This window comes from Sceloporus occidentalis, unplaced genomic scaffold (genome assembly GCF_023333645.1).
Source record: "Sceloporus occidentalis isolate IW3139 unplaced genomic scaffold, rSceOcc1.0.p SCAF_31, whole genome shotgun sequence".
In the NCBI taxonomy this organism is placed as follows: Eukaryota; Metazoa; Chordata; class Lepidosauria; order Squamata; family Phrynosomatidae; genus Sceloporus; species Sceloporus occidentalis.
Window position 1 is genome coordinate 4,842,204 of NW_028317011.1, and position 288,358 is coordinate 5,130,561.

Here is a 288,358-nt window from a genome sequence, read left to right on the forward strand (position 1 = left end):
AGCAGGAAGACAAAAGCCTTGTTCTTCGGACGCAGGACTTAAAGGTGAGTGAACTACAAAGGGGGAGAGGGTAGATAGTGAGTAGGGAAAGAGGAGGGAGAGGTTAGAAAGTGATGAGAGGCAGAAGAGGTAGCAAGTGATAAGGGAGGGAGAAGGGGTAGAAAGTGATAAGGGAAGGAGAGGGGGTAGAAAGTGATGAGGGAGGGAGAGGGGGTACATAGTGAGAAAGAGGGTAGTAAGAATATTGAAATAAGTAAAGTGTGAATGAGTGAGTATGAATTAATGTGTGGATGCACTGTGCGAATGAGTGAGAGTATGAATTAATGTGTGAATTAATTGTCTGAATGAGGGATAGCATGCGTTAATATGTGGATGAATTGTCTGAATGAGGGAGAGCATGAGTTAATATGTGGATGAATTGTCTGAGGGAGAGCATGAGTTAATATGTGAATGAATTGTCTGAATGAGGGAGAGCATGAGTTAATATGTGGATGAATTGTCTGAATGAGGGAGAGCATGAGTTAATATGTGGATGAATTGTCTGAATGAGGGAGAGCATGAGTTAATGTGTTAGTGTGTATCATAGATGTATAATTGTGGAAGGGCAAATATGTCACTAGCAGGATGTTTGAGCCTTGGGGACCAAGATGGCACAGACAGGGTGTATATGGGACAAAGATTGCACAGGCCAGGGTGTTTGGGGACTTGTGCTGGGCTATTTGGGGACAAAGATGGCAAATCTTATGTGTGTTATCTGGTGTGCAACCTGTGATCTATGCCTGTAATTTAGGGTTTTTTAAATATACCTTTAATGCTGTGTTTTTATGTGAATTCCAGTTGATCTATAGCTGCAAAGCTGGGTTTGTGTGTTATTCTGTAGATCCATATCTGCTATGCTATGTTTCCATACATTATTTATGTATACCTGCAAATACAGGGTTTGTATGTCTTGTTCAGTTGATTAATACCTGCAATGCTGTTTCCATGTATTCATTTGCTCTACACCTGCAATGCTACGTTTCATATATTATTATTGTATACCTGCAAATACATGATTTGTATGTCTGATTCTGTTTATTTGATATATACCTTTAGTGCCGAGATCACAAGTGAACGTCAATTGATCTATACATGCAAAGCTGGGTTTGTGTGTTAATGTGTTGATCTATACCTGCTATCGGTAGCAGGGTCTAATATTTATATATATATATCGGCAGCAGGGTCTAATATTAACGAAACTGCCAGTTCAGCTATAATTGGATATTCATTATGTAGTTGAAAATGCATGTCTAACACATATATGCGATGGGGGCATCACATAAATCAATAATAAAGGGAGGGGCTTGCTGGGGGCATTAATACAAATAGTGGTGGCTGGAGGCGATCATACAAGGGTGTGGGGGCACCACATTAATGTATACTAAAAGGGTGCTGGCTGGGACATCAATACATAAGGGGCAAAAACACTAAGGGGGTATAAACGACAACGCAGTGTGAAAAATCCATCCTGATGTAGATGTCTGTGACGTGTGTTTTTGGTTATCAGTGTAGCAGAGCCTGTCCTGGGGTATGTGTGTATAGGTATTGGTGTGGCAGAGCCTGTCCTGGTGTGTGGGTGTTGGTGTGGCAGAGCCTGTCCTGGTGTGTGTGTTCGGGTGTAAGTTTGGCAGAGCCTATCCTGGTTTGTGTGTTTGGATGTGGGTGTGGCAGAGCCTGTCCTGGTGTGTGTGTGTTTGGGTGTCAGAGCCTGTCCTGGTGTGTGTGTCTGGGTGTCAGTGTGGCAGAGCCTGTCCTGGTGTGTGTGTTTGGATGTGGGTGTGGCAGAGCCTGTTCTGGTGTGGGTGTGTGTGTGTGTGTGTGTGTGTGTTTGGGTGTCGGTGTTGCAGAGCCTGTCCTGGTGTGTGCGTTTGGGTGTTGGTGTGGCAGACCCTGTCCTGGTGTGTGTGTTTGGGTTTCAGTGTGGCAGAGCCTGTCCTGGTGTGTGTGTCTGGGTGTCAGTGTGGCAGAGCCTGTCCTGGTGTGTGTGTTTGGATGTGGGTGTGGCAGAGCCTGTTCTAGTGAGTGTGTGTGTGTGTGTGTGTTTGGGTGTGTTTGGGTGTCGGTGTGGCAGAGCCTGTCCTGGTGTGTGCGTTTGGGTGTCAGTGTGGCAGAGCCTGTCCTATATATATATATATATATATATATATATATATATATATATATATATATATATATATATATGTGTGTGTGTTTTTTCAGTGGTCTGATTTAATGGTGGAAATTATTAATGCCCCCCCAGTATCTTGTGTGCCCCCCCTATATATCAGTCGCCACTGATTACCACAGTCACTAGCAGCCATAAACCAGATTGAATGTCAATTTTATTTTAGTCTTAAATAAACTGCCACAAGTGTGGTGTCTTATCAACTCACAAGCGGGCTGAACAGATCGGGCTCATCAAAGGTATCGGTAGAAAATTCTTTTAATGTCTTCTAAAATCACTAAAAAATATAAATGGACCGACAATAGTGCAGTATATCCGTGATACAGCTCTTAAGGTAAGGCAAAGAATGCACTCACAGTTAAACGTTTCAGGATGGTAGAGTCAGGATCAGCATATATTCCGGTGTAGTTGAAATTTGAAATCGTTTCTGCGACTTGAGTGATTTTTCTCCTGAGGAAGCCGACTATCGGCGAAACGCGTTGAGAGACATCAGAAATAGAGAGGACATCTCTATCACAGATATCACGGATATACTGCACTATTGCCGGTCCATTTATATTTTTTAGGGATTTTAGAAGACATTAAAAGAATTTTCTACCGATACCTTTGATGAGCCCGATCTGTTCAGCCCGCTTGTGAGTTGATAAGACACCACACTAGCATTTGCATTACGTGTGTGTACATATTACACTATTGTTTTTTATTTTTTCCCCCCTATGTTTATGCGTGCCATGGTGTATCGTCTGTTTGTTTAAACACTTCAAGGAAGAGTGTTGTTGGCAGCTGCTTTCATTGGGGAGTATTATTATCATTATTTATTTCACGTTGAACTCCAGTTTCTGTTTTCTTCACCAATCTGATTAGCAGACTGATAAGCACCTTCTTTCTTTTCATTGTAGATGAAGCCTGTGAATTTAAGGTCTGTTTGAAAAGCTATACAGCCAGCACCACCAAATCAGCAAAATGCAGAGGAATATTATGTATATTGTATAATTACAGAACCATGAATGCCCTCAAACGAGACACAAGACAAATGTAGGCACTGAAGTAGGAACTAGTGCAGCAATTCTTATCTCTAGTTCGTCTGCAGGGTTGGCCACAGTATAGGTAGGTTTTGGAGGTTAGTTTTGTAATTACTGCTACAAGAAAGTGGAGTAATTCTAAGCCACATCATGTTAAAATATAGATTACATTTCAAAACAATTTTGTTGGTGGATTTTATCTAGTTGGTGGTGATGGGAGTGTATGATGGTTTCATGCAGTGGTTTGGGGTGCCCCCGTAGTTTCTAGCAATCTGATGGTAATGCTTTTCATTGCCAATGATCTTTTACGTCACTTGGCTACAAACTGGCATGTCAATATGTTTGCAAACTATTCTGTTGGTTTAAATGCCATTAATTATTTTCTGCATTATGGTCTGTTACCAAATATTTGGTATCACAGACCTCTAGGGATGTCATTGTAGCAATCACAAGAAGCCAGGCTGTAGCTTTTGATAAAATATATTTAATATTTTCTTTACAAGTGCATGTAGATGTTTATATTTTGAAAATATAGACAACACTCTATAACATAGTTACATGTTCTAGAACTAATGCAGCTGATATGTTTCTGGAGAAGAGAAGACATACTAATATAAGTGATCAGTAGAAAGTGAACGAATTTGCGAGGTAATGTAAATTATTCTTTTTATCTTTCGTATTTTCACTTTTGCAGACATTGCTCATATTATTACGATAGTTATTTAAGCCCATGAGGGGGGAAGTACAGGACAGTAGAAAACTGACTATATGAATCAAGAATGTAGCTGTAAATTCTGTGAGATGTCCTTTCAAATGCTTTATTAGTTGAGTTCTTAATCTATGCCTATATTAGTGTATTATGTTGAAGATTTCTTTTGTCCAGATGGAATAGGAGGGAGAACAGGCTTGCTGTTTGATCCTGGGCGGCTTCTGCGGTTGGACAGACGGGGAGATGATGAGCACTTGGATGCTCCTTGATTGGAACGTGCAGAAGAAGACAGGCGGGGGGTGGCTGGTGTGTTTCCCGCACTCTGCTGATCTGAGGCATAAGAGAACAATTTATAAAAGAAAAAAGCAATATATTTGGTATGCAATTAGTCTAATTCACATTGTAACTTGTAATCATTTTAATGTTGCCTGAAAGAAAGATGGCTGCAGCTAGTAAATATATGTTGGCGTTCTAAAGCACCAAAGCATTTGTTATAATGGGCATAGTTTTAGTATTATACCTGGTTGCTGCCCAAGGTCAGATAAATCCAAAGGTTCTATTTTCTCCTCATGAGGAGACTGAATATTAATAACAGGGGTCGGCTGAGATGAAGATCGCCTGGCAGAGAATGCTCCAGCTGAAGATAATAAGGATAACCCAGAGCTGGGACGAGAGTCTCTTGAGCTGTGAAAAAAATATTTATTTATTAATATCACAAATAACAATAACGCTTATTTTAACCCATCTTAAAGCACAAAAACTGAAGCGCAACCTGGGCATCTGTGCACAGTGATCAGACACAAGAAAAGTGTTATTTTAACAACATTATCAAAAGAGAGGAAACAGTTTAAATATAAATTGCCTTGTGTCTCATTGTGTTTACCTGGTATCAGCGCTGCCCAGAGGAAGGCTGCAGTCTGCAGTCACATTACTTCCGCTCTGAATCATCAACGTGCATGAGGATGGGTCTAGAAGACGACGGTGTGTGCCCAAGGTAGCTGGAGCCGTCAATGGACCTCTACAAAAACACTCCCATTATTTATAAAACAAACTAGGTATTATATCTAGAATAAAAAATGTGGAATGGCCATGTCAAATCATGGTGGTCATGATTTACCAGCTCAATCTAGAGACAGTAAGTAACTTAATATACAAAAAAACCTACAATAGCTTGTGTAGAAAAATTATGAAGAGTAGGTTCTGTTTTCTGTTGCCCTCACATGGACTCCTTCAGTTCTTTTTCCTTTTCCTGCATGGTGGATGTAGTAAGAGTCAGCTCCCAGCAGTGAGCTATTATCTGATCTGGAGGCTTAACAGTGGGTGAGATCGAATTGTGTTGAAGGGAATTGTTATATGGAGAGTGAGAGAGTGAGAGAGAGAGTGAGAGTGAGAGTGAGAGTGAGAGTGAGAGTGAGAGAGAGAGAGAGAGAGAGAGAGAGAGAGAGAGAGAGAGAGAGAGTGTGAGATATATATATATATATATATATATATATATATATAAAGGGGGTTGTTGTCCTGTGGGGTTTGGCTATGCGTGTGTATATGAGATAAATGTGTTTGCTGTGTTGTTACCTTATAATAAATACCTTTGAATGTAGACGAACCTTTGTTATATTTGTATATTTGGTTTAACACCACAGAAGTCAACCGTAGATACCAACTTAAAGGTTTCTTTTAATCAAACCATATTTCATTTTCAGGTGATACAGTGATGTCTTTAAAATGTGTTAAAGAATGTGTTTCCAGTACAGCAAAAAATTTTTTTACATGACCCTGCTTTCATATGGAGCACATCAATAAAATATAATTTTTATCCTCTCTCAAAGTTCAGCTTCTAGGCTTTTTAGTTTACCTTTGGAACAACTGTGTATATGTCCCCGGGGTCCTCCCTGCTAACGCCTGTCGGGCTGCCAGCTGACGTCTTTGAACAGAGGCTTCTTCCTAGCAGGAATAACAGCAATGAAGCACAAATGAAGAGCCCAAAGTGTGACTGCATGCTCGAATGTCAAGGTTATAAGCTACAGAGCAATCCTTACTGCTGGTGTTTTCGACGATACTTTTGTGGTGACTCTCTCTGAGTAATTCCTGGTAGCGGAATCTAGAAATTCACAGGTAGCTTGATTTGGAGATAGTTTACTTGGTCCATTTGGTGAGGATCCAGTCAATGATTTCCCTGAATCTTAAAATAAGGTATTCGACATCTTGTGTGAGAACCGCTAAATACAGGCCACAGAATGGTCAACATAATATTGTATTTCATCTAAACAAATTGTAAGGCTGTAAAGTTCAGGGAGTATTTCTACCTGTGACAGTAAAAAATACTGTGATTTATTTAGAAGACATGTTGAGGCAGTTATTCACTGGGGTCTAACTCAGCCCTTCTTGCTGGAGAAAGCTTGCTGTCCCTTCATTAAGAATAGCAATATGAGGGCTCAATCATAACTCTCCCTTTAGTGAATAACTCCCACCATCATTAAGTAGGACAAAACTAGAGACCTCCAAGAGGAATTATTTTGGTTTGTTAGAGCATGAGACTGCAAGGGTTAGATGTACACGTTCCAATGGCACGTTGTGTTCAGTAATCCAAGTTTAAGTTTAAAGGGCTAATTGATCATTAGACAACCCCTTTGCAATGATGTTACACAGCTAGAAATGACCTTGTTTTTCATTGAAAACAGCTGATTGACCCCAAACTTTTGAACAGTAGTATACTGTATATAAAATTGCTTTCTAAATAGCACCTGATATCATGCTGTTTTCAGAATTTCTATACGCTAAGCAGAAACATCTTACCTGCTCCTGATTTCGGCATGCTGCAAGATGACTGTACAGGCTCTGTCAGACCCAGGTATTCCTTAACTAGCTGTCTTAATTTAGTGTAAGCTTCGTCCAGGTCATCTGCAGGCATACAATTAAGTTAATACCATGTTAAAAATACCTCTATATCTCTGTGCAGTTGAGTAAATGAGTGTGTTCTTCTGTTTGGGTTTTGTGATATCTGGTGGGATGACTGTGGATCGCCTTGTGTACGGCTCGGTGAACTGAACTTGGGGTCCGGCTCAGCCCTGGCTTTACTGCTGTCAGTTCACCCACCTATACAGGGTTTATTCACTAAAGGGATTAGCTAAAGAAGAGTTGTGGTTTCAACTCCTTGACTTCGTTCTATATTACAAAGTTTCCACCTTGGTATGCTTCAGCCGCAGGGAGTACTTGGCTAGATCTTCGTAACGTGTAGTGTAATCATTGAGATTTCTTTGTCTCCTCACCCACTTGATATGCATTAAACAGGGCCAGCTCAGCCCTTCTTGCTGGAGAAACTTATTAGTGTTGGCCCTTAATATTGAATAGTGATGGTTGAGGAACCACAATCCTCCTGCAAACTCTCCCATCAACTCTCCCTTTAGTGACAGAGCAGCGATAAGTCTTTTTGATGTTCAGTATACATGCTTGCCGGGTAAGCATGATTAGCTTGTGTAGAAACAGCAGCGGATTCAGGGGATCTGTCATGGTCATATTTAATGAAGTGAAATAGCATGTGTTTATAAAAACAACTAGCAACAGAAAGAATGTGTCAGGACAGTATTAACGCACACAAGTAAACTGTGTAAAACAACAATAAATGTTACTTTATGTTTTAGACACTATTTGACCCAAATGGATTTATATATTTATTTATTGTAATGGCCTCTCATAATATTCACACATGTGGCTGCAGTATTTTGTGTATAAACAGTCTCTCTAGTGACTTTTCAGGCATTGGAACTACCCTTCTAGTACATTAATTTTTCTTTTTCGTGCATCATCTGCTCGGTTACCTGTATTAATCACATCATCGAAATAGCCTGGGGAGTCTTGGTGTATTTTGACGTACATATCCACTCTGGACACAGCGGTGTCTATCTCCGGTCTGGTGAATATCCCTTTCCTCCTCAGCCACCCTTCATATTTCTCCTTATTCATGGGTAGGAGCAAGATATAGCGTGGCTCAAAGTAGGAATTTTTCAAACTCCTTACACCCTGTAGAAAGAGATATCACACGCCACAGCATGTTTTCACACATTATGGATTCTTATGGGCATGAGGGACTGGTGTTACTCTAACGACAACTGCTATATGCGTCTCCTGCAGCACAGCTCTGCCAAAGAGTAATGAACAAAGCATACATAAAACTGCAATAGCCACTGAATCAAAGGGAACAGGCAGGGGTTAACAATTTTAACTATATAAACAGCCATTTAGCCATACATACACACAAACACACATATCTTCCATTTATGGCTTTGTTATTGTGGCTGAACATACCTCTATTTCCATGTGAGTGCAACAGGCAAGGCCTTCTCCTGCAACCGATTCAACAGCCTCCCTGCTCAGCCCGTAGTAGTGGCCGCTGTACTTCATAGTTAGGAGGAATTGCCCCTGTGTCCAAAAAAAAGCAGACAATGGCAAACAATGCCAAGCCGGTCGGGACAGATATGTTCGTGGACAGGGGAGTTACTATTAAAACCAGCAGAGAAATGCTTACCGAGCAGGTCATATCTTCAAAGACTTCTGGTGTGACAAAATGATAATCAAATCGTTTCTCTTCACCAAAATAAGGATTCCTGGTAGTGTGACACGGCCTGAAAGATTTGGCACATTCAGTTACGGCAGCTCATCGAAAGCAACTAAAATCATGAAGTTAGGATGATATAAATTACAAATAGAAATATCTACCTCTTTTACACTAGTAACCACTACTCCAACCCTATTTTCATGTTAAGTGCAAATTGTGTTGGAGTCCCTTTTTGCATGGACTCCAATGTATTTACTGCATGTAAATGAAAGCATATATTATGTAATTATCAGAGACTTATTTACCTTGGGCGCTGATCTAGGCCTGACACCGCGGCCCTAGCCACCCCCTTTACGGCCACAGTCCTTGCTGTGGAACGCCAGGATACGATGTTATATCCTGATGCTCTCTTAAAAATGGCTGCTCACATTGATTTCAGTGGAGCTTGTCTCCCATTGACTAGAATGGGAGTTCTACTACGCGTGTGCAAGAAGCAGACTCAAGTATGCTCCCTACTTTCAGTAGAGGCAACCTAGAAATGTGAAATGACACATAACCCACAGTTGCAGAGGAGATACTTTTTTAGTAAACTTAGCTGAAAAGATAACATTGTTTTTGTCTAGTCCTCTGCTAATTAACTATAATATTTGACCAATTACACTGACACAAGGAAAACAATCTACTTATATTAGCAATGATTAACAAGGCAAAACTCCTTATTATTAATCCGTAATGAACCTGTTGGTATGCAAGTGGATAATATGGTATTCCAATACCAGTGTTACGTGTATGTGATCCTATAGAACCCCTTTACTCCATTAACCACATTGTCTAAAATGTCACTGGAGTTAGTTCATCTCCTTCTGCAGACCTACTGCACGCGTGTAATATTAATGTGACCAGGGTATTTATTATTTGCCTCCTTACAGACCATCATGTAGTACACGTCCTATAAAGAAGGTCACAGCCTGTTATACTATTTTAGCATATGACATAGAGCTTCCTTCTACTGCTATGTAAGATATGGATGGGTTGGTCTTAATGATAACAAGATGAACCATCTGAATCACGTCAACGGGCGTGATGCAATGGCTTTATGGACGTTATCGTTATCCACCCAATCTTTTTTCATCTAATCATCTGTTTTAGTTATAATGACACACATATGACAACATTAGGTTCACCGTTAAAATGGAAAAAAAAACCCCTACATTTTATGGAAAATTCCAGTATGTTTCACATCTGCTTCTAATATTTAGCAGATGCTTTTTATCAACCTACGCAAAGGTACTTTAGATAATCTACAACTAGAGATTCTTCTAAGACTGACATGTATATTTACGGCGGCCTTTGATATAAACTCCCGTGTTAATATATATATATATTTCGGCATCCTGCTTTTACATGTATATGATTTATTTTGTATGTGTTTCGCCCCTTGCATGGTCCCATCTGGGCACATATTTTACCGTAAATCTTTTCAATAACTGGAAGACAAATGATGAGTGCGATATTTTAGCGCATGCCAGGCTTTATTTCATCCAACGAGATACAGCACCCAAATGCCATAAGCAGGGATTTGAAACATGCTGTTTCTAGAAATGGCTGTGCAGAGGATGTCGCAGGAATGCCATCACGTGGCCGACAATAACACTGCGATGTAATATGCTTTTTTTCCCAAAAGGTACACAATGATTACAATAAATACAGGGCATACATGTAAAAATATATAGGCGAACGTTAATAGTGAATCGTGGCTTACCCGTATCGAAAGAACTCTTTGAATTCCCGGCACATTCGATGTGCCAGTTCTCTTTTCCCACATGACTGGGGTCCAGTTAGAACTAACATGGGGTATGGAGTATCCAGGTTGGGCAGTGTACTGTAAGACAAGATGCTGTCTAACTGTAAGCCTCTGAAACAATCTCTATTCATTCCTTTAACACAAGAAACTTCAAAAGTCGAAAACCTTTTCAGGACAAGCATCTGAAGTCTAATCAGCACAAACATCTCACTGGCTTGCCACCTTTCAAACTTTGCACCAGAATCAGCATTTATAAATTACATTTTCACGTTTAAGATATATTCCACTCTATTTTCCTGATGTCAATCAGGTTTATAATGTACACATTGTGGCCAGTGCTTGTTGCATTTGTGCATGCTACAAGACCAAACACATTTAATATACATGAAAATCCCATTACGTTGTTTGTAGGTTTTACCCTACATACGTGTGAACACAGAATATGCTAACTAAGTGCAGTAGGTATTCATCTTGGGAAAAAAAATATAAGGAATTTAAAGTATGGTGGCATAGATAGATCTAATCTCAAAGGGAATGGTTTCATCAAATTTGTTCCCAGTAAGCAAAAGCACTATCCCTAACCCATAATGGTCACTGAACAAAATATCACATGACGAGTTTACCTATCAAAAACCTTCTGTAGTTGTATCATGCTGTACATGACGTTGGCCATGTGATCTCGCGCTGCGATCACTTCTGGAGGAGGCTCGTACTTATTCACTGCGGCTACCTGCTCATTTTACATCCATAAAGAAAAAAGTTTAGACAAGGAAAAAAAGAAAAACAGCCACTTAAGTATAAATACAACATCTCTCTGACAATAAGAAGATTGTAACAGTAGATAATATTTCAGTTTTGTGTTGTTGTACTACTTTGTTACCAGAGTAATGACGCCATGTGAGAGTGATATCTCACCAACTTACATCTTACTTTTATTATTTGTTTTATCTAGCACCATGAAATTCCGTAGCGCTCAAACGATCTTAAAATCTATGAGTGTGATTACTGTCCTTACAACTGTAGGATTAAAGGGACATTTAGTGACATAAGTCCCCTCCTATGGAATGCAGCCATTGATCCACACTTGAACCAAAAAACAGACTTTTTGCATGGGTGTATGATTGCATCCACATAAACCCCAACCCCCCAAAAAAGGGCTATAAAAAGGCAACCATGGACATTTATTTACAATTATTCGGGACCAGCATGTGTATATACGAATAAATACCTTTTCTTCAATCTTAATCTTCTTCAGATCCAGTTCGGTTAACCTCTGTAGCATAAAAAGCACAGATAGCCAGTATTCTGCTTGTTCCTGCATGAGATGAAAAAGGGCTAATTTAATACACACTTTGCCATCAGTGATTGAGCATAGATTGAGTTGGAAAATAATGATTTTTATTAGGTTATTTAAACTTTTTTGCAGTGTTGACCATTAAGCCACCATATATAGATGCATCTTTCTACTCTACGTCCTAAAATGTGCACTTTTTTGTAATATTTCCAAACACAAATTCAACTTACAAAACATTAACCCTTCATTTTTTTCCAGGGATCAATGAAACAAATGATGTTTGCTTCAGTGATCCAAAGCTTCAGTAAAACAAACAGTTTAACTTGTACGTGTCTACTGACATCAATTAGGCAGCAGTGATGGCTTCACCATTTCTTGCCGAGGCCCTGGAAGCGCATGTTCATGTGCTTATAATGCATTCTCCTAGGCAGGATCAGGATTCAAAAGATACATATTGTTCCTTCCACTCACTTGAATTGGATTTTTTAACAGGTTTAGCACGTGAAGTAGTGGCAGTTCTTCAAGATAAGCAATTTCGCTAATCTGGCATATCTGTGAATAGGAAGACATGAATAAATCACCAAATTCTGTTCAAATACATATATTTCTACATGAGCTGTACCTATCTCAAAATCTATGCTGAGAAGATATATTTACATGAAAACAGCAAACCAGTAGATTTACTGAATGTACCTCCTAAAAATTAAATGTTCAAATATGGCAAAAAAAAGCAGCATGTTTAATGGCAGCAATAATTGTTGATAACAGTTCCCATGAGCTGCTATCGATCCACGTATTATAAGAACTTATATGATAAAGCAAGACGTCTATATATTATCATGAACTCAGCTGGGTCTATTTACTCAGGTATTCTTGACATTGGGCTGCATGGCAAACACGCAGGTCTGTACATAAACAATTAAATAGATAAAGTGGATAGTCAAGAATCTTATTATACAGCATATTATTTAGCATGTGCTTTAGTAGCCATATAACTTATAACTAGACTTTATAGCTCTCTTCCAGGCTCTTCCCACATAACAAATAAATCAAACATGCCTCATCATATTTTTTTACGATTTTCATGCCTATTCATAAAGGCAATTTGCTGGGGTGAAATACTGCAGGAAAGATAATCCACACGATCTCGCTGACTTCATTTCAATGAGCGAGCAGATGATAAACCACGCGGGTATTGTATGCTAATGAAAAATTTGGAATGAAAACTATTTGGATTTTAGCACCTGCCGCTTGTTAGCAAACAGATCATAAAGAGAGCCATAAACGGCTGTAAATGAGCACTTTGTAGACAATTGCCTGGCAAAACTGAGCTTCATGGGAGTCAGTTTTTAAAAAGCTGGGGCATTTCATATATATAAACTTCAGGACATAGGCCCACGCTTTTTATATGTCTGAAAAATTAAACATTTTCTTCTAAAATATGTTGATTGATCTGAAAATGAAATTCATGCTTATAACTAAAACTATGAAAAACAAAGATGAAGAACATCAAGGACTGGCGGGGTCGGAAAAAACGAGAAGAAAGTAGAAAGAAGGATGGACAGTGAGTTAGTTTACTTCATTATCCTCCAGGTTGAGGATCTGGAGAAAGTGCAAGCCCTCTAGACCTTCCAGGTTGGAGATCCGATTACACGACAAGTCCAGTGTTTGTAAAGTTTTCAGATTTTCTAAACCAGTGATATTCCTAATCCTGTTGGAGCTCTGCAACACCAAAATTATGAAGATGACAATTTATTGTGAAACTAGCAAAGGTGTCACAACTAGCATTTAATCAATGACTCTGCTATAAAACACACTGAAGAACTGCATTCAGTTAATACAACAAAGCATCGTATACATTCCATAAGTATTCCCAGAAAATATATATATATATGTATTATATCCAGATTTACATTCACTGTGCTGGATGAAGTATGGAGGCTTTATGGCTGTGCTGTACATACAATGGGAAGGGAACAAATAAAAGGGAGAGTATAGTTTGGGACACAAGGGCAGGCACAGAGCCATTAGAAATCAGACTAGATATGATAGACAAAGCATCCCGATTAGAAGAAAAGGAAGCCATAAGGGGAAGTTATAAATGGAACCTATTTTTAAGTATAAACGTGCCTTAGAACAAAAATTAATTTGGAGGATTTATACAGGGACATGTTGCTCATTTGGGACCCATACATTAGGGCAGCTGCAGTGTGCAGTGGGGCTGGGAGTGTGTGCTTCATTCCGAGTACAATCCGCACCGCGCGGTGATAAATGTATTCGGCTATGCAGTATTAACCCCCTGTGAACCGCATCCCCTGCAGCAGAGAGTACACGTATGTTACATACCAGAAGGAGTGTTCTGATTGGTAAATTTCCTAATCCGCCGATACTTTGGATTCTGTTGTGAGCCAGGTTTAGATGTGAGAGACTGCTACACTTTTCCAAGCCACTGATCTCCTGTATATTATTATCTGTAAAAAGAAACCTCTTAAGGAAATAACAGACTCCTTAGCTGCTGAATATATATATATATATATATATATATATATATATATATATATATATATATACACAGACACATGATGGAATATATATATATATATATATATATATATATACATACAGACACACAATGGATTACGGTATATACCATATATATGTATATATATATATGTATATCGAATGGTATTTTGAGGGTAGGTTTAGAAACTGTTTCTGCTAAAGCTTCTCATGCAAATACATTTTCTACATGTGGCACTTACTATAAATATCACATATAAACAGTCAGTATGTATTTTAGGTGATATATTTATTATATGTTTATCACAAGGATAATTTAATTTTAAATGTAACCGCTTTTACAAATTGTATTTTTTTTTAAGTATTATTTTAAAACTTAAAGAGAAGTCAACGTAACACATGATTATTAACTTTTTTCCCATGCTTTAGATGCTTTTACCTGCCAACGGGAATTTTAAGTGATAGACACGAAAAAAAAAAATTATACTGTATATAATGAACTGAGTTGTAGTAGTAGTATATAGTAGTATATTTTGTAAAAAAAAAAAAAATTACAATTCTGAATATTGCAAAAAAAACCAAAACATTAATTTCTTCATATGATTTATTGGTAAGGGAAACAGGTTATTGCAAAATATATATATATATATATATATATATAGTGTTTTGTTTTCAATTTTGCAGACAAAATCTGGCACCTAAAACAATAACTTGCAGTTCAATTATTTTTTAACCCCTTGTTCCTATCTAGAACCTTAAAAGGATACTGTTTATTATGAGCTTTGTCAACATTTTATGTGCAGATAAGTCTGTCATGCCTGATATGTGATTGAATGAGAGATCCACAACCTAGAGAAAGGGAAATGAGCATGCGAGAAAAGAATAATAATTAATAATAAAATCCCATCATCCCATCATCCCCCAAAAATATTTTTTTTTTGATCTTGCAACTTTGTGTTACATACAATTTCTATGAATTGCAACTGTATGTTTATGTTAGGACAAAAATACATAGATAAAAAGGCAGGCTAGAAGCACATATGTAATGTAAGGAAGTTGTACTTCACTTGGAGGGCAGTAGATAAGAGGAAGGGCCTTCCAGCAGAAGTGGTAGTGGTTAACACAGTGGAGGAACTTAAACACAGACACAGAGCTATACTGAATCTAAAACAAGACCGAGTCCGTTTCTCCATTTGTCTCAACAACCATTATTTTCCCAGAGGCAAGCTTACCTTGAGATTTTTAGGTGGTACAAAGTCAAAGAACGTGCTCAGGTTGTTGTTGGAGGCATTGAGCTCAGTCAGGTATGGCATATAACTGACGCAGGACAAATCTAGAGAAAACATCGAATAACAGAATGATGCTTTTAAGAACTTGATAGCCAAAGCATTTAACTCTTTGAGAGGCAGAGGCCGGGGCACATTCTTCCTCTTGGGAGTCCGGACAATTTTTGTAGCTTTACTATAGTGCGATTTAAACAGTTTATACTTTGTCTAGGAAAACCTTCCCATGTTTTTATTATTCAGGACAGGCTAAAGCCATTCATAGATTAAGGCAAATTGTCCATCTGATCACATGATACAGTGGTAAAAATACACAAAAAGCCTAGTAAAGCATAATTTCCCCCTATTATCGCCCTATGAATTATAAACCCAATAGTAAAATTAAGCGAAACAAGATAATTTTCTTACTTAATGTATCCAACAGAAGTGGTTGCACATACACGTAGATTGCACATGAAACCCATGCAGGTGAAAGTATAACATATACCGGTAATGCAGTTTAGGCACATGTTAGAATGGGGTGACTTCTATAAGTTCAGGCGAAAGGTACAAATGATAAGAAAATGTATATGTCCACATGTGTGCCAACCTTTTTCGCACCTGTGGTGCACCTGATTTTTAGAGTTCCGACAGCCTCGTCATTATTCTAGCTGAGAGTGATTGGAAATGTGGCCAACAGAAGCTCATCTATCTGTTTTTTTTCATAAAAATAAATTAATTAATTTAAACAAAACATGAAGCATTTTAGAGTGAGTATGTGTGTGTGATAGCATGCTGGCACTTTAATCCCCCAGTGTTACTGTTACCATGGTAGCGAGCAGTCATATTCGGCAGCATGCTCCACGCACTTAATGTTTAATGTTTGAGAGACAAACTTCTCCCAGGGAACTTTCCTCGTTAATAACAGTCTCACACCTACTGTGCAACTTCAGTCTGGGGAAGTCAAAAAGCTGCTGGTTAGCTCAAGAGCCAACTAGCACCTTTCCCTGCACTACAGAAACTGTTCCAACCACTGAAAGGGTTAAAAGGGGTCTATTCACTGCATATGAGCTGAAACACAGCTCTCCCGCAGACTCTCCTATTAACTCTCCCTTTAGTGAAGCCAGAGTGAAAACGCTCCAATTTAAGGTGGACATATTGGTCTTGCACAGGCCCGATAACCCTCCTTATGAAGTAAACGGGAGCCAAGAGTACCAGTCACCAACATTCAACATCCAAAATGGATTCCAATATACATTTACCATGAAAATGGGGCTGACTAAACCTTTAAGAAGCATTCGGGTTTGGTAAGGCAGTTTGGAGCTGCTTCTATTTTTGATCTAAACATAGTGTTTTTGTTTGTGACACTTCAATAATACGGTAATAACTCGGTAATGCATTTTTATTTTTTCATTACATTTTATTTATAGAGTGTCAGCTGATTCCATAACTTTGGTGGAAAATTCCTGTTCCAGCCTGTCCTAAAGTAAAGTTTGATGTCAACCTCCAATACCGGAACACTATACTGTAAATATTCAGCCTGCGAGGGAATAACATACCAGTAATCCCATTACAGGAGATGTCCATCTTCTGCAGGTGAACATATCCACAAAGGATTCCAATGTCTGTTAAATGGCGTTTCTGTGATAATAATAGAGAGAGAGAGAGATATGCCATTTAAATCGCGCAGACATCAAAAGGTTGTTCAATCAAGTTCACCTGTTAGTGATTTTCTTCTTCCTGTGCAATTTTATATACAGGCTGCCCTCATTCTTGGTTTATGTTCCAGAAAACAAATTATGATACAGGGGAAATGATGTAAGTCAAGTGTGATTTTTACATGGAAATAAAGTATATAAATGGTGTTATGTTCCCGATGAGTGTAATAACACAGTGCAGTGAGGATACGCGGCAGCAATACTTAAACCATACCGATTAGACAGCAATATGATGCAAAGCTCACATCCGATGTAACTTAGATCACTGGACATTAATGTAATGTTTATTGGACAGTTCAAGCAATAACAAAGAGAGTTATAAACTATAATGAATATTTTCAAGTACAGAAACGAAAATGATTAAAATAATTCCACGCAAGCTTCCAAACTAGCGTTAGCATTACTAATGTAATTTGTAAAATTTTAAGTCTTCTGATTCGTCACCGTCTAAAAGACAAGTGTGGACGAAACAAAATGTTGACTCATGATGGAAATCAATGGGATAGGCAGTGAAGTTTAGGTTTGTTAAAGAATACAAAGACCATTTCTGCCCCAGAACATTTAAGATAAATAAAACCCGTTTGCAGTGACGTAATTACCCTCAGATACCACATCCGGAGCCGGAATTTTCATGGTTTTAAAAGGCGCTCCATGTCTTAAAGGCGCACATCACCTTATAATGCAGTCTATGGAGGTTGTGCTGAGCTGGTAAAACGTCCACAATGTAAATGAAGAGATCAAAAATCTCCCTTGTAGCCGGCCCATTGAGCAGCTGGACACTGGGGTGGGCTGATCGCCCAAGAGTTGACCTGCACCTCAATTTTAGAACAGGGGGACTGCCAACCCCCCTGGACCTGTCACCCTGGGACAGGATACGTTATTGGTAATAGGGATAAAATAAGCAGGGCATGGAGTATATGTTCAGAAACTTTAAAGGACATGGGTAACACGGGCAGGCTATGGACTGTTACGGGGTATGTGAATTACTAGTATGCCCACCTTATTGCAGCGCACTACACCCCTAATAACATGGAGCTTTGTCTGCCTATTGGGAAATTCAGAAGGACGGGGGAGCTGACAGACCTTTTGTATGCATTTTTTTCCAAATGGAATTGTCGTATGTTAGTTACTTTTGGACTTTAATTCATATGATAGAAAACTCACCTTCTGCCAATGGATCAAAGAGACTGCAGTTTGGTGACAGCTGAAAATATACCTATGGAATAGCAGGGGGCTGGCAGCCTCTTTTTAAGATTTTTTGGGCCACTGTCTATCTTTTTCATGGGCTTTACCTGCAATTCCAAATATAGCCACCAGGGGGACTAGATTAACAAGGGGTTTCAGCAACACTTGCATCCCTTCCATCCTCCTTTTCTGCATTTTCTATAAATGTGTGTAGGACAGGATGGGGTAGCACACGCCAAGCGTGTTGTCTGGCTAATGTAATTTGGGCTGCTTTATTAATGTGCCATTTGGCTTGAGTTGCCTCTCAGGCTGAATGAAGCTAATACTTCCCTGTGGCTATATCTATAGAAATTGTAGTCATGAATGTTGTGATGCCATCACTGCAAGACTATTTTGGAATAATATTAGCTTAAATCCCCTGCCAGAGGCATCTAAGGTCATAGAAAATCGTAGTGAATAAAAGATTCCAGCATAACAACACTAGCGGGAGCTTGTCATAAATCCCCTATTCCATAGTGTATTATTCGCACATAATTATGTCATCAGAGAAGAGAACAGCAGGAAATGGTTTTATAAGTTCATACATAATAAAAATACATCTTCAGGTGTCTGCTTACTAAACATTTTCAGCTATTTGTGAGAAGAATCATTATTTCTCAAGGAACTTGTACTGTAAAATGTTTTAGAACGGTGGCATGTTTCAAAATACAGCGTTGTATACAGTGATATAGGTCGGCATTGACAAAAACAGTTTTTATCGCCTTTAGCTGTAGACTTAGTAGTCATGTGATATTTTAGGTGGCTTTAACTGTGCAAACACCACACGGAGCTGATTCTTTATGGCAATGCTAATGAAGTCAATTCCTCCATAGACTTAGAATGTCCTTCTGGGTGATTAACACAGAGCCGCTCTATTAATTAACACAGGCAGTAGATGAAAGAGCTAGAACACAATTAAAAAAAAAAAACTTTAATGTATTTTAAAAAAACACAATATTTTTTGGAAAATGTATATTTCATTTTATACTAATAATAAAAAGAAACGATGGGAGTTCCCTTTTTGCGATATAATATCTACTGCATTAGAGGACTGCTGCAGCTTTCTAATATTAACTGATTTTGTTTATTTTGCCATTACTTACAGACAGCATTAAGTCCACGTACACATACTCTGTGCCAACAGCGGACCGGCCCAATCTGGACAATCCTTCAGCGACTGCCTCTTCCCGTAACACTCCATCGAATGCCTCCTATTAGAAAGAGGAGAAACATGAGTTCATTGGGGCTGGTTTTTAAAACATCCTATTCCCTAGGACATAAAAATAATAATTATTTTTAGGGAAGATTTTGAGGTTGTCCATTATGTTATTAGATGGAGAATGCTTCACAATGGGCTTTTCAGAATATCGAAGAGAGCTGCGATCTCCTGTGATGACACCAGAGCTGCGGAGCTCCTGTGCCTAAAAACCGACTACTACATATTTTGTCATGACTATTGGACCTCTATTGGGGCTTGCCTTAAGCATAGATATGAGGAAGTACGAGATGACTGCTTCAGCTCTATGAGTGATAACGTTTCGAAATGGTAGTGGGAGTTCTTCTGTACCGTTTATTGAATGTTAGGTTTTTGGAATAGCTAACCTTATGTTAGACTCGCGATTGAAGGTTATAATCTTGGATATTGCTTTCGGTGTTTATTCTTCTAATTTATTAACATTATTTTGTTTATATTTTTGAATTTAAATAAATAAAAAACAATCTCCATTTCCTAATAGAAAGGCACAGATTTTACAGCAACGTACAGTATATATTAACACAATGATGCAAGAGCCGACACGTTTCATGTACTGTCAGGGCAATGAGGTCCATACTGGGTAATGCGTTCATCACAACATAATTATTACTATAATTATTATTAATACATCCGAAAGTTTGACAGCTCAATAGTGAGACAGTACATCGGCACCCAGCCCATAAAATATGAATTATTTTTCAGCTGATTATCTGCCAGCATTTTCTTTCATTTGAGTTCTACTCGTTGGGCGATACTCGCTGTTATTTGAAATATCCCTTATTGTATTTAATTTAAAGATCCCCCTCACATGTTATATCTCCCAGGTCAATCACAGCGACAGGAGCCAATAGTAATGGCACTAATACTGTTTATGTCCTGTTTCCCCTTGTACAGCGCTGTGGAATAGGACAGCACCATATAAATTAGTAAATAATATTAATAATAGACATATTGCAGGACACTCCAGATGCTAGTTTGATAAAGGATTGTTATTCCCTAAAGCTCTCTAGTGCATAAGGCACAGAGGCGCCAATGCAGATCTCATACACCCTGTCAAACAAGGGCTCCTTATCGCATATCTATACTCTAGAGACTGTCCTGGAGAAGGGGACAACTAGGCAGCTATGTAACCCCGTACCAGTTATTAAGTAAAAGCATGTAGCCAAGCTGCCCCTCTTACCTCCATCGCGGGCTCTTCCTGCTCGCTCTCACTGTCACTGAGGGAATCCCTAGAGTCGCCACCGTTGTCAGGGCTGGGAGCTTCCCAAATCCCTCTGCCATGCTCCGTCAACTCAGTTTCCATCTCCCCGGAACTCAGGGGCGAAAATGTCTCCCGAAACCCGGGGCTAAAAACTGCCAGCGCCATATTACACCGGTGAACACGGAACCTTCCTCGGTAGCGCCGATTGTGATACTTCGGAACTCGCCGCTTAGAAACAGGACTCTCAGAGACGGTCCGCCATATTGTTGACAAACTGGTTGCTTGGAGACGGCGCTGACGGGAGGCAGGCGCTCGCTGGATGCCGAGCTCTGGCCTTTGCAGAGAGCACCTTCGGGTCACCTGTAAGCGGTTACTCTAAGACATAGCAGGCAATGGGGATATGTATATAGTGTGTGTAATATATATATATATATATATATATATATATATATATATATATATATATGTGTGTGTGTTTGTAAGAATGTGGTATTGGAGTGTATGGGGTTGTGTGTGTTACCATATGGCAGTAGCGTGAGTGTGTACGTCAGCATATATTGTTAGAGGGTGTGTTTATTAATGTTTGTGTTAGCATGTGTGTGCATGAGTGTATGGTTTTAGCGTGTGTGTTTGAATGTTTGGAAGTTAGTTATGGGGTGTAAGTACTGGACTTAGGTGCCACTAACCCTAGGCTCCCCCTTGCATAGGAGTATGGGGGATCTTGATTTAAGGACCTTGTAACCATTAAACTGTTGAAGAGACTTTCTCTATTCCATCACATACACTCACTGGCCACTTTATTAGGTACACCTGTTCAATGGCTTGTTAAGACAAATGGCTAATCGGCCAATCACATGGCAGCAACTCAGTGCATGTCCATATTGACCAAAATCTCTGAGGAATGTTTTCCAGCACCTTGTAGAAAGTATGCCATTAAGAATGAAGGCAAAAGGGGGTCCAACCCGGTACTAGCAAGGTGTACCTAATAAAGTGTATATCTGTGGGTATCTATAGGGGAGGGGCAGGCAGTAAGGCTGTCACCCCTGGGCTGGTCTTTAGGGCTGCGTCGAGGCAGGTGCGAGATTGTCATCTCCACAACCAGTCCATCTCCCTGTGACCGGCCAAATATTAAGGGATCGCGAGGTCCATCACTCCAGACCTCGGCTTCTGTGCTCCCTAATCACTATGCGTCGGCATAGTGTGGGTACTCGTATGGGTGTTTAAGGCCCTCTGGTAGCAGGCAGGAGGCCATACGGCGGATATGGGGCTGTTGCTGGGAGTCCAGATCATGGATAATGTGCTGGGCAGGGTTATCCACATCCTGCGGCATGAAGACTGCTTTCGGGAGATGTCAGGACAGTGGCTGGCATCAGGGTAGTGGCAGAGAGGAGATGCCAACCTAAGCTTTTACCATTTTAGCAACCTTATTGAATATTATGGTGCTATATAATTAAAAAATAAAAAGGTCAGAGAATGCCGTCTTACCCCTTCCTTCTTTTATTAGGGGTAAACGGGAATAAATTCAACAAATACATCTGGGGGAAAAAAATTAAAAATCCTGAATGTTACAGGAAGCAGCAACGGTCCAACAATGCCACATTTTAGAAGCACCATGTCTGCGTGTATATTTTCCCCTCTATAACTAATACACATACACTAACAGACAAACTCACCATATATTTTCACATGCATACGTACACATTCTTTCTCCCACCTCTCCTCTCCCCAAGGCACCATAAACCTAAACTGACAGAGGCACCCTCTTACTTATTAAAGCCAAGGGATGGAGCACATATCTGTATGCTTTAGTAACCAATTCAGAAAATGAGAAAATTCTGTGCGCTAACAAAGATTAAGACTCTGTGGGCTCCTAGACGTTAAAGGTACATCCTTATTTGACAATCAACGTCAAATTAACTGAAATACTCCTAGCATTTTCCAAACCTGAGGCTAATCTGAGAAATACATGTTCTATGGTCCTGCAGCTGCTTGTCAAAAATTAAGGGAAAAATTTGGAATGCCGGTGGACAGATATAAGCAGATATTGTGGTTGTAAAAGAAAAAGCCCCCCAGACCGCTCTGAATCTAAGTTAAACTGCCGTGCGGCTGCAATCATTGAGTGGCCTGCCCGCCTGTACCATGCTGCTCAGTGCCTCAGTGAGGCTGTTATTCCAGCCCCTTTGAAGATGCTCAAGGGGGCGGGCTCTCACGGAACAGCTGCTCGTAACAGGGAGAAGAGCACATTGGAGGAGACCAGTCTGCAGGGAAAGAAGGCAGCAAAAAAGTATTTAAAATAAAAAAAATAGTTGGGGTAATAGGTGTAAGGGGACCCATATTCAAAGGGACAACAATTAAATGCAAAAAAGGGGGTGGCTGGGGGGTATAAGTACAAAACAGGATGGTTGGAGCATCACATAAATCAATACACAAGGGAGGGGGTTGGCTGGGGACATCACAAATCAGTACACAAGGGTGTTGGGGCATAAATGCACAAAGGGGCTGGATGGGGGCACAAATGCACATGGGGCAATACACAAGGGTGTGGGGGGAATACATTAAAACCAAAGGGGGGGGGCTGGCTGGGGCATCAATACACAAGGGTGGAAACACACAAAAAACAAACCAGTATGGAAAGCATTTTTTAATGCTTTGTGTAGATTAACCCATACTGATGCGGGTGTCTGTGTGGCAGAGCCTGTCCTGGTGTGTGTGTTTGGGTTTCAGTATGGCAGAGCCTGACCTGGTGTGTGTGTTTGGGTGTCAGTATGGCAGAGCATGTCCTGGTGTGAGTTTGTTCGGGTGTCGGTGTGGCAGAGCCTTCCTGGTGTGTGTTTGGTGTGTCGGTGTTGCAGAGCCTGTAATGGTGTGTGTGTGTTTGAGTGTCGGTGTGGCAGAGCCTGTCCTGGTGTGTGTGTGTTTGGGTGTCAGTGTGGCAGAGCCTGTCCTGGTGTGTTTCCTGGCACTTTAATTTCTGTAGGAATAAATTGAACAAGATATACCCTCCTGAATTTGTAGTGACTTCAGAGGACAAAACTTTCAAGGCCCAGAAATCAGGGAGAGGAAAGTAAAGGTTTTGTGTTATTTACTGTATTTCAATCTTCATATTTTATTGAACAGGATTAGTTGCATTAAATTGTGGCTTCAGGCGTCCCGTGTATGATGACTTTTTTTGTGTACTGATTACTCCCAGTCCGATCACATTACATCAATATGCGTTAGAAAATCATAAGAAGATGGGCATGGATGGTGAGCTGATTCGGTGGGACAATGGGCCACTTGACTAGACTTGCCCCCCAAGTCTGGCCTTAGGCTGCCAGCCCTCCCCTGCCTCTAGCAGCCTGTTTTGATGTCTGCCAAATCTAGGCTGAGGTGACCAACCTAAATGCATCACCAATGACACATTAACATTCTGCAAAGCAACATGTCTGTTGGTAAAAGCAGGAGGATAGAGTCCATTTTAGGTAATCCCTAATAAAAGCCCCTGTCGCTAGCTCTGAGGTGACCAAGGTAATTAACTCATTACATATTAGTATAGTGTGTATTGACTTTTTGAGAGAAAGGGTTAATTGCATTCTCCATAAAGTCACATAGTCGCATAACTATAGATTTTTTAATGCAGTGCTGTTAGAATTCCATGCCACTGTGAAGGGCTGTGATTGATAGAGAGCTCTTTGTAAGTTGAACATTGATGGAATACAACACTTGATGAAATTGTCAGCACCATCTGACTGCTTCCAAACGCACCGGAGGAAGCAATCTGCATAATCAGAGCTCTATTGTTTGCCGCATTAAGCCATGTTGCTGTCAAAGGAAGCATAGTATTTTTGACGTTGCTAGAAAGAGGGTAAGTGCAAACTATGCACATCAAACTAATCATCCAATAAGCCACACTTATAGCTTCTTTATAGAGTCCTTGCGTGATTCACATTGTGTTGGGTTATTAACCTCATAGTATCTTTTAATTGTTTTTTGTGTGTGCAAATTGTCTACCCTCTTGCCTCTCAGATCCTGATTCCAAAAAAATTCAATTCTGATGACTTGACATACTGTCCCTTTAAATCAAGCTTTCAAGAACTTTTAAGCAAAGTTTGTGGGCATTTTTTATGCAATTATACTATGAACATCAGGAGAGAATGTGGATGTGACCCCAGGACAGTACTGCGGGCAGCTATGCTTAAATCTGTAGTTTTTTTCAAATATTGTATATTTGACACTTAAACCATGTAAAGTAAACTATGGTTACTTTAAAATACAATTTACCTTTATGGTTAAGAGGAGTTTAAGAGGAAATTCTGAACACATAACAGTTCAGCATAGTAAATTTTTTTTGTCTTTAAATGGTTTCAATTTCATTACAGTACCTTCCACAATCAACATCATTGTCAAAATATTCATTAAAATGCATTTTTTTAATTAATCAATCTGGTTACTGTTTTACTGGATATGGGTGTCTATAAAAGGTGAAACTACCTGCAATCTTGCATTAGAAATTTTGTTAAATGACATTCAATTTAGGTCTGCAAAGTTTCTAGGCGTTGCCATATTGGCCATGTTTTCCAGGACATACCTATTTATATACGATATATTTATGTCCAAAGTTTATAAGCATGCGTGGCCAAACGTACTCCCACCCACTAAAGTCTGTTTAGGGGTGGTCATGACTCCAAGATAAGGAAGGCACCAGGTGGCCTATGCTGGGAAGTTCCAAGGTATGCCTATAAAGTATCTTCCTGAAGTATGTATGATTATGCCCTAAATAAAACATTAGCGGAGGAGAGGGGCCCAGAGGTGCTATTGGAGAGAAGATGGTTTGGTAGGCTGGCACCTTTACAAAGTGTATTGTGTGCCTGTCTGACTTTTTTTTTTTCTTTTTCATTTTACAACGTGTGACATACAGTCACACAAGAATCGGGGGTGCAACACGTAAAAAAAGTAGATGTGTCCTAAAAAATCATTATGGGGCATTTATATCCCTAGCATTTGAGTAACGTATGACTCCAGTAGTGCAGAAGACTCATAAATAACTGGATTTGCAGAATCTTGTGTAGAAAACAAACAAAAAAATGATATAAGTAAAACTGTGGAAAAAATGCTGCATGTTGAACATCGTTTGTTTATGCTTTATCTGTTATGTTCATCCTTGATATATCTCATTGGGTCGACAATAAGAGTAAGTATTGGCTCTAGAAGTATATTACATATACATTAGTATGTACTTTAGTGATTGTGCTATTCTGAATTTCCAAATTCCAGGGTATATTTCATATTCAAGTATGAATGAATCTTAATCCAGAGCTTCACTTTCTTATATGTTGATATGATAAGTATAAATCAATCGAGATGTTATCCATCTGATTCCTTATTTAATATATGTAGATTTTATTTTGAAAGCCATTACAATTTTCAGAGTGTCATGTTATGGCAGCAATCTACATCTACTTGATGCACTTGTATTATCATAAATCAATTCAAAAATAATTTCTATTTTCATTGCTGCGTCATGATTTATGTTCAAGGGCAGCTAATTATACAACTTTTCCTGTTTGAGATCAATGTTAAAACTTCCTGGTATTAATTAGAATTTAAGAGTGCAAATTCCTGACATTGATAAATGGTTTTCATTGCCCAGGCGTACATATATTTATGCTTATAGAACTAATTGCATTGTACACGCTAAGGTATTTGATGTAAGCTACTGGCTACAGTTTTCTCTGGGGAAAATAGTTTCTTTTTTTAATGGGAGCAGTTAACATGAATGTTATTATTATGATATCATTGTGGTGAGGGACCCAGAAAGCGTCTTAACCTAGACAAAAAAAAATCAATTATTAAGCGGCCAAGAGATGCTTAATCAATACTTAACTCTTGTGGTTCCATTTCATATACAATGTTGGGAACCACATCTTGTGAACCTTTATGACTTTTTGACCAGGGGCCTCAGCTGTTCAAAATGAAAAAAAGATGTTAAGCAAAGATGTGACTGATGAACTTTCAATATCAAGTGTTATAAAGCTTAGTGTGTTGGCCAGTGGTCCGGCAGGCTAATTCTCCTTATAGTTTTCATAGCTAGCTTAGCCTGCCTGCGAACTAGCAGAATCATATTTAGTGAAACTGCCAGCTAATCCTACCTGGCTGTTACCCAGCAATGTAACCCACCTTAGTTGCAATAACAGCCACATCAATGTAATAAAAAAGCACCTTGTGTGGTAGGTTGCATTTTATAACATACCTGCCATCACAGTCCCCACTCTGCGATGTCTGGACCTATTAAAATAGACCCCCAGCATATAACTATACCAGGGAACTTCCCAGGGTATGCTAAATGGAGCTTTCCCTCTTCCTGCAAAGCCCCACCTCTAGCCATGTTCCTGTCCTGGCTCATTGGATAAACATTTGGGGAGGTTTGCCAAAAAAGGAGCAGGTATAAAAAAAATTTCACCCTCAATTCAGTGCAAATATAGGCATAATTGTTTTAGGGAAACAGAACACTAGACTGTGGCATTTAGGAATATGTGGGACCTATGACTTTGAGCCAACTGACCATTCAATTGGAACATTTTCAAAACAAATCAGACAGAAATGTAATCAATCAGCAAATTAAAGTATTCCTGTATACGTCCCATCATTGGCAATTGTTTTTAAAAGTTTGGTTAAGAGCATAGCTAGGGATATGGCTTACCGACACTTTTTAGGTCATTCTTTGTCCTGTTGACACACTGGAGTTTTTTCACTACAATGAGCCAGGAGAGTTAGCAGGGCAGTTGTGGTTTCACTATGGTAGGTTCTGTAATGTAAAGAGGTAAATAAGGGAGTACGAGTGAGATTGGGAGGGAGGGAGAGTATGTATAACTGTATGTTAGTGTGAGCATGTATGTGTTAGCATAAGTATGTATGTGTGTGAGCATTAGCATGAGTATGTATTGGTCAGGAGTATGTTTGAGAGTATGTGTAAGTGTATGTGTAGCATGAGTGTGTACGTGTTCGTGAGTGTGTAAGGTTGTGTAAGCATGAGAATGTGTGTGTAACTGTGCCAGTGCTGATACCCCCCCCATGCCATCTCTCTCCTGGAAGTGAGGGAATTAAAAACCACAACTCTCCTCCTAAGACCAGGCTGTGTTTTACCTTTTGTACCATTGGGACCGAGGCTGTTTTAACACTTCTGCGGTGTTCGTGTTTAGATGTAATTTTCTCTTCACTCATTTAGTGAACCCACACAAATTATATGTTGGTTTTTTTAGGACAAGAAGGGCTTTCTTCAGATACCATTGTTATAATCATATTATCTAATTTTCCATAAAAAAAATAATAAAATATGATGAAAAATGTAAAAAAAAAAAACCCCACATTTTCTGACTTTTACCCCAAAAATCTTTTACTCATCCAAAAAAGCTAATGAAAAAAACTACTAAATAGATTCTACTATTTGTCCTGAGTTTAGAAATACCCAATGTTTTTATGCTTTTTTCTACACATTATGGGGCAAAAAGTACAAGTAGCGTTTTGCTATTTCAAAACCATTTTTTCCAAATCTGGTAATTCTTCCCCCCATGCACCATTTCGGGTATCTTTGAAGCCGGCCAATGCAATTTACCCCATCAAGTCATATATTTTTGAAAACTAGACACCCCAGGGTATTTCAGATGCTAGTATTTTAACTCTTTGCATGCACTATATCTACCACCAGTCTTTGTCAAACTTTGTGGTAGTAATTTATTTTGTGTTTTTTATCGCTAAAATAAAGGTATGGATTTACAGCTCCTGGTATACATCACTTTCAAACAACACCCCAATATGTGTTCAGCAACATCTCCCGAGTACAGTCATACCCCCCATGCATGGGTTTGTCAGGTTGTTTGGGAGGTAAAACGCCACATTTAGGAAGTGCACATTTTTTTAACTAGGAACTTTTACATCTGGTCATTCTGCCCCCATATCCTAATAGGACCATCTTTGAAGCCGGCTAATTCAATTTACCCCATCATACCATATATTTTTGAAAACTAGGCACCCCAAGGTATTTCAAATGCTAGTATTTTAACCCTTTCCATGCATGAGATTCTACCACCAGCCTTTGCCACACTTTGTGGTAGTATTTTTTTGGTATTTACACAAATTGTACTTTGGGTATACATTTATAGCTCCAGGTATACGTCACTATCAAACAACACCCTAATATGTGTTCAACAACATCTCTCGAGTACAGTGATACCACCCATGCATGGGGTTGACTGCTGTTTGGGGTTAAAAGGCCACATTTGGGAAGTGCACTTTTTGTTCCCTATTTTGGTCAGTCTGTGCCTATGCCCTATCTTTGAGCCTGGCCACTACAATTTACCCCATCAAACAATATATTTTTAAAAACTAGACACCCCAAGGTACTTAAAATGGTAGTATTTAACCCTTTCCATGCATCAGATTCTGCCACCAGCCTTTGCCACACTTTGTGGTAGTATTTTTTTCACACAAATTGTACTTTGGGCATAAATTTATAGCTCCAGGTATACGTCACTATCAAACAACACCCTAATATATGTTCAGCAACATCTCCCGAGTACAGTCATACCACCCATGCATGGGTTTGTCTGGTGTTTGGGGTTAAAATGCCACATTTTGGAAGTGCGCTTTTTTTCCCCCCCATTTTGGTCAGTCTGTGCCTATGCCCTATCTTTGAGCCCGGCCACTCCAATTTACCCCATCAAACCATTATTTTTTTTAAATTAGACACTCCTTGGGTATTTGAAATGCAGTACCTGTATTCAACCTGCAAGTGGAGCCAGAGTTCTCTAGAGGGTCTGGAGACCATCTAGCGAACGTTTTCAACTTTATTATTTTTTTTCCCGGGCCGCCGCCATCTTGCGGATGGTGAAGACTGCGTGCAGCTGCGGCTGTGACCTCTCTCCGGAGCGGTCACAGCCCGCCCTGGGGTAAGTATTTGGTGTCGCTGGATGCCTCCTGATCGAGGCATTCCAGCGACACCATTTAAGTTTAGGAGGTGATCGTTGATCGCCTCCTAAACGCTTTTAAAACGGGCGTCCGCCGCCATACAATGTATGGCGGATGTTGACGCGGATGTTCTAAGCTTGTTTAAGTCTCATGACGTGTCAGGCACGTCATAGGTAATTAAGTGACCGTTTTGCATGACGTGCCTGACCCGGCAATGGACGTTAAGGGGTTAAAGACTAACAAATTGCTGAGTATAACAGTCTAAAGCATTGGTCTTGAATGCTGGTATTTTCTGTCGCTGGTGTGATACCTTGCATTTGTGTCAGATGTACAACAGAGCTCAATAAAGCAGATTTGAAAAATGAACCAAAATCATTTGTAGAAACGTTGACGTTTATTTTCATAGTAGTCATATCTACCTTTGGGGAATACTTGGCATTTTACATTTTGATAAAGCATTTAGGCGAGAATACAAATGTGACCTTTTTCAAAACCGTGCAGTTAAGCATTTTAACCCAATAGAATATTGTTGTCGTGTATTCTAGCTGAAATGAGCTTTACTGCAGTTCATACAAAGCAACTGAAGTCCACTATAAAAACGATGATGTCCTACTGGATCTGGGCACCCCTGCTGATATTTTTATTGATTGGATAAAAACAAAAACATGACTTACAAGAAGAAACTACCAATTTGCAGCAATTGCTTTTTTTCTGAATGGTAGTTTGAATGAATGTTGGATTATGGCTTCTAGATCTCTCTGCTGGAAGCATGACTAGAAATGCCATGCATAAAGCCGGCATGCAAAGATGCACAGGAAAAGGTTATTTTTGCAATTGTATTGCCCAATCACTCCGGTGCTAATGTGCCCAGCATAGCACCAACAGCAGTGTGGTCAGCGAAGCAGTAGCACAGATCAGGACTAGTTAAAGGCCTTTCTGGACCATATATATAGCATTAGGACACACGGTGTCTTCTTTTCATTAGGTTAACAATCCTTCTTCTGCATACTGCGTCTAATGAAATAAATGTGCTCACTAAACCTTAACGTTGAAAGACCTGTACTCTCTGTACTGCTTCGCAGAACTCACCAGGTCTGACTCATAACGCACATTATTTGGACAGGGAAATGAGGTTAGCATAAAAGAGACATCAAACATAAAATGATCAGTCTGACATATGCTGTCCAGAAATGGCAGTTAAACACACATCAGTTTTGATGTTTTTACTCTATATATGATACATTCAATTACTATTTCACACAATGGAATATAATTCTCCCACAGAGTACATTACAAGCTTTTAACATAAAACCCAGTGACACATTTTATCTCTGTTAACCAATTCCAGCCTATAGTCTAGACCCCATGTCCTTCAATAACATTGTATAACTGTATTTTATACTGAATTCGCTGTATATAAAATCTCCCTTTATATCAAATGGACCCCATTTCTACATGTTATGCAAAAGTTTCTACTTTTTCCAAAGAAACTTTTGAAATAATGGAGTGAGACATGGAAGTACAGCCAGTACTTTCTGGGTTTTGAGGTTACTGGCCTTTAGTGACCAAATTAATAGTTTATCTAGTCCGTTTATACTGAAGTAGCTTCAAAGATCAGGGGTACAAACCCCAAATCTGCCTTCATTCTGGACCCCATTTTCTATAAATTGGAAGTTGCTTGTAATCATTGAGAAGGAGGGGTAGGGGAATTGCAGACTTGGGTTTAGCGCTCGCTGTAAAGCGCAGGACTAAGAATGGAATCCAACTGGGAAATTGCACAGCAAATTATAGCTACTAATGAATGTATGTACATTCACATGTCTATATGTAAATATTATTAGACATGTTAAAACGTTATTTTCTAGAGGTGAAGCGTGTAGTTTAGGTTTCTCTTTCAAAATAAAGACTTAAGCATATTAATAAAACAAAGAACATGCATATTAAGAATCGTAAATATAACTGAAACATTGTTCCCTGGATAATTACAGGGGCTGAAATAGACTGCTTTGCGGACAGCTCCTGGCTGTCTTGGCACCACGGGGCCTCCACCCTTTACGAGCATCTCAGACTGTGGTTATTTTCTTATCCTTGGTGGCTTGTTTGATGGCGGCCTGCTCACAGATGATCTCCTTGAGACGCTGCAGTCTCATATTCTGAGTGGTCTGGTCTCCCACTCCAGTCTGGCTTCGGTGCAGAAGGCTCAGGGCATTTATATATTCCAGCTCTGTGTATTTTACTCCTTGATCCACCACTAGGTTTAACAACTCGTCTGCGGTGTTGTACATCATCTCGTAATATTGCCTGCAGGGTGCAGAGAAAATTGAGGGAGTTTGCTTCATAGATATATCTCTCATCAATATACAATTTTAGATCTAGCTTAAACAGTGAAAAGAAAAAAAATATATACACACACATTCATTCATACATACATATATATATATACACAGGGAGACATATAAAGACAAGTAAATTTGCAGCTGGAAAGATACAGAAAAATCTCATATTGAGCAGTTTCCAGTTTAGTTGCAATGCAAAGTTCCTGTGTATCTGTTATTATTTGTGTCCTCTAAGGTACTGCTCTTTCGGTGGACACTGTAAAAAGTTGGGTGAGGGAAAGAGACTCATATGCTCAACTATGGCTTGAGTGCTACTCATATGAAATTCCTTAGAAATACATATATTCCCTCTATGGAAGCAAGGGCTTCTCAAGTGGGGCATGGTTTACAGTACAAAATTCATCAGAAAAGATGAATGCCCCTATCCTCTGGAATGCCCTCCCCCGGTCTATCTGTCTCTCCCCCGGCCTTCGGTCCTTCAAAAAATCCCTCAAGACCCACTTCTTTAAGGACGCTTATAATATTGCACATTAACACCCCCATATTCCTTTAGCGCACCTCTCCTAGTCCCTCTAATCCAATACTTTCACTAGTGTGGCTGGTCTATCCCTAACATTGGCACTTTTACCTATTGTGTAATACACCCTAAATCCCTAAATACAATGTAAGCTCGTTTGAGCAGGGCCCTCCTCACCTGTTGTCTCTAAGTCAAATTGTTATGTCCTGTCTACCCATTGTACAGCGCTACGGAATTTGATGGCGCTATATAAAACAATAATACGGTAATAAGAAGAAATAATCGGGATATGATAGAGAAAATGTGAATACGTAAAGGGGCTAAACACATTAAATATATTTCAAAAGAAGAAACATGCTAGGATAAGAGGGCTTAGTCTAAATTATAAAGCAAGAGCCTTAGATGTAATTTAAGAGTATTTCTTCATTTTGAGGGCTGTAGGTAAGTCGAACACAGTTTTGCAGAAGATGTAGACGGTAACACAGTGAGGAAATTAAGACACGAATGGACTAGGTATAAGGCCGCCCTGATTATAAGAAATAGAAGGACTTGGGTTTTAGGTCTTAAAGCAGGTAGATGGGTAGACTATATGGACTATATGGGCCAAATGGTTCTTACTAATGCAGTAGTGCAGAAAGCTTGGAGTACAAGACATGCAGATATATAACAATATTCACCTTTTAATACTCCCCTAAACAGTTGCAGTAAAAGGGGAACTATAGTAAAATACACAATCTACTGTATCAACAACTCAACAAAACTCAAGTGTCTCCAGTAGGTGTACATTTTGCGCTATAGTCGACAATGCTGTATACAGAATTTGAACGGTGAATGAGTGTCCCTTCCAGGCCAATACTGATAGGGGAGCAGGCAACAGGAACTATTTGGTGGTAAGGTAAATACAGTGTTTTTACTCAAACACGTATGAAAACCTTAATCTTCACATAAGTAACATTTTCCAAATCTTAAGGGTTAAAGAAAAAAGTTTACTGTCACTTTAAGTTCACGTACTGCACTAATGAGAAAATAATCCCCAAATAAACTCAGGCGATGGAAACAATATATGACTTCACTTTGAAGAATCGAAAACAGGTAACAAAATGACTGCAGTAAACTGTAGAAACTCAGATGTGCTATTAATATCTCTCCATTTAAATGCTAATTCTCACCTCTCACCTAACACAGCGGGATGAGAGCTTCCAAGAAAGACCCACAGAATTCACAATGAAATCCGAATTTCTCCCTGAGAGATTCAATCTCTGCCTTACAAAGCGACCTCAGCATTTGAGGTGCGTTCTGAGATATCATTTTCTTTCAACGCAGTGCGGATGAATTTAATGTGGGTGCCACAAGTTACACATTCTCCAGGTGGGTCAAATGATAGGCGGCAGGTGGCCAAAATATGCAGGTGAATCACAAGTTGGCTACATAATTACTTCATGCAACCATCTCTCCTTAGACAAGATACCCCTCATTGCAGAAGTGGACTGGATGCCATACGTGGATTTACTGGCGAAGGAGAACATGATAACTGAGCATTAAACCATATGAATATCGTGTGTTAAATATTGCAGATTTTCTAGTTTTTAACTAGTGGGTATATCTAACATTATTCTTATTGTACAGTACTATCATATGCTTATAACAAGGGCGAATTGATCAGTGGAATAAATAATTGGTATAAAAATGTCCTCTCGTCATGATAACCAGATGTCACTGCCTTCTGATACCTGAATTTAAGCTGCAGAAGATACGTAAGAATGTGTTTTTTTAATCCACATACGGAAAGCATTTTCTTCTGTAAAGGTTTCCACAATCACATCATTTCATCATGAATTTGTCATGAGACCAGATTCTCCATAAACGACTAGGCAAGACAAGGATGGACAGAAATGCCCAATACTCCATGTTCATGGTCAACCCAACACAGAATTAGTCACCTTCACCCCTGACCCCACAAAGTCTCCACAAGAGACGACGATATTCTATATGATCTCCAACCCTAAAAGCTATATGTTTACTCCTGTCCAAGAACCCAGTACTACTAAGCAGAACGCCTAACGGGAAGAAGCTTATTCTGGAATAAGGAGGAAACTGTACCTCTTGTGTCGGTCAAGAACACAAATAAAATGAAAAAATGACATGCAGACGCCTGTGAAATACTTTACAAGAACAGCTTACACGTTTCACTGCAGTAAGTTATTTCTTTGAGGAAGCAGCGTGTGTTCGGCATAAAATATGTTTAATACGAGCAGCACTTTCCAGTAGATGAGGAAGGCACAGCTCCAGGACACTGGGCCTCATCAAAAAGTTACACTGTGCCTCCCTGTGCATTTATGATCCATGACCATTCGGTCCCCTAAGTCATACTGATTAAAGATGCAGTCGCACTTGGAGAAAACATTAATTGCGTTGTAGTTAAGGAAATACGGCTTAGCAGATTTGTCATGTAATTATTTCATGTGTCGCTTTAATCAAATAAAAAGGACACGGAAAATAGCAATGAGCCTGCTTTTGTGTTGAAATGACAATTAAGTTATAAATTAGACAAAATTTAACATGCCTAACCTTTAAAGTGCACTAAAACCAAAGACAACAGTAACACAATAGATTTTCTGTTTATTGGTGTAAGGGTAACCGGTCATGTTTGTGGAAGAAATGATATCACTGAGGGTAACAGAAGACACTTTAGCGATTTAAATGATGTACTTCACAATACGGGCTCTCAGTTATTATTTACAAAGAGTTTTGAGCACTAGGATATAAAAGCAAATGAGTCAATTAAAGATATTTGAAACATTATGAAGCCTATTTAGTGCATTTAGATCAGATTCTTTTGACAAACCCATTGATTCGGGCACTGTGTTTCATAAACTTCGCAACCATCTGAAGTACAGCCTTTTTAATTTTCCACATTGAACTTTATGGGGTATTAAATAAGCTCTCTCAGCACTTATCTAAATCTTTAATTAGTTCTATAATATAGTGATGATATCAAGGCTAATTAAATTTATATAGATAAAGGACTCTGGAAATTATAACCAACTGAGCTGGAAAACGCAGCCCTGATAATAAATTTAATGGTTTGGGTTGATAAATGGAATTTTATATCACAAAATGTTAATTCAATTTGTATGCTGCGTTCAAGTAGGTGAGGAATATGGAAATCACAGGATGGGCAGGTAATCTTTCTTAAACATACTGCTTTTACTGGTCCAGCTGCCCATCTTGAATCCTGAGTTATTAATGTTATCCTTTCTAAATAAACGGCCACATTTGCATATTTACTGCATAAGGAACAGAAATTATTTCTGCCATATGCCACGTTATAACAATTTCGTCCGCTCCTCCTCTTGGCAGGCATAAATTAAGAGGGAGGGCTGTGCTTATATCAGGAACTAGTCAGCAATTCACCATAAGGCCTTCTTACAGCCAGCCTCTCTCAGCATACAAATGGACAGGATTTGAGCACCCCTTTTGGGAGTTATAAACCTGCCAATGCCTTAATTTTGCATGGCATTAAGATTAAGTCAAATAACGCAAAACAATACAAATGTGCAAACATGGTAAACGATGGGCTGTCTGGCCTCCAACTCTACTCCCTTTTTGATGTAGGTCCCATATGGTGATGGGTCTGCTCCAGGCATTTTATAATCTCTATAAAAAGACATAAAACTCACATATTAATTAATGCTCTGTTACAATTTCATTGTGGCACTAATTATGAGATAACATAACTGATTATTATTGCTAATTGCCTGAATGCTAGAAGCCAAGGCAGTGCGGCCCTCCTGCGTGTATCGGTTAATGGTATTACATTACTGGGTCCTGAAAGGCTCCCATGGTCAGTGGAGATTGATCCATGTAACTAAACCTGTGGATTCAAGCCAACACTCTTCTACTTGGGGGAAAAGCATTTGTTTGCAAGTTATTGTAGAACAAGCAAGTTTAAGACTGTCAGGGAAAGTTAAACAATTTTGTACTTTCAACATACATTTACAACTTACCTTTATGGCAACATTTAGCACTTAAACTAAAAACAAGGACAACTCTAACAGGCATGAGAAAACATGAACGTGAGATGTTCATAAAAGATTATTCTGTATTCTGCAGATTGTCATTATTTAGCACAGGTTTAAACAGATTTTAACTTCCATTTACTTCCTTGTGTCCGGCCTAAAATGCTTACAATTTATTTTTAAGGTATATTATTTTTTTTTGGAGACTTCACTCCCCTCCAGCAGTCACCATCTTATGATATTAAGGGGCAGATGTTCATCCTCAGGGTAGTGAAACAATGGCACAACTGCCCCGTGTCTCCTGTACAGACATGCCATTGAGATCTCCTTATGTCTGGATTCTCAGCTGGAACTGAAATGGGGACAGTGAGACTTGGCCATAAAATATTCCTTCTTTCAAGTTACAAAACAAAGGCCATTTGAAATCTATGTTTCACTATAAAGTTGTTTTTCTTTTATTAAAGAGGATAAAAAGGTTATTCAAGTTAATACTTAAGTTGTAAAGCCTAACCTTCAAATTTCCCATCGCAGAACAGACATGCCTATAGGAATAGATATTCCCTTTAAATCTCATTGCAGCACACTTGAAAATTGGACAGCAAATTAAATATATCTACATGCTGTTTCTTTAATGCATTTCACAGGGGTACAGGAATGAAATGAAGAAGAGAATCTTAAGGCTGAATTAATATGACATCTTAAAAAAATGTGGAGGCTCTGAATCGATCTTCAAAGCATCTTTCTAGGGTGTGAAGATGCGAGAGGTCCAAGTGACTGTCTTTTCTGCGAAGAGGCTTAGATGGCCCTTCTTATTACACAGTCTAGCTACAAAGTCTGAATTTAGTAAATACACACAAAAGCTTGAAGAATGCAACACCAAGAACCTTCAAGTCGTGTTTTTTTCCCCAGCCTGGAATAGTTAGCCATAAACTTGATTCTGCATATCTACCACTGGCATGTGGAACGTTAAAAATAATCTATTTCTAAATGGCTTTCTTTTTATCACTATATTTGTGGATGCTAATCATTCTAAAAGTTTTCTTCTTTTTTAATCTTATAGCATTTCAGTGTAAATGCTTAAAGACTTCTGTCTAGAGACGCTGCTGTCACATGCATAAATCCATCACATTATCCCATGAGGCTGGCACAGTCACACGCTACACTTTTACAGCTCCGCATGAATATGCAATCTTGATGCAAACATGGATCCTGTCACTTTCCCTTTCCCCCGTATGACAATCAAAACTTTCTTTTCCCGCGTGCTGCCTATACAGATACAGAAGAACTGTGGACCTGACAACACCGGGTCTTCTGTGATACGCAGGATAGATTAACACACTCTGTGCCACTAGAGATGTCAAGACCTGCATGCATAATGCACTCGATGCTGATTTGGCCACCGTGGAGCTGCGGGGACAGATTACACATTGAACCCGTTCACATTCTGTCAGTCTCAATGGTTAGGCTCTACATCTTTCTGCGCACACAATTATTCAAGAAAAATAAAGTTTGTCCAAAAAACAGTGAAGGTCAAGTTCATGGACACGAGTCCTCTGAAATGCTGCGACATGCAATCATACTCCAATAAAAAATATTAGCATCTGGCATGGACAATAGTGATCAGACCTTGTTGATATGTGGAAATCCAATGTTATGAGGAGGACAGGAGAAGATTCATAAGACTAAAGATGACTGTCAGTCCCACTGACCACGTGTGCTGCTTTTTATTATTGTTGTTGTCGTTGTTTACTGGGTTTCCGACAGTTTGTTAGCAGATATGCTAAAGAGTATAGGTGCACATTAAAGTCTTAGCAGATAGACCTCAGAATGACCTAAAAAACCTTTGGGGTTTTATCTCATCCAGACAATCAGTTGGTTAACCCTTAAAATATGTTTTTATATATTAATATATTTTATATATTTAATATTTATATTTTGTATATTTCCATTACAATTATAGTATTTCCTGTAGATAATCTCACAAGGCACTAACCTAGAAAATAAATACAATTAAAAAAACAAAACAATCTAAAGCAGTATGAAATAAGGCATTTTATTTAACTAACATTTCATTTTAAGGGTAAGCTTTCGAGAATATCTCTCAATTTAGTAAAAAGTTACATCTACACTCATGCCCGGGGGGCCACCGGCCAATATCACTGCATACTCATCCAGTCTGCTGCTCCAGCCCTGCATCCAGAAAAATGCTGTGTGCAGCAACACTTACACAGCTAATGTCACCGCCAGTCTGTCCACGTCTACACTATTGTATGGACATGACTATCCCAAACTACATAACTTGACAAATAAGTAGACACCATACACAAATTCACCACTAGATGGCAGCAATTGTACAAGAATTGACCACCGCGGTCAGAATAGGGACAATGTCCTGCAGCCGTACTGGTCCAACCATGATAACGTTGAAATACGTTTTTTCTGTACATTTTTGTGTAGCCATCTGTTTAGCAGGGTTAGACTATAATATTATCCGACACGACAACTTACAGCCATACAGATAAATCATTTTAATGGGGGGGGGGATATTACATTTACCCTCTAGATTGTAAGCAGGGTCCTCTTTACCTAATGTAAAGTTTCTCAGTCTATGAATTCTGGTTTTGAATTACACATTGAATAAACATTGGGTAAATTGTTGGTGGTTTATAAATAAATTATGATAATAATAATGTACAAACTTGTTATAATTAGTTTCTGGGAAAATAATTCATTATATTATTATATTAAATTATAATTTTATTTAAGTACACATGTATACACACATCAGTATGGGTTAGATAACCATTATGAGCGTACAGAGTGTCTCTTGGAACATGTTATCAAAGGTGTGAAATTAGTGCTCACAATATGAGCCAGCTGATATGTTTAGGAAAACTCTGCGTTTCAGGCATCGTTAACAGCACATAAGGGAACGTTTCAAAGGAACCCCTTCTGCACCAAGAAGCCTGCGCCCTACCCTGGATGTTGGGGATTCCATTCTGCTCAGCTAAATCAAGGCTGCAGCCTAAACTTGAGACAATAAGGTACTTTGTATCCCTTTACCTCATTGTGTTTGTAGAATGGTGCCCTGTGTGGTCGATTGTTTATGGTATAACACGTTATATAACGCGCATCCTAAATTTTAGGATATTAGGGTGAATTGTATGTTTTATTTTGGCAACACTTCCATGGCAGAGATGTAGTGTCAATGTGCGAGTAAGCTATAGCATTCTGAAGCATTTTGAGGATTCCCTGAATGCGACACAGAACATGCGTGGAAAAACTTCCATTAACACTGACTGCAGGGGGTTCCCTACCCTATGGATAATTCATCTCCTGTACACATGACTCCTGACACCTTGTCACAGCAGAACCATAAGACTAACTGCAGCAATTAGCACCCCAACCCCCCCCTCACAAGATCCAGATTTTCTTCATGAATGAGAAGCTGCCACCAGGCCAGGCTCAGATGTTTCCTACTTTAGTGCCAGCTAAACCTATCCAGACGCAGCACAAAAATACTCAGATCTATACCCACAATGCTTGGGATAGATAAATCACTTTAATCCAATAAAGCCACAATTACAATTTCCACCAAATTTGTTTTTCGTGATTCGCACCCCATTGTAAAGCAAGATTGCATATTTTTTGAGTTTAAAAAATATTTTTATCCTTGCACACAAAATATAAAGCTGCTTATCACAATGTAGGTTAGCATTTGACAAAGCCTGCTTTTATCTATTTTTGCTCCAATAAAAGTCCTTTATACGTAGGCTTGGAGGCTGCCATTGTTGCCAGTTGTGACATTTTGGGTGGCCCTCCATTCTCAAAAAAACCAAACTAAGCTAATTCTTTATGGTAATGCTAATGAAGTCTGTTACTCCATCTCAGTTTTTGAGATTAAGATTTTTAAAATTTATAAATAAGTTTGATTTGTGTGTATATATATATATATATTTATTTTTTAATTAAAGTCACATTTTATCTCAGTATCGCATATGATAAAGAAAATATTACCTTTTTTAATCACACATAACTGTGAATGGACCCACATCTAATGTTACTAATGAAACTAAATGGGAAAGGATTTACTATGCTCTGCAGGTGTGCAACAAATTATTTTATTCTATTCTTCCACCTTTCTTAAATCCCATGTAGGGCTGCAACTAACGATTATTTTCATAATCGATTAGTTGGCCGATTATTTTTTCGTTTAATCGGATAAAAAATTTAATAAAGTAACGTAGGATGTAAAAAACAAACAGCAGAATAAAAAAAACTTTGATAAAAATGCATTTCTTGTTTTTATTTCCCAACCTGCCCCCCCCGTTATGCACATTTGAGCCTCCCAGATATGCCTTATATACCCTATATGCCTTATACCCCCAGATATGTCACTCCGTCCTCCCAAGGTATGCCGTATACCCCCTGATATGCCATAGTGCCCTCATAGATTTGCAGACTCTTTCACAAACACAATACTTTTATAAATAAATACAGGGTTAATCTTCACTACCCCCAGGATTTAGATTCCCCTCAGTTTGCCCCCCTTTACCTCTAACTGCACCTTAAGTTAACTTTAATAAATTAATTAAATTAACCCTCAGTCCTCAGCATTAAATTAACCCTGAAGAGAAGACCCCATTAACCACAACTGCCCCTAAATTAATCCTGAAGACCCCATCAACCACAACTGCCCCTAAATTAATCCTGAAGACCCCATCAACCACAACTGCCCCTAAATTAACCTTGAAATCCCCATCAACCACAACTGCCCCTAAATTAACCCTAAACACCCCATCAACCACAACTGCCCCTAAATTAACCCTAAACACCCCATCAACCACAACTGCCCCTAAATTAACCCTGAAGACCCCATCAACCACAATTTACCATAAACACCCCACTAACAATAACTGCCCCTAAATTAACCCTAAACACCCCATTAACTATAACTGCCCCTAACTTTCAGCAGCCAAAATATTAATTTTATACTCACCAGTTAGATGAGTTCTTGAGCCATGTGGCCGGTATAGGAAATGGGCGGGGCCAGTCATCACTTTGGTCCCACCCCTTTCTTTCAATCTGCCCCTCCCCGCAGGCACTGGCAATTGACCCCACCCCTTTCTCCCTGTCTCTCCTTGCAGCCAATCGGCAGTGACTGCAGGGAGGGACTGGAAGAAGGAAGTGGGCGGGCCAATCGGCAGTGACTGCAGGGAGGAACTGTAAGTAGGAGCTGCTGCTGTGAGTCACACTTAAAAGGATTATAAAACCAGGGGTATTTTTCAGAGCATTTGCTCTGAAAAAACCCTAATTTTATAATCGATAAAAATCGATTCAACTAATCGATAATGAAATTTGTTGCCAACGATATTCATTATCGATTATATCGATTAGTTGTTGCAGCCCTAATGCCATGCCTGGATTTTATGTCAGATACGTCAAGTGCATACATACCTATGTATAATAGAAACTGGCCCATCAACATATTTACATCTGTTTGGCATTTTGCCGTCTAGATATTCCTAAACATATGATGAAAAACTCTGGTTTTAACCCCTTAAGGACCGGGCTCATTTTTCGTTTTGTACCCTGCGGGACCGAGGCTGTTTTGACACTTTTGTGGTGCTTGTGTTCAGCTGTAATTTTCTCCTCACCCATTTAGTGTACCCACATAAGTTATATATTGTTTTTTTCAGGACAAGATGGGCTTTCTTCAGATACCATTATTTTGATCGTATCATCTTATTTACTATAAAAAAAAATAAAAAAACATGGTGAAAAATTGAAAAAAAACACATTTTATGACTTTTATTTGAAAAATCTTTTACTCACCTAAAAAAGCAAGTAAAAAAACTAGCTAAATAGATTCTACTACTTGTCCTGAGTTTAGAAATACCCAATGTTTTTATGTTTTTTTGCTGTTTTTTGTAAGTTATAGGGCAATAAGTACAAGGAGCGTTTTATGATTTCCAAACCTTTTTTAACAAATCCGGTCATTCTGCCTCCATCTCCTCTTTGGAATATCTTTGAAGCCGGTTAACTCAATTTAACCCATTCAAACCATATATTTTTGAAAACTAGACACCCCAGGGTATTCCAAATGCTGTTATTTTAACCCTTTCCATGCACCAATTATAGAACTACACTTTGTCAAACTTTGTAATAGTAATTTTTTTTATTTTTTTTTCACACAAATTGTACTTTAGTTATAGATATACAGGTTCTGGTATATGTCACTGTCAAACAACACGCCAATGTGTGTTCAGGAACATCTCCTGAGTGCAGTGATACCCGACATGCATGGGTTTGTCGGGTTGTTTGAGATTTAAAATGCCACATTTGGGAAGTGCGCTTTTTTTCTCCATTTTGGTCAGTCTGTACCTATGCCCTATCTTTGAGCTCGGCCACTCCAATTTACCCCATCAGCCATTTTTTTATATATATTAGACACCCCTTGGGTATTTGAAGTGCTTTTATTTTAACTCTTTGTTGAGATTTTTGAGAAATTTTAGCACTTGCTCAAAATAATAAACTTTATTTTTTTATTTTATTTTATTTTTTTAATACTTTTTTTATATTTTTTTTACACATTTTGCTGGTACTGGATGGTTCATCAAGTGACATCACTGCATAATTATTTTTAAATGTTTTTGTTTTTTTTTTTTTTGAATATTTTACTAATCACAGTGATTAGAAAGCAGTACCTGTATTCAACCTGCAAGTGGAGCCAGAGTTCTCTAGAGGGTCTGGAGACCGTCTAGCGAACTCTTTCTTCTTTATTGGTTTTTTTCCCGGGCCGCCGCCATCTTGCTGATGGCGAAGATCACCGGCAGCTGCGGCTGTGACCGCTCTCCGGAGCGGTCACAGCCCATCCAAAGGTAAGTGTTTGGTGTCGCTGGATGCCTCCTGATCGAGGCATTTCAGCGACACCATTTAAGTTTAGGAGGCGATCGTTGATCGCCTCCTAAACGCTTTTAAAACCGGGGAGGGGCCAGACATGGCCCCCGATGCCGATCTCGGCATTACTGAATGCCTCGACATCGAGGCATTACAGTAACGCCGTTTAAGCGAAGAAAGTGATCGTTGATCACTTTCTAAGCTTATTTAATTTTTTGACGGTTCAGGACCGTCAAAGGTCATTTAGTGACCTTCTTGTCATGACGGTCCTGAACCGGCAAAGGTCGCGAAGGGGTTAAAATCCTCCCTAATTTCTATTAATTGCTGTAACCAATTTTCCTACCCGATCCCGATCTTTCCGTGGGCCCTTTTGCTGGTTGTCAGGTGGTAGCCTAGGCACATAAAATTTTGTCTAATCTATTCAGTAAGATGTAAAAAGCTGCAAACACATAGCGCTCTGCTAATGTAATCAAAATCAGCTCTGATCCGGCACACATTATTCTTAGAACGATGCAATGTTGAAAAGAAGTTGTTAAGGAGATGGAGACAGTCTGTGGTTTTGGGCATCAATTAAATAATGCATGTAGTAAAAAGCATCAAAGTCTATGCAAAATAAAAACATCTACGTCAGTGGTGTCATTGTAGAGCACTAATAACATGTCTATATACTAGCCTCTATTTGTAAACTACAAGTAGTACAACGGGCATCATCATAAAGCATTTAACAGACAAAGGCTTAACAATACCAAACATGGTTGACACTTAGCACGTAGAAGGACTGTCAAATGTATCTCACAGGTGATGCCTCAATGACACATCTGACAGGTGCATATTTTCCACACATATCACTGGAGCCAAAATCTTGGCTTGGATCTGGCTCTTCTGTGTAAGTCAACACATTCAAGTACACAAGCCAAATGCCCAGTAAGTTGGCATTACCTTGCTTGGCTTTCTTTCATATATTTCTGATGGAAGAAGCCTTAGTTTTTACATCCAGTGTTTAGAGATGGCAAACAGATCGTCCATGATGTTGTGCTCATAAGAAGGCGCTTGAGTTGCCCCATACCCATGTTAGTAAAACAAAAGGAAAAGAGTTTCCATGTTCAAACTAAAATTACTATTCCAAGCATTCTACGTCTAACTTCCTTTCAGAGCAACTGGAAGAATTTCAGTTTAAGAAGAAAAAATCTGTCATGATTTGAGCTCTTTGCTCTTTAACACATACCGTATTTAATGTAGTCCAGAGAGAAGTTTAAATAGTTTCTGCTGCAACTAGATTATAAGAATACCAAAATATATTTCATTAATGCCTAACTGCAAGTTTCCTTCCCGAGAGCCTTAACAGAATGTAAAGGCTGTCAAAGCACTGGTTTGCTGTCAGAAGACAACTGAAATACATTTCTTTGGGTTTAAATCTTCACTTCATGCACTCCAGGGATTTTGCTTTCCTGCAGGAATCCGCATGTAAATGTTTGGCAATAGAACTTCTAGTATTTTCCTAAACTCATCTCAAAAGCATTCACATGTGCAACATATGCATACAGTGGGTCTTTACAGATTATGGTTGTGGTATGATGCACTCAAGCCAAGAGGCCAATGACAGGTACCACATCACTGATCGATAATAATGGTCCTTGGCATTTTAACCTTAATACTAAATTTAAATTTCTCCTTGTCATTCCTATAATTCTACAAGAAACATACTACCTCCTCATTCATTTCTAAATGCACTTCTACCCGGTCTCTCCGCTCATCCAATGATCTCCTTCTATCCTCTCCTCTGATTTCTAGCTCTCATGCCTGCTTACAAGATTTCTCAAGGGCTGCCCCATCCTCTGGAATGCTCTCCCCCGGCCTATCTGTCTCTCCCTCTGCCTTCGGTCCTTCAAAGAATCCCTCAAGACCCACTTCTTTAAAGATGCCTATGAACTTAGGCCTTAACACCCATCCTCCCATACTCCTTTAGCTCACCTTTCCTACAATACTTATATTAGTGTGGCCGGTCCATCCCTAACTGTTGTGCTGTTGTTGTGTTGGGGCAAATAAACAGCACTTTTACTTCTTGTATAATACACTAACTCTCCCTAGATTGTAAGCTCATTTGAGCAGGGCCCTCCTTCGATATGTCATCTTATGTTATATGCTAATTGTTATGTCCTGTCTACCCTTTGCACAGCACTGCGGAATCTGATGGCGCTATATAAAACAATGGTAATAAAAATGCATTTTTGTATAGCAAGCTTAACATTTTCCACCCAAAAAAACATCTACCTGAGGGGACTTGCATTGGTAATTGGCATTGTGGAATGTGATGTATAATTTATCTATGGGTTTTGCTATCCATCTCAATTATAATAAAATCACCCGCAGACTACTCTAGCCTGATATTTAAGGACCTTATTTCCCATGTGAACTTTGACTCACCTTGCAAAGTCCAGGTCTGCCTCTCGGGACATAGTAATATTAGTGAGGTTCTGCTGAAGGACAAAGATATTCCTACACATCTTCTTAATGCCAGACTCACTGATGCGTTTAAAATACTGGGCACCATTAATCAGGATGCAAGAGATCAGGTGCCCCAAGCCTGGAAGAAAATATGAAGCATATTCATATCCACAAAATTGACACAAATGACAACAGAGACAGGGAGGGGCTGACCAGGTGGAATGAGGGGAAACAAATACAAGCATCGAAAAAGAGTTGAGAATAGCACAGGAGTTCAAGTTTTTTTTGTCTCATTTATAATAATGTAACAGGACATGTTACTTTCTGTTGGGGCTGATAATGAATGATGAGAAGTAATGAGATATTTTAATTCTAAGCATTAGCCCTCGCTTTTGCATCATCAAAGGTAAAGACATTTCTGAATTCAGGTGAAGAAGTCACGTATTATCAGCGAGAACACACTTCTGACCTTCAAAGATGTACTGGAACTTGTGCTGCTGAATGCTGGCTCCCATGGCCTCTTCAATTCCGCTGATGTCTTTGTTCAAACGCACAACCAGTTGATCGTAGTCCATACTCTCCACGTTGGCAACAATGGCATAGTTACCTTGCTTTGCTAGCGGGATAAGATAGTGGAAGCAGTGAACCCTGTCAAAGAGGACAGAAAGGACAAATGATGGTTTTGGTGGATGCTAAATCGGGGTGATGAGATTAATTAACAGATTTGGGAAAAAGGCACACTGCAGGGCTGTACTTCAACATAACATTAAAGCTGCCCAGACTTATTCTAGTAAAGTACACTTTAAAGGACAGGTAATAATCTGAAGCTCAGAAAATAGAACTGCATTTTAAACTGCATTTAAAGACACAATTGCTGGAGGTTACATTCCTCATAACCGTGACCATGTCACCGCAACAGATTTTAATTCACCTGCATCGGGTTTCTCAAAGATCACCTGAAAATCAGAGCTTGTGATTGATGTTTTCACCGTACACTCCACTCTGTCTGTTCATTTCTAGCAGAGAGAAAGAGCCTGACCCGGACTCACGCAAAATGTCAAATGCCTCTCAGACTGGCACGTTACACGAAGGCTCCGCAGATACTTTCCTGAGTGAACTTTTCAGAGACCTCCTTATTATAGGGAACTTGTAATAGAAATGTTATAGGTAAACTAATGAAGATTGCCGTATACACGCTCGGCCTGTAACCTTTTCCTAAAAATTGTTCTATATGGCATGCCGCTTACAAACGTTAATGGAAACAGAATTGGAAGCAAAATTATTTTTGTAGTAACATTTAGTTCCGCACTTGAAATTGAGGTTCTCTCAGTCGGTCTCTCTATGAGGTTTACAGACTAAACCATGTGGTTTGCTTACTTTATGTCACTATGCATTATGAACGGCCAACCCATGTAAACCTCCCAGGCCATAAGTTAAACATAGCTAAATAGCTGTATAGTTAAATCAGCGTGATTATTTCATATCTTATAATGGTATACTTTATTATTATTGTTATTATTTACTAGTGAATAACAGGACTTTTTGACCCTTCATAATGCAAAGTGACATGAAATCTTTAAACTTCACCACCTCGCTATCTCGACACATATATGTACAGTGAAGTGCCCACTGACAAAGACATGATCAGTCTATAATTTTTATGGTGGGTTTATTTGAACAGAATAAAAACAAAAAAAATCCAGAATAACGCATTTCAAATAAATTAAAAATTGATTTGCATCTTACTCCCCTATGAATCAGCTAGATGTCTGGCTCCTATGTGTCTTTTATACAGAGTTCAGATTAGGAGCGCTCTCTTAAAGGGAGTGCTCCTAATCTCAGCTTGTTACCTGTATAAAAGACATCTGCCCACAGAAGCCATCAATCAGATTGGAAACTCTCCACCATGGCCAAGACCAAAGAGCTGTCCAAGGATTTCAGGGACAAGATTCTAGACCTACACAAGACTGGAATGGGCTAAAAGACCATCGCCAAGCAACTTGGTGAGAAGGTGACAACAGTTGGTGCGATTAATCGCAAATTGAAGACACAGAAAATAACTGTTAATCTCCCTCGGTCTGGGGCTCCATGTAAAATCTCGCCGCGGGGAGTTTCATTGATCATGAGAACTGTGAGGAATCAGACCCGAACTACATGGGAGGATCTTGTCAATAATCTCAAGGCAGCTGGGACCATAGTCGCCAAGAAAACAATTGGTAACACACTACGTCATGAAGAACTGAAATCCTGCAGCGCTTGCAAGGTCCCCTGCTCAACAAAGTCTAAAGTTTGCCATCTGAATGATTCAGAGGAGAACTGGGTGAAAGTGAGACCAAAATCGAGCTACTTGGCATCAACTCAACTCGTCGTGTTTGGAGGAGGAATGCTGCCTATGACCCCAAGAACACCATCCCCAAACATGACGGTGGAAACATTATGCTTTGGAGGTGTTTTTCTGCTAAGGGGACAGGACAACTTCACCCCATCAAAGTGACGAGGGATGGGGACATGTACCATCAAATCTTGGGTGAGCACCTCCTTCCCTCAGCCAGGGCATTGAAAATGGGTTGTGGATGGAAATACCAGCATGACAATGACCCAAAACACACGGCCAAGGCAACAAAAGAGTGGCTCAAGAAGAAGCACATTAAGGTCCTGGAGTGTCCTAGCCAGTCTCCAGACCTTAATCCCATAGAAAATCTGTGGAGGAAGCTGAAGGTTCAAGTTGCTAAACATCAGCCTCGAAAACTTAATGACTTGGGGAGGATCTGCAAAGAGGAGTGGAACAAAATCCCTCCTGAGATGTGTGCAAACCTGGTGGCCAACTACAAGAAACCTCTGACCTCTGTGACTGCCAACAAGGGTTTTGCCACCAAGTAATAAGTCATGTTTTGCAAAGGGGTGAAATACTTATTTCACTGAGTAAAATGCAAATCAATTTATAACTCATTTGAAATGTGTTATTCTGGATTTTTTTAAACCTACCAGTAAGATTATAGACTGATCATGCCTTTGTCAGTGGGCAAACGTACAAAATCAGCAGGGGATCAAATATTTTTTTTCCCTTCACTGTATACCGTATATTCAACAGAAACATGTAACGTTTCTACCTACATATACACATATTGTATTCTTATATTAATATTGAATACATATTGTACAGAAAGAAAAATATACAATGTGTAAGGAATGAGAGCATCAAATTACTGTTACGTGGAATGATTTCCTTCCCCTTTCTATGGCCCTTACACTATTAAATACCTTCATACTGTATACCTAGTAAAGGATAACGTAGGAGTAACCAACATCACAATATCAGACAGTGATGTGTATAGCAAACAAAAAGCTACGATTACATTTTTTGTTCAGCATGAAACAGCGAGGACATTAACAGACAGTTCATATTATCAAGACAACGCCAAGGTTATTAGCAAAGCCGGGAGGACACTTAATTATTTCTCACAATGTCAATTTTGTACCCAATAAAATTCTAACCTTCAACATATTTTAAAACATTTGCATTAACCTTCTAGATAAGTTCCCAATTTGTTTTTGCAATGCAATTGTTGCTGATCAGGTGCTGGAATATAATTACTAGTCAGTAGGTGAAATATCGGTAGAAATATATTTAACGGTTCATTCAATGTAACTGTCTCTTCTGACAACTGACTGGCAAAAGATACAAACGACATCAAACAAATTAATATACACCTGTAGTTGAATTTTCTACAATATCTACAAAAACCTGAGTAATGTCTGCAATCATTCACTGTACTCATCCCTAAATAGGGGAAAGTCCTGTTGCAGCAGCCATGGGCACGTAAGACAATGACAACGATATGTGAACATATCCTCTCACTGGGCTGAAACAGGTACTTAAAACATGTTAAATGTCCGATTGCCAACTCTAGTCCACTAACGGATGGGCTCGGCGAATTGGTATCGACAGATACAGAGCTATATATTTTCTTTTGAATCCCGTGTTACTTCCATACAAGTTTATACAAAACTAATGAAACCTACCTGACTTCCAAGTGCAGAACCAGAAGGCAGCGGTCAGACATGTCTTGGAAGGATTTCGCCAGCTCATTCAATGTCTGTAAGATCATATCGGACACGGCAGGGATGTCCATACTCATCATACTGTCTGAACCAGGGGACATGGCTGCAGTGAGAGAAAAAATATGCTTCTGCATTTCAGACACTCAAAGACTATACAAAGAGGCAGCATCGTGCCAAACTTATCCAAAACGTTTAGGGGTTTTAGTAGCCTAAATCTTGCAATGTTCATAGAATGTATTTAGGTGCACATTAGGTGCCAGTGATAAACAATGAGCCAATCTACTCTTAGCAACATCCCCCTACTACAGACATTCCACACATACATATTTTGATCTTCTACAGCAGTGCTCCTCAACCCTCGCCTCACGGCACACCTAACAGTCCAGGAATTAGGTATTATCAGGTGTGTCTAAGTCCTAGAGTATTAGGTGTGGCGTATATTTAATACTTAAGGGGTTTGGGGTGGTGAACAGGGGCGGGGGTTATACTTTGTACATGAAGTGCTAGAGCAATGGGATGGAAGGGCTTTTTCTATTTTTTTCCATTTGCAGTATGGATAGAGATTGCTAAGTACGCCAGCGATGTCACAATTCCATCACTGAGCTTACTGTATTGTTTAATATCAAAAATAAGAAATGCACTCAGCAGGTCAATGGTTAAATACAAAGTAACCAAGCCAATACTAGTACTGCCCTCTAAGCACTATGCAAGTAACCACAAAATAAAACATATATGGTTAGCATATACTGCAAAATTTAAGGGAAACATAAGTTTTAGTTGAAATGTTCACAAAACAAGTAGTATAAATATAGAAAACATACCACAGATAATGAGAATAGACAGGACAGGCTGATACCCGTGAGACCCCCCAACATTTCGGCAAAATGACTTTGTCAAGGGGAGGATCTCAAAAGTGCTAGCCGTGTATGTTTTATTTTGTGATTACTTGCTGTATTGTTTATTTATTTTTTTTACTTTTTCCCTTTGTGGGAAACATCATTTCTTACATCTCTTCCCTGCATTAATCACACTGTGATACGCATGCAAGTCTCCATTGACTTGCATTGCTGATCGCAATGCATGCGATCGGTTCACAGGGGGAGCAATCTCATATCCAAGCAGAGTCTAGACAAACGCTGAAGGGGATTATCCTGTCCTCCAGTGACCTGCTGTTGAAGTCAGCAGTATAACCGCGTACCAGAGCTTGTGCTTGCAGCGATGCTGGCTTCTGCTGACAGGAGGTGGGGTGGGGGGAGTCCAGGCTGTCAAAAACCTGATCTTCCGTCCATAAAAGTCAGGAAGTACCAGTACCATTTTTTTTCTATTTTTATGGGAATAACCATAAGAACAATCTGTGCATTTAATACAAAATGATATCCTTTAAGGCAATCCTTGCATCAGAAGTGAGGGAATTCTGAATTCAGAACAAAGCATGCAACTACAGTATTGTGAAAGGCACAGACGGAACAAATGTTTGTTTTTAATTATAGCACAGTTTAAGGCAAACTTTACCCAGACTTATTTTGAGCCTTACAGAAGTGTGTGACTCATAATTCATTTATCATGTTTTAATAATAATTAGGTTTGCTGAAACGAGGTAAACAAAGTACAGTCCGAAGCCACTAGCAGTCAGAACGTAAGCTCACGCATACCCAGATTTTAAAGCACACACCCACAGTCTTTGACTTTCACTTTTTCTGTTTTTAATAGTATTGTACATTTTCTAGGGCTGAGGAAGGGTATTACAGAATTCTCTCAGCCTTAGCCAATGACAGGAAAACAAAAAACACATTTGTAACATAAAATATCAATTAGTTTTATGAAATTCTCTTCCTTGCTCAACCCCACACCTCTACAAAGGGTGTCTTTACTTACCAACTTCTACTAAAGGGTAGCAGTAGCCTAGCAAAGATGGGGAAATAACCAATATTATTATTTTAATCTAAAAACATAATTACCTAGGTTAATTAAGTGTACCAAACTGCAGACTGATAAGCTTGCAAAGTGATGGATCTAACTCACACCACCACCACACATTATGACTAATTCCTTTGATCTTTTCCTGCAAGAACGTCTGAGTTGGCCATGTATAACGCATCAAGATGGCATTCAAAAAATCCCATCGGAATAACTTTGCATTTTACAAGGCTGGCCAAGCAAGTAAAACTTGCAACGGTAGCATAAATGGTAGAATAAAATGAATGAAATCTTTCTCAACTTCTCAAAATAAACCGGAGAAAGGGCTGTCAATCTAGAGTTTATACACTGCAAAGTGTGCAACTAATTGAACTGGGGACAAGAATACAGTCATCTGTCTAGAAACATAATCAAAGAGACAAGCAGCCTGGCCTGAGGTGCAGTGGAGATTCCATTAGATAAGAGCAGTGATAAGCAGCATCCACCATCAGTTCAGTAAACAGTGATGATGGAGAGAGTTCAGACTGTCAGGCGTGATAAAGAGCCAGCTAAACACTCTATTAGTTTTTCATTTGCCGAATTAATGTTCTTTACGGCCTGTGTGTGCTGGCTGCTTAATGAATTGTCTCGTTTAAACTGCCTGCGGTGCTGTTGGGCTGCCTCAGCTCGGAGGCATAAATTCAGACAAGAAATGAGCCATCGAGAAGAAGACATAACTCCTCTTAAAGTGGATTTGGTTCTTCTACAACTGTGCTTTACTAGGGAGGGAACGGATCATCACAAAAGACCGCACATGGAAGAGCATATTCAGAAGCACTTCAGTAACGCAAAACCATGTCAGACATGAACCAACACTGCATTTACAAAATGTGCCAAGAATATATACAGTTTAAACACGATTCCTCTGAAACACTAATTCTATCCTTGTGATTAAAGTTTAGGTTATTTTAAGGTATATTTTTTCCCTGCATAACTAACCATATTAGTGGCATAAACTATATTAATGTCAATTAACCAATCTGCTTTAAGGAGCAGTCTCCTTTCTCCCATTTCTCTTAATAAAATAAAAGCTAAAAACAAAGTACATAAAAATGTAACCAACCAGCAAGGGAAAAACAAAACATATACATGCTTTTTGATAAGACAAAGGTATGTGGACATAAACAGATTACATTTATGAAACATGCATTAGCTACAACCCTAAACTGTAGTGCGTTGGTATGAAGAGGACTAGATCATACTCTGGACAATCATGGCAGTGGTGACTATCGATCCTGCTAAGCTTAATGTTATGTGTACTAAACTTTGCAGGAAACCAGCACTGTCAAATTCTGACTATGATCAGCAACGAAGTGGAGTTTCCTTGAAGATAATGGGCTCAGAAGCGTCTTTTCGCCCTAATGGTATGATTTCCTAACAGCTGCAAAGTCTCTATAAGTGAAGGGTAAAGCTTTTCAATTCAACCGATCAGGGCAATGACAGCTAAAAGTTAGTGTTTCCTATGAAATCTGTCAATCAAGATTATGGGACTCAGAGATCTCTCCCAGAACTATCATAGTAGGTAAATATTTTGTCCTTGAGAAGCAAATGTGGACCTGAAGCACACAAGAATATTTTGTGATCTCCATGACTACTGCGTAGGTATAGCACAGTCATAAAGAACAAATTATAAATCACTTCTCTTTGTGGTTATGCTAAAAAATTCTAATTCCTGCCTGAAAACGTAAGAAAAGCAACCAACTGTCCATTTATTATTAATAGATTCCAAATGTTAATTGTAATAAAGAAATATAATACCACGGTGTGTGTGTGTAATGATCTGTGACTTACATCAGATCATTTTATTGATAGGGGAACACATAAATTAGCATTTAGCATTTGTAATGAGAAAAGAAAATACACAACTGAAGATAGTCTTTAAGACTAATTCATTGGCATAATTAGAAAGAATTGTAAGCTCCGGGATAAATAGAAAGAAAATTGAAGTGCTGATTCTTGGGAATTATATTTCACTGATATTTGTAAATATGCAAATTTAAAGGTACACTCCAGCCCTAATATGCATACCATGGCTTAGTACAGGCCTATTAAGTTTGTCTCCCCCACACGTATGCAATCACATAATGGGGTTCATTAGAATCCCCTATATGCATTTGCTTGGTTGCTTTGCTCTCCAGCTATCTTTCTTGCAGGAGATATGTTTGGGGAAAATTTACCATACGGTTAACGATGTGCACCTAGATGAGACTCGCCGCCAGCCAGCTCCAGCACTGGCTCATGCAAGAGCTTCTGGGGCTCAAATTGGAGCGCCATTCACATGCACAGAAAGATCTCCCATTTATTTTAATAAGAGCATTTTCCTGTCAGTGAATAGCTGCTTTGGGTGGCAGTGGTGATGATATGCTGCAGTAGAATAGAAAAATAAATAAGCTTTTAACGAGAAATAAAGCAGAATGAAATCAATTTCATGTTTTGAAGGATTTATAAAGTTACAGAACCGGGATCACACAATCTCCTACGTGAAATGGCTGGTAAAGCAACTAGACACGGAGCACAAGATGGCATTCCCGACCGTAAAGATAAAAAAATAAAAACAAATGTGTGAAACAGCGCACCTTGTCCAATAATGCAAATAATCACCAAAGTAAATACATATAATCTTCAATCTTTATTCCATAAGGGCGTATCATGGAGAGACCATAGTCTCATGAGTTTTTGCACAAGACTTCATGTTTTTGAGAATTTATACCATGGATGGTGACTCGCAGTAGATGCGTAGCAGGCGTGCTACCATTAGCAGGGGAGGGTCAATTATAAAACATTGCTACTTAGGTAAATAACGACATGCAAAATAAAATGCATGCATGTCAATGTAAGCATGTCTAAAGACAATCCAGCACTAAAATCACAGAAAGGTAAAAGTTTCCAATGCCCTCTTGGAATTCTAGGCAGAGACATGCAGATAAGGACACAAGGTATGTCACTTTTTGATTACTTTCCCACTGTTCCATCAGTGCCATCTTTTGCAATGCGTGTTACTTTAAACATAGCTGTGAGAATTTTAGAGGACTGGAACTGCATGTGCCTTAGTATTCCACCTCCATATAGTGGTTTCAGTCTTGTTACAGAGAGGAAAAAAGAGAAAAAGAAAGAAAGAAAGAGAGAGAGAAAAAGAAAGAAAGAAAGAGAAAGAGAAAAAGAGAGAGAGAAAGAGAGAGAAAAAAGAGAAAAAGAAAGAGGAAAAGAAAGAAAGAAAAAGAAATAAAAAGAAAGAGAGAAAGAAAAAGGATCTGTCCTGTGCCCAATTCATGATCCTATTACGGAAGACTGACTCAAGCACATCCTACAATTACTGGATACCACGTAAGTTTCCAAACACTATTTCCGGTATGTCATAGAAGAAACACCTTAAAAGTCCTCTATAGCTAGGTTCCCATGAGATCAAGTAATGGAGTGATTACATTACCAGAGAAGGCAATTCACTACACACGGTATTCTAGATTGACTATTAAAGGATCAATATTCTAAAAGGTTGCAGGGTCAACTAATTTAGATTACATGGGTGGACAAATGATTGTGGAATGCAGGAACCACACAGAAAATAATAGACGACATTACCAGTTTTCAGTTAGGAAAGGATGCAAAATAAAGTACTCTCCTAATTCCTGTAATTGCTTAGTATTTATAGGTTTGAAAAATAATTTGCTTAAATAACGACAATCTGCACGTATTAATATGTGCAAAATGAAATATATTTGGAAGACGTTCTTCTTTTATTACATTTATCATTACATAAAAGAGTCATTGGCCCTCTGGGAAAACAACACATTTGCTTTCGAAACAATTAGATACAATCAGTTATTGCTGTGTATTATTTCATTATTAGTTAATTGATGTTAGTGTACCGTGGGAGAAAATAGCCCAGAGTTAGAATTAAACTTTTGGAATATTGTGGGTACAGTTGCACAGCACTGCGCAGCTACGCTTTGAAATTCACCAGTGTGACGGAATCTTTAATCCCCGAATGTAATTGTTAAAAAAGGAAGGAGGCGTTTTTGTTCCTTTAAAAACACAAGAGGGGAGAAAATGACTTGTCGCACCTGACTGCTCCGGTAATACAAAATCCAATTGTGAGTGAGGGGAGATAAGAGAAGAGAAGTGAAAGTGCCATCAAATCAGCAAACACTAAGTAATGAACAGGACTGTCACTGTCGGCCATGATAAAACACTCCATTAGCTGCGCTGCTTTTAAATGAGTGATAATTGTGGCTCCTGTGCAGTGGAAGTGATTGAATTTTTATCTCTAGCTAGGCGTCTTGACAAGCTGACCAAGAGGAAAAGATGTCCCCATCGTTTAGTTTGTGTCCATTCCAGTAGGCTTTACTATTTAAGCATTACAGTAAAGTTTAACCACTTAACTTCCACATAGTACAGATACATGGAAATGACGCACACAATTATGTAGAATTTTTTGTCACATTGTTTTATCTGTGTGGACCCAGGCTCATCTCTCACAAGCATGACTAGTGAAAAGGATTAATTGAGAGGAGTTGCTGGCTGCTATACGTTGGGTAATACGGGGCTGTAGTTGTGGTGCATCAGATGCAGGTTGTGGCAAATGAGAATAGGACCACATGTGGTCAGGATTTAGGGCTAAAACGCCACCAAAAGTTTGTCAAACATTCAGTCGCAACTAGACACTGTCAGGATAGTATGGGAGCAGAAGGCATATTAGACTGACCTGATGAACAGATGGGTACTGTTACCGATAAATATTTATATATGAGATTCACCACTTTACATGGCTTGCTTGTGTGATGTTTCATTTATAGATGAACTTTTTTGGTGTAACTATCACGTTGGGGAATAGTTTATACATGGCTGCATTTTATTTTTCCTGTTTTCTGCTGCAAAAACTTTCTGAATATCATATAGTAACTAAGCACTTGTTCACCAACGTCCAAGCAGAGGCAATAAGCCTCCAATGGGATTCTTCATTTTTTCTTCCTCAGCTAAAGTTTCCGTCTCTCACTCTCATGACCCTTGCTAAAGTGAGGTAGATTAGAGATGATTGAACATCTAGATAAAAAGCATAAGTACTGCAGCTTAGAGATACTGAACTGAATTATTTTTTATGAATAACATCTATCACAGTATGTCCCTTGAAGCATCAGTAGGTGAAAAGGACTGCACAAGGTGGCTGCTCTTTGTGACAACACTGCAATGCGTCTCATAACATATGCTATTTAAATTTGTGATCATCTGACCTCTCTGTTGAGTGATTAAGGATAGAAGGATTTCTCATTGCACTAGCTCTTTCGACCTTCCATGCCAGCAGAGGAGTAAGTAAATTCTACTGGAACCCTGAGCATAGCAGGGTGAACATCAGTTGCAATATTTTCATATCTGCAGGCGCTACTTGCAAAAAGATATTATTCGGCTAAAGGGTCGTAGAGACCTAGAAAACAAAAACTAAGTTTACCATTAAACAACCAATGTTTGGAAACATTCAGTCAAGACGCTCTCAACTGCTTAATTTTCTAACTGGAGGGATTATATTTAATCAACACCAACCACTGGTATAAAATCCCCAATGCTTGCTGGAACAGGTGCTTTTTTGGAAGTGAAAATAGTATTAAATGTTTGTAGGAACAAATCACTAGACTTGTTCAAGCACAGATTTCAATGGCCCTATTGGTTAGCTGTTTTAGTGAGCCGACTTTGGTCTAAGCCTAACTCTGAGTACAGAAGCTGAATTATTTTCCTGACATAAAAAATCATACCATTTGACTATCTGTCTGTATAAGATTGGCTATAAGCAGGTACCTATGGTCAGTGCACTATAGCTGAAAAAGCTGGAAGAGAGCCTATGTCCCAATTTTGGGTAAATAACGTTTTTATTGACAAAGAAGGAATACAACAACAAAGGGTAAGACAAAAAGAACATTGATACAATGGTGGTCAGTAAATGTGCGATTTCTATTGCATCAGAGGTCAGACAGCGCACCAAAATCGCAGTGAAAACATATGAAGGTATACAGAAGTAAACGAGCAGTATGACAATCGCGATGTATATCTGAATGCATAGAGATACAGATCATAAAATTGCAGGCGTCGAGTGAAAACAAATGTTTCCAAACACATAGAGCAATATGTCTGTCTCACGAGCCAGAGACCACAGATGATGATAGCACACTTGCGCAAGATCGGGGGGGGGGAACCATGAAATGGGGGTGGAGAAACAGATAATAAATCACTATAGGAACATAAGGGGGGGAGGTTCGGTATCAAGATCACCGAAACACATCGCCTCAGGTGAAGGCCACCACCCTCCCGGGCCCCAGGAGAAAAAAAAAAAGAAAGAAGAAAAAAAATAAAAAAATAAAAATAAAAATAAATAAATTAAAAAATAAATAAATAAAGGGGGAAGGGGGGGGGAGAAAAAGGAAGGGTGGAGGAAAAGAGACATGGAGGGATATCACCTCAGGAGCTCCGCCAGTGCAGGTGATGACTGGAAAGAGAGCCAAGTTGCCCAGACCTTAGTATATGCTTCCATCCTGTCATTAGACAGGTGGATCAATTCTTCCATCGCCCTTATCTCCTCCACCTGAACCACCCAGTGTCGTAGTGAAGGTGATTCAGTGCATTTCCAGTGTTTAGGGATCAGGGAGCGGGCCGCATTGAGAAGATGCCTGGTAACGGAGCGCTTCAAAGAGGTTAGGGAAGCATCAGTATGGGAGATTAGGCAAAAACCAGGGGTGCAGGACACCTCTCGCCCCAACACCTCCTCCACTCCGTGCACAACACCCCGCCAGAAAGGCCGGATCTTCCCACACTCCCACCATATGTGCAAAAACGTACCAGGCTCCTCTCCGCATCTCCAGCAAGTCGGATCACTCCCCGGGCATATCTTATTAATGTACACTGGGGTCCTATACCACATAGTGAGAATCTTATAGGCCGTTTCCTGGACCTATGTCCCAATTTTGATAGCAGCCAAAATAGGTTCACTTTTCTTTTAGCCAAGGGTGGGGGAAGCAGCCTAGAGGTATGACTAGGGACAGGTTTTAATGTATTTTTGTGGTATATTCAGAATTTTATATCAGACTTTTATATCTAAAAGGAAAATATGATATAATTCAACAATTTAATTTCTAAACCCATTTTTTGCTAATTCCATCCATATTATTGCGACTTTTAGGGCTGTGGATTATACTTAAAACCAACAGACATTCTGTGCTCCTAGAAAAGAGGAAATACAAACTGCACCTTGGACCTGAAGACAGCAACTTGGGACATAAACAATACAAGCCTCTTCATCATTATATACTTTGTTGTGTGGTTCATTTTGCAAATACATGGAGGGATTCTGCACATTCCATCCAAATGCATATAACCCTTTCTTGACCCCTCAGATAAACAAACTGCAGTAGATGCATTTGGCCAAATGCATCTCCCTGCATGTGATATACTTACCTCCATCACTGGCTCTGCTGAATGCCGAGTACAGGGCTCTGTTTAGACGCCGCACACATGCATTTCAATGGAAGCCCTTTCCTGCCACTGATCGGCTGCTTAAGCTTTCATGCAGTAACAGAAATACTCCCACTGGTTTCGCTGGAAGTACTTTACTGCAACTGACAGATTAAGCAGCCAATCAGTGGCGAAACATATTAGCTCATTGAGGAAGACTTTGCACCATGGCAATGTCAGTTTTTTTTTGTTTTTTTTAACAATACTTATTAAAATTGTTTTTAAATAACTGAACAAGATGTAATAAAAGGGTGTTCTGCCTGGAAGGAAAAAAAACCCTAAGGTTATAAGAGACAACAATTTAGGACAAATCAAGTAATATAGTACAGAGCATGAATATACATGAGTAATATCCCCATTAAGTAAAAAATTCAAAACACACCAAGAGCAACATGCAATGTGCTCAAGGCTAGATACACCACAGCTGGTCTGAAGGGATCTTGCTGGACCTTGTATGTTCTCATTACAATAAACATAAAGCACTTACTCTGTGCATTGGGTAAGTTGGCGATAGCAGATTTAAGTCTTCCGGCCAACCATTCCAGGCTCTCATGGAGGTTTGCAAGCGCCTTCAGGTCACTGACATCTCCCATGATCTCATTGTGTTGAATGAGTTTATCTCCAAGATTCCCAATCAGAACTTCTGACTCTTTAGCAAATGCAGCCCTGAAACAGAATAGAAATACTCAGCTCACCACAAAAATGTAGGGTGCTCTGGCAAACCCTCTTAGCTAACGAGTCAGTGCTGCCATAAATATAAAGTACTACGTTGCATTAAAAGACGTATATGAGAAATGTGACAATCCAAAAACAGACAAAGTGTAAGATTACACCATGAAAACAGACATCAGAAGCAAATAAACATACACAAACCCAGCAGATTTGACAGGTAAGTTTCTCGTACATCCCAAGCTTCCTTTTTGGTGGAAGAAAGGGCTGGCTAAAAACCAATTCGGGTAAGAAGCCAGGCAAATGACCTACTAACACAGTCTAAAAAATAATAGACAACACACTCAATACACACAAACAACTCCTGACCAACAGACATTTGGAAAATGCACAGAAAACTCAAAGTAGGGACACTGAAAAGATCCAAGTTACGGTGTAAATTCTGCATGAAGTTGCTGTTATTCAAGACACTTGCAAAGGCAATAGATAGAAATGCAAATTATATCTCTGGCAGTAGCCAAATTTCTCCAAATCGGAGGACCCCTGAGGCGAATTAAACTCATGCCGCCAATCTTGGAGTATGTTTTACAGACTAACACATATGTATTCAAAGTTTTTATTCATTTTCTGATAGATGCCTATCAGCAACAATCAGCAAATTAGCAATAGGTCTGAGATAGTATAATGGGATGTTATAACCATATAGATCTTGACAATTGAAGAAATGTGCTTATTCGTTTAAAAGCTGACCTAAAATGATGATTAAAGAAACCATTTTAGGAAACAAAATCATTAAAATATCTTGTAACCAATTTTTTTTTACTTTTCCCATTCTAAGCACCTGACAGCTGGTGTGCACCTTTGACAGATTATGAATTAAACAAGCAGGTGGCGCAATGAATTACAACTTACATAAGGAAGAATAGAAAATGGGTTATAGGTTTGTAAAAAAAACAAAAACAAAAAAAACATTCGCTTCCTCCATGGCAATAAACCTTAAAGTAAGATGATAATACTTGAGGATACATAAAAATGTCTGCGTTATAATATTTAGTGTTGCAAATCGCAATTGTAGGTGCTGACAAGTATGATCATAAAACTGCCTGTTAATTCACAGCTGGGTGCTTTAGACATATGCAAAGAAGCAAAAATTAAATGGAGAGGTTGCCTTGATATAGAACATATGTCAGGAATCTAGATCACCGTAGATGTGAAGGAGAAGAAAGAATTAGCTTAAAGGCCGGTGCCAACACTCCACAGCAGGAGGATTACAGGTTAGATATTTGCCCTTGGCATCGTCTACAGCTTCTGGTCCCTTGTCTTTCCAATGCCAAGACAATTACTGCATAAAAAAGGGAAACAGTGCCCTCGCATAAGGTTACACTAAGCCTCTTTGGAGATGCAAAAACCAAGGACTTCTCTCTCTTTTGTAATGAAGTGGCGATATGGAATCTGCTGGCGCACAATAACCTCACATTATGGATTTTTATATGAATCATCGTTCAGAGAAATGCTAAACGGCCAAATCTTTCACAGAAATAATTCTTGAAACAAGTAAAATTGTGTTAGTTGAAACAAACTTTCCCCTTGTACTTTGTAAAATCCCATTATACATTTAAATGCTTCTATCACATTGCTTCTCCCTTAGTCCTGCAAACCATTCACCATTTTAGTAGAGCTTCACTGAAAACTTTCCAGAATGTACACAATACTCTCTGTGAGGTGTGAACAGAGATCAGTGGAGTGGTAAACACGCCGCCCCCTCTTCCTGCTACTACTGCCTCTAGCTATACAACCAAGCACCTTGTGGCTTTTTCTGATGCTTTGTTATATTGGCTGCTTATCTTAAAGTCCTGTCAAGTCCCTCTCTTCTGTTGCTGACAGCACACTATGCTTTGTTTTATTTTTACATTCCACCAGGAATCTGCAGTCCTTACCTTTAAGAACTTTTGTAATATTGCCAATAAAAATATTAAAAATTATGTACCAATCCCTGAGGTAGCCCACTAGTAACAAAGGATAATTCAAATACTTTATACAAAAGCAGATATGCTCAACAGTCGACTATAACATGTGGCTACAAAAGAAGCTTCTTACAGTGAGATCCTTTCACGTCTGACTTCGCCATCACTGATCATAATAAATAATGATACAAATACATGAACCAAATGAGCCCCCCATCTTTCCTTTAACATAACCCTGTACGACAAGCAATTAATTCCTGCTGTGCAGCACAGACATAAATTGCACTGTGGCAGGTATGCAGCAAGTAAGGGGCCCTTACCACAAGGGGACCCGGGGCAAATGCCCAATTTCCCTCACTGTTGATCAGCCCCTGTGCTTTAGTGTCACAGGACAATGAGGCAAAACGTTACACGAATAAAGAATTACTTTTGGGAATGCTTTTGGGATTCAACAGCACTGGTAATCATGTTTCCAATTTCGTGACAAATGTGTTAAATTCAGCAGCTAAGATGGAACAGGAGCTTTAATTTTCACTAATACTTCTGTTGGTTTCGATCTAATTTTGTATGTGACCTTTAGATTTCAGTATGTATTTTCTTTGCAGAGCCTTGTTAATAATGTTAACAGTAAATCTACCGTTGTTTGGCGATTGCAAAGGGACAGGTTTAATGTTATGCTGGGTACAGCTCTAATCCCTAGCTATGCCACCTACATCTCTCTTTCGTCTGTTTTCCCACATCAAGTCAAGTCTGCTAATAATAAGTGTTCTTCCTCGGTTGAAATATCTGTTCTATAACTGAAATGAGAGGTAAACTTTATATGACTTGAAGGACAACAGGTGCCCAACTGCCCTTTGGGCCTTAAAAAGGAATTATACAAGGACTGCTTACTTACTTGGGTGATGAGAACCAACTCACAAGCTAGGGGCTTTACTAGCCCAGTCTTAAAACTCTTAGATCTATCCTTCAGTGAAGTGAGGGACAGATCAATGAAAAGGACATGTGGAACATGCATTTTACTTTCCCCAACAGGAACCCTTTGATTACAGACACATATCAGATCATTACTTACACCTATGTTAGACGCTGTAGATGAATACACAAGATTTAACAACCCTCCTTTCTACCATTAGGTTGAAAGTGTCTGTACATTTATAGACAGACATTCATAGACATAGCCTTGTACCACTATTGTTGTTGAACTCATTCTCTGAACTGATGACCTCCAGTGTATATAAGATCAAATGGAGCAATATAGAGGTAGTATAGTTGATTTGGGATGGAAGATATGTATATGTCTCATATACTGGCAAGAAATAAGAACAGATAAAAACAGATTCTGTAGCACTGTAACAACAGGGGACCATTTTTTTAAACGATTACAATGATTAATATAAAATGTCTCATTTAGATGATGCGTTATGATGTGGGAATCGTGAGTACTCACCGTATAAAGTCTTCCTCATCTTCCCTCTTGGGGCGTAGCTGCTTGGGCTGCGCCATGTTTAGCCAATTCGGAAGAGACTTTAAAAGCCTGGTGATGTCATCATCTTTGGCCCATGAACCGCTAATCACAAGCTTTTCATCACATTGAACAATACTCCTAAGAGAAAAATGTGATAAAATGGTCAATGAAAAACTCAAATGAGTCCATTTTAAGCATGGACATTGAACCTACAAAATAAGATTTTCTCAGACAGGCTATACACATGGAAAGCAGTAACATAGTCATTTAAGTAAAAAAAACCAAAAAACAAAAAAAAACCAACTAAATCCATCAAGTTTAACACTTCTACCTATCCTTCCTGCTTTTGATGCAAAAATCCTTTGTGACTCCACAAGGCAATCAGTTTCTCTTTGGATCAAAAAGTATTGATGTTTATTTAATTTCATCGTATTTCATAGCACCACATCTCTTAGCAGTTTTTATTGGCCCTGCACATATTTACTCAATGTTATAATATCCCTAGCACGCACCCTCACACTCGGAGAGCAAAAGTTTATAGCATAAGTATTCAAATCTTTACAAAAGTAGTGATCATAATGTCTATCAATAATGATCAAGTTTACGGACACATTACGGTGGTATATATAATTATATAAATGCAGCATTTGTCCCGTCATGATAGATTTAGTTAGAACCGAAAACAATAAGGACATGGGAAGTTATTATGAATGGCAAATAACCCTGACAAGGTGAACATGATGGAACAGATGTGTTGGCAGAATCATATAAAAACATCCCTTAAACCTGTTTCACAAATCACACTGGGCTGGAAACCGCAAAGAGATGCAAATGATATTAAGGATCTAGTTCCAACAGGACTTGAGAGGTCTCATCAACAGCCATTTATAATCATTACAGTTAATAGGCTTCATCAGTGTCCAGTACCTTGCTTCACAATTGGTGAATAGACCAATTAGCAGCAAACACCAACAATGGCAGCTTTGGAGTGTAACATGTAAACATTAGTGGGGTCAATGAGGCCAAGGAGGCATGATGAACCACAGATGAACCACAGAACCATTTTGTTTCTGACAGAAAACATTTCCACAAAACATGCAAACAGGAAGCATGAGGAAGTATGGTTCTGCAGTGTCTTTTAATAGCTAAAATCCAATATAATTATACAGCCCACTGCTTGCAGGATGAATCTTAGCAGGAAAAAATTAGGTTAATAGATACTTCCAAAAGCTATTATCTGCTAATTAGTTTGCAGATCCTTGCATGGAAGACAAAGCCATCTGTGTAACTGTTTTTATCTTAGTATAGTCACGTAAACTGATGGATCTAAGATGTCTTTCCAAAACAAACGTCATGGAATGAGTGCAGAATTCAAATACACGAAGAGGTTTCAAACCTGAATACAACTAAAATATGTAGTATACGTAAGAACAGGCACATTTTGCTGCAACAACAGCTTTAAGCATTTTGGGATAATGTACCAGGAGGGTGGTTTTGGCCCATTCTTCTTGAGCCAGCTGTGCTCCCTGGGACATCCAGTCACTTTGGACTGTATTTCTATTACTTCCTGTTTAACTTCTGTACAATTCTCTATGGTCTTCATGTTCTTTCAAACCCACAGCCTGACCAACCTGTAATTTACAGGTGGTGACCAATGGTGAGGTTAGTGTGTCCCCATTAGGTCAATTTCTTTTTTTTCTGAGTAGATTGGGAGCCACCAGAGTACAGGGGTGTATACATATGTAACCAAAATATTTTATTTTTAACAATACAATTTTTCCAAAATAAATCCAGTCACTTTTCAAAACTTTGTTTAAAAAAGTTTGTGTTTTAACACAGACTAAAAATGTGATGCATCATTACGAGAAGTAATATCAGTAAATCCCCTTGTAAGGCCCTTTGAGATATATTACCTTGTCTTTATGCTCTATTTTAGTTTTGTGTACAATACAAAGGCAATAACTTTATAACTTGCTTGCACAGGCACCCCATTTTTATTTTATTCTTCAGTGTTAAAAGGACACCCCAGGCAAACACTGCGGTGGTCAGTTCGGATGCCCATGTGCATGTATGTGGAGCACTTCTACTGATTTAATTAAAGGCACTTTCCTGCCGCTGACTGGCAAGAATTGTTGGACCACGGAGGAGGACGGCAGCTGCAGATTCCATCTCAGGTAAGTGTATTTTTTCATTTTAGAAGAATGCATATTGAAGAACTTTCATTGCACTTAAATTTACATTCTTCTTTAGTTGACCTGTCAAGGACAGTAAACTATTTAAACCAAATGAGGCATCACCCGTATTGTTTCATGCGGTGTGGATTTAAAGGTCAAAACATGATAACTCTCTATCAAACACCACTTCTTGTATCATCCAAGTCTTACTGAAAGTACATCTGTGCTTCTCTTTGACAAACGTAATCACTTTCCCCAATCATCGCTTTGATAAACCTGGCCTAATGGATACTGTGCGTTCTCTAAATTAACATATTCAATATACACTTGGCACTTTTAAAGTGAAATGCAGTCATAGCCTGAACGCCGTATAGACAAATGGGTATTAATGTAACATTTGGAAGGGACAATGCGAGCGGTGGTATTGAATGAATGTATTTTCCACATGAGGGGATTATGGCATGTGGACTGATTATCGCGTCCGGTTGTGGAAAGCCTACGTTCCGGATTTTCTATTAGCACTAGCGCATAGTTAATCCAATAATAAAAGCTATTGGCAATAATTTGATTTCTCATTTTACAGTCACAAATGCGCTAACACAGCTAACATGTAATTTTATTTGAAACCCTTTAGTGAATCAGAGATGAAACTGTCAGTGTGTAATAACTGCTGTGATATTTTAGCACGCAAATGAATACCGGGCCGTGATTGAGTTTATGTAATTGCTGGTCTACTTGTTTTTAGCCGGCAAAATGGCCTAATTAGGAACTCAGGCTCCCCAGATCACATAGTATAGACAGAATCAATTTTAAAATCCTCATGTTTCTAATCAACACAATATAGAGCTTAATGGAAAAGCTGTGAGTGAAAAAGATTATTGTCCATTTCTAACGGGAACTGGTAATATGGGAATAGCTACAAATGTAGTAGCATAATCCTATTATTATTTATTGTTTTATGTAGCGCCATCATATTCCGCAGCGCAGTACAATCTTATCCACACTACTGATTTGCGCGGTATATTAGTAGCTATATAAAGTGAGGCCCCAGCCATATTTCCTTTAATGAATTTGGCAGCTGCACCCGCCATTAAACAATCGTTTTCAGGGATTGATTACAATCTAGCCCTCTAACCCCACATTTGCAAAAATGCTTCCACTTGTTTCAAGCAGCTACAGATGGCATGGAAATGAATGACATCATGGAGGGGAAGTTGGGGTGCAGCTTATCCTAAAAAGTAAAAACCAGCATTCTAGCCATTCTTCCAGCAAAGGATGGGGAAGTAGTGAAGTAAAGGAAGCTCAGGCTGCCCTTGACCTCTGCTCAACTGATCCCCTCGCAAAAAGAAAAAACAACTGAAAAATCAATCTTATTCTAAGTCTCCTTTGTGTTAGCACAAACTAAGGAAACCTATGAAATAATCCAAATAGTGAATATATAGTGAACAATAGGAATTGTTAAGGTTACATAGATCGAGGTAAAACATTACCTGAATGCTGCATTGCAGGTATCCTTGTACTCCTGAAGTTTAACACAAACCATATTCAAAAACTGATCTGAATATGCGCTGAGGTCGCGCATCAGATTCAGCAGGTCCTGCATGGTTTTCTCCACAATGACAGTGCTCTGTAATGGAATAAGATGAGATGGTCAGGTGGGATGTCCATTTAAGATAAACTCTATCTGAAAGGGCAGGCAACATGTTATTTTGGCATTACATGTACTAAAAGTTATAGCTATGGCTGCACACACACACTATATTATATATATATATATATATATTTATTTTTTTCAATGTTTCATTTATAAATTTTCGTACAAATAGACATAAAATAAACATATATACATTAAGACTCTGAAATAATAATAAAAATATATATAGGTATATATATATTTTTTTTATTTTTTTTGCTAACCTGGGAAAGAAAATGAAAATATGTCTTTGATATGTAGAAAACTCCATAAAAGGTAAAGGTTTCAGTGAAATGTTACCATGGAATATTATCGCTATTAAATCTTAGGAACATACTAAATATATATCTACATACTATTATCCACATGACCAATCAATGTAATTGTTCTTAGTTTACTTCTTACAATGATAATCTCCTTTTAAAAGGGCAATCATTTAAGGTTTATTGTTAAGGTATCAATCTTTCAAGCCTTATGGCACAGGCATCATTCCAATGTGCGCAGATTAATTTGCTGAACTCCGTCGGTTTTGGAAGCGGATATTTGCCCTGAGCATGTGCTTACACAGGTACTGGGAAAACGTTTCAATGCGCAAGTGTTGGCAAAGGCAAAAGGCGTAAACAGTTTCAACACCTATCCAGCATCTTTAAATATCCAGTTTCAACAGGGTAAGACGGAATTATTCCGGCATGAAATAAATATATACAAAATACATAAAAAACTAATGAGCTCTTATAAAGAACTTTCCTTAGTGTGGCTCAGATTCCGCACTTTCCCAGAAGGCTTCTGCAGATCCAACTCAGCTTGCGGATGGCGACTGAAAGTAGGACTAGTGGTCTTTGGTTCCACAATTTGTGGTTTAGGTTAGTAAAAATAAAAAACAAATGGATGAAACAAGCGCTATGTCTGCACCAGTGCTAGATTGGAAGCTTATTTGAGAAGAGTCCTTCTCACTTGTTTCTGTAAGTAAGATTGTACATTGTACAGCGCTAAAGAATATGATAGTGCTATATAAAACAAATAACAACAGTACTGAACGGGAAATCTATATTTTATGGTACAACATTTTGGCAAAAGCAAGTTTATAGACAGTAAACAGCAGCAATCCATCTGCTGCTAGGCTACAATTGCTAAAACGCTCTGTCATATAACACAAACAGTTACGTCATCGGATTTTAGGGGTATTCTCTTATATTGTCTGAAATGACTAACAACAATAGGAAAAAATAACTAAAAGGTAAATGATTCATTGGGTTTAAATTAAAGTATGCCTGGCTAGGAGAACTTGCCACATGCCTGTCCCTGTATTTAATTACAGCCACTTCCTGAGATGCTAAAACACGCTAAGTCCCCAGCAAGATGTTCTCAAACATTAATTATTCCCAATGCCAACCGTGATGGGGTCTCACTAGCAGGGGGCTCCAATGACCCGAGGTGGCAGTTCCCATTAGGAAAGAGATGCTCATCTATAAATCAACACGTCAGCAGCTCGGGGCGAAACTGGTGCTGGCAGCCTGGAAGAGCTGGGACGTTCTGCTCAATGCAGATTCACCTGTCTGTAAGGAAGGGCTGCAGCTAGTCATTCATTATACACTGACACCTTCTGCTGACTAAGCACCTACTGCCCTCACTCCGGCAGGAGCCGAGAAACAGAGAATTCCAATACCGCTAATAACTCCTTCATTGCCAATGATAATACTTCGAATAAAACATGAGGAATAGGTGTGCAGCCTTTAGCCATGGGGGCCAATAAACCAAGTGGACCCCTGGCCCTTGCCCCCACTAAACCCACACTCATTCATATCTGGAGCCTGACTTAACCCCCACTTCCATGAAGCTTGAGCTGGTGTGCTTCTACTGTAAGACAATATAGCTTTGTGTTATGCGACCCCACTGAGATCCTGACCCCCACAGAGGCCAGTCTATGTCAGATCTGCCCTGTTTCAAGAATTTGGACCTGCAAAGTAGCAACAGCCCACGTTCTCCAGGCCGGCCGGCCCCCAGTTGTGTGCACACTGCATATAAAATAGGTTATTGAAAGGTCTGGTGACCTGAAAACACATACTAAGAACTGCATTTAGTACACCGAGATTGTAATAGATGAAAATGTCATCTCCAAAACTACAATGTGTGTTATGAAGCCCAACCCTACAGCTTTTCTTTCATAAAAGACTGCACAAGCCAGGTACACTCTATAGCTGAATCAGACAGATAACTCGGAGATTGTGTTTTTACATCCTGTGTAATGTAATTTAACTGTGCAGTTCATAAGGCCCCCATGAAGTGTTGTCCATGCGCCTTGAATCAGAAGATGTAAATATTAATTTCCCAGGTGGATGTCATGCAAACAACTACATTTTGTCAAGATACCCTAGGATTTTAAAAAATTGTTGGTTACCTTTGGGGGAAAAAACCCAAAAATGAAAAGCTAGAATTCACAGAAATGTATTTGACTTGAGCAAGCAATTAAATAGCACAGCAGATCTGACTCGAGAAAGAATAAAAGCTGCCCAGCTGTCTGCTAACACACCTGATGATTCTCCTGCCAGCTGCAGTACGCAAGCTGCTGCTGAGAACTGCACTGTGGATGTGGCAGAGGCTGCATCCCTGCTGTGGATCTTGCTGCAAGTATTTATAGGTGTTACCCTTCTCTCTGCTCCATAAAAGAGATCTACCTTCCAAATAAAATAATAATGCAGCCTAAATAGAGCTGTTACATGAGTGACATGAAATAGGCACACAACAAACCTGTACTATATGCCACTTGTAATGAGTTTTTATTTTAATTAAGACTTTATTTTACTAATTAAGTATTTTATAGGTTATTCAATAGGTTTGGAACATATCTTTAAAATTATATTAGAATAAATGATTCTAAGCATTAAAAAATTCTCCCTATAAAACCTGCCCTGTGCATTGGCATTGTAATAATAAAAGCAATGTTTGATGGTTTTACAGGATTCATTTTAACCCTCGGGGAGCCAAGATATGGGTTAACAATTTAATCGGGCAAAATAACATTAAAATGTTCCCCATTCCTTCTTCCTCAGGCAGGTACGAATGCCTTTCAAATCAATTTTCTCATCTTAGGCCAACACACTGTTCAAGAAGGAGTTTTATTTTCTCCCTGCAAATATTGCACTGGATACAGCAGTGAAATAAATCAAATCCCTGTGGGCTCTGATAGCCCTTTTTCCCCCCTTTGCCGTTTCATCAACCCTGATCAGATGCAATGCCAAGTTTCATTTAATGCAGTTTCCACTCTCTTATGCCTGCAGATCTGATCATCAAATGAATGGGGGCACAAAATGAATGGCAGATGTATCTTTAACTGGAGAGCAGGTGATTGACAGCTGGATTTCTAGCGCAGGAGTGTGATTGTTACAAGGGCATATAACATGCTATTTGCTTCCTCCCGCAATTACTGACAGCAGGCCAATGGGTCATGCTTCCACCAAAGGACGGCTACAGCAACCACAGTGCAGAGATGTCACCTGAACAAAGGTCGCCAAGTTCAAAATTACAACTAAATTAAAATAAACTAAATATAAGTACCTTCTATGATAAAAGAAAAACTGTAACACATACACTGTTTAACTACATTTTTAATTTTTACAGTTTAAAATACAGAAGCATATTCTGCAATATCTATGCACATATTGTGTCATTTTGGAGCTGGAGAACCGAACACAAAGCCCCTACAATGGGGGACATCAGGGGAGGTGGGTCATTGCTTCTGTTCCATTATCACTTTCTATGCCATCATCAAAATGCGTGCCAAAAAATCATGATGGCATGGAATGTCATGACTTAAGTAGAAGTATAAATATAATAGAAGTAGAAATATGATAGAAGTATTGTATGATTGTCAGAAAGATATGGGAATTCTATGCATATAATGTATTTTCAAACTCAAAACACCTATAGTGATTTATTGTGGGGTATTTTGGTGACCCCAGCTTACTTTTGTGACAATCATAGCATTAACATACAAAAATGTGGCTTTTCATTTCATATTCATTATTCATACTAAATAATGAACATATCATAAAAAAATGAATAATGCTATTTGGGGTACAAAATATCCTTCCACCTTCTTTCTTTTCCATCCATAGTGTAGCTCCTCAGTGTAACTGCCTCTGTATCTTTTCTCTATATCCTGGGCTTGTTTTCTTCTCTAATTACCTTTTCATGCATACTTTTTTTTTATACCCACACGCTTAGAAAACATATGGGTCATCTCAACATACTCATGGCCAGCCAGGGTTACCTCTGTCTAGGGTCTAATAAACATCCCTAATGCCTTAAGAAAACGTATTTCTTATGTTTGGTCATAGATGAGTTCTCCACTGCTCAATGTTTAACAGATTTGATTTTAAGGCAAAAGCAGTTAAAGACTAGCACTATACAAAGCAGCGCATTTTTAGGATTATAAATAGGAATATAGATGCGGCCACCATGCTGTTGATATTAATGTAGATATTAATTATCACTATCATAGCAGTACATTTTTGCAAGTTGAGTTCCAGAAACCATTGCCTTGCCTCATGCAAATGTCAGCGGTATGTCAGGGAACAGCTTACCTTTTTAATATCATGATTTGGTCAGAAACCTTAGATCAGCAGAGCTTCCTAAACCACAATTCAAAACTGGCACACTGCCTTATATCACAATATGACCTATACTCAAAAAAAGCAGGAATGGAAGAAACTTTCCAAATTGTTCTAAAGGCTTCCGCCAATCTTCCCCTTTACATTACACACATCTTATTATGTATGCCTAAAAGGTTAAATTCCTCCTGCATAGAGCCAGCAGCAAATAACATTCAGCATCCAATATGTTTGATTTATTAGCAGATAAATAAGATCTCATTTATAAAGCTGCGTACATTGCAAGGAACAATGATCAACCAGCCTAATGTGTTCAGTCAAATAAAAGGTCACTAAAGTCCAGATAACTATGATGTATTATGTTTATGGGGACTTAATACAAGCATCATTACTCCTAATGATAATGGTTTATATAAAAATGACTGAAGTGTATCATACAATAAATATGATAAAGATTAAAAAAAAACACAATACATTTTATTTTATGAAACTGTCAGGTTTCTTCCATCCACTAACTCTGTAATAAATCTAACTTACAATCGTAGAGTATAAGAATAAATTATCAAGAATGATGACAAAAAAAAGTAATGCACAAAAGTAGAAAAAAAATCCCATATTTCTAAGACCTATACATAATGGCTCTCCAACAATAAAGCATTCTAGAAGCGGAAACCTTGGCATTCTTATGTAGCTCTTTCAAAACATAATATCTTCCAATACACAGAACAAAATACATACCTCCCAAGTGTCCTGGTTTCCAGACACTGTCCCTCTGATGTCCCTGACTGGCCTAGAGATATGTAATATCAGTGGAGGTCTGTGCTCCAACAACACAGACCTCCACTGCAAATCCCACCTGGCCACCTTGGGATTCTCTGCAATTGAGTGCCGCAAGGTGGGAAAGTTGGCCTGTGGCCCTGTATGCTACTGTCCGTCAGTACCACCCCAGCCTCTAGCCACAACCCAACTTGGCTGTGCTGATTCGGACACCTAAAATTCTGGGGGTGTATAACAACCGGATGCAGAATCAAGTAGCCACCTGGTTGACTACATACCTCAACATTTCAGGTGACAAAAAAAGAACACTTAGCATGCTAGCTGCATATGGACTTTTTCAGTGCAGTATCATATTGAAGCCAATATCTAATACAGGATGCTGGGCAGATCGCAGCAGAAATAGTAATTTATGAAGGGAATATTAATCTTTAACAATTACATCTAAAAGGTAAATAAAGGGTATTAAATGAGAAGAATATTTAATGAGATTTAAACATATATTATGAGCAACAGAAACACAAACCTAAAAATATTTGAATGCATGTTTGCATGCATGCTGAGGCAGTCCTTTTTAAAATATATGTATGCATGCCAGGGCAGTCTCTTTCAGAGGATAAAACACATGGCTCTGGGCTCCCATGTGTGCCCTTCAGCAAAAGCGACTTTCAGTGTTTTCTCATGGCAGCTGGCACTAAAGGCATCAAAGTGACCAACATTCAGCTTCATTCATTTCAAGAAAATGCATTAAAAAGCCCCCCCCCCCAGTATTTGCTGATGAGCACAGGTCAGAGTAGGGCCAGCCTAAGTCAAATCCTCTCGTGTCAACTCAAGCCCTCTGCCAACCACCACCTGAAGAGAGCCTCTGGCAGGAATCAACAAGGTATCCAACCTCATTGGGACTTTGCCAGATCTGCAAGCAAGTTTGCTAATTTACATTTTGGGGACATTGTTTCTTTTTTGGCCAAATGTTGTTTACTTTGGGAAAGTACATTGTCTTGATCATCTGGTCTCCTACAACATTACCCTGCCAACTTCTAATCTAAAAACTATCTCTCATCTCTTTCCACATGCTAAGACCTCTGCAAACCACCATCTGCAGCCAAGCATGGACAAAATCAAAGCCCTTAAAAACAAACAAAAAACAAAAAACAAAAAAAAAAAAAAAAAAAAAAAAATATATATATATATATATATATATATTTACTCACAGAGTCCATTGCACACCATTCCAAATATTCCAAGCCCGGTGCTAGTAACCAGCAGTTTCCATATAAAACACTTTCAAAAAGATGGTCAGCACTCTAGGTCTTTAAATTGACAATTTCATTTTATTCAAAGTCAAGTCGACGTTTCAGTCATTACTGACTTTCATCAGGACATATATTTGAACTAAAACAAACACATATTTATAAAAAAATAGCTTGAGAACTCACCAATCTGAAGTGAGTGGGTGTGTGCTGAAATCGGCGTGTCAATGCCATTAGTGAACATGTGTGTAATAACACTGCTCATACCCGGAAGTGCAGTGTAACATTATTGATAAGAGCTCATTATGTTAAATTTAAAGTGCTTATAATGTGCAAACATGATTGGGGATTAACTATAAATGTTAAATATATCTACAATATGTCATATAGTGAATATAGGTATTTACTAGACATACTGACAAAGAGTACCAATAATGTGCAATGAATTGTGCAAACTGCAAATAGTACAAAAAGTACAAATAACAAATGTGCAAAATTTAAACTAGTCCAAAATTTAAAGTGACAGTGCAAATATGTTCCTAAATGTTAACCCCTAACATAAACATTATATACTTTTATTATTAAAATACAAAGATACATCACATTAAAAACCAAGCATGTCGATAGATGCAGCACTAAAAAAAGTGCCTGCAAATGCAACATGCAATACCAACTCACTTTAAATCACCATTATTATTAAATGGACAAATCAGTGGAATTTGAATCTACCAAAATCCCTAATTCAAATATGTATAGATATAGGGCATATTTAATAATTTGGTGTGTCCATTATTATTGAACACAGTTCCTTATTCATGTATACATCTACATTCAACATAAAGACACTATAATACACAATTTAACTCATGGGTATCTATTGTCTAATGTAGTACCTGATACCACAATTAAATCAAGAAGATCTCTACTGGTATAACTCCATCCATATACCACAAAACATTACACTATATGATTTTCCACAGTATCCACAAATACGTTCTAAGCTTAATAAAAGGGTTACATATCGGTCACATACAGTGTTCTACTCCCCCAGTACCTACTCCAAAATGCCGCATACAGGCATTGGACACTAACTATATACAGTTTGCGAGATAACTCATAAAAACGATGTATATGTGAGCTTTTCATTCAATCCAATGGGGGACATTGTCTTCAGATGAAAGATCCAGTATGTTTCTCTCTGTAATAGGTGCCTACCACGGTCGCCCCCTCTCAATGACTCCGGGACGTGGTCAATTGCTATAAACCTGAGGGATGTCAGAGGATGTTTAAGATCCAAAAAATGTTTTGCCACAGGCTTATCAGACTCCCCATCCCTGTAGGCTACCCGAATACTGGATCTATGACCCCTAATACGCTCACCTAGAGTAGTTTCTGTTTTGCCTATATATACAAGGCCACAGGGACACTGTATCTTGTAGATCACATACTCTGTCTTGCATGTGATCCGATGTCTGATGTTGTAGACTCTGCCCGTATGTGGGTGTGCAAATGTTTTACCTGGAGTCATATGTCCACATGTGACGCATCCCAAACATCTGACACTCCCATAATTCTTACATTTACTTCGACCCTCTGAGTAGCTCTCTACCTGGTCAGTCCGTACCAGGAGGTCCCTTAGATTCTTTTGTCTCTTGTAACTCATTAGCGGGGCCTGATGGAATGCCTGAGGCAAGGAAGCGTCGCAGGTGAGTATATTCCAATTCTTCCTAATGCTTCTAGTTAAATGTTGAGATCCAGCATTGTATGTGGTTGTACATACCATTTGTGTATTCAAAGATTTACCAACTTTCGTATGCGACTGTGTAGCTTTTTCCATAGCTGCTGTCAAGATCTTGGTAGTATAACCTCTTGCCATAAACTTATTGTACATCAACTGCAACTGTTCCTGTTTCTTATCTTCATCCGTATTGTTCCTGATCACTCTAATAAATTGTGAATACGGTAAGGATCTTTTCAAATGATTAGGGTGTGCACTTTCGGCATGTAGTAGAGTATTTCTATCCGTTGGCTTACTATACATGGAATACTTTAGTTTATTATTTTCGATGTAAATAGACAAATCAAGATAATTGATAGTTGATGAACTTATTTGAGCAATAACTTTAATAGGGGTTGGTAGAGAATTTATCTCCACAACAAACATCTCCGCTTCCTCAACGGTACCCCTCCATAGTACCAACACATCATCGATATATCGAAAATACCTCAAGATTTTATTTGCATGTGTTTTTAACCATGTACGTCTTTCTACTTCATACATGTATGCATTAGCATACATGGGCGCCATGGCTGCTCCCATCGATGTTCCCGACCTTTGTATATACCACTTATTCTCGAAGCGGAAATAATTGTATTGTAATGTGATCATTAGTCACTCCAAAGTAAATTCCAGGGGGGGACCATGATATAAAGATGAATCTAAGAGTAGCCTTCTCATTGCTTCCACACCCTCCTCATGAGGGATGACCGTATATAAACTACTAACGTCCATGGATATTAAAATGACGTTATGCAGATCCTCATTTATAGAGTCCAGTTGATGTATCAAAGAACCTGTGTCTTTTATGATTGTGGGGATAGCCTCAACAGAATCCTTAAATTGTGCATCAAGCCATTTAACCCCTGAGGAAACACAAGTACTTTCTAAAGGCCTTTCATTTGTGCCTACTGAACTACCTGATTTGTTCAAATTGAATGTGGAGCTATATCAATTTGGCAGACAGATGCGATTGAAAGAATTTTTTAAAGAATCAACAGGAACTGAACCTAGACATGAAATAGCAGCAAAAAATATCAGTAAGAAGGATGAATTTAAAGTCAAGAGTAAGTTTGACCCTTTGCCGAATCATGCCTCCATTAAAACATTTTTGAATACAATAAAGGTGGAAACTACAGAGGCTATCAAAAAAATAAAAAAAATGGAAAAACCAAAACAGAATCTGACAAAGAAAGAGAGAGCAGCTATCAAAACTTTGAGGATGGACAGTAACATAACAATACGACCAGCTGATAAAGGTGGTGGAATTGTCATCCAGAACTATGTGGATTATTCCAAAGAATTGCATACTCAGTTAAATGACAAGCATACGTATACGGAATTAACGGGTGATCCAACTAGAATGGTACAAACCAAGGTGGAGGAGACCCTAAGTACAGGACTGCGCATGGGAATCATTGATATGAAATTGTACGATTACCTGATTAAGAAAAATCCACGTACCCCAATTATTTATAGCTTGCCAAAGATACACAAGCATGCTCAAAGACCACCTGGACGCCCCATCGTTTCGGCGATAGGTGGTGTCCTTGAACCAATAGCGAAATGGCTTAATGCACAATTTAAGGATTCTGTTGAGGCTATCCCCACAATCATAAAAGACACAGGTTCTTTGATACATCAACTGGACTCTATAAATGAGGATCTGCATAACGTCATTTTAATATCCATGGACGTTAGTAGTTTATATACGGTCATCCCTCATGAGGAGGGTGTGGAAGCAATGAGAAGGCTACTCTTAGATTCATCTTTATATCATGGTCCCCCCCTGGAATTTACTTTGGAGTGACTAATGATCACATTACAATACAATTATTTCCGCTTCGAGAATAAGTGGTATATACAAAGGTCGGGAACATCGATGGGAGCAGCCATGGCGCCCATGTATGCTAATGCATACATGTATGAAGTAGAAAGACGTACATGGTTAAAAACACATGCAAATAAAATCTTGAGGTATTTTCGATATATCGATGATGTGTTGGTACTATGGAGGGGTACCGTTGAGGAAGCGGAGATGTTTGTTGTGGAGATAAATTCTCTACCAACCCCTATTAAAGTTATTGCTCAAATAAGTTCATCAACTATCAATTATCTTGATTTGTCTATTTACATCGAAAATAATAAACTAAAGTATTCCATGTATAGTAAGCCAACGGATAGAAATACTCTACTACATGCCGAAAGTGCACACCCTAATCATTTGAAAAGATCCTTACCGTATTCACAATTTATTAGAGTGATCAGGAACAATACGGATGAAGATAAGAAACAGGAACAGTTGCAGTTGATGTACAATAAGTTTATGGCAAGAGGTTATACTACCAAGATCTTGACAGCAGCTATGGAAAAAGCTACACAGTCGCATACGAAAGTTGGTAAATCTTTGAATACACAAATGGTATGTACAACCACATACAATGCTGGATCTCAACATTTAACTAGAAGCATTAGGAAGAATTGGAATATACTCACCTGCGACGCTTCCTTGCCTCAGGCATTCCATCAGGCCCCGCTAATGAGTTACAAGAGACAAAAGAATCTAAGGGACCTCCTGGTACGGACTGACCAGGTAGAGAGCTACTCAGAGGGTCGAAGTAAATGTAAGAATTATGGGAGTGTCAGATGTTTGGGATGCGTCACATGTGGACATATGACTCCAGGTAAAACATTTGCACACCCACATACGGGCAGAGTCTACAACATCAGACATCGGATCACATGCAAGACAGAGTATGTGATCTACAAGATACAGTGTCCCTGTGGCCTTGTATATATAGGCAAAACAGAAACTACTCTAGGTGAGCGTATTAGGGGTCATAGATCCAGTATTCGGGTAGCCTACAGGGATGGGGAGTCTGATAAGCCTGTGGCAAAACATTTTTTGGATCTTAAACATCCTCTGACATCCCTCAGGTTTATAGCAATTGACCACGTCCCGGAGTCATTGAGAGGGGGCGACCGTGGAAGGCACCTATTACAGAGAGAAACATACTGGATCTTTCATCTGAAGACAATGTCCCCCATTGGATTGAATGAAAAGCTCACATATACATCGTTTTTATGAGTTATCTCGCAAACTGTATATAGTTAGTGTCCAATGCCTGTATGCGGCATTTTGGAGTAGGTACTGGGGGAGTAGAACACTGTATGTGACCGATATGTAACCCTTTTATTAAGCTTAGAACGTATTTGTGGATACTGTGGAAAATCATATAGTGTAATGTTTTGTGGTATATGGATGGAGTTATACCAGTAGAGATCTTCTTGATTTAATTGTGGTATCAGGTACTACATTAGACAATAGATACCCATGAGTTAAATTGTGTATTATAGTGTCTTTATGTTGAATGTAGATGTATACATGAATAAGGAACTGTGTTCAATAATAATGGACACACCAAATTATTAAATATGCCCTATATCTATACATATTTGAATTAGGGATTTTGGTAGATTCAAATTCCACTGATTTGTCCATTTAATAATAATGGTGATTTAAAGTGAGTTGGTATTGCATGTTGCATTTGCAGGCACTTTTTTTAATGCTGCATCTATCGACATGCTTGGTTTTTAATGTGATGTATCTTTGTATTTTAATAATAAAAGTATATAATGTTTATGTTAGGGGTTAACATTTAGGAACATATTTGCACTGTCACTTTAAATTTTGGACTAGTTTAAATTTTGCACATTTGTTATTTGTACTTTTTGTACTATTTGCAGTTTGCACAATTCATTGCACATTATTGGTACTCTTTGTCAGTATGTCTAGTAAATACCTATATTCACTATATGACATATTGTAGATATATTTAACATTTATAGTTAATCCCCAATCATGTTTGCACATTATAAGCACTTTAAATTTAACATAATGAGCTCTTAGGGGCCTCAGAACATATTTCACATCATTTTAAAACATTTCTGATTGTGCACAAACTGAATAAACTGTGTTACTATAGTAACAGGAACACAATAATGTTACACTGCACTTCCGGGTATGAGCAGTGTTATTACACACATGTTCACTAATGGCATTGACACGCCGATTTCAGCACACACCCACTCACTTCAGATTGGTGAGTTCTCAAGCTATTTTTTTATAAATATGTGTTTGTTTTAGTTCAAATATATGTCCTGATGAAAGTCAGTAATGACTGAAACGTCGACTTGACTTTGAATAAAATGAAATTGTCAATTTAAAGACCTAGAGTGCTGACCATCTTTTTGAAAGTGTTTTATATATATATATATATATATATATATATATATATATATATATATATATATATATATATATATTACAAACATTTGGTCGAACCATTATCAAGTAACAACAGAATCTTTGTGATGGTCTATGAAAGGTATAGCAAATTTAAAAAGTTCTTATGTATATCTATAACCTCAGTGCATTTCTCCTACATGAAGAGCTGAGCTGGCCCTGCATAATACATAGCTAGGTCAGTTAAGTAAAGGATCAGGCTTTCCATAATACAGATACGGCTTTCTGGTTTAGTGGAGTAAACTATAATGGGGAGGAAGATTAAGAGTAGTTCTGATGCATACAATTACTAGAAGATGAAAAGAAGCTTTCACAGAACTTCTCTAAACAATCAAAATAAATATGTAGTGAAAAAAATTAAACAGCTACATTTTGGTCATACATAACATTTATGTGAGGTTTGAGGTTTTTAAAGCGGGAGAAAATGGGCAGTCTAGATATGCCGAATGGCTCTTATGTACCACCAAATTCTATGTTTCTATGATCGGTGGGAATGTCTCCTGACAACTCAATTGAACATAATGAGCACTGTGCATCCGCTTGTGAGATTGCTAAACCCTGCTCAGTATGAAAACGTAGGCCCTTTGTCTTCTGTCACCTGTAAAATAGAGTTATTCTTGGTTTTGGTAAGTACAGCCTTATATGTTCAGCTCTGTCAAACATATAAAAACCATATATCTTTTATACGGAGGATAGATCAGTTGAGGAAAGCTTAAAAATCTTTTACAGCCAAAAAAACTTTACAGTGGTGAGCTATTGATTGCAACTCCAGCTGACAATTCGCTACAACATTAGTGCTTGGATCTGCAGAAGTGAGAACTCCACCATGACAAGAAAATCAATGTGTCAGCTTGGGAAGAAACAAGGGAACAGTCTGTCGATCGGAGGGGAACACGGGTTACTGCCAGGGAAATGTTCTACAGAGGAAAGTGTTTAAAATCTTTCCAACCAGATCCTGATTAAATCACCCAGACTGTAGCTGTTCATTTCACGGGGCAGCAGAGAGGAGGTAAACATAAGGTCCTGGAACAAGAGGGGTTTGGGCTGCTGAAATGTCAAGGAAAAATGAATTGATCGTGACCCAATTTAGATGTAACGGGGAGACTCAGAGGATCAAGATTTACACGAGTTTCCACATGACCTAAGATTTTAGCATCTATTTTTTGTTTATTAATGTACCTGATTAGACTGCACAGCACAAACTCAACTGTTTATGTGCTTCACACAGAAGTCATTAACAATGGGGTTTTATCCACAAAAAGCAGAAGAGTTGCAGCTTCCACTCAATCTTCAAATTGCATTAGGCCCATCCAGGGGACTTTTTCCTGCAAGGAGAGTTCAGCTGATCTGGTATAATGCATTGCTGGAACAGTGGGATTTTCTCTATGAATAATATGCATTAAGTGTACCAACGTGTAAAACTTCTTACCTGCAAACTCCTGGTTTTGTGAATAAAAGGGATAGATGACAAAAAAAAAATGATAAATATGTAGATACTGATATCTGCAACACGAAACAATTATGTTCTTGTATTACATGTTTTACAAAGTTTATATTTCATTCATGACATTCAGACATCCCTACTTGGCATACAGTAAACCATCTGGATACACTCACAGTTCTCCATAGCTGAATTTAAAATAGAGGACTTGCTACACATATTTAGTGCAAACGCCTTGATCTTCCTGTTATGAAACTTGCTGTTATCCCCTACTTGCATCATTTATATGCAATCAGCATTTTTTTTTTGCTTTCGGCAGACAGATTGCCACCTGATCAGAGTAATCTCTGTGACCAGGTTTCTCTCACATTTCTCCAACAGAAGGGGGGGGAACAAGAAGTGTGGGAGAAAGTGCTTGGAAAGTACACACAGACCTCCACCAGAATATGGTGGCTGCTAAGGGGGCCCTTGGGCAGCTTCCATAAACCTGCAAGGTAAGCCTGGGCCAGTTGTGCATCCAACGTGCAGGTGGGTCACATGGCAGAGAATTGTGTTTTTGTTTGTTTTGTTTTTTAACTTCCCTTTAATTGTGTTTTCGGATTAAAAAATAAAACACTTAATTCAGCATTATAAAAGTCTAACAACGAGAATAGTACAAGAATCATGTAAGCAAGCATGTTAACAATAATCATCCCTCTCCAAATCTGCCCCACCCCCCATACGTATCATAGTAGAGAATTGAAAAAGTTGTTTTATAAATAAAATTCTATTTTTGATGATATAAGTTCTTTGATGAACAAAAAAAAGATGGGTGTGACAAATGTATTATACAGTAATGGTGATTCCCCTGCCAATGCATAAAATGCTGAAATAATTGAAATTAGCAGTTGAACCTCATTACAGAACTGTGAAAAAATAATAGATCCTTCTGTATTTGGTTAAATCCATACACATGTTTGATTTCTGAGGGTTCCCCCAGGGGTAAAAGGCTCTAGACCAGGGGTCTATTTTTGTCTTGTCTTTAAATAACAGCGTGTTCGTAAAAATAAGCAGATTATAATTGTAACACCACCCACAGCGACATAACAAAAAGTATGGGAACTCATCAACTTTCTAAAAGCCGTTATATTGACACAGACCACTTCTGTACTAGACCCTACTGCATGGGTAGTCAATTTTGGAGTTGAGGTTATGCATGTGAATATGGGTATTCCAAGGAGTTTGGGTGTTCAGTTTACTAAACACTTCTTGAATGCACTCTACTGTGAGGAATGAGAAGAAATCTAACAAAAATGGGGGAAGGCGGTAGAATAATTGATGCAGGGTACAGATAAGACAAGGAATATACAAGTGAAAAACAGGACTACTAAGGAAGGGAACAGAAATTTTCATGAAGCGGTTTACGAAAATACCATGCAGGTGGAGGAGAACCTCCATTATCTATTAGGAGGTGAAGCATCATTTGGCTCTGAATTCAAAACAAGTGTTTACATTTATGAAAAATTGTGAAATGCAAAGTAAAATTGCTTCTCAAAACCTGCTGAGGAGTGTAATTTCAAATGTCAAATTCTATGAATGGTTGGAGGCTTATGCATGCTATACTCTATATAAACTACACAGCATTTGTGAATATGAAACTGTGGCCTTTCCCAATGGAATTCACAACAAGACCTCAGGCCCATTTCCTACACGTGTACTGTAAACTGTTTCGGCAGCCTAACGTAGGCATCTGGTAATGTTCATGGGCTGCATGACCTTCCATTCATTGTGCTTATAATACACTACATGATTCAATCTCAACTCATTGTTATATTTTGTTTCTTTTCTATTTTATTTGTATCATATCATATGGTACATATTTGACTAAATGTGAACCTGCCGCCTACAACTGAACATTTGTTAGAGCATATAAATTGTCATGGTTTAGCAGTTGTGGAGCCAAGCCATATTCTTTATTGTATTATATACATTACTTAGTAGATCACCATAGCATGCATGATATGCAACTGTTTTTTCACATAATATCTTCACAGTGCAGGACTGTATTTTAGTTACTGTACTTTAATGCAACAAACTTGGGACACCCACTGAATGATGAAAATACCAATATTAAAAATGCCTATAAGTAGAACACTTTTTTCATTATCAGCTCCATCCTTCCTAACCCCTCATCTTCTGTGACTCGAATTATAGCAACATTTTGCGCACATTTATACCAGACTTTGGTTGTACGTATCAAATACATTTTATAGATTGACTAAAAAAGCTGTTTTATATATACATATCTATATACACACACACACACACACATATATACATATGTAAAAGGATAAATTCCCTCCTACCTGTAATAGAGGACGTTGAACTCCCAGGTTTTTCATGGTATCAGCACTAGCCAATATCTTCAAAGGATCAGACACCTTGGTGACTCCTTCAATTTCTTTGTTGATCTCTGTCAAGACCTGGTGTAAAAATATATTCTTGATGTATATGGTGAGAAACTCACGCAAAGGACACTGCTTGGCCGGTCCCAAACCCATTGCGTGTTCAATCTCTTGGATAAACCTGGGGAGAGAAATAGAAATGGGTGGAGTATGAGCCAACTGAACAACATTGGATTGAACATCCATGTCTCAAACTGTGGTCAACATGACTAAAGTAAAACAGTGCTGGATTTGTTTTGCTAAATAACGAAGTAAGCAGGGACATACATATATGCACATACACCAGATATATTAATACATATTTGCATGCATGGAGTAGAGGGTGGGGTTGAATTTACTACAAAGGTTAAACAGAAGTAAACAGTTTCACTTTTTCATGTTATAAGTAATTAAAACCTATTTCTCGAACATAAGCTGTTAATCATTGGAATGAATCTTGGACACTTCCCAGGTGGGATGTGTAAGTGTTTTAAAGTAGCTGTGTGTCTGTCTTTAAACCAGTAGTCTGCAATACTACAGATTAAATAAAAAGATGGGGAAGCCCACATGGGCCAAGTGGCACTTATCTATATTCAAGTTCTTTGTAAGAAGCCCTCTCTTCTGGGAGAGCGGACTTCATTATTATCAGATTAGTTATGCTACAGTTGCACACGCTTCTGCCGGCTTATTTCAATCAGATAATAATGGCATAATAACTGGCTTTGTGTCTGTCAATCCAATTACTTCCTACTTTGTATGTGCAGACATTCTATTAAAACCCGCAGACACATGTCAGACTTTATTAGTACCATCCGATTGTATAATTAGCTTCCACATAGGAGGAGCTGATCAATGGGAACCCAAATTCGGCACCTCATTTGCTAAAGAAAACAAAATAAATAAAAACATCAGGAACACAAACCAAGCGTTATCTATTAAACAAACTACATTCTAATTGCAAGCAAAGTTGTGCAGAAATACACATATATGGGATTAATGTGAATATGAAGTACATTTAAAAAGACATATCTTTATAATGTACAAAAATCAACAGACAAGGGAAGATCTGTTCCTGTTTCACCCCACACTGCCACCGGCAGTTTCCCAAATTATCCCGGTGACCTGCATTCCTTTGATCATAGCTTGCATTAGTCAAATATGTAGGGTAAGGTTATAATTTAGGGATTTTTTTTAATGAAAGAGCTATTGAGAAAATCTATTTGCCCAATATATTGGATCTCTCTTTTTTGTTGGTGACTCTCAGTCCGGCAACCGTAACACTCCCAGAGCTGGCCTTAAGTGTTCTGGTGCCCTGTGCGTACTACTCCTCTGGCGCCCCCCTTCTCACTGCACCCTCCCGCCCCTTCTCACTTCTTCAGCATGAAACGCCGGCACCGCGACGGAGTCACGGAGAGTGAGGGGCGCGGAACGGTTGCTGCAAAACTTCACGAGCGACCACTCCGCACCCCTACCCAGGACCTAAATTGAAACATCGTTTTTTTGTTAAATAAAAAAAAAACAAAAAAACGATACTTTAATTTAAGTCCCGGGCAGGTGCCCCTGTTGCCATGGCGCCCTGCGCGGCCGCACACCCCTAAGGCCGGCCCTAAACACTGTAATTGCTGAAACACCTGTACTTCTGGGCCATACTTCCTGATGCTAACTATTGGTTTTACACATGCATTACATTTATCCCTGAGTTATATTAAAGCATGACAATCCTTTTAGCAAGTCTGAGTGTTCCACACTTTTCACCACGTAAAACACTTTCCAAGAGGTCCTATGAAAAGGTAATGGAAAAAAAGGACACAATGAGTGTTGAGGTCTTCAGTATCAAAGTGTTGAGGTCTTCAGTATAATTTTAGCCTGAAGAGTTTTGTTGTCTTAGAGATAACTGTGACGGAACCCTCCATCACTGGGGCCACTGGAGAGGCCTGAGAGCCAGCATCCTCCTTGTTGGCTATGGGCCCTTGCTTTGTAAAGACTTCTGTGTCTACCCCCAAGAAGTATATCATCTCATCACTTGCTGAGGGGATTATCTCTGGCAGACAGAGGTTGGGACTCCATTGTATTGTTAATCCCTTTACTGATCCTGTTGTCTTGATTTATGTTAATGTGCTTTGCTGGCTATACCCAGCCATGTGTGTGAAAAATAAAGTAGTCTTCGTTTTGGTTATACCCTACACTGAGTCTCGGCTAGTGACTGGGAAACCTGGGAAAGAGTGTGTTGTCCCAGGCTAAGGGAGCACAAGTCAGCGGAGGTAGTTGGTCGGACTATCCAGCTCCATGATAATAATTTAGCATTACTTTTTCTTGTGATGTTGCAAGTTTCTTTGGTGTAAGCGTTTGCCCGGTGGAACGGGCCGGGACAGGTCCAGATTGACTTAGGGGCTGACAGAGCTGCAGCTCCAGGCCCCACTTTAAAATAAGCCCAGTTAGGACCGGAACGACTGGGCCTATGCGGCCTCTACGGCCGCATTAACGCAGGGCATAACGGGGCACCTGCCCCTTAAGCCCGCAGCAACTGCGACCGGGTCCGCCACTCTTAGGGGCCGGGAAGCCCCCACCAGGGCCGGCCGCACAGGGTTTAAATTAAAACACATGGGGGGGGTTAACTTTATTTAACATCCTCCATGTTAAATAAAGTTAAAAAAAAAAACCCAGATGTTTTAATTTAAGCCCTGTGCGGCCGCAGACCCCTAAGGCCGGCCCTGGTGGGGGCTTCCCGGCCCCTTAGAGTGGTGGACCCGGTCGCGGCGGGCTTAAGGGGCCCTGCGTCAATGTGGCCGTAGAGGCCCAGTCAGTCCGGTCCTGACTGGGCCTATTTTAAGGTAGGGGCCTGGAGCTGCAGCTCCATCAGCCCCTAAGTCAATTCGGCCCTGTCGCAGTTGCTGCTTGCTCCGTCAACAAGGTAAGTAGGGTGAGAGAGGGGGGTGCAGTGAGAAGGGGCAGAGGGGGGTTAGATAGTGAGAAAGGGGGAGAGGGAATAGATAGTGAGAGGGGGTACATATTGAGAAGTGGGGAAGGGGGTACATAGTGAAAAGGGGGAACATAGTGAGAAGGGGCAGATAAGATGGGAGAGGGGGTAGTGTGAATGCGTATGAGAATGAATGAATAAATGTGTGGATGAATTGTGTGAATGCGTATGACAATTAATGAATTCATGTGTGGATGAATTGCTTGAATGATTTGTGAGACTGCATTAATGAATGCGTTAATGATTTGTGTGAATGAGTGAGTAAATGCAAAGATGGTACATGAAGGGTGGGCTTTAACAATAAATAAATAAATAAATAAAAATGGGCTGCTCAGGCTTAAATGCCCGGGCCTATTTTTTGTCCCAGTCTGGGCCTGATCACTGCCACTGCTGAGGTGACAGTGCTGTGCCTGAGCCAAACAGCCCACATGAACTAATTCAAATAAATGCATTTGTTTTTTGATTTTCTGTATCTGAATTACCACATATGCTTGTACAGCAGCCACCTATTTGCTTCTCCTTCCCTGCCTGCCAGAAAACAAACCATGCAATGGACTCACATGCCGACAGGACCAGTTTTAGAGTAACAGCACAATTTGAAGTTGTATCGTTCTGTTCCATTGAACAGTAAAGGCTCATCATATGTCGCACACATGCCAACGCTTGAACATAGCCAGAGGAAGAATTGATGAAGGGAAGGGTTAGCATTAACAGAGACACACTTTGCTACAGGAAATTAAAAAAACCAACCACTACAACCAATCTCTAACATCTTCAGTATCAGACATTTCACTCAAAATTTCTTAAAGTAACCATTAAAACCAGATTAAATTGAACCAGTCACTTCCATAAACTGTACATCTTTCCAATCAATATACTAAATAAAACTATATGATGGCGCTGGAAGTATCTGCACGTACTTCTAAGCATTGTGGAGACCACAAATTGTGACCAAATCATGAACTCCATTTGAAAAAATGCAACCTCACACTCACAAGGAACCTCCCCCATGTTTCATTGTTGCCTGCAAACACACTCAAGCACTTTGGCAAACTGCTGCTGTGTTTTCATGAATAGTTGAGTCCCTTTGCTTTGTTTATTAAGTCAGAGGTATGACTTTTTGGCCACAAGTCTTCCATGAAGACCACTTCAGACCAGACTTCTCCGGACAGTAGATGGGTGTACCATGCTCCCACAATTCTTGCCAATGCTGATCTGATGGCACTGCTAGGTATTCCTTGGCCTACCACTGTCCTCAGCATTGCCAATCTCAGACAGAACATTTGGAAACACCTGTCTGCCTTTAAATTTCTTACTGGGAGAGGCCTTGTGTCTTGTTGGTGTGCTCGGTCTTGTCAAGGTGAATGACTTTTGACATTAAACTGTCTTCAGCAACCTCACCTTGTTTGTGACTCTAGTTGTTCCTCACCCAGGATTATTCCTCCTGCACAGCTGCTTCAGTTTCAGTTAATGATTGTCTTTCAACCTACATATTACATTTATGATTAGCACCTGTTTGGGATAACATCTGGGTTTTATTTTTAGTTAATATGATCTTACAGTATAAAGTAATGGAAGGGGTGTACTTATTACAAGTATCAGTTTGATTTCTCCTGTTTTTCTATCCCTCCCAATCTCTCCAACTTGCTGATGGCTTGTGGCAAGTTTCAGAAAAAACATACCAAAAATGTTCTCATCTGGGTGTGGAGGAGGCGGCAAAGACGTTAAGTAAGGCCTTTGTGCATGAAATTGTGATTAATTCCATAATCTGTTTTTGTTGGCTCTGTGTGTCTTGGGAGCAGAGATAAAAATCTGGAACATGAAGACCCTTAGCTTTTCATTCAAATTAAATAAAAAGAGGAATCTGACAGCATGGAAATGACATTAGGACTTAATCAGGGAATGAAGTGAGAATTCAGTGCTGTGCAATCATTTTGTTGCCTGGGGGTATGGCGCAGAGGTGTTAACTCCCCTGACTACAGTACAGAATTAAATTATTCTACACGACTGTAGTGGGCATAGATTTAGCTATATATGCACGTAGGATGCTATACTTTTGAGAAGCATTAAATTGCAAGCAAACTGGTTGAAACATTCTCCAGTTTAACCATCTGTATTATCCAATCTAGCCATAAAAGCCAACAAAGACTTTTCATTGTTCTGCTTACAATGTAATTTTACAATCCAAATAGATAGGGAAATATGATATCCACACATGGTGGATCTTTTCCAGTCCAGTCTGCTAACATAATAACAAAACTTTATTCACACCCACCCAGTCAGTGGTCTTCTCTGGGTAGTCCATCTATGGCATACACTGAGCTCTCTAGAATGGTAAGCAACTAAGCCTTAGAAGATCTTTCATTTTATCATTCCCTCCACACATGTTTACTCACATAAAGGAACTTCTTTCAGGTTTTATGGCAACAATTTACCAGTGTCTGCTTTTTTTGTGTCACATGACATGACAAATGATGCAACATTTTACTTGGCTAAATAATTATCTATAGGAAAAGTTTGGGTCATTCAACAGAACTAGATTGTAAGTCTGCAAGAGCAGGGCCCTCTTCTCCTTTGCACCAGTTTGTTATTGTATGCGTTTCTAAATTGTTCTTCTGATTATAACAGCGCTGCGGAATCTGCTGGCGCTTTATAAGTAAATGTAATGTAAATTTTGATGTAACTAGAAATTCGCAAGGTGGGTGAAAACAGTTGCTTTAATGTTAGGTAGGTAACATATGACTATCGCCAATGTGCAGGTCACTTTATGAAGTTGATAGTTTTTTTTGGCTTTTTTTTTAGGAGTTCTCTAAGATGATGCATTTCCTCCATACCATTAACAGTGTCATGTGTTGTTCTCCAAAATGTAATATGCTTTCCGTCATCATAAAAATAAGGGCACACATAGAGTGCAAAGAACAAAGGACTCATTTAAAAAGTCTGCTTGAAAACACAAGCACAAAAGGACAAACATTTAAGCTGCTTCAATAGGCATGGTTTTTGTCACCTCATTTCCTCTTATAATAGTCAACGAAATAAAAGATGCAGAAAAAGGGAGATAAAGGGAATTGGGTGTTAAACAGAAAGTGAAATAAGGGGGCCTGGTACGGTAAAGTGTGTGCTCTAATTAGATGCTGTCTGAAGCAATCACAGGTTGCAACGCTTCATACACATGTAGTGCAATGAAAGACAGAAAGCATTCTTACACTGCATCCATTCTTCCATGTAACCGCACAGCATTACACTGACAATATGTTCCTAATTATAGAGATTTCCGTCCCTTATGAGCTTATTACCCTAACAATAGAAATGCAAATTAATATGCTCATTTTATTATAAAAGCTGGCAACATAGAGGTTAATTTTTTCTAAATTGCAATATTTTATTCGCAGCTAATTATACAAGGAATACCATTCCTGATCATAGAGTTAAAATGATTTGATGAACACAATTGTCAAAGCACATGTAGCTCTATCAGTAACTGATTTGGCTTTGAAAATTAAATTAGATATACTCTGAATATTTGTAATTTGATGACCATTTAATCTCAATTTATTTGAATGATACCAGTATATACCCCAGTTATACCCAGTACCATGTTATCAAATAAGAAAACCATGGAGTCTGGAATACTCTGTGGTTCACATCAATATGAGATCCATGGAAAATTAAAATAATATAACATTGCTCTGTAGTGATACAAAAAACAGGATACACATTGGTGGGTTATGTATAAAAAGTAATTCTGGTGTTACACTTACTCAAAACCAGTGAATAAGAGTAAGGTCTTACAGTACCTACACAACTGGGAAGACTAGATGGGCCAAATCATTCTCATCTGCCATCAAATTGTGTGTAATAGGTAGGATTCTCTTCAATAAAGATATACATTTCTGTATTTTGATCCTTCAAACACCTCACACAGATATAGCTTTTTGGCCAAAACTTGAATGCCTGAAACATCACTCTGGTTTCAACATCATAGTGTGGGAAAGGTTCTCGTCTACAGGGTACGAGTATTTCTAAGGCAGAATGGAAGGAACAAATCATAGGGAAACACTGCAAGCGGACCTGCTTTAGGCAACTTAAAAACTGAAGGTTGGGAGGAAAATCACTATTCAGCAGGACAATCATCCCAAGCACATCCACGGTTTGGAAACTGAGTGTTTCACTGAACAACCTGAAACACTTCTGTCTGGAAGAATGGGTCATAATCACCCATAAACAGCATGCGCAAAGCTAAAAAGTTCTTACAACAAAAAGACAAGATATAGGTGTACCTTTTGGAATTCAATAATATCAGGCAGTTATATATGAATTTTGCAAGGCACTATATAAAATGTATGTGAATAAACATAAGAACATTAAAGCTTAATTATTCAACAAGGCCTTAAAGATTTAGTCCATTCATTTTAAAAGTTGCCACCATAGCTGTTCATGAATATAAACAGTGTGGTGACAAAGAAGTACAAATAACAATTATTTGGAGAGTAATTACTTTGTTAACTGTCGGGCTATGTTGACACATTTAACTTAATAACCCTCTAATTGGAATTTTATGTACCAGTGTTAATCATGGTTTCAGCATCATCAACAGCTTCCTCTGCCAACTATACCCGCAAATCGGTCTTGTCAGTATTGATACCCTCATAATATCTTCGATATCCTGTCCAAAGGAAATAAGCTGAGGTTTGCCGTTACATTCACAGTGCTTTTGTTGAAATCTGCTTACAATGTACTACACAAGATTTTCCAGCTATAATAAGATATACAGATATCAGTGTTTACTTGCTAGAGAGAATAAGCCCAAAATCACCCCAAAAATGACCTGCCTTCTCTCACTAGGAGCCAGGGAGCACATAGTGTGTAGAATACACAGTAAAAATCTAAAAAGCTTTGTGTATAAGGACATAATCTTAGAAGCCAGCACGATAGACTTCTAAATCGGTGCAGCTGTATTAGAACTGTGAGCTGAAAGGATTTAATTATACGGGCTGGGCACTCGGAACAGACGAGTAATTGAAAATAAAGCATAGAAATGCTAATAAATGCTATTGTGTCTGATGGAGAAAGACAGGAGATGTCTACATATAAGCAATTAAAGGGGTCTTCAAGCTAAAAAAGAGAGAATGTTCTTTCAAAACATTGTGATGATTTTATTTGTACACTCTAGGTCCCACCGGTTCCTGAATATAATTTTGAAAGCATTAAATGTTGCAATAAAATGTCTTAGCTGCTGTAATCAATTATTATGGGAAAAAAAGGTAGGCAACAAGCAGCTGTTTGGGTCTAGGCAGGCACAGACTGAGACGCTTTGTAATGACGACAAGGGCTCTTCACAGTGGAAAAAAGCATTATAGTCCTGGTTGGTGCTTCTCAACTCTGCTACTCGAGGTTCATTAACAGCTACAGTTGGTTTAATTAGCCACCCATTTAGTTTAACACTACTTCACAACTGCTGCAGTAGGGAAAACATAGAAATTGACAACACATAAGAACCATTTAGGCCCTCTAGTCTGCCCATTTTATGTGCTGTGGAAACCTCAAACCTTTGGTCCTTGGTCTTGTCTTATATTCAGGACAGCCTTATGTCTATACCATGCATGTTTAAAGTCGCCCACTCTGTGTGTTCACTAAGTGGCATTAAGTAATTTTTCTAGCCACTGTAAGTAGTATTTAATATATTTTTATTATAATATCTACACAGGAATAGGAGGAGAGCTACATGACTACCAAAATGTCCATGACTTACAGTGTCTACACACCCCTGTTAAAATGCCAGATTCTTGTGATGTTAAAGAATGAGAACTTTTTCCACCTTTAATAATGTGACCTATAATGTGAACAATTAAATTTTTTTGAGGGGGGCAATAACCTGGTTGCATAAGTGTGCACACCCTTAAACTAATACTTTGTTGAAAAACCTCTTTATTTTATTACAGCAGTCTTTTTTGGGTAAGAGTCTATATTAGCATGGCACATCTTGATTAAGATCCAAAGAATATGTATTTAAGATTAAATACTTCAAAAATTAATATACTGGTAGCCTTACAAAAAAATGTATATGAATGCGCAAAGCTACTTCTTTATGCAAGCTTTGCAATCGTTTCACACTAGAACACATCATTGAACTATGGGTTTGCAGGAATAACACAGGAGAAACTATATTTTGAAGCAGCTAAGTAAAAGTGAACTTTTTTGACTTCCCATTATTGCTGTAAGTTATCTTGATCTCGGCAGCTGTGTCCGAGTCAGCATTACCCCAGGCCAATGACTCATCGTGATGACATAAAGCAATATCTACTTTGATGACACCTTAACATTTCATCTATGTGTGACATGAGAGGAATAATAATACAGTTATTCAGTAACTCAACTTTTCAGTTGAAGTCACTCTGTGTAAAGCGTATGGATTATTCTCTTTAACTACACAACTGCTAATAGCCATTACATATAATGAAAGAAGAGGCCAGATTTCACAACGGTCTTTAATTTGAAGCTCAATTTATTCCATATAATAAAGGGTGGATCTGAAATAAAATTTATACTGAAACCAGAGGTTGTAGACTTGCTAATTAGGTGGTCCTGTGGGCAATTTCATAAAGCTCAGTGTAGCTATGTCATGAAAACAACCCTCAACTATCACCTGGATTTTTTTAACACATATTTACTAATATGTTTTAAGTACAATGTTGAGGCCTCCCTGCTCTTCACTATATCCCAGGACAGCTTTTATATCAGTTTCCTAGCTAATCCCCTTCTTCTTGATCTTGGTACTCTATCCAGTTGCATGTTTGATACCCTAATGATGCACACAGGATGCATTGCCTCACTGCTCAACCCTATATCCACATTCATATAAATGCACTAGTATGTGCAGCATTATGATGTGACCATATAGTTGAGTAAGGCTTGAACGACAAACCAAACAAAACGCTTTGCTGACTGGTCTCCCAAAACCCAAACAAGTTGTAACTACCAACTTAACAGTTCCATCCACCATGCTTAACAATGCCTTTAACTGCATGCAAATTTGAGCTTGGCTACCTATACTAGGACCAAAAAGAATTCTTATGTTAACAACTTGCACATACTCACTAGCATTCCCACCTAAGTCACTCAAGCAGCAGCCAACCACATATATTGTAGCAAAGCATAAGTGTTCAGATAGCATACACGTGATGGGCTGCTACTACTGCCATTGATTTCAATGAGAGCTCAGCTGTCATTGATTAGAATAGTTATGCTACAGAACATGTGCAAGACGTTTACTGCAGTATGCACCGAAACATCCCATTTTTATGTATCAAGATCTTTATAAAAGAAACGTGGTGGCATCATTTAGATTAATAATGAATGGAGGTGTATCCTTGAAAGTAACATTGCTTACTTAGGTTTTCTATTGTGATTTTTTATTTTTATGTTGTCTAAATCATTGTCTACTCAGCTGGAAGCGGTGCATTGACAGATGATCCATTACAGTACCAGGACCATAACTAGTTTATCTCATGGATTGTCCATCACAAAGTAGAGCTCCTAGTTATAGAAACCTGGTAACAAGTTGGGAAAGTAGACAAGCACTCCCTTAGGACAGACAAAACTGGGGCTCTGCTACTTGTGTAAACTCATCTGTAAGGTGTGGAGAGCAATACTCAGCAAAGTTTACAATCCTTTTGTAGGTTAAAAGTAACTGGCATGGGTGTGGAGGTAGAATGGAGTCACAGAGGGAACGCAGAAGAAACGGGATTATAAAGGTTTATAGTCTTTAAAACAAGTGTGCAGGAGAGCGGCGGTTTTAATTTGCTGTACATTATGAAGGGTCAACCTCGGCGACTATCTCCTGCATGAAGAGCTGGGCTAGCCCTGAATAATGCACACATCAGAATCTCACTGATATGACTATGACAACTCTCTTGCTAACTAACCAGCAAACACTTGTTTTAATGTAAAAACCACAATGTAAAAAAAAAAACCCGACTTTTGACTTATATCCCACACACATTTGTGTGTTACCTTGACATGGTAAACAAACTGTCCTAACATAAATGGGGGTAGCGTCTCAACAGATTTAAACAGTATCACACTGACATTGAAGAAGGATTGTAGACGAACAGTAGATTTTTGCTTCCAATGTCACGAGTACTGACCGCGATGGGTTAAGCCAAACTATTTTACCCCATATTATTTTTGCTCAGCGCCTGCATCGGTAAGATTGCATTATGTCACCGATGGCAGCTGACACATAACAAAACTGATGCCATGAGGTAGCAAAACTGAGTGCCATTTTAATCGAAGAAAATTTATAAAAATGCATAGCTCAAAGAAAACCTCTCACCTGCTCCATAATGGCTGAATGGTTTTGAAACCCTTCGCATTCAACTTGTATTAGAAAAAGGAAAATAAATGTACAGATAATAACAATTACAGATAAAATGTGTATGAAAGTCTTTACATTACAGCAGTTTCTCACAAGAAAAAAGCGTTAAAATAGTGATGAGATTTGTAATGAAGTATTCTGAATCGTTATCGCCAAGGCTAATTAACAGATTTAATAGACTTTCCAACAATGCTCATTAGTATAATTAACCAGCAGGTCCTTTCATTCTGTGGTCATGGGATGGAGCATGTGCGCCACAGATATTATTACATTAAGGCTTTCTATAGAGGATATTAGATCAGAGTTGCCAATTAGGCATTTTCTCTGCGTCAGTGCAGCTGCTGCAGTGGATACCGCTCAAGAAATCCAACACTTCTAACGTCAGCAAGATTGCTATGTGCCTTAACCCCTTCAGTCATACATAGACCCCTATTTGAAGGCCAAATCAGCTGAAGACTGATATGGTTTAATGAATAACCTGATACTAATTCGAAGCAGTATCTTGATGTACCTATGGCAGCTGCCATAGGTTTTTGCTTTGTTAGAGATGTGATAATATTCACAATTTTTGGCTGGCTCCTAGATCCAAACCAAATTTGACGACCCCTGGTATAAGTGTTGACGCAAAACCATTCATGCTTAGCCTTAGAGGGACTACAGACCCAGTAGTCTGTGTGCAGTAGTCTATGTACACAGGTAAAGCTACCATTAGTGGGATTAGAACTGAATGTTTCTAAGCTTGAATTCCTCTAGGCATTATGTTGGTAATCACAGGGAATCTTTGTCCTGAGATAAACATCCAAAAGCACACTGCAATGCACAGCAGCCTCCATCTATGTCAGATATATATGTAGCAGTATCTGGCAGTGCTCAATAAACTAATAGCCAGTCATAACTTAGTTATTTGTGTCTTTCCTACTGTAACTCAGAGCACAATTTTTCAAGCTGATCCAGAACTATAGATGTCGCTATGATTTAAGAGCCTGGGTATCCAACTATAACTCAGCAAGTGCATTATACCTCACTTGCTCAAAAATCCTGTCCCTCCACGTGTCTGGTATACTTTGGGGGTCGGCTGAAGACATCCATTTTTTTGAGCAATACAATTTAGAATTCTTAAAAATTAATACAAACATCCAGTAAGTTTAGGTACAAATGGTAGTATTTATTAAAGGGCCACAAACTCATCAGAAGCACAATGACTAAAGCTGTGCTTGAACCATAATGACATATAGTTGCATATGATGATATGTCATGCCATCATATGTAACAGTTCTTTTTGCCAATAGATATTTATCAATGAGATGGGGCACTTACTTTGGCACGATTGAGCGCCTTTTCTCTTACAGTTATGTTTTTAGGATTGGTGTCACATTCTAGAATATGTTGTCATAAAAATATTTAGATGTTGGATACAATCTCAATTTTTCTTAATTTCCTGTTTTCAACCTTGCAACATTTCTTTTATAAATCACCCTCTGTGAATCACCAAATGATTTTGATTTTATTACATGGTTTTAATAAATGGGTTAATATATATATATTTTATGAGTTGTGAAAAAATATATTTAAAACAAACATTCTCTAGTATTCACACAACACATCTTGGTGGCCTTTGATGAAAGTCCTGTAACGTTCTTTAAAATGCCAGTAGCCAAGTATAAAGCAATACTAGCTGGTTCTTGTCCTATATTTCCCAGCACTGCTCTCATCTAGAAGTTTAATTACTTTTCTTAGACATGGACGAGACGCACGTCGACTAAAATTGAGTCTCCAGAAACTCCTGACATTCCTTCTCCTACTTTCTTTTTCTTTGTCGGTTGCGAAATCTCATAAACTTCCCAGGTTTATTAATAAAGCGAAGGCTGGTGTTTCTGTCAGCCTGGGGTAAAGATTGTTCTAGAGTTATCAAAACTACATTATTAAAAATATATATAATATTAACATGTAGCCTAAAGGAGCAGATGAAATTCCAATCACAACAATATCAAGAAAATTGTATCTATATCCTTGGTGCAAAGAGGTTAGATACGGCATCCGTTCCCCATAGCCCTTGTGCAAAGCTATATTATGTACGTAAGTTATAGATTCAGTTAATTGTATCCAAGGAAAACATAAAAAGTATATTTTATTATATATCAATTAAAAACCGTAGGGTACAAGGTATTTCATATGTCTACACTCATTCACACACACAAAGAAAGAACAAAATAAGGTACATGGCTCTGCTCTAGTAATGTTTTTTAAAAAAATTAATCCTCTCTCCTGAACAGAATTCTGAAAACAAATGCATCCACAACAAACATAAGTCTATAGTACGGGAAACCTTTCCAATGTAAGACCACATGGTGTGAGGTACACACAAAACCGTTATAATATGTCCAGTATGTTCAAGGTCCTTTTCATGTTCATGGGTCATTTTCACATTATCTAAAAGGCACGGGTGCAATAGAAAATAGACAGACCAACAGGAAGACCACCAGCTGCTTTCAAGATTATGTCTACCACGGTGCTAGGAATACTCAATACAAAATATAACAAAGGTACCAGAGTTTGACTTGGCATCTTGTCTTTTCAAATCCACAGCTGCTGGGCTACCTGCCCCTATAGTCAAAGGCTGTCTACATTCATTTTAGACCCTGTAATGTATAAGTAAATATGATGCGCGATGGGAAATGAAACTACAAACTGATGTGTGAACATGAAGCTGAGTTATAGATGGCAGAAAGACACTAACAGGCCACTTTGAAGTCTTATATCTATAAGCTGGGAAATAAAACAGTATTTCACTCCATCAGGGCAGGGCTAGAGATGCCAATATAGCTTCAGGCTACAAAAGGCTTTTTTGCTCTGACATGATCTAATTTGTGGCATTTCGGCTGAGCGAAAGAATAAATAACCTCACATTCCAAGCCGCAATGCAGCATCGATCTTTCAACAATATTACATAGCAATTATCATTTAGTCCTAAAAAGAATTCTACGCTTCCATGTCTACCTCAGAAGCAATGCGAGACGATTCTCTACATTCCGTCACATTCATTACAATTTGCTGCGCAGGAAAAAGGTCACAAACAATGCTGGAAATCAAATGAACTGGCAGAGTGCCTACTGTTTCTATACAGCCCCGGCAAAGCACGTTTGTTTTGGGAATACAATGACACAGGGACACATTGGCTCAAACACATAGGAATTAAAGTCCAATTGTATTTTTCATTAAAGCCAATTTTCTTTTCTCCAATGCTACATTTTGCCGTTCAGTACACTAAATAAACGTACTGTTACAATTATTATTGTTGGTGAGAGATTCCGGCAATGTGGTTCAAACATTAAATTGCTTGTTGAAGCTGCGACATACATAGAAAAATAAATACAACAACATGTCAGCATTTGGAGTAGAGAGAAATGCAGAGAGAGGCTAGTGTCTATTCCAGGGGAGCACAATTCCAAGGGGCACAAAGAGGCCACACACTTTTCGGAATCTCAATTAATTAAATAAAAAGGCATTACACCTACTGGTCACTACTTGACATGCAGAATACCTGCCTGTTTTAGCAGCCCCCCGAGGACTGAAATTGTGTAGCCATGGGTTATTCACATGACTTTGGTTTTTGGATTGTTTTTTGTAACACCAAAACCAGAATTGATTGCCGTCTAGGTTGCCACAGAGAGACTCCCCCTGAAGACAAATCAAGGGAGTCTTAGAATTCTTTATAAAGCGGTATTAAAAAACAACAACGAATGGTGCGCCCTAGGAAAAAAAAACACCTTTTGCCAACGATTATTGTGATTAACCCTAAATACTCCCATAGCATGCATATAGCAAATACATGTAATGAAAGGGCTTATTATTTTTCTGTACTGTTTTTCGTTTTGGGCAATCAGGGGAAAAGACGCAGGATACATGTGCTTATATAGAGATTGAAGTCCAACAGTGCATGCACGCCAACAGGATATTGTGTATTCAATCTGAAAATCTATAACAATTTCACTCTCAACAATTGTGCTAATAGATTGCTGGGGTGTAAACTAGCCAATTTATCAAAGACAAACAGAAGGTGGTAAAATTCCACCTTTGCATTTAACCAGCGCTTACTCCCCAGTACAAACTTAGCAGTGATTTAACTTTCATGTTAACCCTTAATCACCTTTAGCCAAGACTTTTTGCCATTATCAAATGCATACAACGGTACCACCAAGGTGGGGGACAAATCAAGGTTTGCCATAGATTCATTTTGTGTGAATATTTACTTTATTCACAAAACAGGGGGTACATACTATGGTGCCGATTTATGACTTCCTCTTACTAGAGCCCCTATAAGAGTAGTTACCTACACGTTTTGAAGTTGAAATCCTTTTAACTATTTAAGGTTACAAGTAAAATCAAGCAGCATCTGATAAACCACACATTGACTTCCCAAAAAACACAAGCCAGCTCTTCTCTCAACTTGTGTAATATCCTGAGATTGTAAGAACAAGACCGGGAATAAAAGAAAATAATATTAAAAGAGAAAAAAAAAACAAAAAAAAAACATTTTCTTTGGTATGCTGAATGGCAATTTGGAGAGACGTTATCTTATCAGACAAATCCACATTCAAGATGTTCCTGCACTTTCCCAACCTGTCTCTAGATTGTCATATCTCACAAGGCATTGACAGGTACATTTTGATATCAGTGTTTCCCTGGCAGCCGCAAAGAGTTTTATTTATTAATGTCAATTTACCTTTATAAGATTTTTTTTTTGCAGGGTACTTTAGAATCCCACCCATGTCAAATAACATTTTTTTATATTTGACACGGAAAAAAACTACATTTTATTAGAATGATTTTGGAATGAATTACTGTAGAAAGCCGCTTGTGTAAGACTTGTAACTCTCTCCAATTTCAAGACACAGAAAGCAATTGCAATGGCTTGAGATTTTAAAATAATTATTTTAAATGATGTAAAGTAAAGAATGGAGTAGGATGTAGGACTCACGAAGCAGGGTTACTCTGTATTTTAATTCATAACAATGGTGTCTACTGATCTCGGGAATATAACAATGGATTTACAAGTGCTAAATAACCATTCTAAGCCTTTCAGCATAAAGGCCGATAAGAAAGAAAAAAGCACTACGTACTTTTTTCTTTTTGCTATCAGGCTACACATGGCAGCATTTCCAAATCTGGCAAACACGTACTTGTAAATAATCCTTGAAGAAATTCTACGGCAGCTAATAGTATAATATCAGTGAGAGGAATGAAGTCTGGATGCACTCTGTTATACAGCAATAATAGCATCATGTTTCATTATCTGCTTTTTCCCCATGTATTCTATTTCATATAACTAACCTAATTCATTACAGCTGTCAGGAGATTTCAAGACATATTACTAAGAAGCTGCTCTATTTCATCAAGTTAATTGGGAGAGTTTTCATTGGGTGGTTGGGGTATAATTCATTGGAACTGCAAGTACTACGCAAGTACATAGGTCACCAGAAACCAACGTGGCTACAGCAGAATCACCAAATGAAATAAAAAAAATTCGAAAAATGTAAATTACCCAACTGTGTGTTGTGTATTCATTAGATATTGTTTTTGAGTTTTCAGGTGAAACATAGTGGCAGTTTTTTGGGGTTTTTTTAAATATATTTGCTGGGTATGCATTGATCTCTTGCTTTGGGAGTCTTCGGATAGGGCACTTCTTCTACTAAGACGTGCCTGTTCAAACAGAACAGAGAGCTCAATACCCAAGTACATAGAACAGATAAGTTGGCGGGACTGCTTGCCTGTACCGAATATTTGGCATAGCACTGGACTCTGAAGACTTAAACATGTATGAAACAAAACCACCCTACTGAAAAATGTGTGTTTGTGTGTATATATATATATATATTCCCATTGCTCCCATTCTTTCATTTCTGCAAGTGCTTCTATCCAGCTCTACAGGTTGCAAATTGAAATGTTTAGTGGCCCATTGCAGATAGATTGAATCTGGAAAGAATACAGCAATAAGTGTGAACTGCAGCATCAATATAATACACTGAACCTCTCAGGAATGACAGGAATGATGGAGGGAGAACGGCTGAGCATTTGTTAAACTTCTACCAATGTGAAAGCAACCTATCATTTTCCTGCTTGTTCTCCCAAACGCCTCAATCACCGGTAGAACAAGTCAGCGAGCAATAATGCAGTTCATTTTCTCTGGCATTCCATGCAATCTAGACAAGCGGTGTTATACTCCTGCCAGCTTTATTGAACACACCTTTGCCCTCCCCATGAGAAGCCGCTAGGATAATTATTCTTCTCCTTCGTAAATATGTCAATTGTAATGCCATATTACAGCATTACAGTATTTAACGTATCGTTATTAAGTCTACAATGCTTATATTACTTTGCTTTCACTTGCCAGTACATTGACAGCAGCAACCAAGGGAACTTAAACTGATTTTTGAAATTATTTTCCATAGCCCCTCAAATTATACAGCAATTTTTATATGAAATATGCCCATTAGCAATTGTAAACTCAATGGAAACTCCCGTTTTCACTACTTGTGCACTTCATCTGTCATGTGATCACATGGAGTACTCGGCTGTATTACTAAGACTGCGGGAAAAGTTATTTAACGAAGGAGAATGTATAGAGAGGCTCTCAATGGTCATATTTTGGGGGGTCTTTTTCCTCTTAACCCCTTAATGACAAGACTGGTTTTTTTTTACTTGTAGTACACTTTGGGACAAAGGCTGTTTTAACACTTCTGCGGTGTTGCTGTTTAGCTGTAATTTTTGGAATATTGGGTTTCTTTTGTCAGAACATGCAGAGTTTTCTTTATATAGCATTATTTAGATTATATCATGTAATGTACTATTACCGTATTTGCTCGATTATAAGACAAGGTTTTTTTCAGAGCAAATGCTCTGAAAAAATACCCCTCGTCTTATAATCGGGTCGTTTCATAATCAGGATTCTCCTGTCTCCCCCCCCCCCCGCTTACCGGTACTTCTGAGTCCCCGGTGTGAAGTAGACAACTTCCACTGCAGCAGGAAGGAGGTGTGGCACCGGTGCGGGGAACTCTGATCTCTGACAGTCGGGGAAGGTCTGCGCGATGGACGCAGACAACCCCCGCTGCTAGCCACGCCTCCTTCCGGCTGCGTAAGTGCGTGGGATCTACACGCTGCCCCGGCTACATGACAGGGAAGTCAGAAGCAACGGTAAGTTTGGGGGGGGGGGGCGGGGGAGTGTTAAATGGGGGGGCATAAGGCATTTCTGGAGGCAGAGTGCTCTGTGAAATGCCTTTTAACCCCCTTAATGCCACTCTGCCTCCTGAATGCCTTAAACCTCCCTATATGCCACCCTCCCCCTAATATAAGCCTTTTAACTCTCTAAATGCCAGAGTGGCATATAGGGGTATAAGGCATTTTTGGAGGCAGAGTGGCACATAGGGGGTCAAAAGGCATATCATGGGGCACAGTGGCATATAGGGTTAAAAGGCATATCATGGGGCACAGTGGCATATAGGGGGTATAAGGCATTTCTGGGGCAGATGTGCATAACTGGGGGGCAGGTTGGAAAATAGAAGGAAATAAAACCAAAATATTTTTCTCAATCATAGCTTTTATTAAAAAAAATAGTTTAGATGAATTAACATTTACTGGTAAAACTTTTTTCCTATAGGGTCATCTTATATTCAGGCTTTTTCTTTTTTCCCTAAATTAATATTCAGATTTGGGGGGTTGTCTCATAATCAGGGTCGTCTTATAATCGAGCAAATACGGTAATTTTTTGGGTAAAATATGGTGAATTTCTTTCTAAAAATGACTTTTCCTGACTTTCATTGATATATGTTTGAAAACTAGACTCCCCAGGGTATTTCAAATGCTAGTACTTTAATGCTTTCCATGCACCAATTATGCCACCAGCCTTTGTCAAGCTTGATGGTAGTAATTTTACTTCAGGTATGAATTTACAGCTCCTGGTATGTGTTACTGTCAAACAACAACCCAATATTGTGTTCAGCAACATCTCTTACAGTGGTGGTACAGTGACACCCCACATGCATGGGTTTTTCTGGTTATTTGGGAGGTAAAAGGCCACTTTTGTGATGTGTGCATTTTTTTGAATTTGGACATCTGGTCAGTCCGTCAGTCCCATTTCCTATTTTTGGGACATCTTTGAACCTGGCCAATTCGATTTATCTCATCAAATCATACATTTTGTTTTTAAAACCACATGGACATTAAAAATGCCAGGATTTTAACTCTTCATACGAGAATTTTGTGAAGATATAGTGCTGATTTTAGGATTATATTTGGAATTTAACAAAAAAAGTGTTGGAACTGGATGGTTCCCCTGATGGTGACATCAGTCTGGATTTTCACATGTTGCCAATTGACTTGCATGGTTCAATGCAGTACCTGGACAGACCCTTTGTAAACACTTTAGCTTTTCATTTGGCGCCGCCACCATGTGAATGGCAGCAATGTCACTCACAGATGGTGCTTGTGGCTGCTCTTCGGCAAAATCACAAGGTGATTGGGGTAGGGGAGTTGTGTTCATTATCGAGGCATATCAGCAACACAGATTACATTTAGGAAGGTGATATGCTGTGAAGGCCTTTGGATCTCCTCAAATGGACAGGCACATTAACTTAAATCAAAAACTTACAGGCTTCAGAAAATGGCAATATATAGCACATTTAAAATACTATGAAACATTGTTGCTTCACTGATCACAAACACGGCACTTTGAAATGGAAAGAAAATGTTGTTATTGTATGGCTCTTCAACCCTTAAGATGTCTAGCCTGCGCACATACAGACCAAAGCTTCCTAAAATGTTACTACTGGTGCAGAACCTGCTCGGTTATCTTATACTGATCTCTAAGGAGGTATCTCTAGCTCTAAAAACACAAATTGGCTCCCAGAAAATGCTACCTGATTTATATGACCCTTTTATTAATGCATAACCAAGCAATACATATGAATATCTATGCACACACAGGACAAATCTCAAAGGGTTCATTATTACAGCACATATTGTTCCAGTGGTTTTCCAAAATATATTTAGTAGGAAATCCGGTACATGTCAAGCAGTGAATCATCACATGGACCCTGCATGCTAAGTGATGTTCTTCCACTTTCCATGGTTGACTTTCTCTAGAGAGACGCATGCATACATCGGATAAAATTATTATTTTATTTGATTATAATTATAAGAGCTTCATCCATTCAAGTGCAAGTTAGTCTATCCCAAAAGTTGCATCATAAAGCTATACTACTTTATAGAGGTATGTAAAGCAATGACCTTTCTTTAGGAGAAAAAATATATATAGTTTATTTTTTTTTTAAATGCTGTTTGTAAGACATGGGGATGCTTTCACTACGTAATTCATTATGAAACCCTTCGAGTGGATTGGAAGATAAGCACTGGTCCCTTGTCAAAGTATGAAAACTTAGCAATGAACGATTAGCACAAAGAAATGACAAAAGCCTTTGTCAAAAGCTGACAAGCAAAATGAGAAAGTGATGAAAGTTGAGGCGTTCATTATCTGAGCACCTTCCAATTGTGTGCTTTATCTTTTGTGTGTGTGTGACAAAGTCTTCAGCTGGCTACCATTAAAGCACTCTGATTAAAAGAACCAAGATGCAAATTGTTACTGTCATACTTGCCTTAATTACTAGGATTTGAGAAACAGATGTTGGACATTAACATTTCCTCACTGCCATCACTGAAATTTCAGACAGCCACATACTCTATAGTGCAGTACAATACGGGACAAGACAGTTGTGGAATTTTAAGTACTCTGTTCTGTCCAATGAGCACTACTCTAGAACTTAACTGTACGAGTCCCAAGCTTTCAAATCTACTTAGGTTTCTTTTTCATGCATATTATCCCAATATGAGACCTAAGTCGTTTCAAAAGCTTGCAATCTAATGCAATTCAGTTATCCAATAACAGTCTGTTGTGTTTGCTTGCCTGCCTGTGCTCATGGCCTTGCCTGTATATGGCACGCGAGAAGAGGACCTAGGATGAAGCAGAATTTATCTGCTAAGCACAGGGTTCAGGACTATCTAGTGTCCTTGCACAAAGATTCCAACATGAGCCTCATAACTCACAGCCATTACATGGAAGTCTTATGGTATACACATACATTGGGTTTATTATTATTATTATTATTATTTATATAGTGCCAACAATTTACACAGAGCTTATACATATTGTTTTATGCAACATCAGAGAGTCACAAATGATACTCAAGGACTTCATATAGTGAGACTTTTTGACAGTATTAATTCACCAAGCCCGATGGTATGGGTACATGTTTATTTTATAGTAAGTGATTAAAAGAGAGGCAGCATTCTTGGTAATCTGTTATAACAGTGAACTGTTGGATGTATCACTGTGTCATTTTCTACAGCCTTCGCTATAATATTTTCTCAAAGGAACAAAGGGTCATAGTTTTAGCAAGAAAACTAACTCCAGTTCACTTGTGCAAAACAATAGCAGTTTAAAGACTATAAAAATAAGTGTCCTTTTAAAAAAAATAAAAAAAGGAGACGTGAATAATTGAGTCTGAGGGAGTTGTAGAAGAAACTTTGAGGGTTGAGATACATTACCTGAAATGCCTCATGCAGCTGTTCGGCTTACAGAAGCATTTATACCACAGCGTTACTGAAGGGTATAATGGAACAGCAGTCTTATTTATATCTGTCCCTGGGGTAAGGCAATCATGTTTGCATTGTCACAGCTAATGCAGGAGATCGCGCCTCAACTAATCTGCAGGGATTTAAAGCAAAAAGCAGAGAACGGTTATTCTACCACACTCACTTCCCACCCATAACTATCTCCGTGATGGAGCACTGCAAAGACAACCAATGTTCTGGCAACAAAAGTGTTACCTACACACGTGGTGCTCCTGCCATGGATCAATATGCCAAAACTTCATTTGGATTCTCATTTCGTTTGTAAACACGTTAAAAAAAAACCAAAAAAACCAAACAAAAAAAACCCCCTGCATTTTAACCCTTGCAGTTCTGTTCAGACACCTGTATGCATGCATGGAAAATGCCACCATTCATTTCAATGGGAAAATGTTCCTGCCACTGAGTGTCTGCCTGAAGAAAGCATCATCAGCAGGGGAAGGGTGAGCGCAGCTGCAGCTTCTACTTCGGGAAAGTGAAGAATACATTATAAAGTAGAAAGGCAGCTCTGGGGAATACTGGTTTATAGAAACGTGGATAGGACAAAGACTCCTCAAAGAGCATATTTTGCTTCTTTCGTATGTTTTGTTTGCTGGAAGCCCTCTTGCATTTCCGCGTATCCAAGTCATGTTCCAGGACCCTGTCCTAACGAACGCTCTGGGTTTCTGCCTTGTTCTTCAATCCAGTAGGATTTACCTGATCTATATGTATAGCGCACAGTCAGAAAAATATTTCACAAGAGCATGCGATTTATATGTTTATTAACATCGCGGGACAGATACAATTACACTTAGAGCCAGATTTTTGCGTATTCTATGCAGTCGCTGTGTTTTTTTACTTCCCCTGGCAAGGTGCGATTGTAACCTAGTCAAATATCATTGATCTTCCTGGCTGGCGAACGGTGGCAGAAAAATTAATTAGTCCACAAATCAAGGACAGAACGATTGCCTGGTAAAACAAGTTACGCAACGGCTTAGAAATACATTAGTAGGAATTGTACCAAGCATTTATCAGCTGGAGAGTGGTTGTTCACGCGTACAAACAATAAATAAATCAACACTGTTTAACCATTTAACTTACAGAGGCGCAAGGAACTCATTGCAAAGAACTATATGGTTCACCTCCTAGAAATGAAAGGGTTAAGCAATTAAACACTGTGGTTTTCTTGTGAAGCCAGGGACACAAGACCTTGTTCTGGGAATTCACCAGAGCATATGTAAGAGCAATCAGTTCACTCATCACTTGGGTATCTCTTATTATTGGAAATGAAGCTTCTGACCTGGAAGAATTAAGATGACCCTTTGCAATGATTTTATTACCTTTTATCTAGCTGATAACACCAACAAAAGGTGTCCGCTGCATCACGAGCCTAACATGCCGAAAGAAGAGTAAGGCTAAAATGGACAGCTTCAATGGACCAACATCTTTGCACTCTGCCGAATGTGTGAATACAAAACAGCAGGATGCTGGATTGTATGTCAGGCTCATGAGCATAAATAAACACAACAAAGTTTGACAGTCTTATAACAGGCTGCTCTCCCACTTCCTTCTCAGATGTAAAATAGGACCTGGCCTTGCCTCTCTGACATCTATATTCAAATCCTTTGCGCCTTTCCTAATCCTTTGTGCCTTTCCTTGCAGAAATCCATGCTCCCATTCCATGGTGTGACTATATGATAATGCTGCTTGGATAGCAGTGCAGCCTAATCCATAGTGACCTTCACCAGCACAGACCTCAGTGTCATGGGCACCAGCAGTATTGGTCAGGTTGGGGCTCTTGTCAAAAATACCCTGACAATGTACCCTAAATCTGGTTTTGCACGTCCAACTGGACACCCATGCTCAGCAGTCACTTGGGCTATGAACTGTGTGCAGGATCTAGTTGATGGACTGCATGCCATTGTAAAAAGTCAGTTTTTGGCATGCAGATTATAACTGGGACTGCAAACAGCACATGACCGCGAGGTAGCCATCTCAATTCCACAGATCTCAATTCCCTTTAAGTTAACATTCAAAATGACTGCGTGAAACTGAACAAAAGTGGCCCTACATTCTAACTGTACTTGGTCATAATAGAGCAACATTTTAGACAAAGGGACAATTCATGCGTATCATGTGCAGTAGATTAGAGAATTGGAAAGTAGAGCATAATCTGAACAAAACCTGGGCTCAAGACACTGAGTCATATGCTAGCGGAGGACTAACACATAGGAAAAGTCTTCACAACCATGGCTCTGCTTCGGCGTGATTCCTGCGGAGGAACACATAAGTACGGAGGCTGCAGCATAAGAAGGCTTGAACCCCTGCCTGAGCACCTGATTGTCAAGCCGATATGACCCGGCTGAATCACGGACAGGCGCAATAGCTGCCTTTAAATACAAAACACATTTGCTTTTATTTGCTTTCAGCAACAAATAAAAGATTACAAGTCAAAATGAAACCGCCTTCTATGTGAAGAGTTGAATTTGTTCTCCTCTGAATGCCATCATGCCTGCCCTATTAAGAATAAAACAATAGCCAGGGGCGCACTGTTCCCAAATTGGCAGTGCTCGGCAGTAGTCACACATGTTAATGGCTGTACAGCAGTATACATTATGAGTATCTGCTTCATCTGGAAAACATGAGCTTGGCTCACGAAAGATTGTCTCTGTAGCCTGTAGGGAACATGCTAACACGCTTAACCTCAACATGATCACAGTCCCCTCTTCAGCAAATTTGCCACTCACAACCAAGCATTATGGGGAAGATAGCTCAACATTTCTCTGCTTTATTACACACAACACACACACAGAAATATGAAAGAACCAAATATCAGAAGGGACGAGCTGCTTGGATTTCTGTTGACACGTCTCCTGTGGTTCTGTTTGGAAATCCCACTGTGTAATGTGCTGTTAAAAACACGGCACAATTGGAATAGCTGTGTTGGCTTTATTCTGATGACAACTCCTCTGTGTATCAGATCTTGACTTTTCTATTTTTAAAATATATAACTAGCTTCTTTGAAGGCAATTGCACAGGTTGTAGATGCACACTGTGAATACAAATGTAACCATTTGCTCATCAGTTGCACCTTCCTGTATAAATTACATGATAACAAAAGAGGTTTTGCCACAAGGTACTTTAATGAGAGATATGTATGTTTTCAGAAGTAATTAAAGGATGCTGGGCCACCAACCCTGCTGAATATATCAATTTTGTAACTAAACGCAGCATTATTGCCAGTGACGTATACTGCCCAGGCTGGCAGGTCCAGGTGGGCAGCTGTACCTCTGCTACCCCCCTCTATCCCGCTACTCCATGGGCCAGTTGCAGAGGAGACCTTTGATCTTTTCAACCAGCCCATTTACACTATGGAGGCTCAGCACAGCCCCCACAGACTGCCTGCCTTTAAGACGCAGAGGGCAGCGATATGATGTCATGTCCAGGAGCTCTGTCTTAAAGGCACGGCGCACCTTTTAAGGTGGAGGACTAGGGCAGCACAGAAGGTAAATGTACCACTGATCATTGCTAGTACTAATGAACGCACAAACCATTCCTAAGAATAATTTATCATCATGGGACAGAAAAGCAGCCACAGAAAACACATTATTTTTTTTTTGTTGTTTTCTTTCCTACGATTAAAAGGCAATTATCTAAGGCAATGCTTTGTCTACCTGTAAAGGCAAAAGTTATGCGTTTTTCACCAATTTCTTTAGTTAATACTGATTGATTTATACAGCACCATCGTATACAGTTATTGATTGATCTATACTGGACCATCATATTCTGCATAATGCGTGCAATGTGTAAATAGGATACAACAAATGGTACATCACACAGCAATTTAAAATCACTGCTGTAACGTGCCTGCATTTACACACATACATACACAGATTAGTGAAGCTTTGTCAGTCATCAGGTGTGGAGGGGCATTCTAGTAAGCCATGAAAATGCATAAATCACAGGGCAAATCAAAACAGCTCTATGCAGGATTGATTGCGACATTGATCTGTTCACTAGCAGACCAGCAGGTGTCCTCGTTACTGCATGCTTCCCACTAGCCCAAAACTCCGGAATATCACAAGATAATCTGGATTCAAATAGCCCTGCTAATTACTAACCTGCGATCAATGCTGTCCGGCAACATAGTGTTTACTAGTTACAGAAAACAATCTCCTGGAAGGGTAATGCGTCAAACAATGTGCTCCTATTCTTTCAGGCAATAAAAGGGTTAACCAACTCTTTCCCTATCATGGGATCTTATGGTGTACAAAAATAATAAAAAAAAAAGCTATTCACATTTCAATAGGATTTTATTTTTATAGACATTCTGCAAAATGTCAACACTTCCCAAGTCACATCCCAAGTTAAAATTCAACTCAGAAACGGTGAGATACTACAGACAAGTAGAACTAACAAAAAAATAAAACTTTTCATATTAAAGAAATATTATCTGGTGCAAAGTATTTTTTCACTTAAACCCATGGAAACATTGGATATTGCCGTGCAATATAGTATTACGGTATACACAAAAAGAAGGACCAGCCTTGAACACACTTACCTGGTGTATATGTGATATATATATATTATATATATAACACATGCTCAATGATTTTGCTCTCAGCTAAATTCTGTAGTGTAGCTGTTGCATTGCGGAAAATTTTGCTGCAAAATCATTTGATACAACTGAGAAAGATGAAAAAGAAGCCCTAGTGCAGATCTCGATTTTTGGACGAGTCCTTTAACACTTTAATCCTGACAAACAGTACGCATGAGTTATGCATTAATGGCATTATTTTGCATTCAGTAGCATCGTTCTGATTTCAATACTGCTTCAACATGACAAAAAGTAAAAGAGGTTAGCCGAAGAGCCTCCAGGCATCAAGGAAATAATGAAAAGGTTACACAAAATGTGCTGGAATTTATAATTACAGCCAAGTGTTCAGTTTAATGTAGTGTCAGGGTGACCTATGATCAGTATGAAAAATTGTCAGAAAAACCTCCTTTAACAGAGAACTTTATGAACTTTAAAATTAGTTATTTTTAGTTACTGCAATTAAAAGAACCGATAGCCTTTCCGGATTATGAGGTTTTCTGCTCAACTAAATCATGTGTAATTAATGTTAGGTTATACTTGGCCCACCTGTTAGGCAAGAGTATCACTTGCCTAATTGAATTCACAAAACGCTTTCTGTGCGGTGATCATCCAAGTCTTGGCCACGACACACAAAGTACCGGAGGCAATTTAAACACAACAGGTCTCAGTCGTGAAGACAGAACAAAACACCGGGGTGGTGAACTACAGGTGGGCTACAGAGATGTCATGGACGCCACTGTTTAAAGCTTAATTACATAGTCTACCAGGCATCCACCTAGCTTCTCACTGCCCTCTATGGCACAACCATCTCCTGCTCCCCTGGTTCCCCCATCATTCAGGGCATCCTAATCAAAGCAGCCCACTGTACCTGCTTCCATCAGCACCTAACACCTCCTAGACTCTGGGTACATTATAATGTATGCATTTTACCCCTTTGTAATAGTCCTATAGAGCTTCATACTGTAAAATCATAATCATAAAATAATATGTAATCTGAGAAAGCCATAAATTGAGGCTGCCCTACAATTTGTATTGGGATAAGATGTAAAAATGCAGAGGAGGCTCCATGACGGATAGAAAACAAGCCTTGATTTGATTCCCTGGAAAGACCAAAGTAATGTATGAGCGAGACGTTCCTTCCTTCTTCCATTACTCTCACATTACTCTTTCTAAGCCCACATTAAGCATTGTATTTCTTCCTTTATTAGATTCAGGTATATAAATGACGGCCAGGGGAGCTATATGAATTTTGATCATTATTTTTGTGCTTAAGTTGTGTTATTTGTCCTGTGGAGAAGATAATCACCAGCCATCTTCTCTATGTGCTCAGCAGGTACCATGACTCATTAGATTACATTTCAGGAGGAGATAAACAAAGGGGTTAACCTGTTCTCTACCACAAAAAGCAATGAAGCAACATTTCTACAAACCGTTGAGATGTGCTATGTAGATAGAGACAGAAGTTTGTAACCTGGTGTGCTGGCTGTTGCGGTGCTACGTTTAGGGGTTTGTGTCATTTAGATGATGATATGGTAGTTACATTAATGCAATTACAAAAAAGATGTATGTGAATCAGGGAGTGTGATGTATCAGGAATGAATAGTTACACAACTTCTGAAGAAGAGACTTTTGAGGAAAGAAAGCATTTTGATTAGCACACTATGCTGACCAAATGAATGTACAATGAATGCACAATGTACAAACCAAAAGATATGCTGGATACGCCAGGTTTCTACAATGTTGGCAGGTGGCATTTGCACAAACAAGACATGCCAATGTCAGATAATTGCATATCCCCAAATTTGTATTTATTATGTTTTAAGTAAATGGCCTGGATCTCTATTACTCTAACCAAATACTGAAATATGTAATCCTCATGCCTTAATTCAGCAGAAACCTCTGTGCATCAAAAGAACAGGCAGATCTGTATTATGTTTACTATAATTATAGCATTATCAAAATACATAGGAAAAGACACTTATGTTCCAAATTTTTCAACTTCTTAACATGCAATGTAGGTAGATTATTTGGTGCATAAGAGCCGTGAAACTAAATACAGTGCTGTGAAAAGGTATTTGTCTCCTTTCTATTTTCTCCAACTTTTGCAAATTTGTTGCACTTAAATGTTTGGAATCAAATGATTTTTTACTTTAGACAAAGATAACCAGTGGAAAAATAAATTACAATTTTAAAATGATAGTTTCATGTATAGAAGGAAAAAGCTACCCAACCCTACCTGGCCCTATGTGGAAAAGTATTGTCCCCTTTTGGATACTAAATCAACCAATTAGCAAAATTGAATTGATAATGGAGTTCAGTTTCACTAGACACACCCAGGCCGGATTATTGGCAGCCATGTTTAATCTAAACATCAATTAAACACAGCCTGTCTTGCAAAGTAAAACAGGCTAAATTGTATCAAAAAGCAGCACAATGGACGTAAATTTAAATAATTCACAAATTAGAAACAGTCATTAGAAAGTCACTGCTGACCAAAAAGAACACAAAGGCTCACATTTGCCAAAAAAACACCTTGATGACCCACAAGACTTTTGGGACTGATAAGTCAAAAGTGGAACTTTTGGAAGACACAGGTCTCATTATTTCTGCTTCAAAGCTAACACAGCATTCCACAATAAGAAATAAGGGCTGCTTTGCTACTTCAAGACCAGGGCGACTTTTCATAATTAATAGAACCATGAATTCTGCTCTCTACCAGAAGATCCTGAAGGAGAATGTCTAGCCATCAGTTTGGGACCTAAAGCTCAAATGCAGTTGGGTTATGCAGTAAGACAATGACCCGAAGCATACAAGCAAGTCCACCCCTGAATGGCTCAAAAGAAACAAAATGAAGGTTTTAGAGTGGCCGAGTCAAAGTCCTGGCTTGAATTTGATTAAGATGCTATGACATGACCTAAAAATGCAGTCCATGCTCTAAAACCCCCAGTACAGCTGAATTAAAAGAATTGTGCAAAGGAAATCGGACCAAAAATCCTCCACCCCGATGCAAAAGACTCATTGCCGGTTACCGCAAGGGGGGCACAAGCAGTTATTAGGTTTAGGGGGCAATTACTTTTTCACATAGGTGATATAGATTTTATCTTCCCTAAATGAAATGTTAATGTAAAAGCTGCATTTTGAGTTTACTCACGTTGTCTTTGTCTTAAAATAAAATTACTGGGTAATAATTGGGTAATTGGCATATTGCAATAATTGTCATGCTACATTTTACAATATTTACTACTTCAAAAATAGAAACTTTTTAATAATTAGCTTGGAAAGTGTTTGAGAATAAACATCATAAAGGCGGAGGGCTGAATTTGTCCTTTCAATCTCTATCTGAAAGGACAGACTTGTTTTTTTGACATGCAAGTGGGTCTGCTGGAACAGTAACGGCACATAAGTGCTGCGATCAGCGTGGTGCCCTAAAATATATTTGTAAATGCTAATATAGTCTGAAAAAGGTCAGGGCATTAGTATATGTACTGCAAGAAATCACTGAGCTTTGTATCAGAAATATTTTCTTCTTTGTACACCTTGTACCTTTATTTTCTAAAGATAAGGAATTTCATGTGCTAATTTAGTTTCTATTTATGGCTAAAAGCACTGTGAAAGGAGGACAATAAGTTGCATCTGATATGTTTAAACATTCATCTACCCACCAAGGCCAAATTTACCTACTGTGCTTCTATATGTTAATCAGTCACCTTTAGCTGCAATATCGCATGCTGCTCAATGGGTCATTATACAGAGTTAGGCTCTGTTAGGGCTTATTCCCTAAACTGAGTTGCAGTGAGATTAAACATTTCATCATTTAGCAGAAGTACGTTATGCAGAGCTATAGTACATCCCAGCGAAAAGGGCGTATGCATCTTAGGTGGTCTAAAGGGGGTTACTTATAAAATCTGATTTCGGAACAAACTTTACACGATTAAATCAATTGCTAGAGTGATAACACCACTTTTCGTTCACCAGGAACCACTTCACACCAGGACACTTTTTACCAACTCCCATAACGCTTTAATGTACACAATTATTTGTACATGTACTAATGCTTTTTCAAGCATGGTTTACACATACAATCTACGTAGCTCCCAGTTCCATGGTTACATTCATTCATTGTCTATCCTGTAGGTAAGGTTAGCCTTCAATTACACTTTAAAATGCTTAGGATAAAGTACTGTAATTAAGTCTTAATCCATAGTGTTGACAGTAGATTCCTCAACTTTGTGTTTCCCCTATGACCGGCCTTCGTTGCTTTTATTTTGGCATCCTTTAAAAGGATTAGTAGAAAATGCTCATTATGAATAATGGGAATAAAAGTCACCGTTAAAAGGACCTACACTGAGTGAAATTTATATTTCAGTTGTACATTTTCAAATCCTTGCAGAGCTATATCCTGTCAAGAAATGACCGGGCTTTTCCATCATTCTAAATGAGCCTGTTAATATATGCAGAATCATGAACAGAAACTTCACAAAAAGGGGATCTAGCCAGATAATCATACACGACTTAACAAAGGTTCTTGGTGAAAACAGAACTACAAAACTTTTCTTTTTATTATGTATTTTTTCAAACGTATAAATTTGTGTTGGTTTGTGGATGTTACTTAAATCATACTTCCGATAAGTACAGAGCATATGAAATAATCTACTTTATGTAGTAACAGAATTGGGTCTAGATAAAGAAAAATGTGGTGTTGCAGTGTCCCCTATTAAAAAAAAAATCACAAGCCACTATATGTGGATTAAACACGGAGTAAAGTTAACTTGCATATGGTGGTGCATGGCGACCGGAATAGAATACTTTCTTCTGTTACTCACTCATACAGTATGTTTTTGTAAAAATTCCCCTGAATTACTGATGATATACAAAGTAGATAAAATATGGTAACGCATATTTATCTTTTGATGGCATCTGTTGTGTATAATACAAACATCATTCGAATTATAAAATGTTTTGCCTCATTAAAAAAATAAAGTCACAATTTAGTGAATAATCCCATTGTCTCACAGAGCTCTGAAAACGAAGAACACAGGAAAAAAACAGGATAGGAGAAAAATCATGAGATTTGCAACAATTCCACGGCTATTCCCAGCTCAGCTTTTGACTCCTTGATCCCACGTTGGAATACTCGGAATGAGAAAATCTACCTATACCTTTCCTTCATAGGCCTTGTTTATCATGTAAACTTGAGGTTCATTAAACAATCCTTTTAACCATTTAACAAACAAAATTGTAAGAGCATTTTTAGATTACACCACAAGCTCTGGCTACTTTTGGCTAAAGAGTAGCGGGACCAAAATCTAAAAAACATTTAGCTCATTTTTTTTTTTTTTTTTTGATCTCTTGATGGATAGCGACCAAGAGATATTTTCAGGACCTTACATTTTTGCATCATATAAAGATACAGCATATTGGGCTAACGTAAGACGTAAAAGAATGCACTTGCATATGAATTGGAAAACAGTCATCAACGGTTATGTATAATGCGCAACCCTGTTGTAGAGCGTTCAAAGGGTTAAGCAGCGGCTCTTTGTGATGCTGTGTGTGTGATCTTAGCCAGAACATTTATACTGCCAGCGCTTCACCCTGTCTCCTTTCAGCCCACTGTGCACATTAGGCGTCCTCGATTCCTTCCGCCTATTGTCTCAGTACAGGAACCCTGTGGTGGGCAAGCTAATAAAATAAAGCACTGCGGCTGCTGTCCTGTTGTTTTTAATAGATGTGCCTAATGGACTCTAAAATCCAGCACAAGGTACGGCTGCCGTGCACATGTTGCTATTCAGAATTAAGTGTCTAATGAGTACACCATCTGACAAATGAATGCAGACCCCATCAGTGCTAGAGGGGCCGCAGGCTCTGAGGGTTAGTTCTGTTAAAACAAGAGACCCCACTGAGAGGCAAGGAACTAACAGGATCACTTTCCAGCACATGCTTCCTCTAGGCACAAGAAAATACCAAGGATTAAAAAACGGACCTCGTCCAATTGCTAAACACTTAACTCCTAGTTGGCCGTGACAAAATAATACAAGAAATATATAAAATACCTAAAATAGAAGGAAACTAAGCCGACTGTAAGAATATATTAAGCGTTATTAGAACTGTATAGGATCAACAATAAGACTGGACGTCCAGAGCTTGGCTTCTCATATATCTAAGCTTCTTGCCTGTAGGAGATGTATGCATGAAGCCCCAAATACATGGCAAGGGCATATACTGGTACCGGTTAAATCCCCTAAGCAGATGGTATTTAACAGAAAAGGGTATAAAGAGAGGGAATTTTCTGAAACCCAAGTTGATTGGCATCGCGTTGGTAAAATCAAGTGTTAAAACGGTCCTCTTCGAGCAGAGCTGTGAAGCAGCTGCATTGCTGTTAACCTAAGCAATGTCTTTTACAATTCTTATGGGTAAGTCTGGCTTTTCACTGCATTTAATTAATGTCTCACTCTATTACTTTTGGGGAAGACTGACAGGTTTCATAAACGTAAACTGGGGGAAATAAATAAGTAACATATAGCTTTTCCTTCCTGCCCTTGGACAAGAGACATCTGAATTTATCAATGCAACAAAACACGGGGGGGGGGGGGGGTGAGAGATTGGGGACTTTGAGCCAGAAAGTACGAAACAACCAATATATTAAACATACTTCCGCAAAACAATATGATAAAACAAATGCAGAATCTCATCTGTTTATAAAAGGTCAGTTTTGTCTGAATTAAAAGTCTGGTATTTGACACATTTATACTCAAATGCATTCTTTAGTGGTATACGCAAGTCACATATTAAATCAATTTAAGGGTGGTGTCCTTCCTACACTGCTGAATTTAGCACATTTTAGAACTAAATGCACCATTAGAAACATAATTCTCATTTAAATGATCAAATCTTTCTAGGAAGGGTCTGGTCACTCAACAGTACAGAGAATGCTAGGTTATTGCCACATAAATTGAACCTCTTCTCAAAGATTATGTGGGGTTTTCTACTATTTTACCTTAAGAAAAAATTAGAAAATGAAAGATCTGATTAGCTTTGCTAATTTAACACAAAAGAAAGCAAATGTTTTTCTGTGCGAAGAACACATTTTATTAAAAATGGAACGTTTTTTATTTATTGAAAGAGACTCAAATCATTTGTTGAATGTTCAATAGACATGCAAGTCACCTGCCAGTCACTACGAAATACAGTTCCCCACATCTAAAAAAACACAATCCGTGACCTTAAGGAGGTATATGAAGCTCTGATATGCCAGTAACACAGCTGCGGAACACTCGAGCCCTGGGTCAGCCCACAAACACATTACGGAGATACAGAACGAGCTGTCAGTTTCCATTCTGTTTCTACAATACTGAGAGCATTAGCTTTAGGATGGATGTTGGAGGCAAAGGTGGCTCTCCAAATGATGTTGAAAATGACAGTGACATATCAGGCGTGATGTGACATCCCGATTGTAATGTCAGCACTGCAGGGGTGTCGCAGAGAGGCTGGAAAGAAGAAGAAAGGAGGCAAGCAGGCAGTCCGACAGCATGGAAGATGACAGCAAATGTCAGGGAATCATCACCAAAGCCTTACATTCTTATCCTCATTAGCAGTTTATAATCTTCTCAGTGTGTTGCCCAAAATCAGGACCAAACAGTAGCATGTAAGCAGGATCATAGAACGTGTTAATTATCTTATGTGAGAATGTAACCTAACCCTACCCTTAAACAGTGTACTAGTGCTTCTGGGGACTCGGCTTATGGTAAAGTGCTGAGGTTGGTTAGATATCCCAAGCAACGCAAATATCAGTTTTCTGGGGTGAATGCACACAATTACTAAAAGTAGTAAGAAAGCAAGTAAAATAAATAATGCCGCTCCGCCTTAGTCTTCAGAAATATTTCAGAATACATTACATCATTATTAAATCATATTTTATTATTTTTCATAGTACACATCACATAGTAGATAAACTGGAGTTTTCTGTGTTACCAATGTACTTTTTAATTTTATATTCTTGGTGCATTTCAGGAAATAATCCTCCACACACTTCTAAAGGTTGTTTCGAGGCTTCTATTACATTAATTTCTCTTAGTCCAATTCTTCTTCACAACAGGAAGCTTTACTTTGCTATAAATAATTGAAATACCGGTCACTTTTAATTTCCGCAGCTGCACTTCGACATCTTCTAGAACGTGGCTGATATTAAAGACTCTAACCTTCATCATTACCGTGCAAATTAAAAGCGAACTTCTGAAAAGCTTGTAAAGTGTTGACGCTTTCTGTACGGTCACTCAGTGGGGCATCTAAGGATACACCAGATCTTTGTCATCAAAAGGATGTTTGGAGCAGGAGAGAACGTAGACATAGGAGGGGGGCTCCTTTATTCTTCCTCTCATGTCGCGCATCTTTGCCATTTTTGAGAAGAAACAAGAAGTGGCAGATCTGCAATTCTCTTTAGAGGTTGCAGATATTTTAGCAATATCTCAGTGGCTTTTACAGTCATAAATAGATCACAACCAATCATGAGCCAAGGTAAAGAAAAACGTAATTATTAGAAATTTAAGGAGAATTATTTTCCTAATCCTTTTATTCATAAGAATTCCATTCATTCTAACATATTCTTTAACTTAGAAAATGAAGACTGTCTAACTATAGTCTGTGTATGTATATATACATACATATATATATATATGTTATATTTTTGTGTATATGTGGGAAGACATACACTTTTTCTATATAGATATATACTGTGTGCATATATACTCACTGAGTCAAATATACAGTGAAAAAGGGACATATTGTGCTTGAAAATGCATAGGTGATTTAAAAAAAAAAAAATGTTTTACAGCAAACAAAATATACAGAAAGGGCTGCTAGAATAATAATGACCAATAAATACAAATAAAGCAAGAATTCAGCGTACCCAGCGAATACCGATAGAAAAACCCCGTCTGAGGCATTAATATTGGTGATTCCGTCAATCTACATGGCCATATTGCTTAACACACCACTATGTCAAAGTTTCACACGTTTGGAGAGTTTTCATGGCTTTATTGCTTACCAAGGAGCTGAATCAGCAGGACTGCATAGCATTTTTAACCCAATGAGACACCCACGCAATTTTGTAAGCAATATAACCACGAAAAATTAGATCTAAAAAACTGGGGGTGTACTTTGACTTAGTGTTGGAATAAGCAACTTATGACCACATAGTGTGACTGAATCTCCAATATTTATTCCTTAGATACGTGGGGTTTTTTTCAATGGTATTTGCTGGGTATGCGTTGAATCCTGCTTTGTTTTTTTAATTATTTTTTCTTTACCGTAAGCCAGAGTCTTTAGTCAAAGTGGAAGAGGAGCCCCTTGACGTCCTAAAATCTTCCATGAGTCTCCATCTTTTTCTGCAATGGCCTAATAAAAGCTACCACTTACTGAATTGTGTTCTTATTATAAAAGAACACTTTGCTCATAAAGACACAACAAAGACAATATAGTATAAAGAGCAGTCCTGTAAACCGCTTCCAGATTTCTCCATGTCACAGGTGTGGGGGGGGGGGGAGCCTCTGCAAGCGTCTCCCGTTCGGAACTATGCGCTTCATTTCATTTTAAAAGATGAAATAAAAACACCCCATAAAAAACTGAAAGACACGAGGAGGGAGGCAGTGAAATTTTAACAGTGCACTAAACTGATAACATTCTTCAGATTTTACAGCCAGCAATAATATCATATCAATATATTTTGTGGGGTCAGTGTAAATTCAGAGCCATTGTTGTTTCAGATGCTGCTGCCACTTTTCTGAGACTTTTTAAAACTGAAAGGCTATTGTCACTTAGCAACTAATAATTTCATTACAAATTAATAAACAGGCCTGATCATAGTGGTGTGGTCTTAATTTAAAATTCACCCCCTCAAGTCATTGGTATGACCCTCGGTTCTCATTTCACATCATCGATGAAGTCTGGTTTTGCATAAGGCATTTAGAAGAACGGACCAGCACTAGAACGGATATTGTCGTAATATACAATAGGTTATCATTAAATGATTGACAGTGCTATCATATTATGCAGTACCATGCAATAAGTAAAACGGGGCATAAAAAGTAGCAAATATATATGTATACAAGGGCTTTCAAAAAGGTAGTACAGCAAGCAGCAGATCGCAGGCACAAGGAAATACAGAGAGTGTTCTCTACATTACTGTCCCTGAGAGAAACGTTTAGGTGTTACATAGAGAACAGGCACATCTTAGGATATACAAATCCGAGAGCCAGCTTGGTGTTTTGTTTCTTTTAGGAGCCAGAAGTACACCCACTAAGATCAATATCAAATGGCACAAAAAGTTAGGAGACGCGGCCAACTGCTCCTGGGAGTTATACGGTTATAGTTTATAAGATGTCCGGTAGCAAACATTTCATAAAATAGTTAATGATTCGTTCCTTCCTCCAATAGATTGTAAACTTACTACAGCAGTAACACTACGTCTTAATGAGTCTTAATGTTACTGTCAATTTGGTTTATTGCCAGTTTTAATGTATTTGTTAATTTTCACCGGCCTCCTACTGTAACAGCGCTACGGAATCCGCTGGCGCTCTACAAATAAACGGAACGTAATTCACAACAAGCTGTAACAAACAACTAAAATGAGCATCTGTAACATCAAACATTTAAACCATAGCGATCGCCACTTCAGATAACATGATACATCTGGAAGCACTCAGCTCTTAAGCTTTAGCAGTTCTCATTAACATGAAATATGCGTTTCACATAATAGACGTGTCTTAAGGTTTCTAAACAGCCCTAATGTTTACTAGGCACATTAAAAGGAGGCACTCTTCAGCCGTAAACAAAAGGAATTAAACCTCAACATTACATTTAAGAGAGGTTATAAGACTCACAAATACTGAAAATATAGTTGGAAATGCAGAGGCCCAGTGAGAAATTTATCATATCGATGAGGCCAGGGTATGCAGCCATATCTACTATTGGTGTACAGGACACAAGAACAGTCCCATAATGAAGGGAAGAAAAACTAACATCTAATTGGGGCTTCCTGCAGGAAGAAAAATTAAATAATAATCGATATATTAATAATAATAAAGAGCTTGACAAATAAGAAAGAAGTAAAAAACTGTCATTTTCTTCCAAAGCTGGTTTCCACTACATAATTTTTTAATTGGGCTCTGTATGAGCAGAAAATTACTTAAATACTAAGAAACATTTGATTATTTTTACAAGTTTGTTTAATGCCACCCACTACCAGTTTAAATGTCATATTGTCAACACAACTAAAGAGATTTCCCATATGTTCAAGAATTTAGTTTAATAGGGTGATTAAGAATATTTCATTTAGTCCAGACACACCTTTCCCTTGTACAATACTAAAAAAGCGCATATCGTATACATGTCACGTTTGTCTTATGTAAAGAAATTAGGGTTAATAGTGTGATGACCACGTTTTAGGTCGGACTCGGGGAGGCTTCCTTCCACCCAGGAATGTTTCCCTGTGTTTGGGGCCTTCCTGCACATTTGCACATGCAATTGAAATAGAGCTTAATAGTGTGATCGCCACGGACTTCCAATGATCTAGACAGGCCTCTTCCACGCTCTATTATTTAGACTCTATTCTTTCCGGACAGATTTTTGTAAGTTAAACGGAATCCCTAACATGATTTCCTGTTTTTCCAAGCAGTATTCATCCTAGCGTATACAGTAAGAGGTCTTATTGTATTTAGGGTCTGTCTGCACGGCTCTTCATGTAGGAGAATTTTGGTTTAGAAGCACGTTTATTGATCTAGGTAGACTTCCCACCCCTCCATTATCGAATAAAGTCATGTTTTAGGGTTAGCTGGCATGTCTCGGCCTCCCGTGGGACAATGAGAAAACTATATGCTGATTGCATCTGATTTTGGACAAAAAAGGACATTCTGCTTTACAAAGCCAGATTTTGACTGATCAGATGTAGCACCTTTTCGTGACAGCTTGTCTGGAACGAAGGCCTTACAAAGTAGGTTTTTATAGGGAAGAGATAGGCTCTGTCACTAGGAATGAACAGCCGAACCGTAACATTTTCAGAAACTGTCATGCCTTATCAAACAAAAGCTGCCAAAGTCTGTCAGGACGGATGACCCTCTAATGTGACAAAATGTGTAAATTTCCCCACTTCATTGTTTTTTTCTCAATGACCCAAATAAATATTAACCCTAGATTGGCTACAAAATAGTGCCATCTCAGTAGAAAGATTTTTTTTTATGTTTAAATGATGACTGGGTATAACCCTACAGAAATATGATTAAGGCAACAAAGCTTACAAGAAACGCTTAAAGGAAAGCGCTTATCACAGTTATCTATATATATATATATATATATATATATATATATATATATATATATATATATATATATATATATATATATATATATATATATATAGACAGGACATCTCATTTTATGCTATTTCTCATTATCCCTAACAGAAGACTGAGAGCCAAACAACTCCAAACTACTCTGTCATCTTGAGGAGAATGACTAACACATCTCACCACACCTTCTTACCTGATCTCCTCAACACTTGATTTTTTCGATAAGCCTTTCCTTATTCTCACTCCTGTTATTTCTGCCGCACCATCACACCTGGACCGGTTTACGTCACAGTGTATAAATGATTCTTGCTGCGATACGGTACTTAAAAATCTATGAGTGTACTGATGTCTAAGGTGTACTTTTTTTGTTAATATTATTGATTGTACACAGGTTAGGCCTGTATGTACTTGGTGAAGCTGTTGATGTTTGTGTGCTGCGTTGCAGTATGTCTTTTGTATGAAATGTATTTTCTGCCTTTGAATGAACTCAACCGAGCCGACTAAAGAAGTTGTGTTGCACGTCCTGTGCGATGTGTGCTTTGTTTTATCATGAGCCCACAGAGGCTAACAATCCAGGTGCTCCAAGCGTGACACTGCTTGCGTCTTTTTTGTGAGAAGCTATTTATACGTGTGTGGTGGAAAGAAGGCAGTTTTCACATACAACGGAAAAATAAGTGTTTTTTAATTGAATAAGAAAACATGACAAATACATTGTATATAGGAGCAAGAATTAGACTTGGTTTTAATCTGGACAGTTCCACTAGGAATGAGTATGACTGCTCATACATATCAGTACATTTATTACAAGCAGATACTAAGTTACTGCACAAGGGATGCATGTATGAACTCAGTTTAATTAACAAAAACAAATCAGATATAGATAGAAAACCATCATGACGTATGATTTTATTGCTTTTTGTAGCATCATCCTTTTCCACATGACTGAAATTATACTATTATTTACATATATATGTCTATGCATATTGCATTGTATTCCCTGTAGAGCCTTTTTGCCTTTGCTCTGCTTCATATGACAAAATCCGTTAAAGAATAAATAGGTTTACCTGTGAGGTTGAAGGAAGCAAGCATACATTATGCAGAGTCCTGCAGCCAGACAGACTCTTTTATGAAAGAGGTTGGTTGGTTTGAGGTTTTCTTCTTAGCAGCCATGAAAGTATAATGCCAAAAAGATCAATATAAAATTGAGCATGTTGGGTGCCAGCCATAAATTTTAAGTAGCCATGGCTACCTGGCTTCTGGGATTTTTCCGGCCATCAAATGACCCATACCTCTTGCGCACATTAATAATCTGGCTGAAAGCCACACTTCCAGAGAAGACTGATCCAGAACTTTGAGAAGTCAGGCCCTCGTGCCTCAATGAAAGCTAAGGTAACATTGTCAGCGTGTCTAAATCAGTACATGTGAGACGATCAATGGACAGAGACGGTTGATTTAGAGAACACTACCTAGTTTATGGATATTTACACCTTTGGTTGCCGACTGATATTTGCTTAGTGTAAACCTGAAGATTAAATAACAAATATTCTTTAAAAACACACAAAGAGTATGTGTTAAATGTCACGCTTCCTGATATACCACGATACAGGCTGTGGTCTCTAACAGCACTTTGGTGATATAAAATAATCATGTCAGATTATCTCACTAAAGATGACAATATGCTCTCTTTTTTTTTTTTTTTGTTTAGCTTGTTTTTTTGCCACGGAAATAATTACAGATTGATATTAATACAAAGTGGCTGCCATTCATGCAGGAATCTCCTACATGTCACAGAAGAAGGACTCCGAGCCAGTTAGATTCACTGCCGGTTAGAGTCAGTGTCCTAACACTCCCCCAGAGCTGTCCTTCAGACATCTGCAATATAGTCTGTGAAAAAACATTTGTAGAACATATGTCTACTCATTACCACCCCTCAAGAGCCAGATTTTACTGTCAATTACAACAAAAAGGAACATTACACTTCGATTGTTAATTTTTACAGAAGGGTCACTTAATACACGAGTCAACATTCCCTGGAATCTGGGACCCTATTATATGGCGCAATGCAGAGGAGTTAAGAGCCTGCAGTTGGTAACTTTTAGTGAACCAACATAGAAAAAGTAGTAAGGCAAAATTTCTGCTGAGGAGTTTAAAAAGTCCTGTTGAAATGACCAATCATTTACTGAAGAAACAGATCAAACATATGTGTACTGAGAAATTATTTAATTATGGCCACATTATGGAAAAAGTAAGCGAGCCCTTCGGAATTTTCTGGTTTTCTGCACTAATTGCTCATAAAAATCCAACTTCACAATAGTAGCAGTGTTTATTTTTTGCTTTTTGGGTGTGCAGCACATTATTGATTTCATATGATAGTACTACAATGTTTTGGTAGATAATTTTCTGTGGTTTCACTCTGTTACCTTAATTGCTAATTTTAATCTACTATTGTGATTACTTTATTATTGTGAGATCCCTCTAAATCTAATTATTGATACGCAACCACCTGTATTTGCCTTTACAATATCATTCCCACTACCACATTGTCACTTCTGTCCCACAGCTATACTGATGCTTGATCCAGGACACTGCGCACATAGAGATTTCATAGCTAACATAACCCAGAGGGGCAAACGCATTGGAAATGGTATATTTATGGAATACGTTGTTTGGAAATTGTAAAAAACATTGGTCTTATTACCACTGGCTAAGGCGATGACCTCATAAAACTTGCAAAAATGACATCTAAAGAATCTGACAGCACTGTTGCTCAATAGCTCCACAAGAGTCTTCTTCTGTTGCATTTTAAACAGCTGGATGGATACTGTGCTTGTCAACATACACAACCACTTAGCATATTTGAAAGTAAACCCATTAGATTTACTTTATTCAATTACATCCAGGCGTGTACCCTGGCTACTTCTGCGAACTCAATTTTTGTTCGCTAGGCACAAGGCTGAACCTCGTCATCTTCAGGGATCACTGGGGTTAGAACAGAAAGAAAAAAAACTCATCAAATACTTCAGCAAAACTCTGAAACGAGTGACCCGTTGACAGTGGTGCTCCACGGCTAGGAAAGGACTGGAGACTGCCACAATGTTCAAAATCAAGAGAAATTTAATTTCACCTTTCCAGTTCAACCTCTGACCGTGTTCTGACTCGATCAGATCAAAATAGAAGTTAATCATTTCTCACTCTCTTGGTCTCTCTACCGCTCTCCTGGCTGACCGTAAAAGCATCAGCTGCATGCTTCCGTTAAAATTTGTTCACAGAAATTGTGCTGCTCTGATCAATGACATTCACTTCAGAGTACACACTGTAAAGAATGGGTAACAATCAAGATACCCAGTATTGTTAATTGCTACATATAGAGTCATTAGGTTAATGAGACACTGTATGTACCAAGATTACATGGCCCTTTCTCAACGCAAACAATTTTGTTTTTGTACAGCTTGTGACCAGACATCCCCACACTGGTCACCTACAAGTTATTATTTCCAGTATTATGTTTTAGTTTTTTCCTTGAAGTTTATATTAGAGACACAATATATAAAATACAGTATACAGATCATTTAGTGCCACCAAAAGACCACAATTATGTCTTTTATGTATATTCCACAATGCAATTTGAATTCCAATATTAAACTGTACCTCAGCCCAGATCACTCATCTTACCAAAACTTTATAAGAATCACTTAAATGCCAAGGTCTCCAAATCTTTACCATGCAAATAATTTTTGCATATAATTAAGGATTTGAATTCTGAAGAGAAATGAGCCAAAAACCTGTTATTTCAAACTGTATATACACATTTGTATGTAATCTATATCAGAGTTTATTGGATATTTCTATATAACACCATAATGTTTTATGCATATGGAAGGGAATGGTTTTTCCCCTCAGAAGATGTTGGAAAGATTTATAGTTGTAAAGGAATGGCTCCGTTCTTTAGTATTTCACTGATTGCTTAAATATATGTATAGGACAGCATCCTGAATTACCTCCAATTACATGTAATTCATTTCATTCTATTATCATTTCAAACAATGATACAAAGTTAATATCAAATTACGGGCAACTATCCCTTTTTAATAGTAAAAAGCATCAATGCATTAAACATAATTCACTTCATTACACTTATGTGATTCAGGTTTTTCGTCAACCAGCAGCTGCTACATCTCTATACACCGAGCATTAAAGTGTGAAGTCGGATATAGAGTTCCCGTACTATTTAGAAACATAATGCATGACTGCATATAATAGCCAATTACCCCAACCACTCTGTCTAGTTTCGCACCTTCAACCTTACTTGCTCCTTCACCTTATCTTCATATTCAAGACAGTTTTAAACCTATCCTATGGATACTTCAAATGCCTCACCGTATAATTATCACCATTGCATTGAATAATAGCTAAGAAGCTCACCCTCCAATGTTAAATGAGGACCTCTTGTGCATTGCCTTGAAATTTCCTTCTGTATGATCTTTAACAACTGAATGTATTGAAATATTTATATAATATGCCTCCTACTAATGCCTCTTTCTACACAAACTAGCATAATGCTTGCATTTCCTACTGCGACCTAACATATAGATATTCTTTAGGGAGACCAATGTTATTTACCAACTTGCAATTATCTGTAACTACCCTTGGTTAGGGGTAGAGCTGGGACCGCGTGTGTCCCTAACTACCTCCATATGGGAGCTGTGATTGATGAATCAACTTCACATCAAAGTTGGCTGATCAGATGAGCTTGTCTGGTCTCCCTAACCACTCCAAAGCAGGGCGTTGTGGAAGCTCCATGTGACAGCAGGACAGTGCCCCAAAATCAGAACTGTCCCTCTTCACATACGGGTGAGATGTATGGTAAACTATGCAGTCCTGACCAAAACACATTAACAGAAAGGGAATGCATAAAACCACATAAGGAGAACAGATAAACTCTTCCTAAAGTCCTGGTTACTGTAGGAGAGGGTGGAATTGCAAGGAAATACAATAAAAGCTTCAGTAACCTAAAATCTTTGAATCAGAGGAGGGCAGAGGGTAACTGCACATTACCATTGGCTGTGGTTTAGTTGCTTAAGTGTTGTTTTGTAAAATGACTCAAATGAATTCATCAACAGGCTCTTACCTGAGCAGCGGGTGGAATATGATGGTAATATTTCTGGCTCCCGGTTTGCAGACAAATCTTGCTCCGCCACCAATTAAATTATCGTTGGGAGCACCTGTGTCCAAACACAAATAGAAAGCAAACATTAGAAAATGGCTGTGCATTAGATTAGGAATTTCTGAGTTCTATGCAGGACATAAGGCAAGGTTTTTCTATTTAATGCTCTTTGATAAATTACAGCATTAAAAGATCTATACGTACACATTTCCATTCTTTACACATTAATATGATCATACTGATCATTTATTATTTCTTCTCTCATCAAGCCTGCAAAAAAACCTAAGGCATTTTTTTTTTTATTATATGACTAATGGTGCTAATGCGAATGTATTAGATCCTTAAATACATGCGCTTTTCCTAGATTACCAAACAAACCACCCATTAGAATATCCACACTGGAGCAGGTTACTAGAGAACTAATGCTTTGTAATCAGGTTGTTTAATGTTTAATCTGATTTATAATCTGCATGATTAAAACACTGAGGGCTCCCAAAAGACATGCGTGATATTTGCCCACCGTGATTTTTTCTCTGCATCAGTAAACAAACAACCACAAACATTGATAGGAATGTAATACAGCGAAACTACTATTAGCTTACAGTAAATCAGTAATAGTTTCAAGAGAATTTTGTTAACCTCTCTTCATGGTACCCAGCATATAGCTCTTTGAGAACTAGATCAGTGATCATCAAATTCCCTAACATTTTATGCTCACATACAGTAACTCGTTAACATTGTACATACATGCCAAATGCCACATACACACTGTTACACTATATACGCATATACACACTCATGCTAACGCAATTCTGTAACACACACTCTTATACACATGCACACACAATCCAACATACACTCACTCACACGCTATACATATATAAAAACACATTAACATTATGCACACATACACATTGAATCTGGCACTATACAGTTACACACACAGACTAACACTATACACATGCACACTGACTCACATAAAACAGTATAAACACACACACTGACTCCAGCACTATACATATATACACATGTACACCGACTGACACTACAGCATACACATGATGTTCTGCCATCATTAACTGTGCTTTCCTGTGGGGACGCGGGGGCCCTGAGGCACCAAGCAGGGCCACATAACATGCAATACGTGGCCCTGCTGAGAGGAGCCTCCGTGGTGACCTGGCACAGGGGGTTTGTCAAGCACTGCTTTAGATCATCAGGCAATGTGCCCAGTAAAATGCATGCCGAGGATCATCGAAGCATAAAAAGGGACAGTTTAATGTACAAAAGACAGTATACATATTAACTTTCTGTACTTTCTGAGTACTTCAACATGCATTCTTTGGAGAAAAAAATGTTTACCTGACTAAAAAGCTGCTGCCATGGCTATCCTTCTCAGTAGTCTGACATTGCTTGGCACTGATTGGCTGCTTAAAGCACGTACATTGATTTCAATCCCTGTCTGCAGCATTCGTCAAAACACCGCTGGAGCTAACTGGTGGTAAGTACATGGAGGAAGACGTATTAAACCAAAAGGGGAAGGGGCAAATGTATATGGGGGATTCTGCAGACTCCCCCCACCCATGCATTTGCAAAAGGAATACTACAAAGAGACCACATCTCCCCTTAAGCTCAAAATTTTTATATACTGTGTGCTAGCATCCAAAATAACAAAGGTTTTAAGCACCTACCTACTGCCAATTGACTGGTTTGCCCAAATTTGGAAACATGAAATGCATACACAACTTTTTATATAGGCAAAATTTATTAAATAAAAAAAAAAGTATTCATTTTATTTGAATAGATTTAGGAACTTAATATGGCTGAACAGGCCTAGTAGTGACATGTGAATCATTTTAATCGCCTGAGCACACAAAAATAACTTTTTTTTTCCTGACAATATCCTTTTGTGATATGTATGGAAAACAGTTTGTCCTGTCTAGTAGAAAAAAGGGTAGAATTATCATCATAAATTGTTTTTTGAACACTCAATTGGGGCTCTGTATCTCTTCAAATAAAATTAGAATTGAAAACCAATAAAAAGACCGTGGTTTCAGAGCTGACAGATACTTCATATTCTCTCACTGCTTTATTTTGCCTGATATGCGTGTGTTACTTATCTATATTGGTTCTTTCAGACACAGCTAGACAGTCCTGATGTCATTAAAAAACATCCAATATTAAAGGCTATGGACAAGATGAAAGGCCAGGTAATAAGACAGGATTAAGACCTTTTGGGTTTGTGAGATTTGCAAGTTAGCCAGGGTTAAAGTGCTATAAGATATGTCACATACTGGTCACGTGATATTCCTTGACAGGGCGAACAGGACTGCCCTCCCGGCTTCCAGCACCACGTGAGAGCAATGCTGCTCTTATAAAGATGCAGAGGCGATTCTGGAAACGTGTTCCAGATAATATCTGCCCCCAATAATTTCACGCCACCACAGCACGTAATTACAGGCTCTAAAGAAGAAATACACAACTCAGGTGATTTAGAGACATGGGTGACATGGCATCCTGGTAGCCCATTTGCTTATCATCAGTTCATGTGTCACTTGAGTCTTGAGACTGACTGACAGAGCACAAATATTAGAAACCCTACTAAATACTAATAAAACTAAACCCAAAAAAAATTCATGCGTTTTGATTCCCTAAAGACTAGAGATCTTCCCTAGTGAAGATTATCACTACCTCCCTGGCAGTGTTTTTGACATGGCCTATCTCCTTCCTCCCCTACTGCTCTCAGCTGTAGGATTATGAATACATGGATGACATGAATATTAATGGTAACTTTTGGCTGCTCTATAAAGCGGGTTGTGACTACGAAGAGAAGATAAAGGAAAAACAATGGGGTTTTTTTTAGTTAAGAGGATTTGTGGTGCATAGGTTAAAATCTAGTGTTATCACCATAGCAACCAACAGAATGCTCCTGCTGAATGGACAATGTGTCTTGGTTGCTAAGGGGATAAGACCACATTGTAAGCTTTGCATCAAAACTGCTATTCCGGTATATTTTATAGAAAGACTGCAACATGCTTATGATTTTCCTGTAGCAAAAATATAAGCCAAAATATACGATGATTTTCTGTGGTACAAACATTTGCGCTCAAGAAACAGAGACTAGCTATCGTATTCCTGGTATCATGGATAGATCATCATCTTGCCACTGCTGTTTCCTATATACACTGCATCATGCAATCAAAAGTGACCAGAAGAAAACAAGGATTTTGACTAAACAAAGGATTGTTTTTAGGGATATTAACCCCTTAAGGACAATGGGCAGTCCCTAAAATCAGTGAAAACAATGCATTTTGAGCCTGTACATGTACGGGCTTTGTCATTAAGGGATTAAATGCCTATACCAAATGGTCAGAGCCAATATATAGAATATAGCATTTATGCTGCCCATACCATCCAAATGACCCTCTTTTGGAAGCTGAATTCCTTTGTCCTGTTCTCCCCAAATGTCCCCAATTTCTAGGAGCACCCAATTATACAAAAGCGCTACACTCTCCTAAATGATCACAATAATGAGTAAAAACTAAATAAAAATACATCTTCTAAAAGCTTCACTCTCACTATATTACTTATTCTATAAAAAGTTCCCCCACAAATAAAAATAAAAAAATAAATAAGTGGCCCAAGTCTGGTCATTGAAAATGTTAGGAGACATGCATATGGTTAGATGATACGGTTTTGTTTTTGTTTGTTTTTTTAGGAATATCTAAATGTCTATATCATGACATATATGATATGGCATATAATTATAGAGTAGCATTCAGCACTAATTGATAACACGGTACTAACAGAAAAATGAAACGCGTGACAAATAGTAAGGAAAAAAGAGACCTTCCCCAACTATGAATGTGTTTTTTTTTTCTCTACTTTTACAATATCAACTAGGAATGGGTTTTATTAAATACCGTATTTGCTCAATTATAAGACGACCCTGATTATAAGACGACCCCCCAAATCTGAATATTAATTTAGGAAAAAAAGAAAAAGCCTGAATATAAGGCGACCCTATAGGAAAAAAGTTTTACCAGTAAATGTTAATTCATGTAAACTATTTTTTCTAATAAAAGCTATGATTGAGAAAAATATTTTGGTTTTATTTCCTTCTATTTTCCAACCTGCCCCCCAGTTATGTACATCTGCCCCAGAAATGCCTTATACCCCCTATATGCCACTGTGCCCCATGATATGCATTTTAACCCTCTAAATGCCACTGTGCCCCATGATATGCCTTTTAACCCTATATGCCACTGTGCCCCATGATATGCCTTTTAACCCTATATGCCACTGTGCCCCATGATATGCCTTTTGACCCCCTATGTGCCACTCTGCCTCCAGAAATGCCTTATACCCCTATATGCCACTCTGGCATTTAGAGGGTTAAAAGGCATATTATGGGGAAGAGTGGCATATAGGGAGGTTTAAGGCATTCAGGAGGCAGAGTGGCGTATAGAGGGTTAAAAAGGCATTTCTGGAGGCAGAGTGGCATTAAGGGGGTTAAAAGTCATTTCACAGAGCACTCTGCCTCCAGAAATGCCTTATGCCCCCCATTTATAAACCCCCCCCAACTTACCGGTGCTTCTGACTTCCCTGTCATGTAGCCGGGGCAGTGCGTAGATCCCGCACGTAGACAACTTCCACTGCAGCAGGAAGGAGGCGTGCGGGGAACTCTGATCTCTGACAGCCGGGGAAGGTCTGCGCAATGGACGCAGACAACCCCACAACCCCCGCCGCTAGCCACGCCTCCTTCCTGCTGCAGCGAAAGTTGTCTACGCGAATCGCGTAGACATCTACACGCTGCCCCAGCTACATACCGGGGACTCAGATGTACCGGTAAGTGGGGTGGGGGGACAGGAGGATCCAGGTCCCCTGCAGCTGCGGGGGATCTGGATCTTAGTCGTCTCATAGTCAGACCTATTTGAGGTCTGATTATAAGACGACCCCGATTGTAAGACGAGGGGTATTTTTCAGAGCATTTGCTCTGAAAAAAACCTCGTCTTATAATCGAGCAAATACGGTATATCTCCTGCTCAGCAGTGCATATCTGCCAATATTTACCCCCTAGGCAGCTTCCCTACTGGCTGACATGATATTTTCCAGTGGTCTAACCTCCATGCACTTGCATTCAGTAGACTGTCCCATGTTAGTACTTTGTATGCCAAGCAACCATCTGCAGCAGAATCCCTAACCATTTAATGTCTTCCATTTGTAGTGATTCCTCATGGAGACATACTGCATGAACTCAATATTTTAAGGAAGCCTTGTATTTTAATGTAAATTCATCAACATTATTTCATTTCCAACCTTTGGTTTGTACAATGTACTCTCTTAGATGGTATCCACAGGCTCTTACATATAACTTTTTCGTCTCTGCAAACTTTCTCAAAAGATCAACACTGACACATACATTGCTCTCAATAGAGGAGATAAAAGATAACAGTTGTGAGACACAATTTACAGAATTGATTGCACACAGCAGACAAAAATAAAATGACTCCATACCAAATATTAGTGTATTGACTGTTTGTCAGCTGGAAGCCTTCGGCCAGAGTAATTATTGCAGCAGAAACCTGTACAGTTATTACGCGTCCTCCAACTTTGCGCAGATTCAAACTGTATAATTTATATGTAAATGAGGAGCAAACCGTTCAAACAAAATCTGTACTTTGCTGCCAAGGTGAAGGCAATTTCCTGTCTTCCTCCATCCATTAAGAAAAATTAATACTTTTGCAAAGAATTTGAGTTCTGTGCACAATAACAAAAAAAACCAAGCATTTACAAAAATACATATTTCTGGAGGAATCACAGATTATTGATAATGTATTCCCTTCTTGACTATGATCTCAGAGGGTCGCTGTAGAACAATAGAGTGAGCGTTTAGACTGTGGAAATAAGATATAAATTTGAAGAATTACTATGTGACATAATTTCTGCTCACATAAAACAGATAACCTTTTGATCCAAATCCCATTCAAAGTGTGTGTCTATTGTATCTATGACAAACTAAAGAGATTTTTTTTTTAAAAAAATAGTATTTTACATTTTGATATAATCAAAATGTCTAGAGCAGAAAGTGGGCGGGGCCTGAAAAGGAGTGGGTGTAACCAAGCACCCCATTCAGAGATCGTAGGCAAATCGCTGTCAACGTATTGCTTCTGAAAGCAACAGTGTGCGAAGCCAGAATCAGATAAAGGCTAGAATTCTTATTTATTTATTTTCACGGCAAAATAAGAAAAGTCATGCCCTTATCAAAAGTTTAATTTAAAAATGACAATAGCAGATAACTTTTTTGTTTCACCTAATTATGCCAGCAAGAACAATTCGATATAGTATTAATCACACAGCTAGGGCTCCATATGGTAATCAATAATTCAAATACATAACATCCATCATTCATTGAGCGGGAAAAAAATAGCAGAAAAGAAGGGAGCACAAAAGTACATTTTCACCTGTGTTTTACAAACTAATGGCATATTAGTTTACCATATTTCTACATTTGGATTCCGCATACAGGTGAAGGCTGCAATAATTTATGTAATCTAGTTGAAGGGGTTTCGAGGGCACCTACGTTTCCTGGATAAGCGGTTAGAACAGCGTCTTAAAATATAATTTTAAAATAAAATTAAAAAAAGCAACACAAAAAAGCATTATAAATTTTGCATATATCCAAGGGTCACACTGACTGATGAGCCCTGAACGGGTCTGTAGAAATCTCCAGGCTAACATACGCAAAGCACGGGACAGACAGAATATGACTTCAAAAAGGCAAATAATTACCTTGTGTAAATCCAAAGTTTATTATGTGCTAAGAAGAAAGGCAAAAAGCAGAGGATGCATTCAGCAGCACAACTGGAAGAGGAACAATGGGACCTAAAGGTCATCAGCAATTTTACAGTGGGGAAAAATAAATGTTCGGTGAAGCTACAGCAATCAGTGTCACGGTTTTACATAAAAATAGCCATTCTATTAACCAATTTACTGTTTATGTACACCATTTTATGTTTATAATAGGAGTTACTTGATAGGTTATATCAAGCGTAGTCACATAATGAATTATCTTTGCATAAACGTTTTAATTGTATGTGATATTATAATGACAGCTCAGTTACCATTTTTGTACGCTAAGCAACACGATATGCAGCTAATTTGAATAATTAATGTTACTTTTCTAACTTTAGTCAACAGTGCAGATTGAGATTTAATTAATCGCTGCCGCAGTTATTTTGACGCTGACGGGAGTCGGAAGCTGAATAGGTCATTAATTATTTTAGCTATACTTAATCTTACCTTAGTTTCCAATCATGTTCATGGGCGGAACACTACGGCATCAACAGGTGTTTAATTTTTTTTAATTGGCATATTTTATATAGTGGCCTTTCTTCATTGCTCAATGTTAGGTGGCTTTTGAAATAGCAAATCAAGTGCGGAACACGTTAAGCATTTGTCTCTTTTCATTCATGCACTCTGTTTCTATTTTGAAGGACTAAGAACCTTCAACATGCTTCACATGATCTTTGGAACGAGGTTGAAAAATGTGTTGCTACAAAAAAAAAAAAAATAACTTGCTACAATGAACCCATACAGAACACCAGTGATTCTTTATGCCAACAACTTTTGTCCCCTTTTTGGTATTGAACAAATAAATATTCAAGCTTATATAAAGTGTGGTCTACACTCAACATCGGTTTTCTATAAATATCCCCCCCCCCGGGTGACTTTCCCTTTCAACCGTGAGGTATAGCATCTTTTCCAAGCCTACTGTTGGTATAGCACAGTTTGTACACAACCTTTCCCTATATGCCTTTGTGCATACTCTTCCATCAAAGGTGCATTAAAATAACATGGGCCATGCTTTTTAAACATCAGAAACAATTATAGAGATGTACATACATATACTGAGTAAAACAAAAGAGTGACAAACTTGCTGATATTCAACAACCTAGCAAAGCCTCATCATCAAAGCCACTTTCTTTTGATGTCCACATAGCGCATACATCCATGGTTGGTACCTTGACCTTCTGTGTAGAACATCCTCATCTCAAAGCAATCTGCAGCTTATAATGGCTGATGCTTTGATTACAGTTCAGGAACACAGACTTGAAACATGATGCTCTTTACTGTCACCGCATTGCTTCCGAGAGCAACTGTGTGTTCTCCAATATAAAAAGTACTCTGCCCACAGATATAGGAAGGCAATAGATTAAACCCCCCCCCCCCCAAAAAAAAGTTTGGACAGAATTGTGGCTCCTGACCTTATTTTACCCCGTGCAACTAAAAACAAAACCCGAACCATTCGTCTAGCCACACGTACGATTTATATACTACCGTATTTGCTTGATTATAAGACGACCCTGATTATAAGACGACCCCCCAAAATCTGAATATTAACTTAGGAAAAAAAGAAAAAGCCTGAATATAAGACGACCCTAAAGGAAAAAAGTTTTACCAGTAAATGTTAATTCATGTAAACTATTTTTTTAAATAAAAGCTATGATTGATAAAAATATTTTTTTTGTTTTTATTTCCTTGTATTTTCCAACCTGTCCCCCAGTTACGCGCATCTGCCCCCAGGCTTGCCACACCAATATGGCACTGTGGCCCATGATATGCCTTTTACCCCTCTATATGCCACTGTGCCCCATGGTATGCCTTTTGACCCCCTATGTGCCACTCTGCCTCCAGAAATGCCTTATACCCCTATATCCCATTCTGGCATTTAGGGGGTTAAAATGCATATTATGGGGCAGTGTGGCATATAGGGAGGTATAAAGCATTCCAGGAGGCAGAGTGGCATTAAGGGAGTTAAAAGGCATTGTATAGAGCACTCTGCCTCCAGAAATACCTTATACCCCTATATGCCACTCTGGCATTTAAGGGGTTAAAAGGCATATTATGGGGCAGAGTGGCATATAGGGAGGTATAAGGCATTTCAGGAGGCAGAGTTCTCTATTAAATGCCCCCTTAACGCCACTCTGCCTCCTGAAATGCCTTATACCTCCCTATATGCCACTCTGCCCCATAATATGACTTTTAACCCCCTAAGTGCCAGAGTGGCATATAAGGGTATAAGGCATTCCAGAAATGCCCTATGCCCCCATTTAACACTGTATTGCCGGGGCAGCGGGTTGACGTCTCCTTCCGCTGCAGCCGGAAGGAGGTGGAGTTGGCAGCGGGGGTTTGTCTGCGTCCGTCGCGCATACCTTCCCCGGCTGTCAGAGATCAGAGTTCCCCGCACCGGTGCGGGGAACTCTGATCTCTGACAGTCGGGGAAGGTATCCGTGACGGACGCAGACAACCCCCGCTGCTAGCCACACCTCCTTCCGGCTGCAGCGGACGTTGTCTACGCGAATCGCGTAGACGTCAACCCGCTGCCCCGGCAATACAGCAGGAAGCACCGGTAAGTGTGTGTGGGGGGGGGGTGTTAAATGGGGGGGGACGGGGACAGGAGGATCCAGGTCCCCTGCAGCGGTGCGGGGGCTCTGGATCTTAGTCTCATAATCAGACCTCTATTTGAGGTCTGATTAGAAGATGACCCCGATTAGAAGACGAGGGGTATTTTTCAGAGCATTTGCTCTGAAAAAAACCTCGTCTTATAATCGAGCAAATACGGTATATTATCTAAGTAAAAGGCATCAGAGCAACACTTGAAAATGAGATAATCACACATTTCTTTTGCAAAAAAAGATAAACTTTGATATATGAAATGTAACATGAGAAACAATTTATGGTGTGATTTTGTACCATTCAAAGCTTTTTAGTGAGTCAAATTGCAGAAAATTGTGTTGCAAGATTGTTTATACAATTTGCACACATCTGCAACACCATTCACATAGTGACAAAGACTCATTATTACTAAACAATATGCAATACCACGATAAATAATAAGATTACCAAATACCAAACCTTTGGTTACAGGATGCCCCCTGGTAATTCCACATGAAATGGCATTGGACAATACTATTGATACTAATGGAATTAACAAAAGCTTTTTATTTATTTCTATTAAAAGTGGTTACAAATAAAAAACCAATGTGTTAAATAACATTTGCAAAGAGTTTCTGACGCGTATCTGCCAACATTTCTATTGGCCAAAGAGGGATAGCTTTGTTTTAGGGGTGCGGTTAGGGATGTGGTTAGGGGCGTGGCTTTACCAAGAGTTTTTATGAGACGTCTACACGGTATTTCATATAACCGAGGATTACAGTTAGAGGAAGAACAATGCGTTTTACTTACACAATTTAATTCCTAAACACACATTCTGACAGGTGGGAGGTATGCAGATGTAGCACTGTAATGTTTCGTGGCATTCATTTTGGTAACCACCCAGCAAAAGTTTAGACAAGCAGCAATGCAGGTCACGTGTAGGCTGGGAGTTAGGAAGTTCCAAGCCCAAGAGACATGTAACAGAACCACATGTAGCTAAAAATATATATGCTGAATTAAAAAAATATATATATACACACATATATATATATATATATATATATATATATATATATATATATATATATATATATAATATAGTAGCATAATTCAGTTGATTTATGTTCTTTTTTCCAAGTGACAAGTTTTAACAAAAAACTAAATTAGCTTTTGCACAAACTGTCCTCAGAGTAAACCATGTAGATCAAACATATTAGTAAAGACAATTTTTCAAAATGTACATTCAATTAAATTTGTACTTGATTTCGACTATTCAGCCTCAGCTACAGTGGCCTGTTAAAACCAGAAGAAGAAAGTGTTTTAAGAAGAGCTAACAATTTAATTTGTCTCACTCATGAAAGTAGAATTTCTTACACTGGGGAAACCTGATCACATTAACATGAAGACGTAGCATGGAGAGGAAAAAGGAAAAAAAAAGGGGGGGGGGTCACAAAAATGGTAACTGAACCCTCGACAGACATTAGCCGTTTCAGGAAAACAGCCAAGACTTTAATCACATTTCTTTTCAAACACAGCCAGGGATTTGGAATTGCTGTTATTCCAGGAGATGACCCTAATACAGTGCTTAATCAAAGTCATTGCCAGCGAGAGAGCATCCTGCAGGCTTTAATAAAAACCAATTTCAGAAAAGTCACTATGTCAAAATCATGCTGAACCGGATTAAAAAAATACCTCTGTGGGGGGAAAAAAGCCACAAAAAGAGTAAAAGAACAGTTTGTATCTTCTAACAATAAGAAAATAAAACTGCAGAATTCTCTAAAGTAAACAGGTTCGTCATGACTTCATTTGATCAGGGATTTCCTATTATATGTGCTAACCACTTCAAATCTATTTCACAGCTTCTCAGAATCTCCAAGTGACAGCATCAGCTGCTTATCTGAGTTCTTGTTAGTGAATATGGAAATTGAAAGAGAAACGACCCTGCAGTAATGTCACGGTCGTCTGAAAAGTAAAAGGTTGCAAAGCACAGCGTAATTCTGCTCCATTCCAGGAAAGGTCACAGAAAGTTAAAAAAAATAAAATGTTAGATTAAGTCAACCAAACTCACTAAATAATTTGCTTTTATTAACTATACCCAGTCTACACTCTGAATTTAATTATTCTAGTTAAATGGTAATCGTCATATCCCCGATGCTAATTGGTACGGCTATAAAGAAGATATTAAACGTTACTTTGTTATTTATTTTTTTGCCGCACTATGTATGGGAGACTCATAGCTTCTTTGTGCTGTGTACAACACTTTGGATTACAATAATCCCCTTTAAACGATCATACTGCAAGATCTCAAAAGGCTTAGTCAAGCCCATCAAAAAAATCGTTTGCCATTTTGTTGGCCTTAGTATTATATTTTAGTTCAATTATATTGTGAAGTACAAAACAAAACATAGGTTACAGAGAAACATTTAACATACATTAAGAAAAAAAGAATACTAATGTTCTCTTTCGCTTAAATACTTCTGCTAATGTATTTTGAATTCAATTGATAACTTTAAACGACTAAAGTGCGATTTATTTTTTTCTTACAAAGTAGCAAAGCTAAGCGTAAATCCTCTTAGTACGAGTCATTCTGCAAATTTCATCGGGCACAACATTTATACCCATTCTAAAAACTATCCTTGTGTGTGTGTGTGTGTATATATATATATGTATATATACACATATGTTATATACACACATCGATCAGCCATTACATTACAACATTGTGCCTAACATTGTGTAGGTCTCCATTTTGCCACCAAAACAGCCCTGACCCATTGAGACATGGACTCCACTAGACCTCTGAAGTTGTGCTGTGGTATCTGGCACCGAGACGTTAGCAGCAGATCCTTTAAGTCCTGTAACTCACGAGGTGGGGGCTCCATGAATGCATCCTGGTGCCACGTGTTCTCCAGGTAGGCGACGCACACACACTGATTCTGATACCTTTCTATCAGAACCAGAAAAAACGTTTTCAGCAATTTAAGCTACAGCAGCTCATCTGTTGGATTTGACTACACAAGCCAGTCCTTCGCCCCCCATGTGCATCAATGAGCCTTGGCTGCCCATGACCCTGTTGCCGGTTCACTGCTTTTCCTTCCTTGGACAACTTTTTTCCCCGCAGACCAGGAACACCCCACAAGAGCTGGAGTTTTGGAGATGCTCTGACCCAGTCGTCTAGCCATCACAATTTGGCCCCTGTCAGAGTCGCTCAGATCCTTACACTTGCCCATTTTAATGTTGCTGCTAACATTACTTTGAGGATGAAATGCTTACTTGTTGCCTAACATATCCCACCCACTGATAGGTGCCATGATAAGATTAGCAGTGTTGCTTACTTTACCTGTCACTGGTCATAATGTTATGGCCGATCGGTGTATATATTAGTGGATTAACAAGTTTCTGTTGAACCAGAATCAAAGATCCTCTGCAGAGTTTTAGGTCTGGATACGGGGTACAACAAATGTACTCAATTAGAAGCTGCAAGTTCTTACTGGAATAATACCATGGAGCAGTCAAAGATCGTTTTTCAGATCCAAAAGGAGAGACTTCAGAGGCCATAAAAAACTTACTTAACTTTACATTCCTTGCTTCGTTGGCCCAGTAAAAGATACCTTCTTCAACTAAAGACTTGTGCTAATACAACAATATGCTGTTGTCTAATTATTAATGCCCTGCTATTTCAACAACAATCATGTTAAGCTATTAGTTATTTCCAAATCATTTAAAAAGACATGCAAGTCATTTCTGCACCATAACAATCAATACTTAGTGTGGTCTTATGGTTTTATGCCCAAAACCTTTTTATGCTAGTACCGGTTAGATTTCTTCCATACAGGATGATATCTGTAACCTGTTTTCCATTTCACCCCTGTTGTTCAGCTGATTTCCTCACATTTATTATGCTCCTTTATTCCATGTACCATACGCTAACCATTTCAAACGCTATTTCACAATGTTCTTCACCCCACAAAGACTCTACTGCCCATCAACACACAACACAAGGAAAATGACAGAACGTTTTGTGGATGTGAAGAGACTTATTCTAATTGTATACTCATTTACCATGCTATTAAAATCTTGATGGGATGCCGCTTCAAGTAGGAAAAGAAGCAGGGAAATAAGTAGCAGGTAAGTGTCAAACCCGAATCACTGACTCTGACAAGTAATTATGGTTTAATAATTTTAATTGCACCCACTGGGTATCCGCCACAATTAAGAGGTTATTGAACAAGAACTATGAGCCAGCTTTCTCCATGACTTGTTGCTCTTTTTCTGCTCACTTCCAAGAGATAAGTAATCAATATTTCATTGCCTGCCCTATCGCTTTCTTACCTGTCAAGTTCTAGATGTAACTGCTAATGAGTATTTGGAGACTCACCACACCCTTGGAAAAAGGAAGCATATTAATTTTTTACATTCAATTACTAAATATGCAAAGCAAAGTGTCACCGTTAAATATTTTTCGCATGCAGATTTCACTGAAAATTGACATCTCCCCCACATCTGCACTAGAGAACACATGGATACCTGGCCTTTTCATTAATCATGTAATCTGCAAGGTCTTTTTACATATTTACAAGGGCTCTCACGAGCAGTTAGGGGCAGTACACAGCATATCCGGAAAATTCGCATTTACCTAGGAATGGCATTTGCAATAATTGGCAGATAACATTATTTGCAAGAATTTACTTACAATTACCGTAACTTCAAAATAAAACACTTTCTTAATACACTTTGCATTTTGTTAAAGACCATTCCATCTGTACAGCAGCCCAAACTTTTGTCGGTCTACGTGACATAGGCTTTTTATCCAGAATGTATACATTAGGTTGGCTAACATGCAGTAATTGGTTGGTGAGATTTTTTTAACCCTAGGGGAAAAAAACACTTCAACATTATTAGTTGTTACATGGAATTGCCGAGGATGAGGTTGAAAAAGCATTAATGCAGGAATTAAAAAGGCAGTACCAGTATTTTTTTTTTATTTTTTTTTTTTTAAAGTCGGCTTTCCCGGAATGTGGAAAGTGTCACACTTTACAGTAAGCTGCATAAAACAATCCTTCTTTTTAGATAAGGCCAGGATACATCTATATGTTATAGCTCAGTGAACAAAAATAAGTGAATCCCAAGAATGATTTAAGTGCCTTCCTTAACCTAATAAAAGCTCAGTTAAAATAAGAGAATAAAATGAAATAACACACTTATAAATACAATTAGATTTCACTAAATCATTTAGGTCCATTTCACATATCACCTATGAATCTTTCCACTTAAGCAGGCAAAACCTTAACAGCTTGATTTAATTCATTTAATGAATCAATGGCTGTCCTTTTCCCAAACACAAATTTAACTAGGACCTGGCAGTAGTAAGCCTAAAACGTTTGCAAAACATACTACATTTCTAGTATTTACTGTTCAGGATGTTTTTTTTTGCCTGTATGTATTGTTGTAACCTTTACCTAAAGGCCATTGCACTAAATCAACTGTCAATTATAGCCTCCAGCACTTACTGTTAGACTAGGATGTACCCTAATCCTGATGCCAGACATTATCTAGCGATACATAAAATGAAAAAGGAAAAAAAACACAATAAAAAAATAAAAACACAAAACTACAGTAGTGTACAGGGCAGGTTAAATCCTGGGTGTCCCGTGGGTTGAGGCACAAACTTGGAAAAACTTACGTCCCACAGTAAGGAGCTTCTCAAAGAGAAAGCTTATTAAATCAAGTTTTATCATTACAGTGGAACGCACAAGGATATTAATGGAAAGGCCATTAAAGTGGGGTAGAAAAATAAAACAATTTAAAAAATCCACTGGCCGATGAAGAATTGGCGTTTGCATATATATGTATATACAAACACATACATATATGCACTTACAACACAGGGTGCACTAATACAATACTCCCAGAAGTAGTGCCTTACTCGAAAAGTGAATTCAATGTCACTATAAGAATAATGGAGTAATTTGCATACATTGTATACCCACGCACATCTTCATACATATGCATTTTGGAGCTATGTTGGTAAACAGACTGTGATTTTATGCCCTGGTATACAACAGGAAATTGCAAAGTTTCGAATAAAACCTCTTGAGCTTAAATCACGAGTCCTTGATTAAAGTTTACACAAGCTTGCTGGCCCCATCACAGACCCAGCTGATGAGCATCTTAGTTGGACGCACACAGAGCTGTGATTTCCATCCACTTTACTAATCAGCGAGTGGCGATTAGCAGCTAATCCGCCAGTGACAACCGAGCAATGACAGCTCAAGGCTGATTAAAATCAGGGAGCAGTTCTCGGGCATTGGCCCACCGAGAGCTCTGAAGAACATCTACTGCCAAACAAAGGTGACCAAGATACAAGCAAAACCAGAACAATTACTGCGGAGTTATTGCAAACTAACTAAATCCCTTTTCATGGGTGCAAAGGCCTGCAAAAGAAATGCATAGAAGTAGGTACAGAAAGGAGGGTGAAAGAAAAAGGTAGAATTTGGGAACTTTACAAAAACGTAACAAAAAAAAAGTGATAAAATTTTTCAGATATATGTAAAATGGGAAAGAGTAAACAATGAATAATTGAAGACGCTGTCCACCTCACGAAGCACCTCAGACACAGGGTGTCGGATGGCAGAAAATAGGAAACAGAGTGGCATATCTCCACGAGGTGATTGGGGGGGAGTAGTGTATGTATAAGTATACTGTAATGAGTCAGTGTGTATATGCATAGTCAGTGTGTGTTTATACCGTTACGTCAGAGTCAGTGTGTTTGTGTGTATATGTATAGTGCCAGAGTCAGTATATATATACTGTATTGTAGTGTCAGATTAACTGTGTACATGTGCATAGCATAAGAGTGTTTACTAGTGCATGGTGTTACCATGTGTCTACATGAGTGTAGAATGTTAGCGTGTATGTTACTGTAAGGTGTTAATGTTTGTGAGCATAAGACGTTAGCATGGGTGTGTCTATTACTGCATGATGTTAGTGTGTGTAAGTGTAAGAATAATGGTTAAACATACAACTTTGAGTCTTTATGGTGTAAAATACACCTCATGAAGGGGTTAACTGCAGTACACTACAAAGTGGTGCAGCACTGAAGAAAGATGCATTTTATGCTGTACTGCCCCAACAAACAAACATACTTGAACTGCAGACCAAAGGGTAATATAGGAAAATAAAAACATGATTGAGGAAGAAAAATTGATTGGATTCTACATTTTTTGTCTGCCTCCTAGATACATACCAAATTTGTCGACCTCTGAATGAGAAGAATGACCAAGAATGTGGCAGCTGCAGTTTAATGTTGATAAATGTAAAATAAAGCACTTGGGATATAAAAAATGCCAAGGCAGAATATAGCATTGGGGGCACTGTGAGAACAGAAGAGACCTAACCTTCGAAGCGCCCATCGCAGGATATTGACACATTGGAGAGATAGTTCAGAGGAGGGCTATTAGAATGACAAATGGTTTGCAGACCAAAAATATCAGGAAAGACTAAGTATATATAGTTTGGAAAAAAGATGGGCGGAATGTGATAAAAAAAATAAAAAAATAAAAAAGAGATTAAACAAAGGTAGGAGAAATCAAAAGGTCATTGTCCAAGACTAAAGGGGTCAGAGATTTACATGTAAGGAAGACTTACTGTATTGAGAGGTTAGTAGATAAATGAAACAGCATCACATCAGGTGTTTCAACATGCATGGGATAGCCATGAAGCAATCCTGAATTTAAGACAAGATCAAGGACTGCTTACGACCTGAGTCTTATATCAGGAAAAAATTACTAGAATGGTTCTTAACACCTGTAAAATTATGTGTTTCTATGTTTAAAGGGATTTAACAAAGTAAAGGAGGAAAGTTTATTTCAATGAGGCTAACTGGAGGTCATAATCTAAAACTAGAGGAACAGAGGTTTATTTTTACAGAAACAGCAAAAGGTAAATGAAAAAAGGGGTATGAAGCGAGGGAATTTAAACATGCATATGGATATCTAAGAGTAGACCCCGGACCGATTAAGGTCTTTACAGCTAGAAAAGTGGGCAAACTAGTTGGGCTGAATTGTTCTTATCTACCATCAAATTCTGTTTTTTAAATCAATGGACAAAACCTAATATAATTTGAAAACATTCTCCCCATTTCCAGGTAGTACCATCAATAGCAGAATGGTCAAATCAACTCTTCATTAACAACGCACTTAAAATATTGGGGCTTTTGTGTCATCCAAGATATAGTTATTCAAATTAAAAGTTTAATAAGCCTTTTGGACTTAGTTTGAGTTACTGGTAAAATACAGCTAGTCTACTTTTTGCCAACAACGCTCCTGAAAGGAAAGCCATACTAATTTTTAAGATGTCATTAAAACAAACAATTTGCTTCTACAGTATATTGTTCAGTGTTGTCAAATGGAAACACAAATCATACAAGTATGTTTTAAATCGTTAGTTTAAAAGCACTAGAATAAAAGAAACAAGACTCGGAGAACAGTCTTGCCATTGAAGGTTTATAACACACAAAAAACACAATGGAACACGTGTCCCTCCAACCACTGGCTAACAATATGTCTCACAATGCTCAGCTTTTAAAAGGCAGCATGAGTACGCAAGGGAACTTGCTGGGCATTCTCTCTTAAAATGTCTATAATTAGAATTTATATAAATGAAAAACTATAGGTTTTGCTCTCTATCACACCTGCAGTCTAGCGATCAAGTTACACTGTAATTGATTTAACATTAGGAAACATTTGTTATATTTTCTCCTTTCTTAATCCTCTTTATCGCATCACTTCTACGACGATTACGCTAACCACATTGGTCATGGAACAAACTGGATTAGTGAGGTGCTAAACCTTTTAACAAGCAAGCATGACAGGGTTTATACGCAGTATGTTAGTTTTCAGAAACACGCACAATTATTTAAATGGGGGTCTTTGCTGATTGTGGATATATTTTATAATTTTGTAATGTTTCATAAACACATTTTCTTTCTCCGTGTTTGTCGTTTACAATAATGTCCAAGATCATCACATCGCTACCAGGTATTGGTTTGTGAATGCTATGTATGAGAATTGCCAAGGAGCATGGACAGATTTACAAGTTGACCAGTAGGGGGCACTAATGCTCTTACTGCTGCCTTTTATACTCTGACCATGGCCACAAATATGCACTGGTTTATTTGTTCCAGCTCTGGATTTTCAGACAGGTATACTTGGTTTATGAGTTTTGTTATTACTGGTTATTTTTGGTCATTTGCTCTAAGGTGTCTTAAATCAAAATATTCAGTACATGGCGCTGTTGATGCCGTACACAGCAATAAAAGCTCTCTGAGGAATAAAGGCAATAATTGTTTTCTGCAGGTCTTTAAACAGATAGCCAGAGTGCTGATGAGCTACTAATTTGATAACGAATGGATTCAGAAATCAGGCAACACAAAAAAATGTGAATTATGGAAACAATTACCAAAAAATTAATAATAAATAAACAAAAGCGTAAATGAAAAGACAAAACACACAGCCAAATATAATACAAAATCAAACAATGCACACTTTAGAGAGTAATCTAGAGGAGGAACAAAGACAAGCTAGGATTTCTTCTAACATTAAAACTCTGTGAACACCTTACAAGCAAAAAGCTGCTTTGACTGTGACCTTACTATGTTTTAAAGAAGTGGTAAATCTTACAAAGCAACACTTTTACAGACAGCTATGGTTATGCATTCATTATAAGGTTAACTCAAAGCTGTGTGTTTCCATTATACAGGAGGTATAACTTGATCTATACAGCATAGTAAAGGTTAGCACAAACCAGTACTTAAGGATCCATTATCACAAATGCTCTTGCACCTTAACAACATATCTTTGAATCTTGTCAAAGTCTACAACACCACACCATACAATGAGCAGCATAGGTTCAAGTGCAGAACAACTAAATGTGAGTGCTGGCCTGCAATTAATGTGTCCTTGACCTTGGCCAGGATATAAAGGAGAACCATCCACACAGCCGGCTTCAGCAATCAGCTTATATGTGAGGTACCTTGTCTTTAAGAAGGAAGAAGGTCGAGGTGAAGCCAAGCCCAAGTGACCCTTACATCCAACAAAAGTTCCTAGAGACCTACAGTTATTTACTCTATTACATAGAAGCAGGCAAGATTGGCACACACAGCACCGGCATTGTTTTCATAATGTTGCATCTTTAATTCCTTTTTAAGAGACCTAAACCTGACAGCAGCCAAACTTTGATTCCTTTTGAATTAGCTTTTAGAACTCTGTCTGGAGTTCTAGATCTTTTTCACTGATATCCCCAGAATGCCATAGTCTCGGTGGTTCTAAAAATGTCTGGTTGCAACAATAGCGCTCTGGAATACTTTGTCTCAGTCACATCTCTCCCAATCAACACATTGCTACATTTAACATTAAGGGTTAGGCATATGGATTTAAAATAACATCAGCTGTATGAACATATGCATAGTGTTATACTGTGCTCCTCGAGCTGCATATTATTCTATTGTATATTTTCCAACAATAACCCTTTACTTCGTACTTAATGAGAACGAGCGAATGAATGAAGTCACAGAACAAATGCCACATTTAACATAATGTACAATATTGCATCTCTTATCTTGCGTTTCAAAAACTAATCACTGGATATCTATAATATAGTTCTCTCCTCATGGATTGTCAAAATAGGGTATATTTCTTAAAAGGGGGCAGGATACGAATGATGGCAAAATGAAAGAGTTGGCTCTGCTTAGCATATAGTGAAAGTATTTTACAATGAATTCTGCTGGGCCACTTCAGAGAAAAAAAAAAACAGTTGGCCATTTATATCAACAACCAAAATTGTTAAGGGTTGCATTTGTTTTCGCTTCTCCTAAACTTACATATGCTGTAAACCCGACATTACCAGTTAGCCAAAAAAGTTTCTAGTTACTTTTATTTATTAATATGTATGTAAAGTCTGTATGCTGTCATCGCTGTGAAATCTTCGGTTCACTAGCATATTAGCAAATCCTAAATTTAATGATTCTGCAAAAACACACATTAGTACTGGCAATTCTGCATTTGATTTGAAAAGGAAGCACGTACAAAAGGCTACCTTGTCCCACATCTGGCAAACAGATATTGTAGAAAGCTCCCACTACGAGACACATACGTAGTGAAAGTAAAGTTAAAACGCTAACACTTGTTATACAGATCTGAACACATAGACTTCAATGGCTTCTCGTCATTCACCAATCCTTGGCAGGATGTGTTTTGGTTTTTTTTTTAAACTTCTTTATTACACGGAGAAGACAGAGCATACAGCACAAGAACAAAGGTACAAATAGACATGGTGTCAGACTAGATGTGTACAGGTACAAGTAATGCACAATTCCAATAATACATACAGTGTAGGTAATATCACCTCCTCAATCACAGAACACCGGACCACAACACAGATACGTCCCGTCCCGCAACGAGATCAGAACCCCGGTATGGGGCGAATACCTTTTAGGACCTGAAGACAATACCACTCTGTGGTATTGGGCAGGATGTGTTTAATGGAGACCAGTGGCGCCCCCCCCCCTACAGCATTTGAAACGCAGTCTTTTATTTTTTTCCAATTGCCCCCCAGGCCGCCCTGAATGTATATTAAATGGCTGCGCGGCCGCCCATTTAAGTGGCCGATTCGGCTACACCAGGGCCGTCTTTAATGCCCGCAGCATCCGCGGTGGGCCGGCCGAACTGGCCGGCACACCGAAATGCCATTGCAGCCGATGTGGCTGTGAGTCCTTAAGCGGCGGTAAGACACGCTGGCCGCTTTAAAATCATTAAGCGGCCAGCGTGCCTGCACAGTGCCGCCCAGTGTCCTGTTCCGTGTGACTCCGCCCCCTTGAGCGGCACGTCACATCGTCAATGTGATGGGCCGCTCAAGGGGGCGGACTCACACGGAACAGTTCCTCGTGACAGGTAGAAGAGCACACTGGAGGACAGCAGCAGTGAAGGATGCGGCAAAAACGTAAGTATTAAAAAAAATAAAAAAGTTGGGGCAATAGGAGGAAGGGGAGCCATATTCAAAGGGGGGGCTGCATTGGGACAACAATTAAATACAAAATGGGGGTGGCTAGGGGGTATAAGTATACATAAATCAATACACAAAGGTGGGGGGTGGGTGGCTGGGTTCAATATACATGGGTCAGTCATTAACAATGCAAAGGGGGCATCAATACACAAGGGAGGGGGGCTAGCTGGGGACATCACATAAATCAATACACAAGGGTGTTGGGGCATAATGTACAAAGGGGGCTGACTGGGGGCACAAATCCACATGGGGCAATACACAAAGGTGTGGGGGGAAATACAATAAAACCAAAAAGGGGCTGGCTGGGGCATCAATACACAAGGGGGAAAAAACAAACAAACAGCAAACCAGTGTGGAAAGCATTTTGGATGTGGGTGTCAGTGTGGCAGAGCCTGTCCTGGTGTGTGTGTGTGTGTGTGTTTGGGGGTAGGTGTGGCAGAGCCAGTCCTGGTGTGTCTTTGGCTGTCTGTGTGGCAGAGCCTGACCTGGTGTGTGTGTGTGTCTTGATGTGGCAGGGCCTGTTCTGGTGTGTGTGTTTGGCTGTGTGGCAGGGCCTGTCCTGGTGTGTGTGTTTTTGGGTGTCGGTGTGGCAGAGCCTGTCCTGGTGTGTGTGTCTGGGTGTCAGTGTGGCAAAGCCTGTCCTGGTATCTGTGTGGCAGAGCCTGTCCTGGTGTGTCTGTTTGGGTGTCTGTGGCAGAGCCTGTCCTGGTGTGTGTCTGTTTGGGTGTCAGTGTTGCAGAGCATGTACTGGGGTCAGGGCGGGCTGTTTGGGGACAAAATTGGCTCACGCTGGGCTGTTTGGGGACAAAGTTGACTCACTCTCGACTGTAATTTGTTAATGTTATCTTGGTGCTGGTCGGGTTCTATGTGGGCAGTGTGGACACCAGGGCTGGTGAGCTGCATCCTGTGAGCTATGCCTGTAATTTAGGGGGTTTTATCTATACCTTTAATGCAGAGTTTTTATGTGAATTCCAATTCATATATACCTGCAAAGCTGGGTTTTGTGTCATTCTGTGGATCTACATCTGCTATGTTTTCATACATTATTTATGTTTACCTGCAAATATAGGATTTGTATGTCTTATTCAATTGATCAATACCTGGAGTGCTGTTTCCATGTGTTGTTTATTTGATCTATACCTTCAGTGCTGAGTTTATATGTGATTTCCAGTTGATCTATACCGGCAATGCTGGGTTTATGTGTTCTGTTGGTTTATACCTGCAATGCTATGTTTCCATACATTATTTATGTACACCTGCAAATACAAGGGTTTTTTTTGTCTTATTCAGTTGCATGTGCTGTTTCCATGTGTTGTTTATTTGATCTATACCTGAACTACAGGGTGTAAGTAAAAGAGCAGTATGGTTTAGTGAATGAGGGGACAAAGGGATGATTACAGGGGAGAGGACCTCTCAAAGTCATGGTGCAGCCAGAAGGACTGACTCTCACTGTCTTCCCCTGATCTGCAGTCAGTGTGGCAAATATATTTTTTTGGTGTGGTAGCGGAGGGAGTAATTGCATGCAAGGGAGCATTGAGAGGGGCCCAAGGAAATGCTTGGGTAGGGTACATTTTTTTCACTATAAAATATATTGGCAACAGGGTCTAATATTTATATATATATATATATTGGCAGCAGGGGCAAATATTTATATTTTTATTGGCAGCAGGGGCAAATATTTATATATATATTGGCAGCAGGGGCAAATATTTATATATATATTGGCAGCAGAGGCAAATATTTATATATATATTGGCAGCAGAGGCAAATATTTATATATGTTTTGGCAGCAGAGGCAAATATTTATATATGTTTTGGCAGCAGAGACAAATATTTATATATGTTTTGGCAGCAGGGGCAAATATTTATATATATTGGCAGCAGGGTTTAATATTTATATATTGGCAGCATGGTCTAATATTAATATATATCAGCAGCAGGGTATAATATAAGTATATATCCGCAGCAGGGGCTAATATATATATTGGCAGCAGGGGCTAATATTAAAGAATGAAAAATAACTGCCAGTTCAGCTGGGTTTTTGAAATCATATTTCACTCACTTCAAAGAGATAAGTACATATGATGTAGTTAAAAATGCACGTCTAACGCATATTATATATATATATATATATATATATATACCGTATTGGCTCGAATATAGGCCACACTTTTTTCCCCCACTTTAAGTCTTTACAGTGGGGGTGCGGCCTATATTCGGGGTCTAGCGCTCGACGCCCGGGACATGCAGTAGGGTTAGGATACAGATCCCCCGCAGCGGTGCAGGGGACCCGTATCCTACTCTCTGATACGCTCAGACAGCCTCCCCGCCGGCACTTTCAATGGGGGGAGTGCCGGCAAGGGAGGTTGTCTAAGCGCATCGTGCAGACGTTCACCGGCTGTGGCGATGTGCGTAAACAGCCCCCGCTGCCGGCACATCTGCACAATGTGCTTTAACAATCTCCCTTGCCGGGAATTCCGGCAAAGTTCTAATATGTATCCTCTTTAATATCAACTTCCCTCCTGTACTTTGTTAAATAACTATATGTTTCCATCATGTCTCTTCTTTCCTCCAAGCTTAACATATTGAGCTCCCTTAGTATTTCCCGATACTTTGTATCCTGCAAACCATTCCCTTCCAACTGTCTCCAAAACATGTATGCATGAAATTACATGGTACATTATTTATTGTTACATTTCTTAAAAGCGGATATCTGAAACACAAACTTTTGAATCAAGTATTGTAATGCAATGTTTAACTCCCTTTAGAATGGCAGTGTTTTATCCAATGGTATACCGCACTGTCCCCTGTAGAGAATTGTCTTCTATGCTGTCAGTGCTTTGTAACTTATAATAAATATTGTAGGCATGAGCATTTTAATACTAAAACTAGGTATATAAGATTATCACAGCACATTTTTTAATTTACATCTCTTTATCCTTGAGCCTAACATGATGTAAGTGTGAGGACTGTCTGTACAGGCCTCTAAGTAAACTGATGTTGTATAGACTGCCGGGAAAATATGTATTACAGCTATTAACAGAGTTTAGGACGCTAATGCTTGACAGCATGAATCTGTCACACAAATGGTTAAAATGCTAAAACATTTTACAAAAAGGCATGGAGCTTCAAGGCATCATGTATTTCTATATGTACAGTTCAGTGTGTAATATAACATGGCCCCGTGTGTGTGGTTCTGTTTATTATACACCATGTATTTCTATATGTACAGTTCAGTGTGTAATATAACATGGCCCAGTGTGTAAGGTTCTGTTTATTATACACCATGTATTTCTATATGTACAGTTCAGTGTGTAATATAACGTGTCCCCGTGTGTGTGGTTCTGTTTATTATACACCATGTATTTCTATATGTACAGTTCAGTGTGTAATATAACATGTCCCAGTGTGTAAGGTTCAGTATATGATATACCATGTATTTCTATATGTACAGTTCAGTGTGTAATATAACATGTACTAGTGCGTAAGGTTCAGGTTATTATATAGCAGTGGTTCTCAACTCATGGGTCGCGACCCAAAAGTGGATCGCGACTCTGTCTTCATTGGGTCGCGGAGGGTCAGGGCCGGACTGGAGACATACCGGGAAAAATTTACTTTTCTGGGGCTCCCTTACACATTCTAGCGGCAATGCGCGAGCCGCAGGCTGTCAGGACCGCGGCCACAACAATCAGGGCCGTCAGACAGCCTCTGGTGCGGCATGTACTTTAGTATTACTCCCAACCGCAAAGCAAGTTGCTTGATTGATTTGCGGTCGCTGTCTGCTCCTAGTGGGAGCTGAATAAAAGTTTTTCTCTGATTGCTCCTCCTCTCTTCCTGCTGCAGCCCACGGAGAGCCTTTCCACTCCCTCATCTTTTCTGAGTTTATTTTTGGGTCGCGACTTAATGACCAAAGACAAATATGGATCCTGAGGATACATGGGTTGAGAACCACTGTTATATAGGATGTATTTCTATATGTACAGTTCAGTGTGTAATATAACATGTCCCAGTGTGTAAGGTTCAGGTTATTATATAGGATGTATTTCTATATGTACAGTTCAGTGTGTAATATAGCATGTGCCCCAATCAGTTATAAAAGTACCTATTAGAGGAAGACATAACCATAATGGCAGCAAAGGCTGTAATAAATTAAACTTTACAGCTAGACTCCTTCCTAAGATAAGCGATAAGTGGTAATAGCATTGGCGAGCCAAAAAAGAAAACAAGAAATCTTCCAGAGTTACAGGGCATGTGGTTGATTCCTTAATTGTTTACACTATTTATGAGACAGACGCAGTGAGCTAAAGTATATCAAAAATCTGGTTGATTGCACACAAACAATTAGCACAGGCTGAATAACAAACCCGTACTAACACACAGCTATACAAGGAAAGTTTATTACGCAGAATGTAACTCATGTAATTAACACAGTCAACTGTTTTATCATTTCTATACAAAAAACCTGCCTCTGATTGCCTGGTCACAAGGAGGACAATGAATTTTCAGAACAGCAGCTGAATTATATCGAGCAGAGCTGACAAAGCAGGTTTCTCTTCACAAATATAAATGTACTCGTCAGCAAACTTCTATTAGCTGGCTCACCGATCCACCCAGCTATGCATGAGGTGCTCTGGGCTGATGCCAATTATTGTGGTATAGAGCTGATTACATTGTTTGGCTTATCCATTCTTATTCCAGAAAAGCCCATGCACTTCAATTCCTACCCTGTGCTCAAAGGCTCTACGATGGTGGTCATATGCAAAAAAGGGAGTAGGGATAATATGCCAGAGGAAGACACCTGAGAGGTCCTAAAAGCTTGCATTCAAAGGCTACTTAGTTAGCCAATAAAGGAATCAACTTGACTCCATTTGTCTTGTGTCTTTCTACAACTAACACGGTACCAACTATAACCCTCAATCAAAAAAAATGACATACTTGTCGCACACGTGGCAGTATTGGCATTGGAGTATATATTAACTGCAGGATATATACTAGGGTTGAAACAACTAATCGATAAAATCGATAATGAAAATCGTTGTCAAATCGAATCGATTTTTATCGATTATAAAAATTATAATCCGACCTCAAACAGAGATCGGATTATAACACTAGAATCCAGATCCCCCGCAACGCTGCAGGGGACCTGGATTCCCCTCACTGTCGGCCGGTCTCTCACTTCCGTCTCTCTCCCCCTCCCATACACCCCTCTGACTCCTCCCCCCTCCCATACATCACTCTGCCTCCCTACCCGGCTCCGTTACTGACTTCATAGAAGCCTCAGCGTAAGTGGAGGGCAGTAATGGAGGCTGTCTGTGCGCATCGTACAGACCCCCACCAGCTGACAGAGGATCATCCTCTCTGTCAGCCGGTGGGGGTCTGCATCGCACAGACAGCCTCCGTTACTCACCTTCACTTACGCTGAGGCTTTTATGAAGCTGCAATGAAAGTTCCTGTCAGTAACGGAGCCGGATAGAGAGGCAGAGCGGTGTATGGGAGGGGGGAGGAGTGAGAGGGGTGTATGGGAGTCACCGTGCCATACACCACTCTGGCTCCTCCCCCTCCCATACGGCACTCTGCCTCTCCACCCGGCTCCCTGGTGTCTTGTGAACCTCCGTGGCTGACAGGAGGCAGAGTGGAGTATGGGAGGGGGGAGGAGGCAGAGTGGAGTATGGGAGGGGGGAGGAGGCAGAGTGGAGTATGGGAGGGGGGAGGAGGCAAAGTGATGTATGGGAGGGGGAGGAGCCAGAGTGGTGTATGGGAGGGGGAGGAGCCAGAGTGGCGTATGGGAGGGGGCAAAGTGGTATATGGGAAGGGGAGGAGGCAAAGTGGTGTATGGGAGGAGGCAGAGTGGAGTATGGGAGGGGGGAGGAGGCAGAGTGGAGTATGGGAAGGGGAGGAGCCAGAGTGGTGTATGGGAGGGGGGAGGAGCCAGAGTGGTGTATGGGAGGTGGAGGAGCCAGAGTGGTGTATGGGGGGTATTATGAATTTCAGGGCATATAGGGGGTATAAGGCATATCGATATTAGGCATATCAAGGGGGCATAAAACCTATCTGGGGGTAAAAGGTATATCAGGGGGCTCAGTGGCATATAGGGGGTATAAGGCATATCGATATTAGGCATATCAGGGGGGCATAAAACCTATCTGGGGTAAAAGGTATATCAGGGGGCTCAGTTGCATATCACTGGCATATAAGAGGTATAAGGCATATATGGGGGCAGAGTGGCAAGCTGGGGGTCAGATGTGCATAACTGGGGGCAGTTTGGTAAACAAGGCTTTTTTCTCATAGTTTTTATTAAATATGAAAAATAGTTAACATATGAATTAATATTTACTAATAACTTTGTATTAAAACCTAGTTTGAGAAACACTGTTTGGGTTCTTGTAGCTTTTATTATTATGTCAGTAAAATAAGAAGGTGAATAGAGAGAGGCCATTGTGATAAAGAGATGAAAGTGTAAATTGTACGTTTCCATGTTCCCCCAAAAGACATCCAGAGGTTCCATGTTCTTGAGCAATGACAGCTGGTCGGTGGCCACTGCAGATGCACGGGGAAGACCTCCATAAGCTACTCTGGAGAGCCCCTTTCTTTAATCTATAATATAATGTAAGAGGACAATGCAGTGTAAAGAAATGAACTGAGAGCTGCTACACAGATTAGAGGATAGGCCCCTATAACAGAGGGAATGTAAGGGAAACATAACATTAGGCACTGCGTGAGCCAAGGCAGAAGAAGGGTTTTAAAGGGCTTAGCAAGGGTTCTTGCAGAGATGCTGCTTTCTTGGTGTTTGGATTTTACCGATACGTCTAACACTCTTATTAAGACCAATAAAGCATATGTACTTGGCTTCAATTATCCATTACAGGCTGGACACAAATGCAAGTGAGACACAGGCTGACTGGCAATCAGCCCATTCAGCGGTATGGGATGTTTTAAAGGAACTAAAGCTTTTTACCTTCCACAGCATGCGTGAGATCATACTGAGGAAGGAGCCCAAGACATTTGTGAGCTGTGCCTGCAAATATCGATCTCTCCGTTAGAAGTGGCATCCGTGTCAGTGTAAAAACTGCTCTCAGCGCAACCTTCTCGGACTCCTCAGGGTAAGCTGGGGGATTTACTCCAGGCAAGGGAAGGAGTAGTAAGGCAAAACAGAAAACTAACAAATGACAATAAGCTTCTAATACTCTCCTTATTCTTATAATACAGCACTAGAGCAGTGAAATGGAACTAAATGCAGTCCGCTGGTCACTCTTCCAGCTTCCATCAACCCTATACAGACCAGACCTCTACAAAACATAAACCTACCGATTCTCCTCACTATAAAAAAAAAAAATACAGACTAGCTTTTTACTGGTTGTTGCATTTTAATATCCTAACCCTTGAAGGTGCTTAGATCACTTAAAGTAAACATTAAATGTACTCTCTTTGCAGATTTGTCATTTTAGTCTTCCATCTGTCAATCACAAACTTTAAAAATGTTCTCAATTTCTATGGCAAAAACCAATCACTTTGTTTCTGTGTTACGTGACAAAGTATTCCCAGATTAATTATTAGCTAGGCTAAATTTTTTATTTGGAAAGAACTGTTTTACACACACGCATATTTAGACAGGTGTGAAAAAAGGCTGTAAAGAATGTTGATGTTTTATTTTTATCATGTAACAAAATAAACTGAAGAAAAAGAAATAAAATTAAGGTGCAGCGTTATTTATCTCTAGCAATATTTATGTGAAAACTAAAATTCCAAATTGAAGTGAGGCACTAAAATGTGAAGAATTGTAATGCCACAAACAAGCCAAATCTTATTAAACAGAAAATACAACGGACACCTGTCTGTAATAGAATTTGACAACAGAATGCAATATATTCCCAAAACCCCATGCCATATATTAATAAGGTTTGACACATGCGTGCGTTTCATGATTAGATTCAGGCTTTGGGTATGTCACGTGTCAAATGTTATCATAGTATACATTACAAAACCCATAGCATGTAACATTTACACTTCTTCAATAATCTCATAAATATCTATTTTTTTTAGGACAGATCTGCACATATTACATTGATTTACACATATAACATTTGGATAGACATTTCAACTAAAATGAAATAAACCCATGCAAATATGCCAAGTGCCTTTTGCCAAACGTTCATTCTGGTCGTGTAACTCGGCCAAAAAAAAAATGCCGCTTTGAAATTGCTCTGTAATCCAAAATTATACTAGTGAGGTGGTCTACGATTTAAATTCAAATGTATTTTTGTTCAGCAAGGTAACACAAGCATGTTATTTACCACAGGTATATTACAGCATATCCAAGGTCATTCATTCTATGACCTACTGACATATCTCACTGTAATGGAAGGTCAGACAAATATTTAAACTAGTGGTGACCATTTACATGAAGTGGGTATCAACAAAGGCTTAGGAGCCAGGACCTTGTCATAGTTTGGCAAACCTACTTGCAGGGAAATAAATATGGCACACTAGCCATACCAGCGTGATAACCCTCAGGCAATCTATTTGCTGAAACGGCTTTGAGTTACAGTAGGGATAAGAAGTAAATTAAGCATAACATTGCCTACCTGATGGCACGCACACATGAGTGAGTTTCCCTGATGAGCATTTAAGCGACCATCTTAATAGAATGTAATTATTTTAGGTGATGTAGGAGATCAAAAATGCACATATATGTATTTTATTTATAAAATACACCAATTTTTTGTTCACATTTTCATAGTCTGTTTTTCTATGATTTATTCCACATAAGGAGTTTCAAGCAGATCTTAATACATTTTCACTGGTACTTATTTCTTTAAAAATAAAATAAAATGAAACGCGTACAGCATCAGTAAGCAGCTAGCAGCCAGCATGTGTGATAATGGCTTTGTGCTACAAAGCAATGGCCCTCTGTAGCTCACAGAGCAGGGCATACATACTGGCAATGAATACACAGTTATTCACGTGCTGCTGTTTGATCTCCAGAAAACCAGCACTTTAGCCCATGGAAGCAGGTGACCGTGTACCCGCGGCAGCCAGGCTCAACGAGCTGCTTAGTAACACGATTGCCCCTTGCAACAGGAATGAAGGATGCTTAGCGTTAGGGCTGCAACTAACGATTATTTTAATAATCGATTAGTTGGCCGATTATTTTTTCGATTAATCGGATAAAAAAATGCAATTTTTTTAAATTTTAAATAATGTAATAAAAAAACGTACAATTTAAACTTAAATCTCTTTATTGTGGCCTCTCTCTCACCTTCTTATTTTACTGACATAATAAAAGCTACAAGAACCCAAACACGGTGTTTCTCAAACTAGGTTTTAATACAAAGTTATTAGTAAATATTAATTCATATGTTAACTATTTTTCATATTTAATAAAAACTATGAGAAAAAAGCCTTGTTTATATTTTCTTTTATTTACCAAACTGCCCCCAGTTATGCACATCTGACCCCCAGCTTGCCACTCTGCCCCATATATGCCTTATACCCCCTATATGCCAGATTCCACTGTGCCCCGATATGCCTTATACTCCTTATATGCCAGTGATATGCAACTGAGCCCCCTGATATACCTTTTACCCCAGATATGTTTTATGCCCCCCTGATATGCCTAATATCGATATGCCTTATACCCCCTATATGCCCTGAAATTCATAATACCCCCCATACACCACTATAACTCACCCATACACCACTCTGGCTCCTCCCCCTCCCATACGCCACTCTGGCTCCTCCCCCTCCCATACGCCACTCTGGCTCCTCCCCCTCCCATACGCCACTCTGGCTCCTCCCCCTCCCATACTCCACTCTGGCTCCTCCCCCTCCCATACTCCACTCTGGCTCCTCCCCCTCACATTCACCACTCTGCCTCCTCCCCCTCCCATACACCACGTTGGCTCCTCCCCCTCCCATACACCATGTTGCCTCCTCCCCCTCCCATACACCACTTTGCCTCCTCCCCCCTCCCATACACCACTCTGCCTCCTCCCCCCTCCCATACACCACTCTGCCTCCTCCCCCCTCCCATACACCACTCTGCCTCCTCCCCCCTCCCATACTCCACTCTGCCTCCTGTCAGCAACGGAGGTTCAGAAGACACCAGGGAGCCGGGTAGAGAGGCAGAGTGATGTATGGGAGGGGGAGGAGCCAGAGTGGAGTATGGGAGGGTGGCTCCCATACACCCCTCTGACTCCTCCCCCCTCCCATACACCACTCTGCCTCTCTCCCGACTCCGTTGCTGACAGGCACTTTCATAGAAGCCTCAGCGTAAGTGAAGGGCAGTAACGGAGGCTGTCTGTGCGATTCAGACCCCCACCAGCTGACAGAGAGGATGATTCTCTGTCAGCCGGTGGGGGTCTGCGCGATGCGCACAGAGAGCCTCCGTTACTGCCCTTCACTTACATTGAGGTTTCTATGAAGCTGCAGTGAAAGTGCTTGTCAGCAACGGAGTCGGGAGAGAGGCAGAGCGGTGTATGGGAGGGGGGAGGAGTCAGAGGGGTGTATGGGAGGGGGGAGAGAGACGGAAGTGAGAGACCGGTAGACAGAGAGGGGAATCCAGGTCCCCTGCAGCCTTGCGGGGGATCTGGATTCTAGTGTTATAATCCAATCTCTGAGGTCGGATTATATAAGGAGAGGAGTTTTTCAGAGCATTTGCTCTGAAAAAAACCTCTTTTTATAATCGATAAAAATCGATTCGACTAATAGATAATGAAAATCGTTGACAGCGATTTTCATTATCGATTATTATCGATTAGTTGTTTCAGCCCTACTTGGCGTACAAAAATGGTCAAACCCATGGTGTTAGTACAGACTATTTTTGTATCAATATTGAAAAATTGTCAATTTGTAAGACCCATTACCAATTCAATCATTTCGACTGTGTAATTGAATAGTGATGTAAAGAATGGCAATAGGCTTGCATCTAAAGCAATAACCATCTTCATTTGCAAGATTTAAACATTCCTGCCTGACTTATTATCGACACTAAAACAACTGTTCAATGGCACATCTCACTTACCTCCATTGCCACTTACTCCTTTAGCGAACGTCCACCAGATGAAATCCCATGGCAGCGCGCCGCAATGTAGTGCGCGGCCGAGTGTATACCGCCTATTAAATACAACACCACATACTGGATTACATTCACCAACCAAACCACTAATTTAGCCAAGGAAAAGACCAGGCTTGAATCCTCCCTCATCTTATGTAGTGACTGTATAATCAAGCATCTGGTTGGCAGACAGAAAGTTGAGGTCCAGAACAAGCAGCTCTCAGTGATGATAATGAATTTAGTAGAAATTCAAAGAGGGGAACCTGTTTGACTTGAATGGAAGTAGGAAGGTCAATGTCCATATTTACTTCTCTTAATAAGAGAGTAGCTTGATATATTTTACATTCTATGAATATGTTCCTCAAAGAAGAACTGTGAGAACAAGAGATCATGAACTAATACTAGAATGTCAGAGGTTTAGATATATATCGTAAGGAAGTTTTACTTTACAGAAAATGTAGCAGCTAAACAGAACAGTCACCCATCAGAAATGGTAGAGCCTAATACAGTGGGGGGAAATTAAACATGAATGGGATAGTGATTAAGCTATCTAGTATCTAAGACAAGCCCAAGGAGTGATTAATGTCTAAGTCTTTACTTAAAAAATTATTTAATTTTTTTTAAAAGCATATTTTAGAAGCCATCGATCTTTTTATAGAGCTTATCGGACGATAGCCACAAAAACTAAGTACCAGAAAGGACATTTTGGGAGTCCTGTCTAGGTGACAAGGTATGTAGGGTTCTTCTGCATTTTCTTCTATGCATTAAGTGCAGTATATGTTGTAGTATCTTTACCAAATCAGTGAAGTCATCCCATGAATATGTAGATATTTCTGTATGCAAATGCGATTGTTAAGTAACTGACATCTGTACCATCTCTTTTGCAGAAAGATATCATTAGTGGAGATGCTTAACTGTCATTCAAGTGTTGCAGCGGACAATGGGTCTGCGCCTTATGAATGCTGGGAATTCGGTGCCCTCCCCTCACTGTTTTCACCCCCCCCCAAACAAAATCTAGAAACAAATTATTTTTTGACACACAGAAACCCTCTGCTGTCAAGTGCCCGACCCCAGTTTGATAATCTTATTTCCTGAAAATCAAGAAGCTGGAAACATAAGCTTCCCAGAGTGTTAATTGCAGCCCTGTGCCGTTACTAATCAAAAAATTGGATGTTTTGCATGAAAATGCTCCGCTAATTAATTCTAAGTCATAAAGCATCCTGGTTTTAATAACCACTCTTTGATTGGATCGTCTTTGAAGAGGCACCAAGACTAATCAGACGAGCTGCAGAAAAACACGGAGAAGAAATAAGTGGACTTACAGTTTCTGGCTGAGGTGACTGTATAATACTTAAACAAAAATATAATAAAAAATATGAATTGTAGGTTATTCTAAAGTGCAACAATTCATAGTTATGAGGGATGGAAAACAATCTTATTATGAGATGTGCAAGTTTAAGAATTACATTTCAAACAGACAGTTAAGGATTCCACTCGCCGTGGTGCTTCATAGACTTCTGGTAGTGATGGTTGTTGCTACCATAAATCACGGAAATGGCTTTATGTAAACCATTTGCAAATATTTTGCAACCCTACTAATCTCCCCGAATTCTAATCCACCTGTTTGTGGAGGAAGATTCAATAGCGTGCTATTGTTGCCATTCAACCATGCAAGCCATGAGATCTTCTGCTTCCCAGTGGTCCACACACTGGCTGTTGGCTTCTGAACATGCTGCCCTGAGTCCATAGTAACATTATTACCAGCAGTGAGTTCAAAAAGAGAAACCCTACAGAGAAATAGACTGTTCTACTTCTGTGCTAGAGAAGGAAATTCTTTGAAATGCTACACAAGTCATATTAGCCAAGAACTCAGTTTTGGTGGGCATGCACATGTTACAGATGTCCTTAGTGATCGCATATTTGATATGATATGAAGATGAGGGTAGCGAGACTGGCAAGGAAAAGTAGTGAAACAGCTGAATTTTAATTAGGCTTTTTGCCTGTCAACAAAACAGAAGACAGCTATAATTCCAAACATGGTTGGTGGCCAGATAATGCTACAGTTAGAGTAAACTAATGGCAGCTCTGCATTTGGTATAAAACTATAAAATGATTCGGTCCACGTAATGTCCACATATACATTAAGGTCTGCAACAGTGGAAGTTAAAGTTATGGTGTTTTGTTCTGTGCATTTTTCCTTTTAATCAGCTGCATATGTTTTTATGAGAAAAGAACAAAAAACAAATCCCACACACACTTCCATATGTCCCCTGTGCTGGGTTAACAATTCTACTCCCACCAGCAAAGAAAAGGGACGGCAAACACTGGCATCAGCTGCAATATTTGGGACAAAACAGAGTGTGCCGGTTAACAGTGCAGCGATCTGGTGAACTGAGGAACACACAGTCAATCAGAGCTTTATTCTAAGGTATGGGAATTTGAACATCAAGCTCAGTCATGCCGTTTCAGTCACAGTTGAAGCAACAAGCATGAAATCTCACAGAATACAAACGCTTGCATTATACCGAGATTCTGTTATTAAAGCATCAGGGTGAGAAAGGCTGCCAAAAGTAACAAAATACTCTGATAAGAATACAGAACAGTCCTGGAGCACACTATGCATACTTTCTCCTATAACATTTACAATATCACCAGTCTTTTGTCATGATCAGATCAGATATCTGCATGGTTAACGTTTAAACCGTTGGGTTTGTTATCTTTTATTCTTTTTTTTTTTGTATTAAAAAATTACTCAACCTATACAAACTCAAAACAAATGACTATTGGCAGATGGCGTGGCTGGTTTTCTGTCACTTCCCAGCACGGAAATAGGAATGGTTGTAAATGCGTCACAGTGTACGTAACCAAAAATGTCCTACCTTGAAGCTCCCCACTCTTGCTGTACATTTCCCTTCTCTGCTCCCTTAAGTAAGCGCTCATGCTAATGGCATGTGATGAAGATTCAAACCTATTGGGAAAAAATGTTAGTTGCAGTTAATTCAAAGCTCACCACCTTTCATGCAAGAAGTGAGCCGTAATCTAGGCGGACAAGGGATCAGCCCAGCACAATTAAATACACCAAAATGAATGTTCACTAATTCTGACCTAGTCTCCATGTCGGAGATGCACAGGAATGCTCAGAGACTCATTCTCCTCCTGCCCACCTGCTCATTTTTAATGTCTTGTAACAGGAACAATTTAAACATAAAAAAAAAAGACTTGGCTTTAGAAAAGCCACATTCATATTAGGTAAAATGCCACATTCATTAAATGAGAAGATACATGCCACATAAGCACAAAAGGCAACATTTCCCGCATATTAAGGAAAAAAACATGTTTACACAACAGCATAATTTTCATATAACGCCATAACACAGTTAATATTAATGTAATATGTAAATAAATGTAAATTAATGTAAATAAAGCACATTCACAGACGGTGGTGTGTGAAAGTTTAACCTCCACCTACTTGAATAGGGAGTTTTTAGGCCTCTGTGGTTTCTTCTTTGCAAAGAATGCCGCAAATTCTCGCCCAGTGCTGCCATAACTGAGCTGGGCCGACGGCTCAGAAGATGTCTTTGTGTTCTTCATATCAAGGTATTCAGTCAACAGTATCTGTATAAGACAAAGAGCTGAATCACTAGACAATATGTAAAGCAACCCCAGTACATAGCGCATATTGAAACCATTGTCCTTGTATTTGGTTTAATGTTGAATTACTGCCATATTTTCAAAAACTGGACCATCGCATATGTCAGAGCTTGCTAAAATGCATCAAAACTGAAAGGCAATGATACTCATAAAGAGAGACTGTAGAGTGGCGCAAACTCTAATTAATATAATAAAATAGCAAATTGCGGTGCAACAGCCCAGGACTCACACCAATATTAAGAGAGCCCATAAACAAATGACTAAAAATAAAAAAGGAGATGCACAAATTTTAAGATATGCAAACATACACCGTTTATTATAAAAATAAAGCAATACTGTACCAAAAAATGGTATCAAGAAAAAATAAAGTAATACTGTACCAAAAAATGGTATCAAGAAAAAATATACTCACAACATTAGGCATATATGACGGCAGAAAAGCAATACCAGTGACGAGGGCTGCCTTGTTGAGATCCCCAACATTTTGGCATTATGCCTTTATCATGGGTGATCTATCATAGCATTGTGTCAAAACATTGGGGGGATATCCATGACACAGCTTCCTCGTCACTGATATTGCTTTTATATTGCCATATATGCATGTATATCTTTTTCTTTCATTTAACGGAATTATAATTTACATTTTATACAGTAGTAACTTGAAAACTGTACATAATTGATTAAAAGGGATGAGTAAATAAAATGATTATCTTTTATTTATATAGTGCCAACAATTTACACAGCACATCTTACAACATCTTACATACATCTAGAACTGACAGACTAAGCAACCAGTCTCGTTAGTTATTCAGGACGCTGTTCACAAGATCACAATCAAGAAGGAATGGGGTATAGAAAACATAAGGCAAAGATGGTGCCATAGATGAAGGGGGGTTGTATCAGTGTCACACACTATTCTAACTGAAAAGGTTAAGTTTCTCTCCAAAAAAAATAGGTTTTAAAGTTTTTTTCCTGGAATACTGAAATGGATAGTGAAAGTTCAAGAGGTATGGGGCAGCACCAGTGTAGTCTTGTAAGCACTCAAAGGAAAATGTGATAAGGAGAGCCTTAGCCCATGGGAAGAACGTAAATGTCAAGTAAGGGGGTATTTTGTTATGAGGGCAGGGACATATGGGGAAGCAGTATTATGGAGCTTTCTATGATAACTATTTTAAATGTCATTCTTGAGGTAACAGGGAGCAGGTGGAGGTCTTCACAAAGTGGGGAAGCAGAAGATGAGTGTTGCATAAAGAAGATAAGCCCAGCAGCAGCATTTAGGATAGAAGAGACAAAGGAATGTCAAACAGACAAGGTAGAGGATGGACTGGAGTTTTTTGTGAGTTCTTGGGTGTAGAAAGGGCAGATGCAATAACTGGATCTGAAGAGGGATTGAAAGTGAGGGATGAAGGGGGGGGGGGTTGAGTCAAAAGATTACTCCAAATCACCGGTGCTTGTTAGTAGGGCAGATAGTTGTGTTATTAATTGAGATCAAGAAGTCAAGTACTGGAGTGGAGAGGAAGGAGGGAAGAGTTCCGCTTTGGATAGATTGATTTTCAGGTAGACTTGTGACATCCAAAAAGTCCAAGAATTTAAGCAGCTGGTAATACGGTACATGAGATAATGAGAGAGATCGGGAGAAGATAGATACTAGAAGACAAATGGGTTGATTATTATGACAAGAGATGAAGTATTAAAGTATAAGAGCGTATTGATAATAAATATGAACTATATTTCTGTAATACATCTTGGATTTAAAATGGCAAACGATGAAAGTGATGAAAGTTATCAATTAATTCTGGAATGTCAGCTTCACCTGTATATGTTGCATTAAAGTAATCCTATTGTCTAAAAATACCTATGCATTAAACATTAGAGCATAAAACATCCTTGTTTTTTTTCTACTGTTCTGCAAATTGGCCATTAATGCTTTTCTAACAACTTGTTATTGTAATATGCTATTGCAAGCATAATGCATGTTTTATTCATGTTTGTAAGTTAACTGATAACGGGATATACATGTTAATCAACAGAAACCTGTATTAGTCCAAGCTACTTCAGACTTTACGACTGCAATATAAATTTAAATATAAGGGAACCCATCCAGTCAACTGGAGAAAAAAAAAAACCTCAAGAGTTCACATTTCTGAGCATATTTAGATTTAAGGGGCCACATAGGTGAAATCTAGGGCATCTCTGGGGGGTAGAACGGCAAGCCTGGGGTCAGATGTGGCTAACTGAGGGCAGGTTGCCAAATAAAAGGAAATAAAAACAAGAAATGCATTAGATATGGCAAACAAGAAGTGATAATGGGGTCTAGCTTATATATAAATATCTTACTGAATACCACACTTTAGAATTTTCCAATTCTGCATCCCTCCAAACCATTATTTCCCCATTAAATGAGCATATACAAAATTAAACAAAAAAAGTAATTCATTTCTTTAAGAACTGAACAATACCTTGATACTGTATGAAACAGACATGCAATCAGCAAGGCATTCAGGGTAATTTAGGTAATGAAATAGCTGCCACCAGAATTAAATCCATTAGCGACACCAATTGTACAATTAGAAACACCATTAATGTAGATTTTCTAATGTTTCTTAACTCAATGAAAACAAAAATTAAAACCTTTTACTTTATAGAGGCACTTTAGTAAACTCTAGGAAAGGCCATTTAATTGCTTAAGCACCATAAACTCTCTTAAAAGCAGCTTGAGGCAGAAAAAAAGTCTTGCACATTCACTTATTAAAACAATTTAATCCATTAACCCCCAAGACACATATGGGAATTGCAGCTACCAAGAAAATCAACATTCAAAGTGTAAAAGCAAAGTGTACGGGACAGGACATTCCCTGGTTCCATGGAAAGAATATATTTTTTTCCTTGAACATAAAATACAGTTCTGTATGCAATAATGTTAGTATTGACAAACCCCTGGTTGTTTCTCACTTTGTTTCAATAAACTTTCTATAAGACCTGGTGGTTTCCATTGAACCTTAATAAGCCTGTTACATCTAACTGGGAGATTCAAACAGAGTCATTCTATTGTTTACCAAAGTCAGTGGGTTTGGTTGGTTAGGCTAACTGAGCTAGAACACATGAAAAACTAGAACCATAATAAAAAAGCAAAAGCATCAACATTTTGGAAAAAAAATGTATTTTAATCCGATGCAAGAAAAAATAAAATACCGTATTTGCTCGATTATAAGACAAGGTTTTTTTTCAGAGCAAATGCTCTTCTAATCAGACCTCAAATAGGAGGGTTTTTTCTCCTCTTATGTTACTTTCCTTTTCTAAAAAGAAAATAATTGAAAAAAACTATGTGAATTTCAACAATGCATGCCACGGACAGCAGAATCATATTCACTGGATGTTTCTTGCTCCATCATATTGTGTAGTTAGTCTATTTAATGAACACTCTACAAAGCTAAGGTGTGCTGTGAAGTTGAGTGTGTGACATGCTCCACCTGCTCAGCCTGGTAGCCAGGGAAATTCCAGAGAAACATTTATATAGAAGTGGTAAAAGGACCTCCAATGGCAAAATGGGTTTATTTCTATAACTAGTAATGAACAAATGCCCATGCCTCCATAGTACCCCAAGAAGAAAGTAGAACTTAGGTGAGAAAGAGAGGAGTCTTTTGATACGTAACAAGTCATGATCCCAAATGTCAATGGATGTACAGTACCTATACCCTATGTTGGGAACAGGGTATACCAAACCGCTGAGGCGCTCATGTCTGTTCTACTGACAGAGTACCCTGTTATTAACCCCTTAAGGTCCATTGATGGGTCAGGCACGTCATGGAAAAATGATCACTTAACAACCTATGACTTGCCTGCCACATCATTTCATGATCTACAATCACTTTCTTCGCTTTTGTCCCAAAGGGTACAAAAGGTAAAGCACGGCCTAGTCCTTAAGGGGTTAAAGGGGAAAATACAGAACAACAAACATTTTACAATCTAAGCAGCAAACTAATCATTAGTATCTTGATAAAGGTTGTCTTACGCAACCCTCAAAGCACTTAATGCTTAACGATTCAGATTTATTTCAGCCTGGTTATCATTGGGCTAAACCTTGAATAGTTTTATTGTATGGAAGATTCATTGCGCCAATGAGACTGGGTGCCATAATATGTCAATTTAACAAGCTCTTCTCAAGTAAGGAAAGTAATAAGCAGTGCTCTTTTCATTTCCCTTGCTCTCCATAGTTAATGCGGCGGAATAATGACTATTAAAAGGGGGAAAAAAAGCATCATCTCCAGAAAAAGCTTGCGGCAGAAAATGACCTAACTAAACAAACGCTTTTTCAAAAGTACAGCACGATGATGCTAAATGGCTCTCTGCTACTATTACGATATAAACTTGTACGGCAGGGATTAAAAAGAAATAAAAATTATATATATATATACACACACACACACATATATACACACATTCAATTTTTCAGAAATATTAAAAGTGCATTTACGATAAGTACAGCAAAGTTGTAAGTAAGAGAAACAACAAACAATGGAGACAATGCAGCACAGGGCTTGACAAATTTGTTGTGAATCTAGGCGCCAGCTAAAAAAGTTAGGAGCCAGGATTTTTTCTTAAACTAACAGTTGGTTAGGAGTGATCTGATCATCATCAGCCCACTTACTAAACTCACAGCATTTGACCTGGAAGCACCCTGGACTTTGAGGTCAGTGCTGGTTTTTGTTGCATTTTTTTTATTTTTTTTTAACTCTTTCAATGCTGATGTTCCATTGGAGCACAGCATTGACTGATATTTAGTCCCCACAAGCTTGTGGGGACAAATGTTAACCCCTGCAATGCCACAAATGTGTTATACACAATTGTGGCATTGAAGGGGTTAACGCTGCACTGTCGCTCTCAGGCAGCAGTGGAGGGTTGGGGCTGCTCTCCAAAGAACCCTCTCCCCTGTCCCTGAAGCTGCCCCTGGCAGCTGGGACGCAACTGCTGGTCTATAGAGCAGCCATTGCAGGGGGGAGTCTCTGATGACTGCTGTAGGCTTCCATGCCTACAGAAGTCATCAAAGGGCTTGTGGGGGGCTCGTTTTCGCTGTTGCTGGTCTGCTTGGGCTTCCAGGCAGACCACCAGCAGCAGAGACCCTTACAAAACGGGAATTAACCCCTAAATGCTCTCATGGAGCGATCAGGCAGCAGGGGGGTGTTGGGTCAGGTCCCCACACTTGTGTGGGGACCCAATCAACACTCAACCCCCTTTCCTGAAGCAATTTCAGGTTTTCCTGCAATCGCGGTTTCAGCCTACAGGATCACTCCGTGGGAGTGATCTCAGGCTCGGGGCGGGCTCGGAGTGGCTGGGCTGTCTGCCCAGACTCCTGGGCAGACAGCAGCAGCGCCCCCGCGATCACAGGCTGACAAACACCTAGGCGGGATTTGTCGTGCCCTGATGCAGCACATCAGCAAAATGCTTTCCAACCAATTATAGAAAGGAAGGACAGACCTTCACACCTCAAGGAAGCAGGTTTTTTTATACTATTTTACTCTTGAGGGTTTTCAGGATTTTTCTTGTGTCTTTTTTGTTGTGATTGCACTTTCACATTTATTGCACTCGCACAAAACACTATATATATTTTTTTTCTTCAAGACAAGTAAAGCTTTTGTCTGGATCTTTAAAATACAATGAACAAGTTGGAACACAACTCTTCTGCAAACTCTCCCCAATGTTAATGCATTCGTAGTAAAGAAATGCTGCATGCACTAAGGCAATATGTATTACAAGACACCAAGCAAGATTCATGGATTTTCAACGCAGCAGCCCCAATAAGAGGCCAAGCTGGTCCTGATCAGACCCATGGTCCCTTTTTTGCCTGTCTCTGTGCATTCAATGAACTTATGCTAGCTCAGCAGACAGAAGTGTACAGAGGCAGACTCAGCAGCTGGCCATGAATGGCAAGTGCTTACTGTTCGTACGACGACAGCTGCGTCCTGCCTGTGCCAAGAAAGCAGTGAGATAATGTGTGCATGAATGCAAACAATTCAAATGGACACACTCCAAACATTTCACAAGGATCTGAACCAATCCCAGTATGATTCTCTGCAGTTATCCAAACTGCAGTAATTAACAGAACTATCAGAAAAAAAAGATACTGTTAGGGACACATACAGTTACAAGCATAATTAGCTTTATAAAATTCCAATACAGGGCAACTCATGTCACACTTTTATATCCAATAATGGATGTCACATGGTTTAAAGTATATACAGACATACCCCACATACAGACCACGGGCGGGTGGGTTGTGAGGACATTAAACAGTATGAGTTGAGTTGCAGGGAGGAAGGTGTCTCTGGAGTGATGTATGTGATGTCTTGATCAGTGCTTTATACAAAATTTGGTTTGGCTCTTAAAAAAATTCCTAACTGAATCCATAAACTAACCAGTTGTGAAAACTATGTATGCATGACTCGTATACCCTTTCTTTCAATGAGTATCTGCCTCCATTTTTGATTCTCTCGATCTTTCTTTCTACACAGAAATCATTTAAAAACTTTGTTCAAATACAAAATAGAGCGGGTAAAAGAGCCAAGTGTATGATATATTCATTGTCTATATCACTCACACACAATCAGTCAGGTACTAGGTGGTGTACATGCCCCGCGGACTCAGACTTTTAACGGTTCTGTGTTATTTGGTGTGTATATAAGTTTTAAGATCAGCTCGCCCTTCAAAGCCACAGCGGATGTTGCCGAAAGCAGAAAAGTTTACTCATTTTTCAACATTGCTTAGTGGTGAATGCGTACAATAAAACTGATCATGGATGTCCTCATAAAATAATTAATCCCCAAACTGAGATCATGGTTTGAATAATATTCTATTTTATGAATAAACCTTCCCATGTCATTATGTAAACAGGAACCCTAGTAGGGGAGGCCTGGCACCTATCGGTCAGGGACGTAAAGTCAAGTGGCTGGCCATCCCTTGCTCCCGCAACTAGTACAGACATACTAATGCACAGGAACATATATACCTCGGAGGGAACCTGTCTTCAGAGCTGCTATTATTGCAGGGGCATATAGGATTGTGTTATATAACACCACTAAGCTCTGGTCTCGGCAAGTAAGCTGGCCCAATTTGACCACCCCTGCTTTATAAATTTACAATGGGCCAAGGAAGCAACTGTCCCCTGCCTCAGTGGCATTCCAAGGAATATACAATATTAGCAAAAAAATCCCTGATACAGATTAACAAAGCATAACCCAAAAGGTATACAAGTGTGGCGCCGTTCCAGATTTCAGTAACACTAATACTGTATTCCCAATGGAAGAATCACATATAACCATAAAGAAGGGGGGTCTATGCTTTCTATTGGTTATGAGAACAAAAAATTCTGAGCATGAATGACCTTGATAGATGTGAGATTTTTTTGCAATAGACATTTCACTATAACAAGCAAGCTTCTCATCTTCCCGTTTCTCCAGCGTGGGATAATACGCACTTGCCACTGTCTGAAGTCTGCTTTTTTTTTTTTTTTACCCCGACTCTACTTAAAAAGACGTATGGAATATAGGGACCTATTACATTCATGCGCTAGTCCCATAGCTTTGACTCGCAAAGAATCGCTTCAAGACATTTATAATTGCCCAGAAACACATTTTTCATGGCTTGCGAGCACATTTTCCATATCCTAATGATTGTACTTGCTACACTAAAAGCTTAAGAGGAGCATCTGTAGAGAAAGAAAAAAAGGGAAAAGAAAACGTAAGAAATACTACTATTTATGTTAGGTCACTCTACACCTGAAATTGAGTATTCCATTAATGGGCTGACAGACTAAAGTTTAGCAGTCTTTTTGTGTCTACTCTTCATTTTAATATGTTTAATTCATTAATGAATAATGTTAATAGTTTATTCATTCATGAAAATAGTCTACTGGTGGTATCACAGCAATTCTAAGCAAAGGGGTCATTTTAGTGATACATATATATATATATCATATACACACACACACAGAGATGTATAAGGGTGTAAAATAGATATGTTTAAAATATAGTAAAGAGCCAAAACATGGGCAACTAAAAGTTATTTTGGAAAAAACTTTGTTAGCATATTAATATGCATTAGTTATTTGTAGGGGGCAAAATCACGGCCAACAGTAGCCAATCACTGACATTCCAAATGAAATCAATGGGAATACTGTGCATACTTTCTGCACAATCTCCCCCATATGCATTCGTTCTTTTCCCCAGACCACCAGCTATTTGCAGTGGTGGAGAGGCCTTCATATTAAAAAATCCTTACATTCCATGTTGTTCTTATTCTTTCTACCAAACATATTGTAGAGGTCAATAAAGTTAAACCGGTCTTCACGCAAACCAAATGTTGAAGAACAAATAACACTAAGATTCTTGTTAGGAAAATGTACCTAACACTTGTTATTTTAAAGAAAATCCAGGCTTTCATCCAACAGAACAATGACATGTGCAGCCAATGAACACAAGAGCAGCATCAAATGCTACTTTGATCCCTTACGGGATACACTTTTTGATGTATAAAACTAGCAGCAGGCTCACTTTAGGATTATGTGATAAAGGGTCTTTCATGCACCAGAGCAAGAATAACGCTTAGCAGATGAAAGACACTGTAAAACAGCAGAAAGATTTCTAAAATTTATTTTTTTTTGGACCCATCATGTTTTAGGACTGGATCCACTAGTCTACCCTGCCGCCACTAATTAATCTCTTAATTACAAGACTTTTTTTTTTTTTCCCAGAATCTTTTTTTTTATTATTATTAAAGACATATAAACAAAGAAACAAGCACACATAAATATACCTAAATATTAATATATGTACATATACAAGCATTATATGTACTAGCTATATAACATTTCAGGTGTCTAAAACATATTACCGTATTTTCCGGCGTATAAGACAACTGGGCGTATAAGACGACCCCCAACTTTTCCAATTAAAATATAGAGTTTGGGCTATACAAAGCCTGCTTGGATCGGGTGGGTCAGCTCTCCCTAACATATGCCTGTCCACAACCACATGTATAGACATAAACTGCCCTCACACACCCCTTCCTTTACACACATATACACGTACACACCTGTCCATACACATACACTGCCCATATACAGACATATACATACATACACTGCCCTTACACACACACACACACATATCTACTACTAAATAGTACAATATTTAGCGCCTGATCACTATTATTATTATTATACATATTTTTAGTATATATATCTACACATACTAACATATGCCTGTCCATACATACACATTTATACACTGCCCTCACCACACAACCCTGCCTTTACACACACATATATATATATATATATATATATATATATATATATATATATATATATATATACACACACACACACATACACACACACACACCAGCTTACAAACACACAAATACCTACACTGCCCAGGGGACGGCTTCTCCGCTCTCCCCTCCCCAAGGTGGCTTTGTGGGGAATTGTGATTCTCCGGCTCGGTAAGTACTCGGCGTATAAGACGACCCCTGACTTTTGAGAAGATTTTCACGTGTTAAAAAGTTCTCTTATACGCCGGAAAATACGGTAATAGAAAACAAACACATTAAAACCATATCTCGGGAATCGCCATACTACTGTCATATTTCCAAGGGATACTTTTTCTGATTTTATTTTAAAAATATTTTAGTCATCTGCAAAAGCTAATGAGAAAACCTGCTAAACAGATTCTAATATTAACCCCTGACTTTAGAAATACCCAAAGTTTTTCTGTTTTTTTTTTTACAAATTATAGGGTAATAAGTAAAATAAGCATATTGCCATTTCAAAAGCTTTTCAGATCTGGCCATCCTGGGCTCATGTCCTATTTGGGACATCTTTGAGGTTGCCAGATCAGTTAACCCCATCAAACCATATATTTTTGGAAACTGGACACGGTATTGAGAACACTGTGTTGTAACTCTTTGTGAAAGTTTGCGGTAGTATTTTCCCTCCACATACATTGTACTTCAAGTATGAATTTACAGTTTCTGGTATGTGTCACTGACAAACACCCCAAAATGTGTTCAGCAACATCTCTTGAGTACAGTGATAGCACCCATACATGGGTTTCTTGGTTTTTCGGGGGGTAAAATGCCCTATGGGGAGGTGGGCATTTTTTGGAATTTCGACATATCTGGTCAGTCTGCGTTCATGTCCTATTCTCTTGACATCAGGCAGGGCCACTGCGTCAGATTTTTTTTGCTGTAATGCCGACATCACGGCATTACAGCAACACCATTTGGGACAACAAAGTAATAGTAGATCGCTTTCTACACCCGTTTAAAGTTATGACATATATATATATATATATATATATATATATATATATATATATATATATATATATATATTACTGCCACCCCTCCACCCCCGTCGCAATCAGTAGATTCAGGAATCTCAAAGAAAGAAAACAAATTCCATTTATTGAAAAGCAAAAAGTACAAGCTACATGTAGTTTTAATAAATTAATTTGGTTATACTTAAATCAGTAAGGACAGTAGTTTCTATTTAAGACTTTAGCTTTACATAACATACATTATCTAGATGTGTAAACAGTAGCGCAGTATAGATATAATCTTAAAATATTTAGTTTGCTTAGCCATCCAAGTAAATTCAATATAATACACAAGATGAGACCATCTGGGAGTGAAACCAAGGCTTTCTACAGGCTGTTTTGGCCTAAGGGGCACCGAAAGGATCTCTAATAGTGTGTCTGAATTAATCTCAACTTTTTTTCCCAGTGGTTTGTAATGTGCACTTCATCAATGCAGTTTACCAAATGCAATGTATAATTAATGTAATGTTTTAATAACTTGGTAATAAAAACAAAGCAAATAATAGCAGCACAAAAATAAGAGTAAATCAATGTTCTGTTTTACACACACACACAAATATATATTTATTAATAACAGTCTAAGTAACCAAAACTTAAAAAGTTACCAATTTCTATATTTTTTAACTAACCTTACACCATTTAAACCTTTAAAACTTTGTTTTTCATTAAAGCTTGAGGGATTGAACTATGTGACATACAGTATCTCATAAGTGAGTACACCCCTCACATTTTTTTAAATTTTTTATTATATCTTTTCATGTGACAACACTGAAGAAATGACACTCTGCTACAATGTAAAGTAGTGAGTGTACAGCCTGTATAACAGTGTAAATTTGCTGTCCCCTCAAAATAACTCGACACACAGCCATTAATGTCTAAACCTTGGCAACAAAAGTAAGTACACCCCTAAGTGGAAATGCCCAAATTGGGCCCAAAGTGTCAATATTTTGTATGGCCACCATTATTTTCCAGCACTGCCTTAACCCTCTTGGGCATGGAGGTCACCATTTAGTCAGAGACCTTGCGCTCCCCCGCCTTCAGTTTGAGGATGCCCCACAGATGCTCAATAGAGTTTAGGTCCGGAGACATGCTTGGTCAGTCCATCACCTTTACCCTTAGCTTCTTCAGCAAGGCAGTGGTCGTCTTGGAGGTGTGTTTGGGGTCGTTATGCTTGAATACTATACTGCCCTGCGGCCCAGTCTCCGGCAGCACTCATACGTCTATTACCCAAAGACAACCTCTGGATATGACGCTGAGCACGTGCACTCAACTTCTTTGGTCGACCATGGCGAGGCCTGTTCTGAGTGGAACCTGTCCTGTCCGGTCTTGCCCACCATCCTGCAGCTCAGTTTCAGGGTCTTGGCAATCTTCTTATAGCGTAGGCCATTTTTAAGTAGAGCAACAATTCTTTTTTTCAGATGCTCAGAGTTCTTTGCCACGCGGTGCCATGTTGAACTTCCAGTGACCAGTATGAGAGAGTGTGAGAGCGATAACACCACATTTAACACACCTGCAACCTTGTAACACTAACGAGTCATATAACAAAGGGGAGGGAAAAAGGCTAATTGGGCCCAATTTGGACATTTCCACTTAGGGGTGTACTCACATTTGTTGCCAAGGATTAGACATTAAAGGCTGTGTGTTGAGTTATACTTGAGAGGACAGCAAATTTACACTATTATACAGGCTGTACGCTCACTACTTTACATTGTAGCAGTGTGTTATTTCTTCAGTGTTGTCACATGAAAAGATATAAAAAAATAAAAAATAAAGTCAGGGAGGCTGATGACATAACTTTTGGATGTTAACGTAACACCCTATAAATATTAAAACTGCTTAAGGAGTGAAACATTTTATGTTTATTATGTTTTATAGTTTATTTTATAATGAATTGCTGTCATCTAGCTCAACATATTACAGAAGACTTATTACTGGCCACGGTGTTATCATACTGCCAGAACTGAACAGGAGATGCTGTTCTCAGTGCTGAAAATATTAATCAGCACAGTTTGAACACCTTACAGTTTTTATATAGAGTAATGAAACATACAAATGCTGAAACGTTTAAAAAGCTGAAAATGTAGATAAATGTGAGAGTTCAAAGGGGGGGCTACTAAATGGTAAATGGTTCACAGGATAAAAACTATTAGGAAAGACTGAGGGAGCCCAATATGATCAACGTGGAAGAGAAAGGAGATGTGATGTGATAAATACTTAAATGGATTTAACAATGTACAAGATGGAAGTTTATTTCAATAGACGAGAAATGTCAGAACAAGAGGTTATAATCCAAAACTATATGGTGAGAGGATTGTGTATCATCTTTTATGTCTATATTTATTAAAGCATATATTTTTATAACTATTTAGCACTGTCAGCTTTTCTTATATCAGGGGGACATGACATATCTGGCACAGTGGCATAAAGGGGCTATAAAGTAGACTTGGGCACCAGGGGGCTCTTCGTGTTCGTCTTCGTGCTCGTCTTCGGGGGGAAAAAAACCTTCGTATTCCGCGAATATTCACCCGTTCCTGTCTTCTCTTCGGGCGAATATTCGCGGACATTCTTCGTGCTCGTTTAATCTTCGTTTCCTTCCCGGTTGCCTAGCAGGGGTTAATACGGGGTTAACAACACATCGGAGCAGCAGCAGCTGCCGTGAAGGAACGTGTGTGCAACTCGATTGGTCGTTTCGGCAGGGGGCTGGTCTGGCATCAACGAGTGAATTGCAGAACGCACTTCATTCGTTGATGGCAGGCCAGCCCCCTGCCGAAACGACCAATAGAGTTGCACACACGTACTGAGGTGTACTGTACACAAAATGACCTAGAGACAAATGCTCCAAGGAACTTGGCGTCCGTTTATCATACACAAGATCATCATCCATAGATGTTTAATAAAAGAATAGGGATTATTTTACATTTTTAAATTGATTTTGGACCACTTGTAATACATGCCTAACATTTGCTACCTATTCACAATGGCAACAACCCAACTTTTACTGGACAGGACTGGAAAAAAGCAGGACTGTCCACCAAAATCTTAGGTGTGTTGGCAGGTATGCGGATGGAAAAATGTTGGACAAGAACTAAAAAATAGCTTAGGGTTAATGTACGGTTATGTTTAAGATTAGTAGCAGTGCACTGGTTTGGTTAAAGATGTATTATGTCTAAATAATAATTTAATTTTAATGGGTTTTAAAAAATTAAGGGGTTTATTTAAATGTATTTTAAAGTTAGATTTATTATTTAGTACTTTATTATATTTATTTAATGTTTATACTAGTGCTACCTACCGAGCTATAACTACCAACGTGTATTTGCATACCTAGATAGCTAAATTAGATGGGACAGGACTGGAAAAAAGCAGGACTGTCCCTGAAAAAGTTGGGTCTGTTGGCAGGTATGTGGATGGAAAAATGTTATAGTATGAAGTGTGAGTTATAGCGTTAATGCTAGTGAGTGTAGAAGTGAAGGCCAGGACAAATAACAAGAGGAAAGGTCCTTGTGATTTGTGCATTGTACATGTATGTGTTATGTGTGTTATGTGTGTTGTCACTGTGTGTTATATGTGTTATGTGTTATGTCACTGTGTTATTTGTGTTATTGTGTGTGTTATGTTTGGTTGGTTGTGTATCAGAAGGAAAATAATGAAATGGAAATGGAAAAGGAAATGGAAAAGGCGAATGAGTGGGCAATTGGCGACCCACTCACCTGTTTCACCCCAGAGCAAAGCATCCAAACACTGTCAGTCCTAGACGTTTGGCAGCGGACTTCCAGAGCTCAGACACAAGGCCCTAGCGTAAGCTGGCCACTCCGGCGGAGGTAGCAGGCGTTGCCACACCGCAAACAGACGCAGCCAGGGGGGAGAAACTGCCCTTACCATTAGGGACATTTTGGGCATGACTCTAGCCAGGAAGCGAACTGGCAGAGAAGAGACGCTGGCACCACCACCAGCAGCAGCAGAATTGGGAAAGGCAAATGAGTGGGCAATTGGCGACCCGCTCACCTGTTTCACCCCAGGGCAAAGCATCCAAACACTGTCAGTCCTAGACGTTTGGCAGCAGACTTCCAGAGCTCAGACACAAGGCCCTAGCGTAAGCTGGCTACACTGGCGGAGGTAGCAGGCGTTGCCACACCGCAGCAAGTGCAACCAGGGGGGAGAAACTGCCCTTACCATTAGGGACATTTGAGGCATGACACTAGCCAGGAAGCGAACTGGCATTGAAGAGACGCTGGCACCACCAGCAGCAGCAGCAGAATTAGGAAAGGCAAATGAGTGGGCAATTGGCGACCCACTCACCTGTTTCACCCCAGGACAAAGCATCCAAACACTGTCAGTCCTTGGCGTTTGGGAGCGGACTTCCAGAACTCAGACACAAGGCCCTAGCGTAAGCTGGCTACACCGGCGGAGGTAGCAGGCGTTGCCACACCGCAAACAGACGCAGCCAGGGGGGAGAAACTGCCCTTACCATTAGGGACATTTGAGGCATGATTTCAGCCAGGAAGCGAACTGGCAGAGAAGAGACGCTGGCACCACCACCAGCAGCAACATTAGAAAAGGTGAATGAGTGGGCAATTGACGACCCGCTCACCTGTTTCACCCCAGGGCAAAGCATCCAAAGACTGTCAGTCCTTGGCGTTTAGGAGCAGACTTCCAGAACTCAGACACTAGGCCCTAGCGTAAATTGGCTACACCAGCGGAGGTAGCAGGCATTGCCACACCGCAGCAAGTGCAACCAGGGGGAGAAACTACCCTCTCCATTAGGGACATTTGAGGCATGATTTCAGCCAGGAAGCGAACTGGCAAAAGATACTGGCGGCACCACCAGCAGCAGCGTTGGAAACGGAAAAAGGTGAATGAGTGGGCAATTGACGACCCGCTCACCTGTTTCACCCCAGGGCAAAGCATCCGAAGACTGTCAGTCCTTGGCGTTTGGGAGCGGACTTCCAGAACTCAGACACTAGGCCCTAGCGTAAATTGGCTACACCGGCGGAGGTAGCAGGCATTGCCACACCACAGCAAGTGCAACCAGGGGGAGAAACTACCCTCTCCATTAGGGACATTTGAGGCATGATTTCAGCCAGGAAGCGAACTGGCAAAAGATACTGGCACCACCACCAGCAGCAGCGTTGGAAACGGAAAAAGGTGAATGAGTGGGCAATTGACGACCCGCTCACCTGTTTCACCCCAGGGCAAAGCATGAAAGTCTGTCAGTCCATGGCGTTTGGGAGCGGACTTCCAGAACTCAGACACTAGGCCCTAGCGTAAATTGGCTACACCGGCGGAGGTAGCAGACGTTGCCACACCACAAACACGTGCAACCAGGGGGAGAAACTACCTTAAACATTACAGAGAAAAAAAATTAACTTTCCAAGCTAAGAGCTGGGTAACCCAACTTGGGCAGATTGAATTTAAGAAAGGCAATCTGCTCCATCAGATGAGGTGCCATGCGTGAGCGCTGTGGACTCAGTATGTTTCCAGTCATAGAAAACACGCGCTCACTTTGAACAGTGGTTGGCGGACATGATAGTAGCTGCTGCGCAACCCATGAGAGTGCAGGCCACACACTCTTCTTTTCATCCCAGTAGCTAAGAGGATCAACATTAGGCGCAGAAGGAACTTCACAGAGGTAAAGTTTGACCATTTCAGCAGCACTACTCTCCTTTCTGCTGCTAGCTCTGTCAGATGGTCCAACTATACTCCCAAGTGCCTCTTCCCAAAACGCAGCTGCACCACTCAGCTGTGTTGTGCTGCTTGTGGCACTGCTGCTGATGCTGCTGCTAGGAGTAGCAGACCACATCATCTCTTCCTCCTCCTGCACCTCTCCCTCCTCGGACAGCATTCCCATTTTACGCTGCCAGTCACGCACCTTGTTGACCAATTGCTCCCGGTAGCTACTGAGAACATTAAATTTCAAAGCTAGCTTTCCCTTAATTCTTGGATCTCAAAGGCACGCTAGCATCATTTCGGGACTCTCTTCCATTCGTTTGCGAAGGTGTACTTTTAGCAGATCCTTCAGCTTCCTGGCTATGGCTGCTACGTCAGGATGTAGAGTGCCACCTTGAACAGCCTCACGGTTTCCAAGGAACACATCCATCTTGCTGCCTAGATGGGAGAACACTGGGATTTGAGCTTAAATTTTCTGTGGCATCCCTGAATGGTTTAAGGACTGCCACTAGCTGGGCGATCACTGTCCAATCCTCCCTATTCAATGGAGAGGTAATCCCAATATTGTGCTCTGAGACAAGATTATGGATTGCCCTCTGCTGCTCCAAAATCCTCTCCAGCATGTCTAACGTGGAGTTCCACCATGTACTGACATCCTGGCGTAGGCAGTGTACGGGAAGACCTGACCTCTCTTGCTCTTCCCTCAAAAGTTGGCTAGCCTTAACACTATGGTGAAAGTGCCCAGCGATCTTTCTGCAGCGGGACAGAACTACTGCTGCCACATTAGTTCCTTCTGACATTGCTGCCTTCACTACAAGATGGATGATGTGGGCTGCACAGCGCACACCAACAATATGACCATCTTGCAGCGCTTTCACCATATTGGCACCTCCGTCAGTTACCAACTGACCAACCAGTCAGTGCACCAACCACAAAACCAACTTCAACATTGGTGCCCGCCTCTGCTCCCACCCAAAGGCTAAACATTTTCCTCATTGCATGCAGAATATTTTGGGAAGTGTGCTTTTCATCCATCACTTCTGCATGGAGAAGGAAAGATCGGTAGCCTGCTGCAGCAGCTTCCTTAGACACACCGGGCTGCCACCAGTGTGCTGTCAAAGAAAGAAAGGCATGCTGGCCGCTAGGTGCACTCCACAAATCTGTAGTGAAATGAACAGACTGACCAGCAGCCTTGGAAAGCTCCTCTTTCACTGCTGCAACACAGGACCGATACAATGAGGGGACAATGTTCCTGCTGAAAGTGGAACGTGACGGAAGTGTATATTGCGGAGCCACAGCCGCCATCAATTGTTTGAAAGGCTCCCCTTCGATCATAGAGAAGGATGCCCCTCCAACAGCAATGAACTGACCAATCAGTCGCGTTACTTTATTGGCCTGCTGTTTGGGCATTGACCTTTTGGATTGGAATGCCACAAATTGTTCCAGGGTGGGCTGGACATGCAGTGCTCCAACCTGCCTTGGTCTCTGGCTGCCAGCACTAGCTGCTGCTGCTGCTGCTGCTATTGGCTCAGAAGAAGAAGCTGTTGGGGTTTTTCCACGGCCACCAGCTATGCTGCCTGCACTAAGTTTTACTTCTGCATCTTTCCCCAATAGCACAGCGTTGTGTTGAGTGCTGAGGTGATGCTTCATGCTAGCACTGGTAAAATGGCCAGACACTTTCCCTCTGCTTATTAGCTTCCCACAATGTTTGCACTTTCCATAGCGCCCTTCTTCAACATTTTCAAAGTGCTCCCAAATTGGGGCGCGCATAGCCTTGGAGTGTGCCTTAGGTGCTGCTCCTACTGCTCGGGGTGGATGAACAGAGGCAGAACTAGTGGTGGTGGGACTGGTGGTAACAGTACTGGCCATAGTGGGACTGCTAAATGCTTTAAGATTTGCTAAGTTTTGCTGCTGCTGCTGCTGCTGCTGGTGGTGGTGGTGATGGTGATGGTGATGATCGTAGCGGAGAAGGTGGAGGCTCAGGGGAAAATTGTGCACTAGTCATTTGGACACTGCTCCCTGAGGAATCTGATTCCTGACCACTCATCTCCTCTACTTCCTCTGGCTCATAGTCTAGCTCTTCATTAGCCAGATCGAATGGAATTCCTGCTAGGCTGGAGCTAAGACTGATATCGCCGTGAGACTCGTGACTAGTAGTAGTGCGAGCAGGAAGAATAGACTCTGCACTTGGCCTCTCAGTCTCAGGCTCCTCTGCTACCTCGCTAGGTGGAGTTCCACTATGTGTAGCCCTCTCTCTAACTGTCTTTACAAAAATTTTGTAAGGACTTGGTGGCTTGCTAGAGGTACTAGGAGGACATGGCGTGGCGGTACCAGTGGGAACAGTAGGCGCAGCACTAGTGGTGGTAGAGGCGGTGGGGGTGGTGGTGGTGGTGGTTTTCCCTACAAAGGAATGAGATCGCTTTTGTTTGGGACCCCTCTGAGTCTTGCTGCTAATTTGGCTCTGCTTGGTACCTTGCATGCTGCTTGTGGATGGGGAAGATGCTGCTTGGGGCAAAAGGCACTTCTTTTTAGTCACTGGGCTGGTACTACTTGTGCTACCCTTTAACTTTGAACGTGCTTCTGGTGCTTTAGGCTTTCCGTAAAAAAAAACATAGAGCTTGTGGGCCTAGCCGCACTACTACTGCCTGCTTTTGGTGCCTTTCCTTTACTTGATGATCCTTCAAGCAATGCTTCCCCAAATGATAAGCGAGAGCTTGGCCTACTTGGCCGACTAGACTGACGCAAAGGCTGCATCTTAGAACTGGTGGTGGTGCTGGTGGTGGTGGTAGATGGAGCTTGTCCCTCCTTAGTCCCAAAAGGAGGATCCATTTCAAATTTTGTGTTGTGTGTGTGTAGTGTAGTGTAGTGTTTAAAAAACTATAAAAATAAAAAAAAAAAGGAAAAACGAATTAAAGACAAAAAAATTTGAGGAAGTTCTCTTCAGTGCTACTGCTTAAAAAGTAAAACTATGCACTACTGCACTGTGCTGTTGTGTGCAATCTGGCAAAGTGCTAAAGTTATTTAAATTATTAACTCAAGATTAACTATTTAATAACTAGCAGTATTTTATTTTTAATTTGAATTTACACGGGCCTAAGAGCTTAGCCTACTACTATGCTAGCCTAAAGCTATATTTCCTTACTATAAGTCTACCTCTAGGCAGACGCTCTCAAACCCACTAAGCTAAAGTGAGGTTAAATCAGATTCAGTATGATTTATTAATTAATATTAAGTTATATAATATTAATAGATTAGAAATAATTTACTTATATATTATGTATTATAGATAGAAGAATATAGATTATGAATTAGAATTAGAATTACTTATATTATAGATTATGAATTAGAATTTATATTGTTATATATTATTTATAATATATTATAGATTAAGATTAAAGAAGATTAGAATTATTTTAGTACTACAGCTAGTAGCTTGAAGCTTTGCTTAGTACAGCTCGTCACAGTCAATTTTTCTTGAAAAGAATTAGAAATAAAATAAAATGTCACAGCAAAACAGTTAGCTTCACTGCTTGCTGATCAAAAAAAACCACAGTACTTATGCGGCTGCACTCACTAGCCCAACAAGTTCACTTCACTGACGGACTGAGGTGAGCAAAACAAATGAAATAAAATGAAAGATTATTAATTAAGAAAATTTTGACTTGGTCTCTTGCTGTTGCTAAAACAAAGCACAAACTATAGAGCTGCAGCACCAGTACTAATAAGATTAGCTGAACTATACGCTAGTAGTAATTAATTATTATTACTTTTATTTATAGCTAATTTAATTAACTATTAAGATAAGAAAGAATTATAGAATTATTGATATTACTGATTTTAGATTAGACACTAGTAGATGTCTTGAATGTCTACAGTACACTCTACACTAGTATACTATTACTAACTATAACTGACAAATATATATATAATTTTATAATGAATTAAATTATTAATTATATTAATTAATATTACTGATTTTAAATTAGACACTAGTAGATGAATGTCTACAGTACACTCTACACTAGTATACTATAGTATATATATATATATATATATGACTGACAAATATATATATATATATATAATATTATAATGAACTATTAAATTATAGACTCTATTAAATTATTATTTATAAATTCTATTTAATTTATTTAAGCAGGACAGGCAGTAGGCACTAGTGCCAGCCCAGGGCAAGGGCACCCCAGTGCCACTGAGACACTGGTTGCACTGTCAACTCAACAGCACTTACACTACAGTTGATGACAAATTAAATAAAAAAAAAATTAAATTAATCAAATTATTATTATTAATTATATTAAGTAGCACTGAAGTGAGGATGAAGTACACTGTGAGAAATGGCAGGCTAAGGCTTACCAGTCTCACACAGAACAGAACAATCTCTCTGTAACGCTCAGATGCAGCACAGCAGTGTTGCCAAAGCAGTCACAGCGAAAAATGAATGGATCTCTCAGGCAAGCTCTGGTCTTATAAAGGCGCCTTCAGAATTCAAAAAACAGCAGCACAGGCATTGGACGAGACCCTTAGCGTGACGTCACAAGAGTGAGCTGATTGGACAGACGAGATCAGCTCACTCCTGTTTGAAATTTTGGCGCCTGCGCGGCAAAAACGAAGACAAGCACGAAGAATCTTCGATTCTTCGTGGTTGGGAGTCTTCGTCTTCTCCTACGTTTTGCCCGCACTGTATTCTCTTCGGCGTGTCTTCGGAACGAACAAAAAAACCGCCTCTTCGTGCTCGTTTTCATGTTCGCCTGAAGACGAATGCGCAAGTCTACTATAAAGCATATCGGGGGTGTAAGGCATTTCAGGGGGCACAGTGGCATCTTGGTGGCATATAAGGGGTAAAGGCACATCAGTGAGGCACAGTGGCATATGGGGGGGTATAAGGCATATCAGGGGACAGAGTGGCATATCAGGGGGCTATAAGGCATATCAGGGGGGCACAGTGGCATATAGGGAGGTATAAGGCATATTGGGGCACAGTTGCATTTCAGGGGGCAGAGTGGCATATCAGTGGTGTTGGTTGAAATAATGGTCGAATTCTCCTCAGAAAGTTTTCCTTTATTTAGATCATGCACACAATCGAGACAAGGCACACAACAAACAAAAGTCGAAGCATTATCCGATTACATGTTTGGATTACATGGTTTATATAACCTCTTATCTACTTCTAATAGCATGCATCATTCTGATTGGTTACTTTTCAAGCAGGTTACGCCTCTTTAAGCTGCATAATTAAGAATGGCCTATACTTGACCCTTTGCACATATATATATATATATATATATATATATATATATATATATATATATATATAATAACAGAGTAGATGTGTTGGCGTGAACTCGTGCATATATCATAGACTAGACATTTTCTACTTTCTTATGTCTTTGTCAGCAATAATATTTACGATAACAAGCATTTTTCTAACAAGTGGCATATAGGGGGCTATAAGGCATATCAGGGGTCAGAGTGGCATATCAGTCGCATATAGGGGGCTATAAGGCATATCAGGGTATAAGGCATTTCAGGAGACAGAGTGGCATAGAGGAGGTATAAAGGACATCAGGGGCACAGTGGAATCTCTGGCATATAGGAGGTTTTAAGGCATATATGGGAGCAGACTAACATAGGAGGTATAAGGCATATATGGGGCAGAGTGGCAAGCTGGCGGTGAGATGTGCATAACTGGGGGGCAGGTTGGCAAATTAAAGAAAATATAAACAAGAGGCATTTTTCTCATAGTTCTTATTAAATATGAAAAAATAGTTTACATGAATATTTACTAGTAAAATGTTTTTTGGTATTAAAACTTAGTTTGAGAAATAATGTTCTTGTACCTTTAAAATATAGCTTTAATTATTATGTTAGCAAAATAAGGCGGATAGAGAAATGCCATTGTAATAAAGAGATAAAAGTGTTAAAGACACATCTTAATGTAAATAAATTTTTATTTTAACCCCTTAAGGACAATAGGGGTTATTACTCGTAGTATATTGTGGGACAATGGCTATTTTAACATTTTTCAGTGTTGCTACGATTTTCTTCTTTCTCATTTCGTGCTCCCACACATATTATATATTGTTTTTTTCAGGACAAACAGGGCTTTCTTTAGATACCATTAATTTATCATATCATCTAATTTACTATAAAAAAAATTATAAAATATGGGGATTTTTTGTTAAAAATTTACTCTCATTTTTTAAACAAAAAACGAATGAAAAAACCTGCTAAATAGATTCTACTATTTGTCCTGAGTTTAGAAATACCCAATGTTTTTATGTTTTTTTGCTTTTTTCTGCACGTTATGGGGCAATAAGTACAGGTAGCATTTTGCTATTTCAAAACCTTTTTTTCCAAATCTGGTAATTCTTCTCCCCATGTGCCATTTCGGGTATCTTTGAAGCCGGCCAATGCAATTTACCCCATCAAATCATATATTTTTAAAAACTAGACACCCCGAGGTATTTGAAATGCTGGTATTTTTTTTTTATTTTTTTTTTTATTTTTTCAATTCTCCGTTTATTGAAGGAAAAACAAGGCCGTACACGATAGCACAACAATAAAATAACAGTAGCATGGTAAACATAGAGTATTACCAAAAGAACAGCAAGCACCCGCAAAAATACAAACTGAAAATAACATCGTAACAGGATGCAAGACAGCGGGTGGTTACAATTGCAAACACAGACAAGTGTTAACGTGGTACAGACAATATGCAAATACAGTACGGTGCAATGTATACATGCGTGCAGGGACTGAACGGCAAAAGAGCCGAAGCAGGAAGTCCCGGTAAAGTGGGCACAGAGGAGACCAAATAGAACCAAACTAAAACAGAAACAAAACCTGGGTGGCAGGCACACAAATAAAAAGAGAGCAGAACACATCAGATGCAGAGCAAACGCAGAGACCGTACATGGGGGGAGAGAGAGAGTACAGATTAGACCAGGGGGGGGTCCGGACGATCAGCCGGAGTGGATATAAAGGAACGCCAATGAAACCACTTTAGCTCTACCGAATGGCCCTGGCCCCTAGAAGCGCTAGTAAGGACCTCCATCTGGTAAATAAATTCCACTTGGCGGAACCAAGCAGATATAGAGGGAGGAACGACGGACTTCCAGGAGCGGGGGAGAGTGGTAAGTGCGGCATTAATTAAATGGAATTTGATAGAGCCTTTATAGGCGTGGTACGGAACCGCGTTATAATGTAGGAGCATAGCGGCCGGGGTAGCCGTAAATGCAGGGTCCGACACATCCCGAATGACTGCGACCACCCTGTCCCAGAACGGCTTAAGGACAGGACAATCCCACCATATGTGAAGAAGGGAACCTGGGTGGGAATTACAACGCCAGCACGTCGGGGAGACCTGGGGCAAAAATCTGTGTAAATCCAAGGACACCTTATACCATCGGGTGACTATCTTGAAGAGGGTCTCCTGCACTAGATATGGTACCCTTATGGACAATCATGAGCATCCGTTCCCAATCCTCTGGAGAAAAGGATAAGCCCAGATCGTTCTCCCAGAGGCTGAAATAATAAGGTTTGGGGGCAGCCGCCGGAGTGAGCAGGAGAGCGTACAAGGCGGAAAGCAAGTGCGGAGGCTCCGAAGCCTCAAGACAAAACTGCTCAAAAACAGTGGGAGGGCAGGAGCCAGCACCCATAGCCCCGGTGGAGGATAGAAAATGCTGAAGCTGGTGATAAAAGAAAAGAGACAGGAAGGAATTAGTCGCACTCCCCGTCAACTCTGACAAAGGCTTAAGGATAGAGCCCCTTGTCACATGACAGACTCTCAAAGTGGAGACACCGGCAGGAGTGAAGAGCGCCAGACGGGCCAGATCACGACCCGGAGCAAAGTCAGGGTGCCCAGAGATAGGGAACAGGGGGGAGGGGTTGGACACGAGACCCCCAGCCCGGACCGCACACCCCAGGGCCTTCAGGGTGGGGCCAATCAAGGGGTGCTGGGGATGAGATACACAGCGCCGAGGAGAGGCAATCCACGGAAGAGCGGCCATCGGACAAGACACCGCCGCAGCCTCCACAGACACCCAAAGACGGAAATGCTGGTATTTTAACCCTTTCTATGCACTAATTTTACCACCAGCCTTTGTGTAACTTTATGGTAGTACATTTTTTTTGTATTTTTTTCACACATGTTGTACTTCAGGTATAAATTTATCGCTCCTGGTATATGTCCGTGTCAAACAACACCCCAATATGTGTTTAGTAACATCTCCCGAGCGCAGTGATACACCCCATGCATGGGTTTGTAGGGTTATTTGGGAGGTAAAAGGCCGCTTTTGTGAGGTGTGTATTTTTATGCCATTTAGACATCTGATCCTCCTGCCCCCATGTCCCATATTTGGGACATCTTTGAACCCGGCCAATTCAATTTACCCCATCCACTCATGCATTTTTTAATACGAGACACTCTTTCCATGTGGAATTTTTGTAAAGATCAAGAATTTTAGGACTTGCTTATTAATTATTTTTTTTTTGGTGAGAGTGGGGATTTTTACATGTTACCATATTTTAATTTTTTTTAAACATTTTTTTTTATTATTTTTTTTATTTGTACTTATCATTGTTAGTTGCAGCCCTAGAAGAGACTAATACATGGTGATGGACATTTAAACACATATGAGATCAGCATAAAGCTATCCTGAATCTAAAGAATATTTAAATGTCTCAGTCTCTACAGGCTATAATAGGATATAAGGCACACAAATTCAGATTCCAGGTTGCTGCTAGAATAATAACAACCAATAAGTACACAAAACAAGAATTCAGCGTATACCTAGCGAATACCATTCAAAAAACGCCTAAGGGCTTCTAAAATATTGGGGATTCTGTCACACTATATGGCCATATATTTCTTAGCCTGCCACTAATATTTATATCTATGCCTTAGGCAGGTGTTTTCTGAACACGGATTTGCTGGATTCTTCTGTTTTGTGTACTTATTGGCCAATATATAAATTGCCCTGAACATATTTTACAAAGGTAAATGCTTAAAGGTGCAGCTTAACATCTCCACAAATGTAATATGATTGATGAAAAATATCAATAATAAGAAAAAAATGTTGCAATAATTTTCACTAGAAGAAGAGGGGGTACCATGAGGTACCCTCAACTTCCACAATCCAGCCAGAGCTTTACCACTGCTGTAACCAATGTAATCAGGAAACCCGGTCCATGACACCAACACTATAATAAGCTCTAACCCAAAAAAATGTTTAATAAAAAAAACCCAGCAAATTAATAATTAACATTTAGCATACATAGTATTTTTGCTGTCCCACCGTATAGACTGCATTTAGGAAACAAAATGTTAAGCGGGTTCAAATTCTTCCTGTATTCCTTCCACATATCTCCTGCACCAAATTAATGCATTTCACTAATCGTTCTACCAGGACCCATTCACTATAAGACCATAGTACGTTTTGTTGTGACAACCGAGAGCTTAATTGTATTGTTCTGTGAACCATGAATATTCATTGCATCCAAGCGACAATTAGATGCTCTGTCACAATTCACATAAAGCCAAGGGGAGGGCATGTCGACCAGAAATCTGTCAGCCTGGCCACCAGAAGTAAAGTGACACTGTGCCTTGGTGTTGAGTTAAAATGTATGAAACAATTGTTTATCCAGGAGAAGTGTTACTGAAGGCAGTGGGCAATTAAATGCTTTTCAGCCTGTTACAAGTTGGCAGGCAGTTTGCAGTTCCAGCCATAGACAACTTTGTAAGCATCTTTAAAAAAATTATTGCTTTGGGAAAGCAATTGATTACACATTAGGCAAGATCTACTTTTAAACTGCATAGGAATGTACAATTGAATATTTATATATCATAATAGATTTTAAACTATTTTGGTGATAGAGCAGCTCTACTGAATCTCAAAAAGAGAGATGGAAATACTTAATAGTATGACCTCAAGTTAGTATGTGTTGGCCATTCAGCCAGTGTAATGGTTTGGGAAATATTTGGTTTAAAAATGAAAGACTGAGCTTAGAAATACCCAATGTTTTATGCGTTTTCTTTGTAAGTTATTGGGTAATAAGTACAAGTAGGGTTTTGCTATTTCAAAATCATTATTTTTTCCCAAACCTGGTCATTCTGACCCATATGCTATTTGGGAGATCTTTGAAGCCAGCCAATTCAATTTACCCAATCAAACCATATATTTTTGAAAACTAGACACCCCAGGGTATTTCAAATAGCGGTATTTTAACCCCATCTATGCACTAATTATATCACCAAAATTTGCCTTTGTCAAAATTTGTGGTGGTATATGTTTTTTTCCCCCCCACACTTCAGATGTGAATTTGCTGTCAGACGTGACATTTCCTGAGTACAGCGATACCACTCATGCATGGGTTTGTTTGGTTGAGGCTAAAATGGGAAGTGTGCTTTCTGTTTTTTACAAATTTAGGTCAGTCTGTGCCTATGCCCTATTTGTGACATCTTTTGAACCCGGCCACTCCAATTTACCCCACCAAACCATTATTTTTTATTTAAAGTAGACACTCATTGGGTATTTGAAATTCTAATATTTTAACTCTTTCCATGAGATGCAAAATCTCTCGCAGTGGCACTTGTGACCGCTACTGAGATTATTTCTCGAGCAAACTACCTGCGGAGTTCCTCAAAAATTGCGTGCAAGTGCACCTAGAAGCTTTAATGCCGTTTTGAAAGTAAAGGGTGGTCTGCGAATATAGAGATTTGATTGTGATTTTTCTTCTCTTCACTCACTTTGGATTTTCATAAATGATAAAAAATAAACTAAAAATAAAGTATCAGCATGTCTATTTTTTGAGGCATTCTTACTTTCCAGCATTTTTCACATCTGCACAGTATTATATATACACACACACACACTATGTATATAGTCTCGGTTAGAGCCCCTTTCAACGTTGTAATTCGTGAATAAAGATTGTATTTTTTTTCCTGACCTGGAAGTCCTGTGAACGCGTTTAATTTATTGGACTTTTGTATATTGGTTGAACAGCACCATGTGGATTATCTTGTATTAGAGGTTGAGTGTGGGACTATTAAACGTGTGTGTGTGTGTGTGTGTGTGTGTGTCATATACACACACACACACACAATTTCGCAGTACTAGGGGTTATGTTTAATAAAAGAAATAAAATGTCCAATCAGCAAGAACATTTTATTGGTTGATATGGCTTCTTTTCACTAGAATCACATTAATTAATAGCCCATACTTGTTGCTAACAAATAAAAATAAACTGGAAACAATTTACATATAGCAATGGAATGATTTCTTCCGTATTGTATTAGAGGTACAGCTGCAGTATCCAGTATAGCAAGGAAGAATAACGTAGCAAAATAGCAGCTTAGTCAAGAATTAGAATGATAAATATATTGGCCATGAGCAATATCTTGTTTCTGGGTGTCACCCTGCAATTATTCATAGCCAGTATAATGACTGCCATATTTTTGTACAAGCTCTCTGCAGATACGCAGTGTAAACAAGTGGTTTCCCCAACGCAGCGGCAATAAATATCATAGGAGGCTTGATTTGTGATGCTGCAAGTACATTAAAGCCAATTATCTTCAGAAAGAAATTGAAAAAGGAGGTTGCTTATAATAAAAATGACAACCTGGGTTTGTCTGAGAAACAGCATGTAATTTGTATTCTGTGAACATTTCTTCAGCAAAAAGTAATCACTTTAATTAAGAACATTGGAATACAGTTCTAAGTAAATTAAGGTTTAATTAAAAAAGGAAAACATTTACAGAAACAGTTACAGCCATTTATAGTGATATGGCAGAGAAGGGCTTTAACCTTTCCTATAGCAGTCCTTTTGTGCACAATAATAACATTATCTTACACGTTTTACACCAGGTGCAAATAACACGTGATTTCAATATCGATCACTATGCAAGCTTAAGTATAACAAGTAAACACAAATATTTATGAACACTACCCAACATAAATTACTCTTGTTTATAGATCATTTATGCCATTTGTGTGATTGTGCTGAAGGTACTTAAAATCAAGCCAATGATCTATAGAACTAGATGACTACTGCAATATTCAAAATGTTGTCTTCATCATCATTTCCTAGTAGCCAGTAAGCAAATTCATTGTAAACAAAAATGTTTTCTTTAATTATTTAATATCTAATGTAAAGTTTTGACAGCACTGGTGATTTTGGCTTTGGTTTCTCCAAGTGTAAGATTACAGTTGTGACTCCCTTCTCTAAATTAAATTACTTAAACCAAGATCCTCCTAAGAAATAATAAGTCAGAAGAAAATATGCCACGCAATTTAAAATGTGCTAGACATAACAAAATAATCAAAAGAGAGGAGACGTGTCTTACCTGGAGCACAGTCTGTATCTTCACCCACACGTCAGCCATGTCATATAGCTTGATGTCCCCATCCTGATGGCTAGTAGGGGAGGCCAGAGTCTGCTGAAGATGTCCAAGAACTACCGAGTGGGCAGCGGCCACAGCATTAAACTTATCAAACAGGAGTTCCATCAACTCCAAGAGCAGCCTGAAAACAAGACACACAATGAAGATATTCAACTCAAGTTACTCAACAAATGTATAACTTGCACCGGTGCTTTGGGTTTCACATAAGCTGCAGTAGAAAAATCTTACACAGGTCTGTTTTTCTGGAACGATTAGTTAACCTTCAGGTGTCTTCCTTTTCCCACATGTACAGGAAATTGGCAAATTTGGGTATTTCTGACAATAAGCATATTCAAGAGCAGGGGATTGCTTGAGTACTTATTTTCTATTTGGATCCCATTTGTAAGCAGGGCACTCTCCACCTAAAGTATCGGTTTGTCTTAGTCTGTCAAACCCTTTGAATATATGTGTAAATTGTTGGCTCTATATAAATAGATAATAATTCAAGGTTTTGGTCTTCTCCCTGCTGTCACTTTAAGCTTTTCCAGTGACATCGGGGTAAGGACTACAGCGAGATTTCCCATAATGGAAAATTATGGGGCACAATCCTAAACTAGATCCCTGTACGAGCATCTCAATGACTGGGCTGTCCAGCGAAGCACTTTATTAAACCTGCTAAGCTCAGTTTAAGTATTACAAAGAACAAATCAGGTAAGCATGGCTGATGCTGCAAGAGATTTGATATTTTAAATCAACTTGTGTTTTTTGTACTTATTTGTTTGAAAAGTTTATAAAGTTATAAAAGTTTTTCTTTGCCCTTTAAAGGTGCACTCATTTGTCAAGTTGTACCCAGACTGCAATACAGCCAACTCCTCGTCTCTAACAGCTGTCTCCCACTTCTAGAGAAGCAAATTTAGCTGTGAAAAACGCCATGACATTATCATGGATTGTATGTGGATTTATAATGCATAAGGGAAGGCATTTTACAGTAGTTTGGAATAAGGAACAACTGTTCGTTCAAATTAAGAAATAGAAATGTCAAGTTAGCCATAAATAACTCAATCTAAATCACAATGTCGTTTCTCAGACTTCACTTTCCCATCTTACAGATGGATTCCTCCCAGTGGTTTACTGTTACCAGAAAGTTACAAAAGCAATCCATCATTTTAACGTCTGCAAAATAGCACACAGACAGCAACATACACATTTACAAATACACAAGAATCAAACGAGATGTTCTGGAAATTCTAAAGCAAAGCAAGGAGAGAGATACGGAGAAATAGAAGACACACTGTATAAGTGACCGTCTGAGTGATTAGAAACAGATTGGTTTGGGAGGCGAGGCAGAAATTAGGATTAAGTGTGACAGAGGAGCAGGTAGTAGAGAAGTCAATAAAAAATAAATAAAGGTCATTTCTGTTGGGCAGATAAGGATGTAACAGGTATGAAAGTGGTAACAGGGGATATTATTTAAAAACGTAATATACCTAGAGAATGCGCCTATCTAGTAACAGCTAATATGAACCGGTAGCCATCTCCACCGTGCACCACAGAAATCGTTCTAAACTTTTCTTTTTTAAATTGTTTCTAGTGGGCTGCTTTATAATAATAATAAAAAAACCCAATAAATGTATATAATACCGTATAGGCCCGATTATAGGCCGCACTTTTCCCCCATAATTTAAATCTTTAAAGTGGGGGTGCGGCCTATAATCGGGGTTTAGCAATTTTACCTTCTTCAGAGTGTTTGGAAGACCGGATCAGAAGACTGCAGAGCATTTTCTGTAGTGCGGTCCGGCGAAAACGCGGTCCCCTGGCAAGGAGGGTGGGAGCCTCCTACCATACATTAAATGTAAAAAATAAAAAAAATATTTTTTTCTTTAAAATAGCACCAAACTATAAGGGTGCGGCCTATATTCGAGCCAATACGGTAGTTATGATGGATCCAGATGTCAACTCTGCTTTCCTTGATAACAGACATGACCAATATGATTTTTACCTCCACATTTCTCCAGCGTTCAATTTATCAGCCAGTTAAAAATGCAGGAACACTAGTCAAGGCAACAAATTAGATTAGCAGAACGATTGAAGTTTATGTTTCTAGAACCCGGCCTGTTTTTTTCTACATAGGTGTGTTTCTATAGCTAGACAGAACCTTATATATATTTGAGATTTGCCGTGTTCCAAGAAGTCACGAAGGCCAACCAGCCTGTGCGTTTTATTTTTACATTTATAAATTCCATCACTATACACAGACAGAAAGGATCCACTGAGGTAGTTTCGGGTTACCAAGTGAAAAAGAGCGGGAGGGCATTAGTCCATTCACTGCACCATGGCTGGATTAAGTAAATTGATAAGAGTTCAGCATTCAATGATTTCAAGGTGGGCCGAACAAGAAGCTCAGATTGAGGTACACTCATGGCATACTGAATGTCTCACTGCATTCGTGTAAGAACCCCTGAGGTGTTAGGAGGGGATGATATACCAAATTTCATCTGATAGAAAGGGTGTGTAAGCCCTTCATTGTCCTTATTAATGAGGTTGATCTCAACTTGGGTCTACTCTTATGCCCTTAGTTAATAGACCAAACACAGTCAATTACATTGCTTAAGGCATGAATACACTGTGAAATTGCATGTTGGATGTTCAACAGATAAAAATCGCTGAATTTCCTCCACAGACCAACTAACTTTGCTGGTAATTTTGTGAATATTTCAAACTGTTATTATGGGGAAGATGATCCATCAGTGGAGACAGTGTTTTAAGGACACATTCCATTATTGAATCCAAAGCGTCAGTGATTGACAGCATGCCTTATGAAACTTGTTGTTACTTGCAACGGGCAATTTAATTAGTACCCCTAAGCCAAATCACCAGGAGCTATAACATGCTCTCGACCGAGAGCTTAAATACTGTGATTTTCTTCACCCGCTGCAATCCCAGACAGTACTAAGCAGAAATAAATATTGTACAATAATACCCAGAAGAGATTATCTAAAGAAGGGAGCTTCATACACAACTACCTTTCAGCAAAATGTTGGGAAAAACTTTGGGGACAAAGATATATGAATTTCTCAGTGGAATTTTGTATGGTTTGCAAAAACTTCACAATATTAATGTCCCACAGGGAAGATTTACTGAAGTTGAAGATTAAAAACAAAGAGATGAAACCCTAGAGTATTTTATATAAAAGTTGATAATAAAACACCACAAACCAGCAAAGGAGATTTCACTTTCTAGCCCATCAACATGCAGCTGGCATATATAAATGGTTCAAGATGATTACTTACTATAAAAACAAACACAGATTACCATTTTCCCATGGTTTTACAATGTCAATGTGGAGGTTACCTTCATCCATACGTTCATGGAATAGAAATCCAGATAAGCACACTGGCAAAACTAGCACTAGCAGAGTCAGGACTCAAAAGCAGCAAAGCACTGAAGGTCAAAAGAGAGACCTTTAAATTTACACCATAAACGCCTTTTCTAAACAGCATGTTTATATGACACACAAAACATTCTGTAATTACACTTCTGGATGTCTCTGAAAAAAGATTACCGAGCTCACACATTGAGCCATTCAAAAATTGCTGGTTTCAAAATAGCCTGTATTTGGGATTGGCATTATAGGACTCAAATATTCAGCTCCACAGCATTTCGTTTGTTCATTGATGGCTATTGCAGGCACACTCCTTAGACAACTGTCTAATCCAATCAATATGTACAAAATAAATAAGACAATGCCATGGAAAAACACAAAACGGATCAATTACAGCAGCATGGAGCCACACAGAGCCAAGCCTGGAAGAGATGCTCATGGGACATGTTTTAGTTGAAGTAAGACCACTCTCACAATTGTACAAGAGTAACCAACATATTTTTTTCTTTTTTTTCTTCAGTGACCTATTCATTAACAGAAATGTACAAAGTACAAAGAACAAGAGGTCACCCTCTGAGACTGGAAGAGCGGAGATTTCATAGACGACAAAGGATGGGATTCTTTACAGTGAGGACAATAAATGTATGGAATTCACTGCCAAGGGAGGTGGTGTTATCAAATACCCTAGATGTCTTCAAAAGGGGTCTGGATATTTTTGTTTTTTAGAATTAATATTTTAGAGCTTCTTGATCCAAGGAGCAATCAGATTGCCTTTTGGAGTCAAGGATTTTTTTCCCTTGATGGCAGAATTTGAAGCTTAATTAGGGTTGTTTTTGCCTTCTTTTGGATCAAGAGTAAAAAGGTTAGCTAGATGGGTTGAGCTTGATGGACTTAGGTCTTTTTTCAACCTTATGTACTATGTATGTAACTATGTAAATGAGTTTGAGCTTGGTAAATTGCTCAAACAATGAACTGAACAAAAGGAAAACTGTACAACATAACTAGGAGTTTCAGCTCAATGTTGGCAAAATGCAAGACCACAAATGATCGTGCACACTGCAAGCAGTAAGTATTATTTATTAGTTTATACAGCACTGCCATATTCTGCCATGATGTACAATAGTGTCTGACTAGACTACTGTAAAACTGCTAGTTTCCTAGAATATCAAGATCTTCTAGTGTACATATGTTAATGGTGAATGGGACAATGCTAAAGCCAGAATCACTCTGACAATTTTGCTAAAAAATGAAAGGCGACTGATAAACAATATTCGGTAACTAACATTAACTGCGCATTTCCCACCTTGGTTGGTTTTCCTGTGTTGTGTTCTCTCCTCTTTGATAACCATTATCTGCCACCTGCGTAGTGGACCTCTTTACAATGTGCTTCAGCTCCTGTTCGAGACGTTCCTTCACTGCTTTAACAGTCTCTGGGATCTTTTTCAGTTTAGCCAGACCTTTGATTAGAATTCCCATGAACACTGCACTGTTCTCCTCGGGGTCTGAATCGGGGTCTTCTTTAATATCCTGAAGGCTTAGCTCCTTAACTGGGGGGGGGGGGAGATAAGGTTGACCTCATTAACAACAGTCACAAATGTTCTGCATAAATAATAGAATTTTACAGCATCTAAATGCTCCTGAGCACCCCTATCTTATTTTGACAAAAATCATACAGGGATCACTCTCTCCTCTAGTAGTGAGACATTGATTAAACTCAGAATGGTAAGAAAGATGTTTAATAGACAATCTCAATGTATATATAAAATAGCAGGAATTAACTTTAAAAGAACAAACAGTTACAGTTGTAGGTTATGTTTAACAAAATTTTTTTTGATATATTTGCATCCACTACCAGTTTATTTCAGTGGATAATTTTATTAGATTCTAATTTTTATTTTGCACTAGACAGTGAAATTCCAGACCCAAAGTTGATGCCTAGACAGACCCTACTCAGAACAAGGCGCAGCCAGCACACTTACCATTGATGATACTAGGAGTCCCAAACTGAGAATTGTCAAGGAACTTTCTGGGAGTGGACAAATTGGTGACATCATGAAGATGGCCTGGAGAATCCTTTAGTGAGCTGTGTTGAACAAAAAAAAAAATAATATATATATATATATATATATATATTTATACTGAAGTGCATTAAGAAAAGGGGGATTTGGCAAAGGTAAAGAGTCAATCAAAGTTAATACATATGTTGCACAACTAACACAATTGCATTGTTGACCAACACTTTACAGGCTATGTACCACTGCATATAGACATAGAAACAGACAAGTTTACTACGTCTAGCAAGGCCCTGAATTTGTTGGTATGTGTGTTTTACACTTTGTAAAGCGGTTAGAAAACTGCAGAGCACTACTAAGAAAATGCTATTGGGCTTAGAAATATTATTTAAGAATATAATAGCCTTTTCCTACTTTATACACACGAAGTATTCTGTACTGTGAGCCACAAACATTGCCCAGACTGAAAATGACGGTTACAGACGCCTTAGTGGGAACTTATTGAATTTACGTCTTACTGTGCTCCCATTGGCTGTTCTGATTTTGAATATGGGCAAACACACTATTCTCTCTACAAAATCTAAAATAGTTTTTATAACTATTAAGCACACACCCAGTGAATAGCAATAAAAAAAAAAATTGGGGGGGGGATTCGCACATGCTTTATGTCAATATATTGCTTAACCCCCAGTACATCAAAGTACCCCAAGTACTATCTACATTTTCATGGCTATATTGCTTGCCAAGGAGCCGAATCAGCGAGACTGCATGGAATTCTGACCCACTGAGGCTCTCAAGCAATTTAACCCCTTAAGGACCGGGCTCATTTTTTCTTTTTGTACCCTGTGGGACCGAGGCTGTTTTAATACTTTTGTGGTGCTTGTGTTCAGCTGTAATTTTCTCCTCACCCATTTAGTGTACCCACATAAGTTATATATTGTTTTTTTCAGGACAAGATGGGCTTTCTTCAGATACCATTATTTTTATCATATCTTATTTACTATAAAAAAATAAAAAAAACCATGGTGAAAATTTGAAAAAAAACACACATTTTATGACTTTTATTTGAAAAATCTTTTACTCACCTAAAAAAGCGAGTAAAAAACTAGCTAAATAGATTCTACTACTTGTCCTGAGTTTAGAAATAACCAATGTTATGTTTTTTTTGCTGTTTTTTGTAAGTTATAGGGCAATAAGTACAAGCAGCGTTTTATGATTTCAAAACCTTTTTTAACAAATCTGGTCAGTCTGCCTCCATCTCCTCTTTGGAACATCTTTGAAGCCGGTTAACTCAATTTTACCCCGTCAAACCATATATTTTTGAAAACTAGACACCCCAGGGTATTTCAAATGCTGTTATTTTAACCCTTTCTATGCACCCATTATACAACCAATCTTTGTCAAATTTTGTAATAGTCTTTTTTTTTTTCACACAAATTGTACTTTAGTTATAGATATACAGGTCCTGGTATATGTCACAGTCAAACAACAAATGTGTGTTCAGGAACATCTCCTGAGTGTAGTGATACCCCACATGCATGGGTTTGTGTTGTTTGAGATTTAAAATGCCACATTTGGGAAATGCGCTTTTTTTCTCCATTTTGGTCAGTCTGTACCTATGCCCTATCTTTGAGCTCGGCCACTCCAATTTACCCCATCAGCCATTTTTTTTTTTATATTAGACACCCCTTGGGTATTTGAAGTGCTTTTATTTTAACTCTTTGTTGAGATTTTTGAGAAATTTTAGCACTTGCTCAAAATAATAAACTTTATTTTTTTATTTTATTTTTTTTAATACTTTTTTAAATATTTTTTTTTAAATGTTTTTTTTACACATTTTGCTGGTACTGGATGGTTCCTCTAGTGACATCGCTGCATAATAATTTTTAAATGTTAGCACATTGTGATTAGAAAGCTGGGCTCCATTGACTTGCATGGTTGAATGCAGTACCTGTATTCAACCTGCAAGTGGAGCCAGAGTTCTCTAGAGGGTCTGGAGACCATCTAGCGAACTTTTAAACTTGATTGTTTTTTTTACAGGGCGGCCACCATCTTGCTGATGGTGAAGATCAACGGCAGCGGCGGCTGTGACCGCTCTCCGGAGCGGTCACAGTCCATCCAGAGGTAAGTGTTTGGTGTCGCCGGATGCCTCCTGATCGAGGCATTCCAGTGACACCATTTAAGTTTAGGAGGTGATCGTTGATCGCCTCCTAAACACTTTTAAAACGGGCGTCCCCGGATGTTGACGCCCCGGGGAGGGGCCAGACATGGCCCCCGATGCCGATCTCGGCGTTACTGAATGCCTCGACATCGAGGCATTACAGCAACGCCGTTTAAGCGAAGAAAGTGATCGTTGATCACTTTCTAAGCTTATTAAATTTTTTGACGGTTCAGGACCGTCAAAAGGTCGTTAAGTGACCGTTTTTCCGTGACGGTCCTGAACCGGCAAAAGTCGTTAAGGGGTTAAAGCCTTCTCTGGACACCATTAACGAGGAACCTGTGTGCCAGGAATAGAATGTTCAGTAGAAATACAAGATTTCCAAACAAAAGACTTCATTATTGAACTTTTTTCTGGTGAATAAAAGGTGTTTACTTGTTCAGTATACTGTCATTTTTTGGTATAGTGTCATAACATTATAGTAAACATAAGGCTTTAAAATTGAAAGAGCGGCTATAGAGAATAATAAAACTGTGCCTACCTGCTCCTGATCTTGTCCTTGGTCCACTGTCCCACACGACTGGTGGATTTAATATAAAGGTGACGGTGCAGCTCATCAATAAGCACAGAGTGCATGTTCATCTTCTTGCTATGAAGCTCTAGCCGTAAGTCACTGAGTCCCTCCACGTGGCGCAGAGGCCCATCCAAAGACTCCACAGCAGAAACCTATGGAAAAACAATGAAAAACTGCTAAATAAAAATATTTTATTGAGTACTGTGATAATGTTTCTAAATAAAGTGGGTTGTTTTTTTTTAGCATGCAACCATTTAAAACTTTATTTCCAATTTCATGATTTTTTTTTTCCACCTTTCCTCGTTACATTTTTAATGCTAGAACCTAATTAACTGCTTAGCTGAAGACCTGAGCCTAGTCATATCACCACCTTCATTGCATGTTCAGCACTAGAAAAGAAGGGGGCAGAGTACCATCTCATCCCAGCCCCTACTGATGCTTAATGACTAGTGCTCTGCTGTTGGCCAGCACCCTACGCCTATGTGTCAGTGTGGGCATTAGGTGTGCCACCCACAGCAGGGAAGTGACAGCAAGAAAGCATCAAACTCACTCAATTGATATATAGGAAGCGAAAGATGAAGGGCCGAGGGAGGAGGTAGATGGGTTTGACACCTGACAGATGAAAAGTAACTTACAGCAGGGCATGCCACTCTATGCATAAATAGACCCCTGACCAAGCAGCTAAATTGCATTATTTAGTAACGCAGCCACTAGCGCAAAACATTAACAGAAAGCAAAGATAAAAAGGATCTTGAATTAAGAATACCACCTGTAATTACTAATTTCCCAGATTATGGCCATTACACCAAACAGCATTACCAATTTACCATGGTGAGAACTGCAAGCCACAGAAGCATGCTAAGATGTGCACTTGGGCTCACCTCATGCTTCAACAAATTGAATTAAATATTATTGTCCAAATAACTGCTATCAGCGGGTCTTGAATTAAAAGTTCACAAATAACCATTTCGTGTCCAATGGGTTTTACACCTAAATGCATTTAAGTTCTCCAATTAATAACCAGTCCCTGTGGCAGAGAAAGGGCCATTACGATGCCCAACTCTACACTGCTGCTATTAGCGTGGCTTCTAAAAGCTTGATTTTAATTAGTCTCCATTCACTTGGATGAATGGTCCTTATTAGATGAGCTAACAGTGGGGTGATCATGCTCTGGGGAATACTGTGTGTGCTGGTGAATTAAACAGAAGGGTAGAGGTCATCGGTCAAGTACGTATGAATACAAATGAAGCCGCCCTGCGCACGGTTAGTGGTAGTGGACTGCTGTAATTTATACAAAAAGAGATAGCAGAACACAGATGGGATTGGCTCTCTAGAAGAAGCAAGGAGAGGTTAGCCTACACAGGCACGCACACGTGCTTAAATGGGATTAAGTGATTGAGAAGGACACACCACTATGCTGTGGAAAATCACTTTATTTCCCATAAGTATGGGGCGAGGAAGACATTGAGAACATTAAGCTCTCACAAGTACTTTATAAATTAATTCCTACGTGGTAGCAAAATTAGTCTTGAAGCCGGGCAACAGTTACTGACTCCAAAATAACCTATGTTCCTAATTAAAGGGGAATATCTAAACCCATAGAGTTTTTCTACGCAAAGTCCCTCAATGTCTAGCTCAGCTTCTGTTCGAACATGGAAATCAACCACTAACCGGGAAATAGATGAATAAATGAGTAGATAAATTCTATCAGATCCTAAACCACAATGTCAAGTCCATCATTTGGCAATGACAATGGCATATATTACCAACACTTAGCTTTTTGTCGTGTAGTCCTGTACAGTGTCGTGAACAAGTATTTGCCCCTTCCCTATTTCACACTTTCACATTTAAATTTATCAGATCATCAAAGTAATTTTAATATAAGACCATGCGAGTAAACAGAAAATGCAGCTTTTAAATGATCATTTCATTTATTGAAGGTAACTTTATCTGGGGAATACTCCTGCGTAGGGTTACGCATTAAGCAATGTGTGCCAGTTAAAGAGCTGCCGGAATGAGACATTTTCTACATAAAATAACGCAATTTGCATCATCTAAAACAATAGAGTCTCTACAATGGTTGCCTTAATGGAACATTACGCAAACCTGCAAAGTAAAGCATACGTCGAGCTAGCGACAAACTCTGTATTTCACAGCTGGAGGCGTCTTATCACTCACTTTCTATACCATTCATGGAATGAGGAACTGATAAATGTAATCGCTGAAAGTTTAGAAATACAATCACTTTTAGAGAAGAGCTCAAAACGCAATGTGCTCCAAACGGCTTCATCTCACTGCAGAACACAAAGCTTTTATATAAATAAATTTGTGGCAGGCTGATATAATGGTTCAATAAGCAATTGATTGTCCTTGCTTAGAGCGGAAGGGAAAAAAAGCCACTCTTACCGTATACTTCCAGCAAATGGAAAACGCAGAGCTATTTGCTGTTCGTTGAAAAGATAATATTAATATGGAATTTAACAATATGGTGTTCTGGAGGCTTCAGTCAATTAGATCTTTCAATAAAGCCAGTAAGCAAACGACTGCAGACACCACGTAAAACATATACACATTATATACAGCTTCAGTACTGAGATACTGTGACATGACCTTAAAATGCAGTTCATGCCACAAAACCCTCCAATATGGCTGAATTAAAAAAATTCTGCCAAGAAGAGCGGGCCAAAAATCCTCCACGGCAATGTAAAAGACTCACTGCCGGTTACTGCAAACGTTATTAGGTTTAGGTGGCGATTACTCTTTCTCATGGGTGACAGGGGTTTGGATTAACTCTTTACCTTCAAAAAATGATCGTCTAAAAGCTGCATTTTGTCTCACTTGTTGGATGATCAGAAACATTTAAAAATAGAACAAATTGTGAAGGGGCAAATAATTTTTCACAGCACTATAATCACATGATGTAATTAAGTCACTTTTTTTTGTTATGATTGATGAATTTCTATGATTTAAATGACACTGTTATATGTGTTTATTACTATTAAATAAACTGACTTCTGGTACCACAGATCCTTTTATGAGCGCAACTCTTATATTGAAATAAGTATGTTTCTAGCTACCTGTGGGGGCCCGAGGGCCCGGCAACATAAACACCCTGTCCTGGAACAATGAACGGACCTGGCTAATTTGAAAGATTAGCCACAATTGACCGGCAGCTAAATCCATCAGACACGAGACATGCCAACTTCAGATAACTGGACAGAGCTCTCTGGATTTTTTTTTAATAGAGAAACTGAAAATGAGCTGAAGGTTTACTTGCTCCTTTTGTTTAGATAATATTTTATGGTTAACTGCTTTGAAAGAATCTGCTCCCTTCACGTTCACTCTGGATACCCATCCAGAGAATTGTGGATCAGATAGACCTGATCGTCTCCGTGTCAAACATTTACCCGACTGCTGCAAAACCTGAATGTGCTTAGTTTGTCTTCTGACCAGAATTGTCAGCACATAAAATACAAGGTGTGCTATAATTCCACTGAATTACACCATATGGATAAAGCTGCATAAAGCTGTCAAAATACTACTTCATGTTTATCCTGCCCAACTGGGAAAAGGCTGCCATTCTTCTTTTAATAATTCTTCCTGGCATTAATCAGTCATTGTACATTAGAAGCGGCAGCTGGAGTGTTCGGAGTGATAATGAAACCTGCAACAAGCCATCTTCAGCTGCCTCTCCCAGACAATAAGGGAATTAAAATTTCAATTTAAATGCAGAGCTCTGAAACACGCTTCAGTGGCAAAATTACTTCAATTAATGTGAGCAGAATATAAAGAGATGACTGCACCAAAGGTGATGCTGAAATTTTAGGATTGTGTCAATTAATAAGCCAGCGAGCAAACCACAGCGTGACGCCCAAGGTGTGATCTGAAGTGGTGGATGGCTCAGTAATACACGGAACGGATTTCTGGAACTAATGTGACCTTCGGGGATGCCAGCGTATAAGCATTTATTAATGCAACACCTCCGACTCTTAATTAAAGATTTTACTACGTTACCTTAGGGTAAAACAACCACAGCCAAAATCAACACGGGATACGCTGAATGGAGAGTTGTATTAAACTCCAGCTAAATTATGCCTTCTGACTATTAAAGGTGGTGGAATAGTATTTCTTTATTTGGGCTAACACAAAGTAATGCTATTTGCTTTCTGAAACTGTTTAGTGATCTGACTGTTCCACAAAACTACCTACAACGTGCCTCTTAACGCTATAAACAGAGGCAGTAATGGTTTTATTAGTCTCAACTTTTTGTGTGTGATTACCTGACTTAGAAGGTCATGACGAAAAGCTGCAGAGGACACCACAACTAAACTAAAACAAACCTTTGAAAGTGTGACTATGATAAATGTACATAGGTTTGATCGGACAGAACAAACCACTTGGACAGCGTAAAGTATAGGAACATACACGTGCACTATATAATCATAATTTCCCATAGAAAACCATACACATACTACACGCATAAGATAACCTAAGGTTTTTCAGATATGTCAGTTCATGATGTATTGCTTGAATTACCTCAGGGTTGTTTAAAGAGTGTGTAAAGAACACAAATCTTACAGCACAGTTGAAGGTTGTGATATGTTCGAGCACATTTTATTCTCCCATAGATACATTTTACTAAACAAGTAACAAGCATACCCTAATACCCTGTTATGTGCCAGGGTGTCATGCAACAGGAGGCCATGTAGCTCTTAGGCAGCGCCCAGAAATTCAAGTAAGAGACAACTACAATACTCTTATTGGGCAGCATAGAACAAATCAGAGTCAGCAGCTTCAGGATTAGTCAAACTACCACCAAAAAAAAAAAAAAAAAAAATTCAATTAAGAGAAAAAGTCTGCTCATAAAACCACCTCCCAGATCAGGGCCATATCATTTATACATGTTATAAAAAAAAAACAAAAAAAAAAAAACAGTATACAAATAGAGGGCAACACGGTACAAACCAACTCTAACAGCACACTACATGATTAGAAGGAAAGGGTCCAGCTACTGTCACGGTAAATTGCAACTTTACTCACCGGACCATCTTTCTATGATAAATCCCATGTCCTCAAAACATCCTAAACATAATTAAGGAGGGTGTCCAGAGCTAACTTTGAGGCAACTCGTCACACAATAATCTTACTTCTGCTTTATGTGATCTATGGGGTAATTTGGAGTAGATACCTATGACGTTCAGGCTCAACCTACAAAGGCCAGCACTAAATGGCTAATAATCAGCTTGCCCCAAAGAGATCAACTACATGAATAGAATACTACTCAGCTTACTTTTCCCAAGTTATGTCACATGTTGACTCTATCCAACAGGGACTCATACTTTGAGTGGGAAGCTGCAAGAAGTGAACCTCATGTCATTTCCATCAAATGGGAGCTTGATGTGTTTTGTGTCTTTCCAGCCTGATCAACTAATACGCCACATACACAGCATAAGGTTGTTTTTAGGTTACACATGGTTAGAAAGTTGTACGTTATTTTCTTACCAGCATGTCGGTGGCACTAAGATAGTGTTTACTGGCCATGCACTGTTCTAGTTTCTGTGGAACCTGCTTGATGTTCTCAATTTCATCCAAGAGGTTAAGGACATGCTTGTGTTCAATACCCTCAATCCATAGCTTTCTGAGCTCATCGCGTTTGCAGTGCAGCAGCATTTTACAGGAAAGGAGGTTTTCTTTCACCTGAAGAGAAAATTTTAAACACATCGAGATAGACTTACATGATTGAGTGTGTCTTAAATAATCACATTGTATCACAGAACCACAAAAGAGAATTTAAAATCATCATGTCTTCAATCATAAGTCCCTGTAATGTTCAGAGATAGGAGAGGCTCAGGTATCACCTGCTTGATCTTATTGCGTGAATTGGTGATCCTCTCAGTAATGCTCTGGTAAGTACGGATGGCAGTGGTAAGCTCAGTAAAATGCTGCTCAATCTTCTCATCAAGATCTCGATCACACTTTTCATAGGCCTCCTCCAGACGGCCTTTCTCTGTCTCTCTGTCCTCCACATCATCACTGGCTGAAAGGGTCCTAAAGTAAAAGAGTAAAACATAAAAATATACTGAAGTCGCTAGTGGCACATCACACAGTCCTTTCACAAATAAATCATAATCCTAGGCAAAATAAAATCATTTTCTCTGGAGTTACTGAATCATAGAAATAGTGGTTCCACAAATTTTATCTCAGCAGCACTTCAATTATACACATTATAGTTTCACACGTTACTGGATAATACAAAATATATGGCTTTCCAGAAACGTTCACATTTGTATCTTCCTTAGAAGATAAAGAGCTGAAATTTGATGCCAAAACCAAATAGCAAGTCCTATATAAAGCCCCAGAGCCAGCTCACAAATGCTGGCAATACCTGTGCTAGGCGTAGTTACCATTGCGATCCCAGCTTGACCTCGACTACTCTGGCTCTGTTATACGACTACCCCAACCTCCGGTTTCCTGGCTGCAGCTTGTGTCTGGCTATGGTGCCTGTGCTCCCGAAGAGTTTGTACGCGGTCCTTGGAAGATCATCACCAGTCCCACCGCTACTCTGATATCATTGTCACAAGAAACTGGGAAATCCCAAGTCAGGTTCTCTGGGTCAAATTAATCCCTGTGTGTTTATTACAAACCATGGGCTTGTTTTACAATAATGCGCTTAGTTAAAACCACCTATAGTTTAACGTGTTCATATAATGTATAGAACTTTAAAATATAGGATTTGGGAAAAGCAACACATCAGCTTTACGGACAAATAATTACGTCAAATTGTTTGACAAGACTAAAGCACAGCTAGTAGAGTTTATCCTAACTTCTAGAGAAAAAAAATATAATGTACTTTCTACAGGTAGACGTTTCCCTGTTGCAGATGGTATAAATTAGCCATGTAGGATATCGCTAGATACACACTAGTTATGATTGCTATTAAAATACATCATTTTGAAGTTCAGCAATGCAAGGTAAATTATGTTGCTCTTGCACTAACCAAATTAAAGAGATTGTGTTGTTTAGGGGCCAGTTTGGCAGACAAGAATAAAAGTCTTCATGTCAAATTGAGTACTTAAAATGTTAAGGCAGTGTGTGCTGTATTTGGTGATTAGTGTATTTAATTAAGATTCATGGATAAATACATCACTTTATGAGCCAACCTGACATTTTATGACTCAAAACTGTCCTTGCACAATAATGGTCGACACAATAATGCCAGGAAAAGTAGGATGCTGTATCTCATTGATGGATCACTCTAGCCCTATTGTCATGTTGAATGCATACCGGAGGCCATATCATATGAACGCTGGGTAATTTGATTGGATGTTGATTGGTGTAGGTGTTCCTTACTTATTGGATTTAGAAAATGCAACTACTCTATCATTTTCCTCCTCTTTGGCTGCCTCTACTAAATCCAGAGGCATGCTTATGTATAGCTCCTGCACATTCTCTAGCGCATCTGTTTCCAGTCAACAGGAAAAAAAACAGTCACCAACCAACGTTCAACTAGCACCGATGCAACAGCTGCAGAGAATATGCGCAAAGCGGATTTATTGGGTGCTTATATGTCCTGGTTTCAGTAGAGGCAGCCGCAAGGTGGAGTTAAATGAGAGAGAACTCAAACTCCTTTATATAGAAAATAAATGTGCATATCTACAATCAGTAAAATGCATTGAATTCCATGGAAAATGGACTCCGCATTTCAAGAAGATCATTGGGAACGAATTTTACATTGAAATGCAAATGTAAAGTTGAAATATTTTGTACGTTTAACCCTCTCGTTTCCATTTCTACGCGTATAAGGAAACACTCACCGTCTAGTCTACATTTAAGTGTTACTTCCCGAATCCCCTAATGGGTGCCTCCTGTCGCGTCATGACTGGTGCATCTGGTTCTTTGTGAGACCCCTGAGACCCGGCGCAGCTACCCATAGTGGCTAGCTTTCAATACGAAGAAGGCGGCAACGAGAGCCAGGAACTTCACGCTAGACCCCCTGGTCCTCGTCACAAACATAAATTAAAAAACAAATAGTCAGAGTAGTTTAGTATGCATTCTTCATTCGCATTAGACTGTCCCTTTACTATCAGCGCGTACTGATGGCAGAGTGCCCAACAACAGGATGCAGGAAGTGCAAGCCTCCCTCAACCCAAACACTGATTCAGCTTATCATAGTTAACGATAAGGGGGGCAACCAGACACACCTCATCTTTTTAGAACCAATTATGGTTTTGCACCTTTACGATCAAAGCTGTCTGATAGAAGCGCTGACAGGAAACTGAAGGAGTACCCATCATGCATTACTTCGAAATGAACAGGCTCCCATATGGTTGGGAGACTCTACTTAATGGCAACTACATTCATTTACCTGATGACAGATATCAGCAGCCCAGACGGGTCTTTATTTTTGTTAAGTTGGCTCCTGGATGCGGACATATTGCGTTTTCTCCACTCACGCACCAAAACACTGACACACCACAACGCGCAGACTCCTGGCGCCAGACCACCAATGGGATTAGACCAGGAAAGAGTAGCCGTCCAATAGCGTTGCAAAGCTCGAAGGCAATTGTAGGTCAGAGAGCAGCGCCGGAAAGGCGTTTTTCCGCGCTTGCTGACGGGACTTGTAGTTTTCATGAACATTCAGAACGTCCACGCTACGGAGCGTAGACTACATAAACCATCATGCAATGCAATTCCTGCCGGTGAACTAACTTTATTAAACATCATACACTACTAGAGGTGAACAGAATCGCCCCTGTATTTGGGAATGGGGTTGTGAGCCGTTATGTAACGTATACTTTGGGTGTAAGGCATTATAACCGAAAACATTTTTATTAAGCGCTAATACTCTGTGTGTTGTGAGGTCAACCTTTTCGAGCAATCCCTAATTGCACTGTTGCAATGAAGGAAAAAGAAGCACATCACAACTTTCGCACCCCTCTGAAATAGTGGGCATGTGTTTTAAGGGACACCAATGTCTTCTGAAGATGTTATGCAAATACACTCAAAATGAATTGGCCTTAATACAGAATATTAGTAATAGCACCCTGCAATGCAGCCATAATGCTACACACCCACCCACAGGTTTGGCACACTGCTTAGGTTTTTCACTCCAGCATTGAAGAGGTTAATTACAACCACACATGGAAGTTTTGCACTCCGGCACTGAAGATGGTGAAGATGCAGACAAAGTTTGTACTGTACCTGAAGAGGTTAAATCTAATATTAAATACAATGTATCTGTGACACCCTGTCAACATTCTGCTCCTCCTATCAAGGGAAAGACCAGACTGTCAGAATACAGCCTTCTCTCTGCAAAAAGCCCACTATGGAGCCTGTCAGGGTAGCAAACTGGCAACTGATCACTCGGCAACCCAACCGTAGTGGTGATGACCCTCCATTTGGCGGTGCCTTGGAGAGAACGCTCAAAGACTATGGAGAAAGCATCACGCCTATCGCTCTGTTTCTTGGACTATTCCCATGGCTTTTGATGATGCTCGGTGCTGAATGTGCTATGTAAAGGTTGTTCTCACCAGCATTACTCATTATCCAGGAACTAGGGAAACCCAAGGAGCTGGATTCATGCCTCTTAGGTACATTCACTAACTGTGAATACCTCCCAGTCACCCAGGGAGGGCTATATAACACCTGAGCACTGCTAGTTGTTCTGCCTGCTTCAGAGTATCTCAGTGCCTTTCGACTGAATAATCTACATTTACCTCCTAGTTAACTGATTGTTTTGCTTTCCTGAATCTAGGCCACCTGCCCCAACCACTGATACATATATAATTACCTATTGTGCCTTCTTGGCTTTATATACTGCTATTTAATGTAAACCTGGTTTTGATGGTCATACTAAGACAAGGGTGTTCAACCTGTCGCCCTCCAGCTGCTGCAGGACTACATCTCCCATACTCCTCATGTTCCCTTAAAAATAACTCAACACACACCCATTAATGTCTAAACCTTGGCAACAAAAGTGAGTGCACCCCTATGTGGACTGTGTCCAAATTGGGCCCAATGAGCATTTATCCTTCCCTAGTGTCATGTGACTTGTTAGGTTACAAGGTCTCAGGTGTGAATGGGGAGCAGGTGTGCTAAATTTGGTGTTATCGCTCTCACACTCTCTCATACTGGTCACTGGAAGTTCAACATGGCACCTCATGGCAAAGAACTGTCTGAGGATCTGAAAAAAAGAATTGTTGCTCTACATAAAGATGACCTAGGCTATACAAAGATTGCCAGGACCCTGAAACTGAGCTGCACCACGGTGGGCAAGACCATACAGCGGTTTCACGTAATAGGTTCCACTCAGAACAGGCCTCGCCATGGTCGACCAAAGAAGTTGAGTGCACATGCTCAGCGTCGTATGCAGAGGTTTTCTTTGGGAAATAGACGTATGAGTGCTGCCAGCATTGCTGCAGAGGTTGAAGGTGCTCAGACCATACGCCGCACACTGCATCAAATTGGTGTCAAGTGTGTCTTGCCTACAGTCAAGCATGGTGGTGGGAGTGTCATGGTCTGGGCCTGCATGAGTGCGTCCGGCACTGGGGAGCTACAGTTCATTGAGGAAACCATGAATGCCAACATGTACTGTGACATACTGAAGCAGAGCATTAGCCCCTCCCTTCGGAGACTGGGCCGCAGGGCAGTATTCCAACATGATAACGACCCCAAACATACCTCCAAGACAACCACTGCCTTGCTAAAGAAACTGAGGGTAAAGGTGATGGACTGGCCAAGCATGTCTCCACACCTAAACCCTATTGAGCATCTGTGGGGCATCCTCAAACGGAAGGTGGGGGAGAGCAAGGTCTCTGGTGAACTCTATGCCCAAGAGGGTTAAGGCAGTGCTGGAAAATAATTGTGGCCATACAAAATATTGACACATTGGGCCCAATTTGGACATTTCCACTTAGAGGTGTACTCACTTTTGTTGCCAAGGAGTAGACATTAATGGCTGTGTTGAGTTATTTTTAAGGGAGCAGCAAATGTACACTGTTATACAGGCTGTACACTCACTACTTTACATTGGAGCAGAGTGTCATTTCTTCAGTGTTGTCACATGAAAAGATATAATAAAATATTTAAAAAAATGTGAGAGGTGTACCCACTTTTGTGAGATACTGTAAGTGAGAGGTTATACTGTTTTTCACTGTTCACTCAATGAGAGAAATTCATGCCCAATCAGCATGCACTCACCTAATAACATGGGACAGAACCTGATCAATCTGGGTGCCCTAGGCCACAGCTTTGTTCACCTATACGATCTACCTGGCCGTACTTTAATTCCCTACCTTACTCAACTACTCAAATTCTCCACCGTATTTTTTATGATCAGTTCTACAAGCTGGTAGTCCAGATCTGATAACAGATAACAGTAATGATTGTGCCCATTTTCCTAAAATAAGATATTTGGCAAATGATGCACGATAAGTGTAAGGAAACAAAATATTGGTACAACCATCAGATTCACTTATACAGAACCCCCTGTAAGCCATATTTATCTGGAGGTGTGAGTTGCTTCATGTGTACCAAAGAAAACTATTGCATAGAGATGGGGAATATATTTTTGGTTAATTGGTATATATTTACCATTATCTGTCCTAGATTTACATTGATACATATTCCTGTTTCTTATTGTAAGATCATATGTCAGCATTAATTTACGTTAAACAACATGATGTCAATATCTTGCCTCTTTTTACTTATCAAGTGGATTTTGGTTATCTTTTTTTCCCAAATAAACTACCGTATATGTGATATTTAATAAACTTATAATAGCTAAAATGTGTTAAACAGGGGGTTTCTGCAAAATTCTTGGTAACATTCAGTATCTTGTTTTTCTTACCCTTTAATTAGATGTAAAGGCAGTATAACCCCTACTTTATAATTAAGACAGCGATGTCCTTTTAATTAGGGGTTGGAATTGAAACATACTCAGCCGCTGCTCCTTGTGTCCCTTGGGGTGTCTATGTATAATACTGACTGCATGTTTTTTCATTAATTCTATAGTTATGACATAACCTATATGCTTCAGTAAGATAGGCACATTAAATCGAGCATGTAAAACACTAGCTGGGTCATTGGCTGTAGTCACAGGACTCCTTGTTTTATGCTTTTCTGAATGGCAGGGGACATGCAAGATGCAAGTTCAATGGTTTTATGTGATTTACCACCATTCATTCCACTAATTTCCCTGAGCAAGGCGAAAGCTTATTTAATCTTTAAGAATATTTGAATGCCTAATGTGAGCTATTATAGTTATTTTATATAAATTAATTATACAATGTTTACTGTTTTTTCTACTCATACGCTCTCAGTGCTGCTACCAATTAAATACCCTTTTTCTTAATTAGATTGCCTGGAACACTGATTAACCCTTAAGGAGAACAATTTCACACTTCTGATGGAAAAGCAAAATAAAGCCATAACTAAATATGTTGCAGATCACACGGTTTCAATAACAAAGTTTAAAATAACTAACTTGAATATATAGAATGATATGTAACTTTCAATTTTAGTGCATACTCCCGCGTGACATTTCAGATGTCCAAATCAGAGCACCTGTGCCCAAGAGGTTTGGCGAGCGGCTGCTACGGAAGTAACCATTATTTGAATAGCCATGTTGCAATCCTAACATCACAAGAAAGCTAAGTGAGAGCTGCAATGGAGGTCTGTTCTACAACAGCTCACACCTTCATTGATCTTACAGCTCCATAGGTTGGTCAGGGGAGATCAGAGGAGTTCCCCAACTGACACATGCTCCACACTGCCAACAAAAGTGGGAAAGCTACTCAGGACACTGGAACATTGCTCAAAAAACAGGACTGTCCTGTGGAAACCAGTACCGTTGGGAGGTCTATAAGTGTAATTTTATCTATGTGCCTAAGAGGTTACTTAGTAAAGTCAATTATAGATTTATTTAGCCTGTCGACAAAACAGGGCGCTGAGTGTTGGATCTTTCAGGGTGAACTTCTTGGCTAGTATTATTTATGTAAATGCTAGTATAGCGCAGCGTCACATCTACTTGAGACATTTAAGAGGTTCTGATTCTGAACCTTAGGTTTAAATTGTCCAGTTTGGACCCCTCCCCAAAAAACATACCTTTCTTATTCAGCGGACATGGCAAGTTATCAAGAAAGGGGACAGGATTTACAGGTTACAGCAGTGTTTGCTGAGTTAAAACCACAATTCACTTGCAAGGCTTAGCAAAATAAACCCCTATGAAACCCTTCCCCAACATATAATCTTCTGCCACAGACGCCTCTACACAGGCACAGAACACTGTATTAACCATGTGCATATAGTTGCATTTAGGAATCTAAATCTATGTGCATAATGTGTACATGAATATTTCCTCATGAACAAATAAATCTGAAAAGAGGGTAAAAAAGCAAGAAAATGCACAAACTAAAAGTTAAATGTGGCTTCTAGCTTAGCCATTAGCCTCTAATAACATCCCCTCTAGGGCTTCTATGTGCTATAGAGCTCTATAATTATAATCAACCATTATCAATGACAATGGAAGTGACATGTCTTAACTATTACCGGGTAATGCATAAAATGTATTCATAACAGCATGTCAATGTTACATTGCAAAGAAAAGTACACATGAAAGAAATCTGTCAGAAGAGAAATTGTTCAATTATAATTGTTCAAAAGATGTATAAATCGACCAAAGCATATACAGTAACCATTAAGTAACATTAAAAAAACTAAGCCACTACAGTCAAATCAGGAATAACAGGTTGTTTAGTACTATTACGTCAGCTTCATGGTAGGTAACATAATTTTGTTAGGATTAAAAAACACTGAAAATTGGAATACTATGTCAAAGTGGTGGGCTAAGCAAATATAAGGCCATAAAATTAGTATTTTAATATATTTTTATAGAGTTTGTAATATATATTTACTGTAAAATCAGTAATGTGAAAACAAAAACCACATAGCAGCACATCTGCTTTGGTAGTGTATACAGAATATATTGCATAGTCAGGTGGAACAAAGGTCTTCCTGGTATGGGGTTATAGTAAAAGTAATTTGTAACTCTCTTCTATTCTATGGAGGAACATACATCATGCAGGAACAAAATGATCAATGTTAAATTCTAGTACACAATGTTGAAATGGAAACATCAACAGCATTACCAGACAGGACATATGTATCAGTATAGAGTAGTTCACAAGGGGGTTAGTGGCTGCGCTCTCACGGATGTGAATATATGAAAGAAAGAGAAACGCAATAGTGCAATATGTCTCTTAAAGCTTATTTTTTATAAAATGAAGGCCGCAAGGGGCTACTGACATTTGGTGGGGGCTTCTTCAGTTAGCCTAAAAGTATGCGCTTGGGCAATATAATCCTCGCCTTAAAGATTTATTTGGCAGCACTATGTAATATGGGTTTCTTCAGTTAGCCCCAAGATGTGCATTTAGGTGGTATAATCCTTGCCTTGGAATTTCTTTAGCCTCAGCCTTTGGAGCAGTCTGGAGTGTCCGCAGTTCCTTTTTGGTGAGCAATGATAGAATTGCTCACTCCTCAGCGCATAGGTGGTAAAATCCCCACCAAGGATATAGTGGTGGCTGACAAGGTATTCTGTTTTGTAAATTAAAAAACCTTTTGTTGGTTTTTATTACCAAAAGTTTAAAATAAATAAGTTTTTTTAAAAACTATTTTATCTTGCTCCTGGACCTTTTTTAATTTACAAAACAGAATACCTTGTCAGCCACCACTATATCCTTGGTGGGGATTTTACCACCTATGCGCTGAGGAGTTAAAGGCTGAGGCTAAAGAAATTCCAAGGCAAGGATGATACCACCTAAATGCACATCTTGGGGCTAACTGAAGAAACCCATATTACATAGTGCTGCCAAATAAATCTTTAAGGTGAGGATTATATTGCCCAAGTGCATACTTTTAGGCTAACTGAAGAAGCCCCCACTAAATGTGAGTAGCCCCTTGCGGCCTTCATTTTATAAAAAATAAGTTTTAAGAGACATATTGCACTATTGCGTTTCTCTTTCTTTCATATATTCACATCCGTGAGAGCGCAGCCACTAACCCCCTTGTGAACTACTCTACCTGTCCAAGCCAAGAAGAGGAAACCTTGGCAAGTGGTTCTGCTGCTACATCTACAATAACTTTGTTTTAAAAAGGACACTTTTTTTTTTTTTTATTTATTTGTTTTTTAAAAATTTGCTTTTAGCGCTTTTATCCTACCCCTTTTAAGTTTACTCCTATATGTATCAGTATAGTTCAGCTGGTTCAGTGCTTCATTCTTGCAGTCAACCATGTCTATCTATATTTTTTTCACTTTGTCCAACTGTTTGGTGACCAAATTACCATTCACTATTTCCTGTTACATTAATAGATCCCTAACTTGTCAACCTCATCACAAAACAGGTCTCACAATATTCAATTGAAAAGTACTATAATTAAAATATTTCATTCAGTAGTTAATGTGAATTTTGGGGGGGGAATAGAGACAACATTGATACTTCCTGCTCTTGGAATGTTCCACTGCAGGAACCAATATACCGGTACATATTTATTTGGCACCTGTACACATATCCATAAACAACTTTTTCCCGGTATTTACAATAACACATTACATACTAATTTAAAAATATTTAAAACATTGGTTGGATACTTGATATTTGGTTATAGACATAAAAATAACATAAGCTGTCTTGAAGTGCTGATTTCAAGGCTAGGTGTCTTGTTTGAAGCATTTTTGGCATTAGGTGGATATGGTAACCATACTATATAATACAAGTTACCTAGTAAAAACAGGGTCCTTTTATACATAAGTAAGAAGGACACCACATGTTTACATGCTTCCATGTTTAATAACACACTAGCACTCATTTATCTGTGTTGCACTGACATGTCTCCCACATCCATACTGTACTAGATGTCATAGATCAGTGAGACTCCAGTCAGTTACCAGGGAAGGGCTAGTAGCCAAACAGGTACTAGTGGAGCTAAGTGGTCCAGTCGACCTGTACAATCCAGTACCATCCAAAGGACATTAGAGAAAGGAAATGCATAGGAAGCAAACTAAATGAGTGCATAAAACATCCAGTCAAGGTTTAAATCCTGCCTTAAACGCCTTCAACTCTTGGCAACCCTCCTAGATGCACGTGGAATATGCAGTGTAGCACAAAAAAGCTTCAAATGATGGCCTTAAATGTTTAAATCAGTGCAGCCCAGGAGCCAGTTGCCTCATATTTCCATTACCAACCCTCCCCTGTGAATTTTATAAGATCTCTATATTGTAATTTAGTCATTAGCACTGGTCTGCATGGGATTTCCAAATGGTCTCAGATGACAGTGGCTGAGGGGACATGACATTGGCTGATGTGATACGGCAGTGGCTGGTGAGGACAATACAGGGGCTGATGGGGACAATACAGGGGCTTGTGGAGACATGAGGGGGGCTGATGGGGACATGGCAATGGCTAAGGGGACATGACAGTGGCTAAAGGACAATACATGGTCTGGTGGAAACAATCTAGGGCTGTTGGGGAAAATCCAAGGGCTGATGGGGACCATACAGAGGCTGAAAATACATGGGCTGGTGGAGACATGGCAGGGGCTGATAGGGACACTGTGGAGGTTACTGTAACGTGATCTGGTGGAAGAGCAATAATATGGAGCCTGTTGTCGGTTATATGGTAGAAGGGAACATGAAATGGAAGTTGGAACATGTGGAAGGTTGGTGTAGCTCATGTCTACACAGCTGTGGAGCAGCAAATCGGATTAGTGTGTGGTGCTATTGGCCCACGGCCCATAGGGTCTGGCACACCCTCTTCCTCAATTGGAAGAACAGGGTAGATGCTCCTCTCAGTGGGGTCAGTACTAAAGAGAAGTATTCCTGCATTCTTCTGATTCTTGGATTACTTCCACAAAAGGGTAGAGCCAAGGCCCATTCCAGTGGAACAGCCTTTCCCTCATTCTTCCTGTCAGGGGAGAGGATGTGCCTGAAGGTTCCACATTTTTGTAGAAGCACTCTGGGAGGCTTGGATAACACAGTGGAGCTGTGGAAAAAAGCAGACAGTGACATAGAAGCAGTTGGCGGAGAAGGTAGGGAGTGTGTGAGTAAGAGAGAGTGAGAAAGCGTGAGAGCGTGAGCTTCTTTTCTAAATGGAAAAGGCCCTCCAAATTTCATCCAAACTGAAAGGGCAGAAAACTTTTTTTTTTGGTTTGAAAATGAATGGACCAAAAACAAAACAATAAAATTGTCAGAATCATGCAGAAGTCTAGTGCACAAGTCTAGTGTGTGCTACTTGCTGGGGGTGTCAAAGAACTCCTGCACCCAGGCGCTAGTAACCCTTGGCTCACACCTGTCTTCGTGCATATGATATACTCTCTTCCAGTCCCACAACTGGCTCAGGAGACACAGACCGTTGAGGTCTGTTCGGACTACCATGAGCATCTGTAGAAAGTCCTCCTATTTGTTTCAATGGTAGCTTACTTGTGTTATAAATTGGCTGTTCAAGCAGCTAGTCAGTGGCAAAAAAAGTTAGGTCATGGAGGTGGAGGGAACCTGCTGCAACTCGCCTGTCTCATCTGTGTTTAGGTAATTGCATTATATTTTAACTTATTTTAATTTTGGGCATTCAGGGTGTACTTTAGTATTCTTATATAGTGGGGATGTTATGTTATTATTATTATTATTATCTTTTATTTATATAGCACCAACAGTTTACGCAGCGCTTAATACAATACATAAATTCAAGGGATATGACAAGACAAGAATTGACAGACTAAGACAAACCAATACATTTGGTGGAGAGAGCCCTGCTCGCAAGCTTACAATCTAGTCCATTTAAAGAGGATCTGTGCCAGACTGGCCATTACCATTATTACCAATTGTCTACAAAAGCCTAGGCGGCTAAGTAAGAATGAAACAGGCGTCTGCACTCATGTGATTTGTCGCTCACTGCCCTTAAAGTACCTGGAGCATTTTCCATGGTTCTGTCCCAAATTTAATATTTTACTAGGTAGGAGTTAGCAAGTGGTGGTAATTTGTGCTTGTTATATAAATTCTGCTTAGTCCAGGGGCGCCCAACCTGCGGCCTTCCAGCTGCTGCAGGACTACATCTCCCATCCTTCTCAGCCAGCCCCTTAGCTGAAAGAGCATTATGGGAGATGTAGTCCTGCAGCAGTTGGAGGGCTGCAGGTTGGACCCTCCCTGGCTCAGTCTGTGCTAAGTGAAGCAGAGATTGTTTTTTTTGTTCCATTTCTGTATATTGCTGCCAAGCTTTTATTCTACCATTTCTAAACTGTCAACTCCCAATCCACCCAAACAGAAATTAATACAGGGGGGAAAACAAAAGGAATTTGAAACATAGCTCTGCCTCTCATGGGACAGCTTTTTCTGAAATACACAATGCAACAGTTTGAGTATGGCATTGGTTAAATATTAATAAATAATTGTCAAAAACAGTTGTTTGAGAACATATGTTTGCTTCGCTTTGCTAACATTTAAATAGCTTAGCTAATTTAAAAAGGATTTTTTTTCTGTTGCAGTTAGTATTCAGCGTTGTATGATTTTCGAGGGGATGATATGCTTTTCCTAAAAACTCACGGAATTGAATCCTAAAAAAGGCTCATTATGGAAATTATATATCTGAGAGGCTCAAATTCTGCACTGTACACCCTGCAGTGAAATGTGTCATTTGGGGATCACTGTTTATCTTCTCAATCACTGTTTTGGAACCACTCCTCAGCTCTTGGAATACATTAGCGTAATGCTCATTCTTATCTGTGCTTTTGCAATGCAATTTAAGCTAAATACCCTGATGGAGCAACATGAAAATGGAGATAGTTTTCACAGGTGTCCCACTTTTTCACACATGGTGATTGAGGGAGAGATACATGAATTTCTATGTTATAACCGCACCAATTTTGGAATGAAGTGGAAATGTAGTTTTGTAAACAGTACCCCTTTACAAGTGTTAATCGTACACATAGTATACCCATTTAAGCAATTCATAGTATGCATGGATCTGCTTAAATGAGAAAGCATCACCTTTTGGCCATTCCAATGTCATGTATACAGAAAAATATAATGGCTTCTGGTAGATTTCCTTCTCAGAGAAGAATGAGGGACTGTTACTAAGATGCCATTCCTATGTCAGTAGATCTAACTTTTCACACAACTTAATGCTTGAAGATTAGAGGAACCCGAGGGACTTTCTCTTGTATGTTTCATAAGAGCTCCTTAAAATGTAGTAGGAAGTCATCTCCTTGCTCGCTCACAATGCTTTCTTCCCGAACAACAGGGTTTAGGATTGAACCCTGCTGGTGCCAGTTAGCACTAGTGGCATGCTATCTTACTGATTAGGTTTATGTGCTATTACAAAACAGACAAATTTGCAGTGCTCAGGGTATATTATATATTTATGTGACTTGCCCCAGAGTACAGGTATGCACGAATGGCTGTTCGAACCATGAGACCAAACTTAATTACAAAAGAGAGGCAAGGTTCCTCTTGCACTAACAAGCGAAAAACAGGCCAGGCGCTTGGACCTTGAGTGTAGTTAAAAATATATTTATTTAATCCACTTCTCCTTTAATATAGAAGTACAGCTCAACCCTCAGCTGAGATTCCACCTACAGTATGATGTGAAGATTTCTAAGGTGGTAGTTTAGTGGTAGTTTTTTTGCAATGTATTCATTTTTCTAATATTATATTTCTTTTTAGGGTGATAGTTTTTAAAGTAACAAATGGGCAAATAAATAAGATGTAAATAAAGGACATTTTACTGCATTTAAGTTGGTGCATTCATATTTTAGAAAATTACACTTTTGTCACATTTTCTTATTCTACTTCTAGAAGCAGGAAGCATACTTAAGTATGCTATCCAGAAATCTGCTTCCCAATTTGCATTCAGTAACATGGACTTCAGAATGCATTCAATTAATATATAAACGGGGGCAGAGGTGTCTATTTGGATGGAGTGAATGGAAAAAACATGAGGACAGAACAGAAAACTGAATATTTGACTTTCTGGTCTCATAGATCTCAGCATCCCTGGGGCAAGCTTTCAAATGGGAATTTCTAAAGCACTTTCCCTGATCAGGAAACACAAAGAACAAGCTATAAACAAAATACAAATGCACATGTTCCTTTAAACCCTTGGCTGCTAAGCCATTTCCCACCTGGGTGCTAAGCTGGTTTTCGGCATTTTGGTGCATCTCTCGTTTAAACGCGTTTAGAAGTACACTTCTTGGGAATAAACTATACAAACCATGTATTGTTTTTTTCAGCACACCCAGCGGATTCCAAATATATACCATTTTTATATGTGTATGTCTCATTAGATTTGCAAAATAAAGCCAAAAATTGGAAAAAAGTGTATTTTTTCACTTCCGACTCAATAAAAATTAGTTTGTAATTTTATTTTTCTAAACTCTAATATCAAAAGCTGTGTTGCTAAATATTTGTAGTAGGTAACCTGTCTAAAATAAACAGTAGACTGTTTTTCTAATATTTTATTGCTAAAAGTTAAATTTACTAGACTATCACAAAAGACATCTTTAAATTTAATGCATGGCTGCCCTCAACTAAACAGCTCTAGCTGCCCGGGATGTTAAAATATGCCAACAAAACTATATCTTTTTAGAAACTACACCCCCAGCCGCAGCAAATGAGGTCTTATTTGTATTTGTATCACAAATCTGACGCGCACAACAAATAATTGAATATCACACTTATAAAAATAATAATAAAAAAAAATTTTTAAGCAACAAGTTCATTTATGTCTTGCGCACTCCAGTCTTGTGCTACTAATACATGCAGCCCCTCATTTGATGCGTCAAGGGGTGTAGTTTCTGAAAATGTATACTTTATGTACCATAATTTAACTTCCTAGCTGTCTAATTGCAGGCATCACCCCTAAATGTTTTAAGACAATTTTTTAACAAGATTCTCAAATCTGCCATATCTGAAGTTAAAGTGGTCTAGACATCTGGGAAGTTAAATTAGGGTACATAAAGTAAACATTTCAAGAAACTACACCCCTTGGCGGTTCAATTGAGGGGCTACATGTATTTCTAGGACAAAAGTTGAGTGCACAAATAATGATGGAATGTGTTGCTTTGGCTAGAAAATATGTTTTTTCTAACCATAACGACATGTTCATTTGTGTCTTGCGCACTCCAGGTTTGGACTAGAAACGCATGCAGCCCCGCATTTGATGCGCCAAGGGGTGTAGTTTTTACAAATGTGTACTTTTTGTGCCATAATTTAACTTCTTACATGAGCAGTAATGCCACGTTAAGGCGTCAACCCTAATTACTGACCATTCACACGCCTTTCATATCTCCATTCGCTCGCAGAAGCACACACCATACTTTCCATACATTCACTCACAGAAGCACACACAATTCTTTCCCCTTACAATCCAAAAAAAATGATGGTAAAGGGAGAAAAAAAAATCACTTTTACAGCAAAAATAAGTTTTGCAGTAAAAATGCAAGGAGCTCCAGGGATGATATGGTTACTCACGTACCGCACAGGCTAAATGGCTGATTTTAATAATATTTACAGTTCATCAGGATTTCAAAAATTGCCTTCCTCTACCATTGGCTAAATTTAACCCCATGGTCAAAGGGATCATGAGGTTAAAATTTAGTATCGGCCATTTTTAAAAAGGGAATGTGACTTTTCATAGCTATATGATCACTGTGGTAACATTGGCTACCACAGTGATCATTTAGCTAGAATACTTAAACTTTTTTTTTTTTTCTTTTTAAGTTAAACTAGTTTATGTTTAGATAATTTAATTAGGGGGTCTCTAGGCAATTTTGATCTTTATTTATCTGCCTTTAGAGACCCGCAAATCATTTTTTTTACTTTTTTTGTACATTTTTATTTTTTAACTTAAAATTTTTTATTCTTTTTTCACAAGCCTTATACCGTTGGAAAGGTGAGGCGATTACCTTTCCAATGGTATATGTTGCTGAGATACAGGCATCTAAGCAGCATGCCCCCATACCGATTTAACTAACAATTGTAAGTTATTAATAAAGTTGCGCGGTGACGTCATCGCGTCATTGCCGGTGCCGTCACCGGCCGGATCGGCTGGCCCCGGTGATGCCCTTCAATGTGAGGGGCAGATCGCCGGGGTAGGCGGTGATGGGGGTCCACAGACCTCCATAAAGGTAAGATAGTGATAGCGACGGCATGGTGCCGTCGTTAGCACCTGACTGGGACTGCTAGCGACGGCACCATGCCGTCGTTAGCAGTCAAGGGGTTAAGATCCCAAAGCCCGTCATGAAATATAGTATTAACACAGCACCATGCTTTAAATCTTGCCATAATTTATTAACCTCTAGGTTTATAGCATTGCATTGTTGACTCCTCTGGCTCTCTCCATGACACTTTTTCATGCATTATGCAAATCAATGCTCATTAATGAGATTAAGATTTCTAAGAGATCAAATGGTGAGCTTTAAGCCTAAACTTTTGTGACTACTCAGTTACGTGTTAATGACCAAATGATCTACAATATCAGGCAGACTTTGCTATTAAGCGCAGGCTACAATATGCAAAGGTCAAAGGGTTTTCCTATTTTGAATATTAACTTTTAATTAAACCAGTGGGTAGAAAAAAGATAAAGGTAATAAGGTAATTAAAAAATCTAAGAAAAGGGGAGAAATTAAAAAGAGTGCACCTGTGGATAATCTGCTTGATTACCTATACTTTAGAAAGGAATGAAAACCTTTAGTTAACAAGTATAATTATGTGCACTTTGTTTATTATGTCTTCATTTTAAATGCTTCTGTTCTGGAATATTTCCAAAATACTTTCCTTCAGGCCGTTTGCTCACAATTAAGATGCAATCTGTGTAAGGTTACTCATATGCAGCGCCTGTGAAAACTAAATAACATAATAGAAGCAACATCTGCCTGAATGCCATTATTTGATTACATTTAATTTCTGATTTTTTGAAGAAATTTTTTTTTTTTGATGCAGTTTCACCTGAGACGAAAATAACAATACACAAATACAGAATTCTGTACACTATCAATGTATTTACATGGGGCAGGGGCAAATGAGTGCCCCAGCATCGCTTATAGGGAAGGAGGAACCTTTCTGTTTGGACAAAATGTATTTAGGTGCAATGTTCTCTCCTTTGCTCTCTCTTTTTCATTTTCTCTCCCACTCCCTTTTTTTTGGTCTATTAGTGACTGTCTCTCATCTTACCTGAATTATTTTTGGCACTTCAAAAATATGACTAATAGGGCAAACACCAGCAAAAATACATATTTACTGGTATTTGTCATAAAATGTTTGTTTGTTGTATGTTATTTAGTTTCTAAGTTAACTCACTAAGTGTATAATATGACAAATCAGGGTATCTGTGTCCAAATATCGCTCAAGGGCTTTGGCTCCTGTCAACCTTTCTCTGTTTAAATAGGTACTAAAAGCCAGAATTTAAAGGGGAACTTCTACCGTTTTGTTTGTTGGTGACGTAGTTAGTTTGTGAGTAGAGTACATTGTAATGTGTGCTTAATTATTGGTAGTCATTAGTTTAAGCAAAGAACAAGTGAACGTACCTAAAGTTTTGAGTTGGTGTCCTTAGTTCGAGTGGCATCTAGAACCCCATGTGAAGCCCTGTATTGTATTATAAAGCAGTGATAGATGCCATAATGCAGCATCCACATTTATGTGAATGTAGCTATTTGTGAAGCTATTTGTCATGACTTGGAAGTCTCATGGTGATTGCAACATGGCACTGACTGGATGACACAAGAAAAAACATTTTGGAAATAATGACATGTATGGCATTCAATGTCAGTATGCAATACACCTATTATCTCAAAAATAGCAAATTGAATCTTTATTTGCAACAATATTCTGGCTTCATGTATGGTGCATCTGACATCTGTATGAGCTAGAACTGTCCCATAGGGTTCACAGTCAGGCTAAGAAAGGTGACTCTGTAGCTAACACTGGATTTACTATGGGCAAGTCAGACTTGAAGGAATTATGGACACATATGCCGAGCTTCTGCTTTAGATAAGAAAAAAACCTACTTAGCACCCATTGCTTGGTGTCCTACGACACCTACACAAAAAAGTGTGAATTCTCCTTTAAGCTTTGTGGTTTGGTGGGTTCTGTTTATAGATAAAAAGATAGGTAAGTCGCTAGTGTTCATGTATTTTAATTAGAATGCCCTTTTGTGACACACCAGCAATGAAAGGATTAAATTAGTTGAAGGTTTTGTTTTCCTTGTATTGCAGTGGAGAAATCCCATGGGTTGCTTGTTCTATTGCTTCCTGTTTTTGTCCTGGGGATTTAATTACAAAGTGTCCTCAGCCAATATCCATCGCAACATTTCAGCTGCACAATCTGATCTGGGTCACTTGTTCCTTTCCTCATCCCTTTCTTAATACTGTGACTTTTTTAACCACTGTTCCTTGGGACGATGAAGTTGGGCTCAAATGCGTGGGTCAATTATATTCTCCACTGACTCTGGTAATTGCTATTGTTGTGTCAATATACTTTGAGATCAACAAATCATCTTAGATTTATCTGGGTCGTTTACTTTTGTTGCCCTTGTTTTATTTTCTTCTTGTATCTGGCATTTTTGGTATGTTTTGCAAAACATACTAAAAAAAGCAGGATTGTTTGTAACATAGTAGTGGATCAATGCGGGAAACTACGCATGTAGAAGCAATGATTAAAAAATAAATCATTACCCTATAGAGAATACACACATTTATAGATTTAAATGATGCCAAGAACCTTTTTTTCAGTAACAAACAATATATTAAACCAGAGAACTATTATAAAAATACTTCTGAATGATATCTTGGAACACAAGACATTTGCTGCTAACACATTATGTACTTGAGTCTATTTACTGCACTGCCACCTGGCCAGAGAATGCCCGAGATATGCTTTGAATCATCCGAAAATCTTAGTGTCTTAGTTATTCACTAAAGTTCTCTTTTGCAGGTTTCTACCAGTTTAGTGTAGTACATACTTGGACAAGATAGTGCAGCAGTGAGAAGATAGAAGAGGCTGTATTATATAATAAAATGTATAATGAAAGTATAGGGGTGATCAAGGCAGCAAGAGTAAGTACAGCCAACATACATTAACAAAGCTATTGAGGTTAACAAGGCACCTGACTAGATAAATAGTCATGGTACACAAGAAGCAGGGCTGAACTTAAATACCTCTATAATGATGGTCCTAGCCCCAGGGATAGTATTTGGCATGACAGGTATGCCCCAATTAGAAAGCAGTCAGATAGGGAAAAACAGAAGGCAAACGAACAGCTCAGCAGGTACCAAAACAGCAGCACAGAGCTTTTTTTGGATTAAATTCTGGCTGTTCCTTACAGAGCAGGTGTTCTTGATCATCTTTTTTAATATCTCCAGGCTACCGAGAGGAGAGTTCTGAGATTGTTCCAGGAGATATCCAAGTGCCCCACATTGCTTTGAGATGGTCACATCATTATTTGCACTTGATGGCCATGGTTTTTATTGATGTGGTGAAAGGTTATCTTCTCTTCATACTATCACAGTCAGTTTCTATTTCTCACTCTTGTATTTTATGCAACATGCTTTATTTTTCTGTTCTTCTCATTATCCTTATTTATCTTTTACCATCTCATAGGTTCCGCTAGAACATTACTTGTACACAATGGTTTTTTTTTTTATCAGAGGGATTTGCTTGTGTACTGTTATATGCTGCCTGTGTCTCTCAATATACCTGATTTGTCACCTCCAAGTGAAGGTCAAATTGACATGGACTGGCAAACCCGAGTCAACTTGACTGAGCATTAACTATTTTAGCTCTTACAGCTACTGGAAGTTTAGGGAATCTTCAAATAGTTGTGTATATGCAAATGTGAGTTGTGTTCCTTGCATTAACCCTTTGACTGGGATGACAATTCCTCCTTTGGAGAACAGCCTCCTTTGTGTAGATGCATTGGGAATGCTGATGTCATCCCAAGTCAGAGGTTTTGTTCTGTGTGCATTATATCTGCAGACTGGGCATCCACCTCTAACAATTCTGCTAAAACTTTTATTACAAATATCTTGGGGTAAATCTACAATATAAAATGTGATGCAGCAGCAAGATGGCGGATACAGCACAACATAAAATAAGATGTGTAAGAGTCAGGTCCCTGTGATGAGAGTTGTTTTTCTATAGCTCTTTAGTGCTCATGCACTAAAGCAGTCTCCTTGCTTAACTGGTTTCTTGGCACACGGCCATTCAGAAAAGGATGCGCAATCACCGCCCTGTTCTGAGAATAATAAAAAGACTTGTTGCGTATTTATTAATTTGAAGCTCTGCAAGAACGTGGGACTACATTGCAGTGTCCAGCTGTTGTGTAGTGCGCTCTCGATCGTGGGCATCAGATGATCAGATACAAGCTTCCCCTGCATTGCTCCAGTAATCCCAAGCTAAGTATATGCTCTTTTGTTAACACTGATGCAATAAATGATTTCTGTTACTTAAGAGCATATTTTGGTCGGGATCTGAAGTAGTTTACAGATGCAAAGGATTTTCAGCTTACAAGTGTCATCGTATTCTGCAGTGGTGTACAATGGGATCATCATTAGTAATAAGCCCATCACTGCTTATTATAATAAGCTAGTCCTATTTTCTGGAATGTTTGCATTTGCATTAAAATCCCAGTTCAAAGAATTATTGTCAGGTTTCTCTCTTGTAAAAGACATAGTTTCTCAAATTATTTTCTCCCGTCAAGCTGACAAGTTCTGATTGGCTCCTGGCAGCAGGAGACGGGTAGCAGAGAATAAATACAGGTGTATGGATTTCATCGCAGGCTGGCATCTGTTCCTGAACTCCAGAACATGAGGCAGTTTGCTCTTTCAATTACAGTGCAGACAGGCATGGTATTACTCACTTTCATTCCATCTTCAAACCACCATAATAACTAAAAACACTTTCTTTACTGGCTCAGGATTCTCAACGGCAATCTGATTTTTCTAGGTGAAAAAAAGAAAAGGAAACAAAATTGCCTTTAGTGTATGAGTTTTAAAAAGTATTCTTTATGGAATCTGCAAATTTAGAATTATTTAGTGACGCTATTTTTCAGTGTCCTTTGTACACGTCAGCTGCTTCACAAGTTCATAACACTGGCAAGTGAATGGAAATATGTCTAACAAGTGTACAACATGTAATACATGTTTGATTAGTTTTAGGAGACTGCCAGCTGATCTAACTTGGTAATTGCATATCTGTTTTATACTAGTCTACCATTCATTATTGGGATAGCTTCTGGAGTCCTAATATACTGGGATCTAGATACATTTATTTCCACCATAATCATTAAGAGGTATTGGGAGAAATCCATTAAAATGTCAGTTGCATCTGTTTACTTGGATAGTACTCGGACCCCATTAATATTACAATTCCAGTTCTAATGTGACCTAAATTACATATCTTTGTGCAGAAATACAAATTGTATTTATTCAGAACAATCCTTCCACTGGTATCTGAAATCCTATACTGAAATATTGTTTGCATTTTATTAGTTTTTGCTGATGTAACCCCTTTACAGACTTTCAGTCTTTCATTTAATAGTGTTGCTGTAAAATATATACAGTATAATATAACATTTGGGACAGGTGCTTTAAAAATAGATAGATATGGGATTTAATTTCAGTATTGGGCCTAATAATGTATAAAAATGACTGCTGTAATCCAATGGATATGTGCAATCGGCATGAATATTCCTTTAGTTTTGTAAGCTTATTACTTTTTTATGGCGATGACTGCCCCTCCAAGAAGGTGGTGTGGACATGAAAAGGGTAAATGCCAACCAGTCCTTGAGGTACAACGTCACTCTTACCATAAGGTACCGCTCACACAAAACCCAAATGGTTTACCCTACTACTCCCAGAACTCTTGCTGCCACAGCCAATTAATATTTAAGGGGTCAAATGTACTTTAGTAAAAAAAATGCATTATTCTTTAAAGACAATGAGGACAGCATTCTATATTTGCTACATCTATTGAATTGTAGCACTGTTACTTGTTTTTCATACACAAAACATACAAAATATTGCTTGCTTATAAAAATGCACAAACATTGTACTCATTAAATAACACATTTTCTTTTGTGTCGCTTAATCCTTACTATTTCAGCACTAAACAGGGTCATTTCTCAATTTCTTCTTTAATAATAGCATTGATGCACTTTTAGTGACCAGCAAAAACATTAAAGCATATTGTCTTTTTTCTTATATACATGTTTTTGGTTTTTAAAAGGTCATTTACTGGCTTCTTACATTCCTACTCACAGGGGATGGGACAGAGCAGCAGATTATTTGTATTTTTCAATTCCAATTAAAGCCATGTTAGAATCTATAATAAAAAGAAGACATGCATACAGCTTGTACTTACCTTTCAGCAGTCCTGCGGTGAGTCTCCCTGCTCGGTCTCGGTGCCGGCTTGTAATGCTGAGCGCCGGAAATGACGTCATCTTCTGGCGCTCAGCATTACAAGCCGGCACTGAGACCAAGCTAGAGGGCTCGCAGAGGAGAGAGAGAGGGGCGCCGAGCGGGTACTGACAACTTGGTAAGATAAAACCACTCGGCGCCCCTCTCTCTCTTCTTTGCGAGCCCTCTAGCTCGGTCTAGGTGCCGGCTTGTAAAAAAGGGCTTGAGGCGGCAAACTGCCGCCCCTTCAAAAGTGCCGCCTGGAGCAGTTGCCCCACTCGGCTCCATTGTCGGGCCGGCCCTGGTTTGGGGTATTATATTATTGGAGCATTTGGCTAAATTTGCACATCAACTGCCCTCATCTGCCTCTCCAACTGTTTCATCACATAAAGGGGGGCTCCCACGGTGTTTTTTGTATGTGTGTGTGTGTGTATGTGTATATATATATATATATATATATATTGTAGGGGACAGCTCACGCATGGGGCGGCAATGACAGTATTCACACAGGTTTCAAACGTAAAGCATGTTTATTTAGATGTTGTAATCACAGAGCACCTTGTAAATAAAACAAACTATAAGCCTGTCCGGCTCTAACTAAACAGCAGGATACCTCTCTAGCAGCCTAAGGTCTGACGCAAAGCAAAGTAACCAGTTTTGTATGGGGTAAAGCTTCATACCTGGTGGGCTGCAGCGCTGGCTGTAGCTGCTCCTTCATTCAGTGTCTCCCTCCCTCTGAAAACCTAACAGCCCTTTCTTTTAAGGCCTCCTCCCCAGTAACGAGCCTAGGAAGCCTCACCTGAGAGCACCTGGGTTTGCTACCAGGCCTGGCTGAGGTAACCAGGTGAGACATATATCCCATCAACCACTCTCCCATACACTTTACCACAATATATATTTACTCACAGAGTCCATTGCACACCATTCCAAATATTCCAAGCCCGGTGCTAGTAACTTTCAAAAAGATGGTCCGCACTCCAGGTCTTTAAATTGACAATTTCATTTTATTCAAAGTCAAGTCGACGTTTCAGTCATTACTGACTTTCATCAGGACATCATATATATATATATATATTGTATACTGTATAATATGACTTTTCTAAAACTCTTTTTTTTGTATGTGATATTTTAAAGAGTTGCATATTAGCTATTCTATCTGTTATTTTAGTCAAATCTACTAGACAAACACCATAACTGCTAATCTCACTGTCTGTGATATAGTATAGACTGACTTGGATTTAATCACCCAAAGTGACACTCTGACTAATAAAAGTCTATGGAGGAACAGACTTCATTAGCACTGTCATTAAAGATCAGCTAGGAGTCCCATCCCCTGTGAGTAGGAATGTAAGAAGCCAGTAAATTACCTTTTAAAAACAAAAAACTCATGTATATAAGAAAAAAGACAATAAGCTTTAAAGTTGCATAACTCTTATGATACATTGCTGGTTTTATATAGTTAAAAAGCCATACAATGATATTGGTATTATTTGTCTCTACTTTGGTGCAAGCAGGATAAATATATGCATCTGGGCATTGCTAATGATTTTAGTGCTCCATTAAAAGTGACCGGAATACAAAATACGCTACGTTCAGTGATTCATATTTTCCTGTGTCCGTATAAGCATTTCTGAATTCTGCGCATGATAGAATGCCAAGACTCAAAAATGCAGTTTCCTTGCATATTCTAATCTTGTTTTCCTCTTATTCCGCTCTGTTTGTAATCTGTCTCGCTTTTGTTATAGAACAATCACATTTCAGATTTTTCCTACGGCAGAAATTGCTCAAGAACTGTTTTATCTTCTAAAGACAATAATGAGAAGAGAATGGAGACATTTTTTTCACACGCTACATGTACACAAGCTTTAGAACAAAGCGCAGTGTATGGGATTTACACGCTGGGTAGAAACTTCATAATTGCTTGTCTGAGAAGGCACAGGATACATTTCTATGGATGTTGCGCGATTTGCTGTGTCTATATCCAAGGGGCAAATAAAGCTGTTTACATTCTTTTACATTCATTAAATATTTTTTTAACCACACCATGCATTTTGGTTGGTTTCAGGTGGTTTACATACATTTATATTCATTTTGATCTAATTTAGTTTTTTAACCCCTTCAATCCCCTATAGACGTACCGGGACGTCTAAAAAACGCCCACAAAGAAACCCCTATGGATGTCCCGGTACGTCCAGCCCTTCGTGCAGCGTCAGGGACACATCCCTGCCGCTGCACGGGAGACCAGCCTGGACTCCCCCCTGGCAGCAGAAGCCGGCATCGCCGGCTTTCTGCTGCCCGATCTCCCGTAACAGCTTCTGGCATGAAAGCCGGTAAGCTGTTACGGTTGAAAGTGCGCGATCGGTCATCGGAGGCACAGAGACGCTGCGATCTCTATGCAGGTCTGTGAGGACCTGCATAGAGATCACAGTGTGATCGGTGCAGGGGGATCGCGGGGAGGGGAGTGAGAAACCATCTCTCTCACTCCCCCTCCCGTCCTGAAAGAGAAAAGCAGAAAAAAAAAAAAAGTTAATTCATTTAAAAAATAATATTAAATAAATCATTAAAATAATAATATATATATAATACAAAAAAAATTATAATGTGAGCTGTGATGTCATTGTGACATCACTGACATGTTCAGGAGGTCCCTAGGAGGACCTCTAACCATTTCTGTGTAAAAATAATATATAAAAAATAAAAAAAAATGTAAAAAAATTTAAATTAAAAAAAAATTAAAAAAAATATATAAAAAAAGATAATAAAAAAATTATTAAAAAACCTTACATCCCATTGCCCTAGCATAACATCTAGCCAGTATAACCCTCCTGCCCCCGTTCACAACCCCCAAACCCGTTAAGCCATAGGCATAAAAATTATACAAAATTGTACACCTTATAGTATGCTCCCTGGTGCTGGGAAAGTCTGGAAAATCTATATAAATTAGGTATTTCTGAAATCAGGACACCTGAATTGATAAACTTGGAGGGGATTTTCCCTGGGGGTAAATCAATCTGGGGGTAAAAAAGAAAAGGAAACAAAATTGCCTGAAGTGTATGAGTTTTAAAAAGTATTCTTGATGGAATCTGCAATCTTGTTACGTATATTCAGTTTTCAGATGGATATCCAGCCGTGCTACTTGTGCCCTTGAGTTTTTCTCAACTAGTATGGTGATCCTTGACGTGGCAGGTGAGCATTTGTGCTTTCCCCAAGATACAGTACTAAGTCCTCATTAATTTTATTCAAAGATCTGTTTGTTAGTTTGGTATTGATCTCTGATAATCCCCCCTTTCAATGAGTGTGCAGACTGCAGACAGAAGGATCATATCAAGAAACAGAAGCCCGTCGCTTGTTCTCTAATTACATTGTATTCTGTCCAGTCTTTTCCTGCAGCCCTGTGGCTGAGGCACCTTGGTTGGATCTGTTTCCTAATTCACTCGTTCCCCTCCTTTTTATCTCTTCCTGTTTTTGTAGTTTTCTAGCTGATTCCTAGTTATTTCTGGAATTTGTGAATTCCCGTTTGGCTACTGTTTTCTGGTCTGTCTGATGTTTTTTTTTTTTATACCTGGCCCTCTTGTGATTCCCAATCCAGTCCCCAATTCAAAGTAACAGACCAGGATTAGTAACTATTCCAGTAAGGGGAATACAAAAAATCTGGACTGATAGCATGTAATTGGGGCTGGCTTGTTAACCACTGTGCTAGGTGGGTCTTTTTTTTTTTTTACAACGTGTGGTGAATCTTAGCAAATGTAAATTTTTTTTGTCACATGGGACAAAAATGTGCTTTCTCTGACTACAGAATTCCCTATTGAAGCAAATGATCTTTCTTAGACTGTATTATACTGGACTATAATGTGTGACAAAGTATTTGCCCCTTCCTGATTTTATCTATTTTTGTTTATTTGTTACATTTAAATGTTTCCAATCATTCAACTAATTTTAATATAAGACAAAGACAATGTGAGTAAACACAAAATGCAAGTTTTCAATCGACATTTTAATTATTGAAGATAAAGAGCTAATCAAAATCTATATCACCCATGTCAAAAAGAAATCGCCCTCCCTAAACCTAATAACTGGTTGTGACACCCTTGGTAAACATTTACAATAACGGGGAATGAGTCTTTTACATGTGGAGGAATTTTGGCCCACTCTTTTTGGCAAAATTCTTGGAGGCTTTTTGAACATGAACTGTCTTTCATGCTGCATGTTGTAGCAACTCAATCGGATTCAAGTCAGGACTTTGACTAGGCCACTCCAAAACCTTTTTGTATTCAGAGGGGGACTTACTTTTGTGCTTCAGATTATCCTCATGCTCCATACTCTGTGGCTGCCATTTTCTTTGAACACTGGCCTTAACTAAGGCAAGTGCGGCCTCCTATTATTTACATGTTAGCTTGGCTTTTGTCAGTGAGCTCTTTGAGGAATGTTGGTAGGCTGGCCAATCCTGGGAAGGTGCACCACTGTTCCAAGTTTTCTCCATTTGTAGACAATGGCTCTCCTCGTGGTTTACTGGCATAACTGGGAACTCTCCAGGTTTGGTCTGGAGAACTCTGGGAGAAGCCCCGCATCTTCTGTTCTCTGGGTCAACAACCAAATACTCTGCGCTGCAGAAGCGGGGTGCTGACACACCCCACTCCCCGCCCATTTCCCTTTTAAACGAGGATGATTACCACAATCTCAGCGGGAACGCCCACTGACAGCAGTGGGAATGCCCACTGACATCATCCAGAACTTACTTTTTCATATAGGTCCAGGTAGAGTTGCATAGCTTTTTTCCTTCTATACATGAAATCTTCATTTCAGAACTGAATTTTGTGTTTACTTGGGGTATCCTTGTCTAATATTAAAATCTGACAAATGAAAAAATAGAAGAAAACGGAAAGGGGCAAATACTTTTTCACATCACATATACTGTATATATACTATACATTAGAGCTAGCATTTCAGCAGCAATGATTTTACAAATAAGCACAAAATTAATCCTATACCTTTTACGGGCTTTCAGGTTCTTCCCTCCGCTTGTATTATTCATAATAATATGTCACCATATCATAAAACCATATGAAGTGTGAACAATGGAAGGCCATCTAATTCTCCATTCTATACACCCTGAAGCTCTTGTGGTGTGTGTGTTTATTTCCTGCATTCATAATATTGTCTCTTAATGGTTAGCAATTTGTTTCCTAGCTACTTAGACTTTCAGAGAAGGGATAAAAAAGTATGCCAGGCTAATTTAATTTCAGATTGATTTATATTTTTAATATGTGGAACTTCACAGAGTCAGCAAAACCTTAAAAATAAAAAGAAAAATACATATAAGTCATGTCACAGTAGCTGGCCGGGAAGTAACTATTTTCCAGTTATTCTTACTGATATTTATTTATATATATCAGAGAGACTGAAAAAGAAATATTGCAACGGGTGTCAGTATGTGGTCAGCCAATATGCTATGAAAAGATTGAACAAACCCCTTACAAAATAGCAGTGATATATATGTATAATATATATATATATATATATATATATATATCTCTGGCCCCTCCCCGGGGCGTCAACATCCGCCATACATTGTATGGCGGCGGACGCCCGTTTTAAAAGCGTTTAGGAGGCGATCAACACTAAATGGTGTCGCTGGAATGCCTCGATCAGGAGGCATCCAGCGACACCAAACACTTACCTCTGGATGGACTGTGACCGCTCCGGAGAGTTAAAATACTGGCATATTAAATGCCCATGGGGTGTCTACTTTAAAAAAAATTTATGATTTGATGGGGTAAATTGAATCGGCCGGGTTCAACAAGGTCCCAATTAACACGGGGGGAAGGATGGGCACACATCTAATTTCCAATTAGAAAAATGCACACGTCCCAAATGTGACCTTTTAGTTCCCCCAAAAAATGACAAACCCATGCATGTGGGGTATCACTATACTCAGGAGATGTTGCTGAACACATATTGGGGTGTCGTGTGACAGCGGCATATACCAGGAGCTGTAAATTTATACATAGCATGTAAAAATACACACAAAAGAATACTACTGCAAACTTTGAAAACATTCTGGTGGTAAAATGTGTGCATGCAAAGAGTTAAAATACCAGCATTTGAAATACCCTGGGGTGTCTAGTTTTAAAAAATATATGGTTTTGTTGGGCACACTGAAATGGCCCGGCTCAAAGATGTACCAAATAGGACATTAGCAGTTGATAGCCAAACGCCAAAGTTCAACATTGAAAATGCGCATGCCCCAAATGTGGCCCTTTTGCCCCCAAACAGCCAGGCAAAATCATTCATGTGAGGTATCGCTGTACTCAGGAGATGTTGCTAAACACATATTGAGGTGTTTTATGATTGTGACATATACCAGAACCTGTTTATGCATACCTGAAGTAAAATGTGTGTGAAAAAACAAATGCAAAAAAAAATTACTACCATAAAGTTTGACAAAGGCTGATGGTAGAATTAGTGCTTGGAAAGGGTTAAAATACTAGCATTTGGAATACCCTGGGCTGTCTAGTTTTCAAAAATATATGATTTGATGGGGTAAATTGCATTGGCCGGCTTCAAAGATACCCGAAATGGCACATGGGGGGAAGAATTACCAGATTTGGAAAAATAGCTTTGAAATAGCAAAACGCTACCTGTACTTATTGCCCCATAATGTGTAGAAAAAAGCAAAAAAAACATAAAAACATTGGGTATTTCTAAACTCAGGACAAATAGTAGAATCTATTTAGCAGGTTTTTTCATTACCTTTTATAGATGAGTAAAAGATTTTTCAACTAAAAGTTAGAAACAGTCATTTTTTTCTACATTTTTCACCATATTTTATACTTATTTTAATAGTAAATAATATGATACAATCAACACAATGTCATCTAAAGAAAGCCCTTCTTGTCCTGAAAAAAACAATATCTAATGTGTGTGGGTTCAGTAAACGGGAAAGAAGAAAATTACAGCTAAACACGAGCAGTGCAGAAATGTTAAAACGGCCATTGTCACGAAGGGTACAAAAAGTAAAATCAGCCTTTGTCACGAAGGGGTTAAACAGATTGCAAAATCTCAAGCCCATTGCTAGAAGTGCTTACCTATCATATCTGACGTGTAAAAAATCTATATATACACAGCGCTAAAGTGCACACATCTCCACCAAGTAAAAAAGTATTAAGACAAACCACAAATGGTTAAACATATTAACAAAGCAGACTCTCTATATGTAACAAATAAGGCAATTAAGCTGCTAGTCTCCGGGCTGCAGTGATATTACACTAAAAGGAATCGAATACCGTATATAAAGTGCGTTTAAAAATACAAATCCACCAAATAATATACAAAATACATTGTATTAAATATACTGTATATAAAGACTAAACAATATTACACATAAAATACAATATAGAACACCAAACAAAAGAATAGATAAGAAAAAAACACTAGAACAATAAATACAATACATTTGGAGCTCTAATATACAGTACTATTGTAATACAAGATCAATACATATGTACAAATAGTCATTATACATAGAATATAAATATATCACTCAAATAAGGAATAAAACCAAAACAATGTTAACATATCTTGTAGCTTTCCTAAAACATACCAAGCCCTCTGCAAACTACCATCTGAAACCATCTGAAGTGGAAAACATGGGCGATGTGGTCACCCTGGAAAGTACGTACCTATATCGGTATTTATCAATAATATAGTGTTTCCTAAATACATTCTATTGCATTAAACTGTATTTATCATGATAAATTCATCATATCGTGTAGTTTGTCCCTATGAAGAGGTGTTACAGATGACTTATCATATGTGCTGGCTGCCACAAAGCATTATTTGAAAGGTATTTTCATGACTATTAGCTATCATATTTGGTAGAGATAATACCTTTATTGACTAGCTGAAGTATCATGGATTGCAAGACCATCTAGGGCTCTTCTTTAGGCGTATTGTACCATTTTATACTTATTATACCTGAAGAAGTGATCTAGTTAGTCTCAAAAGCTTCCAAATTCATTATACTTCCACCAATAAAGCTACCATTTTAATATGGTACACCTCTATACAGCTATTATATCATATGCTATATCATAGCATATGATATAGCATATCATATGCTATGATATAGCATATCATAGCATATGATGGCTGCAGTGTTCCTTTAAAGCAAACAATTGGAGAGAGTTTATATACATATCAATAGAGTATGCAAGAAAAACTGTCATTATTTATAATATTCTTTTTATAATGTACTTATATGTTCTTATTTCTTCTAATGCAATTCCTAAATGGTCTGAATGTGTTGTAGCCCAGACCTCTTCATTAAACAAATCTTTTATTTCCTACTAACCATTTCCATCCTACAATCTGTCCGTAGATGTCTCCAAACAATGGTATAATTGTGCACAATATGTTATTTAGAACATGAAGCAAAATGTAATTGCCACTTGTCAGCTGCAGAACACTGCAAGCAGCAGTCTGCACGAGGCCCCATCAATCATCCATCCCGCAGGTAATACAGGGTGGCAGTAAAATCTGCGCCAGTAAATAACTTGCGTTGCTGAAAATTAATCAGAAAGCACTTGCTGCTGAAAACAAACGTGCTTTTAATGAATTTGATTTGTGAGCGGTGGAATAGCTGCTGAAAGCACATTTTACGGACACTGCTTCAGAATTTCACTGACAAGTCCTTTACTCTTAAAATACCAAACTAGACAGACATTATTTCACTATACAGATCTAATGCAGGGGAGAGGGTACAGGCATATGGTAAATGGGTGGGTTTTTAATATAATTACACTATATGTACCTGATCATTACCCCAGCAGGGACTTTGATGACATTGCATTTTAAATACATAGACATTAATATGTAGTTGGTCCCCCTTTGCAGCTATAACGGCTTCCACTCGGGAAGGATTTCCACAAGTTGGAGTGTTTCTGTGGGAATTTTTGCCCATTTATTCAGTAGAGTATTGCTGAGATCAGGCACTGTTGTTGGACAAGGAGGCCTGGCTTGTAATCTCCGTTCCAGTTCATCCCAGAGAAAAGGACCTTCTCCAAACTGTTTCCACAAAGCTGGAAGCATAGCATTGCCTCCATGGTTCCATTTTCTTGCCTCTGATTGGCATTAGTATGAGGGTCTCCCAAAATCCTTGCTCAGCCTGCACTAGAGCTGACTGGCATTGAGCATACCCCATTGGCACTGTACAAAAAATGACAAAAAAGGTAAATGCACAGCTATCGTATGCATTAATGTACAGATGATGGCTGGAGGGTCGCTTTAATTTTGAAAAGTAATTTTTCCCCTTGTTTCCTCTCCTTCTAATTTTGTTTAAATTGCACAGACTAAAAATCAATGCCATTGGCTAATATACAGTATGTTGCTTTAAATGAAGTATTTAATATTTATTATGGTATTATTAATAATTTGCTTACTAGAAATCTATTTATAAAGATGTGTAAGAGATATGTAATAATTCATCCCAATATACTGTGATATTTTACCTGCCTTGTTGTTTTCTACGCTCACATACGCTCAAAAGGCTTAGTGTTTATCCATTCTTCCTGTGACTTGTTTGTTAGATGTCTGTTTGTTTAGCTGTTTCCTCCCGACACTACCCTTGGCCACTGTGTACATCAGATTAATGTAATCACACTGGGTTGCTCTAACAATTTGTATTTTTCAGCTACATGACAATAGATCTATGTTGTATAAAGGGAATAGAAAAAGAAACTTTACTGCCAATAATGTCTACGCAATAGCTTCCCTCAGCCGTTGACACTTACAGATTTAATTTACTTAGAAAAAAGCAAAGGTCTTGCACCGTGAAGAATTGTATGATTCTACCTGCCTAGGGTATGACGATTAAGACCCAAATATTTTGCTGTTCTTAGTTATATGAGTCACCGCAACAGCGGCTGTGAGTTCTCCCAAGGTGTGACTAAGAGACCTTGGTCATTTAGTCATTGACCTAAACTACCATGTTCCCAAACCTGTCCAGGTTTGATGGGCTAACAATCACACATATCATTGTCCTCTACAACACATGTGGTTAAGCTTGCTTATATTATAACATGTATAATATATATATATATATTATATAGATATAATATTAATAATAAGACCTACCCCAGCACTCTGTCTACAGCAAATTAAAAAGCAGAAGAGACATCTGTGCTGCCAGAGTAAAGGTAAGTGTGCAGATTCTTTGGCCACTGAACCACTGGGCATTTGCTTGGTTTGCCAGGTAGACAGTCCGAGCTTGCCTACTCTTAAGTGTCAGTTTGATAAAGGAAGCTAAGCATGCGGGATTTGCAACTGAAAACTGCCTGACCTGAAGATGTAAGTAAGGGTGTTCTGGCTATGTAATGCCTGAAGTAAAGTCATCCTGGCTATGTAATTCCTGAAGTAAAGGTATTCTGCCGCTATGCGCTGTCTAAAGTAAAGGCATTCTTGCGATGCACTGTCTACAGTAAAGGTGTTTTGGTTATGCACTGTCTGTCATTCAGATACAATAAGGTGACAAAGGTCCTTCAACACCACTTGTAGGGGAGCAACAGTGTCTTGATACACCAACAGAACCATAAGCATGACTGCATGGCTCAGGAATTTTAGAACAATTTAAGGTTTATCCTCTTCTTCCATGGTAGCTTCTGCAGAGACAATGTCAATAGCAAAATACACCAATTTACACCCACTGGTGTCACACAATGTCACATTTCCTCAAAGGTTAACTGTGTTACAGTTAATGAGGTTTCTCCAGTTAGATATTTAATGAGGCATATAGTAGCACTTTTCTCCAAGTTCTAGATGCTACCATTAGGGAGTCGTTGCAAGAAACTCTTTGTAATGCCTTTATAAGGGTTTATATCTCAAGAGTCTCAAGGACCGCAAGGCCCCTTATTAATAACGTGAATGGAAAACATTCCAATCCTTCAATTTATTAAAGACAGCATTAAACAAGCCACTGAATAACAATTAGCGACTTAAGAAGCACACTTCAGGTAGCAGTATTTTATTTTCAAAATAGGAAAATTAATCCTTTGCATCTAAGCAGTGTGCAAAAAACTTGAGTAAATGGCTCCATTTGAGTTATTGAAGTTTATGCGATCATGTGGCTCTTCGACAAAGGTTAGTTGAATGCTTGACATTTGTATAACTGCAGAGATTGCTGTATATTTCAAGTAGCCTCAATAAATACAGTATGGCTGAAGGGTTGCTGCCTTAAATGAGGTGTCTTTTAATATATATGCATAATATATGTCAGATTTTTTAATACTAAAATCAGTTTTCTATTTGCACACATATCCTTTATAGGGCTCTGCTTACTGAAAGAACCAGCATCTATGATTTTCTCTTCTCCTCTGTTCTACCTGTTCTGTAACATTAAGCAAACATAAGCTCTGGGCTATAATTCAGGGCTCTGTGCAGACTGCTTAAATTCCTCCACACCAATCTCATCAAACCGTGTCTTTATGGACCTTGCTTTGTGGAGAGGGACACAGTCATGCTGGATCAGGAAAGGGCCTTCACCAAACTGGTGCCACAAAGTTGGAAGCATTGAATTGTCTTCAATGTCTTTGTGTGATGTGGCATTAACATTACAATTCACTGGAAGTAACAGGCCTAGCCCAAACACTGAAAAAACTGCCCCTTGAGATCTAACAATGCAAAAACTTGGTGATATCCTAGGAGGGGTGTCCACATACCTCTGGTCGTATAGTGTAGAAAAGCTTACAAGAGTAGAGCCATCTTCTCCTTCTGTTTTCTGTAACATATTAATGTACTTTATTTCCACGTGTGCTACACAAATCGGACCTGCTTAGGTACGTAGTAAAACGAAGAAACAGAAAATAAGTTACTAGATTTTCATACAGAGCCCACAAAAAGACTTGTACCTTTTAATATCCCGCTGTGACATTGCCTGCTTTTATGGGTGTTGTGTTGTGATAAAAAAAATCCATTTATTCCCACATCTGCAGCAAGAGTATCTGTTTAAATGAAATAACATGGGCTACATGCATTGATTCTCCCCAGGGCTCAGATCAATAGGACTGCATAAGCAGTGAATACGGTAGATTGATTAAAGGTATGTGCTGCCTGGAAGTCGGGCAGTAAAAGCAGCTTGTTTAAGCTTATGAGCTATTAGCTGAATACCTGGAAGATTAAAGGGCCCCAAAGCTTATATTATCATACACACTTGGGTTTCAAGGGCATCATAAAGACCATACAGATTGCATTGCCTTTGAAGATGTAAAAGGTTATGCTAACTGTTGCATGGCAGGAATAACTCAGAGGAACACAGCGCTAAACCCTTACTGAAACATTATGTTGTACAGGCAGAAGAACAAAGGCAATGAAGAGTAACAATTTAGATTTGTGTGGATTTAATGAATGTGACAAGTAGTCAGACGTTGGTTTTATCTTTAATAGAAAACCCCCTACTGTCCTCTGCACTCTATAAGAGATCATTAGCACTCTTTTATATATAGGACAGCAGGTAAAGCTCATTCTTCTTCTTCGATTCCGTCTCTTATTATAATAAGATGCGCACGTAAAAAAATATTTTTTTTTGTTATTGCTTTGTAAGTCTTAACTTTGATTAAGCTTTTAGCGTCAAAGAGATCCTTGTTGTTTTTTTACCTGTTTAAAAGTGTTCTGTCTGACCACTATTTGTTACAAAAAAAGGTTTTTGTACCACTGTGCAATGCAGCAGGGTCCGGGGGTACTGCAAACACAGTCAGTAACGTATCTTGGCTTATCCACACCACTTACCCCCACTGCCTCTATCCTCTTTGCTGAGCACCAGCGTTTGATATCATATGCCGGCATTATGTATTTTAAGGACATGCGGCATGGACATTACTCCACGCTAACAATAAATAAAACACTAGACAACTGGAGGCTTATGTAAAAAAGTGCATTTATTTCTGATGCTTACAGGTGTCCTTGTCCCGGTGGAAAGAAGCAAGGCATTGCTATTGACTGGTGGGAGCACCGGTGACTACAGACTGCAACCTAAAGTCCAAGAGGGGGCTGTTTTGTTTCCGCTATGGAGCCTGTGTCTGCTAAGCACAGTGCTCGATATTGCATATGTGTCAATTACATGGGAGATCTCTGATCTTCCCAAATGGCTCATGGAGCAGTGGCAAGTTTGGGAACCTGATTGTCCTGGTAATACAGCAGAGGCAATGCTGCCCCTTAACAGTTGCCCTAGGCCAGAATATGCCACCGATCACAGTGAGATATGTGTCTCTGGCAGCACAGATATTTCTTCTGCTTTTTAATTGTCTGTTTGCTGTTGACAGAGTGCTGGGGTAGATCTTATTATTAATATTATATCATTATATTGGGCTACTGTATGGATATGCATGGCCACACTGCAACTGTCAGGATTCCACCCTGCCAGCCTGGACTATGTGATATCTATACCGACGAAAACCAGTCTTGTTTCTATTAACCGGCCAGTCGTGCTGTTTCCTAAACATCCAGCTGTGTGTGTGTTTTCTCTTAGTGTCTTAGTCTGTACCGTCACATCCGGTGTCATGCATCGTGGGGTACAGAACCCAAGGTATCCTCTACAACTTGGTCCTGCCTGACCTGCTTACCCAAGTCCTGACAGCAGCAGCTTAAGGCAACAGTGTGCAGCCACTGGCTGTTGTTAAATTACCAGGGCTGCTTTCTGACAAGATCAATTTCTGTAGAAGACAACATTATAAAAGATTAAATGTCATGCAGTGTAAAGAAGGCCTGCCCTACCATATAGGCAAAGTAGCTCCCCCCAACAACTTGGCCTAGGGTGCACAGTTGGTAAGGGGCACAAGCAAAAGGTTTTTTCCAGTGCTAGCATTTCTCCTAAAGCACAAAACACCTTTTTTTAATGCAATTAAAATCTTGCGTCTAAGATCTATCCTGAATCTAACATGAGACCAAGGACTGTTTAAGGTCTGAGTCTCCACATCAGGGCAGACTTGATTGGGAGAATGTTTAGTTGCCATCCACTTCTATGTTTTTGGTGTTTAATTCAGGCTGCGCTGAAAATGAAATAAAATAAAATGTTTAGTGAAACTGCCCTTTTCAGTAATGGCATAATTAGTTAACATACATTGATTGTCCATTAGTGATGTATTTACATTAGCAGCCTATAATGTATTTTATTTTTCATGATGGCTAGCTAAAATAATGATTTAAAGACAAAGCTTTAAATGCTTTGATTAATGTATATCAGAATGGCTCATAAAAACCCATACAATAAACTTAATAATATTATTTACTTATTCTCTGATTTAATCCTCAAACTCTGGAGACAGCAGCAATATTTTTTTATTAGCTTTTATTAGTGGACATCATATGTTTATGTATCTCAATTTCATGAAAACATGTAATATCTGGATTTTCATTTCAGTGCATCAATAAAGCGCATTAGTACTAGAACCAAGAGTAGTGCTCTGGGAACAGTCACTGCTTTATACAAAAGATTCTAATTAAATTTTACTTATTTGGCGTCTGTCTATTAAATTAAGTTTTGCTCTTCTCTTTCAATACTGTGCCAATGCTGCAATATGTGTTTGTATTATAAAAATACATTATAATGTGAAAAACCCACATTTGTTTTATTGTGATTCCACATTTTCTAGTCTGTTATATACATTGGCTCTAACCAAATAATGTTTATTATTTGATTGATCCAAGAAGACTCCTTTATCGTGTGCTTTATTAAACTAGCTAGTAAGGTAATTAACAAAAAAGTGTTTTTTGGATCCTTTTACCCCATGATGAGTCATTTTTCATATTCCTGTTCTATCCATTTATGATAAATGCGTGAAAAGCTGTAAAAAAAACCATTCAGATTTCTAACGGGAGGAGATGGTCAAGAAGTTACTCATGGAAGAAAGCATTAACTATTTATGTGCTCATACCTGGGAGTTCTTATGGTTTTAACCAAGGCTGGACTGGTGATCGCATGGTGGGTCTGACGCTTTAAGGCCAGTGGCTGCCTGGTGGCATAGTTACAGCCGACGGATGGATATGTGCCGCTCCATGCTACTTTTTTTATGCCGGCCCTGGATTTTACAACAATCTCAGGTCTCAGAGGGAATGGAAGAATGCATAGATTCTCAAGCCACACAGTCCAAAGTGGACACACCTAACATGGAGTTATTGGTATCCAAGCATTCCTAGAATCCCTGTTTGAATATGGGTGACAATAACTTTTTAGAAAAACTATTTAGTTGCCACAGTCACTACAATATAACATTTGTGATGGACTATTAGAAGAATAATTTTGCATTGTTTTGGTGTCAGCTAAGTTTCCAGGCACTATATACAAAAGACAGAGCACTGATTTGTTTTTAAATGATTGTTTGAATCCAGGTAGTGCTGAACAGGATGACTGATTGTATCCAATTTAATAATGATAAGGAGGTTCTGGTTTTACTCCGTATTTCTAAATTATCCGTTCAAGTAGACATTATAAAGCCACTATATGGCAAAATGGGTACAAAAACCTTTACTTTATACACTGTGTAAAGTAATCTTTTACACCTATTTGAGCTTAGATGTCTCTGTAATCACCCCCAGCATCAGGAAGCCTGCAACTTATTACCATGATAATATCAAAAGATTCATCTGTACAAAGCGGCTTATTCTCTATTGATCCAAGAGCTAGCATGCTTCAAACCACTCTCATAATTACTTTTTATAATACTGTTAACCAATATTGTCGAACACGGGATGTAGGTATAGCAGGGACTCTTATATTCATAGAAGACTTTCATGTGATCATTAACTACTTTGGGATGATAATAGTTTAATGACAATCATTCCTTGGTACTTACTATGGTGAGACAATGTGATTATTCATTAGTTTTAAAGTGAAAACCCCATACATATGAATCCGTTTTAACAGAGAGCTATTCTGTATCCAAAACAAAAAAATATTTGCACTCACATTGGAAGTGAAAGATGGCCGTGGTTATTAGGGGGCATATACAGAAGTGATATAGTCTGACAGTTCGCATTGTGTGGCGGCTAAGTCTCAATTGTCCATCAAGTTGGCAAGGTTATTATGAAAAGTATCTGCATCTGGCCGTTCACAGATAGAAGATGAAGAGCCATTAAAGCTTTAAAGTAACTTCTTCAAAGTGAGATAAGGGGACTGAAGTCCGCAGATCTACTGGAAATAGCCACAAAAAAGATACATCAGGCAAAGTTTGTGGAATGGTTGTTTAGTGTGAACATTGTCTGTAGTAATAAAGAATATGTATGTGGGATGTGCACTGACCACATGGCATAAGGACCTTTTGGAGCTTTTTTGGAAGTACTCTTATCTTAAAAGTGTATATATATATATATATATATATAATAAAAGCAATTAAAAAATGCTGGAATACCTGTAATGCACACTAAGATTCCTGAATTGTGTCCTGGATACTTTATGCTGTACTTTTAATTTTTATACGTGCTATTCCTATTTGGTTCCATACTCCCAAAAAGTTTATTTTTGGGATGTTGTTTCACATTTGTGGACAAGGGTGCATTACTCTTGCCTGCCATTATCTCATGGAGGAAAGGGGTGACCTACAAATAAGTAAATGTCAAGCAGACAGGGGACTTAAATGCATCTGGCCAGACTGCATGGAAAAGTCACTCTTAATCTATGATGTGAAATCAGTTTATTTGATGGTACTACATATTAAGCATTCACAAATATACACTAAAGAAAGCTAATCCTTACAATTTAAAGAACATTACTACTTATATTCCGGGATACTATGTCATCATCTGTAAGGAATTAGTTAATAAGGAAATATTCACAATTGTGGGTTATTTAAATGTAATTACCCACTACCATCATATGTGTGCGTGTGTGTGTGTATATATATATATGTATATATACTAGTTCTTTGCTCTGATTATTTATGTATTTATTGATTCATTCATACATTCACTTGTCCCTTTTTTTGCATTTCTATTACAGAACTAGGGGACTCTGTCCATGGTGCTGAAACTGGGATGTCAAAGGACAGCAAGTAAACAGTCATTTTTCCCATTTAATTAATCATGTTCTAAAATGTAGTAACATTTTGTTAGCCCAATAAAGAGTTAATAAAAAAGCAACATTAGGCTAACTTTTTGCCCCTGCACTATTTCTTCTGTATATCTCCTTATCATAGAACCATTCATTGGAACAATTAATATAACTATAAGGCTTTACCTTTTCTTTATTTGTTTTTAGTACTGTGGTATATTTTAAAACTTGATGCTAAGCTAGAATCACCTTAAGAACACCAAATTATAAAAGGTAGATCGGTCATTTGGCAGCAAAAGTCTCACTACATCTGCAATGTATGAACCTTGGGTTTTGATGATGTCTGATTAGCTTCCTTTATTTTATTGCTGCAGTTACAAAAACAAGCATAATCTGTTAAACATACAAATAGTTTGTCTTGTAGATCTCCAATATATCACAGATAACATTTTTTCCCCATCCAATTGATGTGTATATGGCTGTGATAATTACAGAGTCTAATAATTAATATTCAGCCATAATGCATGAAAACTGCCGGATGTAATTTCACAATTTATGCTGTTAATAGCCTTACAGCACGGCATGACTTAATGAATTACTTAATGGGCTAATATGAATATTTAACTCACTTAGAAATTGATTTGTTGAACACAAAACAATGAAATGATCTATGCTGTAGGAATATCAATACGACCATATGTTATAGAGAATCGGCTTTAAGAACAACCTATTGGCAAAAGTGAATTTAAACAGTAATTCGTGCTATGAACATCAGATACTTCTGTGTGAGGATATAGACGTCTTTTATGTTGATAGGGGATCCGTATCTACAATATCCAGTCTCCGGCAGTAGCCGATTTCCTTTAAGTAAATCAATACGAGTTTTATGGCACCTTGTGGCTCATTCTAAAACAATGTTAAAAGCATTAGATTGTAGGTTCGGTGTCTACAGCTCTTACACTTTACACAAGAAATCTGGAATGGTTTCTGCCTCCGGCAAAGGCCAGGGGAGGAAATACATGACCTAAATGTTAAGCGAACACTAGAACCTGAGCTGATGCACTGTTGCTATAAGAAGAAAGAGGGTTCTTTATTTTTTAATCAAAATAAATATTGTACTGTTGGTCACCTAATGAATAATGGCAGTGGCCTCAGCGTAATTCATAGTACAGTTTGCCATCTTTTCAATACCAGTAACAATGTATCCACTAAGAACAAATAAATGTTTCCTGTAAGATGTAAAATAGGATAATGAAAACTGCATGTAGAGCGACACACTGCACACCTTTTTATTTGCAGTGATGTATTTTTTCATTTAAATTAATCTCTTATTCAATGCACACATCTTTAAAACATTTCTCACATCAACATTTCCCATTATTGGCATCCATCACCAAAAGCTTAACTAACTCTAGATAGATTAATCAGGTTAGTTTTGGTTTTGGACGTGGTTGATCACATAAAAAATCAGTGGAGCCGCCTCATTCCCATTCTCTTCAAGCTACTTAATAAACAAAGTTTATAACCTCAGCAACCAATGAAAAGATCTTACAAAACCACTTTTGCTTATTCGCCGCCCACTTTTCCCAGCTCTCACACACTATAGGGTGTTTAGAGTTAGCCCCACCCCTATGTGTGGATAGCCGTGCCCCTAGAAGTGGGAGCGCTCCAGTTAGCTTACCCTTGGAAGCTTCCATTTATGTTCATAGTTTTATACATCTGTGACATTATTTTAGAAACCATTACATGTAGAACACGCCAGTACCTGCATAGAGCAATAGAATACATGTTATTCACACTTATTTTGGTAACCTTTGCTGTTGCTGGTGTTTTGTAGTTTCCTGGCTGGCCAACAGATGGAAATGTGTGCCTTGAAAACTCTATTCCTGCAGAACTGAATAGGCGATAGGAGACTAGACATTGCGTTAATTGTCTGCGCACACTGTTATATGATGAATGGCTTTAACAAAATGGACTTTTACGTTAGAAGTATTTTTCGCAAATTAAGAATGGAAGACATAACATATGAAATGTATTTTTTTACTCCCTGAATAATAATTATTTATACCAAGGTCCTGGATGTTATTATATACATTCTTAAGGTTTTTAACCCTCTATAATTTGGTATTTTACCTGCTTGGATGCCAGAGAGTTTATCAAATATTGTGTAATAAGGAAAAGTTAGTTAACCTGGAAAAGTGTTAAACTTAGAGAATTCTATTGTGAAAGCCCCAGAATGATGTCGGGATAGACAGCCACATGGCTAACAGGTATTTCCATGTCGTTGTGGGTATCTTCTTCATTTGAGCTCTGTATGTATTTCATGCCTTCTTCTTGATTTTTGTGTGTCAATTGAACTCAGCTCAATTCCATATAGAAGTATATTTATCTCACCCTGTGAGCATCAATGTGAAAAGTGTAAACGTGAAACCAAGCACATTGTCGTGCGTACTTGATCTTTATGAACAGTTTGGGTTTTGCATATTGCCATACTAGATTTTTGTTTCTTTTTACTTTTGGGTTCTGTTTAGGTATTTGGGCTGTGCCATTGTATATGTCAGGATCCACTCTCTGCTGCCTGAACCATGGCTGAATTATACTTCAGTTACCACTAGTGGCCACCCTCCTCCCTCTGGAGTGATCAGAGCCTGATTATCAGGTACAGCTGCGCCTCATGAACTTAGTGAAGCCCTGCCTTTAAAAGACCTGCCCTGCCCTTCAGACAGGGCCTTGACATTGAAGTTGTAGGACTGCCTTGCTCTGAGCCGCTGCCTGTACCTGTGCCCGTTCCTGCCTGAGCCCGTTCCTGCCTGAGCCCGTGTCCGTTCCTGAACCCGTGCCCGAGCCTGAACCCGTGCCCGAGCCTGAACCCGTGCCCGAGCCTGAACCCGTACCCGTGCATGAGCCGGTACCCGTGCATGATCCAGTACCCGAGCATAAGCCTGTACTCGTGCATGAACCTGTACATGTGCCTGAACCTATACCTGGACCTGTACCTAAACCTGCCTGTGGGCTTACCTGCCAGTGGGCCCGCACCTGAGCCTGTACCTGTACCTGCACCCGAGCCTGTACCTGCACCCGAGCCTGTACCTGCACCCGAGCCTGTACCTGTACCTGCACCCGAGCCTGTACCTGCCTCAGCTCCCGTCTCTCTGCCTCAGCTCCCGAGCCTGTACCTTCCTCTGCTCCCGTCTCTCTGCCTCAGCTCCCGTCCTTTCCAGTTCTGCTACTCTGTCTGTACCTATCTCTCTGTCACCATGCATAAAGGAGTACAGACAGAGTCCCCCGTATCCCCTGCACATGGACTCCTACCAGACCTGCTCGCCCGGGTCCTGACAGTATACCATCTAATTTTATTGTAAAATAGCTTATTGTGTTTCCACGTTTAATAAAAAAAATATGGTCCAAACAATATTTCAAATACTGGTGTTTGTGTTTTATTATTATTTATAAATACCATATACAGCTGTCCAAGTGTGCTTAGTGTAAAAACGAAAAGTCATATAAAATTTTTTTTGGTGAGTGATAACTCACAATCATGGAAAAAAAGAAAAAATGAATCATAGTGTATACTGTGTATGAAGATAAGCCGTACACTATTTTTAAAAAAATGCATTGACAAAGAAAACAGATCAAATAGGCTCCTGAAAAACTGTTGATACTTTTACAGGAAGCAAAAACAAATGTGAACATCCACTTATGCATGAAAAAACTCTTACATATGTAACAGCATATAGGCAGCTGCCTGAGGCTTTAAGAGGGACCACCACAGGTTTATTTCCGATGTTAAGAAGCAGCTGCATGCAGCTGGGGGATTCCAGTGACTTGTGGGTCCAATAAACGTATTTTTTGCCAGATGTATAAAAAAGTACATTCCTCCAAAAACTTTATTGTTTGGCAATTTCTATAGAAAGCAGTGCAATGCTGAGAGGTGAGGCTAGGATCACTTGTACTAAACATGCAAAGTATAAGCACTAGCCGCTGTGCATCAACAGAAGTCTGACCGACTTTAATGTATCCACGCGTTCCATGTTCATTACAAAAACACGGCTTATTGATGCATTTATGTTTATTGTTTATCTAATTATCCATAACGCATTACTAGCATGTAATGCCATTTTCTCCTGCAACGTTCACTCTCTTTCTTCTTCTGGAGTGCAGTAGAATGAAGTAAATCACAGCTCAATTTTTCTGATTTTTTCAGCTGGCTTTGGCCGAATGGTCTTGTTCACGGCCTTTCTCCTGGGTACAGCTTTCTTGGAGATGTGTTCAGAGATCCACTCACGATGATACTGAGTGGAAGTATACACTCCAGGTCTTTGCTTGTTGTCGCAGCCGGAGCCCCAGCTGCCGATCCCTACCACAGCATAGAACCTAGTTTTCTTTCTTTTGCACATCAAAGGTCCTCCAATGTCACTCTGTGTGAATTAAAGAAAAGGGAGCATTGCTGGAGACTTTCAATAATTATCATGCATTAATCAAGCAATAATTGAATCCAAGAGATAATAAAATGGCCTATTTTCCCTGTATCTCACTATCTTTGCTGTATGGTGTCTTTTCCATTGTGAAATATTCACTCATTATCATGTCCCACCTGTCTAACCTGCCAACCACCCCTCAGGATTAATTTTAGGAATTTTAAAAAAGTATTTTCTTTTCCACATTTTTTCCTGACCCATGTAAAATACAGAAGCTATTTTTGAACTTGCGTCTGTTCCATGGCACAGTTTTAGGAAATGTCTATTGTAATGATACTTAAAACATTAACAAAGCGAAAGGCACACTGACAAAAATTGGCATACCTGGCACCTATCAATACCTCTACCTCCATACCCTGCACACAGGTTTTGGTCTCCTACGGCACCATTGTACCAGTCTGGGCTGTTGCAACGGTCAACTGGGATCAAATTCACTTCTGCTTCCCGGAAAATATCTGATGGTTTAGTGACTGAAGAAAAAACAGAATATTAAATGCAGGGCTTCCATCACAAATATTAGGCTAAAAACAAGACCCATTGCCCTGTCCAACCCACACTCTTCCAAATATAAATATATATATATGTATAAAACCTATGGATAAAGCTATGCTCACATCCGTTTTGAAGGAAATCCCAACCAGCGATGTAGCAGTCGGGCATTTTCCACAGAACCGCATGTTTGGAAGGAAAGCATGCTGGCTGAGTGTACTCATCGTATGTGATGGCCTCGGTTAGTCTGAGCAAAGCAATGTCATTTTGCCAAGTCACGGGGTTGTAGTTCTCATGTTGAATTTTTTTGCGTATAATTCGGATCTGACTCTTTGTTCCCATTTCTGATAGTTGATTGTTGCCAAACACAAGTCGCCAGGCATAATATTCACTGTGTAAACCAAAGTACAATTTTTAGTCATCTTACTTTCTCTGCTTGTTTTTATCACAAAAGGCAAACCATTAGCTGAATAGGGTAATTTAACGAGTTACATTTTGATATTTAATATCCTAGAAGGACTGACAAAGGAATACATTACACAACTAATTCCAACTGTCATCCTACTATTGTTTTTGTATGAAATCTGTGCTCTATTTTAGCACATCATGATTTTTACAGGTCTGCAATACCCCAGTCTCACACATTAAAGGGGCATTACATACATCATATGCATATATGCAATTCAATCTGTATGGTGCTTGCATGGCCCCCATGCAGTAACAACTTTTTAGGAAATAAACATGCTAATGCTGTCTAATAACAAATAGATGAGTATGGTTCTGAATTATGTTTAATGTTTATTTTTTAAAGTTGTCAGTTAGTTGTTATACAAACACAAAGATCTCCTAATTTGACCCAACTCTGCATTGTTTCTTCTACGAAAAAATGTAATTTACTTACTTGCCGCGATAATTGAAACAATGGGCAGCTGTCAGAACCCATAAATTGTTCAGGATGACACCTTCACATATGTGAAAATAAGCATCTTCACCTGGCTCCTGGATGCTGACTTTCCAAGGCCAGTTACCGGGCTCCGCATCCCTCTCTCCAACCACACGGGAGCCAAGTATATCGTCTAGAGGTCTGTTTCCACAGCCTGAAAGTAAAATGACAGTGTTATGAAATATTAGGATGCAAAACAACATATGTGGAATGGGTGGATATAACATATACAGATACCATGTCCTGCATATAACATTATAAGTTATATATAAAACACATATAACACCCTTGAACGTGTTTTCCTGTATTATTGGCCGCTTGGGTTCTTGTGTAAAGCTTGTGCTTATTCTGACATAAGAATTAAAAAAAACATCCTGTAGATTACTAGTGTGTTAGTGCTGGCTACGGTGTAAATTATATATATATATATATATACACACACACACACACACACAAAAACAAATCATAGGGCTCTATATTCACCTGAAGTGATATTCCTGGTTTGTGATATGCACACAAGGTTGTGAATGTACAAAACCACCAAATATTAATAGAAAAGGAATTAAAGGAAATGTAATTAAAGGAAAACCTTCAAACAAGAAAATGTTAGACATTTAATCTGCTACATGTGTCTATTCTTTCTACCACTATCACTCTTTTAGTCCTTGTGATCCAACTTGTGTTACATTATTCAGTATACAATTTATTTATATGACTTAAGATAGACCACCCCAAAGATTCTCTACAAGTAAATAAATTAAAGATCCTAGAACTACACGGCTTCTCAACATTTGGATATTTTCTTATGTAAGAATTCATTACAAATAATGCAACAAGACTAAACGGCACAGAAGCCCATGTTATTCTTTTATAACAACATGTAGATGTAAGATTTCTGCGATCCTGGATATTCTGACGGAAAGACATATGGATGGTAAAAATTAGGACATAAATAAAGGATGCAGCTTTCTGGATATGGTAAAGCGTAGGAGATATACCTAAGCAGGCCCGGACTGGGCAGCAGTGCCGGATTGACTTAGGGGCTAATGGAGCTGCAGCTCCAGGCCCCTACCTTTAAATATGCTGCCGTCCTTAATGCAGGGCAAAAGGGGCACCTGCCCCTTAAGCCCGCAGCAACTGCGACCGGGCCCGCAATTCTAGCAGCGGGCCTGCTACTTACCTGGCAGACGCACGCGAGCAGCGTCTTTCCTACCGCCAGGGGGACGCAGGAATTCCAACAGAGTCACGTTACGTACGTCACGTACCTCACATGACCCTGCTGCGCGTCTGCTTCCCCTGTGCAGTAGAACAGGTTGTCCGCGGAAGTCTGCGAGCGGCGAGTACATCATCAGTTCAGGTAAGGGGGGAGGGAGGCTGTATGAAGGAGTATGTGAGATTGAGTGAGTGAGTGAATTAATGAGTATCTGTGAAGGAGTGAGTGAATGAATGTTTGTGAATGAGTATATGTAAATGAGTATCTGAATGAGGGAATTAATGAGTATCAATCTATGAATGAATATCTGAATGAGTGAATGATTATCTGTGAATTAGTGAATGAATATGTGTGTCTGATAGCATGGATGTGTAAGGGGGAGCAAAGATGCCACAGGCAGTCTGTTTTGGTGGCAAAGATGCCACAGGCAGGCTGTTTTGGTGGAAAAGATGCCACAGTCAAGCTGTTATGGTGGCAAAGATGCCACAGGCAGTCTGTTTTGGTGGCAAAGATGTCACAGGCAAGCTGTTTTGGGGGCAGTGACCATCACATAAATCAATACCAAAGTGAAACCGTCCGTGGAAACCCTCCAGATTCGGGAGTCAGTGTGGCAGAGCCTGTCCTGTTGTGTGTGTGTTTGAGTGTCGGTGTGGCAGGGCCTGTCCTGGTGTGTGTGTTTGGGTGTCGGTGTGGCAGAGCCTGTCCTGGTGTGTGTGTGTGTGTGTGTGTTTGGGTGTCAGTGTGGCAGAGCCTGTCCTGGTGTGTGTGTGGGTATCAGTGTAGCAGAGCCTGTCCTGATGTGTGTTTGTGTATGGGTGTTGGTGTGACAGAGCCTGTCCTGGTGTGTGTGTGTATGGGTGTTGGTGTGACAGAGCCTGTCCTGGTGTGTGTGTGTGTATGGGTGTTGATGTGGCAGAGCCTGTCCTGGTGTGTGTGTGTGTGGGTGTCGGTGTGGCAGAGCCTGTCCTGGTGTGTGTGTGTGGGTGTCAGTGTAGCAGAGCCTGTCCTGGTGTGTGTTTGTGTATGGGTGTTGGTGTGACAGAGCCTGTCCTGGTGTGTGTGTGTTTGGGTGTCGGTGTGCCTGTCCTGATGTGTGTGTCTGGGTGTCAGAGCCTGTCCTAGTGTGTGTGTTCGGGTCTCAGTGTGGCACAGCCTGTCCTGGGGTGTGTGTTTGGGTGTTGGTGTGGCAGAGCCTGTCCTGGTGTGTGTACGAACACAGAAAAGAACTCTAGCACTCCAATCAGCTTCCAATCCTTAGGTTACTTTATTCAAAGAGAGCAAAACAAAAAAGCAACGTTTTGGCCAAACGTTGCTATTTTTGTTATGCTTTGTTTTTGTTTTGCCCTTTTTTCCTGCTAGCTCCCAGCTTCCTGGGAGTTGAGTGCTGAACCGTTTCTTCTTTTTTTAACTGTCCTGGTGTGTGTTTGGATGTCGGTGTGGCAGAGCCTGTCCTGGTGTGTGTGTGTTTGGATGTCGGTGTGGCAGAGCCTGTCCTGGTGTGTGTTTGGGTGTCGGTGTGGCAGAGCCTGTCCTGGTGTGTGTGTCTGGGTGTCGGTGTGGAAAAGCCTGTCCTGGTGTGTGTGTTTGGGTATCTGTTTCCTTAATTTACAGTAGGAACTATTTCATTTTTACTTATCTAGAGATAAAACGCCCTCCTGAATTTGTAGTGACTTCAGGGGACAAAACATTCAAGGCCCTGAAATAATTTAGTGGAAAAGATAAGGTATTGTGTTATTTACTCTATAATATTTATTTAAAGGATTAGTTGTACTAAATTGTGGCTTCAGGCTTCCCATGTTGAATGACCAAGTATTATGTATATGTATGTACATATATGTTTTTTCATAAAAATGGGCTGCTCAGTCTTAAGTGCCCAGGCCAATTTTTGTCCCAGTCCGGGCCTGTACCTAAGGACATTTACTTTACCAAGAGGGTGGTAGATAATTAGCCCAGCCTCCCATCAGAAGAGGTAGAGGATTATAGAGTGGTGGAATTTTACATGGCATTACCAAAGACCGATTAAACGTCTCTGTCTTTACATCGGGAAAATGGACAGACTAGATGGGCGAAGGGGTAAAATCTCAGGGTCACACAGTCTGGAGCTGACGTTCACTTTGTACGTTGATCTGATGACATCTCAAAGACATCTAATTTAAAGAGCGACCGCTACATGACAGGGAGACTAAACTGTCAGGGTAACGGCCACTTAACTGCCAAGGCAACTTAAAACACAGTACGACACTCAGCTATGTGACTTGAGAAGGCATTCACAGGATATATAGGTTGTGGGCGGTAAATTACATTCATTGGGCTGACCTAACGACTCCGAATTATTAAAACTTAAGAAACTTTCCTACTGTGTTGTCGTGAGAGTCAACAACCAATCAGTAGTAAGTGTAGTCGATGGAGGACGGATTTTCAGTTAAGGGAGCCAATGAGAGTCCTCGTAGTTGACGAGCTGCTGCCGGTTTCTGTCTCCTTGTCGCGGCCTGCGTTGTTTGACCCGGCGCGGTGCCCCTAAGGAAAGTGACACTGAGCCCGGCACTGGGACATGGGAGGCAGCGGCAGCACGCGGAGAGTCTCGTTCGAGGCCGACGAGAATGATAACATCACGGTGGTGAAGGGAATCCGGGTGAGTCAGTCAGCTGGAGTCTGGGCAGGAGCCGGCCCGCCAAGGACAAGCAGCACTGACACATGGGCTCTCAGTTACCGCTGCTAGTGTCGGGCTGCGGGGCCTGCTTTCAACGGACATATGTGTTTTACGCATTGCAATGCATGTGATTATTGCCAATGTGCGGTGTCCATCCGGTGTCTGCACTTCTCCTCAGAGTTACCCAGTCCCGTCCCAGATCCTTCACTGCCTTTCCCAGTACCTCAGCACCGTGCGGTGTCCTCTCGTGAAGCGTGGAAGTTATACTGTATGTATGGAGAATTAGTTATTCTTAAGAAGCAGCAGCCTGACCTTCCTCAAGGTTGGCGGCAATCGCCGTGTTTGTAAATATGTTGGTGGAATGCCTGGAACTCTTTACATGTAATCTGTCATGCCCGGGTATCTCTAACATACATTGTACATGTAAAAAACACATATAACCCCTTGACCGTGTTATCCTGTAGTATTGGCCGCTTGGGTTCTTGTGTAAAGCTTGTGCTTATTCTGACATAAGAATAAAAAAAACCCATCCTGTAGATTACTAGTGTGTTAGTGCTGGCTACGGTGTAAATTATATATATATATATATATATACAGCACTAAACAAACAGGATAAGACTTTTTTTTTTTTTTAACCCCTTGATGACAATTGCCGGTCCGGGCACGTCACGGAAATTCATGTCGATAACGACAAATGACGTGCCAGGACCGGCACGTCATTAAACGGGTGCAGAAAGCGATCTATTTTCGCTTTCTGCTCCGAAACGGCGTTGCTGTAATGCCTCGACCTCGAGGCATTCAGCAACGCCATTATCGGCACAAAGGGGCCATCTCTGGCCCCTCCCCGGGGCGTCAACATCCGCCATACTTTGTATGGCGGCGGACGCCCGTTTTAAAAGCGTTTAGGAGGCGATCAACTTAAATGGTGTCGCTGGAATGCCTCGATCAGGAGGCATCCAGCGACACCAAACACTTACCTTTGGATGGGCTGTGACCGCTCCGGAGAGCGGTCACAGCCGCAGCTGCCGGTGATCTTCGCCATCTGCAAGATGGCGGCGGTCCGGGAAAATTCAATACAGAAACAATAAAGTCTAAAAAGTTCGCTAGACGGTCTCCAGACCCTCTAGAGAACTCTGGCTCCACTTGCAGGTTGAATATAGGTACTGCATTCAACCATGCAAGTCAATGGAGCTCAGCTTTCTAATCACAGTGTGATTAGAAAAAATAAATTAAAAATAAAATAAAATTAATAATAATTAGAAAAAAAATAGTAAAAAAACAGTAAAATGTAAAAATAATTTCCCACTGATGTCACTATCAGGGGAACCTTCAAGTTGAAAAAAAATGTTAAAAAAAAAAAAAAGGCAAAAAAAAAAATATATATATAAAAAATATATTTTTGTGAGCAGTCCTAAAATTAGCATATTAGCTTAAAACAATTCTCGCATGGAAAGAGTTAAAATACTGGCATATTAAATGCCCATGGGGTGTCTACTTTTAAAAAATGTATGATTTGATGGGGTAAATTGAATTGGCCGGGTTCAACAAGGTCCCAATTAACACGGGGGGAAGGATGGCCACACATCTAATTTCCAATTAGAAAAATGCACACGTACCAAATGTGGCCTTTTAGTTCCCCCCAAAAATGACAAACCCATGCATGTGGGGTATCACTGTACTCAGGAGATGTTGCTGAACACATATTGGGGTGTCGTGTGACAGCGGCATATACCAGGAGCTGTAAATTCATACATAAAGTAGGTGTGTGTGGGAAAAATACACACACAAAAATACTACTGCAAACTTTAAAAAAATGCTGGTGGTAAAATGTGTGCATGCAAAGAGTTAAAATACCAGCATTTAAAATACCCTGGGGTGTCTAGTTTTCAAAAATATATGGTTTTGTTGGGCACACTGAAATGGCCCGGCTCAAAGATGTACCAAATAGGGCACGGGCAGTGGATCCCCAAATGCCAAAGTTCAACATTGAAAAATGTGCATGCCCCAAATGTGGCTCTTTTGCCCCCGAACAGCCAGGCAAAATCATTCATGTGGGGTATCACTGCGCTCAGGAGATGTTGCTGAACACATATTGGGGTGTTTTGTGATAGTGACATATACGAGAACTTTTTAATTCATACCTGAAGTAAAATGTGTGTGACAAAACAAATGGAAAAAAATGACTATCACAAAGTTTGACAAAGACTGGTGGTAGATATGGTGCATGGAAAGAGTTAAAATACTAGCATTTGAAATACCCTGGGGTGTCTAGTTTTCAAAAATATATAGCTTTATTGGGCACACTGAAATGGCCCGGCTCAAAGATGTACCAAATAGGGCATGGGCAGTGGATCCCCAAATGCCAAAGTGCAACATTGAAAAATGTGCATGCCCCAAATGTGGCCCTTTTGCCCCCAAACAGCCAGGCAAAATCATTCATGTGAGGTATCGCTGTACTCAGGAGATGTTGCTAAACACATATTGGGGTGTTTTTTGATAGTGACATATACCAGAACCTGTTTATTTATACCTAAAGTAAAATGTGTGTGAAAAAACAAATGCAAAAAAATTACTACCATAAAGTTTGACAAAGGCTGATGGTAGAATAAGTGCTTGGAAAGGGTTAAAATACCAGCATTTGGAATACCCTGGGCTGTCTAGTTTTCAAAAATATATGACTTGATGGGGTAAATTGCATTGGCCGGCTTCAAAGATACCCGAAATGGCACATGGGGGGAAGAATTACCAGATTTGGAAAAAATGGCTTTGAAATAGCAAAACGGTACCTGTACTTATTGCTCCATAACGTGCAGAAAAAAGCAAAAAAACATAAAAACATTGGGTATTTCTAAACTCAGGACAAATAGTAGAATCTATTTAGCAGGTTTTTTTATTACCTTTTATAGATGAGTAAAAGATTTTTCAACTAAAAGTTAGAAACAGTCATTTTTTTCAAAAATTTTCACCATATTTTATACTTTTTTTAATAGTAAATAATATGATACAATCAAAACAATGTCATCTAAAGAAAGCCCTTCTTGTCCTGAAAAAAACAATATCTAATGTGTGTGGGTTCAGTAAACGGGAAAGAAGAAAATTACAGCTAAACACGAGCAGCGCAGAAATGTTAAAACGGCCATTGTCACGAAGGGTACAAAAAGTAAAATCAGCCTTTGTCACGAAGGGGTTAAACTAACTTAACCTTCATATGGTGCGTTAAAATGTTTGCTGACTGTTTTGTTTAAAGGGACACCCTAGCCATCATATGGACTTTAATACAAATGAAAGCTGTGTGGTCCCTTTAAATAGTGGTATGGCCCATTTTGCAAATGCATGGGGGGGCGGTTTGCAGAATCGCCATAAGTGCGTATGCTTTTTGCTCCACCCCCCCTGCTAAATGCCCTGTAGGTGATGCTGAATGCGGGTGTCTACGCATGGTATGCCTCCCCCAGTCAGGTCCAGCACTGGCTCTGCTGAAAGTTGTATGCATGGGGTCTCTAGATCTCACTGCATAGGTGTAAAGTCAGAAACATTCCCATTGGTTTCATTGTACGTAGTTTACTGCCACTGATTGACGGTTTAAGCAGCTGATCAATAGCTAGAAATTTCAGATTATGGAGGAAAAAAAATTGCATCATGGCTGTAAATGATCGTATTGGCTCGGATATAGGCCGCACCCGCATATAGGCTGCACCGTAAAAGTTAGGTGCTTTTTTTAATGAAAAAGGTTTCTGCCCCCCCCCCCCAGATATACTGCCATTCTGTCCCGAAGATGTACCCCCCCGAGATATGCTGCCACTCTACCCCCCCCCAGATATGCTGCCACTCTGTCCCCAAGATGTCCCCCCCCCCACCGGACTTACCGGTGCAGACTCCACGGGATCTTGCAGGGGCCGGCGGGGGACATCTACACATAACACTTCAACTTCCGGCGCCGGCACTTCCGCCGTGGGAAATACCGGCAAGGAAGATTGTTCACACAGATGTTCACCGGCAGCGGCGACGCGAGCAGAAACAACCTCCGCTGCCGGCACGTCTGCTCGATGTGCTTTAACAATCTCCCTTGCCGGGACTCCCCCCGTGGGAATTCCCGGCAAGGGAGATTGTTAAAGCACATCGAGCAGACGTGCCGGCAGCGGAGGTCGTTCACGCTCATCGCCGCTGCTGGTGAACGTCTGCGCGATGCGCTTAGACAACCTCCCGTGGGAAGTGCTGGCAGGGGAGGCTGTCTGAGCACATCCGAGAGTAGGATACAGGTCCCCTGCACCGCTGCGGGGGATCTGTATCCTAACCCCGCTGCCTGCCCGGCGCCCGTGACTGCATGTCCCGGCCGTCGGGGCGCTAGACCCCCACTTTAAGTCTTTAAAGTGGGGGTGCGGCCTATATTCGAGCCAATACGGTATGTGTCGCTTGTTTTCTATTTCTGTTCTAGAGGAATGCACTTTAGAGTGCTTTAACCCCTTAAGGACCGGGCTCGTTTTTTCTTTTTGTACCCTGTGGGACCGAGGCTGTTTTAATACTTTTGTGGTGCTTGTGTTCAGCTGTAATTTTCTCATCACCCATTTAGTGTACCCACATAAGTTATATATTGTTTTTTTCAGGACAAGATGGGCTTTCTTCAGATACCATTATTTTGATCGTATCATCTTATTTACTATAAAAAAAATAAAAAAAAAACATGGTGAAAAATTGAAAAAAAACACATTTTATGACTTTTATTTGAAAAATCTTTTACTCACCTAAAAAAAGTAAAAAAACTAGCTAAATAGATTCTACTACTTGTCCTGAGTTTAGAAATACCCGATGTTTTTATGTTTTTTTGCTGTTTTTTTAACAAATCTGGTCAGTCTGCCTCCATCTCCTCTTTGGAACATCTTTGAAGCCGGTTAACTCAATTTAACCCATTCAAACCATATATTTTTGAAAACTAGACACCCCAGGGTATTCCAAATGCTGTTATTTTAACCCTTTCCATGCACCAATTATACAACTACACTTTGTCAAACTTTGTAATAGTAATTTTTTTTTATTTTTTTCACACAAATTGTACTTTAGTTATAGATATACAGGTTCTGGTATATGTCACTGTCAAACAACACCCCAATGTGTGTTCAGGAACATCTCCTGAGTGCAGTGACACCCGACATGCATGGGTTTGTCGTGTTGTTTGAGATTTAAAATGCCACATTTGGGAAGTGCGCTTTTTTTCTCCATTTTGGTCAGTCTGTACCTATGCCCTATCTTTGAGCTCGGCCACTCCAATTTACCCCATCAGCCATTTTTTTTTTTATATTAGACACCCCTTGGGTATTTGAAGTGCTTTTATTTTAACTCTTTGTTGATATTTTTGAGAAATCTTAGCACTTGCTCAAAATAATAAACTTTATTTTTTTATTTTATTTTTTTAATACTTTTTTTTATATTTTTTTACACATTTTGCTGGTACTGGATGGTTCATCTAGTGACATCACTGCATAATTATTTTTAAATGTTAGCACATTTTTTTTTTTTCCCCATTTTTATTTTTTTCATATTTTACTAATCACATTGTGATTAGAAAGCTGGGCTCCATTGACTTGCATGGTTGAGTGCAGTACCTGTATTCAACCTGCAAGTGGAGCCAGAGTTCTCTAGAGGGTCAGGAGACCGTCTAGCGAACTCTTTCTTCTTTATTGTTTTTTTTCCCGGGCCGCCGCCATCTTGCTGATGGCGAAGATCACCGGCAGCTGCGGCTGTGACCGCTCTCCGGAGCGGTCACAGCCCACCCAGAGGTAAGTGTTTGGTGTCGCTGGATGCCTCCTGATCGAGGCATTCCAGCGACACCATTTAAGTTTAGGAGGCGATCAATGATTTTAAAACGCCGCCATACAATGTATGGCGGCTGTTGACGCCCTGGGGAGGGGCCAGACATGGCCCCCGATGCCGATCTCGGCCTTGCTGAATGCCTCGACATCGAGGCATTACAGTAACGCCGTTTAAGCGAAGAAAGTGATCGTTGATCACTTTCTAAGCTTATTTAATTTTTTGACAGTTCAGGACCGTCAAAGGTCGTTAAGCGACCGTTTTTCCATGACGGTCCTGAACCGGCAAAGGTCGTTAAGGGGTTAATATGCGGTCTTTGATGGGGTGTCAGGGACATTAGACTGTCCCATTAATGCTAAGCCTATTTTTGTTGACCGAGCCACTCTCTGAAATAATAGACTGTGTCTAAAAGAGCTGCAGTTGTTTGTTTCCGTTTCAGAGAAGGCCACCAAACTGAAAGGCTTATACTGTACGTGTAGTCCAGCTTACGGCTGTATCTGTTAACATTACATGCATACCGACAGAACACAAATGTTGGGTAAGGTTTCTTCGAAGAAGTAATGTATTCACAATGGACCCTGTCCCGGGGAGAGTCCCCTCTAAAGCTGCCGTCCTTACTGCAGAGTGCCAGGTTGTGACATAGTGAGTGTGGAGATTGTGGCAGCTCAGCACAATCCTCCATATTGTAAATGGGCTGGTTGAGGAGATAATAGATCTATTTTCTGTCCCGCACACTGAACAACAAGAAGGGGCCTGGCGCTTCCTGGACCTGCTGCCCTATGTCTAGTCGGCCTAGGCCAGAATACATTTAGCGGCAGACCTACTAGTGATGCCTGGCTGTATGGAATGCAGCCAACAGGGAAATAAGCGTATTTTCTGAAGGAAATGTGTCTAGTTTAAATAAAAGTAATATTAATAAAGGCTGGCATGACTGCGCCTTTGATATAACATTTCCTCTATGCTAGTATCCCGTTGCTGATAAAGTCCGACTGATGAAACAATATACCCTAAAAAGGACCTCCTGCTGATAGTGCTAACGGTGGTGTCTATCTGGGTTGTTTTTTTTTTTTTTTTGTAGCTTTTTTTATATTACTTAAGCAGCTGTTGCAGCACCTTTTATTTTTATATGAACACATTTTGTATAAATGCGCTAGTGCCCAAACAATTAAGCCAGATATTTACATGACCACAGTGATTTATTCTGAACACAGCTGCAGAGCAAACCTTTTTCAATAAATGCTCTTTTGAGATTAGCTATAATTTCTTTTTCCAAAAGCACTCCGAAAGCTAAGCACACCTCTGCGTTCAATTTTACGTATATATTTATTTTCCCTATGATATTATCCATTGCGTGCATAGGCGTAATAAGCCTTTAGCTGCACAAGTGAGCATATCTTATTTTTAACACTGGCACGTTATTCTTCGTTTCTTGTAATATCTTAATGACCTGCGCCCGCTGCAGGTTTGTTTAGGTTCAGCACACAATATGTGTGAATTTGCCTGCTCCTTGCCCCCGAATTAGGCAGTTTTGCTTGTACAGTGAAATCATGGCAGTTTGATGGATGGATGTATTTTATTGGTCAAGGTTCTTTAGAAAAGAAATTGGGTTTTTTGGCAAAATGAAGCCTGAAACTAGTCACTGTAACGTATTAGGAGCACTGCCTGTCCATAACACGTCATTTCCCTCTTCACTGCGGGGTTACCCTGAAGATCTGAGCTGATCTGCTTTACAATTCTATGATCAAAAAATAAACAATGTATTTTTAAAAAAATTCTATAATGTATCATCTTTTTGTACATTTCTAGCACACATATTGTTTGTTTTTTAATAAAACAGCTGTTACTTCACTGGTTCCCATATTTCCAGACGTGTCTCTTTCTGGCCTGATCACTGCTGACCACTAGTATAGTACTGGATTTTCTAGAGTTTTACGAGAACATTCTTGATTCTTTTAGCTCAGGAAAGGTTTCTTATTTTTTCTGAATTATTTCAGAATTTTTGTTTTGTGAAAGTGTGCTATCATGCCTAAATATGATCCAATTCTTTTTGGTCATGCACCCGATTGCACCAACAAATCCCAAATGTGGGCATCTACTCCACGCTTTCACAACTGATAATGGCAGCGGTTACCTTGTGCTGACTTGGCTCAGGCCCGTTATAAATGGCAAATGAAGTTGCAGGTAACAGTGAGATAACTGCGGCAGTATTTTGTGCTTCATTGGCCTTGTGTGCATGAGCTACGCTGGCATTGATGAGTTGCTAGCAAGCGGGAATGCCTGGTGTTGTGTAAAATGGATTAACTACCATTGGAGTGTGATAAATTAATCGTTAAATTGCCTACTGTTGGAATAAGTCATATGACAAGACATATTATTTCTCACGCCCGACCAAGTAATCCTATAGTCCCTCTGATAGACATGTAGATCAAAAGTTCGGAAGGCTTTTTTCTGGCATTTTAATGGAGATTAAGGTGTTTTGCAACATGACAAAAGTCGATCTGTCAATTTACACCCCTTGTAAATTATGCGGCTATGCTGTTAGTTTACCTAGTATTCCAATAGATGCCTTTAAATTATTTCACTTTCCAAATCCTGGTAAAGGGGTCCATACAAAGTGTGGCGGTTCTTGCATATGTCCTGGTTTTTGCACACCAAAATCCAACAAAATTGGAGCCACATGTGGGAGTTTCATCTATTTATATTGTACGATACAAGCACAGTGTCAGGAACCAATTTTTCACTACCTGAACCATGGCTTTTTTATACCTGTGGCGTTTACATCTGCGACCACTAGTGGCCACCCTCTGCCCTCTGGAACACTCAGAACTCAGGTGTGACTTGTTACCTGGGTTGAGCCCTAGTCTACATCCAGCTGGGCCTTGTTATCTTGATTACCCTGCCTTTATGAACCTGCCCTGCCCTTCAGTCAGGGCCTTTGTATTGAAGTCTATGGACCTTCCTGCTGTGGCTCTGCACCTGTACTGTTCCTGGTTCCCTGCTTTGTGTCCTTCCAAGTGGACTCCCTGCTTTGTGTCCTTCCAAGTGGACTCTCTGCTTTGTGTCCTTCCAAGTGGACGCCCTGCTTTGTGTCCTTCCAAGTGGACTCCCTGCTTTGTGTCCTTCCAAGTGGACTCCCTGCTTTGTGTCCTTCCAAGTGGACTCCCTGCTTTGTGTCCTTCCAAGTGGACTCCCTGCTTTGTGGACTCCCTGCTTTGTGTCCTTCCAAGCGGGCCTTGTGCCTTTCGTGCCCTTCCAAGCGGGCTGTGTGCCTTTCGTGCCCTTCCAAGCGGGCTGTGTGCCTTTCGTGCCCTTCCAAGCGGGCTGTGTGCCTTTCGTGCCCTTCCAAGTGGGCTGTGTGCCTTTCGTGCCCTTCCAAGCGGGCTCTCTGTCTGTCGCGCCCTTCCAAGCGGGCTCCCTGCCAAAAGACTTATTACCTGTATTTTATTTTGCCATACGTCCGGTTACTTGCTTAGACTATATTACCCTTATTTGCTGGTCCTGTTATATACATGAAATACACTGCATTACCTGGATTTCTGTTTGTGGTGTTTTTGTTTGCATAATCATGCACCGTGGGTTACATACTGAAGCCCAAGTATCCCCTGCGCATGGGCTCCTACCTGACCTGATCACCCGAGTCCTGACACACAGCTTTAGATTTTTACCACAACATGGGTTTGTGGTACCTTTTTGTAACGTACCTTATATCTATAAAATAGGGCTGAAACAACTAATCGATAAAATCGATAATGACAACGATTTTCATTATCGATTAATCGAATCTATTTTTATCGATTATAAAAATTATAATCCGACCTCAAACAGAGATCGGATTATAACACTAGAATCCAGTTCCCTCGCAACGCTGCAGGGGACCTGGATTCCCCTCACTGTCGGCCGGTCTCTCACTTCCGTCTCTCTCCCCCTCCCATACACCCCTCTGACTCCTCCCCCCTCCTATACATCACTCTGCCTCTCTACCCGGCTCCGTTACTGACTTCATAGAAGCCTCAGCGTAAGTGAAGGGCAGTAACGGAGGCTGTCTGTGCGCATCGTACAGACCACTACCGGCTGACAGAGAATCATCCTCTCTGTCAGCCGGTGGGGGTCTGCATCGCACAGACAGCCTCCGTTACTCACCTTCACTTACGCTGAGGCTTCTATGAAGCTGCAGTGAAAGTTCCTGTCAGTAACGGAGTCGGGAGAGAGGCAGAGTGATGTATGGGAGGGGGAGGAGTCAGAGGGGTGTATGGGAGCCACCCTCCCATACACCACTCTGGCTCCTCCCCCTCCCATACGGCACTCTGGCTCCTCCCCCTCCCATACGGCACTCTGCCTCTCTACCCGGCTCCCTGGTGTCTTGTGAACCTCCGTGGCTGACAGGAGGCAGAGTGGAGTATGGGAGGGGGGAGGAGGCAGAGTGGAGTATGGGAGGGGGGAGGAGGCAGAGTGGAGTATGGGAGGGGGGAGGAGGCAGAGTGGAGTATGGGAGGGGGGAGGAGGCAGAGTGGAGTATGGGAGGGAGGAGGCAGAGTGGAGTATGGGAGGGGGGAGGAGGCAAAGTGATGTATGGGAGGGGGAGGGGCCACAGTGATGTATGGGAGGAGGCAGAGTGGAGTATGGGAGGGGGGGAGGCAAAGTGATGTATGGGAGGGGGAGGGGCCACAGTGATGTATGGGAGGGGGAGGAGGCAAAGTGATGTATGGGAGGGGGAGGAGCCAAAGTGATGTATGGGAGGGGGAGGAGGCAGAGTGGTGTATGGGAGGGGGAGGAGCCAGAGTGGAGTATGGGAGGGGGCAAAGTGGTATATGGGAGGGGGAGGAGCCAGAGTGGAGTGTGGGTGAGTTATAGTGGTGTATGGGGGGGTATTATGAATTTCAGGGCATATAGGGGGTATAAGGCATATCGATATTAGGCATATCAGGGGGGCATAAAACCTATCTGGGGGTAAAAGGTATATCAGGGGGCTCAGTTGCATATCACTGGCATATAAGAGGTATAAGGCATATATGGGGGCAGAGTGGCAAGCTGGGGGTCAGATGTGCATAACCGGGGGCAGTTTGGTAAATAAAAAAAATTTAAACAAGGCTTTTTTCTCATAGTTTTTATTAAATATGAAAAATAGTTAACATATGAATTAATATTTACTAATAACTTTGTATTTAAACCTAGTTTGAGAAACACTGTGTTTGGGTTCTTGTAGCTTTTATTATTATGTCAGTAAAATAAGAAGGTGAATAGAGAGGGGCCATTGCAATAAAGAGATGAAAGTGTAAATTGTACGTTTTTTATTACATTATTTTAAATTGAAAAAAAATTAAATTTTTTTATCCGATTAATCGAAAAAATAATCGGCCAACTAATCGATTATTAAAATAATCGTTAGTTGCAGCCCTACTATAAAATATGTTATTAGAAATTGATGCCTAACCGACTGGTTTTACGTGTTTGAATCTATATTTAAGACCTGTTATAACATACCGAGTGTAGCTGTGGGACGAGACTGATGATTGTGGTACTTGTAGCAGTGCTTGTCTATATTTTGGCGATAGAAAACAGCAATAGTGTAATATGCACAGCCAAAATGACTTGAAATATAGTAGCGTATCAACTCACAAACGAACTGAATAAGCCAGGCCCATCAAAGAATCAGTGGAAAAGGATCTTTAATATCTTCTAAAAGTCTTCAAAAAATTCACTAAAATATAAATAGACCGGCAATAGTGCAGTATATCCGTAATGTCGATGAGATAGGGAAAAGATTGCACTCACAATTTGATGGGGCACTGCTAAACCAATAGAGTGCATACAAATGTCAAGGTGGTAAAACAGGATCAGCCTCTATTCCGGTGTAACGTTCTGCTTGAAGGAAGAGTGTTGTTTGGCTGCTGCTTTACATTTGGGTATTATTATTACCTTTTTTTTTATCTATTTCACGTAGAATTCCAGTATTCTATATTTGCATTGCTTGTCTATATTTTGTCTGAAACTTAAGAACAAAAACATTAGGAAACGGTGATGAAAGGTTTAGCAAAGTACAAACCCCCAAGTATTCAACTACAACCCCAGCTATAACAGATAAAGTATTCTGGTCTACAGTGGTCAGTACCTATCAAGTGGTCCAAGGAAGGAAAAGCGCTGGACAGGGTCATGGGCGGCCAAGGCTCCATTGGCTCCATGGGGGGGTAAAGGCTGGCCGGTGTGGTCAAATCCAAGAGACAAACTACTGTAGCTCAAATTGCTTAAAAAAGTTAATGCTGGTTCTGATAGAAAGGTGTCAGAATAAGTCAGGGTGCCCTTGCTGTCCCCTGTCCACTGCTGAAAGCACCTACAATGTGCACATGACAAATGGAAGATGGTGGTCTGATGAAACACGTTTTCTTCTACATCATGTGGATGGCCGGGTGCATGTGCGTCACTTACCTGGAGAACACATGGCACCAGGATGCATTTATGGAGCCCCCACCTCCCAACTTACAGGACTTTCAAGGATCTGCTGTTAACATCTTGGTGCCGGATACCACAGCACACATTTGTGAGGTCAGGCGCTGATGTTGGATGAGAAGGCCTAGCTCGCAGTTGACATTCCAATTCAGGGCTCTGTGCGGGCCACTCGAGTTCCTCTGTACCAAACTCATCCAACCATATCCATATGGACCATGTTTGGGGCCAAAAGACATGCTGGAACAAGAAAGGGTCTTCCCCAAACTGGCACCATCATACAGTTGTCCGAAATGTCTTCGTATGCTGTAGTGTTAACTAGGGCTGCAACTAATGATTATTTTAATAATCGATTAGTTGGCCGATTATTTTTTCGATTAATCGGATAAAAAAAAATATGCAAATTTTTCGTTTATTTAAAATAATTTAATGAACTGGATGTTAAAAAACAACTTAAAATTTACATTAACATTCTTATTTTGTTATGATGTAATAAAAAACAATATTTTCAAAGTACAAGAACCCAAACACAATATTTATGAAACAAAATAACCCCAAACATTCTGAAAAGAGGTGGACTATTACTGTTCAAGAAACTTTGCCCTGGCACTTTGCACCCAGCACTTTGCACCCAGCCCTGGCACTTTGCACCCAGCACTTTGCCCCAGCCCTGGCACTTTGCGCCCAGCCCTGGCACTTTGCGCCCAGCCCTTTGCACCCAGCACTTTGCACCCAGCACTCAGTACTTTGCCTCAGCCCTGGCACTTTGCACCCAGCCCTGGCACTTTGCACCCAGCCCTGGCACTTTGCACCCAGCACTTTGCACTGTGCCCCTGCACCCAGTCTCCAACTCTGCCCTGCCCCCACACTCACACCCTGCCCCCACACTCACACCCTGCACCCACTCTGCCCTGCACCCACTCTGCCCTGCACCCACACTCACACCCTGCACCCACACTCACACCCTGCCCTGCACCCAGTCTCCCACTCTGCCCTGCACTCACGCCCTGCACCCAGTCTCCTGCCCTGCCCCCACACTCACACCCTGCCCTGCATCCCCACCCCCACTCTGCCCTGCACCCACACTCACACCCTGCCCTGCATCCCCTGAAACCCCACCCCCACCCCCGCGAATCGCTCTGTGAGAATGGAGCCACTCGCAGAGAGCGATTCGCACAGACATGAAGAATACTTACCTCCGGAACGCGTCGCGTAACTAAAAGAAGGCGGAGACTGCAGAAGCGGGGAACGCTCGCGGAGGTAAGTAAACAACGAATCGATCACTCGATTAATCGATAACGGAAATCGTCGACAACGATTTCCGTTATCGATTTTATCGATTCGTTGTTTCAGCCCTAGTATTAACATTACCCTTCGCTGGAAATAAGGGGCTTAACTCAAACTCTGAAAACCAGCCCATACTATTATCCTTTCTCCACCAAACTTTACAGCAGCCACTATGCAGTCCAGTAGGTAGTGTTCTCCGGGCATCTGCCAAACTCGGATAGTAAAGTGTGTTTCGTCAACCCAGAAATCGCTTTTCCATGGCTCCAGAGTCCAGTGGCAGTGTGCTTTCCACCACTCCAACCAGTGCTTGCCATTGGACATAGTGATCTTTGGCTTGTATGCAGCTGCTGGAACATGGAACCATTTCATGAAGCTCCTGATGCACAGTGCTTGTGCTGATGTTGCTTCCAGAGGTAGATTGGAACTCTGTGGTGGGTGATGCTACAGAGGACAGGTAATTTTAACGCACTGACCAGGGCAGAAATTTCACAAAGTGAGTTGTGGCAAAGTTGACATTCTGTGGCACTGCCACGTGTTAGTCGCTGAGCTCTTCAGTTAGACCCATTCTACTGCTGATGTTTTTCTATGTAGATGACTGCCTATGTACATGGTTTTATACACCTGTTAGCAATGGATGTGGATGCTGAAATGTATAAACTCTTTAATCACAAGGGGTGTGTATACTTTTTGTCATATAGTGTGTGTTTATGTACACACACACACACACACACACACACACTGTTAATCGTCTTCCATGTAAAATCTCTTTAAGGTACATTGTGATGTTTAATAAGACATATGATAAGAATGTGCTAACTCTTTATTTTTATTCTTTTATATTATATAGCTGTCTGATAATGTTATCAACCGCATGAAAGAGCCATCTTCTCCTGTTCCCACGACTCAGCCTCCATCTCAGCAAAAAACACCTATTAGTGACCCAATCTCTCCTACATATGCAGGTATTTCTTAAAATGCGTTAACTAATTTTCATTAAATAGGAAAGATTGTATTTTGCTGTTATTTGTTACTCAAAAAATGTTTTAAGCTCTCTAAAAGTGTTTATTTTTTGGGAGTGTGGCTAAGGAGTGGCCACGTGTGTGCTTTTATCAGTATTTACTAAAAACCCTTGATTTAGTAGAGAGAAGGGAGAGGGCGAGGAAAAAATAAAGTAGAGAGATCAGGGGTTGAAAGAAAATGGTCTTGCAGGGTGTGATGACTTTCGGACTCCTCAGCAGATCCCGTGGTTTTCTAGGATGTAAAGAGGTATATCTGCCATCCTGCAATCGCCTCTTTATTGTGAGCCTGTCTCAGAATTAGGGGTCATTTCCTGGACCGATTCCAACCCCACCTCCTGCAGTGTCATTGTGCGGTTAACTAACACATATCTCTGTTTACACACACACACACATACACACATGTAAATACATGGAGTCCTCCACTTACATACAATATTGAGCTTCACATACAGGGCTGCGAATGAAGGAAGTGGTGAAATGCCAATCAAATCCATAATGGCTGCTCTCATCTGCCAAACGGGGAAAAATATGTTGCTTTTAGAAAATGGAATTTTAGAAAAAATTGTATACAGATAGCTATAGTATTCACTTTATTTTGATTATACTCTACTACTTGGGCACTTGTAGATAAAATACACTTTATAGATTTTAAAAGCTTCCATTTTTGTCCTGTTGATACTAGGGCTGCAACTAACGATTTTTTTCATAATCGATTAGTTGGCCGATTATTTTTTCGATTAATCGGGTAAAAAAAAACTATGTAAATTTTCCTTTTATTTAAAATAAAAACATATAATTTACAATGGCATTTCATGATTTGCCTTCTTATTTTACTGACATAATAATTAAAGCTATATTTTAACAAGAACCCCAAAAATACCAAAAAAAGCTTTACTAGTAAATATTCATGTAAACTATTTTTGCCCAGTTATGCACATCTCACCCCCAGCTTGCCTCTCTGTCCCAGAAATGCCTTATACCCCCTATATGCTACTCTGCCCTTATATGCCTTATACCCTCCTATATGTCAGAGATGCCACTGTGCCCCCTTATACCTCCTATATGCCACTCTGTCCCCTGATATGCCACTGTGCCCCCTGATATGCTTTATAGCCCTATATATGCCACAGTGCCCCGATATGCCACTGTGCCCCCCTGATATGCCTTATAGTCCCCTATATGCCTTTTACCCTTGAAATGCCTTATAGCCCCTTTATGCCACTGTCCCCCCTGATATGCCTTATAGCATATGCCTTAAATGCACATAATTAATAGATCCCGCAAAAATTCTACCTGCCCCACCAGGGGTTAATATATCAACAGAAGAAACACAGGGCAAATGAGTATAAAAATAAAGATAATACTTACCCAGTGCTGCTTACTTGTTCTGTTTTTCTTCTTTTGATATATTAACCCCTGGTGGGGCAGGTGGAAGTGGCAGTGAGATGAAGTACCGGAGGTTGCGCACTTCGCGCACTAAAATCCAAATCCCCTGCACCGCTGCACGGGACCTGGATCCTCTCCGGCAGCCGGTAGGGGTCTGTGCAATGCGTGCAGACAGCCGCTTCTCCCCTCCGCTTCCGTTGGGGCTTCCATGATGGAAGCCGCACCGGAAGGTCACGTGACGCCGGGTTCAGCAATAGAAGCCCCGAGGGAAGTGGAAGGGAGAAGCGGAAGGGGAGGGGAGAAGCAGAGGATGCCTCCGTGTTTTGCACAGACCCTCACCGGGTGGCAGAGAAGATCCACGTCTCCTGCAGCTTTGCGGGGGGTCTGGATTCTAGAGTTATAATCCGATCTCTATTTGAGATCGGATTATAGAAGGGAGTTTTTCAGAGCATTTGCTCTTTGAATTACGGATGCACTGATATATCGGTGGCCAAAATATATCGTCCGAAAATAATAATACTGGTGACTTGGGACGTTTGTGGTATTTTATAATAAGTTGGTTTACTGTGTTTATAAATATAGCATATAACCCTATCTTATATGTGTTTAACCGTGAATACATTGGGGTGCAAATAGCAAATTATATATTTACCCCCCCCCATAAAAAAAAAAAAAAAGCTTTCAAGCTACTTCAAAGATTGCCTGGTAAATAGAACCATGAACCCTATGAAATATGTCGACTAAAATAATCGATAATGAAAATCGTTGCCAACGAATTTCATTATCGATTCGTTGAATCGATTTTTATCGATTATAAAATGAGGGTTTGCTCTGAAAAATCCCCCTCATTATATAATCGGTTTTAGTGACTCACAGCAGCAGCTCCTACTTACCAGTCCCTCCCTGTGATCACTGTGACAACTGGCCCCGCCCCTTCCTTCTTCCAGAACCACATGGCTGTGACACTCATCTAACTGTAAGTATAAAATTAATATTTAGGCTGCTGAAAGTTAGGGGAGGTGGGGGTTAATTTATGTGGTGTACCCCCTGGTGTATCAGGGGGTATAAGGTGTATCAGGCACAGTGGCATTTCTGGGGGTAGAGTGGAGTGGCATATGTGGGAGGCAGCGTGGAGTGGCATATGTGGGAGGCAGCGTGGAGTGGCATATGTGGTAGGCAGCATGGAGTGGCATATGTGGTAGGCAGCGTGGAGTGCATTTTATCAAAGTTTTTTTTTTTTTCTGCTGTTTGTATTTAACATCATTTGTTAAATTATTTTAAATAAATGAAAAATGTACATTCATTTTTTTTTATCCGATTAATGGAAAAAATTATCGGCCAACTAATCGATTATGAAAATAATCGTTAGTTGCAGCCCTAATGTCGACATTTAGCCTCTTATTTACTCCGTGTATTATTCTGAGAACCACTAGTAGTCTATCACAGTTCCAGAACTATAAGTAAATAAGTCATTTCTGAGAATATTGATTTCAATTAAAATGATTAATTTGAATTTCAGTAAATAAAACCAAATATTTGTATTATATTTTGTGGAAAAGAATGTATTCATGAGTAATTGCCAATAAAATACAGCCTCTTAGTGGAAACCACTATATGGATTGTGAAACAAACTGTGGACATCAAGTAATTGAGCGCTATTCTCAGTTGCAATAGCTTTTCCTTTCTGCTATTTACTCTAATTTGTCTGCAGGAATTTTTATTTTTTTTTTACTTTTTTGTTAGCAGTGTTCTGTGGAGGGAATACAAGACCCCATAGTTTCTATTACCAAACAATTTAGATGGGTGCTGGGAGCTATAAAAAAATATATAGGGACAGATTGGTACAAAAGTAAGTGTTATAGAGCCTCTTAATAGTAGATCCCAATTAAGCATTCACAGAAACTTAACTAAAGGTAAATTCATTAATTCGATACCTAAATTCATAAAGGAGCAGCATCTGAGTCACCACAATGATAAATATCAATTCTATGAATTTGTGATGTGAGACAAGCTTTGTGTTCTTCTTTTTCAGCAGTGGTTATCGCCTTCCATCTCCCCCATGGATCCTGTGGTTTTTTTTTGCGGAATTTCTTTGCGTTTTGTGAACACTGACCTAGACGAAATCAGGAAGGGGGCAAATACTTTTTTGCAACACTCTGTTATTAGAAGTTAAACCAGACTATTAAGAGTAATGGAGTTCCTCTGCTCAGAATAGCTTGCACATTAATAGAGTGTGTGTTTACATTGTAAGGCACCTCTTTCTTTATAAAAGTTGGTATTTGAGGTTTGGTAAAGGTATCTCTGTGAACTATTATTTTCTCATCTCGTACGGGTACTATTGCTGTGTTTTATTACTTTGGTTGACCTGGTACTGGTTTTCCTTGATGAATGATAACTTTCCCAGGTGAAGGGTGAACCTTGGTTGCTAAAACTTTATTGTGTTTTACAGAAGAAACTAGACAGTCATCAGAAATGACATTACTTATTCATATAGTGACAGCAGATTCCATAGCGCCGCTGGAGTAGGTGACTGAAAATAATTAACCAAGATCATTTAAAATGGACAATAATAATACACATTAAGACGTACTGGTGCAGAAGGGGAAGAGAGGCCTGCTCTTGTTAATTGACACTCCTATAGCTTTAATGTTGGAAAATAATACTTTAATGACAGTAAAGAGATACGTTGTATTAACGGAAAACATTGTGCCTGACTGTCATCATATATACGGTGTGATATTTTATGACTCTTATAGATATGATGACAGTCAGTCACAATGTTTTCAGTCAATACAAATTATCTCTGTGTTGTCAGTAAAGTATTCTTTCCAACATTAAAGCTATAGTCGATTTATCGCAAGAACAAGGCCCTCTTCCCTTTCTGTACCGGTATGCCTTAATGTGTATTATTGATAAAATTGAATTTATCTCAATATTGGAAAAGATCAACGATCACCTCCTAAACTTAAATGGTGTCGCTGGAATGCCTCGATCAGGAGGCATCCAGCGACACCAAACACTTACCCCAGGATGGACTGTGACCGCTCCGGAGAGCGGTCACAGCCGCCGCTGCACGCAGTCTTCACCATCCGCAAGATGGCGGCGACCCGGGGAAAAAAACAATAAAGATGCAAAAGTTCGCTAGAAGGTCTCCAGATCCTCTAGAGAACTCTGGCTCCACTTGCAGGTTGAATACAGGTACTGCATTCAACCATGCAAGTCAATGGAGCCCAGCTTTCTAATCACAGTGTGATTAGTAAAAATAAATTAAAAAATAAAATTAATAATAATTAGAAAAAAATAGTAAAAAAAACAGTAAAATGTAAAAATTTCCCTCTGATGTCACTATCAGGGGAACCTTTAAGTTAAAAAGGCAAAAAAAAAATACTATATATATATATATATATATATATATATATATATATATATATATATATATAAAAAATATATTTTTGTGAGCCAGTCCTAAAATTAGCACATTAGCTTAAAACAATTCTCGCATGGAAAGAGTTAAAATGCTGGCATATTAAATGCCCATGGGGTGTCTACTTTTAAAAAATTTATGATTTGATGGGGTAAATTGAATTGGCCGGGTTCAACAATGTCCCAATTAACACGGGGGGAAGGATGGCCACACATCTAATTTCCAATTAGAAAAATGCACACGTACCAAATGTGGCCTTTTAGTTCCCCCCAAAAATGGGGTATCACTGTACTCAGGAGATGTTGCTGAACACATATTGGGGTGTCGTGTGACAGCAGCATATACCGGGAGCTGTAAATTCATACATAACATAGGTGTGTGGGGGAAAAATACACATAAAAGAATACTACTGCAAACTTTGAAAAAATTCTGGTGGTAAAATGTGTGCATGCAAAGAGTTAAAATACCAGCATTTAAAATACCCTGGGGTGTCTAGTTTTCAAAAATATATGGTTTTGTTGGGCACACTGAAATGGCCCGGCTCAAAGATGTACCAAATAGGGCATGGGCAGTGGATCGCCAAATGCCAAAGTTCAACATTGAAAAATGCGCATGCCCCAAATGTGGCCCTTTTGCCCCCAAACAGCCAGGCAAAATCATTCATGTGAGGTATCGCTGTACTCAGGAGATGTTGCTGAACACAAAATGTGTGTGAAAAAACAAATGCAAAAAAAATTACTACCATAAAGTTTGACAAAGGCTGATGGTAGAATTAGTGCTTGGAAAGGGTTAAAATACTAGCATTTGGAATACCCTGGGCTGTCTAGTTTTCAAAAATATATGACTTGATGGGGTAAATTGCATTGGCCGGCTTCAAAGATACCCGAAATGGCACATGGGGGGAAGAATTACCAGATTTGGAAAAAATGGCTTTGAAATAGCAAAAGGCTACCTGTACTTATTGCCCCATAATGTGTAGAAAAAAGCAAAAAAACATAAAAACATTGGGTATTTCTAAACTCAGGACAAATAGTAGAATCTATTTAGCAGGTTTTTTCATTACCTTTTATAGATGAGTAAAAGATTTTTCAACTAAAAGTTAGAAACAGTCATTTTTTTCTAAATTTTTCACCATATTTTATACTTTTTTTAATAGTAAATAATATGATACAATCAAAACAATGTCATCTAAAGAAAGCCCTTCTTGTCCTGAAAAAAACAATATATAATGTGTGTGGGTTCAGTAAACGGGAAAGAAGAAAATTACAGCTAAACACGAGCAGCGCAGAAATGTTAAAACGGCCATTGTCACGAAGGGTACAAAAAGTAAAATCAGCCTTTGTCACGAAGGGGTTAAATATGCCACTAAATGACATGCATACGTGTGTGTATATGTTTATACTGGGTGATGATTGTAGGTGTCCTGTCCACTTTCATATCGGTGTCCAAGAGGGAGAGGGCATCCAGCGCTGATGGCTACAGAGCCTTGAGCTGCTGTACATATGTATGTGGAGGCCTGGGCTGTAAGGAGTGCATGGACAACACACAATGTGATCCAGGACTACAATCTATCGCTACACCAATCACACCTCTGTATCTGTGAGGCTGTGCCATCATCACAAACACAGAGCAACAACATAGCTTTTGTTGCGACACATGTTGTTCAAGCACCCTATAAACAGGAGCGCAACATGAGAACAGTAGCATCAGTTGGGATGAAATAAGGTTTTAAATAGTGTTTCTGCAGACACCAACTTAATAAATAAATAAATAAAATAAAAAAGAATTGCAGGCTAATTAAAGAGGCTCATGAAAGCCTTATGCGGAAATACCGTGTTTTTTTTTTTCTTCACTTGAAGAGGTAGCGCTTTCTCTCCGTGTGCGAGTCATCTCTTGGCGTGTGGAGGACCTATGAGTTCCTATCAAAGATTGATTTCCCAAATGCTCATTGTTACGGAGGAGCATTCATCATTGTTTGTGAAGGACTCAGCAGCTGCAGGTATCGAACTCTCACATCGGGCGCACATTTTAATTCTTTCCATAGCTTTTTATTCCCCATATGTTCTTCTGTGTAACTACACAGAAGGCAACCACTCCAAAAATCCAAGAGGCATCTGTACTTAGCATTCTGAATATGTAATTATGTCAGTACTCCTTCTGCACTGCCTCATTCATAGCATTTATGAAAATGTGCCCTTTGAACGTTTGCCCATGTTTATGGCTTAATGACATCCCAATTCTAAAGAACATTAACAAATCTGCAAAGTATTCTGAAACAATGTTTTTCTTTCTTCCTTTCTTTCTTCCATATGTTACTTTAAATTCACCAGTCTATTTTCTGTAGGAAAGTATATCAAATGTCTATGTAACTTGAAGCACGACAAATAAGTGTTTTACTGTTACGTATTTGATTAGTAATTTAGTAAAACAAGTTTCCATAGGAGGAAATTGTTCTAGTGAGTCTGTTACGGATGGCTTTTAGGTTTTCCTTTTAGTAGCTACACCTATTGGGGGCTCCTTAATTATAGCTATACGTATTGCCCCGAACACCTGCTATGTATATGATCAGCATTCTGCGATGCATCGGACGATTAAGGGACAGTGATTGTTGTGGGTACAGAAGAAAACTTCTGGTCACTGTAATTTAACTGAATTAGCTTGTTTTTTTCTCACAGAGACGATCTTGATGAAAATGCAAGCGCTAACAGAGCAGTACTAAAATCTGTCCCCAAAAATAGAGCCCCCAAAAATAGGGCTAAAACACTACATGTTGCTATTTTTAACGGAGTGCGTGATCATGTTGATATAAATTTTAAGCAAATTATTTTACTTGGGTTCTAATTGGATCTGCAGTTCCTAAAATGCAACAATCCCGTTACTCATATCAATTGTGTCCATAACCGAAGAGAAAACGGTAATGAGGAGGGGAGTGTGAAATTCATCTTGTATGGAGAGAATTCCCCTCTTGTTTTTACAAATGACCTCCAGAGCCAAATGGACATGAACTCATGCCAACACCAGCCAGTTTCCTCAGTGGGCTGGCCCTGTGTAATGTGTAATTCATGGGGCAAGGGACATTTTGAAGACATCTGACTGATTATACATGGCTAGCTAAAAGTCCTGCAGTGGATGCTCGCTGGGGTTGGCCCTTCATAATATATAGTGAGGTCAGATGATACTCAGTTGACCATGCTAAGCCAAACTGACAAAAAATGCAACAAACTACCAAACTGATATAAAATCAAATGCATTAAAGAGTCAGCTCTCTGGCGATGGTAATCAGGAAGCTGCTGAAACTGTTCCTGCGATTGCTTAAGCACATGGCCCCTCATGCCTCGGCTCCCGTTCAGGTGACGTATCTGTGCCTTTAGTGGGGGGGTCAGGTGATGTCACATGACCCGGATAATCCCCAATCTCCTGGGTATTGATGGGGATTTCAGTCTTGGATCACACTTCCATTTAATAACCTAAGCTGCAAACGCAGCCGGACCTGGCATTATGTATTGTGTATTGTGCTTGTCTTTATTCTGTGCTCTGGATTAGAGAAATAATTGGCAGGTTCTTCACAATTTTGGCGCTTCAATGCCCTGGATATACGCCAAAAGCCCCACTACAGCTAATTTGAAATTTTGAATTAGTGTGCCTGTTATTAAAACAGAATTGTCTGTGTGCGCACTACATTGTCTTTTTAAAATAAATGTCTTAATTATTTTTCCTTGTTTAAAAACATGCATAATTTAATTATATCATATGTTCGTGGCCCTACAAAGTACAACCTGTGGCTACCTGGAAACGCGTCCTTTTCTAAGTTGTTGTTTTGTTACTTTTTTCTTTTTTTTTTTTCTTTCAAAATTCTTAGAATCTTTTTAGATTAAAACTTTATTGGCATAATCAGCCATGTCTATTTGCTCAAATCCATATTGCTTCTAAATACATATTTCTCGCGTTCCCAAAGATAATCATTTCCCAGAGAAGTATTGCTGGACCTGGCAGATAAAAGACCTCTGTAAAATATAACTCCGCAGTCCACTTTAACAGCTGCTTATTGACCGCATGTGGGTACTTTAAAGATGGATTATTTTAATAATATGCTTCTTGGCTGGTAATTTGCTGCCAGGGGCCTCATATTGACAACTAATTGCACACTAATGCATGTAACTCCCTTTCTTCTGAAACTTTTTTCCTTCCCAGCTTGCTGTACTAGGGCTGCGTCTGCAATAAACAACGCGTTGTGTGATGCTCGTGATGAGTTTAACTCATTAAGGTCGTGAGCGTATTGGCAAGTTTTCTAGATTTTTCTAGAGCTGTCGTGCCATTGAGTGAGCTATAGTTTTATTCATATGGAACCCCTTGCAGAAAGTGGCGACTTTATCATTTTTGTCGCCAGATATGACCTGTTCAAAAAATGCTTGTAATAACATTGAAGTGTTTTTAGTACACCTCCCCAGTAACGTGCTGTGTCTCGTGTCACTTTTGGTGTTGGTATTCAACATTTTACCAATTTGTCCCTGACCGGAATGTGGATGCCCATAACCATTGAGTTGAATTGTTGCTGTGAAGCTGCACTGCAGGCCGTTAATGCGCAGAGCAAATCGCGTCCTATTCCACTAACTGGAATGTTCGGGGAAAACCATGAAGCCGAGGTTGTGTTCAGCACCTGATATTGAACCGTTATAACCCTTGAGTGCAGAGTTAGTGCTACAAATTGCAAGGGCCTGTGACTTTCCACTTCTTGCTTTTCTTCTGTTGACGTGGTGTCTGCTTTACTTCATGTAGATACATTTAACCGAAGTGGTAGAGACTAATACAGTTTAAACATGCATGGTACGGGCATAAAGCTATCCTGAATCTAATCCGAGGCTGAGCACTGAGTAAAGTCTTTACAGGCAGATGGACTGAATGCTTCTTATATGCATACAATTCAATGTCTCTATGTTCTCCTCTGTGTATTTAGCGCTATATCTCTGGACTGAGTGGCAACTGGGTGCGGCGACATTGGCCTCGGAGTCAATGAACCTTAGACAAGCTTCTTGCTAGAATCTCTATTAATATCTTTGCGCTGTGTTTGCCTCTGTTACAGATGGGCTTGCTATATCAGTTAATATGTACAAATACAAATAGAATCCTACTAATGAACCATCCGGTATATTCTTTAGTACAGGTACACATAGAGGTTTTCAGATCAGATTCATTAAGTGTGGGAGGTCCGGGAAGGGGTTACCTTGTGGTGCGTTGAAATAGTTCTAACAAGACAGCTGTACACTGTCACAAAGATGATCATAATATACAACGTCAATGTGTTACCCGCAAAAAATGTAGGAATAGAAGGGTGACATTTTGCACATTTATACACAGATCTCTGCTTTTGTTACAACAAAATCTTGAAAAATCAAAAGAATAATGCTTATTTAAAAAGCGTGGGCTTTATAGTTGTAGAGCAAGTAAATTCATTCATTGTGTCCGCTTTATTGCCCCTCGCTTCACTCCCATAGCGACTATTAAAGAAGAAAAACTGCTTGAAAGAATGAATTATTCCCGTTTAACTTTGAACTCAACCTTGATATTGTGAGAATGTGACCATATAAATTATGGAAATAGTGAACGCTGCACACCTCTGTACATGAAGTAATAACGGCTATTTATTATTATTTTTTTATTTTTTTTTTACATAGGATTTTATTGTAGTTGAATGTTGAGAATGAGCCTTTTTGTATCCAGTTTCTTCATTAGCCACAGAAACAATGTTTACAGGAAAATTGTGTGTTTTTCTCTAATACAGGCTTTCAGTTTTGTTTTTGATTTCAGCATGGCTGCACAGTTTGATGTTTGATCTCTTTGTGGTCTTTGATTAGTCAATAACTCTCCTTATTCTGTAAAGGAAATGAGATTACCCTAAATCCTGGGCTAAGTTGCTCCGCTAAACGCCAACTCACTGGTTGTTGGAGAGGTACATTAACCTACATATGTCTACTCCTTTTAGATCTTTGATTAACAGTTTTGTGATACTAAAACAAGCGGGTGGAGTATTGGGGCAAAAATTTAATTTTTTCCCCAAATCCCTTCATTTCACAGTCTGCACACTATAAACTCATGTATGTGTACACTTTATCATGAGAGCAGCTATATTCCTGTCCTAGGGATCTGTGTGATTATTCCTCCCTATCAATTTATCTATTTTAAAAGGAACGCTCGACCTATCCTATGTTATTATTTATCCCCTTGTCTGTCCTTTACGTGTGTTGCAGTGGGTTTCTGGTACATCATGCAAGGTCAGCTCAAGCCCAAGTGCATCATCCCCATAATGAACAGTCTTGTTGTTGCCTTTTATTTATATAGAGCCAACAATTTACGCAGCACTTCTACTTCGCACAATACATAGCTTCAAAGGGTATGGCAAGACGGATACATTAAGTTAAGGGGCCTCGCTGACAAGCATACAATCTAGAGTAGGTAAGAATGGAGAATACACTCAAGGGAGAAATCCTGGTGAAGAAGCCTCGTGGGGGTAAAAAAGAAGTTTGGCCTTTAGGATGGGGAGATGTTCACAAGCCAATCTTGCCTGACGTGTGTAAAAACTGCTTGGTCGGAGGCAGCCAAGTCATGGACAGATGAGTTTTTGTCTGCCGGGTGTTCTCTTTGTGCGAGTAGATAGCATTCTCTTTCCCGAGTACCTTGTCACTGCCTGAGTTCTTAAAGCTGGGTTTTAAGATCATAAAACCCAAATCAAGATAAGAAAGTTGTGTATATCTTGGCAAAGCAGCACTCAACCTGTACAGTGCACGGCAATAAACTCAGCAATAAACACTTTGTTTTTATTCATCTGGAAAGGCTCTTGGTCGGGGAGAGATTTGCGATCTCCCGGACTAGACAGATGAAATAGCTGTCACTGATAGTCCTTATCAAGATCCAAAAGCTCATATATTTTGCTTCACTCACGTGGAATTCATAAATGCGCTTTGTCTTCATGTGGCATGCAATATCCAGCCGTGACACATCCTGCGGTCCTTATTAGGTGGCACGCAATAAAATGAGGATTATTTGCATATTATGCGTCTCAAATTGGAATGAAATAAAGAAGCAGATTAATCCTGAAGGGGCAATAAAAGGCAGATAATAAACTCCTGGTTTGATGCTCCAGGTCGCCATACTGTTTGGGACTCAATATTTATGATTATTAGTGTACGGTTAAGACTTTTCTTTTTGACATCTTCATTAATTTTTATGTCTGCCTCGCTGCTGTTACCCTGCCATTTACTGTATTCTAGCAGATGGTGCTGTCATAAAAGGCCTTCAGGATCTCTATCCTGTGTTCAAGAGTTCACAAACGCCCCAGCTCAAAACAGCCGAAACCTAGTGTGTGTGTGTGTGTGTGTAACAGGGGAAAAAAAATAAATAAATATATATATATAATATGTGTGTATGTGATATATAATTATTTTACAAATATGGGTGGTGGGCCTGTTAGCTTTGAGCCAATTAGTAGGAAAATGGTTATATGTATTACTGCTGAAGAATGGAGGCACTCACAGGTCTTTGTAATAAGATAATGGGGTTTATTCGCTGAACAGGGAGCTGGCTTTCATAGTACATATGTTCACTATACATTATAAGGTTCCCAATAAACTGTTTATTGTTTGTATACCTCTTAAAGAACTTAAAGAACTTTATTACAAAGACATGCGAGTGCCTACATTCCTGAATAGATATTTGAAAGATTATGGAATTGGACTTTTTTGGGGAAAGGATCAGTGTAAGCAACTTGGACTATTATACATTCACTACCTTTTGAGAAGTTTGGGGCCAGTTAGCTGTTTTCAAGGCAAACAAGGACATTTCTAGCTGTCTAACATAATTACAAAAGTCGGCCTATTTAACTTTAAGTAACCCAAACTTTTGAATGGTAATGTATATTGTGTATCTGGCTCCTAACTTTGTGCCGTTTTTATATTACTCTTAATGAGTGGCAAATGATGAGTGTGTATATGTGAACTTGTGAGTATGTATAGGTGTGTTGTATATATTTGTGTGTGTGTAGGTATATGTTGGTGTATGAAATAAGGTAGAAGTGCAAAAGAAATCATATGGTTATATAAATAGATGCTTATTACTATCATGTGTGCTGTTTGTAGGTTTGTGTGTATACATTTTTGTAAATTAATGCAAGCAAATAACATAAAAGAGTAATAAATTGAAGCCTAGGCCAGGAGGATGCCCGCCAGGTCTCTGTCTTGTGATTGCCCCCCCCCGGCCAGCACCTGCCAGCCTTCACCTGCCCTTGACATGTCTATCCCACATGTCTGATGCCGATAAATACTGGTAAATGATACCGTGATCATTTAAAATAGATTTTTTTTACAGCCCCCGCAACACCTTTTTGCTTCAACTTAATGCACGTTGATGAATACTTTTACATTTGTGATTTGCAGAAACAGTGAATTTCTGAAAATTTTCACTATTGCGGAAGGACTGATGTTTGGTGTTTCAACAGAATGTTTTAACTGAACATAGATTGTCAAATTGTTTTGCTTTTCCCCACATACTTTCATTTCAATTTCCTTTTTGTCATCACTCTGTACAGTGATTTGGTATACATGTACTGTTTTTCCTTGATAACCTGAAATGAAGCCTGGAGAATAGTAACACTGATTCAGCTATTTAACTTTTTCTCTTTGCTGGAAATGCGTTAAGTTTGCGTTTCTTTTTTTCCTTGCTTAGTTAATGAAGAAGAACTACGAAGAAAGATTGCAGAGGAGCTGGCTTTAGAACAAGCAAGAAGGGAATCTGACAATCAAAAGAGGTTTGTGTAGCTGCCACATAGGAAGCTAAACGTTAGGTCTTACCACACCTTTAAATGAATTTGCTTGTATAGCATTAGGAAGCCTAATGTACTGAAATACTAATATAATACTGAGCATGCTACTAATGTGCGGGTTTAATTTAAGATTACAAAGGTGACAAAAAATGATTTGAAGTTGTAATAACTTTAACAATAATGCTACATACAAGAATAAAGTGTGATCACGAAGGTATATATATTTTTACAAAATATATACAAAACACAAATTCTCTGTGTGTGTATGTATGTATGTGTGTGTATGTATATATATATATATATATATATATATGTGTGTGTATGTATATATTGTATCTAAAAAAAATATATACACTTTTTTACATTGTTTACTTTTTTTTAGGACGGGTGCAAGGACTATATAGCATTAACAGAAACGACCCCTTAAAAAGATTTTTGTTAGCTTGCTAGATCAATGAATCTCAGAAAAAAGTCACTTTATTATTGCTCCGCTGTTTAAATGTCTCATACATTCTGTTAATCCATTCACACGTACAGCATTATATCAGTATTTATTAAGGTAGGCCGACAGGACCGGTAATTGGTTAGTGCAGTGTAAATTATCAAAACCTCATTGGGCACGTTTTAAAAATAGCGAGGCAGTGTTCTCTTCTGAATTACGTAGAGTTCTTTTTATTAGTAGAATCTGATGTTTATTGAGCATTTTTTTTTTTTTACACTAATGCATTTTTTGTATGATTATTAGAAAAAAGGTCCTTAGCACTTTTTGAACTTTTGAAGGCTTCACACTACCTATATATATAATAAGGTTGCAAATAACAACCTTCCAATAAGTGCTGCCACAAAAGTATATTCTTAGGGTGTATATTATATTTTCTAATTAAATTTCTTTATGCAGGAAATGAGTGAAGGTGGAACTTTAATTGATAGGATGGCGTAGTAAATGGCGATTTAACTCTAGTTAGCGCAATCATAATAAATGCTGCACATATAACATTTTAACTAAATAGAGTATGTATTTATATATGTGTATGTGTATATATATATATATATATATATGTGTATGTATGTATATATGTTAGCGAGCTCTTTGGCTATAGACTCTTTCTCTCCAAGATAATGCATTCTGCAGAGACCACGTGGTCTGGCTGTGTTCTCTCCGATACTGCAGGCTGGGAAAATGATTTCAGTGTTTAAATTCTCTGAAAGTCATGGTGACCTATAACTTTATGTATAGCGTACTGCGCCGGACATAGATCTTGCCTTACAAAAGAACGACATTTACTGAAAGCGGTGGTTTCATTTTTGAGGACAGATGTATTCAGAGTTTGATAAATTGCATGAAAGCAACATTGCCTCCATAATTTATCCACGGGCTGCGTTGGTATATTCATACATTCTCGCACACAGTTTAACACCATATGTTGTATTATGCGCCTACGTGCTGTGCCATTATTTCTGGATTACAAATCCACTACCAATCAATATTACACACTGTTTAGAATTATTATAGCTTATTGCCACATTTATTATTTACTACATATTTTTGAGTAAAGAGCCTTGGAGCTTTGCATAAATATGTTTTTATATTTAGAAGGCTAGTTCTTTCTTGACTGTGTAAAAGAACATGGCTATGTCGTTCTGTCCAGCAACCCTTGGACATGAGATAAGTCTAGAGGACTAGAATTTGTTTGAAACCCCACTAGTTTAGCAGTTTTCTGGGTTATCTTGTTTTTAAAGAGATACCCTTGATACCTTGGAGATTTGGCTTGTATCCTGGTAAGGTGTGCAAGAGATGCGTCTGCCAGTGGATAAAATTGGCAGCATTTTTCTAGGCGAGTCTGTTAAGCCAGATGGTGCCATGGCTCATGAACTTTGGAAATGAGATTGTGCGCCTGGTCAGCTGGGTACAGATGCTCCATTATGTTCTCCTGAGAAATGTGCGCTACCCATTGGAACAACCTTGTAACCTCTTGCATCAGGGAGCACATGGAAACAAATAGCTGGCCCGAGAGATTGTCCGACTATGAAATTCACTTCAGCAGTAAGCCGAAATATATGATTACAAAGCTTATGGGTTAGAAAGAGTGCCATGTTTGGTGCCCTCTAAGGTTTTATCCAATTAACTTAGTTTAAGGTTGCCTTTTCGAGTGTATTCCTGACCCTACGCCAACTAAAAATGTAAGGCGAAGGGAAATTGCATGGCGTAAAGGAAATAAGAATAGTTCTTTTTAGTCTGTTTGGTCTTGTTCTCAACCTTTACATGAACATGAAACATTTCAATGCAACAGTGTTTGGTAATAAATTGGTCATATCGCTTGCATGTTTAAATTCTCTTATTAAGAAGAAGAGAAGCACAGAAAGTCGTTTCTAAGATTGAAATAATGTATGCGATATTCAAGACTAACTCTTATATTTTACCGATGCGATCTGTTTCATTTCAGCCGCCTATGCTTTTAGTTTTTAGATTAGTTGCCCATTCCTGGTTATATTTATAGTCCTTCATTGTATTCATCCTCATGTTGGTGGAGGATCCCAATGTTCGCTTTCTGGAGGCTGGATTCTCACTTGGAGAACAAGCTTGTTCCTTTGTTGTGAGCTTTGCTAGACTCTGACAATCTATTTGCAATATCCTAGTCTGACTGTTCTTATGGCAGAATGATATAAAGAATGATATAAAGTGTAAGAAAAATGAGCTGTATTACAAAAGGAACCCTTCGGGGGGGATAAGCAAAAAATGTTATATTAAAATCAATTCTAGGGGCCTAGCCTTTTGTGGTTTGGTACACGTTGAGCCTTTTTTTCTTATTGATTTTAGTTTTAATAACATGTTTATTCTAGTCTCCTTGACTGGGTCTTGAGAGAATAAACAGCAAAGATTAAATTCTTTATTATAACTGCTATTTAGGTTAGGCTGTGGTATTCCCACTTGCAAGTGATGTATTATTAGTTTTGCTTTATGTAGAAAAAATATTAGACGTTGAATAATGGTAAAAATTCTATCAATCATCGTGTTGCTTGCTTTTGACAGGTTTAGAAATTGACCTCATTAGTTTGATATTATCCTGTTTATTATTTCAAGTCATGTTTTTCAGCTGAGTTGGTGGTCTAATAAAACAGGCTTTAAAGGGACCCTCCAGCCGTCATATCTGCACTTAAATGCTTATGATAGCTGAGCGTCTCCTTTACGTTGTTTTCTCCCCTTTGTAAATCATGGAGGCGTTCAGCAGAAACCTCTATGCATCTGCTTCTTTCCCCAGTCCTTGACTTGCAGGAGACCTATATTTTCCACCATACCTGTCTTCTATTTACCACCATACCTGTGTGCTATAATCAGCGCTGTTTGTGTAAGAGTTCCTGGGGGTCTAAAGAACATCGCCCATACGGAGAGAGCGCCCATTGATTTTGTGGGGCCCTTTCTTGCTACTTCAAGCAGTCATAAGTGACTGTGACCAGAAAACAGTATCCCAAAGGGAGGGGATGGTGTACTGCAGCTCTGGAGCTGCTACTTCTCCTAAAGGAAGTGCATTTTTTTTTTCTGATACAGATTTAAGATTGCAATTAAAGCACTTTCCAAATATTATTAAATCTGGGAAGAACGTACAAAGGTTCAAATGCAAGATCTGTGTCGAGGACAACATACTTGGAATTTTAGTTAATGCGACAATAATATAACAATGACATTTTAAAAGGTTTAGGATTAAGTTCATTTTGAGTGTTAAGATTTATTAGTTTTGACAATGGCACCATTATAGTGACAGTCTTATTTGCCACTATAATCAACTTGTTTGCTATGGCAAAACTTTTTATTATTTTTAAGTGCGTGTTTTCAGATTGAGGCTCCTTCCTTGTTTTTCATTATTCAGATTTATATTTTATCAGATTAAAAGTGTCAGTTTGTAGATATCTGAGTGTAAAGTCTAAAGTGCCAGCCGTGGTGAGTTCCTCCTGCAGGAGGGCCGGACCCTGGATAATGCATAGCTGAACCAATAAAACCTTTCATCTCTCCAATGCAGCTCTGCCTTATACAGAGTCGACTCTCAGGCTTTCTTGCGAGGAAGCCATGTGGGTGACGGTCCTTTTATAATG

At 39.3% G+C, this 288,358-nt stretch overlaps 3 protein-coding genes across 3 annotated transcripts in view; 1 reads left to right on the forward strand and 2 right to left on the reverse strand.

The window, feature by feature from the left end:
- Positions 1-4,082: 4,082 nt before the first annotated feature.
- Positions 4,083-22,378, reverse strand: LOC149298761 (leucine-rich repeat and guanylate kinase domain-containing protein-like). The gene is made up of 20 exons (XM_089487080.1): positions 22,334-22,378; positions 20,744-21,139; positions 19,412-19,519; positions 16,926-17,007; positions 15,337-15,437; positions 14,872-14,953; positions 13,931-14,055; positions 13,163-13,306; positions 12,056-12,136; positions 11,519-11,605; positions 10,914-11,020; positions 10,249-10,368; positions 8,457-8,553; positions 8,237-8,350; positions 7,750-7,951; positions 6,728-6,832; positions 5,971-6,113; positions 5,787-5,875; positions 4,455-4,618; positions 4,083-4,264 (listed from the first exon to the last, which is right to left on the reverse strand). Exons 1-20 carry the CDS (start codon positions 22,376-22,378, stop codon positions 4,083-4,085), a joined length of 2,574 nt encoding a protein of 857 aa, XP_089343206.1.
- Positions 22,379-31,770: 9,392 nt separating this feature from the next.
- Positions 31,771-209,292, reverse strand: LOC149298762 (exocyst complex component 4-like). The gene is made up of 18 exons (XM_089487081.1): positions 209,225-209,292; positions 206,718-206,907; positions 206,362-206,556; positions 200,827-201,011; positions 198,095-198,198; positions 197,419-197,662; positions 192,698-192,875; positions 164,112-164,257; positions 163,522-163,610; positions 128,059-128,152; positions 83,905-84,124; positions 67,199-67,335; positions 63,517-63,672; positions 59,924-60,102; positions 49,948-50,089; positions 46,394-46,572; positions 45,904-46,063; positions 31,771-32,008 (listed from the first exon to the last, which is right to left on the reverse strand). Exons 1-18 carry the CDS (start codon positions 209,290-209,292, stop codon positions 31,771-31,773), a joined length of 2,904 nt encoding a protein of 967 aa, XP_089343207.1.
- Positions 209,293-255,999: 46,707 nt separating this feature from the next.
- LOC149298763 (MICOS complex subunit Mic19-like) overlaps positions 256,000-288,358 on the forward strand; it is a 115,799-nt gene continuing 83,440 nt past the window's right edge. The window contains exons 1-3 of the mRNA XM_089487245.1: positions 256,000-256,080; positions 270,476-270,590; positions 284,173-284,254. Of these exons, the coding sequence (XP_089343371.1) occupies positions 256,000-256,080; positions 270,476-270,590; positions 284,173-284,254 (278 nt within the window). The remainder of the gene's footprint in view (positions 256,081-270,475; positions 270,591-284,172; positions 284,255-288,358) is intronic.

Excerpts from the sequence above, each read along its gene's own strand:
- LOC149298761 (XM_089487080.1), bottom strand. The coding sequence starts at position 22,378 with ATGGTGCTTCTAAAATGTGGCATTGTTGGACCGTTGCTGCTTCCT. Across the intron at positions 12,137-13,162 it reads TCAACCTGGAGGATAATGAA|ATATGCCAGATTAGCGAAAT; the intron begins GTAAACTAACTC and ends TCCTATTCACAG. Across the intron at positions 5,876-5,970 it reads TATCGTCGAAAACACCAGCA|GAAGAAGCCTCTGTTCAAAG; the intron begins GTAAGGATTGCT and ends TATTCCTGCTAG.
- LOC149298762 (XM_089487081.1), bottom strand. The coding sequence starts at position 209,292 with ATGTCCGCATCCAGGAGCCAACTTAACAAAAATAAAGACCCGTCTGGG. Across the intron at positions 206,908-209,224 it reads CTGCTGATATCTGTCATCAG|GACCCTTTCAGCCAGTGATG; the intron begins GTAAATGAATGT and ends CTTTTACTTTAG. Across the intron at positions 192,876-197,418 it reads ACACAGGAAAACCAACCAAG|GCTGCTCTTGGAGTTGATGG; the intron begins GTGGGAAATGCG and ends TCTTGTTTTCAG.